Genomic DNA, 226159 nt, shown 5'->3' with positions numbered 1-226159 from the left:
TGGCCAGAGCTGAGCTGATCTGAGGCCGGGAGCCAGGAGCCTCCTCCAGATCTCCCACATATGTACAGCGTTCCAAGACTGAGTTATGCAGCACTGCTTTCCCAGACCATAAGCACGGTGCTGCAGGGGAAGTGGAACAGCCAGCCCACAATTGGCGCCCATATGGGATGCTAGCACTGCAAGGCAGAGGATTAGCTGGTTGAGCTATCACACCACCCGTGCCCCAGCTAATGTTAATGGAAAGAATTCTAAACTAAAGTTGTTAAGCCTTGACGAAATATTATACCATTTAAATATACACATAGCATTGAAAAAAACAAATATGGATTACAGTAAAATAATATTACACAATGTGTACTCTGAGTTCAAAACTACTTGTAAATTTGACTTCATTATTATATTCATGAACTAATGAAAGTTAATGAACTAATGAAAAAATGTAAACACTAACATTTGTACTATTAGGGCAGATTTAACTAGCATAAGTAACATTTTAATGAAAGAATAACTTGGAAGAATAGCATTGATTGGTAAATTAAATCCCTTTATTACCTGACTTTTAAATGATGGGAAGATTCCCCTGATAACCAATGTGAAGTGCTTATGGTGGCAATTTAGAAAGTCAGTAGTGAGCTATGTGCAAACAGTCAGACATGCTCCTTAAGGAAAAAGATATTGTCTAAACAGAACCCCAAATCTGGTGTGAAACCTGGTTTTAGTATTCTTAATTTTGACTTGGTAGTCTGGGGTAGATTTTAACACCTTAAGCAAAAGTGTTGTGTATGGGAATTACAAATGAAGTACATGAAAACCAGTCACTCACAAATGATTGCTATTATTGCTAGCACCCAAAACTGAAAGTAACTATACTGAATAGCTTCCAAATTTGTTTCCTATAGCATCAGATTTATCTAATTTTAAAAATTTTGAATGAGAAGATAGAAGGCATAGATAGCATTTTGTTTCCATGCACAGGAAAACCGTGCCTATTTTATTCTGTGACTCAGAAATGGTTCAACTGAAAGAAAAAAAAATCCCAAAATAGCTGAAGTTAGCAGACATGCAATTTAGCAAGGATGATTGGAATTTTGGTCTTTCCTGTAATAATACTATACCTAAACACACCGCTCATTAGGAACACATTTTTATCTAAGTCTCATACTGTTGCAGGCCAAAACATGCTGTTTTTCTTTTTGATAGCTAAATTTGTAGAATCTCAACCACCCTAAGCAATTATTTCAAGTTATTATAAGTAGTCATGCTTTATTGAGAGATATTTAAATTTCTATGAAGTTCAATATGCTGCTTCAATGATAAAAAAAAAAAAGTTTAAATCAGCTCAACATGTGGGTGTGGTGTAAACCCAATTTTTAAAAAAATTGTAATTCCCATGAAGACAATAAATATTTCAATTTTCTACAGTTGAGCTTATGCTGAAAACAGAACTCTGTAAGTTCTGCAAATTTGTTTTTTTTTTTTTTAAGATTTATTTACTTTTATTGGAAAGTCAGATACACAGAGAGGAGAGACAGAGAGGAAGATCTTCCGTCCGATGATTTACTCCCCAAGTGACCGCAACGGCCGGTGCTGCACCGATCCGAAACCGGGAACCAGGAACTTCCTCCAGGTCTCCCACGCGGGTGCAGGGTCCCAAAGGATTGGGCTGTCTTCTTTTTTTTTTTAATCTATTTTATTGTATTGTTGTTGACAATCTTTACATAGTTAATTACAGTTAAAGAAAAAAAAAAGGTTCGGGGGGATAGGGAAGTGGGTAATACTATTATGTCCATATTGTTTCCATCATGTATCTGAGGTAAAGGGGGATATTGAGGGAGAAGTCCCACCCGGTTTCCCGCCCACCCCAAGTCCCGGATGTGGGGCATGCTCTGAGATATTTGCTGAAGTGGTGTTAATAGTTCTCCAGTTATGAATCGCTGCCAGTTTCGCTCGATGAGGTCGTCCACTGATTGATATGGTCCATCATAAAGTCTCCATTTGCCCCATATTTCGCTGCCAACATATAGCTGAGATGAATGATTGATCTGTTCTGTCTTCTGTCTTTTCTTGATTAGAGTTCTGAGTTCAGCAGTTCGATTGGGGAGATCTCCAAAGAAACTTTGAGGTATTCCCAGACTAGTTTCTTGTATGTTCTAGCAAGCACAGGGCCCGGCACAGTCCATCACCCTGATCAGCTGGTGGTTTCAATTGCTGGGTTGGTTCTGTTTTCAGTCCCGAGTTGCACTGGAACCAATGGGTGTTGCAGTCCAGTCTGGTTCGGCCCTTACATCAACCAGTGGGAGCTGCAGCCTAGTCGGGGCGACGGACTGGGCTGTCTTCTACTGCTTTCCCAGGCCACAAGCAGGGAGCTGGATGGGAAGTGGAGCTGCCGGGATTAGAACCGGTGCCCATATGGGATCCTGGCGCGTTCAAGGTGAGGACTTTAGCTGCTAGGCCTCAGCACTGGGCCCTAAGTTCTGCAAATTTGGAAGCAATAGATCAGTGCCCATGTCTGCACCTGTGCGGATTGACTGTCTCTTAAAGAGTCAATCACACAGAAGGTAATAATAGCTCTTTGAATATTTCCATATTGTTGTATCCAAAAGAGCTAAGGCAGAATTTGGAGAAGAGGTCCTGACAGCATGTGGCCAAGGAGGAAACAGCAGGAGCCAATGTGATGGTCCAATAGACTAATCCTCCACCTTGCAGCACGAGTATCACATACGGGCGCTGGTTCTACTCCAGCTGCTTCACTTCTATTCCAGCTCCCTGCTCCCTGCTTCCCTGGGAAGGCAGTTGGGGAAGGCTCAAGTCCTGGCGACCCTGCACCCATGTAGGTGACCCACAAGAAGCTCTTGACTTCAGATCAGCTCAGCTCTGGCCATTTGGGGAGTGAACCAATGGCTGGAAGACTCTGTGTTTCCTTCTTTCTATAAATCTTTCAAAATAAATCTTTTAAACAAACAAGTAAACAACGGGGGGGCATTTTTTAAATTTAATTACTTATTTTTATCAGAAAGTCACATATACAGAGAGGAGGATCTTCCATCTGCTGGTTCACTCCCCAAGTTATCCCCAAGCCAGAGCTGAACCAATCTGAAACCATGAGTCAGGAGCTTCTTCTAGCTCTTCCACGCCGGTGCAGGTTCCCAAGGCTTTGGGCCTTCCTCTACTATTTCTCAGGCCACAAGCAGGGAACTGGATGGGAAGTGGGGCCACTGGGGTATGAAAAAGTATATGGGATCCTGGTGCATGCAAGGCAAGGACTTTAACCACTAGGCTACTGTGCTGGGACCAGGGGGAGGAAGTTGGCACAGAGTTTAAGAAGTCTCATGGGTGGCCCATTCCATATTAAAGGGCCTCAGTTCAGCACCCACTCCATTCCTGATTCCAGTTTCCTTTTAATGTACATCTTGAAACACAGAGGTTGGTGGCTTTAATAGTTGGGTTCTTGTCACCCACCTACGTTTGAAAACAAGATTGAGCTCCCAGGTCCCAACTCAGCAAGTGAATGGGAGATTTTATGCCTATCTCTCAAAAAAAATTTTACTGGGGCTAGTGTTGTGGAATAGTGGGTAAAGTTGCTGCCTGTGGTGCCCAGCATTCCAACAGGTTCAAGTACCAATTGCTCCACTTTCAGTCTAGCTCCCTTCATTGCACCTGTGCAAGTAACTGAAGTACTTGGCCTCCTCCTACTGCATTGGAGACCCCTATGGAATTCTTGGCTCCATCCTTTCCCAGCCCTAGCCATTTCAAGCGTAAGCTAGCAGGTGTAAGCTCTCTCTGTCACTCTTTCAAATAAATGAAGACTGGAAAAAAAACAGACAAAAAAGCAAGCAAACAAAAAAGCCATTCCTGTTCATCCTGTGCTTAACGCCCCTACCACAAAAGCAAGCAAGACAAAGTAAATAATGTAACTGACAAAATTAAGTCAATTTTTCTGATGATCCCTGGTATTTTCAACTGGAACTTTTCTTGTTGGCAATCACAACTTTTTCATCACCTCTTTCCAGTTGTGTGGTCGTTGCTCCCTTGTAGCGGCAGAATATTCCGTGTGATGGATGGCACTGTCACCAGGCCTGCTGTCATTTGTGAAGTGCTTCTGTGAATAATCTGTGAGGACATGCAGCTCTGCCAGCGGACCTACTCAAATCCAACTGGAGTTTAGCTTTGCTTGTCCATAGTTAAGACCCTGTTGGATTTTTGCTTTGAAAATTGTTGTCTTACTCTTTTTTTCAAATCTTGTAATTGTCTGTAAGCACTACCTTCCTAATTAAAATGCTCCTGCTCTGACTGTGTTTTAAGATCTAAGAATTATAAGCCTAGAGGTTCTTTGAAGGAGTGCGGGCAGAGAAGGATGCTTAAGGGTTACTGTCATATTGATTTACAACCACTGTCCCAACCTGACATTAGGTCCATTCAGCAGATCTGGCAATAAGAAGAAAGTGCTAGTATATTTTCTTCCATTAGGTTGACTAAATACATCGGGATATCTCCTGAAAACAGTTGTTAAAGAAAGAGATATGTGGGCCTGGCACAGTACCTTAGTGGCTAAAGTCCTTGTCTTGCATGCCCCAGGATCCAATATGGGCACCAGTTCTAATCCCGGCTGCTCCACTTCTCATCCAGCTTTTTTCTTGTGGCCTGGGTAAGCAGTTGAGAATGGTCCAAAGCCTTGGGACTTCTCCACTCACATAGGAGTTCTGGAAGAAGTTCCCGGCTTCGGACTGACTCAGCTCTGGCTGTTGCGGCCACTTGGGGAATAAACCAATGGATGGAAGATCTTTTTCTGTATCTCCTTCTCTCTGTATATCTGCCTTTCCAATAAAAATAAACTTAAAAAAAAGGAGAAATTTGTGGTCTTTCTTCTTTTCCTTTGTTTCTTTCTTTCTTTAAAAAAAAATCTTAGTTTATTTGAAAGGCAGAGCATCAGAGAGGGAAAGGCTTTCTATCTACATGGTCAGAGCAGATCAACACCAAGCAGAAGCCAGGAGCCCAGGACTCCATTCGCATCTCCCCTGTAGCTGGCATGGGGCTCCCTGTCTTGGCCATCTTCCACTGCCTTCCCAGGTTTATTAGCAGGGACCCAGATTGGAATTAGAAAACCTTGGACTTGAGCCAGCACCTAGATATGGGATGCTGACATTTCAAGTGGTGTCTTAACTTGCTGCACCACAACACTGGCCCCTGGAAGCAGATCTTAAAAATAATAATGTCTGCTTTTTTTGATTAAGTATTCAATAAACCCCTGGCCACTGGGGCTTAATGGACAAAATACATCAATAAATATTTTTCTGGCATTGTGGGATTTTTAATTAATTAATTAATTTTAAGAAATAATTAAAAATAAATTTTATATTTCAAGTTTTGAAAAATTATGTGAAATTCTTTAAAATTGAACATTTAAAATATTTATTTCATTCATTTTCAAAAAGTTATTCAAAAGGCAGAGTTAGGCGAGACAGAGGAAGAATCTTCCATCTGTTGGTTCACTCCCCAAATGGCTGCAAAGGCCAGAGCTGAGCCGATCTGAAGCCAGGAGCCAGACGCTTCTTTCCAAGTCTCCCAAGTGATCAAGCAACCCAAGGATGTGGGCCATCCTCTGATACTTTCCTAGGTCATACGCAGCTGTATTGGAAGTGGAACAGCTGGGACCAGAACCTACACCATATAGAATGCTAATGCTGCAAGTGGAGGATTAGCCTATTATACCACTGTGCTGGCCCCAAACATCTGACTTTGTTTATGACATTTATGAGCTCTCTGAACCGATCTCCATGTTCAAGAAAGGCCTGATTCCTTATTTCACAGAACATCTTATGACTGAGTCTGCTCCAAGGCTGGCCTCTCTCCCTGTGAATTTTTTTCCCCAGAACTCCAGGGAGTAGTAGACCTGCCTCTGTGCACTCTGAGACTCTGCAGAACAGCCATGAAATTCACTTCAGAGCTGTTTGTTTCTTCTCACCAGGTAGTAAAGACAGGGAAGTCAGCTTGAGATCACTGATAGTGCAATGGAGACCCTGACTGGTAATAGCGCCAACTGGGGGTGGGGAGGCTCTTGTCTCCCATCCAATTAGTTCTGCAATCTTTCATCCTTTTTTATAACAAGTTTATTTTTATTTCCAAAATTTTAATGCGGTAAACACGAGCTATACCTTCTAAATAAAAATTTTAGCATGTAACACTTCATTATTAATCATACAGAAGAATCTTTCTTTTTTGAAGCTAAGATATTTAATATTTGCCCAACTGTACAGAGTTGGGAGAATTATTCTGAAAATTAAAGCTTGAACTTGTACAAATTTCCCTTGGTTGATGGATTCTTTGTTTTTTGGGGTCTACAATTCTATACTATTGGTGGTATAATACATAATATGTCTAAATACTTTCCCTGTCTTTTTAAGCATAACAGTTTGAACCAACAGTGAGGTTATTTCTTTCATGAAATAAAGTTAATGAGAAAACACATTGAAATTTGTCTACCAAAACATAAAAACAGAAAGGAAAAGAAATAATACACATTATTTTAATATATATTATATAACATATATTATTATAATATATATAAAAGAAATTTATATGTCTATATTTTAGGGAACCCTGGACTTGACTATTTTTATCTTTGCCCTTCCTTACTAAAGATATCCTTCCAAGGAAAACAGAGTTTATTTTATTCATTTCATTGGGCTTCAGGAAGAGGAGTTTAGTAAACACACATTCTCTCTTTCCTCTTTCCCAGAAGCCCCACTAGTTTATTTTAAAACTAATTCTAGGGTAATTCCTTTCGATCTCTCTGCTATGACTTAGAGAACTATCATGTGGTTTTGTAATTCTGGCTAGAAGGCAGGACATTAAAGGTAAAAAAAAGGGGGGGGATTAGATTTATGTTAAATAATTTGAGCTCAGTGATGGGGAAATCCCTTTATATGTACAAAAAGAAGAAACAAACAAAAAACCCTCAAGATCTTCATGGTGGGAAGAAAATCACCAACTGCTCTTCAAATTATGGGGTTGGTTCTGTGTTTTCAAAGTCACTGTCTGTTGATCTCCTAATGAGATGTCTGTGCACGCAAAGGGGAGGGTCCGTGAGCCAAGGCTTCTCATCTCCTCATCTGTCGCTGCCTGGTTCACTAGCCAGAAGCCAAAAGAAGACCCAGTGAGGATTCCTGCCTGTGTCCACTGGGCAAAAGAAATGCTTAGTCCCCTTCCACTGCACTGAAAGCATCTTTCAGATCCATTTGTCTGTTAGAGAAGTTAGATTCACTTTGATTTTTTTTCTTTTGCCTTCTGACATTCCCATGTTTCTCCTCATGTCCCTTTCTTATTCATGATCTATAATATTCTGGCTTCTACATCCACATATAGAATTGAACTGGGTAGGACACAGTAGCCTAGCAGCTAAAGTCCTTGCTTTGCATGGGCTGGGATCCCTTATGGGCACCAGTTCCAATCCTGGTGGCCCCATCTCCAATCCAGCTTTCTGCCTGTGGCCTGGGAAAGCAGTTGAGGACGGGCCAAAGCCTTGAAACCCTGAACTCGCATGGGAGACCCAGAAGAGGCTCCTGGCTTCTGATCAGCTCAGCTCTGGCCATTGCAGTCACTTGGGGAGTGAATCATTGGATGGAAGATCTTCCTCTCTGTCTCTCCTCCACTCTGTATATCTGACTTTCCAATGAAAATCAAATCTTTTTTTTTAAATTTAACTTACGTTTCTGAATACTAATCCTCTGATTATGACACTGAAGCTTGTTACAGGTGACATAATCACAGCTGGGGTAAACATAATCATTAGTGTATTTAATATGCTTTTTATCTACCTTCTAGGAGTGATTCCTCCTGTTAATTAAGCTGTTGTGGAAGATAAGAAATACATGTAATGCAGATGTTGGTTATTTTTGAATCCAGAAAGGCAGACACTTCTTTGAACCAAAACCAATCACAGTGGAAAGCTTAGTTCTTTTATTAGAAGAGTTCCCACTGCACCTGTCCTATCCTCCTTTATTTCTTTGCAACCACCTGCTCACCCCTCATTTATGTTTGCCCCAAGCATCCTTCAGTTTGGCTCCTCCTTTGTAAGAGTATGCCCTCCTCTCATTCACGCTAAATGCTTTCTACCCAGCCCATTCATTTGCATAAAACTTGGACTGTACCCAGCCCAGTCCCTTGAGCAGGGGTAGTTTGGCCTCTAAGGTGAACATCTGGCAATGTCTGGAGCCATTTTGGCTACTAAATCTATAGAGTACTCCCGGCTTCTGATGGACAGGAATGCTGTTAAAACATTGTAAGAGGCACAGAACAATCACCATAATAGAGAATTAATGAACTCAAACTATTAACAGGTTCTCCACTGAGAAACCATGCTGTGAAAAATCCCTCATATTATTGTTGTATCAGCCGTTATAGTAGATGATATTTTCTACTCTGCTACTGTCAATGCTTTATCAGTTCTTTATCACTTATCTAACAGTGTTAGATGATTTGTACACATGAAATTTCCATCAAAGACCAGCTGTTGAATACCAGATCTGTTTTAGGAACCAAGACTGGCCTCATAAGTTGCTTATGATTCCATAAAGAATAGAGATGGTGGAATACCTGGGGAAAGGAGCTTAGAGAAACTATACTTAACTTGGCTTATTTCTCGAAACAGTCACAATGTGGTAAGGAGCAGATCCTGAAGGGTACCACCCTAGGATGCTGGCCATCACTAGATATCCCTACAAGGCCACTGGAAGTCCTCTGAGGAAGGGTTATTGAAGGTATGGGGGAATTGGTAGCATCAGATGTACATTTCAGGAAGGTCATTTCTGGTTCTGAAATCTACGGAGAGCAATGAGGGAGGACCTGTACTAAGGTATTAGGAATGGGGATTGAAGAAGTGGGGCCAACTGGGGAGATATTTCAGAGAACTGACAAGATTGGGAATGAGGTATATACTGCAATGAGAGATCAAGTCCAGCATGATCACACCTGTGGATTTGGTACCTGTTCCCAAGTCAGAGACAGCAGGAGGAGGCTGTAGTTTTTAGCATGAAACTTGAAGTTTGATTTGGGTGTGTGTTTATCTCATACAAATTTTCTCATTTATAAAATTAATATATATTATTTGGCAAAATAACTTGGAAACAGAACTATAAACATCTCCAGAATTAAGTACCATTACAATTTCCCCATTTTTTCTGTGTGATAAATTATACATTTAAAAAATGCAATCCCAAGGGCTGGGTGGTGTTGTGTAACCTGCATTCCACATCAGAGTTCCAGTTTATTCCAGCTGCTCTGTGTATGGTCCAGCCTCCTGATACACCATCTTGGGAAGCAGGAGATGATGGCCCAAGTGCTTGGCCCACTGCCACACACATAGGAGACTAGAATAGAGCTCCAGGAACTTGAATTCTGCTAGTCCAGCTCTGGCTATTGTGGGCATTTGAGATCTCTTTCTCTCTTTTTCCTTCTCTTTCTCTCTTTTTCTCTTCCTCTGCTGCTCTGCCTTTGACGAAGATGCAGATAAATAAATAAGCATTTAAAACATGCAATCCTCAAATCAGGTAACTTGTATACTACTCTTTCACTTTGCTATATATTTTGTTTCTCTCTGCATCATTGAGCTATCCCTCCTTTTTCAATGACTGCATGAAATCTCACTCTGTGGAAGAAGCATCATTTACCCAACCTTTTTTTAATTACTGAAGGTGTGTTTTAATTTTTTAAATTTACTTTCATTTTATTTGAAAGGCAGAGAGACAGATAGCAACAGTATGAGTGAGAGTGAGAATCCTCCATCCTCTCTTATTTCCCGAGTACCTGGAGCAGCCAGAGCCATGCCAGGCTCAAGCCAGGAGCTGAGAACTCCCTTCAGCTCTTCCATGTGGGTGGCAGGGGCTCAACTACTTCAGGCATTACCTGTTGTTTCCTGTGTGCGCATGTGCAGGAAGCTGGACCAAGAAGCAAAGCCAGGACTTGAACCTGTGTACTCTGATGTGAGACCTCAAATGGCACCTTAACCGCTCCACTTGGAGGCTTTTCTTGCTCTGGAGATTCTCATTTTTAACAGATTGTGCTTGATGCCATCACGGTGAATCCTACAGAAGTGGATAGACAGTGCTTTTCTTTCTTTCTTTCTTTCTTTCTTTCTTTCTTTCTTTCTTTCTTTCTTTCTTTCTTTCTTTCTTTCTTTCTTTCTTTCTTTCTTTCTTTCTTTCTTTCTTTCTTTCTTTCCTTCCTTCCTTCCTTCCTTCCTTCCTTCCTTCCTTCCTTCCTTCCTTCCTTCCTTCCTTCCTTCCTTCCTTCTTCCTTTTTTATGTGATGGAGAAAGAGACATCTGTCTGCTGCCTCATTTCCCAATTACCTGTGATGGCCAGTTTTGGATCACACTGAATATACAAGGGAGGAGGGCCCGGTGTGGTTGCCTAGCGGGTACAGTTCTCGCCTTGAATGCACCAGGATCCCATATGGGTGCTGGTTCTAATTTCAGCAGCCCTGCGTCCCATCCAGCTCCCTGTTTGTGGCCCAGGATGGCAGTTGAGGATGGCCCAAAGCCTTGGAACCTTGTACCCACGTGGGAGACCCAGAAGAGGCTCCAGGCTTCTGGCTTTGGATTGGCTCAGCTCCAGCAGATGCAGCCAATTGGAGAGTGAATCATCGGATGGAAGATCTCTGTCTCTCCTCCTCTTCGTATATCTTTCTCATAAAATAAATAAATAAAAAGATACAAGGGAGGAACTTCATTCTGAGCTCCATGCAGGAGGCCAGGTGGCAGGTATCCAACTGCATGAGCCATCATTAACTGTCGTCTGAGGTGCACTGGCAGGAAGCTGGATAATAAATGGAGCACACAGAATCAGCACTGATATGGGATGCTGGTGTTCCTAGACAGCTTACCTTGCTGTGCACAGTGCTTTCTTCATCAGTCTTTTTCTTTTTTTTCTTTTGTAAATTATTTGAGGGGTGGAGAGAAAGTGAGCCCCACATAGATGTCAGGGATCCAACCCATTTAGCCGTCACCTGCTGTACACAGGGCACACATTATCAGGAAGACAGTCAGGATGCAAAGAACAGAAACTCCAAAGGGATTCCAATAAAGAATAAGGGTGTCCGAAGGAAGGTCAAAGACACTCTACCAAATATCTACCTACAACAGAACAGTCCTCAAAAAGCCAGGAAGAGAGAAATTGCTCACCACCCAGTATCTTCCACCATTCCATCTTGTGAAGTTTGACCTGATCAGAAATGTAACCATTGGACCCACTTCAGCAAGAACCATGGTCAGTTCTTGTAAACACGTACTGGTTATGTGTAACACTGGTTACACATAGTGCCAGTACAAAAGTTTAGGGGTGCGTGTAATGGCTTACTTGTCTAATTCTCTGCCTGCAAGCCCTGGGATCCCATATGGATGCTGGTTTCTGTCTCAGTTGCTCCACTTCTCATCCAGCCCTCTGCTTATGGCCTGGAAAATCAGCAGTGGATAGTTCACATGCTTGGGAACCTGCACTCATGTGGGAGACCCAGAACAAGCTCCTGGCTTTGGACTGGCTCAGCCCTGGCTGTTGTGGCCGTTTGGGAAGTGAACCAGTGGATGCAAGATCTTTCTGTTTTTCCTTGTCTCTGAAATCTGCCTTTCCAATAAAAATAATTCTAAAAACAAAAACAAAACAAACAACAACAACAACACAGAAAATAAGCCTACCAAATAAGCAAAACCCACCATCCCAAACTGAAATAAGGTGAGTGGTGAAGTCTTCATTTGGAAGAGTCAATAGATTCTAATCTGGCCTTTAGATTTAACTTCCAGGGAACAGGACATGCAGAGTAAAGATACACAGGAGACGCCACAAGGAAGCTCTAAGCCAATCCACAGGCAGAATCCCAAAATAGAGAGAGAAGGACATGATCAAATGCATTGTGTGGCCACTGATGCGATCATGGTCTCTAAGCAGTGAAACACATTTTGGGGTCAGCTAGGGAAATCAGAGCCTGGGGGTGGGGTGGGAAATGATACAGTAGGGAAGTGTCTTAAAAGTAAATGTATATGTATTTTTTTTTATCATTCAGGGCTGAAAAATTACATTTAACTTTAGAATTCTGCAGCAGAAAAGTGAATAAGGCAAGAGGTTAGCTGTTAAATAGATTCTAGTAGAAGTGGTCCTTCTGCTGTTAGTCATGGTAAAACGTAAACAGCAAACCAGAAAAAAATAAGAGTCACTTCCTTTTCAGGGGCGTGTGTGTGTGTGTGTGTGTGTGTGTATGGTTACACATTGTCATCTTTCTCCCCTGGGGGAAGCAAACAGGGTGAGATTCAAGGGCATACAGACACAAAAGTCCCAGGGAGTCCAGAGAGATGAGCAGCTTCATCCACTTAAAAAACAAAAACAAAAATAAATCAAATAATTGTTTTATGGGGCCTGGGGAATGATTGGATTGGGTAATTCTCTACCTACAAGCTCTGGGATCCCATATGGGCGCTGGTTTATGTCCTGGCTGTTCCACTTACTGTCCAACTCCCTGTTTATGGCTTGGGAAAAGCAACCGAGGATGGGTCAAAGCCTTGGACCCTGCACCCACCTTGGACCTTCCACCCACGTGGGAGACGTGGAAGAAACTCGGCTCCAGCCGTGGTCATTAGCAGAGTGAACCAAAGGATGGAAGATCTGTCTCTCCATCTCTCTGTAATCTGCCTTTCCAATAAAAATAAATAAATATTAAAAACCCTATTTATTTAACTTGAAAGAGTGACAGAAAATGCATCTTCCAGGCACTACCTTACTCCAAGGATGTCGGCAGCCAGTAGAAGCCCCAGCCAGACTCCTTCCTGGTTTTCCACGTGGGTGACAGGGGCCCAAACACTTGTACCATCTTCTTCAGCCTTTTCAGGCACATCAACAGGGCAGCGAGGATGCCAAATGGCACTTTGATTTGTGTCTTGATTTGGCCTCCAGTGTGAGAAAGTGTTCTGTTAAGCCCACCCTCCGACTTCCCTGAGGCCACAGCGGATACTACAGGACGGGTCACCCTCCTGCCCCTCTGACAGTGCCCGAAGTAGGAAAGGTCGCATTTTCTGGTGAGAAGATCTGAACAAGGCTGACCCGGCTGCAGGCGGGAGAATCGCAAGTTTCCTTCGCTTGAGTGAGCAGGACCCTTCCTTTATGCACACCTGGAACCGCGGCTCAGTCGGGCCGCTTGGGGCTGGAGGATACCTACTGCAGGTGGAGGAGGTTACTACCCTCACCTGCCGCCAGGTGGGTACCGGGGGCGGGACCGTGGATTTAAGTCCGACCACAGCTGAGGGAGCCTTCGGCCTGTTGCGCGCCCCTGCGGAGGAAGCTGCTCGGCCCGCAAAGGTGCGACTTTGCAAGGCTATTCTCGGTACCTCAGGCTGGCTGGCGGCCTCGGCCAACAACACGTCCCTTCCAGAAGCTCCGAGGGGTAGGAGGTGGCCGGGCGGGCGGAAGTGAGAAGGATGCGGGCACATTCCCTGGAGGCGGGGCTGCGGTCCCCAGGGAGCGGTGGCATCTCCCCGCCCAGGCTGTGTGACCACAGAGGCTGCAGCTCCGGGAGCCCCGGGGTGGCCGCGGCGGAGGCGGACGGAAGCGGGCTCTGGGCGGGCGGGACCGGGGCGGGGCCGGGCGGGGCCTCGCGGGGCGGGTAGCGGCCGAGCCGTGCCGTCCGAAGCCCGCAGTGTGGTCCGAGCCGGTGCTGCGCGCGGTCTTGCGTCCCTGCCTGCACTCCTGTGGACCCCGGGACGCTTTCGGGAGTGTCAAAGAGGCAACGTCTCCAAGTTCTTGGAGGGTTTGCGAAGTTTAGCCGAAGAGGAGATAGCGCCCGGCGTCGCGCCGCCAGAGCCGAGGCCGGGACAGCAGAGCGCGCGTGTCCTCGTAGCCCGCCGGGCCGAGACGGGTGCAGCCCGCGCCCCAGTGCACCCGCTCCGTCTCTCTCTCTCTCTGCCCCGTCATGGACGGGTTGGAAGAGGCGGAGGCCGACTGCTCCGTAGCGTTCGCCGAGGCTCAAAGATGGGTGGAGGTGAGTGCCTTTGCCGACTCGCCCCCTCGGCGCGAATCTGCGGGCTCGTGGCGGGCGCTGGTGTCCCGGCCGCCGGGTGCTTTGGAGCGTCCGCCCTAGACCCTAGTCTGTCAGTGCCACGGAGCGGTTGGCTTAGGCATGCAGCCGGGGGAACTTGGCAAGGCTTTGCTGTCCTGCCGCTTTTCTTGCACAGCTTCGTGTAGCACTCCCCCGACGGTCCCGCCGGAGTCCTGGACGCGCGCCGCGGGCTTCTGGGCAGCGCGCAGCCCTGAGGGCCCCAGAGGGGGCTCCGGCCCGTGGGGCCCGGTGGCCCGGTTGCACAGAGCTGGCTGGGGGACCACCGAGCTGGCTACAGGTGGGTGAGTGTGCAACGTGGGAGGACGCCTGCACAGTTGAGGTCTCGGCGGCTGCGGTCGAGCTCAGAGTGTGGGCGTCGGGGACCGCCGGGCTTGAGGAGACAGAATACCCGGGCGTCACCCGCCCAAGAGCTGTGAACTTTGCCAGCTGTGCGTGGCCTACTGGCTTCCCTTCTTTCTCTCTCCACCCCTCTCCCAATGGAACTGGTGTCCGCGTACTTTGGGGCGCCGTTTATCGGTAGAAGGGCCTTGAAAGGCGACATTTGTAATACACCACTAGGATCCCCAAAGTCTTCAAGCAGATCTGAATTAGAAACAACTGGCTGTTAGAAAGCCGTGGCCTACACCGCTTTTGCAGTCATTTAGGGGTTATTGATGCCACGTGCGAGTTTGCTCGGTGTACTTAAAAATTCGAGTTAGGTTTAAAGGTTAGTCCTCAAGAACAAGAAGGGCATATTCAAGAATTCCAGAGCGGACAGGATTTTAAAATGACTCGTTTTTCTGGAAAGAAATACATGCTTGCATGTGGGAAACATAAAGAGAATAAATTCAAATGCTTCGTTTCTTACACTAAATTGAAGGAATGTGAAATGTGAATTGCGTTAGCCAGTAGGAAGCGGAGAGGTCTAAGAAACCAGCTTTTTGGTGCCTTTTTGGGTTACAGCCTTGAGCTGATCTGAAGGTGACTCTGAAAGGTGTGAGGCGAGGGCGTGCATGGATGAGAGCAGCATAAACATGGTATTTGGAATTGAAATGAGAGTGGAAAAATTCCAGCAATGTAGTTAAGAGCAATAACCTCCCTCATCCATAAACTTTCTGGAGTCCAAGCTTCCAACGGTAATTTTCCAGCCGCTCTCCTGTGTAATTTTAGAAAACACACTGACCGTTGTGTGTGTGTGAGCTTTGGGGTGGAGGGAGGGAGAGGGCCAGCAAGGCATATGTGGGCGTCTCGTGGTGATGCCTGGCTCCCGTGTGGAGGCTGTGTTGTATATGCCTCGTATAAGCCTGTGAATGTGGATGAATTCTGTAGTATGCAGGTGCTTCCGAGCTCAGGATTCCTTGTTTGACTAGCTTGTTGGTGACCGTTTTGTGAGAAGTTTGTATGTGATGAGTCGGGAGTGTATGGGTTGTAAGGAAAGGTGTCGTCTGCAGGCTGGTGCTCCGTGCTTCCTGTCTTCCCACTCTATAGGAAGGTGTTTATCATTGATCATTTTCTAAGGTACGTATTTTTCATTTATTTGGAAGGCGCAAACACACACAGGTTATACAGCCTCTGGTTCACTCCCCAATCCTTTGGCAGAGACTGGGCCAAGCCAAAGCCAGGGGCTGAAAACCCAGCTTGGGTCTCTCCCTTGGGCGGCAGGGCCCAGCCATGGAGCCATCAGCTGCTGCCTCACAGCGTGTGCGTTAGCAGGAAACCAGAATCAGGACTTGAACCCAGGTGTTGTCAGCAATGTAACTACGATGTTAGACACCTGCCCCTGGCAGCAGTGATTTGGTCCATCATTAAGAGAAGCTTTAATCTTTCTAAAGATGCTGTCAGATCCATTTAATGTAATTAATGAAATTAAAGGTAAGTGATGGTTTCCCTGAATCTGCTTGTATCTTCAGTAACATACATATTCACATACCTTTTTGGAATATACTGGCCATTTGATGTGATGGTGGAATGGGCCTGGTCAGATTTATTTCTTCAGTTTGTATTCATGCCTCCTCCTCTTTTGTTAGCTTTTCTTTTACAACTGCAGCAGATAATTGAATTTTCTTATAAAAATAAGCAGAGTCATTGTTTCTGTCTTGGTCACAGCCTCTTCATTGTAAGAGTGCTGGTACTTGAAAATGAATGTTTTTATGAAGCACTTTGTAAAGTGAATTATGATGTGAATTTTTCTCCCGTTTGCTAATATCCTTGCTCCATTTTTGTTCTTCTTCCTTGTGTGTTGAAGCGTAAGTGGGCCCTTCCCATATGTGAAAGTGCATATGTATACTCATACCTTTTTTGTGTGATTTTTAAGTTTATTCTCAGATACAGCTTTGGCTATCCCCAGGTCAGGACACTTCGGTAAAGTGGGCTGCCTCTTTTGGAACTCCCATTCTGGCTGGTGTGGCAGGCAATTTCTGACTCAAGTAAAGTTTGGTTTGCTCAAAAAACAAAGAAAAACAACCTCCAGCAACCTTGTGAAACTTGGGATGCCACTTTGACTCTTTATCTGCTGTAGCCTTGTCATTTCCATTTCCTTTTTTTGATTTTTAAAAAGGTGATGTTCTTATTCACAAAGTCAGTTTTTTGAATTCATTTTTTGTGTGGGGAAGTGGAATAGAGTAAGGTGAGGGCTAGTGTTTGTGGTTCTACCCCTGAATATAATTAAAATTTTTTTTTAATCTTAAAATTTTTGTTTTATTGAAAATCTGAGTGGGCCTGGCACAGTGGCCTAGTGGCTAAAGTCCTTACCTTGAATGCACCGGGAATCCCATATGGGCGCCAGTTCTACTCCCGGCGGCTCCACTTGCCATTCAGCTCCTTGTTTGTGGCCTGGGAAAGCAGTTGAGGACTGCCCAAAGCCTTGGGACCCTGCACCCGCGTGGGAGACCCGGAAGAGGTTCCTGGTTCCCGGGTGCAGACCGGCCATTGCGCTCACTTGGGGAGTGAATCATCGGACAGAAGATCTTCCTCTCTGTCTCTCCTCCTTGCTCCTATCTAACTTTGCAATAAAAATAAAAACTCAAAGTCTGAATTGGAGAGGGAGAGACAAAATTTTTTTATGCATTAGTTTACTCCCTGCAACGACCAGAGCTGGCTGGGTCAGACTGAAGCCAGGAGCTCAACCAGGTCTCACATATGGGTGGCAGGAGCCAAAAAACTTGGCCAGCTTTCACTGCTTTCCCAGGCACATTAGCAGGGTACTGGATTGGAAGCAGAGCAGCTGAGACTCGAACCAATGCCTGTATGGGGTGTGAGCACTGTGGGTGACCCACTCCATCATGATGCTGGTTTCCCTTATCATTTTAATGACTCTATTCATTTCAAATTATCCTTAAAAATCCTTAAAAATAATATACATATAGAAACTGGTTTTGTCCACCCTGGGGGCTATTTGTGCAATCTGACCACATGTTGGAATGCTACTCTTTTAGATAACTCAACATAGTCATATTGGAGTTTTATCTGGTTGGAAAGCTTTTTGGAATAGTAACAATGTTGCAAGGCTGGCTTATGATTAAACACTGGTTTCTAAACCAAGTTATGTAATGGTTTGAAAACAGAGTGGAAGCTTGATTATACCAAAGTCTTGGAGAGGCTGGGTGACAAAGTGGTTAAAAATACAACCTGGACTCTCTAATTTTAGTCCTCATCTGCATCACCTTTCAATTTTCTGTACCCAATAGTTGCTTCAGTCCTTCTGTTTTAGAACATTGTAAAACCTTGGAGTAAACAAATACCCATGAGATGAAAAATGGGGTATGTCATTCTTTGCCTTGGTTAGTCACCGATTTCGATTCTGAGTTGATGTGACTTTAGAACATTGGGAGTTTTTTCATAGTAACTTTCATGACTGGAGCAGGGAAGGCTAACTGAATTTGCCACCTTCCTGATTACCTATCCTTCCTGTTATCTCTGAATTTGATTCTTCTAGTATCACCATCATCTTGTAAAAGGTCCACGGGATGAAAACGGAGGTTTGTTGCCAGGTCTGGTCTGGGAGTAACAGTCCTTTGTGATTGACTTACAGTTGGTCTGTTTTCTCCACCTGCCTCTGGTTTTATCCACCATGGATGTGTTGGGCAAACACTTTATGACTTAGTCTGCTTACCTTTGCTGCTAAAGAATCTAAAGAATTTAAAGACTCTTAGTTTTAAAAAATCACACTCGATGAGTATCTCATTGGTACTAGCAAAATCCTTCTGAATAGTTTCTCTTTCCCGGTAAACCACATCCTTTGTATTGTGGTTACCAATCTGGTCTGGTCTGAAAGAATTTGCGTAGGATACACAAGTCCTTGGTGTTTATCTGTGTTGCCATATGCCAAATAGAGGTCTTTGGATTTGAACTGTTACTTTTCGCATGTATGTAGAGTGAAAAAGGCATTTGGTTGAAAACATTACCAAATCATAGACAAATTTTCAGCGACTGTATGTGATTTCAGTGAAATAGAATTACTGGGCCAAAGCTAACTCTGTACATCTTTTAAATATGGCCTGAAGGCTTTTTTGTACATAGTGTGCTGTGATGTAACTTGGTGTGAGCAAGTTTCTGAGCCTCATCCAATAATGAATGACTGAAGAGCAAAACCATGATTAAATAAGGCAGACTGGAGTTGTGATTGATTGGCTTGTTGCTTGCTATACTTCAGTTCCTGCTTTCTGTATGCATTCATTTTTTGTGTGGAAGTGTGTGTGTGTATATATATATATAACTTAAAGTGGTGGGATGGGGCATTTTGAATTGTTTTTGGTCCTTATTTGTCTGTTTTTGGAATTGCAAGTAAAGCCAGTTAAGATGCACAAACTAGATACGTTGTGGTTTTGTTTTTAACATGATCAATGGATATTAAACTTGGGGAAACTACGATGGCAAACATTTGTGAAAGCATTATGATAATAAAAGGCATGTCTTAGACTGATTATTTAGCCAGAATAATATTTTCAAAAATATCAGTCTGATTTTGTCAAAGCTTGTTTCCCGGTGAGTCATGAAATGCTTCTGAATTTTGTGGACCTTAGTGTTCCCTGCGTGGCTGTTTATGTTGTGGTCCCTTGCCTATATGACTATCTTTACTTTTGGATATTTTCTCTGTAACTGCTTGTGTAGTTCTTGGACAATGTAGAGATGGTGACTACAGTGTTGAAATCATTGTTCATGGCCTGTACTTGCTACTTTGTTCTTGTAGTCTGTTTTCACTTTTTAAACTTCTGTTGGTGGTTGTACCAGTTAGATGAGATGAGGGGCCAGCTTTGTGAACCAGTGGCTTAAGCTGCCACCTGTGATGCCAGAATACCATATTCGAGTCCTGGTTGCTCCAGTTCTGGTCCAGTTCTCTGCTGTGTACCTGGGAGAGTAGCTGAAGATGGACCCAGTTTTTGCAGTCTGGCCACCCACATGGGAGAGACTCCAATGGAATTCCTGGCTCCTGGCTTCAGCCTGGCTGAGCCACTTGGGAAGTGAGTCACTGGATGGAAGATCTTTAACACTGTCTCTCTCTCTCTGCTTCTTCAAGTACTATTCTTTAAGACACTAATTGAAGGCAGTTAATGCTCTGTTATGGTTGCTTGTGTTGATTGTGTAGGCGTGGAATACAATTTTCTGTGCAGTATGTGCTATTGTTTGTTTCCCTAGTTAATGCTGCTGCTTTCTTCCATACTTTGGAATGAAGTCAAACTATGAGAAAGCTTTCTGAACTGCCACACCTCTACCCTGCTGCAGTCCTTTCTCTTCTCTGTGGCTAATGTAGACCTCTCTGTGCTCCTGGTATGGTTTCTTCTGGTTTTGCAAAAGAGATCATAGAACAGTATCTGATCATTGATTGGCTATTGGGCATAATACCCAGTAAATCCTTATAGAGTGAAAGTAGAATTTTGACATTATTGCTTTAATAAAATTGAAAGGTAAGATTTCATGGACCAGGGCTAATCGAAACATCTTCGCTTTAGAAGTGGATGTATGTAACACTTGTGATAGGATTTGTCTTCATTTAGGGTTTGTGTGCACTGGTCTGTTTGCTGAGCATTTGCTTTTCTGCCCCATGCCTAGGTCTCTACTGAGTCACATACTCTACTGCTGCTGCCTTAGCGTGATGGTTTCCCTCATGGGTACTCGCACTTCTTTGTCCAAAAGATACCTGTTTTGTGTCTATTGTCTTGGAGGCACATGCTGGTTTATTGATTTAATCACCAAATTCTTGGCCTTTGACCTGAACTTTTTGACAAAAATGTACCCCATGAGGAACAGTCGTTCAAACGACCCAGTGTGACTGTCTGTAATTATTGTGCTGTACCTAGGCTCAGTGTGTAGTGATGGCTCAGAGGAGACTGCCTGGGAGAGTGAGAGAAGACAGCATTGACTGAAGTAGGGCTAACACACTGCTCGGTTGGGCTGCAAGCTTGTGGCTTCTTACTGAGGACATTATTGCATTGCAATGCAGTGTCTAGGTTTAAAGTGTACAGTTGCAAGATTGAATTGTATATGCTTCTGCAGCTACCACACCTATCAAGATAAAGAACATTCTTATTTACAAAGCTCCTTCTCAGAAGAGTACAGCACGCTCCACCCCTTCTCTCGTTCTATAAGCAGCCACTCTCCTGGTTTTCCTGGCTTCTAGAACAATAAACCTCTCAGGGTGGTTTTGAACAGCCAAGAAGTGCCTAAATGCCTGTTGGTTCCTTTTATTCTTCCACTTTTCCTTTAGGCAGTACCTTACTATTTCTTGAAGATGACCTCTTTATTGACAAATAAGAAAGGAATGCAGGAAAGAGGGAAGGGTGGCAGGAGATGAAGGAGTTCATGAAATAGCTCTTGGAGGGAACTGAATTCTGCAAATAGGAACCAGAGCAGCCATGTGGATGAGCCGCCTGGCTCCAGGAAGTATAAACAGATGTGTCAGAGTATTTCCTGAGGAGCTGGGAGAGTTCCAGCAAGTGCCAGCCGTTCTGGATGTTTCCGAAGTACAGATGCACTGTAAACTGGAAGTGGAATTTTTCTCATCAGTGAGGAAAAAATGCTAAGATTGTGCACGTTTAAGTCAGGATGCACTTGAACCAGCTGGAGAGGTGGACCCCCTTGGCCAAGGGGAAGGTGTGATTTTTGTGGTTGATAGTGCACTCCCCAAGTTACTCAGTTATTACTTTTGTATCAGTTTGCAGCCAGGTGCAGGAGTTAAGGGCGCCAGCTTTCCATATTCTGCCTAGAATTAAAAGTTGTCATTTGTAGTTTCCCTCTCAATTAGTGGATGAACAATGCATGGTTTACTTTTTTTTGGTCAGGCTGCTAATGATATTAGCAATGATTCTTTGGGTTTCTCTGACCAGGGTGAAGTTGGGGCAAGAATGGTCAGTGACGTCACAGAAGGCCCCCAGAGTCACAGTTGTGACCACACATCTTGCTGTTTCTTCAGGCGTTAATGGGGCACTGAACTGGCCTGAGATGGGCACATGTGGGTGTGAGAGTGGCTTCGCTGACTTACTCGGTGTTGTGTGCATTGCACAGGCTCTTTCTCGAGAGGCTGTTGTGCAAGCTCACTGCTTCTTGTCCTCTTGCCCTTCCTTTCAGAATTGCTTCTTGGAGCAGGAGTTGAGCCTAGGAGTGAAGACCCCTGACTCCTACCTTGGAGAACATGGTTTGCTTCCTGGCTCATGCTCCTCACCACAGTGTCCTGCCAGTGTAAGGGAGGTGGCAGTGATGGCTGACATCAAGGGGATTCTTCCTGTTTGGGAGGCCTAGGTTGAATTCCCAGCTCCAGGTTCCTTCCCACCCCAGCGCTGCCAGTTGTAGCCCTGGGAAATTGAATCCATATTTGTGAACTGTCTCTGCCTTGTTAAATAAGTGAAAATTTCAAAACTTCTGTTCAACATAACAGTATCTGAGTTACACAACAGCCCTGGATACTATTTAGGAAAAACAGAACAACATCAACAAATTCACTCCACTCTTTCATTTTAAAGAAAATACACTTTGTAGGCGAATTATTTCTTTTCAGTTACCACCTGCAGACTGAGCTGTTTTGTGTCCTACAGTTCCTGAAAGAACATTTTTAAATGCTTGTTGAATGAATGCATGTTTTGTGTGCAATCAAAATGTTGGCTTATTTAATTGGTGCTTGCAGATCGCTGTAAGCCTGTTAACTCTCAAGAGTGTCTTTGAGCCTGGGGAAATGATAAATTATGCATACTTGGGCTTACTTTTTAGTTTCCGAAGGTAATTATCGGGTGTGCTTCTTTAAAAACACGTTTGATGTACGCAAGCTCTTAATAAGGATAATAGCTGTCATCCATGCTCAGCTTTGAAAGGCTGAGGTTGAACACAGTCTGCTGCTTTGCCCTTGGAGAGGTGGCATTAAGAAGTCCTGCAGATGAACTACAGCACAACCCAGTACACAGCCTTTCCAAAGGAAGAGTCTCCAACAGCCTGCCTGAAGACTTTCTCTAATTTCTGAGTACAGGATTGCTTGCTTTGGTGTTGAATGGCATCTTGGTGATGGGGTACAGCCCTAGATATTATGTCCATCTTGATGTATGAGAGAAGGCAGAAAACAATCTTAGGGTTCTGAGAGCAGAACAGCCAATAACTGATTTGCGTGAATGAGTCTTTTGACTTGGTATTTGCAAGATCCTTTAATAAATAGAAAGATTATACTATACCAGCACGAGATGACTTCAACTGTGAGTGGCCTATTAGTGAAGATTTTTTTAAAGAGAAGATAAATAATTAACAATTGAGCAGCTAGTATGTTTGAGTTGCCACCATGTGCAGGACGTTTGGCTGGTATATCATGCTCACATACCCTTCACTGAAGGAATGTTATTACTAGAGGAGATTTTTCTGATGAGAAAAAAGTGGAGTCTGAGAAACGTTAGAACTTGTAAGTGGTGGTTGGGCACACAGGCAGTTTGACTGCCCTTTGAGTCACTATATTGAATTGCCTGAGAGTGACATTGGCTAGTGTAAAGAGTTTTACTCTGGAAGAGTATGGGCTTTGTCTTTATCTAAAGCTGAAAGTTGAGCTCTTTTTTTTTTTCTTTTGCGTGTGACAAGTCCTGATCACCAGCACAGGTCCTATCTTAGGACAGTGACTTGGTTGTACAGGATGACATGATACTATAAAAGTTGCAGACTTGCCAGTGGGCGTTTTGGCACAGCAGTTGCAGATCTTGGATTTACATGTTCAAATATGTTGAAGGGAATTTTATTTGTACTCAGTAAACCCTTCAAGGTGTCAGTGGAAGCTTTTCATGTGACGAAATCGAGTTGTGCTTCAACTAGAATATGAAATAGTGTCCATTTAGTTTCTTGTGAGACAATTTATAAAAGTGTCAGTTTCTCTTATGTGACCTCCATCTCAATAATTTCACACATAATAAAAATTAAACAGAATGTTACTCTCTGCTTTTCTGTATGTCAGGGTTTTAACATGAATACTTTCTAGTTTGTGAATTTAGTTGAAATCACGAACAAAAATTTTACTGTCTTTTTTTTTGTCTTTTAAGCTTTGTTTTTTAATTGGAAAGGCAGATAGAGAGGAAGATCTTTCATCTGATTGTTCATTCCCCAAGTGGCCGCAACAGCTGGAGCTGAGCCAATTTGAAGCCAGGAGCCAGGAGCTTCTTCTGGGTCTCCCATGTGGATTCAGGGTTCCATGGCTTTGGGCTGCCCTTGACTGCTTTTCCAGGTAGCTGGATGGGAAGTGGGGCTGTTGGGATTAGAATGAGCACCCATATGGGACCCCAGTGCGTTCAAGGCAAGAACTTTAGCCACTAGGCCACTGCACTGGACTCTACCGCCTTGATTAGAGTGAAATTTGATACATATGTGTAAACTGGGAATCAAATATCTGAATAATTTTTTAAATACTTATTTTTTTATTCAAAATGCAGATGTTTAACAGGAGAGAAAAAAGTTCTCCTTTTCCTGGTTCATTTCCCAAATAACTGCCATGGCCAAGCTGAGAGTGGAGGGTTAGTGTGCTGCACCACTGCACTGGCCCTTCTTGAACTACCATACCACTGTTTCAGTGTTCACAGGGAAGGAGATCCTTGTTACAAAGTTGAAAGTCTTTCCTTTCTGTCTGAAAATGGGGAAAATAAGCAAATCTGTTTTATTTGCTTTTTGAATATTTAGTCAATTTAAAATTTATCCTCTTTGAAGAAATACTATATCAACAGCATCAGATATGGTTGTTAGGTCTCTCATTTCATTCTCTTTGGGGCTAGTGCTATGGCACAATGTATTAAACTGCCAGCAACTTTGGCTTCCCACATGAGTGCCAGTTGAAGACCTGGCTGTTTTTGATCCAGCTTCCTGCTAATGTATGTAGGAAAGCAGTGGGAGAAAGGATGCAGTTTTAGGCTCCTGGATTTGGCATGGTTCAGCCCTGGCCATTTGAGAAGATAACCAAGAGCTCTCCCTCTTTCTCTGCCTTTCAAATAAATAAATATTTTAAAAATTCCTTTTAACTGCCTTTTGAATTTTTCTCCTATTTCACTTGGCTGTTTAAATTTTTTTTTTTGTGGAGTCCTTTTAATTATTGTTAGTAAAAGTTAGTATACAAGGGTTCATCTTCTTATATCTTTGGCTACAGTCTTTCTCTTGCAGGTGTTAGCAGTAACGTGGCTTTCTGTGCCATCTCTGTGCTGTGCCATCTGCATTTCCATCCAGGCCCTGACTTGTCTCTCCACTCCACACTTGTTTACGTGATGCCTGCACAAAATTTCCCATTGTAGGTCAGATAAGCACATCACAATTGCTGTGTCCAAAACAAGACACATGGTTCCTCCGGCTCTCTGCCAGTCTCTCTGTTCATCTCCCCATACCTTATGGTCTTAGCAAATGGCTCCATCATTCATGTTGTGGCCTCCGGTCCTAAATGTGAGCCCACTGTTGACTGCTTGTCCTTTAAAAGAAGAAGAAGAAATGACACCCTGCATCCAGGATGTGGGGACATTTGGTTGACTGTATCTTCAGGTCTCTCTGGAATCTGACCTCTTGCTGCCACACCCACCACCACCTCTTACTAGAGTATTTACACTAGTTTCAGTGTCCTAATTCCAGGAAAGCAGCCTAATTTCTCTTAAAAATATAAGCCAGGAATGATTAAGTCCAAACTTCTTTTCTCCCCCGACCATGGTGTCCCGTAATATTTATAAGAAAACCTAAATTTTAAAACCGCAGTCTGTAGGGCTGCATGTGATGTAGTTCATCTTGCTGTCTTGTCTGTCTTTTGCCCTTGGCTAAAATGTGAAAAAGGTTTCATTTTTAGGTTATCTTTTTTTGAAGATTTATGTATTTTGTTGAAAGCATTACGGAAGAGGGACAGTTAGTTTTCCCACTCCCCCCCACCCCCCCGTTTTATTTTCATTTGAAAGGCAGTTAGGAGAGACAGATTCCATGTGCTGGTTCATTCCCCAATTGACTGCAACAACTGAACTGGACTGGTTCGAAGCCAGAAGCCAGGAGCTTCTTCAGGGTGTTCATCTGGGTGCAGAGGCTCAAGGACTTGGGCCATCCTCCACTGCTTTCCTAGGTTATTAACAAGGAACTGGATTGGATGTGGAGCAACCAAACCTAGAAGTGGTACTCATGTGGGATGCGGGTGCCTCAGGCAGAGGCTTAACCTACACACCATTGCAGTGGCCCCTAAGGTATTTAGATGGCTTTCCTTTTGTGTAAAGATACTTCTTTCACTTAGGTCACATCTGAAATGATACTTCCTTGTGCCCAATCCTCCCCTCCTCTGAAATACCTCTCTATCCCTTCATATTCTTATATTCCTATATCACTTGTCTTTTTATGGTTTATTTTGCTTGGCAGTCACTCCCACTATAATGTGGGAGCCTTACATGCAAGCAATTATTTTGTTTTCAGACTTTAATTTTTTTTTTTTAATTTGTCGTTTTTTTTTTTTTTTTTTTTTTTGCTGCAATGGCAGGTTTACAGAAAGTAGAGACATAGAGAGAGGTCTTCCATCTACTGCTCTGTTCCCCAAAAGGCCACAGTGGCTGGAGCTGAGCCAATCTGAAATTAGGAGCCAGCAGCCAGGACCATCTTCTGGGTTTTCCATGTGGGTACAGGGGCCCAAACACTTGAACCGTCTTCTGCTACTTTCTCAGGCCATAAGCCAGGAGCTGGATTGGAAACAGAGCAACTGAGACTCCAATGGGCACTCATATGGGATGCCGGTATGGCACATGGAGGCTTAGCATGCTGTGCCTGTGCCAGCCCTAGGCTTCTAAGATACTCAATAAATATTCACTGGATAAGAGGATAGATTGGGGAAATGAATTCCTTGTACTTGAAATATTTCAACCATGTGATAGAACGGACTTCTTGGCTGTGGTTCACTTAACCAGAGAAGTTCATTCTGTTGTATGAGGGTTTTTTTTGTTGTTGTTGTTGTTGTTATTTTCCCTTTTAAACATCAGACTGAGCAAATTCTACGCATGTTGAAATAAAAATTTAAGCCATGAGAAGTGGACTTAGTTCGCCAATTTTAGAGGTTCCTAAAGGAAATGTAAATACTAAGGACAATTTGAAGATGAGCGTTTATTTTTTTTTAACCCTGTACTTTAGTATTTGTTTTTTTAAAAGATTTATTTATTTTTATTACAAAGTCAGATATACAGAGAGGAGGAGAGACAGAGGAAGATCTTCCGTCCGATAATTCACTCCCCAAGTGAGCACAACGGCCCGTGCTGTGCCGATCCGAAACCAGGAACTTCTTCCAGGTCTCCTACGTGGGTGCAGTGTCCCAAAGCCTTGGTCCGTCCTCGACTGCTTTCCCAGGCCACAAGCAGGGAGCCAGATGGGAAGTGGAGCTGCCGGGATTAGCACCGGTGCCCATATGGGATTCCGGCGTGTTTAAGGCGAGGACTTTAGCCACTAGGCCACTGTGCCGGGCCCAAGATGAGTGTTTAAAGCAGAAAACCCTGTGCTGGGAACCATGCACTGGAGGATATTCATAAAAAAAAACCATGACTCATGGATTAATCTGTGTCCTGCAGTTTGAGCAGAGTCTATAATCAGAACTAACTGGAGTCAGAGAAGTAGACATATTTTTACCCTTTCTAGAAATGATCGCAGCATCGACAAGAGGAAAATTTTCTCCTCCTTCCTCAATCCAGCAGGCACTGAAGCGTCATCTCATGCTTTCTGACCAGCTTTTCTAGGAATCATTCCATGAGTAAAATTGATGGTTGGGCCTTGCAAAAGAAGTTTGTTCAAAAATGATGGAAAATGGGGAGCTGCTGTTTCTGGTGTGTTTTTCACAAACTGACTTTCCCTTAACTTGTTTTAAAATTATTTTTCGTAGCTGTCACATAATTTAAGTGGTATCCTTTTGTTATTTTTGCCATTTTTAAAATGGTTATTTTATCAGAAAGCAGATTTGCAGACAGAGAAAAATCTTGCATCTGCTGGTTCACTTCCCTAATGGCCACAATGGCTAGAGCTGAGCTGATTTGGAGCCAGGAGATGTGTTTGTGTCTCCCGTGTGGGTGCAGGGTCCCAAGTCTTTGAGTCATCTTTTGGTGCTTTTCCAGGCCATAATCATGGAAGGGAAGTGGAGCAAACAGGATGGGAACTGATGCCCATGTGGGGTGCTGGTGCTGCAAGACAGAGGATTAGTCCATTGAGTCATCATGCCAGCCCCTGTGATTATCATTTTTTAAGGTGATTACATTGAGGCTCAGAAATGTATTTACTCCTTCAATACCATCTAACTGATACTGTTGAAAGTAGAATTTGAATTTTGGCTCATGTAATAGAAAAACTTGGTTTGCAACCACTTTGTCTTCCCCTGCTTATCTTCTCTCGTATAGCTCTGGTGTTTTGATGCATACATACCATGGCTTATATGTGTGTGTTTGTCTTATTTCTTTATTTGACAGCAGAAGCTAAGTTACAGAGCTGCTTCTGAGGAAAGTGCTTAGACTTACTATGAAACATGGTATAAATTCACACTGAAGTGTGATTAGTTACTGTTAGTTTCTAGATACTGGGATGGTACAGGAGCTTGAAGCTCGTGTGCGTGGTCAGAAGGATCTGACACTTGCTGTCATTGCTCCTCTGAGACTTACCTTGATGTGGAGGAGACAGTCGCAGGATAGCAGGATCTGTAGGAGTATGTCAATGGAAAAATATTTGGCAGCTTCTAGACAAGGCCTTTTTTGACCTGAAGCAGGAGGGCATTTGAGTTAGGGGTTGGACCAATGTGAGCAGGAGCCATTGGATTGTCCTGTTGCCAATCTGTAGTTGAAGTTGTGGTGTCAAAGGTGTTGAAGTGAATGTTTGAGAATTACAAGACCAACATTTAGGTAAATATTTTGAATTAAAAAATACAGCATATCAGGGGATGTTGAACAAAATTGGTCAGTGGAATGTAAGCACTATATTCTTTTTTTTTTTTTTTTAAGATTTATTTTATTTTCATTACAAAGTCAGATATACTGAGAGGAGGAGAGATAGAGAGGAAGTGGAGCCGCCGGGATTAGAACCAGCGGCCATATGGGATCAAGGCGAGGACCTTAGCCACCAGGCCACGCTGCCGAGCCCAAGCACTATATTCTTATAGAAGACCAAGGACTACACTTTGGTTAACATCCTCTGCTAAGATGACATTAAAAAGAAAGGGAGGCGGTGGTCACAAATTTGGGTGGAAAACCAGGGATGTGTTAGAAAGTCAAAGGGAAGTACTAGTTGCATGAAAAAGATTCTCAGCTATGTTCAGTACTGAAGGAAGTGATCAGGAAAAAGAAAATGTGAGGAAGACCATTGAATTTGGCAGGGGTAATCTCTCACTTGTTGAATAATTTGAAAGTGCTGCTGTGGGAACTAAGTCAAGCTTCAGAAAATCCTTCGGAAAGTCATAGAAGAGGTAGGAAGAGCTATTGACAAAAATCAGTCTCTCAAACAGGTTATCATTTGTGCTAACAAAATCATCCGTTCTCCTTAGCCTAACCTTAACATATTCTAGAGATACTGGTCCTTAATATTTAAGGGAGTTATTCTCTAAGACAGCAGACCAGAAAGAATCACTCTGATATACTATAGCAAGTATAGAAGTTGAAGGTCCTTGCTCTAGTTTCGAATACTGTGACCTTGCTGTGCTGAACATCTTCTGTGTGTCACTTGTGTCTTCTAGCATTCTTTTCTAGTTGGGGAAGACTATTCTGGTCTCAGAGTTTTTTAACTTTCAATAATTTAGTGAAGATACTTTGTTTTTAAAATTTAGAATAACTCATTTTTAAGAAGTTTTTTTATTGTCTGTTTTATCAATTGTTAAAAATAATTTATTTTTATTGGAAAGGCAGATTTACAGAGAAGGAGAGACCAAGTTCTTTCATCTGCTGGTTCACTCACTGAATAGTTGCAGCAGTTGGAGCTGAGCTGATCTGAAGCCAGGAGCCCGCAGCTTCTTCTGAGTCTCTCATGCGGGTGCAGAATCCCAAGGAATCTACTCTTTTCCCAGGTTATAAACAGGGAGCTGGATGGGCAGTGAAGCAGTCAGGATACGAACTAGCACCCATATGGGATCCCAAGTGCTTGAAGACAAGAAAATTAGCTGGTTATGCCATCACATCAACCCCAGAATAACTTCTAAAATGACAAAAGTAACAGTGTGGCGGAAAGGGCTGTGGCCATGTACAGCCTGAAAGCTGAATGCACTGTGTTCATGAATACCCAAGGGCAAGAAGTTCATCTTTGCGCGCAGCAGTTCAGGTACTTGGGACTCCAGTGTCAGGGTGCCTGAGTTCAAGTCCTGGACCTGCATTGATTTCAATTTCGAGCTAATGTATCCCCTAGAAAGTCTTTAGATGCCTGCTGCCCATGTGGGATATGCAGATTGAGTTCTAAATCTTTGGCTTCAGCCTTGCTCACTCCAGCTTTTGTAGTTATTTGTGGGAATGATCCAGTGGATGGGTGATCTCTCTTCTGTGCCTTTCAAATATAAATAAATAGAACATTTTAAATTAAAAAAAATGTTCACCATTGTAAACACAGTGGAGACTACAGTTGTCAGGGACATTTCAGAAGTTAGTCTTTCAGATGCCTCTCTGCTTCCCAAGCTGGATGTGAAGCCACTTCATTTTGTAAATTGTGCTATTCCTCGCAAAGCAGTTGCGAATCGATCTTCTGTAACTGGAAGGGTGGAACACCATTATCTCACATTAGATGTATTGGTGGTGTTCTGTTCCGTCGCCAAAGCTGAGTCCTTAAAGACTAGAAATAAATACTGTTGAAAAACACAATGGAAACTTGACCTTTGGAAATGAAAATGGGACCTAACACCATGCCTGAATAAGTAAATAAATAGGATAGGCGTTGTGGCACAGTGGGTTGACAAGCCACTGCTTTTGATGTCCTCATACTGTATTGAAGTACCTGAGGTCAAGTCTGGCCTTCCCCTCTGCTCTCAGTGCAGCTCCTTGTGCCTAGGAAGCTGTGAGGATTGCTCAGGTACTCGAGTCTTCACACCCACGCAGGCGACCTGTATGTGTCTGCTGTCTTTTTCCTGGCCCATTACCACTGTTGTGGGTGTTTGGGGAGTCAACCAGCAAGTGAAAAATATCACTCTGTCCCTCCCTCTGTTTTTTCTTTCCAATAAATAAAACTGAATCAGCGTCTTGAACAGACTCAAAGAGGTAGTTATAAAAATGTGAGTAAATATAAATGAATAGGTTTGATTTAGTGATTCTAAGAATTCTAAAGTCAGATTTAATAAAAGTCGAAGTTATAATGTGTCCAAGGTTAAAGTTTCACAATTGTAAAATGAATGAAGCTTATAGGTGTTGGTGAGGTTTAGGTAAAAATGAGTTCAGAAAATAGAATATAAAGTGAACTTCATAGAATAACTCATTTTTAAGGCTGTGTGTTTGTCCAAATCTGAATTTAGATAACTTGTTTATTCTCGCTCGATTTGTGAATATGAATTTTTTAGTAATTGCCATTTCTATGTTGACTTTAAATTGAGGCTAAAACATTTCTACCTATGAGAATTCAAGGTTGGAATGAATATTTTAAGAGTAGTATATTTTGTTTCTTGACTTTTGTCATCTTTCTCTTCCCCAGGGATCTTTGTGTGTTTTCTTGATGGTTCTTTGCTATTAATCCTTTCCTGTCAATGCATTTACAGTAACAAGCTAAGGCCAGTTCACTTGCCTGGGACTTCACACTGAAGAGCGAGCCCTGAATTTAAAGCACTCTTGAAAACGCTGTCCTGCGTTCTCGTATTCATACTCCCTTTTAGCTATTCTCTGTTTGGCGTTTCATATTAAAGGGTTGGGTGTGTAGACTGCATATCTCAAGTTTTTTCAAAGTAAATTGCCTTTTCAAGTCCATGCATTACTCCACAAGTCATTTGTGTGTCTTTGTCTAGGCTGTCGTTTGTTCCTTTTGTATATTCAAATGTTCAAATGTTATTCTTGTCTTTGAGTCATTAGTTTAGCTCTTTTGCCACATTCAGTTTGGACAAGGCAATTATATAGTGTTTTCAAGCAGGACATTTTATGATGTCTTTATGAAAATTAATGAGCTATTTTAGAAAAGACTAATGTTTATAGTTTCCATGAAGAAAGAAAGTGCACTTTTAGGTGTTTCATTGAAAGGATAAAGTGTATACAAGTGCCAGTTTTTAAGCCAATCTACAAACGTTTTTAGACTTAGAAAATAGTTTTGAGTCCTGATAGGTATAACTTGCTAAATAGCTGATACTGTTTGAAATTTGGACTTCGTTCTGGTAAAAGAATGTGGTTGACAGCCACACTACAATTTACAGTAATCTTTTTTGTGTAAGGAAATGAATCTACTTGGCTTAATAAATTCCAGATGTGTTCCTGGCTCCTTTATTGTTACCAAGTTACTTAAAATTCAGGTTCCTTTGTCTAATTTAGTTGTGGCAGCCCTCTTTTCTATGATCAATCTGATGTTAAAATACTTTGTCAAATGGAAACATTTGAGGGGGGAACATTTGTATTTTGGGTGGGTCATTTTGGAGCACATGTTTTTGATGGTGCCAGTGTCTGCACAAGGCATAGAGCATGAAACGTGCCTGGCTTATGACTGGTTCCCAGCCTTTGGGGAGACAAATTGAAGACCATAAGGAAGTTAGGACTATAAAGAACTTTCTCAAAAGTCCACTGAAATATTTCTCCCCACTTCTCATCAGTTACCCTTGTCCATAGAAGTCTGGGAAAGGCTCTAGCTGAGTGTGATTCTGCTTCCGTCAATAGGGAGAATCTGTTAGGAAGAAGAAATGGACAGCTTGGGCATCTGCCATGCTGGTTTTCTGAATGTTGCTGTTGCACAGTATTTTAATTTATTATGATTGCAGTGTTAGCTCCCTATGCTATAGTAGAGTATGCAGTGATACTATAGTACGCAGGAGTTTTTCCTCTTTCGTTGTCTTTGCTCTAAGATCTCTTTTTCCCTGTTTGGCTCAGTCTCTCTCAAGCTGGAAGCTTTCTTTACACTAACAATGTCCATGTCCACTGCTTTCTGGATTCTCTACAAGTATTTGTACAGCCAGACCTGTCCGTTACTGCCCCTCACTTGCCCGAATGGCCCATTGCTTCTATGCCCAGAATTATTTCTGGAATAATTTCCCTGCTTTGTGTTTGTAATGTCTTCTTGCAAGTTCTCAACTTTAAATATCCCCTGCTGTTCTCGGTTACCACTCCTTTATTCACTTTGCATTTTCCTGAAGTTTCTTCAATTTTCTCTCTTGTCCTTGTGGGCTAATGTCTTACATATTTATGCTATTATTTTGATGAGTTTTTAAAGGACAGTGAGAAGCCAGTGTGTGTGTGTGTGTGTGTGTGTGTGTGTGTGAGAATGTTGAACATAGAGAATAGAAAAGCATGAGTTGCTGGCGTTTTGCACTGGAGAGTTATATTTCCATACAAATAAAATATATGCTATCTTATTAAAATTTTAAAATGTTACCTTTTTGTAAAGCAAAATTGAGAGTACTTACGTAAGTTTTCAGTCTGTACAATGCAATGAGGCAAAATTTAAATCATGAATAAACAGTGAATATAAGGCAAGTAGAAAATGATCGAAGATAAACTACAGTCATAGCTGAGTGTACATTCTTGCCATATGTTTCATTATTGGTACTAGTACTGAATCATGAACCTCAATCCTTCTGTCACTTCAAAGACAGCATCATGGCTCCTGCCTTGCTTTTCACAGCTGAGCTTTTACATTTTCTGTTTGTCAGCTGGAAGACAGATACTGATGGAGAAAATGAATAGTGTCAGGCTTAGAGTAGATACTGAATAAATGAGATTTCTTTCTTTACTTTAAATATTTATTTGTCTGAAGGGCAGAGTTAGAAAGAGGGAGAGACAGAGGTGGCTGGATAGAGGTATCTTCTATCTGCTAGTTCACTCCCCAAATGGCTAGAACACTTGTGGCTGGGATAGGCTGGGGCCTGGTGTTTCTCCTGGGTCTCCTATGTGGGTGCAGGCTCCAAACACTTGAGCCATGTTTTGCTTTCTCAGGTAGCAGGGAGATGATGTAGGGGCAGTCAGGACTCGAATCAGTGTCAATATGGGATGCTAGTGTCACAGGTGGCAGCTTTGGCCACCACACCACAATGCCAGGTTGTGCCGAACCATTCAGCACCAAGAACAGTGCTCATTAGGAATTTCTTAAAAGGAAGCAAAGTTGAAGGAGTTCAGTGCTTCATTTACATGCAAAGGCCAGTACTGTAAATGCTTACTGTGACCCAAGACTTGGACAGTTGTAGCTTCTGGAGGGAAGAAGTTCTGAATAGGAGCAGGAAAACTATTCAGACAACTGGAAGTTGTGTGATGTCTCTGGTGCATGGTAGTTAAAGCATATTCCAGGTCTGTAATGATAGACTCCAATAAATAGCTTTGTTACTCTGATGAATCCAGATTTGCAATTCTGACAACTATGTCTTCAAAATTTTATAACAAATGAAGGCTATTGTTAGATTTCAAAATATTTCTGTGCCAAAATTTATTTTTTTTCCAAAAATTTTATTTAGAAGGCATGGAGAGAAAGGGAGGGCAAGAGAGGCCCAGAAAAAGAGAGAGGGATAGGGCGAAAGATTACACTAGCTTCTGTCTGCTGGTTTTCTCCCTCCCCAAATGGCTGCACAGCCAGATATGGGATAGATTGAAACCAGGAGCCCAGAACTCAGTCCTGGTTACCCACTTGGGTATCAGGGAACTGACCCTGGGCCCTCACTTGGTGCCTAAGGGTGCACCTTCTAGGAAACTTGAAATAGTACCAGAGACTCAAACCCAGACACTCTGGGCGGCAGGTTTCCCACATGGCAATTACTCAAACACCTACCCCAATAAACTTACTCTTAAATTCCCTTGACTTTTTGAAGTATCCATGTGTTATTCCATAAAACTATAGTAGTCAGTTAATGAATAATGATTTTAATGTTAGTCATTAACTTTATGTGTAATTTTCTTTTTGCAACTGTAGTGGATCTCTTTATGGACAATACAATTAAATTAAAAACTATATAAATATATAGCTTTCTCACTGTCATCATCACTATGCTATCCTCTACCTGTTCTGCAATTAAGAAACATGAAAGTATATCAGGACTCTGGCAGGAGGAAGAACAGAGGATCTTGTGGTTCACACGAAGAGATTTTAATGTCAGGGCACACTTAGAAATGTGTAGGGTGAGGTAGGAACTAAAAATGGGGTTAAAGGCAGAGAAGGTAGCAGCAGTAAGACGGCACCCTGGATGGCTGATGTTTCTGAAAATCAGAAAAACAAATTGGGCCTTGGGCAGGGACAGTGGGTTAGAGGTTTGAGTTTGGGATCTTGACAGGTTGATGAGAGAAAATGTAGAAATGCCTAACTTTTTTTGGTATGTGTGTGTGGGAGTCTCCTCTTCTTCCTCTGACACATCCCTTTTCCTAAACCTAACTGGCAGCCAGTGGCCAGGTAGCTAAGCTGGGATAGTCATTAGGAGCAGTCTCCTGTGACACAGGTTGGCAGAATAACCTGATCTGGTGGAAGCCAGCAACTAGGCTCAAGGAGGATAAACCAAATAGCATGTGTAGAATACATTTTTCCCTTTGTATTTTGCCTGCTGCGCAATTTCAGGAGACTGAGAATTTCCCTGTAGGGTTTTCCTCTTTGATTTAGAGAACTCTTATTTAACATCATTATGCATACCAATATTATCATCCAGGATCTTGGTCTAATATTGTTTTTTCTCTTCAGTCTCAAAACCTCTGATATGTTAGTAATGCTTCATTTCTTAAATGTTTCACTTAGACACCTTTTTAAATACCAAAGTTTCTGCCTATCTGTACTATCTGTTACCCAACAGGTGAGTGGCTTCTTATCTGGCTTCAGAAGTTTTAGCTTGCAGCCTGTGCCTCTGATGTGTGGAGTTGTTCCACAGTCTTCTCATTTTCAACACTGGAGATGAGAAGACGGTTGTAACTTGCTTTTATCTGGAAGCTTGTAATATATATTTTTCTTCATCAGAAAAAAGTAGACATTTTTGATTCGGAGACATACTGTCTTTTGTTTTTTGTCTGACACGTTTTGTAATCCCTCTTATTTGCAGTTAGAACTAGTTTAGCTCTCCCCTACTGTTTTCAAATTTTCCATCTCTGTAGTTTTGCTGTGTTTGATATTCCTTGAAGGCCTCTAATCAATAGTGATAAATCAGTTCATCTGCTGAATTTTCCTGTTTGTGGATTGTGTGTGTGTGTGTGGCTATAAAAGGGATCCATGTGGCAGTCAAGGAATGTGAAGGTAAGCTGTTATCTTGAGGAAACGTCTCCTAGGTGTATGCTACTTGGCTTTTTCATGGAGGGAAAGTATCCCTCATGCTCTCCTGATGGCAGTGGAAGTTGGTGTCACTGTTTTCCTGGAGTTTTGGTTCTGCCTGTGGGTCGTGTCTCTATAAACCAGTGTGACCAGAGCCACCTTCTGGGTCCTAGTTTTCTCAGAGCTGCAGGGGAAATAGAGCAGTGAAAGTTGTTTTGTGTGTTTTGGAAACTTAGAACCTTCACTGGAAGAATTAACTCAAAAGATTTGCCTTGCATTTGAAGTGTGGCAGAGAAAGCAAGCCATTGTATTTGATATGATGGCGGCTTGCTTTCTTTTTAAAAATAGATTCATTTATTTATTTGAGAGATAGATAGAGATCTTCCATCTTGTGGTTCTGTCCTCAGATGTTGCCAGTGGCTAGAACTGGGTCAGGTTGAAGCTGGGAGCCAGGGGCTTCTGAGTCTTCCACATAGCAGGGACCAAAAAACACTTGATCCACCCTCTGCTGCTTTCTCGGGTGCATTAGCAGGGAGCTGGATCAGAAGCGGAGCAGCCAGGGCTTGAATTAGTGCCTATATTGGATACTGCAGTTGAAAATGATGGCTTTGCCAGCTATACCATAATGCTGGCCTCACTGTAGGCTTTCTAGTATGTGCCTACTGTCCTATCTGAGAGTGCTTTAGACTTGCTGTACATGGACTATTTATGCTGCATAATTGACTATCTAGCAAGTGATTACTCATCTTTGAAACGTCTAAATCTTTCTTCACGTAAGCATCAGCATTTTTCATTAGGGTGGAGCTATTTTTATGTATCAAATCCCCAAGAGTAGCATTTTCTCTTAAATTGCAACTTTGGAGTGAGTATGTGCATATTTTGTATTACTGAATGGATTGTTACAGCTGTGGTTTCAGAGATGCCATATTTAACCTGTGGTCAGTAGACTGTAGAGGTTTTTAGTCAGTGGAGGAAAATCCTTGCCAACATTTTTTTTTTGGATATAAAATGTGTGGGTTTTGGAAAGGCAACATCAATTCTGTTGACCGTGAAAAAGCTCAGTTTGAGATTGACCCTCCAGCAGCCTCTCTGTGGCTCTCACACTGTGGGGAGCACTAGACCTCAAATGTTCTCTCCCTGCTCCATGTGAATTCAACAATCTGAGGTTGTGCAAAATGTGGCTTCTTAATATTCAACGACTCTATACTGCTCCAAAAGATTTGTTGGGATTTTAGAATTTTTGCACCGTAGCACCTTGAAATATAACTCTGGGGTTCAGCCTGTTTATGTTCATTTGGGGACTGATCAATTGGTCTCTCTGTAAATCTGCTTTTTAAATTTTATTTTTATCGCAAAGTCAGATATACAGATAGGAGGATAGAGAGGAAGACCTTCTGTCTGTTAATTCACTCCCCAAGTGACCGCAATGGCCGGTGCTGTGCTGATCCGAAGCCAGGATTCAGGAACTTCCTCCTGGTCTCTCATGAAGGTTGCAGGGTCCCAAGGCTTTGGGCCATCCTTGACTGCTTTCCCAGGCTACAAGCAGAGAGCTGGATGGGAAGCAGGACTTCTGGCATTAGAACTGGTGCCCATATGGGATCCCCACGCTTTCAATGCAAGAAGTTTAGCTGCTAGGCCACCGTGCCAGGCCCTAAATCTGCTTTTGAAATAGAGAAATTAATCTTTGAAAAAACTAAATGATGAAATTTTAGTTAACAGATCATAGGGTTCTTCCAGAAAAACTATTTGTATTCACTTACAAAGTGCTTTTTGGATGCTCCAGACAATGTTACTGAGGTCACCTCAACAGATAAGTAAAAAAATATCCTTAAACTTGTGGGACTTAGCTTGTGGGGATGGGGCACATCAAGTAAATGACTTTGAATGAATGAAAACAAGCCTGTCTGTATGGTATCTACAAGAAACACATCTCCCTAACAAAGTCAGACACAGGCTGAAAGTGAAAGGATGGGAAATGATACTGTATTCAAATGGAATTGAAAGCAAGCAAGATCAGTCATGTTAATACTAGACAGGACCAAAACTTCTAAACAAGACAAGGGCATTATGTGATGATTAAGGGATCCGTTCAACAGGAAGATGTGACTATAGTAAATGGATGTGCATGCAATGCCAGGGCACCTATTTACAGCATATGCTAATTAATCTAAAGGGAGCAGAGACTTTAATAGTAATGAGGGATCTCAATGGCCCACTTTAATTAATGGGCATCTCAACTAGACAGAAAGTCAACAAGCATCAGAACTAATCTATACTATTGGCCAAATTGATTTTTATGTAACATCTCATCCCACAGCTCCTGATGCAAATTCTTTTCAACAGTGTGTGGAATGTTCTCTAGGACTGACAAATATTAATAAATTAAAATAATTGAAATTGTGCCATACGTCTTTTCTGATCACAATGGAATAAAGATGGATATTAAGAGATTTTAGAAAATATGTAATAAACATGGAGACTGAACAACATGCTCCTTTTTGAACAGTGGATCATAGAAGAAATCAAAAGTAAAAAAGTGCCTAGAAATGAAGATCATGACATAATATATCAAAACTTCTAAGAAACCAGCTCACAGTGGATTAAGGATCTGAACCTAAGACCTGAAACCATCAAATTGCTAGAGGAAAACATGGGGGAACATTGTAAGACACTGGCGTAGACAGAGTTCTTGGATAGTACTCCAGGAACACAAGCATTAATAGCATAATAGACCAGTGGTAGGAAAGCTTCTGCACAGCAAAGGAAGTACTCAACAAAGTAAAGAGGCAGGTGTCAGAATGGAAAAATCTTGCACAGTGTACATCTGGTAAAAGATTAATACCAGAAAACATTAGGAGTTCAAGAAACGCAGGAACAAGACAAACAGTGCAGCCAGAGAATGGGCTAGAAGTATGGATAGACGTTTTCAAAGACTGAAATACAAATGGCCAGTAGGTGCATGAAGTCTGCTCCTGGTCATTAACCATCATGAAAATGCAAATAAAAACCACAGTGAGCTTTCTTCTTACAGAATGATCATCATGCAAGAATGGCTATCATCCAAGAATCAAAAAAATATCTCTGGTAAAGATGTGGAGGAAAATGTGGCTAAAATGTTGGTCGGAATATACTAGTGCAGCTATCATGGAGAGAGTATATCAATTCCTCAGAAATCTGAAAATAGATCTGTGCTATGACCCAGCCACCCCACTCCAGAGAATTGATCCAAAGGCAAGGAAATCAGCATATACAGGAGTTATCTGTAGCCCAGTGTTTACAGCTACTCAGTTCACAACAGTTAAGATACGGAATAAATTCAGATGGCCACCAGTTGAGGACTAGATAAATTGAGAGATGCATGTGTACATGTGTCTACATACATATACATACATTCACAACATTGCAATGCTACTCAGCCATAAACAGGAAATATCTTTTAGAACAAAATTGATGCAATTGAAGACCCATTATGCTTTGTGAAATAAGCAAATTCCAAAAACATAGTGTTTCCCCTAATTTGTGGCAACATATATAGAGCACTTAAAAAAGTAATATGTTGGTTAAATTGATATCTTGAGATTTGATTATTGTCTATAGTTCTTCCCTATACTCTCAAGGAACTGTGCTTTTCATACCTGGTACTTGTAGAATTCTTTAGTTAACGGCAGATTAAACTTGTGATTATAAATTAGTATATGTCATTGCCAAAAATCTAAAGAATAAGGAAGGAAGAGGAGCAAGGGTAGGAAGTATCTTATATTCTTAAAGCCATATAAATATAAAGTATATGAAATCTGCTTGCTTTGTATAAATAGATTTTAGAAGCTAGAAGTACATCATAAAATATTTCACAAAATATTCATCTACATTTATCCTGACAGGTTCGAGCATGCATATGCATGCCAGTTGAAATCTTAACAATTACAAAATTAAAATATCACTTCTAGAAAAATCAGTGTTTCCTTTTTCATTCCCATCCCCCCATAGAAAATAAAATGCTTAAAGGTATAACAAAAAAAAAACCAGTTTAGTTGATACGTATGAGCTTTTTTCCTGATACTCTATGAGCTTTTATTCATTGTAGTCTATTTGCATTTAAGAATCTCGTCAAATTCTTATCCAGAAGTTTATCATATTGATTATTTCACATGAGCAGCTTTAGGTTTAATTTACTTCATTTTATGAATGTTTAAAGGGAATAACAATTGTTTCTTTATTGTTTCTGTTAATCTCAAATTTTATTATTTCTTGGTTTTTTGGTTTTTACTGTGCTTTTAAAGATTTATTTTTATTGGAAAGACCAGATATACAGAGAGGAAGAGACAGGAAGATCCGTCCCCAAGCGACTGCAACTGTTGGAGCTAATCTGATCTGAGGCCAGGAGCCAGTATCCTCTTCCGGGTCTCCCATGTGAGTGCAGGGTCCCAGGGCTTTGGGCCGTCCTTGACTGCTTTCCCAGGTCACAGGCAGGGAACTGGATGGGAGGCAGGGCTGCTGGGGTTAGAATCAGTGCCCATATGGGATCCTGGGCTTGCAACACAAGGACTTTAGCCACTAGGTTACTGTGCTGGGCCTTCTTTTCTTCTAATTAATTAATTTATGTGAACATCGGAATTACCCAGCTAGGGAAAGACAGAGATCTTCTATTTGCTGCTTCAATGTCCAGATGGCCTCAGTGGCCAGAGCTGGGCTAGTAGGAGTCTTGAAACCAGGAACTGCTCCTGGGTTTCTGGTGTTACCGTTTCATTCTTCTCACAGGCCACTAGTTGGGACTGCAACTGGCTCCCATAGAGGCTGCCTGTGTTGTGGGTGTTGGCTTTACGAGCTCTGTACAATGTTGGCACCTACTCTTGGTCAGCTGATTTGGTCAGGTGCTTTCTGGGACTGTACCTGAAGAACTCCTACTTCTGGCTCCTTCTCAGGTATTTTCTTTACTACCCTTTGGTTGCAGGTCCTTCTGGTTCCTGTGGGTAGGGATTGCTTGGTCTTTGAGAGACTGTAGAGGAGGGCAGCTGCTGTATACTGAGTGGAACGTGTCCATGAGTTAGCATTTCTCCCCTTTAAAAGCATGTTGAATCTGAGCCTCTTTGTGAGTAGAAGAGATGCCTTATCACTTGTCAGGAGTTTTTAGGTGGAGGAAGGGTTTGACTGATACCAGGTTCTTTGGCAATGAAATTTAGAATGTCATAAGTGTAATATCTGCATGAGTGTGAAGCTAGTTAGAGTGTAAGACCATGGACATTACGTCAAATGGTAACTTTTGTATTCAGTCATCTGGCTGTTTGCTTTAGATACCCTAAGTTTGATAGGGGTCCAATGCTTTGGGGGGTAAGCCACTTACTATGGCGTTGCCATCCCATAAGGGTACCAGATCAGATCGAGTTCCAGCTGCTGCAATTCTGATCCAGTTTGCTGCTAATGTGCCTGGGAAAGCAGTGGAACATGACCCAAGTGTTTGGGCCCTGACAACCACATTGGAAACCTGGAGGAAAACTTCTGGCTTCGGGCCACCCAGCCCACTTTTGATTGTTGTGGTCATTTGGGGACTGAAATAGTGGGTGGAAGATCTCTCTTTCCTATTATCTCTCATTCTGACTTACAAATAAATACTTTTTTAAAAAGCTAAATCTTTGCAATAGCGGATATTCAAGTATTATGCTGCTACTTTATGCTCACCTTGGGTGTATATATGTCCATCTCCTTTGAAACCTGTGCATAGCTTTGTCTGCAGTTGTGGTGTAGACATGCTTGAAGGGGTATGAGACTGGTTTATTCAGCTTTGTGCCCATAGTACTGTGTCTGTTTAGTCAGTGCCAAAGGAAGGTTGAGATGCATTAAATGAAGTTTTGTCAAATGCAACTTTTAGATAGGAAAACTAGCTTTTTAATATATTATTTAAATTCTAATTTTAATTACATACTGATTGTGGGCTTTATAGCTATAGGGTGCAGTGTGTTTAAAAGATTATTTTGAAGTCAGAGTTCCAGAGTGAGCGGGAAATCCTCATCTGCTGGTTCAATCCCCAATGGGCCCAATGGCCTGTACTGGGCTGGGAGATAGGAGCTCCATCCAGGTCAGCCACGGAGTAAAGGGGGCTCAGCCACTTGGGCCATCCTGGGCTAACAGCCCCAGGCTGGTAGCAGGCAGCTGGATTGGAAGTAGAACAGCTGGGGCATGATCTGGTGTCAGTATGGGATGCCTGCATACCTAATTGTATTCTGATACTTATAATCTAAACTACTCCTATAAAATAGTTTATTGATGTTGGAAAGCAAAGAGTAAAATTCACATCTAGGAAAGTGCTTGTAAACTGCTAAGTGTCCCATCTTCACTGTGCTTTTACTTTTTTAAAAAATTTATTTTTTATCAAAGTTGGATATACAGAGAGGAAGATCCTCCATCCGATGATTCACTCCCCAAGTGAGCACAATGGCCGGTGCTGTGCCGATCCGAAGCCGGGAGCCAGGAGCATTCTCCAGGTCTCCCACATGGGTGCAGGGTCCCAAGGCTTTGGGCCATCCTCGACTGCTTTCCTAGGCCACAAGCAGGGAGCTGGATGGGAAGTGGAGCTGCCAAGAGCTTGTTCTGGGTCTCCCATGTGGGTGCAGGGTCTCAAGACTTTGGGCTGTATTGTACTGCTTTCCCAGGCCACAAGCAGGGAACTGGATGGGAAGCGTGGCTGCTGGGATTAGAACCGGCACCCAGATGGGATCCTGGTCAAGGCGAGGACTTTAGCCACTAGGCCACCGTGCTGGGCCCAGTGTGCTTTCACTTTTTAATGATGTGATAATAAAATCGTGTCATGGGTTTGGAAGATGAGGCAATGCCAGGAAGGAGCAATGAAGGAAAGAGTAAATGAGCACTCTGGAAGTACAGAGGGCCCAGTGACGGAAGAGGCTGCATTGGTCTCCTTTGGAAAGCGTAGGAATGAGCAGTGATCCAGTAAGTAACCAGACATGACATGCCACTGTTGTCACACGTTCCTAGTTCCTCTTTCTTGTTTCACTCACATAAACACTCCCTGCATCAGCACTGTGACATTGATTGCCTCTGCACTTGAAGCAGGTGTTCTTGTCTCCTGTGCTTTATTTGTGTTTCTAAAACTATTTGGAGGTATCATTTGCATGCTGTAGAATTGTGTGGCACTAAAGATTCCTAAGCGTTCCCCACATTGTCATGATTATGTAGGGTTATTTTATTTAATTTGTATTTTATAGTTGAATGATTTGTTTTCTTCTTCAGTGGGTATACTTCTGTAAATGATAAATTGTGCTTTCTATATGGAATTCGTAGCTTTGAATTCTTACCTGATCTTAAGTGTAGTTTTAAAATTTTTGTTATTTTCATATCTAAACTATGAGTTTAAGAAATTTAAATTAAAATAGTTTACATGAGAATACTGAGGCTACTAAAATAAAATGTAATGCTTTTATTTCCCTTAGTTATTTCATGGGGCTAATCCTACCAGTCTTGGCATAATTGGGGTCAAATGCTAAGATAAAATGGGTTTAGATAGCCCTGTGTGTGTCTGTAAGATAAGCACTTGTTTTTTGTTATGCCAAGGCATTTCTGATGAATGTCTAAAGGAACAAATCATTTTTCTTTGTGGAATAAGAAGGAAGGAATCCTAGAGTTTAGACCATCCTCTTACTCCCCAGGCCATAAGCAGGGAGTTGTATGGAAAGTGGAGTAGCTGGGACATGAACCATATAGGATGTTGAAGCTTGCAGGGTGAGGATTTAGCCATTGAGACATCGTGCTAAGCCTGGAAGTTGTTTTTATACATGAACCCTGAATATCCAGCTCTTACCTATAAATGGTGAGTCTGATGGGAGCTATTAGACCATCCCAGCAGTGAGACTATGATGCTGTCCTGGCAGCCTTCCTGAAAGATTATAAAAAGCCTTCATGCTAGAGGGGCGGTGAGGATATGGGAGAGACAAGGATTCAGTTTGGTCCTGGTGAGCTTGTTTTTACCAAGACCGTGATGCATACTATATGGTAATTTTTTTAAAGATTTATTTTTATTGGAAAGTCAGATATACAGAGAGGAGGAGAGACAGAGTGGAAGATATTCCATCCGTTGATTCACTCCCCAAGTGTCTGCAGTGGCTGGAGCTGATCAGATCCAAAGCCAAGAGCCAGGAGCTTCTGGATCTCCCATGTGGGTGCAGGGGTCCCAAGGCTTTGGGCCGTCCTTGGCTGCTTTCCCAGGCTACAAGCAGGAAGCTGGATGGGAAGTGGAGCAGCAGGGATTAGAGCTGATGCCCATATGGGATCCTGGCTGGAGATAAGAGATTTGGACTGTGTTGGTGGGGGCTGAGAGAGCAAAAGAGGATGAACAAGAAGGGATGTGTTGTGCAACAGGACTGAGCTGTATTCTGTACCCCTGGGGAACAGGCATGTTTAACAGGAAGGAGCAACCCAGGAGAGAGCTGTACAAAGTAAGCGGAGTCATCTGGCAGAGAGGTTGTTGCTGCAACCAGATGATGACGTAGCAGTTTTTATTCCTGGGATTGCTGATCTAATGGGTCCACGATTAAGTTAAATTACAAGAGATTTCTGTACTTAAGTTTCTTAGAAAGATTGATGTTTTGAAAGACAGAGTTAAAGAACTTCTGTTTACTGTTTGACACCTCACATGACTGATAACAGCTGGGCATGCACAAGGCCTCAGGCCGGAGCTTGAGCTGTGTCTAGATCTCCCATGTGGGTGGCAGGGCCTCAGCTTTTGCTAATTTCCCAAGTGCGTTGGCAGGGACCGTGTATTGCAGTGACTGAAACTTGAACCGGTACTCAGGTGGCATGTGTTACGGATATAGGTGTTAGAGGCAGAACCTTAACTCATTCTGTCACAACATCAGCCTGTTCAAGGGCTTTTGAACCTTCTGTGTTGTGTATGTGTGTGCATATGAGAGAGTGAGAGTGTGTGTGTGTGTGTGTGTGTGTGAGAGTGGGTTTGTGTGATTCAGAGTGATACTAGAGGTTGTAGGGCAGAGGGGAAGGTTCATGGCATGCATTAATTTCCAAAAGAGGTCTGTGTCCTACAAACAATTCAGCATTAAAATAAACAGTGTAAAACTGAAAGTCATAAAAATGAAAAAGTCTTCATTAAATCTATACATTAGGGAATTGTAGTGTTTTAGAGCAATTTCTCAGTGAAGGTGAAAGATGAGCAAATTCACTGAGAAGTGAATCGGAGAGGCAGGATAGGGATGGGGAGTGTCGAGTTCTCTTTCAGGAAGTCTGGGTGATAAGGTGACGAGAGATGGCATTGATAGAAAGGAGATGGAGCAAAGCGTAGCGTGGCCTGCCTGGCGTCGTCTGTCGCGGGCTGCCTGCCATGCATCCCGTTGTGTGTGTGTTCTTGCACAACTGTGCAGCATGTGAAATGAAGGCTGCCGTGTTGTGAACTCCAGAGGCTGCCTGTGTGGGCCAGTGGCAGCATGCATGCCTCTGGGTGGCAGATGCTGTGTGAATTCCCTGAGAACCGGGACTTTAACTTGCAATGCTTTCTACCCCATTTTACACAGAGTCCAGGCTTGGCATTGCTTTCTGGCAGAGGTTTCCAGGACCAGGACATGATCTGGTGGAAACAAGGGTCCCTGCGCCAAGGGTGTAGTGAATGTCTCCGGTCCAAGGTTTCCCTTACAGTGTGCTGGTGTCTTCTGGCCCTGGGGATTGTAGAGGACTCTGTTACTGCTTAGCTGACTTATTAAAGCTCTCCTTTGAAGTTGCGTGTCACAGAGACATAATGTTTTGTCCAAGAGGAGCAGGGCAGCGGGAGACACACACGCATACATGCTGTTGCTCCTTTCCTTTCCAGTTGGGGCTGTGTTCCTAGTAGATGTTGGCCATAGTTCCTGTCTTAGGACTGTATCTGCATACCACCTTGCAGGAGACGGGGAGTGAGTTCTAGGGCCCTTGGCTGTTGCAGGCCTTTATGGACTGAACCAGTGAATAGGAAATCTCCATCTCTATTTCTCTGGTTTTAAAAGAACAAGTAAAAAAATGCACAGTTTTTAAGTTTATTCAGTCTAAAAGCTGAGAGATCATGTTGAGGGGCCACAGGTGGTGAGGACCTCTGGCTGGTGTGGTGCTTTCTATAAAGTTCTGAAGAGGCACGAGCAGGTGCCTGTGGAGGCAGAGCAAGGGTCTCTTTCATGAGGTCACGGATGTCATTACAGGAGAACCATCCTGATGGGCTCAGTAGTTATCTCCCAGGCGGCTCACCTCCCAGTGCCATGAACCATAGGACCGTAGAGGAATTTTCAACATGAATTTTAGGAAGCACATTTGCAGACCAAAGGAAATCAGACACCTCACGCTGATTCTGTGACGGAATCAGAAAAGGAGCAGGGGGTCGGCAGCTTTGTGAGCTCAGCCTGATATCCCGAAGCCTCTGCGCAGCCCCTTCCTATTACTTGTTGTACTTTCTACCATGGAGGCTTGTCTGCTCTCCAGCCATCCAGTGCCGCCTCCTCACCCAAGCAGTGGCTAACAAAAATTTCTCATTCGTTCTAGCTGCCGAGGTTTCTTGTTGCTAATATCAGCTCATGGTGAAAATATTTGATGAAAGGTTATATGAGAGCTATTTCTCTACCTGTGTTCTTACAATAGAAACTTGTTTGGAAACATGGACTATACATGGCGTGTGGTTGAGACACGTTTGATTGTCTCCCTCTTGGGCTCTTTGTCAGGAGTCAAATGTGTCCGATCATCGTTGGAACCTTGGTCCCAGGGCAGCCTCCTGCCTTTCTCCCTCTGTTGATAGGCGCTGCATCATCTTAAACTGCCACTGCCTGGGAAGAAAAGTGAGGCCAATTCTGCCCGGCACCTGAAGACATCCGAATAGCTTCTATGACATCTCAGTGCTTTGGGGGAGTGTGTGTGTTTATTTCTTACATTGCTGAATTGAAAAACAGTGGATCTAGAGTAAGGCAGTCTGTTGCTGATTGATCTTACTATGCAAGGTACAAAAGAAAGATGTGTGTGATAGAAGTTGGACTTGGAGTTTGCAGGTGCGTTGTTTCTCCTGCTCATTATGAGGTGTGATTTTGGATGGCCACAGCAGCCACAGCAGTGACTGCGTTGGCCAGGGAGGGGTTTGTGAATATCAACCACCTGCACTTTATACAGGATCTTTATATACATTCCACCTGATGTGATTTTTTAAAAATATTTATTTTTTTATTTAAAAGGAGCATTTAAAGAGATAAATTGAGACAGAGAAAGAGCTCTTTCATGTACATGTTTACTACCCAGTTGGCTACAATGGTCAGAGCTGAGCCAATCTGAAGCCAGGAGCTTGTTTTGGTTCTCCCAGATGGGTGCTGGGGCTCAAAGACTTGAGCCATCCTTTGCTGCTTTTCCTGTGCCATAACTAGGAGGAAGATTCAGAAACGGAGCAGCTGGGACAAAAATTGGCATGTGTATGGGATGCCAGTGCTGCAGGTAAAGGGTTAGCCTGATATACCACTGTGCCGGGTCCCCATCGTGGCAGATATTTTTAAAAAATATTTATTTGACAGGTGTAGTTGCAGATAAAGGTGGAGACAGAGAAATACGTATTTACTGGCTCACTCTCCAAGCGGATACAATAGCCAGGCTGGACTCGGCCATTGCCAGGAGTCCCGAACGCCATCTGGAGTCTCACACATGAATGGCAGAGACCCAAGTACTTCGGCCACCTTCCGTGGCTTTAACAGGAAACTGGATGGGAAATAGAGCAGCTGGGACTTGAGTAAGTGCTGTGATGGGATGATGTCAGTATAGGCGACAGCTTACCCCCCACACAATAATTCTGGCCCCCCAACAATTTTGTTTAGTGTTTCAGGAATTCTTCAGCCCTAGTGTGCTTTAACTACGTATGTTAGTAGTGAGTACTTGTGCAACCATTCCCCTTTTCTCTTACAGTACAGTGTTCAGTTACATGAACTATTCAACACTTTTTAAGAAAATAGATTGTTATATGGTTTTGCCCAAATATAGGCCTTCTCAGAAGTGTTCTGAGCCCAATTAAGGCAAGCTAAACTATATTTGGTAAACTAGGTATATTAAATGAACTCTTTTTTTCCCCCAAAAAGGCTTGTTTAATTGAAAGGCAAGAGGAATGAAGAGAAATAGTGATTGAAGTACTGGCGAGATAACCTAGCGGTTAAATCCTTGCCTTGTATGTACCAGTATCCCATATGGGTGCCAGTTTGTGTCCTGGCTGCTCCGCTTCCCATCCAGCTCCCTGTTTGTGGCCTGGGAAAGCAGTAAACTTGGGACTCTGCACCCATGTGGGAGACCCAGCAGAAATCCCTAGCTCTTGGCTTTGGATTGGCTCAGCTCCAACCATTGTAGCCATTTGGTGGGGGTGAGAACCAGCAGACAGAAAATCTTTGTCTCTCCTTCTTTCTGTAGAACCTTCCTTTCCAATAGAAAAAATGAATCTTTCTAAACAAAAAAGAGTGAGAGCTTCCATTGGTGGTTCGCTCTGCAAATGTGACAGTCTGAAGTTAGCTTCCCAAAATGTAACAGTCTGGGCTGGTCTCTGGCAAAGCCAAGAGCCAGGAGCTCCAACTAGAGCTCCCATGCAGGTCAGAGGAATCCAAGCACCAGGACCATCACTCAACTGCCTGGCAGGTGCACTAGCAGGAAGCTGAATCAGAAGCATAGTAGGTGAACCTGAAATTGACATTCCAGAATGTGACGCAGGGTACCCAGCACCGGCCCAAAGGTCTGGATCTTAATACCTACTTAAAAAAAAAAAAGATTTACTTATTTTAATTAGAAAGTCAGGAGGAGGAGAGACAGGAAGATCTTCCGTCTGTTGATGCCCCCCACCCCCTCCACCCCAGAGTACACAGTGGCCAAAGCTGAGCCGCTCTGAAGCCATAGCCAGGAGCTTCTTTAGGTCTCCCATGTGAGTGCAGAACCTTAAGGCTTTGGGTTGTCTTCTATTGCTTTCCCAAACTACAAGCAGGGAGCTGGATGGGAAGCAGGGATGCCAGGATTAAAGCCAGTACCCATATGGGATTTTGGACATGCAGGGCGAGGACTTGAGCCACTAGGCTACCGTGCTGGATCCTGTATCCACCTCTTAAATGCATGTTTGGCTTGTGATATTTTTGCTGTACTATGGGTATATACACACAGTTTTGATCTTTGGTTCCCCACTACTTAAAAAAAAACTGCTTTATTGTCCTTGTTTAAAGAAAAATAACTTTTTAACCTTTTGAATTATATTATTGTATGTAAAAAACAAAATGTATGTAACCTGTGCACTTTTGATATTTAAGTTTTTTTCCCTGCAGTACTTGGCGATTACATTCAGTGTTTCAGTGACTTAATACTGTTATTTTGTAGGACTATGGTTGTAACTGTAGGATAATTCCCAACAACTCGTTAGTTTCCTTTCTGGAGACCCACTGTATTTACACTGCTGTCAGCCCCGTATTGTTAAAATAGAATCTGTTACTACTCTTGTTGTTCTTTGTCAGCCAAAATGGTGAAGGTGGAATCCTGTAGTACTGATTGTGTGTTAATCCGAGAAAGATTGTTCATCTCTGTGTGATCAAGGGGCAGCGTGTGTCTCTTCTGCCTTAATCCTCTTCGCCTGCTCCTGGTAGAAGCTTGCTCTTCATTATGGAAATCAGCTCTTACTCTAATAATGAGCCGTATTTGTTTTTTTATATGTGTTGCTTTGTGTTTTTTTTTCTATAAAGAAGCATTATATGACTTATCAAATAAGTTAATTTTGTATAACATTTAATCTACTTTTTAAAACCTTTTTTACCTTTTATGCTTTAAATTCACTGATCCATCTTGAATTAATGCAGTCAGAACAGTTGAGTTACTTGCCTTTTTAAAAAAAAATTAAAATTTTGAATTTTATGGTACAATTTCATAGTCTGGGATTCCCTCCCCCAAATTCCCATCCCTTGTCTTTTTAAAAATGATTTTTATAAAGGCAAATTTATTTTTATGAAGTCAGATTTACAAAGGGAAGGAGAGACAGAGGAAGTTCTTCCCTCTGGTAATTCACTCCCCAAATACCTGCTATGGCCAGAGCTGGACTGGTCAGAAGCTGGGAGCCAGAAATTTCTTCCAGGTCTTCCATGTGTCTGCAGGACAAAACGACTTGGGCCACCCTGCTCTGCTTTCTCAGGCTGTAAGCAGAGAGCTGGATTGGAAGTAGAGCCATGGGAACATGAATGGGTAGTACTGGTGCTGCAGGCAGAAGATTAGCCTGTTAAGCCACTGTACCAGCCCCAGGCTGCTGCTTTTTTAAAAAACACATTCCACCATGGCAGAGACGATGATGTCTACCTGATACCTTTTTTCTTCAAGAATGTTGGAACCCTGAGACTTACGAGAATGTAAGTCTAGATGAATGTACTTGCTACTGGAGGTGACTGTCACAGAGTGCTTCCAGACATGCTTCCAGGAGAGCCTTCACCTGGCTGGCCTTGCCCATGGTCTTACTGTTCCCTCCTTTTCTTGCTTGCTGAGCGTCTGAGGCGCAGATACACAGCAGCCCTCTGAGCTAGGGACAGCCAGGCACGAGGATGTGGGCAATCCCCAAGGCGGGGACAAAAGTGTGACCTTGATGGCATTTCAAGGATTGGCTTATCGTAAGCCACTTCTAATGTGGTTGTCTGCTGTGTCCGTAAATACATCACCTTTACTGTGTGTGTAATATTTCCTTATGAAGTATAATTTGCAAGGTTATTTTTCTGATTATAGAAAGAATACTGACCTGTTGAGGCACATCTAGAAAATGCTGCAAAGAATATCGAAAGTTACAGTCACTCATGACCTTGTGTTACAACTTTGTGTTGTGTGTGTTTTGATGTCTTTTACTATGCCTGCCAATGATTTGTTTGGCACCACATCTAGCTGTTTTTTCAGGATACAGACTCTCATTGTTACCTGGAAATTTCACCAGTATTTTCCCTTTCAGTTGTAAATTTTAAACTTTCAATTCTTTCAGAAATAGAAACAAAACTTTCCTTAAAAATAGTTCATTCATTATCTAAGTGCAGTTTTGTAAATCTGCATGCGTGGTTATATATTTTTTCTTGCAAATTGTAATAGAAAGCAGTAGTGGAAAGTGATTTTAACAACAGGTTTGTACTCTTAAAGGAGGTAATAGTTAAACCAAGCTGAAGTAAACAGTATTGCACATCAGGGCTTCTGGCTTCCAAAAGCATTTCAGAAATTTAAGAAGCGTGTGTTCTTGCAGAGCATCTTCCAGTTTGAATCAACACTGCAAACCAGTGCTTGTGCCTTGATAATTTGTGAAGCGTCTGGGGGGATTATCATCAACTGAAAATACAGTGTCATAAATTCTTGTAGCACATCAGATCAATCACTGTGGATCACGCTTTGAGAAACTGCGATGGATGTTGTGAGTCTTAACGGGAAAAAAAAAAAGCGATGTGGAAATGTCTGTGGGGTAAAGTTCCAGTTTCTGGCAGCAGAGGTCAGGGTGCCTCTGTGTTTGTACATGGGCAAATTCAGAGCGCGCGTGAGCTACAGTGAGAAGAGCATTCTACAGAAAGCCTTCAGTCGTCATGCTCCGCCTTTAAAAAACAGGCACTCGGTCATAAGGAAGGTATGGATGGTGGTGGATTGGAATTGTTACGTTGAATCTGCCAATAAGTGAGTGGTTTGTGTTGGAAGCTGCAGAATGTATTACCTCGGACTCACTTTCAACTCCATATCCTTGTCAATTATAATTTTTCTCAGGTGAAATTGTAGCAGGAGATCATTCCAACGTATTTGTGTCCTATATTTTGTTTCCATTACAGAATCTTTTGTAAATTACATTTGAGCAAGGCCGCATGACTCTAGATACTTTCATAAACTCATACTTGAATAGACTTACTTAGGTATTAGGGCTTCATTTCTTCCGAGAAAGTAAATCTTTTGCAAGAAGATGTTTCCTTTTCTGTGACATTGGTGGAGTTCTAAGCCAGCTTTGTTGTCACAGGCAAGCTCAGAGATGGTGGCTGAGCTTTCTGAAAGAGAGAAATCTGTCTAAATGTCACAGACCCATTCTTGGCCAGAATGCTGTTCTTTGAACAAAGCTGGCAGCTGAAGAAGATGGTCTGTGAGACAAGATGATAGTAAAACAACATTTAAGAATGCTTTAATCATTCAGCCTCCTTCTTAAACATTTTCTCCTGCTTGTAAAACACACACATTTTCTCTCGCTCTCTGTCTCATGCCCCTGCCACATTACTTACTGGAAGAGGTAAAGTCCTATTAAAATACATGGAGTTTATTTTGTGAATGTTACCTTTCATTGTACATGTTTGGAAAAGACACAGCTACAAATGAATGTATTCATGTGTATATGAAGGTACTTCAAAAAATCTTTGGAAAGAGGAATGAAAAGATAGCTTTCCTGTTGGTACCAAACTTATGAAATCCATGCATATGGAAAGAGTTCTTTAAAAAGTTCAGAAAAAATAATATAAAAAACTTGTACATGGGTTCTGAGTTTGATTTTAGCAAAACCCATTGTTTCATTGTGTTCTTCCACAAAGGGCTTCAAAGAGAGCATGGAAAAATGAATTAAAATAGAATGCAGAAGCTCCATGCATGATTTAGTCCTCTCCTGTGTGATGTGAGATGCTGTCATGTTGAGAGCATGCTCAGCATCTGGCCCGCACCAGAGCAGGCACTGAGCAAATGTAGGTTAAATGGATGAATACAATTATGCTGTCACTTATAGCCTACTAATTTTAAGTATGTGCCTTGGCTCCAGACAAAATGTTTGGCTGACGTAATGAATTAACAGCCAGTATTCCTACTCATTAAGATCTATGATTGTTGCTGTAATTATAGTTAACATCAAAGTGTTCTCAGCCCTTGCTCTTGTGTATCTAACTTATCTACAAAGACACTAAGCCCTCTAAGTGGCTTCCTTTACATTCATTGGAGTGCCTTCTCAATGTCTTTGACCACAGTGGGGGAATTAACCCTGGGAGCCTTGTAGCTTGTAATGTAACACCTGGCTGGGGAACAGGAATTTGTTAGGTGTTGATTCTCTTTTGAATTTGGTGAATATCTCCCTCTGTAGCAGTCCACACCTGAAGATTAGATTTGTTCTGCTGAGGATAAACCATTCCTTACTTAATGCATTCCACAGCAGCCACTAATTGAATGTGAATGTGAAACTCAAGCCTTCTTTGACTAGCTAACAAAGATGGGAAGGTATTGCATTATTAACAAGGCTTTTTAGCCAGTTAGAGAGGTGCTAGGTAAATAAGTTTAGACCACTTGCTATTCAGAGGTAGGACCTTCCCATAATAAGGTGACAGGCTTTCTTAAAGGGTTTTTAACCTATCAGATGTTTAAAAATGTAGCTTGGAACTTTCTAAAGATGAAATCCTGGTGATACAAATTTTAGCTTTGTAGCTGTGCTAAAAACATCGTATGATTCTTTTTCTAGGAAAAGTTTTTGTGACATTATTTATGGTATGGAACAAAACCAAGTGTTTTCCTCCCCCTTCCCTTCCATCCACCCTTTTCACTTTCAATTCAGAAGAAACATAGATAATTATATATGAAGCACTAATAAAGGGGCGTATTTGTGGTGTCTGCTGGCTGCTGGGCAGAGGTGTGGAGCAAGGCCACTCCTCTACAAAACTAATATTTTTGAACAGTTGCAGTTTCGTTTACTTTGTGTGTTTAATTGCAGTTATTGGGGTGCATGTCTGATGCAACAGTTAAGCCACTTCGTGGGCTGCCTGAATTCTCTAATAGCCCAGCTGTGCTTCTTAGAAGAGCTTTTTTGCTAGTGTATGCCTTGGAAGTGAGCAGTGGGTGGCTTATCTTGGCATCCCTGCCACCAGTGTGGGAGATCTAGATTGAATTCTGGAGTTCTGGCTTAAGATTGGACCTGTCTAGGCTACTGCAGGTCTTTTAGGAGTGACCCGATAGAGAGAAAATTTCTCTACTCTGTTTCTTACAAATAAAATGTAAACAATAACATTGAAACTTTTTGGAAAATTAACTTTTAGCTTTCAATTCTTACCAGCATCTGTATTCAGAATTTGAATCAACTGGGAGAGTGTTGTATACCCATCCATTCATTCTGCAAATTTGTGAAACCCATTATGGACCCGTGAGGTTTCTGAGAGATTGGGGTATGTTGATGAATTAACAAAACAGAGAAACATACAGAATGGCTAATACGTTAAGTTTGTGGTATAATCCAAGTGAATTTACAGAGTTTTCTGCGAATGTTGTATTGGAAGTAAGCTAGACTTCAGTGTGTCCTAATAGAAGGCTGTGTATCGCTCCCTGTAATCTAATCTTGGAGGAAGGCCTCTTGCGGAGCTCCACCGAGGGGGATCCCCTGGGGAGACAGGGTTGGGTTTGGACCTTAGGGAGTTCATGGCTTTTTCAGAGGCCTAGAATTTTTGGCACTCCTGCACCTCTACACCCAGTCTCGACTTAGACCAGTTGCACTCTTCTCAGTTTTCACATGGGAATTTAGCATAGTTTTCTTATGCTGTGCTCTAGATAAGAAATGGAATGATAAGTTTTAGAGAATGACTGTTTTTCCTGTTTGCAATTGCCTTGAATGTAGGCAGTCCGGATGTTTCATGATTTCATGTGTCACTGGGCTGAGCTGTATTCACCCATGAATTTAATTTCTCTGTTCGTCTTCCCAGCTTGGTAAAATTGTTTATGACACTAAATAGATGATTATCTGAAATCTATAGCTCTTAAAATTTGGAATTTGGAGAATTTAGATAGCATCTGCTAGTTGATTGTGTTTACTCTGTTCAACCACTCAGTAGATGGAGCCCACGCTCTGTTCACAGCTATTTCTATCTTTGTAGCATCCTAGGTCCTTTCTTGAAGAGGTTAATACAAGATTTATTTCCCTCCTTTTTTCATGACAAACGTACAGTTTCAGAAAGCATGTATGGAGCACATAAGAGATAAAATTCTGCTATATTGATGAAAGAAATTGAGTAGCTCATGTATGACTTAGTTTTCTAATTATAAGGATATTTCAAAAAACCCTTGGAAAATGTAATTCAAAGGATGTGTGCTTGTGTACATGTGTATGTGTGTGAAGGCCATGGGCACTTTCTTCATAGTATTCAGTGTTGATGGTATCAAAGGTGCCTTGCCAGGTGTTTAGCCAAAGCCTGAGGGGCCTCATGCATGTCACGTATCCATGTGCCATAGGGCGGAGTGGCAGGTCCGGAAGATGTAGACACTGCAGTCTATAGCTGCAGTACTGAGCCTTGGAAAGCATTGAGAATTCATTAGAATGAGAAATGGTAGAAGGGTATTTCTGGTAACTTCTGCCATAATACTATTATATAACAATCCCAAAAGTATAGCTGTTGGACCATTGGCCTAAGAATCCTCTGAACTGTCTAGGCCCACTGACTCAAGAATACAGGCACAGGTGGGAATCTAAAGTACTAATGAATGGTCCTGCTGCTCCTTAACAGTCAGTAAAATGGCAGAGTCGCTGCCCTAAATTTTGATAATACCAGTTTAGATGAGACAGGGTTTGGGGTAGCTGTTCTACATTATTGACTTCTTTTTCAGGGGTGGTGGTGGTATATTTACTGTGGTAATTATCCTTTTTGGTGTATTGAGTGCTGACAAATGCATTCCATTAAGATACAACTTCTGTCACTCTCCAGATTTCCTTGCACATCCTTACACTGATGTTTCCCTCTCCAGTCTCCTCCCCTTCCCTGGTCACTATTGCCCTCGTTTCTGGTCCATGTAGGTACTTGCAGTTTTGTCTTTTCGAATGTGTTGAGGAAATGGTGTTAGGTTATTTCCACAAACCCAGGATGCCAGACCCAGTGAGTGAGCCATAAGAGAGGCCTTTATTTCAGTGGGGGAGATAGAAGGTGAGAGCAGAGAGAACAAGGGGAGAGGCATTGTGACGGCCCCAGGATAGGGGAATAGGCAGTGCGAAGTCTCAGGAATTGGCAGACACCAGGAATGCATGCCTCAGGGTATTGGTGGAGTGCACACTTTAAACCAGAGGGTCACTAAGGTTACTTAGGCTAGTGGGCCTGAGGGGGACTCAGATCTAGAAGGTTTACGGTGGTGCTGGGTAACCAGGTATTCAAGGGAACTGAGACCTAGGGGACTTAAGGCAGTACTGGGTAAGCTGGCCATTAAGGCATTCAGGGTGGCACCAGGATGGTGGCTTCAGTCCTCAGAGTTCCTCCTTACAAATGGAATCTGGTTTCTTTCTCTTGCCATGATGATTTCAGGCTTACCCATGTGTTTTTAAATCAATACTACATAATTTTTTTCTGTAGTTGAGACCAGTCCTAGCTATGGATGGAAGATACTGAGTCATCAACTCCCATTTGAGGGAGACTTGAATTGTTTCCAGTTTATGGACATGATGAGCCTGCCATGCATTGGCTTTCTGTTTCACATGAGTAAATGCTGAGGGAAGGCATTGATGGTCTTCCTGTGCAAGTGTGCTTATTTTTTTAATGGTCAGTTTTTCACATTGCACTGTTTTACATTCTCACTAGCAGAGTTTGAGAGCTCCAGTTTCTTCTCCCTTGTCAGTACTTGCAATTAAGATTTTTAACTTTCAGCAGTTCTTAAACGTGTTGTTGGTGGTAGTAATAGTATATTTATGAGGATTGTGGTAGCTAGCGCCTGTTAGTGATTTTAATCTGCTTTTTCCTAGGTACTGATTATTTAATTTGAGCACATAGCATACCCTGCTGGGCACAGCCAAATATCATGACAAATGATACTTGAGTACTGAAGGCCAGAAAATAGTTTATTACTCAACATAGTAAATAGCAAAAAGATTTACCAAGGAAGAAGGCTTAGGTTTTGTTTGGAATGAGGAAGGCATTGGTGGTTTAGGATTTTTACTGTGTTAAAAGAGCACGCATGGGGCATCTTTGTTTTAGCTGGTCTCCCTTTTGGGTGCAGGAGCCCAAGAACTTGGGCCATCATTCACTGTTTTCCAAGACTATTAACAAGGGGCTGGATTGAAAGTGGAACAGCCAGGTCTTGAACTGGTACTCATATGGGATGCTGGTGTTGTAAGTGGCGTTGACTCACATCCTGTGCCACGGCTGTTCCACTTCTGATCCAGCTCCCTGCTAAGGCCTTGGTAAAAGCAGCAAAAGATAGTACAAGTACTCTGGACCCTGTCACCCACATGGAAGACTCTGATGAAGACCCTGGCCCAGCTCTGTTTACTGTGGCCATGTAGAGAGTGAACCAGCAGATGGAAGATTCTCTCTGTCTCTCCTTCCCTCTGCAATTATACCTTTCAAAGAAAAGTGAGTAAATATTTTTAAAAAAGTGAGTAAGGATATGAAGTGCCATCCATATGGTTGACATTATAGGCAGGGACTTAACCCACTTGCCATAATGCTGGCATCCTGCCCATCTTTTAGATTGGGTTCTTTATTTTTGAAAGTTGAATATTTCAATACAAATCAGAGCCTCTGAACACATATCAGATTTGTTTTAAAAGTATTTCTTGAAAGTATTTCGATTTTTCTTTTGTTAACAGTGTCTTTCAGAGGGTTGGGTAAAATCTAGTTTATTTTTTTGTAATCTTTTATTGGTCATGCTTTTGACATCAAAGACATTTTTGTCTAACCCAAAGTAATGGGTTTTTTCCACTGTTTCCTTCTGGAAGTTTATAGGTTTAGATTTTACAGTTAGGTTTAAGACTTGTTTCGATTTGTATTTTTGTAAAGCACAAAATCTGAATTGAGGTTTCTGTTTGTTTCCACGTACACATATCCATTTGTCTCAGCTCAGTTGCTGTCATTCTTTTAAAATGTAGACTCATGCTTATTTTCCTTTGTATAGTTCTTTTCAGCATACCCTTTTCTCCAGGACTTGAACCCAAATGCTTATGAAACTGTATCAGGGAAAATAGTAAATCAATCAACCAGTGTCTTATGCACACCTATTGGGAATGTCGGTGTTGCAGGAAGTAGCAAGAGAGCTGAGGCCTGCGTAGTCCTAGCCCGTTCCCATTCCATGCTGATGTGACAGGAGTGTAGTCTCGGCATACTCGCTCCCCATCAGGCCCCTGAGCCTCTCTTCCCATCATGCACCATCTGCTGCGACACCTCTGCATCCCGGCATGTTCTGTGGCCCTGTGTACAGCAGAAGCCATGGCTTGCCTAGTGATCGCAGGTGCACTGCAGTCCTCTCCAAACCCTGCTTCCTGGCCTGAACACCAATCCTACGCAGTAGGAGTACAGTCCTGTTTTCTTCTCAGGTTACCCTCACTCCCATCTGAGTGAGCGCTTTCTCTTTATCTCTGAATACATCTTACTTTCCCACTGCCTTTGTCTATGTCTTCCTCATGAATTCTTTCATTGGTGGAGGCAAGCACTTAGGAACAAGTCTAGCAGAGGAAATCCTCTCTTGGTCCTGCAACAGTATGCACTGGAGAAGAGCATCATCTTTGACTCTCAGCGTTTTCACTATGAAATTTCTTCGTTTTTAAAAACAAAGTTCTGTGTCATGGAAGGAAGAAAGCCTTATGAGAAGGGAGTTGGAATTGACTAAGCTGCTTGTGTAAATGGAATGAAAGTGGGAGGCTCAGAAATTCTCCCATGGAAAGGGGAGTGTCGGACTCAAACTCTGTACTTGTTACTGCAGGACGACTCGTTTTACTTTCCCTGAGTTCTTGAGGTGAAAAGATGTACTTTTCTCACCTTGTAGGAGAATAGAGTGATTTACACTTTGGATATCAATTAGTAGATAAACTTAGAGGGCCTTTCCAGCTTTAATCTAATGTGACACAGCGATTTGTAGGATTTACTCTACTAAATTCCACCTGTCTCTTGCTATTTATAAATTGTTGTGTAAAAGAAATGGACAGTGGGAATGTCGGCATGTTTTCCAAACCTTCCATTCATCTACCCTGCAGGTGATTTCCCTAGAATTCGTTAGATGACAAGACCAGGTTTCCACCTCTCTGTGGTTTAGGTATTCCAAGGGTTTTTTGCCTTTATTTCATCTTGCATTGCACAGAGTGAGTAAACATCCTGTCCAAGCAGATGCAAACCCGGATTACTCTGAGTTCACATATCTGTGAACCTTGCTGGCCTCTGGGAATGAGGCTGCTAGGCCACATATTTGTGTGTTCTTTCCTGCTTCTGGCTGGAGTTGACTCACATCTCTGAGAAATGTGGGGAAACTCTAACCTCATCCCCCATTGTTGTCTTTCAAAAGCAAGTCAAAGACAGAGACCAATTGGAAGATGAAAGCCTGGTGCATTTTTAATCTTCTCATCTGCCTGTGCTGTATGGCCTCTGGGCCTTGTCAACAGAAGGAAGTAGCTGGGAGTCTGTGGAATATTTACTTGGATTTGTCTTTTGGAAATCAACTCTGTACTCAGCTGTTTGTTTTTATTTATTTATTTTTTTTTACCAAAGTGCTCCCTGATATTTGGATTTTTGGATATTTAGATATTTATAGAACCAGGCTTTCAGGTTTGCCATTGGGTGTGTTTTTCTCTGCCAGCTGCCTGTTGTGGTGTCCAGGAGGTCCCAAAGCAGAAGTGTAAGAGAAGGTGGAAAAAGCTTTCCATCATTGGAGCTATGAAATGACCTGACACTAGATGGGTTAGCAGCAGTGCATGTTTGCATGGGAGCATCACAAGAAAGAAAAATGAATATTTAAATGATGTGGGCAATCAAAGAATTAAATTAACTTTAGGCTCTTTTCTTGCACACACAAGCATGCTACCTACTGAAACGTATAAGGTGCCCAAAGTGGTAACATTTAAAAGGTGAGAAAATGAACGCCTGTCCACACACCTGTCACATGAGCATGCAGCTGTCATGAATGGGTAGAGGGCTGGAAGATGGTCTGAAAGAAAGATAGGTTTGAGGAGGAAAGACACAGGAAGCACCTAGCAGCCCCCCAAGGTGTGGTCTGTGGTGAAAGGAAGACAGAACTTAAGCTTGCCAAGCTGGTCCTTTTTTTCAGGTTAGGGCTGGTGCCCCCAGGGGTGAAGCCACCTGGTTATCACATGTGACTTCCACAAGCTCCAGGCTTAGTTTTCATATTTTCATGATGTGTCCTTTAAGTCATGCATGGAGATGAATCCTGAGAATGTGGGCATTTTAATTGACTAGTAGGAGAAGAGAATTACATGGGGGCTTCTGAGCAGACCTTGCTAGCTGTCTGTCCCGTCTCACAAATACCCAGTGTTATCTAGAGAGTTGTACACCCTCAGGAGGTAGGAATATGGGAAGCCTGGGGTGGGGGAGGACATGATTAGGGGGAGAGATGAATGCTTCTCGAAGGATAGCGATGACCTTTGGCCTCTGTTGGGTGTGGTGTGTATCCCCAGTTTCCTGGGAGGCAGTTTATCTTTTCTGGTGGGTGACATTCCTAGGGAAAATGCATAGAGCTGTTGAGTTCCTTTTTGGGGAGTCTATGAGGCAACTTCAGAGAAAATCCTTTTCTGAGCTCAGAGGGAGAAAAATAGGGTAAGAAACAGGAAGTGAGGCAAAAAGGTTAGAGACATCTTGGTTCCGAGAACTTGCAGCATGCTTTAGTTCAACATACCCAGAGTACCAAGGTGTGGTACTTTGGGGGTATCATGTTCTGAAAATGAGCCATGAAAATGATAGATATAAAATAAGGGGTGATAAGTAGGAAGATGACTACTTACGTGTTTTAGTTTACTGGGATGTGAAGCCCAAGCAAACCAAGGCTTTTCCAATCTTAGCTCTTCATCCTCTGTAAAGGGTAAAATAGCCTTGAGTTGGCTTGGGGGGAGGAAATTTTAGATAAGACAGACTAATTGGGGTATGTAGAGAAGGATCTAGGGTGATGCTGGTAGAGTATCTGGGATCTCATGTCTGCAGGGCAAGCGCTGGGGGAACATGGATGAGAAGGTGGGTAGTCGTACCATGAAGTCCTTAGGGACTGTTGTAGCAGGTAGTAGTCCGGGTGGCTCAGACCATGAAAACTTCTCACAGTTCTGTGGGCTGAGAAGGCCAAAATCCAGGTGCTGCAAGGTTTGGTATCAGGTCCCACTTCCTAGAGAGCACCTTCTTGCTGTGTCCTCATGTGCAGAAAGAGTTTGAGCACTCTTTGGGGTCTTTCTTAAGCACACTAGTCCCATTTATGAGTTCTTTCCTCTAAAATGCCTCCCAAGACTCTAGTATCTCATTGGGCTTAGGATTTCAGCATATGGATGTTGGAGCCACCCTAAGGGGGAGAGAGGATTCCATTCGTACCCCATGAAGGGTGTTATCCCTTGCCTGGAATGACTTTCTGCCTCTTTGTAGGATGAGCTTTTACAAAGTTACCACCAACTAATTATATGCTAACAGGGCTTAAACTCGAGTGAGTTAGCTTCTAAAATAGTAGGCTGGCATGTCAGGTTAGTGTCTGAGGTGACTGGAATAAGGGCTGGATGATTTGAAAGATAACGATTGGGGAAAATTCTGTAATACCAGGTACAATTTGTGTAATTTACTAGACTTGTATGGGATACTGTTTTATACCACTAGAGGGCAGTAGTTATTAAGCAGTTGAACTCTTCAAGGTAGCATACCACTGAGATGGGGGGACTGCAGGGCAGCCCCTGTGGGGACAAATTTACAATGATTTTTCCTTTTCCTTACACCTTCCCTCCCTTCCTGGTGACCTCTAGTGAAAGTAATTTTTTTTCTTGCCAGGTAGAATTACTCCACAGCATTGGATGCACACAACTCTTTGCAGTACTTACTGTATTTTATTTATCTTTTATTAAAGTATTGTATTTGAAGGTACCTAAAAATCCATGGCTTTTACAGCATGACTGTGAAATATTAACTCCACCACATCTGACTGAAGATTTAATATTTACTTTTACATCATTCAAACAATTAAAGGTGTTCATAAAAACAGTATCAGTTGAGATGGTCTTGGCACTTATAACTAATCCATTATAAACAGGCATCAATCTTAACAGACGGCTAAAGGAAGTACCATTAAAGGGTAAGAAATTCATTGGGTATAATGTACAAAGTGAGAATTGGAAAGGGGTTTGTATTGAAGGCTTACGTAAGTGTTAAAAGATCATGTCACTCCCTCAAAGAATTCTTGTACGAGTCACAGAAATCCCCAATCTGTTCTCTTCAGTTGCCTCCTTAGAAAACAATGGAAGATTCAGGAATTGACTTTCCAATTCATCCATTCATTCCCGCCTTCTTTCCTCCCCCGTCCCTCCCCGTGTCAATCTTATGACACATTTAACAAAAGCAGAAAAATCATTTTAGTTAATTGAGCACTTGGAACCTGTGACTTTACTGGAAAATGCGAGAAGGTACATATTTTCCATGTTTTGGTTTCCCATTTTTAAAACATGCCAAAGCAGTTATTTCAGTTTTTATGTAAAATAAAGAGCGATTTCCTCTCTGTTGGTTCACTTCCCAAATGCCCACAACAGCCAGGGCTGGATGAGGCTGAAGTCAGGCGCCAGGACGTGCTCTGGCCTGTCCACATGGTGGTAAACATCCAGGAACTTGAGCCTTCACCTGCTGCCTTGCAGGATGCGTAAGGTTGGGTCAGAGGCTGAGCAGGACAGACGTTCAGATCTGAGGATGTGGGTATCTTAACTGCTGCCTTGTAACATTCTCCGCAGATTTACTGTTTGCATTGGATCCTCACACACGTGTCTTCTTTTCAGCAGCCGTGGATTCTCAGCGTCCTTTATGGAATTCGTAACGTTGCAGTAGGCTACAGTGCTGGTTGGTTTTCCACCAGTCTTATCTGGTAGCTGTTGCATTGCTGAATCCCTGCTCTACATTCTACCTAACCACAGCCTGTCCGTCTTAAAACCAGTTGTTTTCTTTTTTTTTTTCTCTTTCTTCAAATGTATGACTGATTCTAAACAACTAAATAAGCTATTTCCCCTTGGGTTTTTCTTTAACATGTATTTTAGTTTGAAGGGCGGTGTTAACATAGAGACACAGAGACCGTGAGATTTTCCAGTCGCTCATTTATCATTCAGAAGGCTGCAATCATTAGTCCTACTCCAGAAACTTCTTCCGAGTCTCCCACACAGGCGTGCTGGCTCAAGCACTTGGGCCATGGTCTCTTGTCTAAGGCCTTGGGCAGAGAGCTGACTGGAGAGTGGAGCAGCTGGGGCTTAATTTCATCCCTATGGAATGCATGGGTCTCTGAGTGACCCTTTCCCTTTAAAAATTATTCCCTGTGAGCTGTGATTTCATTTTTCAATTTAGTTTTTCTTCCTGTTCCCCTCAATCCTGAGGTGGAGATCTCTTTTTGGAATTTTTTTTTATGCAATGTTGAAAATTGGTTCTGTGTGTTTATGGAAACTCTAGCAGGATACTCCTTTATATGCATTGGCAGTTGCCTCGGTTTAAATTTTTGATCCGTTTGTAGAGAATATGGAATTTGTTTTTCTGATATGTTGATCTTCATCTTTAAGGCATCACCTTCAGGATTCAGTGCAGTGTCAAAGCATTTAGATCAAGGCGTAGCAGCTCACTGCAGTTCGTCTTCACAGAGTGATTCTGCCTTCTGTTGGGCCACACCAGGAGAGGTCTGTAGCCCCAGGCGGTGGGTTCAAGCTCCAACACAATTCCAGGGTGCCCAGGACACCTGAACATTTAGGCCTTGCGGAGAAGTCTATGCTTTGGACATTTCCATGGGCGTTTTCCAGAATATAGCATCTGGGGACAGTCTTACAAACTTCTTGGGGTCATACACATTTTGGATCTGAGTTTTTTGGGTTTAAGGATATTTGTATGTATATCAAGAGATAGTTTGGGAATGCAACCCGAGTCGAAGCACAAAATTAATATGTGCTATATATATACATAATATGTGTAAGCAGAAGGTTATTGTATTTAACATTTTAAAATTTTATGCTTTTTGATCTGGCCTATCCTAGGGTTAGGTATGGAATTTTCTGCATGTGAGGTTATATTTGTGTGCAAACTGTTTCAAAATTTCAAATACTGACTTTAAAAAAAGATTATTTTTCTAAAGATTTGTTAATTTTTATTGGAAAGGCAAATTTATAGAGAAGGAGAGACAGGGAGAACACTCTTCTGTATGCTGGTTCACTCCCCAAATGGCCACAATGACCAGAAATGAGCTGACCTGAAGCGAGGAGCCTCCTCTGGGTCTCTCATGCTGGTGCAGGGTCCCAAGGCTTTGGGCCATCCTCTGTTGCTTTCTCACGCTACGAGCAAGGAGCTGGATGGGAAGTGGAACAGCCAGGACAGAAACTGGTGCCCTTGTATGGGATGCCGGCACTTGCAGGGGGAGGATTTCCTAATTGAGCCATCACACCAGGACCCCATATACAGGTTTTTAAAAAATCAGGGATGCTCAATCTGTGCTAGCTTTGGTATGATGCATTTAAATTAATGAAAGAAAGCAATTATTGAGTTAATAGCAGCAGTTAGCCAGCTTTTTCTTGAGGGATACATATTTTAGATTTTATGGGCTATGGGTCTCTGGAAATGCTACTGCCACGCCTTGTGCATCTCAGCGAGAATTTTCATTGTAAGTGATTGGAGACTGAATTTCAGGAAGGCTTCATAAAATCCAGGGGCTGGCCAGATGGCTCCTATCACAGGCCCTAGTCTCCCTGCACTTGGTTTGAAGTGCAATTTCAAATAAAAGTGGGTTTATCAGTTCTGTGGCCTGCCACATGGCGTAGCATAGCACAGAGCAAAGCCATAAAGTGTACAGATGTTCATTGGGTGAGTAAATCAGTTGTTCTCATTGACTGAATACTAACCATGATTGCTTTTTCTGGTAATCCTTCAAGGAAGTTTTCAGAGCACATGTAAGACATTGTTTATATATTATAAGTATTTTTAAAATTACAGTTAAAACTGGGGATTTCATTTTACTGAATGAAAAGTTTTGCTAAGTTCATTTGGAGTGGATTCTTTCAGCAAAACTGGCTGATTTCTGACAGAATATGACTAAGAAAATAATTTTTGGCAAAGCTTTAAAGAATTTTGCACTTTCTTTGTGTGTGTCTCCTTAACTGTTTCTCGTCCTCTCTTATAAAACTACTTTTCAAATTTCTACTTTAGAAATTGCTAAAATCTTAAAAATTGAAGGAACCCAGCACGGTGGTGTAACAGCCTAATCCTTCGCCTGCAGTACCAGCTTCCCATGTGAACACCTGTTCATATCCCAGCTGCTCCACTTCCAGTCCAGCTCCCTCTTATGGTTTGGGAAAGTGGTGAGGAATGGCTCCAGTGCTTGGGCTCCTGCACGCATGTGGAGGACCTGGAAGAGGCTCCTGGCTTCAGATTGGCTCAACTCTGGCCTTGTGGCCATTGTGGAAGATCTCTTTCCTTCTCTCTGTAAATCTGCCTTTCAAATAATTTCAAAAATATTTTTTTTTAAAAAAAAATGAGTTTCACTTCATGTAATGTGAATCCAGCCCTAATGTGTCACTGTTTGTAGACTGGTGACCTCATGTTTGAAGTATTGGTAACCTGTCAATCTTCTGGGTGTGAGCTGAGTAAAGGGTATTTGTTCAGTTTCATTTCCAAAACTAGACTGCTTTATCATAGGAAACTATGCAGTGATTTTGTGGTGTCGGCCTGCCTTGGTATCACAGATTGTTTAAGAAGTGTAACATGGAGCTGTTTGGTAGGATGTCAAGGCCATGCCTTTTTTTTTTTCTTGCAGTCAGCCTACTGATGTCCACCTTAGTTGTTGCCCAGTCCTCCTTTCCCCTGTGGCGTTTCCTGGTCATGTTCGCTGGTTTCCTCCCTCTATACATCAGGGCTGCACAAAGTAGGGCTTACTGGTGACACAAATTGCCACCTGCAGACTCTACTTGGTGGAGATATCCAAGATGCTTCCCCCTCATTGTTACACTGGCCTACTCTGAGTTCCTGTCTTCTTTCCTTCCTGTCCTCACACTGCCATATTCCTAGGTGAGGAGACCCTACAAAGGCCAGTCCTTGCTGTCAAACTACATCAGCACCTGGGGATCGGGGACAGTCCTTTGATGATGTCTTAAAGACCCTGATATGGGGAAGAGTATTCCAAGGGTGTTACTTGAGTGGTTTTGATAGTTCTGAGATACCATCGGCTTCATTGCATCAGGGTTGAGAAAATCTTTTCCAAGGTCTGTTGGTTGGCCAGGTCTACTTTAGTGCATCCACAGGCCCAAGGTTGGCAGCATGTTCTACTTTCCATCCTCTGAGGCACATGATGTCCTGTGCTGACCTAGATGAGCTGGCCATCATATCCCCTGTTTACATCTTGACATGATGTCCACTGCACAGGCATTAGGAACTGATAAGGCCCAGTCCCAATACATACACTCCAAGGTTAGACTGCATATATTGAAATTTTCCTCATGATTGGAGTGCGAGTCCAGTGGTCTAGTTTGGGAGTCCCACAAGAAACCAGTGGGTGCCTCATTTTTGGCCACTTGGCCTGTCCTCAGCCCTGATTTTTGCATGTGTGGACATGTACTGTGAACTAGCCTAGTTTGTCCCACATCCCATCTGGTTCTTGTGTATTCCCAAGGGTGCTGCAGCTTAGCTCAACCCTCCCTGTACCCAGACGTGGCTCCCTCCCCACCACACTGATGGATCATGCTTCCCTGGCTAGCCTGGCCTGTCCCCGGCCCTAGTCATGCTCACCAGCAGAAGCTGCAGCCCAACAGGGAGTGCCTTCAGTTCTGCTACCAGCCTGGCTCCCAGCTCTGGATCTTGTGCCTGCCAGCAGGTAGTGAGATCCAGTCTGACATGACTTGCACCCAGTCCCAGCTCTTGCAAGTGGTGCTATGGCCTAACCCAGCTGGCTTGTACACATCCCATTTTTTGTATGCATCAGTGGATACAGCAGCCTAGCCCAGCCCAGCCTAGCCCAACCCCCCAGACCAGTCTACTCCCAGTCCCCATTCTCATAATGAGCAATGGAAGCAGTGATCCAGCAAAGGAGTCCCAAAGTTTCCCTACCAGGCTTGATCCCAGCCTGGGATCTTGTGTGTGCCAGCAGATGCTGTGGCCCAGAAGATCGAAATGGTCCTCCCCCAGTCTTGGCCTTTTCTAGCTGTTGCTATAGCCTGGTTCAACTTACCCTGCCTCCTGTCCCAGCTCTCACTGGAAAGTGCAGTAGCCTAGGCCAGCCCTCATGTGAACTGTTGGTGTTGCAGTCTAACCCTAGGCTGGCCTGCACCCTTTCCTAGCTCTTGTTTATGCCAGTGTGTGCTGTGGACTGGTCTGACCCAGCCTGCAGCTAGAGCTGGCTCATGCATGTACTGACAGGTGCTGCAGCCCACCCTGATTAGCTCTGCCTTGCCCTGCCCTGTGCCCAGCCTAGCTCTCATGCTTACCAGCAGGAGTTGCAAGAGACATCACTTTGCACTCTTAAATCCCAACACCTTACTCTGCAGCTTGCCCTAAAGTTTATTGTGTAGCTCCACCTGTACTTGATTCATCAAAACCTCTTTGCTTTCTTCCTATGAACCATGACTTCCCTGGCTTACATATTCTGCACAAAGACGAAGACACTTGAGTGGAAAGATCTTTAGACTTGTTCTACTGCTCTATGACATTACCTGGCAAAACTCAACAGTTGGTTGTCAGCTTGGGTCTTGACTGTTGCAGCTCCAAGATTGCCTACTTGAGTAGAGTGGCTTGTGCCACCACTGTCTACCAGTCAGTTGTAGTGTCTCTTATCCAAGGGGTTGTTGATACATGACCTGCAGTCATGCTATTATTTTTGAAATTATTTTCCAGTGACTTTGAGCTATTGCATGTGTTCTTACCAAGTACTCGGGTTTCCATGGAGTTACTCAGTCAAGCATTAACGCTTGCAGTCTGGAGGTTTACTTCATCCCAGTGATCCAACCACTGTGCCTCCTCAGCATCTTCCTTGGGAATAATCTCTGGGAGATGTTGTTTCCTCAAGGTTTTCATAGAAGGGAGACAGTTTTGCTGGCATTTAGGCTTCTGTTGTCTTTGAGTGCTTAAAGAAGGCTTCTCAGTAAGTGTGAAGCAGTATCCTCTTTTGACATAAATAAGTCAGAGTTCATAATGCACCATGTATACTCTGTTGGAGATTGGTCTTCTCATTTTGGAGGTGATGAGCACAATTCCTCACATTGAGGTGCGAGGAAGTGGCATGTGTGGGTCCTATTGCATAGCTGTAGCCATTATTTTCGGTCACATGTTAGCTGTGTTATCCTGGCATTTTTTTTAGTAATATATTACAATATATTGTAATTGTCCAAAAAAGTAACATTAACATATATGCTGTAAACTATCATCGTTCTCATCAGAAAACAGTGCTTAATTCAACATCCATGTTTTGAGAAATGTGCAAACATAGATGAGTAAATAATGAAGGCAGTTTTACGTCCTTTTGTGTCACGCTGACATTTAGTTCTATTATGAGCCTGTTCCTGGACTGTGGTCTTTCATTGTGCAGCCATTAAGGAATTCATCAAACTTTCATAGGGCCTGTGTGCGGCTCCTTTGTCCACGGCTGCCATCTGGCCCCGATCGCTGTAGGCTGGGATGATAATTATTTCATGTGGCCCTCGCAGCCCTGCTCCATCCTTAACTGATTCCACTTTCTCTGCGGCTTTTCTTTCCTCTGATGCTTCCCTGTCCTGGGGTGTAGAGTAATTTTCATTATTCCCTGTTGCAGAGAAAGCTGTTGTTTGCTAATGGTTTACTTGTTTCCTTCTCCTCCCCTCAGGGTGTGTGTTGGGATTTCCCTTATTGTCCTAGCTCTCAGGGTGTTTTTCCACACTGGAGGCACCCTGTGGCTGTTCTGGGGCTCTAGGCAGAGAGGCAGGGGACTGGATGCACTCCCGCAGCCGCTCCAGGGCATGACAGGCGGCTCATGCATCCCGCTGCTCTTCATGACCCATCTTTTTTTTTTTTTCCATAATAGGGCTACTTCTTTTTTTTTTTTTTTTTTGGACTGATGCTCTTTAGTTTCTAAACTCTAATTGAAGCATCTCTAAATTTCTGAAGCAGCTTCTCTGAACCCTTTTACAAGGTCTCTAGAGTAGAGAAACAGGTTTATCACAAGTAGTTGCTGTTGTGCCTTGGGAAAATCAGGAAAACCTGTGTGAAAACTTTGTGGGATTTTCTGACCTCAACAAGGTTTCAGTCTAGGACAGAGAAGATGACCACACAGTGACACCAGGCAGAAGGGTGGAATTAGTGACTCAGGGGCTTAGAAAATTGGTGTCAAAGATGTGTTTCTTTGGACTGGTACTGTTGGGGCTACGTAATCTGAATGATTGAAATAGAAGGTGTGGGATGGCAGTTTGACCCACTGGTAAAGATGTTGTGTCCCATAGTAGAGTGCTGGTGGGCCTTGCTACCTTGTTCCATTTCTGACTTCAGCTTCCTGCTGGTATGCCCCGTAGGTTGGATCATCATTTTATGTTGAGTGGGCATGTCCCCTAGCTAATTTATTCCAGGTTCTTCCAGGTGAGATAAGAATTCAAAACAAACATGGATTAAAGCATGAGAATGGAAATGGGGTTTCTTTCTTTAGAGAAATACTCAGATGTGAATTTGGGTAGCCCTGTGAGGAAAGGCGCGCGTGGTGAGGTAAATCTGAACTCCCTCCAGTTCAGTGGGGGTGGTGCTCAGTCTACAGTGTGTGTGCTGTCCTCTGGAGAGGTTTTCCTGGTATCTCCATTCGTGCTTGTCATGGCATTTTCATGGTCAAGGAGACTTAAGTGAATCGTGGAATACTGAGTGTGCTCAATTGGCACCCCAGGGGGTGGAGGTAGGGTGCAGAGGGCTAGAGAGAGAGAGACTGGGAACCCTCCAAACTCTTGTTCCCTGCCTTCCCGTCCAGCCCATTTCAGCTGGGCCCTGCTACCCGACCGGATTGGATTCTGGCTTCCACCTTCAGCTCCTGCCTTGGGGCTACTGAGGATGTTTGGGGACTGAACCAAAGGTAGCAGTTTCTCTGTCTCTGCTTTTCAAAGAAATACCATTTAATAAAATTGCCCCATTCAGTGACGTGGAGGCACTGAGCAGATTGAGTTCCTGGGCTGATTTTGAACCAAGGAAGTGACTATCAGGCTGAATGGTGAGAGGGGAGGGAGCAAGACCTTACTCTCCAACCTGAATGGAACCGAAAAAGGTGTTGAGTGGAGCTTGGTTGTGTTTTGTTTTATTATGAGCAAGGCTGTTTTGAGGAGTGTTATGCCTTGACATTCAGAGTGGAGGAAACCCCTCAGTGATACGGGGATGCTTAGCCCTGGGCTAGAGGTCGTTGTGTGGCTTTGGAGGGAAGAGGATGGCTGCTGATGCAATGCATTTGAGGGGCTGGGCTGCTGTGGTCTCGTGGTTTCTGTAGAAGTGATGGTGAGTCCTGGATGAGAAGGCGTGGTTGGCTTTCCTTGGGAGCTGGGAGGTGAAGTGTGCACACGGGCTACAGGCAGTGTGCTCCCAGCTGGGAGCAGTCCGTGCGGGCGAGGGCAGGGCGGCCTCGGAGGAAGGACCAGTGTTGTAGCTTTGAGATTGCCTGAGCTTGTTCTGCAGTCTGCAAGGCGGAAGGAAGAGCACGCAGCAGGGAGCGGTAAGTGTCCGAAGAGGGGAGTGGTTGGCAGGTCAGGCTTCACAGTTTCGAGGTTGGTTAAGTCGTCATCTCCAGGAAGCCTTCCAGATTAAACCATGCTGTCCCGCCTCCCACAGGTTCTGTCACATCCAGCCACTCCTTGCCTAGGTCCTGCTCAGTTTTGCCTGGGCATACGGTTTGGTATGGTTGCTTGTCTACCCAGTGAGCACCCTTCTGAGTAGTACTGGGCTTAGCGGAACACGTACAGTCTGCACGCAGAAGCCTCCAAGAAGCCAGCTCTCTGAGCTCTGTCGCCCAGCTGCGTGCGCAGGAAGCTCAGCGTCCAGAGGCTGAGAGTAACCCTGGAGTTTTGCATGTGTCTGCACTCTGCGTATTTTCTCTGCCAGGATTTTACTCCATTTTTGAAAAATTTTAACCAAAGAAAGTTGTTCCTATATGAATCCCAAATTTACATTTAAACAGATTAAGTACCTATATGCATGTCTTTTTTTTTTTTTTTCACAGAAAGTCTGGAGATGTATTAGGTGGAGGTGAGGGCATTTGACCCAGTGGTTGACATACAGGGCGATGCAGCCATATGCAGGAGGCTAAGCTGCACCTGCAGCTCTGGCATCCTGTATGAGCCCTGGCTTGAGTCCTGGCTGTTCCGTTTCTGACCTGCCTCCCTGCTGTTGAGCTGAATGAAGCAGCAGAAGTTGATCCAAATGTTTGGGCCTCTGCTGCCCATATGGGAGACGCAGGTGGAATCTTTGGCTTGTACCAGTTCTAAGTATTGTGGTCATTTAGGGAGTGAGCCCCAAAGGGGGATGGAAGATCTGTCTTTCAGACCTGCCTGCTTCTCTCTCCTTCCTTTCCCTTTCCCCTTTCTCTGTTTCTCCTTTATTCGTTTATTGGAAAGGCAGTGTTACAGAGGGAGGGTGAGAGACAGATATCCATCTGCTGGTTCACTTCCCAGATGACCACAATGGCTGGGGCTGGACCATGCTAAGCAGGAATCTGAAACTCCATGTAGGTCTCCCACATGGGTGCAGGGGCCCCAGCTGCACCCCCGCCCAGGCCTATTAACAGGGAGCAGGATGTGAAGTAGAGCAGCTGGGACTCCAAGAGGTGCTTACGTGGGCTGCTGCATCTGTATGTCTTTCCCTATGTCTGTAACTGTGGTTGTCAACTATAGAAAAAAAAAAAAAAAGCTAGCAGAATCCCACGTCAGAGGATCTAGGTTAGGCCCTCTGGGTTCTGGCTCCTGACTCCAGCTTCCTGCTCATGCAGACCTGGGAGGTAATGTGAGTTCAAGTAACTGGGCTCCACTCTCCATGTGCGAGACCTCGACTGAGTTCCCGACTTCAGCCTGGCCCAGGCTCCATCTCAACCTTTGTGAGTTTTTGGGCAGGAAAGTAATGGGAAAAAAGGTTCTTGTAGACTTAGTGGAGACAGGCTAGTGATATTATACTGAAACATTTTTCTCTTTCAACACACATGACTGGCAGTTGTATTTTTAATTTTGATATGAGCTGAGTTTGTTGTGTTGCATGTGTGTGTGTGTTTAGTCAAAGGTGGAACACCAGCTTTGTGTGTGTGTCTGGATCTAGCCATTAAGAAAAGTGGATGGGGCCTGGAGTGATAATCTAGTGGCTAAATCCTCACCTTGCATGCACCAGGATCCCGTATGGGCGCTGGTTCAAATACTGGCTGGTCCACTTTCCATCCAGCTCCCTGCTTGTGACCTGGGAAAGCAAGAGAATGGCCCAAAGCCTTTGGACCCTGCACCCTGTAGGAGACCTGGAAGAAGCTCCTGGCTCCTGGCTTCGGATTGGCTCAGCTTTGGCCATTGCGGCCACTTGGAGAGTGAATCAGTGGACAGATCGTTGTCCTTGTATCTCCTTCTGTCAATCTGCCTTTTCAATACTATACTATGCTATACTTTACTATATGTTATAAAAAATAAAATAAAGTAAAATAATACAATAAAAATCTTTAAAGAAAAAAAATTGTGGATGGTGGTCTTGGGGTGCAGTTTAGACCCCTGCAGTTTCAAGGATTTGCCAGCAGATGGTAGCAGAGAACTAGAACGGATTTCACACTTGGTTTCCTTAGACTTCCACCATAGAGCCAGAGAGTATAAGAGCTGAGAGTATATGAAGTGATAATTCGTGCACATTTTTGTGAGGAAGCTAAGTCTCACAGGAAGCCTTGATACATGTTGGAGGTCAAATGCCTGTGAGTAGAGTCAGCACTTTCAGCAATTCTCTCAGGTTCTTTCTACTAAAACACCATTTATAAAGACCATTGTTAGGACCCTTAGTTGTAGCCATTCTGGAAAGCATGTCCTTCCAGCCATAATGTTAGGATCCATGGTAGTAGTGCTTTATAAGCTCCACAGGCTGTTCACATGGTAGGTTGACAGTTACAGTCCCTTCTAAAAATCAGGCTTAGGAGCTACAAAGAAAAAAGCTCACACAATTTCAAACTAGCACGACCAACTTCCACCCTTGTTGGCCATTTTCTGTCAGATGCACCAGGAACTGCCCATAGGCCAGAAATAGGTTGGCTGTGATTTCCCAGTCAGGGGCTTGTTTCATTTGCTCTGTTGTGATAGGAATATCCTGGCTGGACCTCAGAGGATGGTACAGTGGGGTCACTGGCATGGTTGAGCAAAGCTGCATGGCATACTGAAAGCGGATTTTTTTTAAGATTTATTTATTTTTTATTTCAAAGTCAGATATACAGAGAGGAGGAGACACAGGAAGATCTTCTGTCCGATGGTTCACTCCCCAAGTGACCACAATGGCCGGTGCTGCGCTGATTAGAAGCCAGGAGCCAGGAACTTCCTCCAGGTCTCCCACGTAGGTACAGGTTTCCAAGGCTTTGGGCCGTCCTCAACTGCTTTCCCAGGGCACAAGCAGGGAGCTGGATGGGAAGTGGAGCTGCCAGGATTAGAACCAGCACTCGTATGAAATCCTGGTGCATTCAAGGCGAGGACTTTACGTGCTAGGCTACCGTACTGGGCCCGTGAAGGCGGTTCTTAAGGGCACTGGTTGGTTTCAGGAAAATAAGCTCCATTTATTTGCGTGGAAAATCTTCCTTTTTGCTACACTGATAGGGAACGTTCATGTTAGTCTTGTTCAGCCTCAGCACATGAGTGTGATAAGTTATCCCTGGTGCTCCTGTGTTGGCAGTCAGATGCTAGCAGATAGAAGCACAAGTGGAAGTTGGTCAAGGATGCTTTAAAGGAATGATGGGTGCCTTTGGGGCTAGCCTGTAGCCTTCTACTGTTTTAGGAAAGTAAACTAGAAACTTTGCTACTGCAAATTGCTTGAAGAAAACTGGGTTCTTGACATTTCTGCTCTTGGGGGTGTAATTAGTTCACAGTAGGGAGCTGGCCAGTTCTCCTGTAAGCGCCTTTGCTCAGGCCCTGTTTGTTACATCTGATGTGTGTTTTATGCTTTGAAACCATATAATTAAAGTGAATTATGAAATAAGTAACTATACTTGAGAAAACCTGATTCTAGGGAATTATTCGGGTATAATGCAAAGGTGACAGGCTTGAAAACAAAAATACAGATGTGTGTAAAGAGGAAATATAGTTTAATATTAGAATGTTTCTAGAAGCGAGACGCAGGGAATTCTACTTTATAGCTTCAGACCTGTATCTGTGAACACAAGTTTTTTGAGAAGGTAAGTATTTATAATTCAGGACTCCTAGTTAGTTTAACTTATTTTGTGAACTTCTTTTTTGTAGGAGGTCTCAGATAATGTAAAAAATCTTTTGCAACTTTTTCAAAAATCAACTTGAGTTTGATTAAAATGCATACATTTCTAAGTGTATAGTTTAGCATATTTCTGTGTAATCTGTTTTTAGATCATATATTTGTGTTTGTACATATAATAGTATGAGAGTTCATAACAACATCTTGACTGTGTAAACAACAGAAGTTGAACTTTTGAAGAGCAAACCTAGTGAGATATAATTCACATACTCTACAACTCATGCTTTAACGTGCATGAATCTTTGTTTTTAGTTTATTCAAAGAATTGTCTAATTTCAGAGCATTTTCCTCACCCTTAGAAGAAACCCCGGAGCCGTTAGCAGAACGTGCCATTCTCTCTTCCCTGTCGTCCTGACAACTGCCCATCCACTTTCTGTTTCTGTGGCTTCGTCCATTCTGGACCTTTTACATCAGTGGAATCCAGTGAGGTGTGAACTTTCGTATCTGGTTCCTTACATTTAGCCCATTTTCCTGGTTCATTCAGATTGTACCATTTATCTGGCTTATTCCTTTTCACTTTGAATTACGAATCTATTGTATGAGGATACCATATCCTGTTGTCCATTCATTGGTTAATGAACATTAGATACTTTTTGGCTAATATAAGTAATATTACCATTCTTATAGATGTTTTTGTGAAGATAGACTTTCATCCCTGGGGTTTGCAGGGAGTCGAATTGTAGTCATCCCTTTACTTCTTAGAAATCTGTGGTTGACTTGGAGGAAGGAAGGTTAACAAGTGAGTTGCAGGAGGTCTGTATTGTTTTTAGCTTGTAGTAGAAATCCGTCGAGCAGGAGTTCCTGTATATCATAGCATCTCAGCTCCAAGGCTTAACACCAAGCTGATGCTGGATAGTGAGTGTATCATATATGCCAAGGGCCTAACCATCAATTTGCAATTCACAGAAAGTGTGGACTCTCACCTATAATACAGACACACTACTTCCCAAAATGAATGTTTCCCACAGTGATGACTCTCATAGCAATTCACAGGGAGCTAAGCAGGTAATTGTTGAGACTTGATAATGTGTGTGTGTGTGTGAGACGTTTCTGCCAAAAACAACGTCTTTTGACTCTTGGGAACCCATGATTATAGTAAGCATTTGAACTATACTTAAAATATCCTGATAATGAATGTTCACAGCTGTTTCTGACCAGGTACTACTTGTTTGAAACACTCTCTGATCTAGAAAATAGTTTATGTACTACAGTAGAATTTTGATAAACTTTTTCTTTGTTGTATGCCACAACATAAGGTAGAATATGAATCTGTATTTATAGGTCTTATTTATGTACATTTATACCCCGTTGGAATTCGTTTTTCTGATGGGTAACAAGAGATAGCAGTGGAATGAGCCCGCTGCCTGCTGTGTGTGGTGTTGCCAGTGAACTCACCTGTCTGCTAATGCACTCAGGTTGTTTCAGATTCTGTATCTTGATAAAATCGTGCATGTAAGTTGTTAACCCTAGAGCAAATCTCCCATTACTTCTCTTTGGTCCTATCCAACTGCATTTCATTTTTAGTTCATTATTAATTGTGGTTTAGCATAGATAATTTGAGGCTGTAAGCTAAAGGTGGTTATGTCGTTGGGGGGGGGGTGCTTCCTTTGGACTAGAAATTATGTTATTTTTCTTACCTTAAAAGATGAAATCGATATTTGACGTTATAATTTACGTAAGATAAATTGATAGGATATTAACTTGAAAGAAACAAGATGATTTGGGATGCGGAGAGCGAGAGAGCTTGTTGGGCAAGCCAGCTCCTGCCAGCATTTGGTTCATTCCTCGGATGCCCTCAGTGGCTGGGCTTCAATGCAGGGCTGTGCTGTGGAGCCCCGTGAATGTGGACCCTCACTGCTGCTGCTTAGGGACTACACTGGCCGGAAGCCAGGGTCAAGAGACGAGATTCGGAGCCCAGCGGCTCTGAAGCACTAATTGGACCAGATGCCTGGGCCTTGGTGATTGACTGGGAAATGGACGGTGGCCTTTAATAATCTGGGGACACAGCCCCAGGCTTTGCGTTTTGCTGTTTTTGCCTCTTGCTCCCTGCTGGCTGTGTGAAGATGGCTTTTTCCAAGAGGTGAAGCAGGAGGTGTAATTTACACTAGCCACTCAAAGATAGGGCAGGCAGTGGGGCAGGAAACGTGGTTAGAACTTTAGCCAGGATGAGGCCTTGGGATTCTATTAAAACTCAGTGATCTGTGCAATTTTGATTACCACTGTTTTGGAAGATCATGAGCTGGCTTTGGTTTTGCTATCAGATGACATTAGTATTGGCAAAAATAATCCTGGTCTACTCGAATATTACGTGGTATGATGCCAAATCTTAAGGCTAGGAACTATGTCCCTTAAAACAGTCTTACTTGCTGACTGTATCATATGAGTTAACCGAGAACATGCTGTAACAGAGGGTTAGCCACATATTAGAGAGATTCCTGGACTTAAAAACGCTATTTTGACCACAGATTTCGAAACTGAGTTTGACCTTTAATCACCTCACTGTTTTTTTTTAAGAGATGTATTTTATTTCTCTGAAATGCAGAGTCACACAAAGAGAGGAGGGAGATTTTTCATCTGCTCGTTCATTCCCCATATGACTGCAGCGGTTAGGGTTGGACCAGGTGGAAGCGAGGAACCAGGAGACTCTTTCTTGGGCCATTTTCAGCTGCTTTCCTAGGAGCATTAGCAGGGGACTGAATCAGAAGTGGAGCAACTGGGACTTGGACCAGCACCTATATGGGATGCCAGCATTGTAGGCAATGGCTTAAACTATTAGGCTAGAGCACTGGACCCATCATCTTTTTTATGTTGTTAGTGCCTCTCAAACTAGTTTGAAATTAAGTGATTTTTGAACAAATGAATGTGTTAGCATCTTAATTTAAATGAAGATTTTGCAAATGGAAAGTGAATTCTAACATTCTTTAGCTTGGAAAAACTTTGCTGTAGCTAGTCTGTAGTGGTGACTCCTCTCCACTTTCAAGATTTCATCCAAGGCTATTCCGTTTCAGAAAGTTGGGTCATTAGAGTGCTGTGTTTGTGTGGATTCTTGCTCACTTTTATTCTCAAGCTACTGACAACTAGGATGAATTCACACTTGTACAGTGGGAAGCTGCTTTAGGTGAGTGATTTCAGGAGTTCTTCCTCCCAAACACGCCCATCCCTTTTAAGAACGCCTGAAGTACAACCATCAGTTTCACTTTTGTTTTGTTCTTCCTGTAAATGTGAATATTTTCATGGAAAGTACTGTAATATAAGATGTAAGTGATGGTATTTTAGCCAGTGAGAAAGTGTGCTTTAGAGTACCTGCTGTAGGAAATAGATCCCTAACTACTTTTTAGGATTTACTGAGTACTGTTGTAGACATTTTCATTTGATGCCCCAAGCCTTATGCTACTTACTAACCAAGATTTCATTTCAAGTAGTCATGTGCATACAACGAAGAGCCTGTGTGTGCACCTGTGCTCCAGCCTATCACATAGGGTGGAACACTGTGTGGGTTAAGGGGGATGCTGTGAGGGTTAAGGGGGATGCCCTTCATTGCAGTCATTGGGTGTCAGACTCTGAGGTCCTGTTTGATAGCTGAAGAAACAGATCTGCAGGCTTTGTAAGGCCTCATCTTCATTACCTAAGCAGGCTGGCATTCTCATCTCAGCCTGATTCCCAAGGACTCTCTATGAGGGTGGTTCAAAGAAGGCAGAGCCTGTTTTGGGAAGAACTTTTTGGCTTCTCTAATATCATTAGTAATATCTTCAATTATTCCAGTCAAGGAAAGGAAGAAGAGATTTGCTCTGAAGTTATGTTCAGTTTTTGTGAATTGCGTCAATTGTGCGTCATATTTACACTTTTGACACAGATCAAAAATAAGATCTGTGAAAGTTAATGCATCATCGATGAATTCTTCTATGAGCCACTTCAGATGGCTCATAGAATTATTTATAAAAGTTGGGTCAGCTTTGTGGGGTTAGGAGGATCATATACTGTGTTGCCTCCAAATGAAGTTTAATAAAATGGAGACAGTGGCTTTCATTCATTGGTAGCAGTAGTGATTGGAGGCAAAGGAGCTTTTAAATGTGCTCAGTATGGCCTGTGCTATTTGAACAGAAAATTAGACCTGTGTGTACCTGTGTTCATCACACGCTTTTCATATACCACAGTGGCTTCTAATGCTAAATATTCCCTAGGGTTTTTTTTAGCATTTATGTTGAAATGATTGACAGGATGTATATCATAGATTGCATGCCCCAGTAACTATTTAATCAATTAATAAGTAATTTAGTTTGGAAGCAGCTGTGTGTCCTTTTTAAGCAAGCTCAAACAGGTTTTGTGTTTTTGTGCTTTGGTTTGCACAAAAAACAGATATCTTTCGAGATTCTAAAAGTTTTTTAAATGGCTGCTTAAGAATTAAATCGTTTAAAGGAGACAAGAGGCTGCTGACTTGCGTTAGTGGGTGTTTTGCTGATAACTGGTCTGGTATGAAGTGGTCTTTGAGGAGTTCCCAGAATGCTTGGGATTTAAGTCATGCGGATCATGTGGCCAGAACAGGAAATGAGTGATGGAGCCTCAGAGAATCTTGTTATTGCTTCTGTTGACCAGAGGATTAAAATAAAATGATCAACACCCCAGTAAAGGGTATGAGGATGTTTCTCGTGTCTGTACGCACATAGTATATTTCATAGCAACAGAAATGGTGTTGTGACTTCTGAATAGAGGCCAGGTACTTGCTTTCTCCAGATATGCCCCTTAACAGAAACCTGCCTCTCAAGGACGTCCCCAGAGGGAGGGAAGCCACAGGTGGCCAGACAGGTTTGGCAGAAGGGTTTGTGCAGAATTTGCCCTGGGCTTGCCACTCCGCCCTCACCACGCTCCATTAGACTAATTACACCTGCACAGGAAACGTGTCTCAGGAGCCTGACACTGGGCCCTGGCACCTCCGTGGCTTTACAGCAGGACACAGGCTGGAGAGCAGCAGCCTGGGTCAGAGTGTGCACTAAGTATTTTCACCTGCCTTTTGTGTGGTACAAAACAAAGAGGCCAGATAGGTGTTTCTCTTGAAAAACTAACTTGGGGGAGGTGGGAATGAGTGGCAGCTTCATGGGGCATGTGAAGAGTGAAGTGGATCTAGTTTGGAATCCTAGGTCTCCTTGTCTGAGTTTTCTATGCCAGTACTTAAGTTTACCTGCATTGGGACACCAGGGAGAGGGGAAAAGGCAAGAGAGGATGTGTCCTGGCTGCTCCACTTCCCACTCAGCTCCCTGCTTGTATCCTGGGAAAGAGCTGAGGATGGCCCAAAGCCTTGGGACCCTGCACCCATGTGGGAGACCCAGAAGAAGCCTGTAGCTCTTGGCTTCAGATTGGCTCAGCTCCAGCTGTTGTGGTCGTTTGGGAAGATCTTTCTCTCTGTCTTGTTTCTCCTTCTCTCTGTTGATCTGCACCCACACCAAAAAAACACAACAACAAAACCAAAAAAATGAGGAGTTGGTAGAGAGCAAGGTGTGGTTGTTTGACTAGGTAGTGATCTCTTTTTGTGTTGACTTTTGATACTGTATGTGGGAAACACATGGTTTCTATTTGGACCTGTGACTCACAAACTCATTACGTATAGTATGTTACACCTTAAATAGCTCACTGATGAATAAGGCTCAAGGTGATTGAAAAACCAAAGGAGTGTTAGTTTGGAACCACTACGTGAACAGGTGTTTTTTCAAAATTCTGGATGTTTGTAATACTGAGGTCTTCCTAACGTAAGGGTAGATTCCTGTCTGAAAGTATGACTTCATCTTTAACAAGCTGGCTTTAATTTTTGCTATGTTTTCAGGACCTCGCAGCTAATCTAGTAGGTTTTTGATAGTGTGGTAACTGAGTTCCTACTTTAAATAAAAATTGAGGAACATCTGGCTGCAGGCTCTGTGTAAGGTCCATGAAGTCTTTCAATCTGGCCCTTCCAGGAAGATTTGGACCTGAATAAATCAATAGCAGGCTGACTTTTACGATGGTGATTTTGTGTGGCCTGTGGATGTGGTTACAAACATCCAAATGGCCCTTGACAGTTGAAGTAAAGCAGGTTGCATCTGACAAAACAGACTGTGGGCCATGTGTAGCTTTGCGATTCCATTCTGTGGATAGTATAAGCCAACAGTAACAGCTAATAAATGCATGCTCAGAGTTTCCTAAGTATTAACTCAGTTGCTTCTCAGCCCCACCCTGGGAGATAGCAAGGTTGGTACTTTCAGTGTCCATTGTACAAGTGAGTGTATGAGGGATGAGGCAGCCTATCTGGAGTTCCTGGTAGCAGGTGGCAGAGCAGGGGTCTGTACACATGTGGAGACTCAGAGCCCCCACCTGGTCTGACCCACCTGGTCTGACCCAGTGAATGTTGTGACATTAAGAAATGTAACCCTGGGGGCTGGCAGTGTGGCCTGATGGGTAAAATCACTCTCTGTGACACTGGGATCAGATGTGGATACCGATTTGGGTTCTGGCTGCTGCGCTTTGGATCTAGCTCCCTGATAATGTGGGAGACTCCAGGGGAGCGCTGACTTTGTCCTGGCTCAGGCTGGGCCCTTGCAATCCTCCAGGAAGTAAGCCACTGGGAGAAACCTCTCTCTCTGTGTCTCTCTATGTAATTTTGGATTTCAAAGTAAATAAATAAGTACGCCTTAAAAACAAACAAAAGAAATGTAGCCAAGGGACAGACATTGTGGCACATGGTACTCCTTTTGATTGTATGGGAAGGCAGCGTAGGTGATGCCTGTGTGCCCGAGTTCCTGCCACCTAGATGTGAGTCCGGATGGGGTTCCTGGCTCCTGGCTTGACGCTGGCTGTTGTGCACGTTTGGAATATTAAACCATGAATGAAAAATCTTTCATTCTTTCCCCTACCACCCCCGCCCGCTATGTTCATTTTCTCTCACTTACTCAAATAAAAATATATTTTTAAAAGTTTTTATTTTACTTGAAAGTCAGAATTACATAGAGGGAGAGGCAGAGAGATCTGCCATCTGCTGGTTCACTCCCCATGTGGCTTCTACAGTCAGAGCTGGGTTAGTCCGAAGCTTCTGGCTCTCCCATGTGGTTACAGGGTCCCAAGGACTTGGACCATCCTTTTGTGCTTTTCCAAACCATTAGTAGGGAACTGAATCAGAAGTGGGACAGATAGAAGATGAACTGGTACCCCTATGGGGTGCTGGTATCACAGGCTAAGGATTAACCATCGTGCTGGCCTTCACAAATAGTTTTTTTGGTGTTCTGTTGTCATTGTTTCCCATGATACGGTTTTGTAGGTGTAGGGAGTCCCCAGTCCACCTCCCCATTTCCACTCCACCCTATACCATTTTTCTCCGTATTATTACAATACAATATAGTCTTTCAGCAACAGTCACAAGTCCAACATTATGCTATTTAAATGTATCATGGCATTGTAGGTATTGACAAAGGTGGAAAATCTAGTATCATATTGACAAAATATGTTTAACAGTTTGGGAGTCCAACTTTTATTTGGAAGTAGAGAGCATACTGCAGTGCAGCTCCACTTCCTGGTATGCTAGTCTCCGTTACACAGTTCATACATGAGGATGTATCCGTACAAATGTTTACTTGTATATCTACTTGTTTTATATTTTGCATGAATGTTGCCTTAAATTTCTAAAAAAAAAAGTATAACAGATGTTGTAATTTGGTTTTTAAAACTTTAAATTTCTTTAGAAAGGGCTTCAGGTAACGCTATATGTATGTGGATATACAAATTACTAATTAAAATTCAAATTATTTGATTTACTGAGGCTGGAGTCACTCCTATAAAATGAACATTTTCTAATGCTCATGAAACTACTGAGGGAAATTATTGAAATATTTAGAGATATTTTACTGTATTAAAGTTTGCAGTGCTCTATAGTTTGATTTCTGTCACACACAAACACTCTAATACAGCACATCTTTTTGATCCAGGAAAATTGACAAATAAATGAACATTTTGATTTCTGAACTTACATTTTATACTATCAATAGTGTAAGATCTTTAGATTTTGTATAATCTTTTTTAAAAAAGTTTATTTTCATTGGGAAGTCATACAGAGAGGAGGAGAGACGGAGAGGAATATCTTCCATCCACTGATTCACTCCTCAGCTGGCTGCAGTGGCTGGAGCTGAGCTGATCTGCAGCAAGGAGCCTCTTCCGAGTCTCCCACGTGGGTGCAGGGACCCAAGGCTTTGGGCTGTTTTCATCTGCTTTTCCAGGCCACAAACGGAGCTGGATGGGAAGCAGGGCCACCAGGACACAAACTGGTGCCCACATGGGATCCTGGTGCATGCAAGGCGAGGACTTTAGCTGCTAGGCTATTGCACGGGGCCCTACAGAGTTCTTTAAAAAAATTTTTTAGAACATTATTTAAAAGGCCCAGAGAGATGGGGAGATTATTAAGAGTATTTGAAACTCTGTCAGAGAGGGAGATACGTGAGGGTTATAGAGAGAAGAGAGTTGGAAAGATCTTCTGTCGGCTAGTTAACGCCCCAAATGTCTGGAATCAGACTAAAGCTAGGGTCCTGGAACTCCATCTGGCTCTTCCACATGGGTGGCAGGGGTCCCAAGTGCTTGATCCATTCTCTTGCCTTCTCAGGCACTTTAACAGGGAGCTGGAGCGGAAGCAGGGCAGCTGCAACTGGAGCCATGCACTCTGCTTGAGTGCTGATATGGCAACTGGTATCCCAACCAGTTGTGCCACAATTGCCAGCCTCTGAACAGAGCTCTCCCTCACACTAGTTCACACCCCAAATGAACCAGGAGCCAAACACTCCATTCAGGTCTCCCATCTTGGTGGCAGGGACCTAAATACTTGATCTGTCACGGGGCTTGCATTCACAGGAAGCTACAGCAGAAGCAGAGGAGGAATTCCGTTCCAGGCAGTCTCATCATGGGATGTGAACATCTCAGGTGGTGACTTTAACCTGCTGTACATGGTGCCTGCCCCGTAATTCAATATTGAAAGTCAGGTCAGAGGTGGGCTCTGAATTCTACATGCTACGGGCTTATTTTTCTGTAGTTTTTTGGGAAGATGCTGCATTCTGAATAATGGAGTTTTATTCATAGCTCTGTGTATTATTTCTATTTTAGTAAATACTATTCTTAATATAATGACTCATCCTTATTCATATTCAGTGGGTTTTTCTTTTTCTTTTTAAAGATTTATTTTTATTACAAAGTCAGATATACAGAGAGGAGGAGAGACAGGAAGATCTTCCGTCCACTGATTCACTCCCCAAGTGACCTCAATGGCCGGTGCTGCGCTGATCCGAAGCCAGGAACCAGGAACTTCTTTCAAGGTCTCCCACACAGGTGCAGGGTTCCAAAGCTTTGGGTCGTCCTCGACTGCTTTCCCAGGCCACAAGCAGGGAGCTGGATGGGAAGAAAGGCTGCCAGGATTAGAACCGGCGCCCATATGGGATCCCAGGGCGCCCAAGGCGAGGACTTTAGCCGCTAGACCATGCCACTGGGCCCTCAGTGGGTTTGTTTTTAAAGATTCATGTTTTTGAAAGCCTGAGTTAGAGATACAGTGAGAGAGAGAGAGAGAGAGAGAGAGAGAGAGAGATAGATAGATAGATATTGATCCTCCACTTGTAGTTCACTTGTCAAGTGGCAGCAGTGGCCAGGGCTGAGCCAGGCTGAAGCCAGGAGCTTCATTCAGGTCTCTTACTTGGATGGCAGGGCCTAAACAAGTGCTTGGGTCATCTGCCGCTGCTTTTTGCAGGCCATGAGCAGGGAGGTGGATCAGTAATAGAGCAACCCAGGCATGACCCGACATTCATAGGGTGCCAGCATCAAAGGGGGGCGGGTGTTGCTCTTTCTCCTGTGCCACAGTGCTGGCCCCAGAATGGTGTTTTTTGATGATTAATTATGCAGGTTTTGTTGAGTGGCAACTTCAGAGTAAATGCATGAAATGAGTTATGAGGTTAGGCACGTATTTTCTTTGACTACTCAAAAGTATTTGGTTATAGGATGTCTCGGATATTGCAAAGTAATAATAGGTGATATAGTCTATTTCCAGGTGACCTGACTGGATTCGAGAGTTTTTTTTTTTTTTTTTAACTTAAGACCATACAGCTGTTGGTTAGGAAGAATGGTTAGGAAGATTTGAATTTTCTTGTTTGTGGCTTTTAATTTTTTCTCTTTTCATTTCCTTGCTTGCTATGCCCTCCAGAGTGGCCCAGCCATTGCTGCTGAGTCCTTCTTACTGCTCTGTATCTGCAGGACACACCGTTCTTTTTATGTTTATTTATTTTTAGAAAATACATTTCTTCTTTTAAGATTTACTTACTTTACTTGAAAGTCAGAATTAGATACCTCTGTATATCTGCATTGATATCTGTATACCTGTTTCAAGATCTCTTCCATCTGTTTGTTCACTCCACAGATGGCTGCTGTGGCCAGAGCTGGACTGAAGTTGGGAGTGGGGAGCTTCCTCTGGGTCTCGCACAAGGGTGCAAGGGCTCAAGCATTTGGCCTGTCCTCTAGTGTTTTCCCAGGCCATTAGCAAGGAGCTAAATCAGAAGTAGAGCAGATGGGACATGAACTGGTGCCCGTGTGGGATGCCAGCACCACAGGTAGAGGTTTGGTATACTGTACCACCTCACTGACCCCAGTCTTTCTTCCTTTTAAATCTCTGGAACTAATTCTTACTGATTTGGGAATGTAATTTCCAGATGATTTCTGTGGAGGATAATTGAGCAGAAGTGTCAGAGGTTTTCCTGGGATTACACAGAATGGATTCTGCCATCCTCTTGGGACATTTTTGAGCCCTTTTCAAACTTTTTTGGCTTTGGAAAGGAGTTTCTAGATGAATGGGATAGTACTTTAGTAATTGAACTTCACATTCACTTTGAGTTTTTTTTTTATTCATTAATTACATTGTATTACATGACACAATTTCATAGGTACTGGGATTCTACCCCGCTTCACCCCAAACCCTTCCCCCATGGTGAATTCCTTCACCATGATGCATAACCACAGCTCAGGTTCCGTTGGGATTCCCTCATTACAAGCTCACACCCTACAGAGTCCAGCATCCCACTGTCCAGTCAAGTTCAACGGCCTCTTAGGGAGGCCCTCTCAGGTTTGAAGGCAGAGCCAGCAGAGCGTCACCTCGATCAATTAGAAGCTCCAACATATCATCAGCAACAGTCCAGGTATGATGAGGCTGGTGCAGAGTCCACTAATTGACATAGTCTATCTTAGAGTTTCCCCTTGTCCAGTTTTCCGCTGCAAGCATATAGCTGAGGTGGTTGATTGATCTACTCCATCTTCCATCTTTTCTTGGTTAATGTTTTGATTCCTCCATTTTGTTCAGGGGAATCCCCAAAGAAACTTTGAGGCATTCCCAGTCCAGGCTCCTACATGTACTACTAGTAAGCACAGTGCCCGCCACCGTCCATCACTCCGATCAGCTGGTGGTTGTAACCCCTGGGTTGGATCTATTCTGAGCCCCGACCTCCATTGGAACCAATGAGTATTGCAGCTCTCCCCGGCTCTGCCCATTACACACTCGTCCCTCACCTAAACCAGTGGGAGGTGTGCTGGTTGGGTGCTGCATTCCCTACTGGCACAGGCCATTTCACCTTGGCATTTTGTGTTTTGTACTGTTTTTTTATTGCAACCAAACCTGGCCAGGCGCCCACAGTTTCAGTGCTCGGGCTTGCCAGTGGATGATGTGAACTGACTCAGCCTGGTCTGCCCCAACCTGAGCCAAGTGTATGCCAGTGGGTCACTTTCCAAAGCCTCTTCTGGGTTGTTTACCTCCATGCTTCCTGCGTTTATTTGTAGGGTCAGTGTCCTGTCAGAGGAACTGTTCAGATTCCTCCATCCGACCCCTTCCTGGTGTCGGGCTTCACGCATTCCAGCAGGTCCTTCATCCAGCACCGCTCTTCAATCCATTCTGGTTCCTGCTGTTGAGAGTTTCAGCCCAGCCACGGCTCGTCCATACCCACATATATCTCATATATGGCTCAGTTGGGGTTGAAAACTAGCCGAGCCCATCCCACATCTATCCTGGTCCTCCGGAGCACCAAACTGTGCTGCGGTCTAATCCGGCACGGTGCATCAAGTCCGAATCGATATTTGTGCCAAGGGATTACAACTGTGACCCGACCAGAACTCAGCCCGCTTCCAGTTCCTGCGCCCCTTAGTGGTAAGCTCCACCCAGCCAAGGCCTCCCCCAAGCTCCCCAACCAGGCCTGTTCCCAGTCAGTGTTAAGTATGCCAGAGGTTGCTCTGGGTCAGCCCAGCGCGCCCCATAGACTGTCATGCCTCCTGCATAGACTCCACCGGCCCTTCTAAACCGTCCAATGGGGTCAGTTTCCAGGGGATTGGTCCATGCATACCTGACACATTCTAGCCCCGAGTATGGTTCTCGAATGCCAGTCAATGTCATAGTCCTGCCTTCTGTGACCCCTCTGCTGATCCCTATCAGGTAATGCGGTATCCTGTTGGACAAGCCCGGAATTTTGCCTTTTGAATGAACTGGTATTGGCAATCTGCACTATAAAGTGACTACAGGTTCTTCAGAGGAAGATTAACTGCCATTGAGAATCTTAAGGACTAATACACATTCTCAGAGCACTGTGGGTTCAGCATGGAGTGACTCATGCAGAATATCAAAGAAACCAAATTCCAGAACTTCCTGGCCGGGCGGCCAGCAGGCACAGCCTGGCGCCAAACGGCGCACTGGCCGTCCGAGAGCTGCTCACCCCATGTACCTACGTACATGGTGGTAAGCTTGGCTGTGCTAGGCTGGAATCATGGCGGGGGACCCTGAGCCCTCCGGGCCACATGGCTGCCTGGGGGTTGAGCCGCTCAGGCCCCGCCTGGATCCTCCTAGCTCCTCTCCCACTCCAGCCGCATGGAGCGCTGAGGCGTTCCAGATCCGCTTCTCAGAGTCCCGGGACAACCCCCCCACTCCCAAAAGAGGGCCATCAAACCAGGACCCCGGCAAATCAGGAAGCCGCCCAAGCGCTGCTCACCCCATGTACATACGTACGTGGTGGTAAGCTTGGCTGTGCTAGGCTGGAATCGTGGCGGGGGACCTGAGCCCTCCGGGCCACTTGGGGCAAATTGGAAAGAGTTTGTGTTGCACAGGTTATTAAACTTCCCCTTCAACAAATGTTAACATTCCATTTAGAGCTTTTATCAGGCTTTTAATTTTATTTATTTTTTAATTAGTGAGATAGAGGCTAGAGAGAAAGTCCTTCAGTCTGCTGGCTTACTTCCCAGCTGTTTGTACTGGCTGCTGGTTATGGCCAAACCTGTGGGCCAAGAGCTAAATTCATAGAGTGTACATGGGTGGCAGGGAACGAGTCCCTGGGGCCTTCCTAATTCCGTCCCAGAGTCGACATTTGCTGGAAGCTATAATGAATGGCTGGAGCTAAGCATTTAGCACAGGGACTCTTGGTAAGGTATGTGGGTTTTAGCACTTAGGCCAAACACCAAGGCACATGTAGCTTTTTTTTTTTTTTATTAATTACATTGCATTATGTGACAGTTTCATAGGCACTGGGATTCTCTCTACCCCTCCCCAAACCCTCCCCCCATGGTGGATTCCTCCACCTTGTTGCATTACCACAGTTCAAGTTCAGTCGACTCTTTCATTGCAAGCATATACCAAGCATAGAGTCCAGTATCTTATTGTCCAGGTAAGTTCAACGGCTTCTTGGGGAGACAATCTCTGTTCTGAAGGTAGAGCCGGCAGAGTATCATCCCGGTCAATTAAAAGCCCCAACATAACATCAGCCACCATTTATAACGTTATGGAATTAATTGACATGGTATTGAGTAGCCAGTATGTTAAAAGAAGAAGAAAGAAAGAAAAAACAGAAAAGAGAAAAAAAATGCAAGTTCTTAACAACATCCTGTGCCGCCTTCATTGACATTTCAATTTTAGTTTCTATACAACCGGGTTCTATACACCTTATAAAGGTCACATGCAGTTTTCAAACATTTTGTTGATACAGCAGTCAGCTCCTTGAAGGAAGGGCCACTTGCCTTTTTCTTTTTTTAATCTCTTCCAGTATCTGGGTAGTGTTCACATGTTTAATTCATGCAGCAGTATATCCTTTCTGTGTTGAGTCATGCTGCCTATAGAAAAGGGATTTTCTACTTTTCCCTGCTTTTGACATGTTACCCTCTGGCCCAGGCTTTGTCCATACTTACAGAACGAAATCAGGAGAAACTGTCTTGAATTCTTAAAGCAGCTTTCTGATGTCAGGTGCTCGATCTTAGTTCTAGCTATAGCAGCGCGAGGCATTGTGGAGAGATGCAGAGTGAAGACACATTGGGGTGGTAGAGGAGTTGTAAAGTGAGCTGCGCTAAGTGTGGGTAGCAGGACTGGGATGGCTGGAATCTCTGTAGCTGGTCTGGGATGTCAGCATTGTCACTTTCCAATTTATGATTCCAGAAACTTGTTTCTATTCGATATTGGGATGTCTCTGTGGCATCTAGTGTTATTGCTGTTGCTTCTGGCTTTGTTTCCCTGTTTTTAGTTCCAGTTGCAGGAGTTCTTCCAGGAGTGGTGTCTTCCCTCCCCTGACACCTCTCTATACCTCCACCCATACCTTCCCCCACCACACACCATGGCTTCCATTTGCTCTGCTATTGCTTCGCTTGTGGAATTTATTTTCATTTTCCAAGCATTCCAATCCTCTGGAAACATAATCTAGATATTTTCCTAGAGGTTTTGTTGACATTATTGATTATAGTAACTGCAGGTGGTCGGTAACAGCTTCAAGTTGCAAATTTCTTTTATGGTATTTACCATTTTGCCTCTACCTTTTACCTCTCATAGATTTCATTGATATTCTCTCCAAGATGCTGCAATAAAAAAAAAATCTCTACACAAATCAGGACCATTTAGTGAATAAACTGAAGGAGAGTCATAACCTTTGTTATTTTGCTTGGTTTGAACCTTGAGCAATTTAAAGATAGAATTGAAATCAAGGGTGTGTGTGTGTATAGTTGATAATACAATTTTACTTATTAAACTGTTTTTATTTATTCTTAGAATAGATCACCACATTTTTAAGATTATGATTCCCGTATATCTGTTTTAGAAAAATTTATTTTTATTGCAAAGCCAGATATATATATATATATATAGAGAGAGAGAGAGAGAGGAGGAGAGACAAAGATCTTTCATCCAATGATTCACTCCCTAAGCGACTGGCATGGCCCGAGCTGCACCGATCCTAAGCCAGGAGCTAGGAGCTCTTCCGAGTCTCCGGGTCTCCCACACAGGTGCAGGGTCCCAAGGTATTGGGTCGTCCTCGACTGCTTTCCCAGGCCACAAGCAGGGAGCTGGATGGGAAGAAAGGTTGCCCGGATTAGAACCAGCACCCATATGGGATCCTGACGCGTTCAAGGTGAGGACTTTAGCTGTGAGGCCACTGCGCTAGGCACAGATCACCACATTTCTAAAAATAGAAAATGCATTTTGGATTTAGTTGGCTTCTTTATTACATTACAGAAAATATTCATTGCATATTTTTCCCTGTGTTATTCATGCTAAAATAGTAAATCTCTTCATAGCACAGGTCTGTATATAATGTTCTGTAATATGGGATCAACTTTTGGTGATACTTGCGAAATTTACATTAGATGTTTATTATTTAATCCTTTGTGAAGAGAAAATTAACTCCCCTATTTTTTTTTCTAGGCAGTAACAGAGAAGAATTTTGAAAGAAAGGATTTCCGAGCCTCTCTAGAAAATGGTGTTCTGTTGTGTGAGTAAGTATTCAAAACATTTAGAAAATACTTTTAAAGCTCAGCTTGTGTGTAGAGGTCTTCACTTCCCATCTCCCCCAAGATGAGAGCGGATCCTGGCAAATTGATACTCCCTTAGGATGAGACGGTAGGAAGGTTGTCTGTCTCTGAATCTAAAGATAGTGTTGGTGAAATATATATTTTAATTATTTAACAAGAAAGATTCTGTTATTGCTTTAAGTGCTGACAGGGGAGAATTGTTGAAGAAGGGTTATTACATTTCACCACTTACCCTTTATACTGAGTATTCTTGCCTCTGGAATTCTCTGGGTTAGAAACTAACATAAAACTTCTTCATCAAAAGCTTGTAATGGTTGAAGTGGCACATTTGTTTTCATAGCTCTGTGTGGAGTCACTGTTACCAAAATCAATTGAATCAATTTGAGTCATGAATCATCCAATTAATCTTACCAAGAATCGTATCCCAGGTCTTCATTTCCATAAGTGAAAAAGCCCAGTGCTATGACTGAAGATGTATGAACAGACTTGTAGGTTTAGTATTATGTTTGTTCCACAATGACTGCATTGTTGAATGCAGTAAGTGTATGACCTTTCTGGGGAAAAGGCAGGCAGGCCCATGGGGTAAAATGATGCAGTTGTGGGTGATGGTAAAGCTCGCAGGAATAAGCAAATGAATTATGAGAATGTACTTGCATCCATCTACATTTTAAACAATTATTTCAACTCAGACACTTATTACATAGGAATTTATGTAATTCTCCACATGTAAGCCTTGGCAATGACTGAATGTTCTGGTACCTCTTTTGAAGCTTGTTCTTTGTAGCAAAGATCTGGAATCAAGAAGCCTAGGTTGGACTCACTGCTCCCTTATTTCTGGAGATTTGAATGAATGACTTACTATTTGTACATTTGAGCAAGTGCCTTAACCTTTGAGCTTTACTTGCTCATCTCTGGAGACCAATGCATCTGTTCTGATTTACAAATGTTTCTGAATTCAGTCATACATTACAAAAAAGTGTTTTTAATAAATGGTCAAATTTTGCTTGAATAAAAGTTGTTGCTGGGAAGATGGCCAGGCTGGTAGAATTCTGTTTCTTAGCTCTGATGGCAAGAGTTCAAAGTTCTTTGTTTTTGAGTTTAATTGATTTGGGAAAAGCTGCTATTGAACCATTTGAGACCTATAGATATGTCAGTTTCATAAGGTTTTATTTACTATAAAGAAGAGCCACAAATATCAAAGTAAGTTTTCTGTCCTCTTCCAATTTGTCACATTCACAATACCTGCAAAATAGCATTTCAAGTAATTTAAATAGGCCACATGATCAGTCTAGTTGATTCTGTTGGGAAATTACTCATTTTATTTAGAATACTCTATAGTTTTAATGTGTTCCAAAGATTGAGGGGCAACAGATGTTTGTTAGAGGTGTGGGGACTAGCACAGTGTGACAGTAAGTTCAGCTACTCTGAGTGTTGGTTTGAGTCTTGGCTGCTCCACTTCCAGTTAGCGTAGTGCACCTGGGAAAGCAGAGGAACATTGGGCAAAGTGGTAAGTCCTTTTCCGTCTGTATAGGAGACCTGAAAGACGCTCCTGGCTCCGATTTCAGCTCAGCCCACTGCTGACTGTTGCAGCCATTTAGGGAGTGAATCAGGAGATGGAAGAACTTTCTAGCTCTCCCTGTATTTGTGCAACTCTGCCTTTCAAATATTTTTTGAAAAGAGAAAGAGATGCGACTTGTAAAATAGCTTAGTTCTCATATGGAGTATTTAGCAGTTTGAAGCAAAATAACTTTGTCAATTATAAGTCCCACAAGTCAGGAGAGGCATTTAGAGGTGTGTGTAAAGAGTGCCTATAAAGTAGGGGGTTCATTTTAGAGATGTAAGGTCATGTGATTGAAATAGATGATGTTTTAAAAGAAGTCACTTTGTGGGTAATAAAGTTTCGGTGATAATAATATTTTAGTGATCACACCTTTTTGGAACATAGACTCCATAAATTGGTCATTAAGCTTGTTTAATAGTGACAACTGACTTTTAATTTAAAATGAAATTTAAGTGTTAGTCTGGGATCTGAATTATTTGAAACAATGTTCAAGATTTATACTGAACTGAAGGATATACATTCTATCTCCATGGTGACAGCAAATATTGGAAATATGTTTTTATATATTATATATATATACATAAACATACACACACACATATATATAGTTTTGAAAAAAACACTTTCATTCACAAGTCTCCAAAAGCTCATTCTTGGGTTGTTTCTTAATTAGAATAATATGATGTGATGGGGTATACTGCTATGTAAGTTGAATTGATCTGTTTAATACTCTGTACTCTTAAAATGAATGTTTCACCAAAGTAGCCTAAGTGATTGTTAAGGCCAAAGTAGTTAGCAATGTAGTTTATTATAGGGTGTTGAAGTACTTCATAATACTTGTGTTAAAAATTGTTTCTCTCAATTGTGAGTTACATTGTTTATGGCCAATGGTTAATGAAGACACATTAATTTAAAAGATGCAGTGTGGCAAAAAAAATAATAAAAAAGGTCATTAATGTTCTTCATAAATGTGTAACTGAGGAAAGCGTCTCTGCCTGGTCTGTGAAATGATTAATCAGGCACCATTGCTGGTGACGGCCTCCAGCTGACTTGCATAGGAGGAAGGCAGAGGCAGCTGCTCCGAGGCCTTGCGTCAGAGGCCATGGTGTTCACAGTAATGGTTACAGTGGGAAGCAGTCTCTCTGGCAGAATACTTTACTCCTTAGATCTCTCAGGTTTAAATGAAAGCATAATTACGCTATTTTAAAAGTAGAAGACTGTTTTTTTTTTAACAGGAAAAGGCTGTCTTCTCCTTTGCTTACTGTTGGAGCCCTCGTTCTTAGGAGACACTGCGTCTGCTTCTTAACTATTAAGAAATCTCCAGCCACCAGGAGAGACTTTGTTTTTGTCACCAGGAGAGACTTTTCTCAATATTTCATCTGGTGTGTCGCAGCCTTTTAATCTTTCAGGAGTACTTTTTTTTGAACTGGCATTCTGAAATACCTAAGTCCGGAGCTGGAGGAGCTTATTATAGCTTGCACTTGGCTGGCAGTATGCTGGCCTTTCCGAGGGTCTAAATGGGATACAGACGGTGCTATGGTTTCAGTGAAGATCCGCATCTGAGGGGTGAGGGTGGTTATGTGCATACCTATCCTTTTCTTCCAGGCATGACTGCAGAAGTTAAGGTCTTCCTATTAATCAGTGTTTAATTTACTGTGGGTTCTAGTGAGGTGAGGGGGGATGTGTACCCCCTTCCCCCGTCAAAGTGTTAGGGTCATTCTTTATGCACACAGAATCTCTGATTTACTAAGCAGGAAATGGGAACAAAATTCTATGTTGGAAGATTTTCTGATTAGTAGAAAAGATTTTATTGCCTTTTTTAAAAAAAAGGTTTTTTTATTTTTTATTTTTTATTGCGAAGTCAGATAAACAGAGAGGAGTAGAGACAGAGGAAGATCCTCCGTCTGAATGTTCACTCCCCAAGTGACCACAACGGCCGGAGCTGAGCTCATCCAAAGCCAGGAGCCTGGAACTTGTTTCAGGTCTCCTACACGGTGCAGGGTCCCAAGGCTTTGGGCCATCCTCTACTCTTTTCCCAAGCCACAAGCAGGGAGCTGAATGGGAAGCAGCGGTGCTGTGTTTAGAACCGGTGCCCATATGGGAACCCAGCATGTTCAGGGTGAAGACTTGAGCTGCTATGCCACTGCACCGAGCCCAGATCACTACATTTTAAAAATGATTTTCATCCATACCTCTGCCCTGTTTCCTAGTGTTTGGGAGGACGGCCTGCTGTGACTGCTGGCTGCATGGCTTTTCTGCTCTCATCAAAGTTGGTTGTGGCCTCCTCAACTGATAGGACCAGCTGGTCCTTTTCCAGCTATTCCTCATGTGACAGTATTCTTGGAAAAACTCAAATAGAAGCATTTTGTGATCCTTCTAAGAAGTAAGAAGATCTGGCTGAAGCTAGTCTGAAGGATGTGCCCTGGCTAGTTTATCACAACCCTGGCATGATTCCAAGTCTTCCCTCTTTCCCCAGCAGTTGTGTGTCACAAGTTGAGCTTTTGTGAATACTGGCCCACAGGATGGAGAGGATTCTTCTCACAGGATCACCGGCTCTTTCCTTTTGCTTACAGCTTGGAAAGTGTGGAATAAGGTGTTTAACTGTTGATTCCAGAGGTGCTGCATCTGTCTGTGTGCACCACATAATTCCTGTACCATCTGCCTGAAAGTATCATATCTTCTCAAAGATATGTTCAGTAGAAGCAAAAACTATTTTATGAACACTGTGTACTATGGAATACTCAGGTAATTGTTGAAAGCCATGGGACAAAATAAAAAACTGACTGGTCCTTCTTGCTGTGAGCCCATTTTGCTGGAGTTAGGGAAGTCCAGGCACATCTGAGGTCCTTGGAATTTGATGTGGGACTCCATGTCAAGCTTCTTTTTTAGATGGAGAACTTTTTTCCTTGGAATTGTTAATGTTGGATTTTCCCAAGGAGGAAGAAGACGGGTTGCTTGCATACATACTTGCATGTGTTTCCCTGATAACATGTGTGGCTATTTGCTGTTCACGTATCTCTGCTTCGGTAGCTGTTAAGATGTATGGTCCATTTGTAAATCAAATTATTTCTTATTGCTGAGTTCTAAAAGTGCTTCTGATAATGTAGATAACAGATCTTTAATCTGGTGTTTTGTAAATATGTTCTCTCAGTCTGTAGTCTTTTTAGTTTCTTGATAATATCTTTGATGAATGAAAAATGTTGACGTTTTTGAAAGAATCTATCAGATTGCTCAGGAAGAGAGAGAGAGAGAGAGAGAGAGAGAGAGAGAGAGATCTTCTCTCTGCTGGTTCACTCCTCAGATGAAGCCAGGAGCTCTGTATGGGCCTTGCCTGTGAATGGCAGGGGCCCACACATTCCTGTCATCTCCCACTATTTTTCTCAGAACATTAACAGGGAACTGGGTTGGAAGTGGAATACCCAGAACATGAACAGGTACCTGTATGGGATTCTGGTATTGGTTGTGGCAGCTTTACCTGTTACACTACACTGCTGACCCTGAAAACTTGGATTTTAATGACATCCTGTTTACCAGTTCGTTCTTTCATGGATGATGCCTTAGGTGTTGTATTTAAGACGTTATATGGATTTTTTCTTAGATGATATAACAGGAGTTTTATGAGCTTGTTGTTTCACAGTTTAGCCTGTGATTATGTTGAGTTACAGGTCATGGAGAGTCAGAGCTATGTCTACAGCGTCCTTCTGTGTTCATGGCTGTTAGTAAATTTCCTGCTACTCAGTGAAATCTGTTGGTCTTATAACCTATTAAATTCCTCAGGATACAAGGAATCTGACCATATAAGCTTCACTTGATTCAGTTTAAGGGGCTTCAATCATAATAGTGACGCTATATAAAAAAGTTTCATTGTAACAAAGTGTAGCATAAATTACATTTGTGTTGACGTCATACCATTCCATACATTTTCATGTTATGGGGGGTTCTTCAGAAATTACTACCTTAGGAACTCTAGAAAGTAGACATTAATTGTGTTACCAATTTTTGAAAATGGCAAAGTGATCATGAATATTTATACTGACTGCTTTTAAACTTTTAAGATCTAAATTACATATGCCAAAGGTGTTACCTATGGAAAAGTGGTTGATGGCTAATCAAGTGTGGTTTTATTTTAAAATATTACACCTAGACATTTAGATAGAAGCCATTAATTTAAAATCTTTATAAAACGTTTATGTAAGATAACCAGTGCAAGTGAGTGTATCTGAAACTTGACTCCATTGATCCGATCCACTTCACAATTGAGAGAATATAGGTTTGTCTTGCCTGGAAACAAACACACAAGCAAAAAAATACTACCAGGGGAGTGCTGATGATGTAAACAAAGTCATTTCTAGTATTTGCTAGAAAGTAAGGCAAAAATGTCCTTATTTCATTCTTGTGAAGAAACAGATTTTAGATCACTCACAAAAAAGTTCTGGATTAAAAGTTGCCAGAATGTTAAATATTTCCGGAGCACTTGCTACGGTCCAGGCGCCTTGTCAAGTTCTGAGAGATGCGTCTTGATCTGAACTAGCTGCAGTTTCATCCAGCACAGGGCTGTCTGTTATGCATGCAAATGTTTAATGAGCAGAATTTATGTTGTCAAGAAGAAGTCAAGTGTATTAATGCCTTACAGAGAATGCAACAAAAATCCTTGCTTCAGTTTGTCAGAAAAGTATAACAACTTTGTATCTTTTCAGAAATTCCATTAGTAATAGCAAATGTTTAGTGATGTGTAGGGCTATATATGTTAGAAAGTGTGGAGCTCATGTGGCTCAGTTTGAGCTGTCACCTGCAAGGCGGGCTTCTTACATGCACTCCTGTTCTAGTTCCTACTACTCAGTTCTGATTCAGCTCCCTGCTAATGCACCTGGGAAACCAACGGAAGGCTGTCCAGGACTTGGATTCCTGCCACCCACATGGGATACTTGGGTAAAGCCCTGACTGCTAGCTCTGACCTCTTCCAGCCCTGGCCATTGCAACCATCTGGAGTGGAGATCTCTCTTCCCCCTCTTGTAACAATGCCTGTGAAACAAATAAGTGAAACTTTTAAAGAAAAGTGTGGTTGACAGAAAGATGTTAGAAGTAACATGTGTGAACAGCTAATAAATCATAGCTTAAAATGTTAATTCATTGTTTTGTTAAACTCTGATGTCAGTTTATTTTGTGAATTTTTAAGTCATTTTTGAAACAGGAAATCAAAAAGTATACCTCTGCTGAAGAGTATTTGTATAAACGGAAAAATGAAGATTAGTGTTTAAGACAAGTGTCTGGAGACTAGCAAGTGGTAAAGCTTCAAATTCCAGTTCTCACTGAAACCATCCATGGCCGAGGGAGAAAATATGTTCATCTTTATGTGCCATGTTCTGAGTATTACCTCTTAGTTGTATTCAAGATTGGATCACATTCACCAGTGATGAGGTTCACAGCATCTGCTGTGTAACTCAATGTCGTTAGGTCGGGTGGACAGTGTGTTTGGGTCTGGTGGAATGTGTCAGTTCATTCAGGCTGCAGTAATAAAATCCCATATACCAAGTAACTTGTACACAGTAGAAATGTATTTTTCTGAGGTCTAGAGGCCAACACATCTAGGGTCAAGTTGTTGGCAGATTCTTGTTGTGATGACGACCCAGTGCCTTCATGATGTCTTTTCATTAAAACTTCATGTGATGGAAGGAAGGGGCAGTGCAGCTTTGGCTGAGGGCACTAGTCGCGTTTAAGAGACTCAGTTCTCATAAACTGATCACCTCCCCAAAGGCTCCTCACCTTGTACTGCCATCCTTTTGGGAGAGTTGAATGTCGAAACATTGAGTTTCAACACACACGCGCGCGCGCACACACACACACACACACGCTCACTTTTAGATTGTAGCAAACAATGGCTGGTGAAGAGAGAGATCTTATAGGGGTTCCACCAAGGAAGTTTACAGTGACCAGCTGCTTTCTGTTGTGTTGTTAATAGTAACAGAGTAAACCTCTGATGTGCTAAACATAACCAGCTTTATGCTGTGACCTCAGGGAATGCTTGGAGGAGTAGTGAGAGGATTCAACCCAGGGTTAAAGGCGTAGGACCATACGGGTGACAAAAATGACCTCCTGGTTGATTTTAGACATATGTCCACGAGGCAATAGAAGATTATTGTGTAACCTCATTTGTGACTACAGTCATCTGAAGTTAGTGTGGTCTTTAGATACATGTGTAATTGAACACTTGTGCAAAGAAGTTTATTAAAGAGTATTTCCATAGATGGTTCTTGCTTTTTGTTTGACATAGAAGTGTGTTCCTATTGTTTTAGGTATACTTAAATTGCAGGGAAGTTTAGTTTTTACCAAAACTACTTATTCTCCTTAGAAGCAGTATACAAAAAGTTCTTCATTTAATTATATGTGAAAATTATTGACAAGTCAATAATTTGGTTAGATGTTCACTAGCTGCCAAATCTATGTGTGTTTTTTCCACGTTCTGGTGCTTTGAACTGATGACAATTGTAACAATAAAATCAGGTAGTGTCTGTGTGTGGTGACTCACCTTCTTGAAGGGTGGTTTTTTGTGTTATCCAGAGTGTTATGTTTTCCTTGTGGCTATTTCCGTGTTTACGCATGTCCTAGAAGGTTCAGGAGTGAGGAACGTTAATCCATTGTGTCTGTGTTGCTTGTAAATAATAGCTCTGGTAAAACCTTCTAATGAGGGAGGAGTCGTTATTGGGAGTCCTCATTTTCTATGCTATTTCCTTAAACTCTATCCCTTACTTTTTTGGGCTAAGCTAGTTAAGAATGGCCTGTGTTATTATTCGTTCCAGAAACTATATGTTAAAAGAATGCCTTTGTAATTACTAATCCTGTAATGCTTTTGTATAAGTGATACAAACAGGTAAACTGAATGACTTGGCCAAAGTCACCAAGTGACTCAAGCAGGTGTGGCAGGAATTTATGATATTCTTCATCAAATAAAGACAACTGGTGCCAGAAGTTCCTGACATTGGCTGCCCCAGCTCATGTTGTCCTCTGATTTGTATGAGTGGAAAATTACATTTTAAAATACAAATTATTCCAAGGATATCTCTGGCAAGCTGCACATAATTTTTAAGAAATCTGTTTTTGTACTTGAAAGGTAGAGGTAGAAGGAAAGACAAGAAAAGGTCTTCCACTCACTGGCTCACTTCTTGGAATGACCTCAGTAGTTGGGGTGGGCCACGCAGAAGTCAGGAGCTTAGCATCCCATTTGGGTCTCCCACATGAGTGTCAGAGGCTCATATACTTGGGACATCTTTTGCTGCTTTTCAGGCATCTTGGTAGGTAGGTGGATCCCAGTGGTTCTTGAACAAGCACAAGGACTTGAGCGATGTTGTAGGTGGCAACTTCCTGCCACATCACTTCCTGGCCCCGAATGATTTTTGAAAGTTCGAAATCCTAAAAAACTGTTACAACTCCTAAGAGTGTTAACAAATTCATACAACAAAACCCTAAAGTTTATAATAGCCAATAATTGGAATATAAAACAAACTGGTATCTTTGGAATATTAATACTGCTTATGATTTATTTGGGAACGTTCTGTTCAGCCATTCAATAATTTACAGACATGATAGGCCTGAATTATAAATGAAAGCAGTACAAAGATTGGTTCTGTAGGATGCTGGCATAGAAGGTGGTAGCTTAACCTGCTGCCCACAACACTAGTCCCTACACATAATTTTTTGAATCTTGATATACTGGAATTATGTTCCTATTGCATAATTATTTAGTCATTTGTTTTATGCATTACAAGACTGTTAACAATAATTGAATTACAGAAATACCTGGTTGATGGAAACAACTAAAATATTTGGAATATTTGAAACTGTCATTTCTTCTAGACCTGTGCAATTTTTTTCTGGTTCCTCTACTTGTGGTTAAAGAAGAATGTAACATGAAGCGAGAAATCCCTATTTCCTGAGTTTTAATGCATAAATAAAAAACCAGCCAGCATGGACCAACAATTCTAGGATATGCTTAGTCAAGGGGATGCTTTTGTTATCTATATTAAATTTTTTTATGTTCTTTGGAAAAACTACAAAATCAGAAAAACTTCTTTTTTTACAGACCAAATCTTCATTAGCCACTGCTTTGTAATTTTGAATCTAGTTGGACAACATTCTGAAGGTTATTAAATTGTGACTTTTGTCTTTTTTGTTCTTAGCTCACTCAAGTGTATATACAAATCCCTGGAATGTTGAAAGAGTGACATTCCACAAGCTTTGGAATTTTTTCCCCATTCCTCATTGTGAAGAGACCAGTAAATTAGGAATGTTTGATTTTTTCTTCTGTATTTGTAATCTTTCCTGGAGTTCTGTTAGAGTAAAAGGAAATCACTTTCTTTTAAATGAATTATTGAATATTAAAATCACTGCTGAAGATACTGTCTTTGAAAATGACTAATGATTGATTGACCAAGTTGTTGTTGATTGAAATGTATTTTGATAGTAAATTTCTCCCTTGCCTGGTACTACATCAGTGAATAACCAAGAAAAAAAAAAAGGGAAGAATTAAGAATTGTCTAAACTTAGAACCAATAAAGTACTGTAAGTTACAGTTGTCAAAGTTGAGATTTTTCTTTTTAAGGTTTTTAGGAGATAGAAACTTAGGTAGCTTTGCTGTCATATTAACTTGGTCAATTAGATTTTGAAATAACTTGTTGGTGAATTGGGGGAAATTTTGATACAGTGTTTATTTCCACCCAGTTTTTCTGTTGTGATGACAAGGCAATCAGCGATGGACTTTAAAGAATTCCCAATAAGTCTGTGTTTGTTGAACTGGTCAGTTCCACTGCACCCATGTGGCCAGATAACATGGGTGTAAATCTATCTTTCTAAAGATAAGTTTGAGAGGAAAAATGATCAGTGACATTTATTATTAGAAAACAAGGTTTTCTTGGGATGAGAAGTGCATCAGTAAACTCTTTGTTAAGAGGTAAATTATGATTAAAGAGATCTTTCCACTGGCTATGGGAATATATTCAAATATTACCTTCCTTTAATATGTGTGAAACTGTTTTGAAGGACATGGCTTTGCAAGTAGAAGTGTGCCTGTGTGGCCCATTGCAGACCCAGTCACCACCGTGGGACCCTGTTCTTTGATTCTGACTTGTTAGCAATGAACTTTTGATTCTAAATAACATATTCGGGGATGGATTGGGGCGTGTGATTTTTGAGAATGTTAAAATGCCACTAGACAGGAATTAGCATTCTTATAATGGCATGCTATTTCTTTATTTGCTTTCAGTTTGGTCAATAAGCTTAAACCTGGCATCATTAAGAAGGTGAATAGGCTATCCACACCAATAGCAGGCTTGGTAAGTAATAAATTGTCCTCAAAACTGGATTTTTTTTGTTTTCCTTTTCATGGAGAAATGCAATTATAAATATGAATGGGGTGCAGTGAGATGTACATATGGGTGTCTGTGGCATACTAGGATGGCTGTAACTCATGATGATGTATATTTCAATATACTTTGAGGAGATTTTGAGTATTCTCACTGTGGAACTAGGTTTCTTTTTCTTGAAGATGTAAACAGGTGGGCCTTCCATAGATGCTGCTGTTATCTGCAGTTACTCTAGAAGGTAGGTTAGCAGCTTTTGCTGCAGGAAAGTATTTTCTAGTGATGTTCTCCCTATTTCTTTTGGTTTCTTCCTTTGTTTGCCTTTATCTGCAGGACATTTTACATTTTTTTCCCTTCTTACTTTGATTTTTGCGCCCTTAAGGCTTCCATATTATAGCTTCCCTCTGTGTAGGGTCTGGCTTCCTCCCTAGCTCAGACCTGCATTTACTGTTTGCTGGCTGACGGCAGCAGTTCTGTAAACTGTCAAGTGTTTACTGGTTATGTCCACAGTTTCATGTTTACGTATTACCTTCACTCGGCACATGGATTTTTTCCCCCCAGCACTTGGATCTTTAAAGTGTTTGCAGAATACTCAAGGCCTGCTAGCTCTTGGAATTTATGTAATATGCTTTCTACAAACGTCCTTTGCCATGTTGAGCAAGTCACTGCATTCCTCTTGGCTGCAGTAATAGCATCGGTAAAGTGACTGTGAGATTCTTTGTGTTTTTGTTGGCTTTAAATTCAGGATTTTGTGCATGGAAAATACTCTGTATTGTTATTTTGTAGTTACTCCGAAGGCTCAACGCACTGAAGAAACTGATAATGAGATTATGCCTTTGGAAATCATTTAAAATTAAATACAAATGATAAATGATTTTAATTTTTAAAAAAGATTTCTTTATATACTTTGTTATTTTGAATTTTTGATTTATGTGGTACAATTTCATATAGACTGGGATTTCCCCCCCCCAAACTCCCAACCCGCGACACAATTTCCCCATTTTACTACAGTGGTATAGTCCTTCATAAGGAATCATAATTCCATCAGTCTCTTATTTAAGTTTACCCCGACATTGCTGGTACAGACAATGTCAGACAGTCCTGCATCCCATTGTCTACACATGTCCAGCAGTTTAATTGGGAATCCATCATTTGTCTCGAATCAGGGATGCATGTTGCATTATACCCCCACTTCTGGATATGGTAGACCCCAGTACTCTATCGCTATACATTTCCATAATTGAATAGCCATGAAATAAGGTAAACAACAGCCTCAACAACAACAACAAATTACAGCACCATGAAAAAAAAATGCGCCACTGAGTAACCAACACATGGGTGACAAAAAGGAAGCACAGATTCTCTTGGGAATAATGGTGCCACCATGTAATCCATGAGCCAGCAATGAATTAGACAAGAGAAAAGAAAGTATCTGGAATATAGAAAACTGAAATAAAAAACATCAAAACACATGGGATGCAGCCAAAACAAACAGACAAGCAGTGTGGATTGAGTTATTGAAGTTACTGTTTCCATGCTGGTTTCCTTATCTAGGAGAGAACATAGGGTATTTGTTCTTTTGAGATTCACTCATTTCACTGAGCATAAATCAAAAGATTTCTTTTTATTGGAAAGTGAGATCCATAGAGAGGAGAGAGCTCTTCTGTCCACTGGCCCACTCCCCTGGACAGCTGCAATGGCCAGAGCTGAGATGGTCAGAAGCCAGGAGCCAGGAGCCTCTTCTGAGTCTCCCACATGGGTGCAGGCCTCAGGGCCCTGGGCCATCCTCCACTGCCCTCCCAGGTCACAAGCAGGGGGGTGGAAGGGAAGTGGAGCAGTGGGGACACAGACCAGCACCTGCATGGAACACCAGAACATGCAAAACGAAGACCACAGCCACTAGGTCACCGTGACAAGCCTAAATAATTTTATTTTTAAAGATTTATTTGTAAAAGAGCTGCTAAGAGGGGGTGGGAGGGAAAGAGCAAGAGAGAGAGAGAGAGAAGAGCCAGAGAGAGATCCTCTATTGGCTGGTTTACCCCCCGAATGGCTGCAGTGGACCAAGAGCTTCTTCCAGGTCTCCTGTATGGGTGCAGGGACCCACTGGTGGGGAGGTGGATTTCAAGTGGATCAGCCAGAACATGAGCAGTGCTGTAGTTGGCAACTTCCTGCCACATCACTTCCTGGCCTTGGATGATTTTCAAAAAGTTCGAAATCCTAAAAACCTGGTAGAACTCCTAAGAGTCTGTTGACAAATTCATACTACAAAACCCTGAAGTTTGTAATAGCTAGTAATTGGAATATAAGACAAATTGATATCTTTGGAATATTAATACTGCTTATGATTCATTTGGGAACGTTCTGTTCAGCTGTTCAATAATTTATAGACATGATAGGCATGAATTATTAAAGATAGAAGTACAAAGGTATGGTTCTGTAGGAAGCATGAACAGCTTATACTGTTGGGATAAGTTGCCTGCAAAGTGTTTATTGTTGTAAAGTATCTTAGAAAAGAAATGTAACATTTTTATGTTTTTTTTTTTCTGGTTTATTTATTTGAAAGGCAGAGTAAGAGGGATAGGATGAAGAGGAGAGAGACTGAGAAAGAAAGAATAGGGTTTGTTTTGCTTCTGCTAACTCAGTCCCCAAATGACAATAGGCAAGGTAGGCCAGGCTGAAGCCAGGAGCCCAGAACTTTATCGTTTGGTTTCCCGTGTGGGCGGCAGAACCAAAGTATTGGGCATTCATCTGCTGTTTTTTTCAGGCGTTCTAGCAGGAAGCTGGATAGCAAGTCGAGTAGCTGGAACCTAAACCAATACTGTAATATGGAATGCCAGTATATAGGATGCTGACATTATAGAAGACAGCTTAACTCTTTATACCACAGTGCTGGCCCCTGTAAGTTTTCTTTTGAGCTGTAAAGTATATATAAATTTCCCTGAGTAATTGGGTTCAAATACTAATTTCTCCCTCCCTTCAGGATTATTCCCCTGCTACATTTATTATGGATAAGCAGCTGAACGGATTATTACTTTTTAAAAATTGGTTTAAAATTCAAATAGTGAAGCTTTTTGGGGCAGGTGATTGGCCTAGGTAAGGACTTTTTCCCACATTGAGTGCTGACTTGGTTTCTGACTCCAACTCTCTGCTAGTGTAGTCTCTGGGAGGTAATGGTTGTGGCTCAAATACTTAGGTCCCTGCCACCCTTTTCCCAGAGACATGGTTTGAATTCCTGCTCCTGCCTTCTGCCTCGCCCAGCCACAGCTGTTACAGACATCTGGGAGAGTGAGCCAATGGACAGAGCTTTCTGACTCTTTCTCTGTACTTGTGCAGCCTCTCAAATAACAGTGAAATTAAAAAGCCTGTTGTATTCTATTTATAATTACATATGTACATATGTATTTATATATAATATACACATATATGTATGCCATCTTGTTCTATTAATATAGAGAAAGGATACTTGTTAATTAAGGGGAAATTAAAAAATCTTGTTTTTAACATTTTCTGGTGTAGAATTTCAATTTAGTAATCTCTATAAAAACGATTTTATTAAAATCAGAAGTCTGAATCATTGAAAATATTCTGTCCTTTTAAATATTTGGGATTGTAAGATGTTTTAATACTTATTTTTTAAATGTTTCTTGCATTAATTATATGTATTTCTATGAAATTGGCCCATGATTTAAAACATTCTGCATGTTTGGAATGCTTGGATTGTTGTTGTTGGCTCCTGGAGGTTTTATTCTATTTTTCTGATTGCATGATTAGATAAGCGTACACATGTATTTTGTTTTTAAATTCAAAAGGTCTCTCCAAGTATTTCTATTTTAAGCATCAGAAATCCTAGGCACTTTTGACTTTATCTCGAGAAACTAAGTGGAATGTGTCTCTGGTATATGAAGTAGGATTGGCTTTCCAAATGCAGGAAACTAAAAATTCTTACTTGGATGTAGGAGTATGAGAGTAATTATCTCTTCAGAATTGTGCCAAGTGCAGTTGCTTTGGAATAAGCCTCATTTCCCATTTGACAATTTTTGATAGTTGTTTGTCATGATGGCTGTCTCACAACTTCTCAGAGCCTTGAGTTCAAGTGTAGTCAGAGCTCTGGGAAGGGGTTGTTATAAGGCTTCAGAGAATGCTAAAGATATTCTAACAGACAAGACTGACCTCTAAAAGTTTCTTAAGAAGAAAGACTATGCCAGAAGTCTTAGTTTTTGACAGTTACTGAAAAAAAGATGACTAATCTGAGCCAGATTCTTTTTATTGTTATGTTTTGTGTCCATAACACCTAATGTAGTGACTGGCACATGTAAATGATTAAAATTGTGCAAAAGGAATGAACAGGATTTCTGCTACAGGGAAATTATAGATTCTAGGATTGGGTCTTCTATGGCATACTGCTTTAGGTTGGGTTATGCCTTCCTCCTTCCCTCAGAAAGTTCTAAACTCTGCAGTACCTCAAAATGTGATGCTGTTTTTTTTTGTAAGATTTATTTATTTTTATTGGAAAGGCAGATATACAGAGAGGAGGAGAGACAGAGAGGAAGATCATCTGTCCGATGGTTCACTCCCCAAGTGGTCGCAATGGCTGGAGCTGAGCTAATCTGAAGCCAGGAGCTCTTCTGGGTCTCCCACGCTGGTGCAGGGTCCCAAGGCTTTGGGCTGTCCTTAACGGCTCTCCCAGGCCACAAGCAGGGAACTGGATGGGAAGTGGAGCTGCCAGGATTAGAATGGCACCCATATGAGATCCTGGCACATGCAAGGTGAGGGCTTTAACCACTGTGCTATCATGCCGGGCCCCAAAATGTGATGCTGTTAAACATTCTGCAAACCACAGGATGGATCTCTGCACTGAATTATCCTTCCAGGGATTTCAACAGCTGAAAATTCAAAATTTTACTTGGGAATAAAAAAAAAAAATCTAACCTAAAAACAAAGCCCAGAGAAACAGGCAAAATATCTTGGTGGCGAAAGAAGCCAATGAACCAGAGTAAAGATCACCATCTGATCTGTTAGTGTATGTGAAATCCAATACATGTGGAAACATTAATGAGTTATTAACTCTAAGATGTATAGTCGTTCAGACCCTGTTGATTTTTGTGTTCATGTTTAGCTAATGCAGGTTTTCTCAATCTCTATGCTATTGGCATTCTTGGCTGGATAATTCTCCACTGCAGAGATCTGTCTTGTGGACTAAAGAATTTTTAACAGCATCCCTGGTATCTGATTCTAGATGTCAATAGTATATTCTCTAGTCCTCTCATTTGTGACAGTTAAGATGTCCCTTGACATTGCCAGTGAGCTCTCTGGGATAAATCCATTCCAGGAAAGTATGGATCACACTCTAATTTTGCTGACTGCAAACTTGATTGATCTATTCATGCATTCCAAATCAATTGTAATTTCCCTTTAAACAGTAATGGTATTCATTTAAGCCAACCAGTGTTCTCCGTAGAAAAGTCCTAATATTTCCATATTTATCTGAAAATATGGGCTATATTTGGACATTTTTACCGTGAAGGATCATTTTTGTGTGTTTGAAAGGCAGAGACACATGGAGACAGAGCTATTCCTTCTGATGATTTACTTCCCGAGTGTCTACAATAGCTAGAGCTTGGCCAGGCCCTGGAACTCTTTCTTTCGCTAAGATTTATTTACTTTTATTGGAAAGAAGATTGTATAGAGAGCCTGGAAGTCTTATCTGTGTCTCCCACGTGGGTGACAGAAAGCCATGCACCTGAGCTGCCATCTGCTGTTGCTGAGTTGGTATATTAGATGAAGCTAAAAATCAGAAATAGAGCTTGGACTTGAACCCAAGTACTCTGTATTCGGTATAGGCATCCCAGGTGGGATCTTAACCCCACTGCCAAACACCCACCAACACTTTAAAAGAAATTTTATTTAAGATATTAAAGACTGAAAAAGAGAGACAGATCTTCTATCGAAGTGTTCCCTCCCCAAATGGCCACAAAAACAAGGACTGTGCCACACGGAAGCCAGGAACCTTTTCTGGGTCTTCCACATAGGGACAGGGACCAGCTGTTTGTACTATTCTCAGCTCCTTTCCCAGGCCACACACCAGGAGCTGGATTGGAAGTGGAGCAACTGGGACTCTATCTGGCACCCATATGGAATGATGGCCTTGCAGGCATTGGCCATACCAGCTATGCCATAATGCTGGGTCCTGTCTGCCATTCATGCAATTGTTTTTAGGATTGGAGTATGTAAGGTGTGACTGTTGAGGCTGGGAAAGTTGTTTCCAGAATCAGGACTGTTATAGACTGTAGGAAATGGGCAAAGATGCCAGCTGATTTAAGCTGTTGTGTGTGTGTTTCCTTTGCCTTCGTAATGGCTACTTCAAGAAGGAAGGCAAGTCTGTGGGTTGGTTCTTACTGCTCTTTCTCAGGAAGTCATTAGTAGTTAACGTGTTCTTGTGCCCACGTGAATCAATCTGATTCTTCTCACCTCACTCACTGTTCGTGGAGGCAGTGGGGTCTATTCTGTGATGAGAGGTCACTGTTGAATAACATGGTTGTGCTCTTCCAGCAGCAATGGACAATGCACCTGGGGAATTTGTTATAAATGGAAATATTGCTGTGCTACACAAGCCTTGCCTTGTTTTTTGAAAATCCATTCTCATGCAGTGACTGTTTATGTTCCTGCGGTTTGTGGATACTTGCCACAAATAAAACCAAGTATGTGATATTTCTGTACAGTGTTTTTTGGGGGATGGCTGGGTGTAATAAAGCCCAATTCCTCTTGTGTCATTTAAGTTGAAATAATACAAGAAGTACACACAAGTTACTTCTGTGTGGTAGAGAAAATTATCAAAGCAGTTTAGAATGGGACTTCCTGTTTCAAGGATGAGCAGACAGGAAAAGGGATGCCAGGGCTGCTCTGTGATGTGACCAGCCCAACATGGGCCTCAGAGCAAGAACTCCCTCGTGTGCCTAAGCAAGGTGCATTTATTGGTAGATTTGGATATTGATGAATATAGAACATTAACAACCAGTGATAGCACAGGAAAGAGGTGGAAGATGGTTACAGATAAGGGTCAGTAGTTCGCTGCCTTGTTTTCTGGAATTGTATTACTGATGTGGTAAATTTCTTTGAGGAGATTGACCTAGAACTTTTGGGAAAGAATTCTACCCTGTCTGTTTCCTTTACATTGGCCATCCTTGCTTGTTTGATTGCTTAGCCCATATGAGCAGTGCTTGTTGAGGGCCGATTCTGTCTTAGTAATCCCCGTCTTGCAATGGATGTAGATCAACCTCTGCAGGATAAGGAGGGGTGTGGAGTGAACTACTTAGGGTCCTCTGCCATAAGGTGGCCTGGCATGGCTTCTGCCCTTACTCCTCTTCTCACCTATAACTCTCTAGGTATAATTTCATATTTATCAGGCAATGCATTTCATTGGCTTAAAAGATATGTTTCAGTCTTTTCCTTCCATTTTTGGGTAGATAGTGTAAAAGAATGTCAGTAGTTTCAATTAAAACTATTGAATGCAGTATAGTGTTAAAACTATTGTAGAATTTAAAAAAATTGATTTTATTTGTGTGAGAGGCAGAGGAAGAGTGAACTCGCTGGTACACTCTCCAAGTGTCCTCAGTAGCTAAGCCTGGATCAGGCCAAAATTCAGAGCCTGGAATTCCATGTAGGTTTCCCATGTCGGTGGCAGGAACTGAGTTGCTTGAACCATCACTGGTTTCTTCCAGGCTCTGCCTCATCGGTGGGGGTTGGGAGCTGACATGGAGCATATGTGCACCTCCACTGTTAGATGAACCATCTGCTTTAGATGGTTTTATTTCAGAGGGAAGATGAACCACTTTCTACTGATTTTCAAATAAATAAATTTGAGTATTTTTGTGATCTGAACTGTCCTGGAACTTGTGGAACACCACCTGTATTTTACAATAGTTGGGGATTATCCAAAGTCTTGTCTAATTGAATTGACCGGCGATTGTGTGTGGGTTTCTCCAAGGTAATAAAGGTTGGAGCTGAAATATCAGAATGCCTTGAATCCTCCCTATAAGTAAGTCAGGGGTGGCCATAAAGTATTCTTAGCAGATTCTCTCAAGTCGTCTTGTCTCCGTGCTTCTAAGTCTCCAATTAAAAGTAGGTGTCACTAAGTGTGCAATGTCAACACCAAAGTTGTTTCAAGTCCCTCATAATGAGGTAGTGCTGGAACTAGGAAATTCCTGCTTTATTTCTAGCCATAATCTCTTAATTGTTGCGTTGGTGCAAGTGTGGGAGACTTCCCTTGAATTCCAAAGCCCAAGATCAGCATTTATATGCCAGGTCTTAGCCTTCAGGGCAAAACATTTTGAAGCATTAATGGATGAGAATTATTAATGCACACTATAATTAACTTGTAGGGTTAAAAATTAATTGATCTCAAAATATCAGTGCAGCGTTTGAAAAGGATTGCATTGTGCAGGACAGTTTCCTTTCAGTAGACTTGGGGTGCCTTTCCAAAGGAAACTTTCAGTATTTGGAGATGGGGACAGTAAGTCAATAAGATTGATATGAAATCGAATGTGAGATGTGAAACTGGCACAAGGGCACTGGACACTTCATATAGCTTAGGCCAGGACTATCTCTTCTTCCCTAAAAATGCTTACCAAAGCCTTCACTGTGTGGTACGCTGTGTTCCTGGAACTCAGAATAAAGCACACAAGGCAGGGAAGGTTTCTTCTCTAGTGCTGACATTCCGTGGAGTATGAAGAGAGCGTGGTAAGGTGTATCTGTTCAGGGGCAGGGAAGAGAAGCTGCCACTGGTTATACTGAAATGAATGTGAATGGATAAAGCACATTGACAGGTGTGAAGTGTTGTAGAAAAGATGCTCAATGACCTCTGTTTCCTGTGTTGCCATTGACTTAGAGACCTGAGTTATGTGACGGTGAGTGAGCTGGGTGGGGAGCATGGGAATGATTGGGGGATTTCCAGACAGAAGGACACAGGGAGGACAGCAGGACCTGCAGGGATGGGAAGGCAGGTTCGTGAGGTGGCAAAAGCTCCATAAGCTTCGCTGAGGGGACCGCGTTTTGCTCCAGGTGTGATGAGCTGGCTGGGGGGACTTTGGGGATCAGTGTAACTGTTACTAGAAGTCTGTTGGCTGCCTTCTGTGATGGAAGCATGTGTCTGTGAATGTACTGAAGGCCACTTAATTGTTTACTTTAAACTGGTGAGGTTTGTACTGTATGAATTGTATCTCAAGGCAAACATTTGAAAAAAGATCACTGGTTATTAAGTAAAAAACAGGGCTGCTTTCCCTCAGACATTTTGTGCAGACAGGAGTGGAGTCTTTTCTTGGTCTCTTGTCTTCTCTCTGACATTTTCTTACTTGTCATTCAGTCCTTTAGATTGCCAGCCTTTTTTATTTATCTGCCTTAATTCCGGCAACATGTACATCATTGTAGCCTTGGTGGAGGTAAGATGGATAAGAGTGGAGGAGCAGACAATTGTGTCTAGATGAAATCTTAGCTGAGTAAAAATGTTTGATTTCAAGGAACGAAAATGATTAAATCCATGGAAACTTCACATGAGATTTTTGGTAATTTGCCTTGGAGATTTTATTTGCCCTATTTGGATAAAAAAAGGATGAGAAACGTGATCTAGTTTATGGATGTTGAGGCAATAAAGTATAGTTAATGAGCTGGGAATAAAAGTATGGAATTAAAAATGATCAGAATGGGCCCAAATGTTTAAAAGCATACTTATCAGGTAAAAACTTGTATTTTAGGTGAGAAACATCAATCACAAGAGTCTAGGGTAATTTTATATTAGCTACAAACTTAATCATATATGTCAAGCTTTCACCCACAATACCCCTTGATAGGATCCTCTTTTTCCATTTTGGCTCATGTAAATTGAACTCTATTTTCTTTTAAATTTGACCCTGTGTTCCTTTACAGCTCATAGGTCATTGCCTGTGGCAACTGAGTGTCAGTGAACAGTATAACTTAGATGCCACAAGAAGAAATACATAGGACTTGAGGCAGGCATTGTGGCACAGCAGGCTAAGCCACTGTGATGTCCATGTCTTACATTGGAGTGCTTGTTTCATTCTCAGCTACTCTACTTGTGAGCCCGCGTGCTGCCAGGGCAGCCAGTGAATGCCTTCAGTAGTTCAATCCTTGCCACCCAGCTCCTGGGGATGGAGTTCCTGGCTTCTTACTTTGGCCTGACCCAGACCTGGCAATTATAGCCACATGGGGAGAGAAGCAGCAGGTGGAAGATCTATTTTTCTCTCTCTCCCTCTGTCACCCTGCCTTTCAAATAAACATTTTTTTTTGCAAAAAGAAAACCACCGATGACTTGAAGAATGAGAAATGACCATTTAGCATATTGCTGTAAGTGGCAGTAAGAGAGTATTCTTTGTCCTCTTACAACCTGCACAGTAATCCTGTTATGCTCATGTTAAAAGATCGGTATTCTTAGCATTTGAATGTTGGTTAACTGTGTTGAGTTACAAATGTTTTATTTCATGGAGGAGGACCTACCACATGGGATCTGTTTTCAAGGAAGTGTGGTGTGGTTGGGGTTGTCCCTTGTCAGGTTGAAGAAAAGGAACTGCTCTCATGCAGGAGAGCTGAGTATGGGGTCAGCCAGCAATCAGATGGGATCTGTAGCATCTCTGATCCAGTCAGTGGACATTAAGATTAAGATGGAAGCTAAGAAAGGCAAGGGAATGAATTCCTTCCCTGACACCTTGGCAGTAGCCTGTTGAAACTGCTGTAGTAGGGGTCTTCACTGTAGGTAGTGAGTACGGCCATCCCCTGTGATGATTTCTGGCCTGGCTGCTCCACTTGTAATCCAGCTCACTAAAGGAGACAGCTCAAGTGATTGTTTCCCTGACACTCAAGTGGGAGACCTGGATGAAGTTCCTGGTTGCTGGATTCAGCTCGGCTCAGCTCAGCTGCAGCTGTTGTAGCCACTTGAAGAGTGAAACAGCAGGTAGAAGATCTCTGTAATTCTTCAAATAAGTAAACATTTAAAGGAATAAATTAAACTGGTTTCGGATTTGCAACCCTCCAATGCTGTAAGATAATGAAATGCCTTGTTTTATGCCACTCAGTTGTGGCATTTTATTGTAGTTTCTATAGGAAACTAGTGTAGTGGTTAGTGCACAGTTTTGAGTCAAACTGCTGGCTTTGAATCCCAGCTACACAACTGAATGTCTTAACCTTGAGCAAGTCACACAACTTCTCTAAACTATTTCCTCACGTGAAAAATGGGAACAATGAGACTCCACCATGTTTCTTGGCAAGAATTTGATCTGTGTAAAATGCTACAATGTGCTACCTAATGTATAGTAAGAACTCAGTGAAGTTTGGGAACTTGAGTATTGGGAGAGGGCAAATTAAGATATTAGAACCGAAGATGTCTCATGAGGAACATGAGACATCAAGGAAACAAGGCATGTGTGGAGAGAAGCTGTGTACTTGCAGGAGTATGTGGAGTGCATAAGGCAGGAGTGCCCCCAGGTTGCTTAGAAGGTCTACTGTGGGAAGGAGAGAGAGAAGTATGGGCTTGCATTATGGAGTTGGACTATGTAGGGTCAGGATTTACTGACCACGAGGCAGTCATTGGACTCGCCTGGCAGCCTCCTAGGCACCTGGTGCCTGGGCCTGGAAAAGCTTGGACCAGAGCTGATGCTCCAGGCACAGCGTGTGTAAAAGTGATTCTGAGAGCCGTGGGGGTGGATGTAGGAGAGGAGCCCCAGTTGTCAGCTGGCTCTGAAGTTCCCTGTGTGCAACTCCTTAAATATACTTTATTGATTCATAAAATACACATTTTTGCAGCCTCATGACATGTCTTTTTATTAAGATTTATTTTTATTGTAAAGTCAGATATACAGAGAAGAGGAGAGATAAAGATCTTCCTTCCGCTGATTCAGCCCCTTCAAGTGGCCACAACAGCTGGAACTGAGCTGATCCGAAGGCAGGAGCCTGGGGCCTCTTCTGATTCTGCCACGTGGGTGCAGGGTCTCAAGGCTTTGGGCTGACCTCTACTGCTTTCCCAGGCCACAAGCAGGGAGTTGGATGGGAAGTGACACAAGTAGCACAGGAATCAGAACCTGTATGGGATGCCAGTGCATGCAAGACCAGGACTTCAGCTACTAGGCGACCACGCTGGGCCCATGACATGTCTACATAAAACAATGACTTGTTTTACCTTGGGATGTAGAATTTGGATAACTCAGGAGCAGAACTGGTTAAGCATCTATTTCAGCATTTTTTAAGACTAGGTGAGTTTGGGTTACTTCGTTTTTGACGTAAGGTTTAATTTGATGAGTATCAGGCAAGGCTCTGATTTAATTGCTGCTGCAGTTTGACAAAGCCTGTTATTGCTTCTGTGTAGCTAATTGTAACCTGAGACCATGAAGCGTTTCAATAACTAGCCTTCCATCAGCAGGCTCAGCCCTCTTCCCCTGATTTGCTGCTGCCCAGACTTGCCAGTTCTGCCTAGCTTGGTCTGGCTTTGGTTCCTGCTCTGCCAGACCATGCTGGGGAAGAACTAGCTCACCATACTGCTGGCATCCTAACCTTGTCACGCATGATCCCTTGAGCCCTCTGTGCCTCTTGGCAGAGCCCTTAGACATTCCTAGTTTTTGACTCCTGTCTCTCCTTTGACATGTTGCCAAATTTCACTGCCCCTGGAAGCTTTAGCTTCCTTGCTGCCAGCTAATGAACATGACTCTGTGGAGAAACAGATACTGGAGGGCCATTCTGAAAGAACTGAGGAGTCTGGCGGCTCGTTTTCCTCACAAACAGGAGTTGTACCTGGTGGCTGTCAGTGTTTGCTGGACTCAAAGCACAGGTGTGTTACTTGGCATTCCATTTCTTATGAGCAAAGCTTTAAAACAGAGGCTGAACTCTCCAACAATAATAGAAGAATCTGTACCAGCTGTGAGCAGGTTGTGACTCAGCTGCTTTCTTAAGAAACCATGTGACTGTATGCAGATTTAGATCATTTTCATCACCTGCTACTTTGAAATTGCTTTAAAATGATTTCAAATGATCACATTCATATATGGTAAGAGTGGGAGTCAGATACTTTTGGTGGTGTCCTAATGGTGAGCTCTTAATCCCTAGCTGAATCAGCTGTACCCTGGAGAGAAATACTGCTTTACATTGCAGGTGATAAGAACATGCTCCTCACTTAAACACAAGTTTTGTGTATTGATTCAAAAGGCAGCATTACAGAAAGGCATATTAGCAGAAAGCTAGTATTAGCAGGATGTAAGTATCAGCTTAGCTCACTATGCCACAAAGCTTTCCTCGTTTTATTTACTAAAAAGTTTCTGAAAACTTGAGTCACTTGGGAAATCGTCAGTTTTATTATTATTATTATCATTTGATGATACATCTCCCCAATTCCCTCCCCCCACCTAGTTCCTCTATATCATTACTAATATATAGTTCTTCATACTCAGTCATATGTCCATCATTGCGGGCATGGACAATGGCAGAGAGTCCAGAATCCTATTGTCAAGATATAGTAAACAGTTTCATTGTAAGTCCATCTTTGGAAGCAGAAATGCATACTACACTGCATTCTCACATCTGGATGTTAGTCTCCATTTCAAAGCTACTGTACATCCCCTTAAATGAAACATCATAATACAAAATCAACAATAGAAAAATAGAAATTTACAATGCCATGAAGGTAAATGACATGTTACTAGATATGACAGTCTCCATTACACAGCTACTATACATCCCCTTAAATGAAGAGCCACAAAACAAAATCAATATCAGGGAGAAAAAAGAAATTAACACCATGAAGTTAAATGACATGCTATTAAATGACTAATGTGTAGCTGAAAAAATGAAAATCAAGAACCTTCTTGCAGAAAATGATGCTACTATATGATCTAGGAGTCAGTGAATGATTTAATCAGAAGAAAGTGTTTTGAAGAGATGAACTTTCAAACCTGCCCTACAAATGATACTTCAAGATGTTCTCTTGACAGAGAAGAGGAATAGCACTTACCAAAACCAAAGGCAAACAGGGAGAACATCCCAGTAAAATGACAACAGAAGACTAAACCAGTGAACAACCCATTCCTAAAATGACAGGACCAAAGTACTACCCATACATATTAAACTCTGAATGTAAATGGCTTATGCTCAATCAAGCATCATAGATTAGTAGACTGGATTAAAAAACAAAACCCATCTGTTTGTTGTTTGGAGGAAACACACTTCACCAACAAAGATCAGTGGAAACTGTATCGCATGGGTTTTGTTTTCTGTTGGTTTCATCTCTTCAATCCTCGGTTTGGAACTGTGATTTGGGAGGCCTGGGCTGAAGTTAGAGTTTTTATTTCTAACAGTTTTCCAGGTGAGGCCCATGACCGTACTGAGTCAGGGCAGCTGTCTCCAGCTGGCCTGTTTCAGTCATCTGCGGGAAGACCTCCTGGCAAGTCTCTTGATTTAGATATGGCTTACTCAGGGCTGCTGTCGGCAAATAATTGTAAAGCATGCATTCCTTTTCTTCAGTTGATGACTACTACTTCTAGATTGCTAACACATACCTGTTAATGTCTTTCGCATGAGCAATTCCAAGGATAGAGGAGGTAGAGCCATGGGGAAGCACACCATCAATAGAGAAGAATTGAGATCCCCATCTCTTTATCTTAGTGTACAGTGATGTGCATCAGTTTGTGTTCAGCTTCAGAGGGATTAACTACCCACTCTTTTATTGAAAAAAAAAAAACTTTTTTAAAGTACCCATAGGTTCTTTTAGGGAATACTGAGTCAGAGTAGTCATGACAATGGCATTTGGTTGATTGATGGAGCGAACTTCTGGGTGCTATCGTCTGGTAACAATGATTTAGGCAGGGTAAGGCCTTGGGTCACCGCTCTATTTTTCAGAATTAGTTACGACTTTAATTATTTTTCACCATGCCCTTTGTTAACCTTGCTTTTTTTTATTCATTAATTAAAAATATGGAACGCTTCACGAATTTGCGTGTCATCCTTGTGCAGGGACCATGCTAATCTTCTCTGTATTGTTCCAATTTTAGTATATGTGCTGCCGAAGTGAGCACGTTAACCTTGCTTTATGAGGAGTCCATTTTTATTTGAGAGTTTTTGAGCATACTCAGCAGATTTTTGTGGGAGACTGACTGGTTTGATCTTGGACATTTCCATATTTATTACATGAGAGCTTTGTGACATAAAATATTCCCACTGCACAGTGAGAGTCATCACACTTGAACACTAAAGGTTTTGTTTTTGGGTCCTGGAAGTAAAAATGAAAGTGGCTGTGGGCAGGCTAAGAGCCTGGAGTGGAATAGTATACTTGGTAAAGGGTTTAGACTTTTGAGTACTCTGACGCAATGTTCGAGAGAAAAACCTGGGTCATTATGCCAAATGTATATTAGACTATAAATGGAGAGTTTTGAAAAGGTCATTTGTGTTTTTAAAACATATTGGAGAAGGCACATTTTGAAAATGTGAGTGGATTTCACATAATATGAAATTGTTGAAAGTGAACATTCACTGGCATGGAGTATGTTCAGTGTTGTGCATAAGTAGTCTGTCACATGTATCGACAACACCATTCTGTCCATCAGTCAGTTTTTGGACGTTGAGTTATTTTGGCCTTTTGACTATTAATATGCATATGCATTTACTTGATTGAGACTCCCTCTTCAGTTCTTTAGTGTATTTACCTAATGAGAAGGTACCTTTGTAAAAAAATATATGGATTTATCTGTTTGGAAGTCATAGTTTCCCAAGATGGCTGTGGTGGCCAGTGTTGGATCAGGCCAAAACAAGGAGTCAGGAACTGCTTATAGGTCTCCTGTGTGGGTAGCAGGGGCCCAGGTACCTAGACCATCCACTGCTGCTTTTCCCAGGCCATCAGCAGGGAGCTGTATTAGAAGCACAGGAGCTGGTAACAAACTGGAGCCCATATTGTGCTGCTGGTATTGCAGGCAGTGGCTTTACCTTGTGTCCTACAACACCAGCCTCAAGAAGTTACTTTTTTTTTGAAGATTTATTTTACTTGAAACAGTTACAGAAAGAGAAGGAAGAACAGAGAGGTCTTCCATTTGTTTCACTCTACAAATGGCCACAATGACTGGAGCTGGGCTGATCTGGGGCTAGAAGCTTCCTCTGGGTCTCCCACATGGGTGGAAGGGCACAAGGACTTGAATCATCTTCTGCTCCTTCCCAGGCCATCAGCAGGGAGAAGGATCAGAAGTGGAGCTGCCAGGATTTGAACCAATACCCATATGAGATGCTGGAGCCCACTATGCCATGGTGCTGGCCCTGAGAAGATACTTTTTCAGTGGAAGGGAAAATGAGAGTGAGAGGGAATCTGAGGCTAAGAGGAAAATTGTAAAGTAACAGTAAGATGAGGGAGCTGTTGTGTCGACTGAGGGAAAGCTTTATAAATGACTAATAGGCATCGGAATGACTAATTCAACTTTGGGACCCTGACATTCTGTCCAGCTACTTTTATCCTGGATGAAAGAACATGTAAAACATGCTAACATAACATAAGAGGTTACTGAATAAGTGCCTGAAGGAAAGGTGAGTTGAATGATTTTGAAAGGGAAGATGTTAACAAGTCTTACCCTTGGGCCTGATGTTGGAATATTCATGCGGCCTCATGCTATTTTTTTCATAATTCCTTTCAGGATTTATAATGTCAATAGAGAAGAGGTGAGACTACATCGGAATGTATAATTGTGTTTGCTTAAAACTGGAAAATGTTGAGAGAAGATGGAATGCAACCCTTCACTTGTGCTCAGGAGAGTAAGAGAGCTACTTCTCTCTGGACTTCTGCTTCTAGGGTTCCTTAGCACTGGGCTGTGAGGGTGGGGGTGCTGTCTGCAGGGTGATGGGGGCTTGAGTAGGAGATGAACGCTGAAGAAGAGTTGCGATTTTCAGAATCCATGGACCGGTGGACGAGGCTGAGCTTCACTGTCGCTTGGTTACTCCATTGTCCCCTGGAGTTCGTAAGAATGCTGTTGCCTTTTTTTTGAATAGTGCCTGATTTTGATTCTCCCCTTTGGGTACTCTCTTCCCCTGTTTTGCGTAATGCTGTTCCCTTCTGCTTTTCCTCCATTTTTTTTTCTGGGTACTAGATTTCCTTTTACTTAACTCTTTTCTTTAACTTCCTGTTAAGTTCTGGGGTAGATCGTCAGTCCCTCATTTTGCATTTCCTAGGAGGGCTCTGCAACATCCTCAGATTCAGATACTAATGACATATACTCAGCTCCTTAAATCATATTCCAAGAACATGTATTAGTCATTGCTCAAATCCAGCTTACTGCCAGTTGAACATTTTTATGTGGACATCTGAAGCTTAATATCCGCAACAATTTTTTTACATCCCAAATCAATGACTATTCTGTATTCCTTATAAAATGAGTGCAGTGGCCAAATTCCGAAATAGTTCCAGTGGTTCATACCTTCTGAAAATTGTACCCAGTAGACTAGACATTCTAATGAAGAGACTTCAGGGTACTGAAATGCTGTATTGACTCTTTTTGTGATTTATACTGAAATATAAAATGAAAAAGGGAAGGGTGACAAACATGAGGGATAGGGGACACAGGAATTGTTCCCTGGTATTGAAAATGTCAGCCTCTTTAGTCAATAAGTGATGCTAGTATGGGGAAATGATTACATTGGAGATCAGTTTCAAGGTGTTGGCAGGACAAAAAAGGGCTACAGGTAAAGTTGAGGGTGTGGCTGTAAAATTCGCTGAGTTCCTAGAAAAATCCAAGGTGGTGCCTTGGAGATCCATCTACTCCAGCATTAGGACTTGTAAGAAGCTATGGAGTGTTATTGCTGACTCATCTTAGAAGACCAAAGAGAGCTGGGCTTCCCTCAAAGAGCTTTTAGATGTGGATTATGTTAAATGGAATGAACCCCAATAAGCATCAGAAAATCTATACCTTCTTTGAGAGATGGTGTGGGTTATGTTTAATGGAATGAACCCCAATAAGTTTCAAAGAAAATTTGTACCTTCTTTGAGAGATTTGTGCTTGGGTTTGTGGAAACACTGCCAACTCAGACCTAGAGAATTACAAGATTAGTTGCCCAAAATTTCTAGGGAAAGGATAGAATGAAGTTTGAAAACACTGCAGAGCTGCAAGCATAGGCTGCTTTCAAGAAAAATGGGAAATAATGTGTAGGGTGGACCATGAGTCCTGAGGGTGGAGCCAAAAACTGTGAAGTGTTTGCTGGCATTGAGTCCCAGTGAAGGAACCGCCAAGCTGTCCTTTGCAGGATATCCGGATTTCTGTAATCAATGACTCCTGTGGGCCTTTCATTTGTCTACACTTTGACAAGAGTGTATATGGTGGTTAACATCCACGTGTTCTGCCACTGTGTGTTAGGGAGTCTGGGGGAAGGTAACCTGTTTTTTGAGCTTACGGATACTCAAAATTAAATGGAATAAGTACTCAAGGACTATACTTAGGGAATTATGCCTGAGGCATCTCATTTATACCTCATCTGACTTAAGTGATGAGATTCTGGACTTGGAGCTCACTTTATAAAGGGATGACAGTTTGGGCCTTGGGGAAATAGTCTGTGGACTTTGCATATGGGCAGGATGTGAGTTATTGTGATACAGAGTGATTGACTGTGGTTATCAGTCACCAAGAAGGCCTCCATACCCTCCATAGACGGGGCTGACCTGTCTAATAGGTTATTGAGGAAATGATGGAGCATGACTTCAGAAGGGAGGTCGTCAAACATTGCAGCTTCCTTCTTGACGTGTCTTGGATCACTTCCTTCATCGTCAAGGAGCCCTTCTGAAATGTCCGTTTGGTAAAGGGCTCAGACTTGGAGTCAACAATGAGACCTGATTGGCCTGCCATGTGAGCCCAGGAAAGCCTTCAGACACACCACACCATGATAGTGGCTAATACCTTGATTGAGACCAGGTGAGTGCTTCTTCAAGTCAGGACCATGCAGCCAAGAGCACTCCCAAATTCCTGACCTTCACAGACTGGAACCATAAATAACTGTTGCATGAAGCTGCTCAGTTATAGGATGATTTGTTACTCTGCAAAAGATAATAGCAGTTGCCATATGAATTAAAAATCCCAAGAACCTTTGTGAATATTTATGGCTTCCTTGTTGTACCTGATTTAGGTTAAAAATTTAAAAGTTTATGGAAAAATTAAGTTTATTTTGCTGCAAAAATTCTGAAATTTTTGTACATTTTTTGTCATGCATTTCCATGAACTTTCTGAAGACTGTGCTGCTGTTGTGATTACTAACCATATTTTTCTCTCCCTGTCCCTAGACTCCGTAGCTGTTATGACTGCTCAGGGGTAGAGAGGAGTTTGGAGAAAATAGGAAGATTCTTAAATAATCCTCTGTATTTATTTATATATTGTGTGACTATTTGTAGTCACAGTAAACAAATTTAAAATTGAAAGAGCTATATTGCATATTTTTAAGATTCAGTGTTATTTTGGATTTGTTTCTGAGAAACCACTTTTGGTCATGAAAGTGCAGGCCTTACAGATGTTTCTGGTTGACTTTTGACTTTAAGCATTTAATGCAAGTTGAACCATGACACATTTGTGTGATGGGTTGGACCAGGGAGGGTAAAACTTCCCTTCCCTTACAGAGAGGAGTGTGTGTCCATGGTATTGGGTTATAGATCCAAAAACTGCTCATTTCACAGAGGAGGAAAATGGGGCCAGTCTTTCCAAAGCCAAATAAATGGTTGGTGGCAGAGCAGCCTTAGAGTCCTGGCTGCCAGTCCAATTAAGTAAGATTTGTTTCAGATTGTCCTTTATTTCTACCTTACTTGTTTCTTGTCTTCATTTGTTTTGTTTTTTGCTGTTTTCAAGGAAAAAAAAATGGTTTCACTGAATGAACACTGAAAGCTTCCCTTTTAATTGGTTTTGCTGGGTGTGGTATCTTTAACAGACGTGAAAATGTTTGTATATCCCTCTGGGCACTTCTCTGGCTAAGGCTTTTGAAATTACAAAAAATAAATTACCAGTGGGCTTGAGTCCAGTATTCATGATGTAATTTACAGTGATGTCGGTACAACCCATGCCTGCTGCGTTGCCCATGTGTGACTTGTTTACAATTTTTCTAGTTTAGGTGAGTTTATAATTTAGCTATTTAAAAGATTTTTTGTTAAAAATGTAGGCTTTAAGACTAAAATTAAGTCTTTGTTTTTCTTGCAGTTTCTCTGATTTAGTCACTTTTGATCTTAAGTGGTTTTTCTCTACTTAGATGAGTTTTGAAGAGTATCACTCTATTTTTCCTTATCAACCTGTACATATTTGTTACCTTGGTGAATGCTATTATGAATGTATAAAATATGTGAAAAATTGTTTTAGCTGCCAGTTCAGTAAGTTTGCCCTTGGTTTAAAGTGTTACAAAATATTAAAACAAACATCTAGTATGAAATAGAATTGAGGGGAAACTCCTAATGGTGTACATTTCTTTCTTTTGACACCTATAGAATTTTGTGCACTGGTCGTCCAAACCATTTGTTTTCTGTATCTCAGGTGGCCAGTTTAGAACCATTAATTGTTCTCATTTGGTAATTACAGATAGTATAGTTTTTTGGAATTGTGAATTTCAGGGACAGCTCTGTAACCGTAGTGGGTTAAGGCATTGCCTGCGGTACTGGTATCCATTTGGATGCTGGTTCAAGTCTTGGCTGCCCCATTTCAAATCCAGCTCCCTGCCTGTGGCCTGGGGAAGCAGCCCCTGCACCCTTGTGGGAGATTGAGGAAGTGCCTGGCGCAGCCCCAGCACCAGCCCCAGCTTTTGCAGATGTTTGGGGTGTGAACCAGTGGATGGAAGACTTTCTCTCTCTCGCTCTGTTTCTCTTTCTCTCTGTCCACATATGTATGTGTGTATGCGTGTATCTTTTAAAAAAAAAGAAATTTTAAGTTTCACAATTCCTGGAATTTTGCCAGTAAATTCATTCTGCTTATTCTATGTGAAGTCTGAGTGAAGTTAAGACACCTCTTCATTGAGCTGCTGAACTTTGGACTTAATGAATGTCTTTACTCCTTGACTTCTTATTTCAATGATTGGTGGATCTGAGCCAACAGCACGGTGGTTCAGGTTGCTTTTTGTTGAAAGCACCTTCCTCCTCCCAGCCTGGCACTGTGCTGTTAATGTTTTGTCTTTCCCTAGCAGTTAGAGTTGCACTCTCATGCCTCACTTTCTCTGGCTGTTCACTGGGATACCACCACTCCCACCTCCCCAGACTTCCTCTCCCCATCCCTGAGTCAAAGCTGTGGCATTTAGCCTCCTCCTCTTTTTCTAATCATTGCCTCCCACTTTCCCATTTCACCCCAACTTTCTTCTTTCTCAGCATAGAGAAAAAGAGTACTTTGCCTTTGTCCCAATGGCAGAGTGTCAGCTGATCCTAAGGAAGCTCTCTAGGACTTGCATGCAGACGTGGTGTTGCCAGTGTGCTTAAGAGAGCAATGTCTGTTGGAGTGTGGTGAGAACGTTCACTTAGTCGAGAGCCCTGGCTCAGTGGGGAGTGGGAGTCTGCGGTCCTCACAAACTCAGCCTCTGAAAATGTTTCCTTTAAGAGTAATAAAGAGCATTCTGGTAACTCTGTGTGTGTGTGTGTGTGTGTGTGTGTGTGTGTGTGTGTGTGTGTGTGTGAGAGAGAGAGAGAGAGAGAGAGAGAGAGAGAGAGAGAGAGAAGGAAAGAAATGCAGCTTACTATAAATAGAATATCGTGGTTCAGGTTCATCCAGCAGTTTACATTAACGAGAAGTGCTTGTTTGTGAATGGAGGATTTCGGTTTTGAAACTAGATACATGGGCAACCTTGGGAGGTGGGAGATAGATTTTCAGTTTTTGGAGGCGGTTCCTGCGGCAGGTGCAGGGGAGTTAGTAACGTGCCACTCCTGAACTCAGTGAGTTAGCCAATGAACACTGGGCTTGGTCTTGTGGTCTGGTTTCCCTGTCTGTCAAGAGCTGGCTCAGCAACCAAGCCCAGATTCCAGGTGTGGTATTCCACAGTCGTTCTGTAATTTGTAATCATAGAAACAGAATGTGCCGCCTCTTATTTCTTCCCTGCCAACAGTTTCTGGGTGGGTGAATGTCAGTAACCAGAGTTATTTTTAAAGAGGAGAGGTGAAGCTTGCCGTGCGAACTGGGCGTTTGTTTGCAGAACGAAGCTGACATCAAAGTGTAGATTACTGCTCAGTGGCTAGGAGCTTGTCCTGTAACAGGTAATGTTTAACGTGCGAGTCACAAAGATCACAGAAGCAGTGTATGCCCGGGCATAAGACAGCAGCACCGTTTAGGGTCTGGAAGACAAAGACGTTATATGCCCGGGTGTTTTAATTTTTATTCCAATATGTGAATATATTCGTCTTGGTTTCACTGCCTTGTCGTTTGCTGGCTGTGATTGGACTTTGGAGCTCGGAAGTTATATCATAAAAAATTTGTAACCTTTGTGTGAGAGCACTCGGCTAAGGCAGTCACTTTCCAAATCTCTTTGCAGGATAACATCAGCGTTTTTTTGAAAGCTTGTGAACAGCTTGGATTGAAAGAAGCCCAGCTTTTCCATCCTGGGGATCTGCAGGATTTATCCAATCGAGTCACTGTGAAGTAAGTCGCTCTGGTTTGTTATATATTTTTAAACTTACTGCTTGTAGCTTGAGGGAAGAGAATCGCTGAGAGTTCGTGACTATAGAAAGCTCGCTCTTCTCTGTCTTTTCTCTAAGCTCATTCCAAAATAGACTGAAAAATGGCTCAGGGCTGTGAACCTGAAGCTATCTGTAATGTCAGCTCACATGTCAGGGTCTTATTGTGATTGTCTAGGTGTCAGACATAGTAGTTCATATTTTAATGGTTGGGTAATGTCGTTGTGTTTGGTTGCTAATGGTGAGGCTGATCATTATTGATACAAAAGTGAATTTAGAGATCATTTTCAATGTGTAAAGTGAGAGTTGCTGTAGAATAGATTTTTACAGATCTGGATTTAAGACCTGCTTATAAAAATAAGTCCATTGCCTCGATCAAGGAGGCTTTCTGAATATTCAGGAGGCAATAACCCAGACCTTTGTGTAGCACCCTAGTGACCTAGTCGGTTTTCAACAGTGAACTGTTTTCCTTGATTTTATTAGCACAGGACAGAGGAGAAAGTGAAAATAGGGAAGGGAGCACATACCCAGGTGTACCACTGGATTTCAATGGAAAATACTGCTTGTGAAAGAATACATGGATTCAGGAAATGTGGCTTTAAGTTCTTGGGAGACTACCTCCCACCTTACCCCATAAATCTAATTTGTTTTCAGAAAATAATTAATGAACTCATAGATGTGACAGGAAAACTATTTGATTTTATAATAATGGCGGCTTCCTTATCGTGATGACTCTCAACCTTAGTTAACGAGTTTCCAAGGGAGCAAATAAGCACCTTATTCTGTCTCTAAGGAAACATCAGTTTTTACCATCTTAGAGACTTATTTACATTGTCAATATTCCCATGTATTGCCTGTCATAGTTTTTTTTTTAAACTGTAAAAATATGAACTGTGGCCATTTTTGTCATGAAAAATAATCATCTGTGTTCATAAATCTTTGGCAACATAGAATGTCTTCCAAGTAGAACAACTGGAAAAGCCCAGATATATGAAGGTATATCTAGAATGAAAATGTATTGAAGAGCCTAGTGATGTATGGTTTCCACTGAGCAGACAGTTTTGGACCTGTCTGATTTTGGCCCTGTTGAACAAACTTGGCACACTCTAACAATATGTGGCTGTCAGCCACGAGAGTTTTTTTCTGATTATTCGAAAGACAATTGAGGGATCCTAAGGTTCACAGCCACAATGAAATGTTTGCTTCTGCAGTGTTTGAAGTCATGTTTTAGTCTACTTGAAAATGACATGTTTAGATGTGTTTGTCTGACTTTTCCCAATCAGCGCATGTGTACGCTCTGTTTGATGAGCACAGAGACTTCAGACATTGAAGGTTGTCTTTTCCTGAAATTGCTGATATCTCTCAGGACTCGCTGTGTTTCCCTCCACAATCAGGCTCTATTCTGAAACTCCCTAACCTGTGCTTGAGTTAAGCAAAATGGGTGTTGGTTTACCAGTTCCAAGAGTGCTATGACAAAGCTTGTCATGAGCCATTGGTCAGAAATGCTTAAGGAAAAAAAAAGTTGGTGTCTTGAGTCAGCCTTCAGTGAAATTAAATTCCTAACAAACTGAAACTGGGAGGTCACGCTGCTAGAGCTGTAGTCAAGAAGTATGCAGAACAACTTGTTTCAGGGGTGACTGCAAGCCGGTCCCAGCAAGGTGTGCCTGAATGAGGATCTTGATTTTGCTTATGAACATTTCCCCTGAAAAGTCTGTCATGCTGAACCGATGAATAGTGGCACCGGATCCTGGGTCTGCCTCCCTGGGAAGCCCTGGAATCCCTCTGATGGCACACAAGGAAGCTAGCAAATGCGTGGGAGTTGAATGTGTTGGCTAATTGCTAATCTCTAATTCCCTGAGATAGTGGTCAGGAAAGGAAAGGGGTAAAAATTGCTCACTAAATAGTCATGCATTTCTGAGTTGTAAGTTGTTGTCCTCATATAGTGTGCAGACTCCTGAAGGTCAAAAATCTTACTCTTCTGTTACCTGAAGAAACTTACTTCAGTGAGATGAACACTTCTACCTGGAGGCAGTTGGTCCCCTCTGGAGCCTCTGTCATTGCTGGAGCTGTGGGTGCTGCAGGCATCCAGTGAGTCAGGATGATGCCGAGTACTCTCTAATGCACAGGACAGCTCCTCACCTCCAAGAATTTTCCTGCTCCAACTATTTATAGTGCTGGGATTGGGAAACACTGGCATAGATTTAGAATTCTTAACTTCCTCTCTGCCAGCAAAATAGTCATGTGGAAATGAAAGATACTGACTCTAACAGACTTTTAACATTCTGCTAAAGTGTAAACCATTTACTTATGTAACAGGTTATCCATTTTCTTGTTAGTGTGTTTAAATAGGAAGACTCGTTGTAATTTGTCCTATGACATGAGTAGTTTGAGAATATTTTTGCTCATCTGTATACATTGAATTTATCAAGCAATGTGGCAGAATATTTGGTTATTTTAAATACTTGATTGTGAATTAGTTGCTCAAATGCATCTATTAGCACAAGGAGCTGTTGTTGGCCTTGTTGCCAGTACAACCTAAGCATAGTGTTCTTAGAGCTGACATCTTCCTCCAGGTTGGTGAATATGGGGGCTTTCATTAATGGGGCTAGCAGTGACACATTCATGGTTGACATGTGGTACTGGCATCAGAAGTAACATCAGTTCAATAACTTACTACTGAATTATTTCTATCATTTGGAATCAAACTATAATGGTCTTACCAAGAGTTTTCTGGCAACGTGAAGTTTACAATTTTTATTTACAGTAAAAAAATGTTTTACTAGTCAAACAGAACTGGAATATATCTTATACTTCTGGAATGGATGCGTCATCTAGGTTTTTGAGTTATTTGCAGAAAGTAATGGTTCCAATTTTTCCAAGTATGTTGGAATTATTTCATTTATTTAAAGATTGTATGTTCAAAGTGAGCTGACAGCTTTTATTTCGATGTTCTTGATTTCCCGTGTGGAATCTATCTTTATATATTTCTTCAGAAGACCATTAAGTAAATTGTGACTTTGCTGAATTGAACCGCGACACTGAACTTGCTTTACTGTTAACCACTGGTCGGAAATCCACACAAGTGTTAGAGGCATTCCTGATCTGCTGCAAGGAGGCGCCAGGTTTCCCATGGAGTTCTTCTGAGCACACCTGTAATGAAAGAACTAGGGGAGTGAACCAGTGGCCATGCCAACAGGCCACTGCATCCTGGAGAGTTCTAGCAGCAGGTGTCATGATCTCTATGTTGGAACCTGGGCAGTTAGTGGCACAGAACAATTGTTTGTAGTATGGGGTAACTTAACAAAATAACCTGGGAGTCCTGTATTTGAGGACTCAGTTGGAAGAAGGGTAGGTGTTAATTTTGTATTTCTGTTGATTTGAATCAGAAACAAATGCTGTAATCAACTGACATATCAAATGTTTAAAGCTGAGAATCTGAACAGATTGTAGACATGTTTCTTTTCTCCACCCCCTTACCGTGCTGATCTAGTTTTTAGCATTTCTTTAGATACATTCTGTTCATAATAGAATTACAGGATGGCAGTGCTTTTGAACATAGTATTCCAGTCAAGAAATATGTTATTTTCTAGTGTGAATTTCATCATTATTTGCACTATTAGTGTTTTTAGGTGTAAAATATAATTTTAGGCATTGCTGTTGATTGAGCCTTTTTTTTTTTTTGGTAAATGTCTCTCAGAGATCTTCATTTTTCACAGCTAGTTGCCTAGGGAACAATAATTGAAAGAAAAGTTAGTATTAAAATGTTTCTATCATGAAAATAAGACTCAAATGAATATTTGAAGACTTGACTTCTCTCTACAGCTTCAGAAGAGTGTTTGATTTTTGTGGCAGTATTGTGAAGTCATTTCTTAGGAATCAAGTTCCCAGATGGTGCCTTTTTTTTTTTTAAATCAGTCTGCCAAACTGTGCTGGAGGGGTGTGTGGTGTGTGTGTGTGTGTTTAGGAGTTACTCATCTAAGTAGAAATTACCTACTTTGTATTATTCTGTTATTTTCTGTTTTAAACCTGATTTTTCATGTATTTGCTTGTGTCTTTCCAAATGAGTCATAGAACATCTTAATCTTTTTATAACAAGCTTAATGATTTCTAAACTTGGATCAGTAACCTGAGCATGGTGTCTTCCACCTGTCACTCATGTTACTATTTTAAAACATTCCTTTTCTGCTGATGTATTAGAATAAAACAGAGGAAGTCCCCCCCACCCCTGTCTAAATTTCTATCGCATCCAGCCATTCTGTGAGGGTAGGCACTTATCTAGAAGGGGTATTAATTTTTCTACATTTCTCAGGTAGTGATTAGCAAAAATGGATAGCCAAGTTCATAAATGTTTTCATCAGAGTTTGAATTTCTAAGAGTCCAAGCTGCAGAGAAAAGTTGTGAGATATGAAATAGATCTTATATTGGAAGAAACAAGGAAATAATTAGGAGTTTCATCTGAGGCTATTTCTGTTTCTAGTTAATTTCTTCCTCAGTTGCCTGTGTTTCTGCCTGTCAGCTCTCCTTTCTTCGCTTTCCATGCCCAGAAATACAAAAATACAGAAGGGACATGTACCTCTACCTCTCTGGAGGTAACTTGAACAAGGTGTTCTTGAAAGAGTTCCTGTTGGGCCTGACATGATATTTCAGTGGCTAAATTTTTACGTTTCTTGCGCTAGTACCCTATGTGGATACTGGTTTGTGTTCCGGCTGCTCCATTTTCCATCCAGCTCCCTGTCTGTGGCCTAGCACAGTAGAGGATGGCCCAAAGGCTTAGAAACCTGCACCTGCATGGGATACCTGAAACAAAATCATAGCTGTTGGCTTCTGATTGGTTCAGCTCTGGCCATTGTGGCCGCTGAAGGAGTGAACCAGGTGGAAAGAAGACCTCTCTGTCTCTCCTTCTGGTGCTGTAAAAGCTGCCCTTCCGATAAAAGTAAATATCTTTTAAAAGATGGTAACATCTTTTATTTAAGGAGTTCTTCTTTGTGGATATGATGCCTTTGTTTTGTAGCAGTACCTTTTGAAGGGATAAAAGATATCCTATGTCTGTTGAAGAGATGTTTCTGTCTTCCCAGTTATTATCTATAGGGCTTCCTATTTTGAATTAATCCCACTTTATTGTTAAATTTAATTTATTTTTTATAATCTTAGTTGATTAAGGTTCAAAGGGTCAAGGGCTACAGGAAAGTGGGTAAGACCATTGTTTCCACACTAATATCATCATTTTATCTCTATATCTGGGGTCAGGGGAGTAACAAAGGGAGAAGCCCCATCCAGCTTCCCACCCATCCCAGGTCCCCGATGTGAGGCATGCTCTGAGGGTCCTTTTCAAGCAGTACTGATAGTGCAACAATTCTGAATTGCTGCCAAGCTCGCTGTTCCAATCGTGATGAAATCTACTCAGAATTTACTGGCTGACATAGTCTCTTCATGGTTGGGGTTCTGAGATCAGCAGTTCACTAGGAGGGATCTCCAAGAAACTTTGAGGTGATCCCAGACCTGATTCTTGTGTGTGCGTTCCAGTACAGGGTCCAGCACCATCGGTATCGGTCGCCCCATTCAGCTGATGCACATGCTGGTTGTTGTAATTGCTGGGTCAGTTCTGTTTCCAGCCTTGTCTTCGACACGAACCAGTGGGTGTTGCAGTCCAGCCCGATCCTGCCCACTTCATACTTGGCCCTCACGCAAACCAATGGGAGCTGCAGCCTAGTTGGGGTGACTCCCCATAACCCCCACCAGGCCTGCCGCTACCCTGGTTTCCATGCATGCCAGTATGTACCTCAGACTTGTTCAGTCTGTTCTACATCCCATTTAGCTCTGGTATTTGTCAATGGGCATTGAAGCCTAGGTCAACCCAACCAACCCTATTATCCGGTCCACACATATACTGGTGGGTGCCTTTCTGTCTAGCCACCCCTGCCCCTGTCCTGGTTTTCGTTCTCTCTAGTGGGAGTGGTAACCCAAGAGGGAGGTGTCCACTATTTCCCCAATAGACCACTCCCACTCCTGGATTATGCACTCTCCAGGTGGTTCTGGATTTTAACTTGACAGATTTAGCTCCCAGTGCCAGCCTCTGTCAGCTGACTCTGTGACAAAGCCCAGTCAGCCCTCACCCACTCTAATTTTTGCTTGCACCAGTCAGAACAGTCAGCCCAGCCTGACTTTTCCCTGAATTAATCCCACTTTAAAATTAACACACGGGCCTGGCTTGGTGGCCTAGCAGCTAAGCTCCTCGCCTCGAATGCACCGGGATCACATATGGGCATCGGTTCTAATCCCAGTTACTCCACTTCCCATCCAGCTTCCTGTTTGTGGCCTGGGAAAGTAGTTGAGGACGGCCCAACACTTTGGGGCCCTGTACCCGCATGGGCTCCTGGCTCCAGATTGGCGCAGCACCAGCCCTTGGGGAGTGAATCGTTGGATGGAAGATCTTCCTTTCTGCTTCTCCTCTCTGTATATCTGAATTTGCATTAAAAATAAATAAATCTTAAGAAAAAATAACATACACTGTCACATTTGTAGTCTCCTCAGCTGATTTTGAAAATGTGAGCTTCATCAGTAATTTGAAATATTAAGCATTATTTTTGCATTTCATCTTTTATTCTGAGCTGATTTAAATGATCATTTGTGTGATAGTGGCGTAAGTGTTGTTGGAATATGTGCTTAAATCTGTGGAGCTACCGACTAGGAGATGGCACTGAATCCAGTTAAGAGGAAACTTTAGCCTATGTGAGTTGTTCACTTACCTCCCATGTAAGAAACTTTGATTCTGTATCTTCAGTGTGGATTGCACTTACACATACATAGATAAGATGGTGAAGTGTCAGCAGTAGAGTTCATGTTATAATTAGTGAGATGTCCCCATAAATTCACAGATGGAATATATGTGTAAAAATTTATCTGAGAACAGAGATATATGGTCGTTTCACCTGATTGCAAAGAAGGTGACATAGGCTTCTCATCTGCGCATTGAGTGCCTGATTTTTCTGTGTAAAATTTTTACAGTGACTCAGAAAACTGTGGGTAGAGAACACATATGCCCCTTGCTTCCTGACACCATAGGTGTTCAATGTTTGCTTGAAAATTTTATTTCATTTACAAAGACTTGCGGTATATTTTAAAACCATTGTGTTCATGATAGGGTGAAATGGATGCTTTTTTCTTTGCCAGAACTTCCTCTTTTTATTATCATGATTCACACACACACACCAAGCAGATCTAGCAAAGCAGTCATTGAACTTTTGGTTTTAATTGCCTTTCATTTATCATACTGGAATATGATATGGCAAATTGCAACATAGTCTGAAACTCACTCACTCTGAAAGAAGTATGTGTATCCTCCTTAGATGTGAGCTATAAACAAAACTAACTTTGTTCCATGTGCCTTTCAAAGTGGTTGGCGGAAGTTTTAATAGATCCATGTACTGATGTGCAAATGATAAATGGTTAACTGACATGTAAAGGATGCATTAGGAACATTTCCCTGTCTTGAGGTGATGATATCACTAACTAGTTTTCATCCAGTGGAGCAAACTAAGATATATGTCTAGGACTTTTGGATGGAAAAAAGGGTGGCCTATGGGTATTAGGAATATTATTGTAGAAGTTCATGGGCAAATAATTTTTCTTTAATACTAACTCATGGTAGACTTAATGTCTAATGAGAAATCCATGTTTAGTAAGAAAGTTTGCTAAGAAGCTTACAGGAATCCTCTGACTTTTCAAAGGCAAGTTGCCTGCCTGTGTGTAGCATTAAACATCAAAACCATCCATCTTCCCAGCAAAAAATCACATTAACTTTGACTTTGTCATAGTTAAAAACCATTTGAAGAAAAGAAACATGAAGAAACTTGAAGGTTTCCTAACAGCTCATTTCTCATGGACTGTGTTAGGTCGAGCTGCGGCTGAAGTGTCCTGGTTTCCCCCAGCGGGGAACAGGAATGCTCATTAGATGAATGTTGTGACCGGAAGCATCTCAAAGGGGAGCAGAACTGGTGGTGTCTCTTGATTTCAGTTCAGTTCCATCCTATGTTACCCAATGGCTAACCATTCTTCTCTATGATAGGCTTGTTTCTCCATTTTGGTTTTTTGGCAAATCATTATTGCCTGCTTACTATGTGTCTGCTCTGTGAGGATACTAGTAAAGAAGCCAGAGCCTGGCACAATGGCCTAGTGGCTAGTTTTTGCCTTGAATGTGCCAGGGTCCCATATTGGTGCTGGTTCTAATACCATCAGCTCTGCTTCCCATCCAGCGTTCTGCTTGTGGCCTGGGATAGCAGTTGAGGACAGCCCAAGCCCTTGGGACTCTGCATCCACTTGGGAGACCCAGAAGAAGCTCTGGGCTCCCGGCTTCAGTTCCAGTTGTTGCGGCTGCTTGGGGAGTGAACCATCAGATGGAAGATCTTCCCCTCTGTCTCTCCTCCTCTATGTATATCTGCCTTTCCAATAAAAATAAATAAATCTTAAAGAAGCCACAAGAGCCTGGTGTTCCCATGGGACTTAGCAAATAATGTCCTGTGGGTACCATTGTTGCCTCACAAGAATGTTGTACTGATAAAACACAGTGAGGAATGTGAAGTGAGGTTTTTGAAGTCCATAGTTCCTGGCATAGAATCAGTGCTCAACAAGTGGCATTTAGTTCTTATTGTCATTTTCGTAACTTGGTGTTTTTTTCAAGGAATTTTGTTTAAAAGGAAGGAGATAACAGATACATATAGGTCATGTTCAGGATGGAGTGTGTTGGGAGGGAAAGGTGGGAGATAGAAGAATGCCTTTCTGCCTTGCACATTGTGTCCATGGGGAGAGAGGGAGTACCCCTTCCGCAGGCCATACTTCTGTGGGCTTGGGAAGGGAAAGGGCTACTCATCACCTTCAAGTCCCTGGTGGACAGGAGTACATCCTGAGAAGAGTCATTTAATTGATATGCAGGTGCGGTTTGTATAGTGTGGGGGAGTTGACCCTCATCCAGTACCTACCTGTCCATTTCACTTCCTCCTCAGAGATTTCTAACTCTTAAAGGTTGCTGAAAGTTAGATTCATTACATCTTCTGTGGTTACTTCCTACTGATTAGGGGTGTAGTTTGCCTATCACAGGTGTGAAAATCTATCTCAACTAATGGAGGCCTTTCTTGACCCAGGAAGTTTTTGATCAGTGCCAGTGGCTGTGTCCCCTGCATCATTCTTATCTGAGAAGAAGTTGCTGCTGAAACAGAAAAGTTTATCAATCATCACGCGCCAGATGGGAAAGAAGATGGTGGTTTTTTATTTTGACCCTCAAATCGTGGCCCTGCCTACTTTAATTGTGATCATAAAGAACAGCATAAAGAAATTAGGCTGTGTTGAAATTATTACTTCTCTCCTTTGGGAGATGTATGTCTTGACATTTATGTTTATTTATCCAGCTTACAAAAATGATGTTACAAATAGTGCAGCTGGAAACCAGGGAACAGATACTTCTTTGATCTTGCTTCTCTCTGTGTGTAAGATTAAAACATTTTGAGTCAACACTTCAAATAAGCCCATTTTTTTTTCTTAAGCTAAAAAAGGAAAAAGTAGGGATTTAGTTAGCTTTGGGGAAGCACCTGCTTTGAGTTAAGTTATGTGTGCATTAACCACTGTCAATTTAATATGGATTTGCTCTCTGTGCTTTGAACACTTTTGAGGGAGAAGTCTCTAAAGATCAAGAGTATCATTGTTTCAACCGCATTTCACGATTTTATTACATTGTAATAATATTGGTGACTGCCAAGTTTTTTGAATTGTCTATTTTTCTAAATTTACTGAACTACGGAACTCTGCATTGGAATCAGCCTATGTGGGTTAACAGTTATTATTAGGACTACTTTTGATTTAATGCTAAGGAAATGTCTAATAAGTAGCTTTTGCTTATTCTACATTTATTAATGTGAATAAAACACATCTGTGGAATGACAATGGAACACACTCGTTTTTGTTTGGTAATGACATGTCTGAAAATGTCTGAATTTCAGAATGAGATGCCAGATCCTGAGGTTCCCAGATCTTTGTAAACTCGTTTTCTTGTCCATGTCTTAGCTTTGTCCAAGTCTTAGCTTTGTCCATGTCTTCAAGGTGACACAGGAGTGTTAGTATTGCACCAGAGGCGACCACAGCATGCAGAGTTCCAGATTCTTAAGAAATGGAGCTCTGTCCTTCCCCTGACATTTTCCTTTTCCCCCTCTTTCCAAGTATTTAGAAGAAGGAGTATGTTTGTGTGGGTGGGTGGATTTTACAGGGGACTTGCTTCCAGCACAGACAGAAGCAGCAGCTTCGCACTGGGCTGATGGGGAGGAAAGGGTGGTAAGGTTTGTCTCAGGGTATTGAGTCCTCTTAACTGTGATCCTGTGCCCTGTTAATGGCATCTGTTTCAGAAAGGTTTTAAAGCATTTATTTGAAAGGCAGAGTTGGAGAGGGAGAGAATCTCCCATCTGCAGTCGACCACAACAGTCTCCAGATGACCACAACAGTGAGCCATTAACCCACTGCCCTTCCAGGCCACGAGCAGGGAGCTGGCCAGGAAATGGAGCAGCCAGAGCTCCAACTGGCATCCGTATGGGATGCTGGCATTGCAGGCAGCGTCCCAATGCACTTCTCCTCAATGCGGGCCCTTTAGTGTAACTCTCTGGGAATGGTAAGTTTAATTGCCATTGAGTATTTAATATTCACTTAGTAAACATCCTGAATTCTGAGGATAGATAAGAGAAGGAGACCTACTTTTTCCCTACTTTGATCTGGAAGCTAAAAGTAGAGAAAAGGAAAAGCATTCCGAAGTTATAACTTGCTTTTGGGTCTTGAGCACTGAAATGACTTCTCAGTTTTCCTCTGTATGCATATGCTGAAGTGACTGACTAGCAGCAAACAGGATTAGGAAATTGTCAGAATGATTCCGATCACAGTTATTCAATTAGATTTACGTAAACTGGGTAACAGCGATTGGACATTGTCAAGTATTTATGTACATTATTTCTAAGTGGTAATGACATCACAGCTGGGTGTTTCCCTGTGCTTCAGATGTCTCCAATGAAATGAGGTAGAGGGAAGGGTGACATGCTTAGCTGTATGAACTTGGAATAATAGTGTAGCTCGCAGTCAAATCCAGGCAGTGTCTCTGCCTCCAGAATCTGTCCTCTTTCCACTCTGTTTAAACAGTCTTGACTAGTTGTTACAAAATTGCTAGTATTTTTAGATTTTAATTTTATTATTTTTTAATTTTATGGAACAATTCCGTATGGTCTGGGATTTCCCTACCCCATCCCCAAATTCCCAATCTCTGATTTTCCCCATGTTACAATAGCATAGTCCTTCATAAGCAGTTCTTCAGTCTATTTCTAGCATTCTTTGTGCTTCTCTGTGACAAATTTTCTTTTTAAGATTTATGTTTTTCCACAATGGTACAAAGTTGCATGCATAAGGGGTCACCCTTCCTCTCCCCTCTTTGCTCTCTATCCAGTCTTATTGTTTGTCCCCAAGTTATTACAATAGCATAGTCGTTTTTTTCACTGTTACAAGCTTCACTTTCTGATACATAAACATGTCATAATATGACAGGTGCAGGAAAAGGGAGAAAATTAAATAAAGTAATGTAAAAGTGTAATTAAAAATAGTAATGCACACCCTACTACGTTATTTGGGAGAAAGGCATATGCTGTATATATCCAGGCCAGCTACACCTAAATTGGATTTGTGTACATGATTAATACTTCTTGGTTTGTTATGTAACAAATATCTTTGTAATATGACTTAATTTTTTTGGTTTGTGAGATAAATAATAAGTATAACTGCATGTGACTTTTTGAGGGGACTTCAAAAAATTCACAGAAAATTACATTTAAAATACTCATTTGCTAAGCATTTTTTAAAAACAGTGGATAGTTTTATGAAATTTGCATAATGTGAAATTTTTGGAGACCCCTTTGCATGTATAAAGTTAAAAAATGTATATGCACATAGTTATGTCTATATTAATATACAAAAAGTTAAATATACAATTATATATAATATATATACAATTTTATATTTTATGTATATATATTTTTACTGGCATAGGCTTTGAATTCAGTTTTCCACAAACTTTTGAAATATCCTATTATTATACCTTTAAGTCTAAGGTAACCAATTTTGATGTTTTTTAATTTTAGCAGTGTTAAACGAAAACACGTGCTTTGTAACAGACAATTATAGTAAAAGTATTCTTAACACTAGCCAGTTGAGAAACAATAGTGTTTGGATTTTTAAAAAAATCTGAACGGATACATACCTCTTTAGCTTTTATGACCTTCATGCAGATATTTATGAATGTTCAATTGTATTTTCTGTGATAATGAAACATTCCTGTTAAGGGCTGAGCATTATAAAACCTTACTAATCTAAATTGCTTGGGATCATATAATGACACTTTGACCTTTATAGCATTGTCATGGAAACTATTAACACAATAACTGATATGTATACTTTATGTAGCATAATTTCTTTGTTTCCTTGTTCTTGATGCTTTCCAACCATTTTTGACTGGGAATAAGTGGTACAATTACACATATATGTAAAATGGGATTACATTTTACACATATATGTAAAATGGGATTACATTTTAGATCATTACATGTTATATTTGATCTCAATGAGTAGTAATAATTTGAAGTAATAATTTGAAGTATTGTTCCAAAACCCAAATTGTAGACAAAAGCATAAGTTATGGGCATGTACCATTGGATTAATGAAAAAAATATTAAATATATTAGCTAAGTAGTGTTGTAAGTATAGTCATTGGAGAGTTTGAAACAAGTGGTTAAACCCAGAACCTCAAGTGTAACGGTTAATAGCACAGGCCAATTTCAGTAAGATGAAACTCTAGTTGCAGAAAATAAGACTGGAGGATCAGATAGTGACTCAGACAAGCAAAGTCCAAGAAATGAGTCAAACACAGAAACCCCTCAAGAATTCCTTACCAGGACGTATAGTAAACAATGATTACTTCTTCTCTTACCAAGCCTTTAGGAATTATATCTAAATTCATAAGTGATTGACATTCTGTTATGTGATATGTTACGTTACCAAGGAAACAATGAAACTTATGGTCGTCTAAGCTGTGAATAAAGCAGAAAATTACAAGGAAGGGCAGTTTTTCATTAAATAGCAGATGGGTTAGATATGGTATTTTTAAAAACACATTCAAGTTTTAACGCTGTTAAGTACCTAGAGAAGGAAAAGTACTGCTTGTGAGAGGGTAGAGGAATGGAAAGAAAGTAGCACTTGAATGTTCTGTTTAATGCCTTGTGTAATCTTAGAAGCACTTGGTAAGATAGGGTGGGTGTCCAAGTGTACAGGTGTGGAAAACGAGACACAGTGGCTTGGTGGCTTACCAAAGGTCACTGCATAAATGGCTCAAGTGGAAAAAAGCTCAGCTGACTCCAAATCCAGGACTGTTTCTGCTGTAGAGTTCTACCTCTAATGCATTTACATGAAGGATAGGAAGGAAAAATTGTCATGTTAATGTGTGCCTTTCAGACATGGACTGAAATTCAGGAAGCTGGTTGGTAGGAATTAAGTTCTGGAGATACGGAGGATTTTGACATTTCTGCAAGTTGTAAGTGAAAGATTGCCCAGATTTCACTGAGAGTTGTCTTGCCTAATTTGAGTGCTCCTTGAACATCAGCATCTCGTTCAAATTCAGGCTGTGATGCTTGAGGTCTAGGGCAGGGCTGTGAGTCGGTGTTTTAGTAGGCCAGCTGTTTCCAGGTAGGACCACAGTCTGAATGTCAAGAGTTAAAGCAATAATTGGCAATGATCTCACACAGAAGTGAGGGTTTCATGAAGGTGTAACAGGTGGCAGGCTTAAGTGTGTATCTGTAGTCACAGCAGGATGGAATGAGAAGTGAGTGACCACTGCAAGGAGATGGACACTTCAGAAGTGTAGAGGTAGGAAGTGCAAACCAAGCACTTGAACAGAGCCTTCTCTGTAGAAACCAATGCTCTCTGCTGTTGGAGGCTTCCATTTTGGTGGTAGAAACTTGAGGTATGCATCTTTTGGCAGAGAGGATGCAGAGTGGTAGGGATGATGAGATTGGGGGACACTAGACTGGTGCTTCAAGTACCCTGGGTTGGTTGAAACTGTCTCAAAAGCTGTTGGTATCAGTACCCAAACTTGTGAGCACAGATGTTAAAACTCAGAGCCATACAAAGATGGGAAAATGTAGTAAATGAAATTATTGAATGATAACTGCATGGAGATTAGGGGAGAGGAGCAGGAACTGTTGCTGTTCATGAGTGTTGTGATAAACATGCCAACTGCTGCAAGTAGTGAAAGCATGATTGGACAGACAGGTGCTAAAAGATGCTAGAAGGAAGACATGATGGGTATTGATTAGAGTCAAGCAGCAGGAAGTTGGCTTTTGAGCTGTGGAACCATTCACAGCAACAGGAAATGCACATAATTTGGAGGCAAGACAGAAGTAACTTATTCTGTGTTGGATGGGCAGTGGGTTATTCAGATTGAAATAGTGGAGCTGTGGCTATATTTAAGCTTTTTAGATTGGATAGTTATCTGACAGGGCAATCGTGTGTAAGATGAGAAAGTCAGGTTCTTTGAAGGGGATAGAAATCTTTCCTTACTTCTTCTTCCATAAAGGAAAGGCCCTTGTGTCACATTCGTTTTCATGCTTATGCTTTTTTGGTGGTATAAAATGATGACCATTACTCCAAAAGCAAGCCGTACCTTTGTCCATACTATTGCATTGCCTGGGGTACACGTCCCATTCATCTTTACCATTTGCCTTAATTTTTTTGCAGCTTTATTGTTGTATGACTTGTATATAATAAAATTCACATTATGTGAATTCAAGTTGTAACTTGAATTTTGAAATTAAATGCAGTATATAGACATCACTGTAATGAAAGTATAGAATCCTAGGAAGTTATGATAACTCCCATATCAGTCCCCTTACTTCATCTCTGGCTCTTACGCTTTGGGTCATATAGTGCTGCCGTTTTTAGAACATTATATACATGAATATATAGTAAGTAATCTCTTGAGTTTGGGTGACTTTAAATTTATGCACCTAAAAATTATTTTGAGGGCAGAGACTCAGGAAAGTGTGAATGAGACAGAGAATTTCCATGTGTCCTGGTTCACTTCCATAATGGCTGAGAACTCGGCCCTTATTTGGGTCTTCCTTCTGGGCTTTGGGAATCCAATCACTTGAGCTACTGCTGCTGCTTACGAGGGTCTGAGTTAGCAGGAAGCTGGGGTTGGGAACTAAAACCAAGTATGCAACCAGGTACCCAAGAAAGACATGGGTATCTTAACTGGTTCCCTAGCCTGAGGCCAGATATCTGCTCCTATGTACTATTGTTGAGATTTATGCATGCTGAGATCTTTTATTACCAAGTAGTATTTCCAAATATAGATATTGCAGTTTATTCATTTAGCAAGTGACGGACATAAATTTCCAAAGTTTGGCTGTTAATAAGTTCACAAAAATGTGTTTTTACAAAATTGTTAATAGATTTAATTATTTATTATTATTATTATTTTATTTTTAAATTATATTGTTGACAACCTTTACATAGTTAAGTACGATAAGAAGGTTCAGGGGCTATAGGGAAGTGGGTAAAACTATTATGTCCATATTGTTTCCTTCTTGTATCTGAGGTAAAGGGGGATATTGAAGGAGAAGCCCCACGATTTAATTATTTTTTGGCACAAAAGGAAGCTTACCTTTGAATTCCACTTTCCATGAACTTTGGGGTATTTTTTTGAAAAACTTTTTCACATTTTGTTTTTCTAAAAAGGTATTGATTTATTTGGGAGGTGGAGAAGAGAGTGAGAACACTCTTGTTCACTCGCTGTATCCTAAAATACTTCCAATGTCCTGAGCCAAAGTCAAGAGTGTGAAACCCAAGCCACGTGTTTGACATGGTGGCGGGAACCCAACTACTTGAGCCATAATCATTACTTCAAACAGAAAAGTAGAGTCAGAAGCTGTAGGCAGGAATTTAAGTTGAATACAGGCACTAGTGCAGGGCGTGGACCTCTTAGTCACTAGGCTGCCTGCCTGCCCCCCGCATGCAAGTCTGTGTATGGACATTTTTTCTTCATTTTATTTTATTTTATTTTTTTAAAGATTTATTTTCATTACAAAGTCAGATACACAGAGAGGAGGAGAGACAGAGAGGAAGATCTTCCATCCTATGATTCACTCCCCAACGGCCGGTGCTGCGCTGATCCAAAGCTGGGAACCAGGAACCTCTTCTGGGTCTCCCACGCGGGTGCAGGGTCCCAAAGCCTTGGGCCGTCCTCAACTGCTTTCCCAGGCCACAAGCAGGGAGCTAGATGTGAAGTGGAGCTGCTGGGATTAGAACCGGCGCCCATATGGGATCCTGGTGCGTTCAAGGTGAGGACTTTACGTGCTAGGACACGACGCCGGGCCCCAACATATTTTCATGAATAATTTCTTAGGGATGAGGTTGCCAAATGGGGACGGACAGTCAGTTTGATAAATTCCTGTAGTACTTTCCAGAGTGCCCAGACCATTTTCTGTGTCTGACTAATGTGTGACCAGTTGTTCCACATTCTCATGAATGTTTATTACTGGTTTGCTGGACTTTAGTCACTTCCCTTAGTGTATATTGGTGTTCCTTTTGCCTTTACTTCACATTTCCTCATGACTAATCATGGTGAACACTTCCATGTATAGACTGACCCTTTGTGTGTGTACTGGCCGAAGAGTATTTTTCAAGTCGTTTACCCACTCCTTGAAGTTGAGTTGTCTTCATTTCAGTGCTCTGCAAAAGTTAGTTTATACTATGTTTAGAAGGCTGTTGTCTTGTCCCCTCTCAGGTTTTTAAGCTCTCACAGTTTAACTCTGTGTCTTCTGAACAACATAAGATTTAAATTTTGCTCTAATTACCATCTTAGTTACTTTTTCCTTTTTAATCTGTGTCTGTGATGCTTAAGAAATCCTTATTTTATCCAGTGTTGCAAAGATATTATCTTTCCCCTCCACCACTTGAATTTAGTTCCTCATTCAGCTCTGTAGTCCATTTAGCATTAATCTATGTGTATGATATAAAGGTTGAGATTCATTTCCCTACCCTGTTCGCTATGGATTCCAGTTGTTCTGTACTAATATTTAGTCAGTTTCCCTTGCATTATTACTTTGACATCTGGGTTGAAAACCCATTATGTTCTTTTATATTGGTCAGTGTACCCAACCTTCTGCCAGTTTCTCATGTTGATAATTGTAGATTTCAACATGTGGTTTTATTCTTTCTTTAAAACGCAAAAAAGAATCTCTTCGTTGAATTCAGTATATTTTTCTGGTGCCTTCTGAAAATGCTCTGAATTGCTTGCTAGGAAGAATAGTGGGTAAAGGAAATATTTATCCTGCAGGGGTAAAACCATGTCTATGGGCTTGGCACAATGACTGAATTGACTGATTCTTCACCTCCAAGTACTGGGATCCCGTATGGTTGCTAGTTTATGTCCTGGCTGCTCCTCTCCCCATCCAGCTCCCTGCTTGTGGCCTAGGAAAGCCTTGGGGTGCTGTATCAGTGTGGGAGACCTGGAAGAAGCTCCTGCCTTCAGATTGGCACAGTTACAGCTGTTGTGACCACTTGGGGAGTGAATCAGCAGGCAGATGATGTTTGTCTCTTCTTTGTGCAGATCTGCCTTTCCGGTAAAAAAAAAAAAAAAAAAATCAAAAAGTACCTTATGAATGTGGATCTGTTAGATAATGAAGTCTGTTCTGAGACTCCAATATTTTAGGACTTCAGCAATAGTTCTATCTTGTGGCTTTCACAGTGCAGAGCAGTGTCAGCCATCCCCACACCTCGCATTGGCTTCATACGTTCTCCCACAGCAGGAGGAAGAGTTGTCACTTACCTTTGCTGCCATCTGCTTTCAGTACTCAGCTCTCTTTTGTAAACCAGTGTTCAAACAAGAGTCTCTGCCACCCCAGGATTGCCAGGTTGGGCCATACAGTGATGTTAATGTCTTCGAACTGACTTCAGTGTCCGGCTAAGTCCAGAAGGCAAGTCCACGCTCAGTGTTAGTTTTATCCTTACAGCATTGACGTGTATAAAATCTGAAGTGTGTACACACCCCTTCTCTTTTTTGTACTTCTGGTCCCATTTTATCCAGATCAGCACCATGCCCAGTGGGACTTGCACCTTTTAAAAAAATTTTATTTTCATTTTTAGTTAAAAGGCAGAGAGAAAAGCAGGCAGTCAAGGAGACAGCTGGAAAGAGATCTCCCATATGCTCATTCCTTAATTGTGTGCAACACCTGGGGCTGGACCAGGCTAAAACCAAGAGTCTAGAACTACTCCCAGGTCTCCAGTGTAGTGGCAAGGACCCAAACACTTGGACTGCCTCACAAGGAGTGAATTAGCAAGAAGCTGGATAGGTAGTAGAGTGGCCGAGATTCAAACCAGGGCACTTAGCTATGGGATACTGGCATTGCAAATAGTGACTTTCTGTGTCAGTAGCCTGTCCCAAGGAACTTGTCATGGTCGTCTTCATCTCCTCCCATGCCTTCTCCTCTGCCCTGCAGCATGAGTTGCCAAGAGACGGTTCTACTGTTTTACTAGCTTTTTCTCCAATTTTGGACTTTTTTCCCCTAGATTGATTTTTTTACACTAGTAATTTTGTGTTTACCTCAGTTACCTGATTCCCAGTAATTTTTCAGGCAGTGAGCTGCAGGTGAAAATGACTATGTGGTTGGAAGTGTGTCTGAGTCCTAAGACTTCCAAGAATCCATTTATTTATCAAATGAATTAAGTATGGCAGCTTTTATCCTTGGAGGGATAAGGCAGAGAGCACAGTAAAGTATATGTCCATTTGAGGAGACAGAAGAAAGCCTGCTAGGAGAGAAGCTGCAGCGTCTGTGGAGGAAGGAGAGGGGTCACTGAGGGCTTAGAGTTAACAAGTTGCTTTCTCCAGGGGAACACGGCGTAATGCAGGTGATATTCCTACAGATCCAATCTGCTACACAGATGAGGAAGGTCTTCACTTAGTGCTCAGAAACACATACAACAGACATTATGAATAAATTTAAGACCTTAAAAAATTTCTCTTTATTTCCCTTTTCCATGAACTTTTTGAAGTGCCCTTGCACAAAAATGGGACAGGAAGGGCTCCTATAAACAAGAGGTCTTTTTCTTTAAAGATCTGTTTATTTTTATTGCAAAGACAAGTTCATAGAGAGAAGGAGAGACAAATACCTTCCGTCTGCTGATTCACTTCCCAGGTGGCTGTCGTGGCCAGAGCTGAGCCAGTCCAAAGTCAGGAGCCAGGAGCCTCTTCTTGGTCTCCCACATGGGTGCAGGGTCCCAAGGTCTGGGCCTTCCTCAACTGTCCTCCCAGGCCACAAGCAAGGCGCTGGATGGGAAATGGGACAGCCAGGACATGAACCGGCACCCACATAAGATCCCGGCACGTGCAGCATGAGGACCTTAGCCATTATGGCACTGAGCTAAGCCCCTCAAGGGCTCCTTTCTGTAAACAAAGAAGTGTTTTTTTTTTTTTTTTTTTTTTTTTAAATTCTGTATGCCAGTTAAGTGTAAATCTTCAGGTATGAAAGTTATATAGTTTTGGGCCTGGAACCATGGCCTAGCACGTAAAGTCCTCACCTTGAACGCCCCAGGATCCCATATGGGTGCGGTTCTAATCCCAGCAGCTCCACTTCCCATCCAGCTCCCTGCCTGTGGCCTGGGAAATCAGTCGAGGACGGCCCAAGGCTTTGGGACCCTGCACCCACGTGGGAGACCCAGAAGAGTTTCCTGGTTCCTGGCTTTGGATCGGCTCAGCACCGGCCATTGCGGCTCACTTGGGGAGTGAATCATCGAATGGAAGATGTTCCTCTCTGGCTTTCCTCCTCTCTGTATATCTGACTTTGTAATAAAAATAAATAAATCTTTAAAAAAAAGTTATATAGTTTTAAATTTCTCTACAATCCTTGGATATTTCTGTGATTGTGCTAACAATTATGACTGGATTTATTCTCTGCATTCTAAAGTGTTCTCAGAACAAAATAAGGTGAAAACAAAAACATTTGTTTTTGATGGAGGGAAGGATGCAGGGAAGGATTTGAAAAAGAAAAGAGGGGAATGTGATTGTCTTCTTGAAACTATCTATGGAATGCATAAAATCTGTTCTCTTTATGTTAATCAAATTCTTTTAGAATGTTTCAGCACCTTAATGTATGTAAAATTATAGACTGCCTCACCAACAATTTTATTTTATTGTAGTTCATTATTAGGAACGATTGTCTTCAACATTTTCTTAAAAGTTTACTTATGGTTCTATTATTTTTCCTTTTTATTTTAATAACAAGTGTCTTAAACTTATGGAATTAGGAAAGACATCATCTCCCTGAGAAGTCAGTAACCGAGCATTGTGTCTAAGAGTTTAAAATTGGTTTCTTCATAAAATGATGAGTGATAGAATCAGGAAAGACTTCTCTTAGATGAATTTTATTTTTATTTTTATTCTTATTTACCCCAGAGGCAGAGGGGCAGAAAGGTAGCTTCCATCCAGTGGCTCATACCCCATGTGTTGCAATAGGTGTGGCTGCGGCAGGCTTAAGTCGGGAGCCTGGACCACAGTCCCTGTCTCCTGCATCAGGGACCCAACTGCCTGATTCTTCACCTGTTGTCTCCCAGAGACTGCAACAGCAGGAAACTGGAACCAGGAACTGGAACCTGATTAGAACCCAAGTAATCCTGTGTGTGACAGGAGCATCTTACCCTCTATGCCAAAGCCTGCCCTTGACTACTTTTGAGCTTACAAGGAGCCATGCCCCTTGCCATCACACTGTTTGTTATTCTCTTCTTCCTGTTCTGTTCCCAAATAATTTGACCATCTAATTTTGATCCTTTTCTTATGTTCTGTTGAAACATGGAGAATCAATTTTGAGTTGCATTTGTATAAAGCTTATTTTTATTATGTTTTAGGATTGCTTTCTATTGAATGACTGATAATAAACTAATTTGTCACTACCAGTGATCTTTCAAAATAATTTCTTAAGACATTTTAAAATTGACATACACTGAACAGGGATAGAATATGCAAAAAGCTGTCATTGTTAATATCTCTGGAACATGTTATCCCGGAGTTATAATTGAAATAATACATGGGAACATCTATTTATATTCCTGCAGACTGCTCAGTCATGCCATCGAGTGAATGCGGTGACACATTGTTTTGTTTGAACTTACCACAAAGGCTCTCTAGAAAGGCTAGCAAACCCATTTCTTGGCTTTCATAACAGTAGGAATGTTGAACAACTATTTGCTTTGTAAGACGTAATAATTGGCGTATCAGAGGGGAATCATCCTCAAAAGATAATCTCTTCCAATGGAGGCTTATCACTGAATGGCCCTGAAGAGGTCAATTGGATTTTGCAATGTCAGCCAGTGAGCCATAATGGGTTATGTGGATTCCAGTCCTACCACCTGATTCCAGATGTCCTTATGTACACTGTACTACCAGCTCACCCAGAGTAGCCAAAGGCTGGAACAAGGCTACATTTTTATTCCAATCACTATAGTAAAGCACTTTTCTACATTTTGTTTACTGTAGATTTAGATTTAAGAATCTAAATAAAATAGGAACTAGATTCAAATTTCAAAGCAATTTACCTGTTATAATTAGGACACTAGAATATGCTCATATACTTAATTTTTCTGTGTAGCTGTTATCAGTTTTTTCCTATATTTTGTATTCTTTTCCAAAAGTTATAATGTTTCCCTCTTTTAAAACTATTAGCTTACAGTCCTCTGTGCATCACTACTTTCAGGCAAACTACTTTGGTATTAGAATGTTTATCCGTATGATTTTCCAGTGCAGTGGCCTTCCAGTCATGCTTATTTGCATTCAGATGAATTATTCTGCTTTTTAAGTCAAATTTACTTTCCTGGGGAAAACATGAACTAATGCAAATACAAAAATATTTCTGGATTGCCTTCCTAAGAAACAGGCAACAAGAATCTACAGTGTCATGAGGCAATTATATAAATTTGCATGGAGTATAAATAAAGTGAATGCCACACAGGTAACTTGGTTTAACTATCTGATTAGTGCTTCTTTAAAGGTGGCATTGGTTGACTTCTACGAAATCATTCAGAAGAAATCCCTCCTTTGCTGCTTGAAGCATTGGGTGCTGTGGCCTCAAGACAGGTGTTTTATGTTTCCATGTTTTCATCTGGATCTCATGGAGTGTAAGTACTCATGCAGTGTGAAATAATAAATCCGGTGACCTTCCCTGTCCTTTAGATCCCTGGACCAAGGCATCCGGAGAGCCAGTTCAGTGCGTGATAACAGCAAATTGAGTGCATTTTTATGGCGCTCTGTTAAGCACAGCCAAAGCATACCAAGGTTTGTAAGTCAACACCTGAAAAATCATTGGCAGCAGTTCCAACCTTTTCACTTCAGTTGGTATTTCTTTGTCCTTTTTTTTTTTTTCCTTTTTCATTCTAGTTGAGTAAGGCTGGGGGGAATTTTTTCAGACATCCATTTTCAGAGCAGGAGCTTCACTCTTGAAACGGAAATGAAATTTAAGTTCGGATGTTATTGTGACTGTAGTATATTTCTAAGCCAATGGCTCTAAGTCATTAGAGTACATCATGGTCACATGGAGGGCTCCCTAAGCCATGTCCTTCCTAGATACTGGCCACAGAGTGCATTACCTGTAGAAAGGCATGGGAGGAGCTCTGTGGAAGAGATACAAGATCAGAGTGAGGGCTGGAAGGGAATTGTATTATAGAAAGAAGAGACACACAAGAGACATTTAGGAGCTTCAGTTGATCGGATCTGTCCATGAAGAGTTTGTGGGACAGGGAGTTAATTGGTAGGCTTAGGACTGAGCTTTTTGGCTCTGAAACTTTGGGGCTCTTCACCAGATCAGAGCATTGGGGGTTTTTAGATCATATTTGCACTTGAGAAGAGATTACTGTGTCTGCTCTTTTAAGTGGAGATAATGATAATGGGACTATAAAGAATATGATGGAGCAAAGTTTTCTAGGGCTATTAGAATTGGATTATAGTTCTGATGTTATGTTCAAAATGAGTCTTTAAAAGGATGTATTTTTATTTGAAAGTGTGAATGACAAGGGCTAATATTGTGGCGCGGTAGCTCAGGTTGCTACCTGCATTGCCAGCATCACATATGGCACTTGTTTGAGTCCTGGCTGTTCAACTTGCAAAGTGGCTCCTTGCTGATGCACTTGGAAAAGCACCAGAAGATGGCCTGAATGTTTTGGCCCATGCTGCATGTATTGGGTGGAGTTCCAGGTTCCTGGCTTCAGCCTATATGTCTCTTCCACCCTCTCTCTGTAACTCTGTCTTTCAACTACATAGATAATTCTTTTTTATGCAACTTTAAAGGTAGTACTAGAGACTGGGAGAGGGGGATGGAGGAATAAAAGAGAGAAAGAGACAGACACAGACATCACGCATCTGTTGGTTCACCCCCCAAATGGCTACAATGAATGGAGCTTCGCGGATCTAAAGCCAGGAGCCAGGGACTTCTTCCAGGTCTTCTATGTGGGTGCTGGGGCCCAAGCACTTTTGCTTTTATGCACAGGAACTCTTGCCTAAGGTGCTTTCACAGACTGCACATGGGCCACTCAAAATGAGCGTTAAAGGGCTGAACAGAAGTGTTACAGGGCTGGTTCCTTCTTGAGGGTCCAGGGGAAAATCTGTTCCTTCCCTGTTGGCTTTTAGAGGAAGCCAGCAGTACTAGCCTCTTGGCTGTATCTTCCAGTCTTTTCCCATGGTCAGATATCTGTTTCCTTGGCTGTAGTAAAAACCATCTCTCCTTGTCTCCTAAAGGGACACTTGCATTAACTTTGCACATGCATAGTTAGTACGTGCTCTGCATGTATGTTTAGTGTTTTTCTCTAGACAGATGTAATTAAGTGATTCTTTTACCTAATTTTAGACCTTCAGGAGCTTAATGTGTTTTGAGAGTTCAATTCTCAAATTTGCTTAAGTAGCAATTTGTTTAACCTAGAGCATTTCCGACTCTTGGGATATTTGGCAAAGTTTGGAGACATTTCTGATTTTCTTGACTGGTAGGGGAATATACTGGTATCTCATCTCAGTGGAGAGAGGACTGAAATGCTGCTGCTTAGAATCTTATATTGGAAAGATAGAGAAAGAAATCTTCCATCTGCTGTTTCCTTCCCAAATGACTACAGTGGGCAGAGATAGGCTTATCTGAAGTTGGGAACCAGGTGTTTCTTCCGGGTTGCCCACATGGGTGCAGGAACCCAAGGATTTTACCCATCTTTTGCTGCTTTTCAGTCTATAACCAGAGAACTGGATTGCAAGTGGAGCAGCTGGGACTTGAACCAGCACCTATGTGGCATGCGGGCATTGCATATAGAGGATTAGATGGTAGTCTCACAGTGCCAGACCCTGAAGCAAATTTTAAACAAACCATAATAAGTATTGGGAAAAGTCCTTAAGTTTTTGGCATATCGGTTTCATAATTTCTGAATCATTAAATTGTCATGTTGATTGAAATGGATAATGTTGAATATTCAACATGATTAATATAAAATATTAATAAAGGTGATTGTTGGGATTATATTATAATTACGAAGTAGGACTAAACAGAACACAATTGGAAAAAACTTCATGGAGACCATTGTCCTAAATTTTAATAACTCTTCTGCTGAAGAAAAAAAACACAACAAAAGTGAGGGTCACAAAGTGTAAGAACTGAGCAAAATGTCATTTGCTGTCTTGTATCCTGAAGAGGACAGCATAATGTTTTCAAAAATGCTTTCATCTTATAGCCTCTATCAGTTTTCCTGGTTTCTGCTATTCTGTGTTACAGTTTGAGAAACTCTTGAATTAGTTGTATTACTTGGCACGTTGTTTCTTTGAGTTTAAGACCAGAAGATTCATATTGATAGTCTAATTAGCCGCTGCCCTCACCAGGTCAGGAGGAATGCATAGCTTGACTACTTGAGTATTTTCTTAATTTCTGTCTTCCGGAGCATGAGTGGCTTTGATAGAATCCTCGTGGTTGTTTGGGCTTACCTGTCTGTATTGGCCTTCTTAGAGGAGCAGTGATGTCTAGTAACTGGTTGTGTGTGGGTGTGAAGGCTAAGATGCCCCTCACTGCCTGGTCTTCACTCTGCCTTCCTCCTGCGCCCGCTCACTTTTCCCTGCTGTCTTGCCTGTCCTGGCCAGGGGCAAGCACTGCCATCTCCCTGGGGGCCCTTGTCCATTGTTCCTTCTCTGTTTCCTCATCCTTACAGTTTGGGTCTTCCAGGGCTCAATCCATGTACCTCTTCTCTGTGCTATACTTGTTTTCTGAGTCATTCTATGGCTTTCCTTTAATCTGTGTGCTGTCAGCTCTCCCCAAATACAAACCCTATCTAGATTTTTAGCTTCCTATGTGAATGTTTAATTGCCATTTTGCTACTCAACATTCCTGCTTTGTTCAGGGTCTTGAACTTAATTGGTCTAAAACCAAACCCAAAACTCAAAGCCAGCTTTTTTGTATCTTTCCATTTCTGTGGGTACCTAATATTGTTACCTACAGGAGGGTGGTGAAACTTCCTTAGTTGACATCTCATCTAGTATCCCCCTCAACACACTTGCCAATAATGGAATGTCAGAGCTCCATTTAATGAACAGACTATACATAACAGATATGAGATTCTTATTTAGTACCTATCTTTTTTTTGACTTTTGCCTTTTTTAGAAATTATTTATTATTTTTAATTCATTAATTACATTGTATTATGTGACACAGTTTCATAGGTACTTGGGTTCTCCCCACCCCTCCCCAAACCCTCCCACCATGGTGGATTCCTCCACCTTGTTGCATAACCACAGCTCAAGTTCAGTTGAGATTCCCCCATTGCAAGCATATACCAAACATAGAGTCCAGCATCTTATTGTCCAGTCAAGTTCAACGGCTTCTTAGGTATACCCTTTCTGGTCTGAAGACAGAGCCAGCAGAGTATCATCCCAGTCAATTGAAAGCTCCAACATACCATCAGCAAAAATTTTAAAAAATTTTTAATAAGATTTATTTTTATTACAAAGTCAGATATACAGAGAGGAGGAAAGACAGGAAGATCTTCCATCTGATGATTCAGTCCCCAAGTGACCGCCACAGCCGGTGCTGCGCTGATCCGAAAGTGGGAACCTGGGTTTCCCACGTGGGTGCAGGGTCCCAAGGCCTTGGGCCGTCCTTGAGTGCTTTCCCAGGCCACAAGCAGGGAGCTGGATGGGAAGTGGAGCAGCTGGGATTAGAACCGCACCCATATGGGATCCCGGGGCTTTCAAGGTGAGGACTTTACGTGCTAGGACACGATGCCGGGCCCTTATTTAGTACCTATCTTAATGGTCCAGTATACCCTGTATGCTGGATCTACAGGACAATTTTTACTGTGAACTCAGTTTTATGTAGTAAGAGGTGTATGAAGTAGGAAAGAATTTAAGTTGAGAGAGTTATGTATAAAACTCACCTTTTGTTTCCTGGAATTTTGTTTTTTAAATAGAACCTGTGTGCCAGTGCAAATGCATGATTTTCTTCTCTCTCTCTCTTTTGCTCTCTCTCTGTGTTTAAGTGAAATGGCACTATTTTTAGTAATATGTGGAAGGAGTGTGAAATTTAATAACAAATTTGTAACGAACTAGTACTTCCATCATAATAGGAATTTACATTATGTTGCTAAGGCAAAAACTGTTATGTCTGTAAGAGTAGTTTTATTTTCATTACTTAAATAAGGAAGTTTGTATGTGTACATATATATGTGTATATATATATACACACACATACACAAATATATGTATATATTTGTGCTCACTAATTCTCTCCTGTGATGGTGCTGCTTTCCCCATCATCAGAGCTGCATTTTGTAGAAATGGCAGATTAAAACTAGCATGAGTCATTGGTCTCTAACATCCTTGAGATGGCTGTCAAATGAAACACGGTTGCATTTTTAGGAATGAAGGTGGGAGGGCAGGAGAAAGAATTTCAGTTTCTTTTCAGTGCTGCTTGTTGTTTTTTGAGTGAAGGAAAGAGGAGTAAAATAGCCTAACCACTGATCCTTAATTTCTTTTTATTCACACATTTCTTCAGTTTCACACAGAGAGAAAAAAGCTGATAGTATTTACTGTACTTTAGATAATGCAACTGGGGAGCTTTCACTAGAATAACTTTTGCTAATAGAAAATGAAGCCATTACCAGACAGATTCTTCAGTTCCTCCTTTGATTCTTTCTTTTTGGAAAGAAATGGTCCTTTATTTATACATAGTTGTGTGAAAACTTAGTTCCTTGCTCGGTTTGTGAAAGTCTCAGTGTCCTCAGGGCTGCTCATGATGCCTGCACTTTCTTGTCATTTGGAGCCAGACCATCCTTGTGAGTAACTGGGGCTGTCCCTTATTGGGGTTTGAAAGCATTGAGACATCCATTCCTTGGCTCCCAGTGCTGAGAGTGTGACCTCTAAGTGGTAACTGGGTTGTAAGGACAGGGTCCTCATGGGTGCCCTAAAACCCCTGTTGTGCGATGGGGTTCCTGATGGAGGGATCTCAGCCCCCTTCTCTCTCTGATCTTCACCTCCGTTGTGGCATGACACTGCTGTAAAGCCTTCACCATGGACAGGCCTTTGACTCTGCGCTTCCCAGCCTCTAGAAGTATAAGACATTTCTTCTGGTGCACAATGATAGTGGACTAAGGCACTCTTATTTTGTCCTTATAATGACATCTGCTTTGGATTGACTCTGCTGTCACACACACCTCTTCGCCCTTACAGATCTGGCAGATTTAAACCAGATTCCGTCTACTCACTTATAAGAAAACATGGTCCAAGACCTTGATTTCTTGATTTTTTTTAAATTTTAATTTTGAAGATCGACCTTCCATTCAATGATTTTCTCCCCAAATGGTTGCAATGGCTTGAGTAGGGCCCATTTGAAACCAGAAGCCAGGGGCTTCTTCTGGGTCTCCTACTTGGGATTGGTGGTCCTAGGGCTTGTGCCATCTTCTGCTGCTTGCCCTGACATATTAGCAGGGAAGTGGGTCAGAAATGGAACGGCTAGGACTCAAACCAGTACCTGTGTAGGATGATGGCATCACAGGTACTGACTTTATTTGCTATGCCACAAGGTTGGCCCCAGTTTTTTTTTTTTTTAAATTGTGAACAGGTAGCTAAGCTGAATTAAGCAATAATAAAAGTGAGAATGAGGTGGGGAGAGAGGGAATAAGAGAGATTGTGCAGAGGTTACCTAGTGGCTTGGAGAGGGACCAAGTATCTTGTGAGCCCAGTTCCTCTTAACACCAACCTGGTTTCCCAGAAACAACACCCAGGTCAGCTGATGATGCTGGGCAGGGCAGGGTGGGGCTGGAACCAGCTTTTGAAGGGTTGGGTCTTCAGGAAGAATCCAGGCCTTGCTCTGGGAAGTAACTTCTGGAAGTAGAATCCTGAGGGATACACTGGCCAGTAAGTGACACTTGCGGGACAAGGGAAGTGTGTTCTGGAAGCAGAGAGGGAGTGGGTAAGGGTAGATACTGCAGGAATCTGGAAGACTTGTTAGAGATGTAGGCTGCAGGCTGGCATGGGGACACTCTTTCTCTTAGGATATGGGGAAATCTTCCTAGTCTATGATAAATTCCAACATGAGTTTTAGATTACAGGTTTTTTCATTTGTGGCCTGTAAACTGTTTGGTCTCGGTTGGGGTTAGGGGCTGGAGTGTGGGGAGAGGAGAGAATTTTGGAACATGGAAAACTTGTCTTTTAGAGATTTGTGATTATGGAAACAAATGAGGCAGCAAATGAGGAAAATAGTAGCACCCTGGGGAGAAGGGTACCAAGGTTCAGAAGAAGAGGTGAAAGTGGGCTTCTAGGTCAGGGTCTGTGCATTGGACTCTTGCTTTTGGGAAAGTTGTCTTCATCTCTATGGCCCCTGGATTTGCTGATCTATGAGTGGCCTTGGAAACTTACATGAACATGTAAGTGCTTGGCCTGTAACTGACTCCAGGGTTTACAGCCATAGGTCAGGAGTGGCTGCAGTTTTGTCCCTCAAAGGGAACTATAGGAGAGACTGTGGTGGACAGCATGCATGTGACCCAGAATTAGCCCTCTGGATAAGACAAAAGTTTTGGAAATAGATAGCTCCATGATATAACTGGCTAGTACTATTGTAGACACAGTAATTTCACCCATTAGTGCTTTGCTTTCAAACTGTACCATCAGAATTGAGAGAGAGAGAGAGAGAGATACATACTGTGGTATATAAGAAGGTATTTTGGGTCATCTTTTGAGTTTTTGGAAAACCTCATGGTATTTGGCCAAGGCGGGCCTTGGTAGACCAAGGATGGGTGGGGAGGGCTGGCATGATGCCAGTGTGAATGTTTGGGCAGTGACAGCAACAGCACGCAAGCTTTCCTTGCCCTCTGTATGACCTGGTTCTGGAAATGGTTTCTTGTTCTTGTTCCAGGCCTTCCGTGATGTGAGGGTAGGGAAAATACAGTATGAATGAATGTCTCAGGTTATTTAATAGAGTTATCTCATGTGTGTGTATGTGAGAGTGTGAGTGTGTGTGTGTGTTTGTGGTAGGCAGGGAGTTGGGCTATTGCTCTTCTCCCAAAGGCTTTGGTTGTGGTGAATGCTGAGGGATAGTCTTGAAATGTCTCACTAGTTCTTCCTTGTAATCTCTATTGGAAGTCCAGTGAGGCATCTTACAGACAAGACTGGGCAGGCAGCGTTCAGTGATGGGACAGAGTTCTCACAGCTTATGAGCGTGGATCTAGAAATCATGGTCTGGAGGGCCACCTGAGAGCCTGCCTTCTCAGCCCAGGCACTGCCTGACTGGAAGACCCAGGAAGACCCTGGCATGCATCCTCCGAGAGTCTCTATAGACTGTTTCCCTGTTCCTTTGGTCAGAGTGGTATTTTTGTACTTGATTTGCCCTGGTATTTTAAAATCATTGAGTGAAATGAGAGATCCCGCCCTGTATGCCTGGTGACAGAGGGAAGGTGCTGGCGGGCAGGGCAGCCACAGAGGGGCTCTCTGGAGAGCTGGGGGACTTTTTCAGCCTCGTCCTCTGGCAGGAACTACAGAGTCTATGCTGATCACACATGAAGGGCCTTCAGAAAGTTTGCAGGATATGTGTGGGATGCTAAGCTGCATGGTTTACAAAAATTTTTTACCAAAGTAAAACTTTAAATACTAGACTTCAGCCCCTTGTGGGGTAGTAAGAGAATGACCAGAGGCGGTCCGTTGAACTGAAGGGATTGCACGTAAGTTCTACTTGTGCTTTTTTCGTGAGAAATGTGATATTTTAAAGTTTGTGTATGATCCAAGCAGTGTGAGAAGCTGTTCAAGTATTCAACTCACTCTCTGAAATTATAGATATCCATCACTGTCATAAATTTAAAGATGTACCTTAAAAAGCAGGAGCCAATACAGTTTGATTCAAAACTGAATCTACATTGGGAATCATATTTTTTCAGATTTTAAAAAACATTTATCTATTTTTTTATTGGAAAATCAGATATACAAAGAGGAGAGACAGGAAGATTTTCCATCTGCTGATTGACTCCAAAAGTAGTCACAATGGCTGGAGCTGAGCGAATCTGAAGCCAGCAGCCAGAGCTTCCTGAGTCTTCCTCCCATGAAGGTGCACGGTCCCAAGGCCTTGGGCCATCCTTGATGGCTTTCTCAGGTCACAAGCAGGGAGCTGGATGGGAAGCATGGCCGCTGGGATTATAACCAGCATCCATATGGGATCCCAGCATGTGCAAGGCAAGCACTTGAACCACTAGACTACCAGGCCAGGCCCCCATTTTTTTTTTTGAAATTTTAATTTTTATTTGAAGGGAGAGTTACAGAAAGAATGTGTGAGAGAGAAATCTTCCACCTGCTCACTCACTTCCTGAGTGGTTGCAGTGGTTGGAGCTGAGCTGATCCAAAGCCAGGAGCTTTTTTGATTCTCTCATGTGAATGCAGGGGCCCAAGGACTTGGATCATCCTTCACTGTGTACCTAGTCCATAAACAGTGATCTGGATCAGAAATGAAGCAGCTGAGACACAAGAACTGGCACCTGTATTAGATGCTGGAACTGCAGGTGAAGGATTTGCTGACTATGCCATGGTACTGGTCCAAGGAATCATTTAAAAAAAAAAAAGGAGAGAGACTGATTGATTGGTGTTACTACTGTCTATGCCCCAAAAGCCTAGGTTCAGTCGCAGTAAATCAAGGAGTCTGGAACTCCACTCAGGTCTCTGCTGGCATGGCAGAATCCTGGTACGCGAGTCATCACCTGCTGTCTCCTGGGACACACATGCACGGGAAGCTAGATTGGAAGCAGAGGAGATGATGCTCAGATTCGGCATCCTGACACAGATTAGGCCGAGTCCTAAGCAATGTTTTGACTGCTGTGCTAAAAACCTGCCACCACATGGGGTGTATTTTAAGAAAACTAATGTAACTTAATTGTTCTCTTTGACATCATGAATATTTATAAAGGATATACTGAACTTTTATCATTCTGTGCTTTTTCTTCTTAATTTTTATTTCTGAAAGTTAAAAGTATTCATTCAACCAATATTTGAGGGCACTTGTGTGCTATGCACTGTCCTGAGTATTTTAAATAAGCATTTGTATGTGCTTGCCAAGTGATATACCTTGTTCTAAGCTACTTAGAACATGACAGTAAACAAAACCATAAAGTTCTGTTGGATTCTGGAGGATAGAGACAAAGAATATATGCATATTATTGATAGTTACAAATGCCAAAACAAAGCAGAAATGAGAGGTCGAGTATCAGGTAGGCTGGTTGCAATTTAAAATAGTGCGGTTCCAGCAGGGCTTCCCTTGGAGTATTTGTATATGGAGTAAATAAACTGCCCTGCTGTCACAGCATGCCTTCTATTTGTGCTGAGCACTTCACCATGAAGCTAGGGGTGGGCACATTTCCTGCTCCTCTGTTGAGATAGGGAATATTATCCCCAGTTTGTCCAGAACAAAGCTGAAACTTTGGGAATTAAATAAGTTGCACACATATACAGTGAGACTCAGATCTGCTCCCAAACCTTAATATAATGCCCTGTCAATGGCAAAGGCATTTGTTAGAAGTGACTCAGTGTTGGCGATGGGGTTGACTTGTTGTTGACTCTGAAGGTTGTGCTGCAGCATGGTCAACTCACAAGGAGTCTTGTTGCACTAAATTTCTCTTAATCCCATGTTCTGTTTCAAAGCATTGGGTTGTGCTGTGTGGTCTTTGTAGGCAAGAAAACTACCTGGTTGTGACTTCAAGCAATAGAATGATTTGCTCTATCAGAGGAAGAACTCATTGCTCGAGCAAATCCTCGACTATTTGAATTCCTATCATTATATTTCAGTGACAGGATACTAATTACACTGTGTATTGTGTTCAAGGGTATGTTGTAAATGCTCATAGAAGAGATTGTGAACTGAGTGAAAGGTAATAATGCCAAGGTCATACTCACTGTACATGTTTATCACAGCATAGGTTGTATTTTCAGTGATTTCTCTACATGATAAAAAGTAAAAAGCAAATGAGTGTGCTGGATTGCCAGCCTTGATTGGAGGTCAGGGGTTCGAGAGCTCCATTTCTCCTTCTGCACAGAATGTACTTATGTGAAGAGCAGGATGACTTGTGAATCCAGTACATCACTTACATTGGGTACTGATGGTTCTTTTGTGCTTTGGCTAACAATATTTGTAGTGTGTATATTGGTCATCAGTCTAAAGAGGTAATAAGTTTACAGTGCTCTTGTATTTTTAAATCAGTTTATAGTGAGTTTCTCCTCTTACTACTACTGAAATAAAGTGCCACTAATTTTGTGATTTTGTTTTTATTGATGTAAGCTATGATCTGTGTGCTTGAGTGGTGAAGTGTATTCTATGTATTTTTTCAAGCTCTCTCCTGAAATATTTTGTATTTTTTCCTTTATTAAAAATATGTATTTAAATGCTGGAAAGGCAAAGTTGCAGAGAGAAGCCTTCAGTCTGCTGGTTCACTCTCCAAATGGCTGTAACAGCCTGAACAAAGCAGGCCTGAGTACAGGAGCTGCATTTGGTTCTGTCAGCTGGATGCAGTAGCCCAAGAAGTTGGGTCTTTTTCTGCTGCTTTCTCAGACACATCAGCAGTGAGCTTGATTTGAAATGGAGCAGCCAGTACTCAAACTGGTGCCCATATGGGATGCTGTGCCCATAGATTCACCTGCTAAGCCCAGAGCAGGCCTCTATTTTTTTCTTTTTTTTAAAAAAATTTCTAAACACAGTTCATCTATACAATTCTAAGAATACAGTGACATTCCCTTCTTCCCTGCCATTCTCATTGCTTCTCCTCTCCCTTCTACTCTCATTCCTTTTCCTTACTCTCCCTTTCCTTATGTTTTTAGCTATTGAAGCAACATGTTTTAAATTTAAGTTACAGTAAAAAGTCTAATACTTCATTGAATAAGAAATTTCACAAGTAAAAACAAAAAAATACCCTGGGAATGTAGGCAGCACCTATTAACAATAATTGAATGGAAAATGACAGTTTCACACATAAAAAATAGATGTTGAAGCATTCCGTTTACTTATAGAATTGTTATATATACATGTATATATATATGTATATACATACAGAAAAGTATGTATGTTATTAATGTACAATATCAAAGATATTTTCCAAAAAGCTAATATTCCCAGGTAGTAAGCTTCCAGATCAAAATATGAATAGGGTACAGAATTGGTCCGAGGGTTAGGTTACATCTAGCTTACACCACTAGGGCTATGTGTATCCCATATCAGAGCGCCTAGGTTCTAGTTCTGTCTCCAGCTCCTGCCCCAACTTTGTCATAACGTGAACCCACGGAGACAGTGGTGCTAGATCAGTTAGTGGATCCCAGACATCCATGTGGGTGCCCAGATAGAGTTTCTGGCTCCTGACTTCAAGTGGACCTACACCTAGCTGTTACAGGTGTTTAGGGAGTGAACCAGCAGATGACAGTTGTCTCTGTGTGTCTCTTGGCCTCACAAATAAATAAAATTTTTTAAAAAGTGTGCATTGTCAGCATTTCATATGCCATATGCCTGTTGAGCCATTCTATCATTTTCTCTCAGAAGGGTAACTACTGATTTCTAGTAACATATCTTGGTTTGGTACTTTATCTGAATGAAACAATATAATCTTTATTCATCTGTATCTGGTGTTTTTGTCCATGTTTTTGAGACTGAACCATGTGGTTGAATATAGTTGTGTTACTGTTTTCTCACTGCCATGTGATGCTTCATTGTGGCATAACTTATCCTTGCTACCGTTAAAGCATGTGCGTCTTCCAGTTTGCTCTTAGGGGCAGTGATCCCATATAAACATTGTTGCATATAACTTTTGTGGAACAAGTATGAGCACTTTTGTTGGCTGTGCACCTAGGAATAGAATTACCAAGTCACAGAAAATAGATATATTTAGTTGAATAGATAACAGTAATTGGGTTAAAGGTTTGAGTAGATAAGAGCCCATATTAAAAATATTAATCCTGTTGGTTTTTCCACCAGCAGTATGAGAGTTTATAAATTTTATTGTGAAATGCTTTGTTTTTGAAATGGGTGGGAGGTACACAGTATTTTTAGATTCATTTTGGTTCATGCTTGTTCTGTGGATTCATTGAAAGTGACTTTAAATATTTATCTCTACTCCTACTCTCCTTGTCTTTTTATTTTTCAGTATATGTAAGTATGTGTTTTGTGTAGGCTGTATTTGTGTCTTGTGTGTATATATTTTCCATGCGTATAGTGGTTATGTATTTGTGTATGTCTTACATTACAAACATACTTGTCTAAAAAGCTATTTTCAAAGCCATGAGATACTGGCTCGTGGCGTCTTTGAATTTCTGTAGACCACATTCTGTCTCTGTTAAGTAGAATACTGTTACCTTTTTGTGTTCCATAAATATCATCCTGTATGTGAGTATATTAAAACGTATGCTTTAACAGCAAAGTTAAGGACAATAATGAATTATTTTCCTTAATTATGGTAAATAATTTAGGGTGCATGGATGCTAATGGATATTTTCTTTGTTGTTTTACAGGCAAGAAGAGACCGATAGGAGGGTGAAAAATGTAAGCTATTTACTTCAATGAATCATTATAAAAATATATTCTGTATCCTTTCTTTCCATTACAATTTGCCAAAAAAAAAAAAAAACCAAAAAACAAACAACCCGGCTAGTCACAGATGCTAAATACTTTCAGATGTCTTTATTCTAGTGTATATTCAAAACATACTTTTTGGCATTATTCATATAAAATAAGAAGTTAAATTTAGGAATCTGGCACATGAGGGTACTTGATTTTGCTGCAGATTTTTAAAAATCTTATATAGGGTCTTTTAAAAGTTCACAAAACATACATGCTTTGAAAAAACTGGATAGATTTTAAAAAGTTTTTGCATTCAATGTAATTCATATTTTCATATCCATCAAATTTTTTGCAGAGACTTTTTGAAGTTTCCTTACATTTTGCTAATGTGCTCAAGGCAAATAAACACTAATTTTTAGAGGAATAAGTAGAAAACCACTGAATCAGGCTTAAATGAAACTACTGAGTGTTTAAGGACTCAAAGGTTGCTTCATGGAGGCTCACATGGTATTATTAATATTCTGCATGTATTAGAATAGTGTTTACAAATGTAACAACTCTGAAATATTAATATCCTCCTTAAGGAAGCAGAAACTTACTTCAAGTGTATATTGTGAGTTTGTTGCAGAAGAGATTGATTTTAAAGTGTTCATCCATGTTTTCCTAGAAAGTTTTTTGCTTTCTTCACACATTCTAAATGACGTCTGCATGTCTTTTGGGAGCTGAGCTTTTGATCTGAGAACATGTGTAGGGATAGGGAAATCTCAGAAGAAGTAAGATTTTTAATGACTCCCTTCCCATGAAATGTAAAGGAAATCCTGGTTTTTCATTGTACGGTGATATGTGGCTGTCATCTTTCCACTATAGTCATCTGAATTTAAGCTTGCAAGTGGTTACTAAATGGACTGATTTGTTGTTAATGAACTTTCTTTTTATTTGAAATGAAGGTTTTGATAACGTTGTACTGGCTGGGAAGAAAGGCACAAAGTAACCCCTACTATAATGGGCCCTATCTTAATTTGAAAGCATTTGAAAATCTTTTAGGACAAGCTCTGACTAAGGTAAGAACATGGCATATGTGTGAACTTAATGTTCCCACTGCTATGACTTTTTCTTTTTTTCCTCAGGATTTATTTTATTTATGATTGGAAAGGCAGATTTATAGAGAGGGAAAGAAAGATCTTCCATCTGCTGGTTCACTCCCAATGTGGCCACAGGGGCTGGAGCTGAGCCAATCTGAAGCCAGGAGCCTCTGCTGGGTCTCCCACACAGGTGTAGGGTCCTAAGGCTTTGGGCCGTCCTCTACTGCTTTCCCAGGCCATAAGCAGGGAATCCTGGTGGCTGCAATGCAAGGATTTAGCCACTAGGCTGTTGTACCAGGCCCACTAAGACTTTTCATCCTCTTTCCCTTTTTTTCTCTTGTTTCTTTTCTTGTTTTTGTGTAACAAACAGACCACTCTGTCTTTGCTTTGTCCTTTAAATATTCTGTACAATTTGCATTTTTCCCTACTCAAAAATTCAACCTGGAGTTGAGAGGTACTTCCAGTCTTGGAAATTTATGGACATCAACTCAATTTCCACTCTAAAATCTCTAATTCTACCATGCTCTCTGTATCTTGATCAGCAGCGAATGCTAAGTGTAGGTTGCCCAGCTAAGTTGAGTGCTTTATTTTAGACACATTTCTAGCCCCTCATGTCCTGGAATCAGTGTGGCAGGCTTTTGAATACTTACAGACTCAGAGTAAAGCTGAGCGACAGACTGACCATTGTTCTGTCAGAGCTTAGTTTTCCTTTTTTACACTTATAAATGAAGTTCTCTGTGGGGTTTCTTACTTAGGGAGCATTTGCAGGGCTCAGGAGAGAAATGTCTAATTGATTGTAGTTCCTCTATATGGCTTTTTATGGTGATTATATTATAATATGCTAATAAGTCATTGCTGGTATTACCTTGGTGCAATGTCAGGATGTAATAAATGGTAGTTACCATGATTGGGAGATGGAAATTTTACGCCATGGGGAAGAAAACCACTTGGCCTTAACATCTATCTTAATCTTTTTAAATTGATTTTCTGAATCCATCTACACATACTAAAAGATAGGCTTTTAGATGATAGGAAGTTGAGGTAGTCCTTTCTTTTTAAATTGTTTGGAGTTATTAACATTCTGTTCAAATCTCTTGAATCAGTTGTCTCGTCATAATTGTGATATTGATGTGCGCACATGTTGTAGTAGATGTTTGGAAAGCAGAGCAGATGACTCAACCTTACAGAGCTCAGTTGTCTAGAACAGCTGAGCAGATCAGTACCTGCTGTGAAGGGTGAGGCACTGGGAAGGAATTTCACAGGATTCTGGGTCCATAGATAGCTGTGCCTTATGGTTGCTTCATCTAGGAAAATAGCCAATGAAAGTCCACCTGAGACTTTGGATTATGTACTAGTACTCTCTTTATAGCCCTGGGTCATTTTTATGACCGTCTGACTCAGAATAAGCTTGGTGTAATGTTTAATACCAGGACTGCCTCCTTAAAGCCCATTTCCTGTCACCATTGTTAAAACTGGAGTGCATTAAGAGTTTCTGGTATGTAGAGCCATGTATAATGGGACCAGCATTGTGGTTTGGCAAGTCAGGTTAAGGCAATGCATCCCCAATCAGTGTGCCAGTTTGAGGCTTGGCTTACTTGCTTCTTCCTGCTTATGCTCCTAAGAAGGCAGTGGGTTAAGCCCCAAGTACTCAGGGTCCTGTCATCCATGTGGGAAACCTGGATGGGATTCTTGGCTCTTGGTTTTGCCCTGCCTGTTTGACCATTTAGGGAGTGGAGCCACAGATAGAGTTCTCTTCTCTTCCATTCCCTCCTCTCCTTCCCCTCTCCCTCCTCCTTGTCCCGCCCTCCCAGTTTCTCACTCTGTCATTTTGCATTTCAAATAAACATGTAAAGGAAAAAAAGGAGAATTATATATATTTGTGGCTATCTTCTGGTTATAAAGGGGACTAGCTGTGAGAAGCATGTGAATCTATGTCTTGTACCAGTTCTGTTCAGGTCATGTGTTCATCACATTTCCCTCCTCCCCTGTTTAACTAGATAATGATTAATAAACAATCCAAAATGATCAGCTAAAAAAAACCAACATATGTGATTGTGCCTGAGTCATCTGGTAAGTTGGAGGTGACTCAAGTTAGGTGACTTGTCAGGGTGAAGATTTCCTTAAAGGCCAGGCAGCAGGGCTTACTGAGGTTATCTTTTAACGAGGTGACCTGTCAGTGCTCAGGTAGATTTATGAAGTCAAAGATCATCCCTCTGTGCATTGAACTGTAAAACTTCAACAAGTACATGTCTAAGAAACCCTACAGTTCAGAGATTTACTGAAAGTTATAAAATCTTAGATTTTGAGATGTATTTTTTGTGATACTAGCACTAGGCCTAGTTTCCCCATCTGCTTGGAAGTATCAGGATATCAGGAAGGTGCTGACATGTTCATGACAAAATGTCAACTCTCATGCCAAGGTGCCTGGCATTAGAAGTATAAGAAATCTCACTTGAATCTAGTAGACCTTATTTGTGCATCAAAGTCTTGTCAACAGTTAAACCATGTATTGAGAGATTCAGTGTTAGAAATGTGCCTGAGTTCGGTGCTAATTATTCACTGTAAATATAGTTTTTCATATTTCAAAAATATTCATAATTCAGAGTTGGGAGAACAGTACAACAAATGTCTGAATCTGTACCATCTGACTCAAAGATTCCCATTATGTACTTTCCCATATTATGTATTTATCAATCTATTTGTATTTATGTTATCATTTTAAGGTATACTGAAGATACGTTTCCTCACCCCTAAATGTGCAAAAAAATATCTCTTAAGAGTAGGAATAAGCTTCTGGTAGCTGTACTTAAGCAAACTTGGAAATATTTCCTATTTAATGCTTGGGCCATATTAAAAAAATCCCCCATTTGAGACTGTGCTGGTTTTCATAGCTCTTTTAGCAGAGTCATGGTTCAGTCAGGGCTCATATTTTACATTGGATTATTAGTAATCCCAGGTTCTTTATTGGAGCAGCTCCAGTGGGGGATGCTGGCGTGGTAGGCAGGACTTTAACCAGCTGGGACACTGCACTGGATTTATTTCCCCTATTTAAATAAACCTTTCCGTATTCTATACATAATATTTCATTGTTATGTTTGATATTGTAAACCTGTTAGTAACAGAAAAATGAACCTGCAACTTAAAGCGTTTGTATCAGGTTTTGGAACGAACTCAGATCACCTCACTTATTGAATGAAATATGCCTTATGCTGTGCAGACAAGTAGTAACCCATGACATTGTGGGCACATTGTACTGACTGCAGTATTTGTGTGTGGTTTTCTTAATTTATTTTCTTCAGGCACTTGAAGACCCCAGCTGCCTGGCCAGGAGCCGCAGGAGCAGTGTCTGCAGTGATTTCTGGTATCCTGAGCGTGTGGAATTCCCTGACCTTCCTGGCAATCCAAAGAGAGACAATACTTTTGAAAGCTTGGACTCTTGGGGGTCTGGAACACTGTCAAGTGGATTCTCTGACGTCACATTGAGAGGGGTTCGTGAAGGTGAGTTGACTTTTGGCTGTCAGCCTATTTTTATTTCTTTGTGTATTAATAAAACTTGTTATGAGAGAGGAAAAACGGAGTGCAAAGTGATTAAAGTGAAAATTTCATGAAGTGGATTTTCATAAAAACTGAACTGCAATTGAGGATTCCTTTTTCCTCTCAGAGTGGTGGGAAAATTCTAAATTTTATTTGTTGTCTTCATCATTATTTACGGAGAGGACTGGAGGAACCTGCTCTATCAGTAGCTGTCATCCTGACACCTTTATTCTACACTGAAAGCTTTTATAATTTTATTTATTTAATAAATCTGTTGGGTGGATCACCTGTGAGACACGTTAGCTCATCCACCCAAACATAGAATGCACCCAGGGTTTTCCAAAAAAGTCTGTTCTAGTTTTTGAGTGATTTTCTTCTACTCACAACTCCTGTAAAGGTTAAAATCTCTTAAGAAGAAACAAGAAATTATTTCTATAATTATCTTTGCATTTTGAGAAGTTGTCTAGCATGGCAGTATACATTTTTTGGACCTGTTAGTATCTGGGGTAACCCAGAAAAGAATGACTGTCAAAGAAAAGTGTTAGGGGAAGTTATTGTCTTTGAAGAAGTAACCTTTTTTTTCCCAAAGCCAAAGCTTGTGCTCAGATCATTGTTTAGCTGCATGTCTTTGAACAGGTGTTTCGTGCAGTGGATAAGCTGCTGTCTTGGAGTGTTCAGGTTCAAGTGTTAGCTCTGCTTTCAAATCTAGCTTCTTGCAGATGAGCACCTGGGGAAAGCAGCAGATGATGGTGGTTTATGTACTTGGGTCCATGCCATCCAAGTGGGAGAACCAAATTAGGTTCATTGCTTCAACCTAAGCCAGCCCTGACTGGGTATTTGAGTAGTGTTAAAAGCTCTCTTGTCTGTCTCAATGGTTGAAAATAAAACCAAAGCCCTAAACCCAGCTGTCTTTAGTACCAGGTGTTGTACTCCTGTAGTTAAGAATTATCAAGCTCTTCATTTTCAACTGGGTTGAAACTGTACACTATATTTTTTGAGATATTTCTTGATTTCACTGTAGTTAACATAAAAACATTAAAGCTGTAGATTTGTACTTCATTTTACTTATAAATATGAAAGCATTCAAAATAAATGTTCTTAGCATTTTTGTAAATATTTCAGACATAAGCAAACTTAAACTATTTTTGCAGTGAATGCAGTTGTACCTACCACCTAGGACTACATAACTTTAATATGCTTGCTTTTTTGTACTTCTGTATCTCTCTCTGTGTTAGTTTGTGTGAGGCCTGTTAGGACACATTGTATTTGTCTTAAGTACTTGAGTTGGTAAATCATTTGTTAGGATCAGCTTTTATTTTTCTTCTGATGTAAAATTTATGGGAATGAATATACAATGTATTTTTTGAAAAATAAATTTAGCATTTAGTATGATAAGAAAAAAGTCCTGGAGATTTTACAGTGGTAGTAGTATTTACAAATGAAGGGTGAACATGTGAATGACTGTGTAGGTGTTCACCCTTGTTAGTAGTGCTGTGTGTGTTTGCTATCTAGGTGTGACCTTTCATAGCCCAGGTGACTGATTATATTCCCTTCTTTTCTTTTTGGTTTAATTTTATTTATTTGAAAGGCCAAGTTACAGATTGGGAGAGAGAGGGAAGGATAAAGAGAGCAGGAGAGAGAAAGATGAGAAATAGATCTTCCATCTGCTGGTTCACTCCCACATGGCCACAACAGCCTGGACTGGGTCAGGCTGAAGCCAGGAGCTTCATCTGTGTCTTCCATATGGGTGGAGGGCCCTGGCATTTGAGCCATCTTCTGTTGCATTTTCAAGGCACCTTATCAGGGAACTGGATCTGTAGTGATGCAGCTGGGACTTGAACCATGCTCATTATGGGATGTCTCCTGTCAAGGTGGTGGCATTTAAAGAAATGGGTTAAAGCTCTAAAAGCAGAAAGGAATTCCAGACATTGTTTAAAGAATGTAGTAACGACAAGTACTAGTCTTTAGGGGTCATGACATTGCACGGGATACCTGTGTTCCCATTGGATTGCCTGGGTGTAATACCCAGCTCTGGTTCCTGACTTCAGCTTCTTGCTAATGCCACTTTGGGAACAATAGCAGTGGCTCAAGTGGTTGATTCCTACTACCCATGGGAGAGAGATCTGAACTGAGTTTGCAACCACCATGACTATTGGAAACACTTCTGGAGTATACCAGCAGATGGGAGCATTGGCAGGTACCCCCTCTCTTTCTCAAATAAATAGATTGAAGATTTTTTAAAAAAAAAAGTTTTACTTTTTGTTTAAAAGGCAGTTAGAAGATTTGGGGAAGAGGGTGGAGATAGAAAGAGAGATCTTCCATCTGCTAGTTCATTCTTCAAGTAGCTAGAGTGACCGGAGTAGGCTGGCATGAAATTGGAAGCCAGGAGGTTCTTCTGGGTGTCCCACGTGAGTGAAGGGACCCTAGGACTTGGACCACCTTCCTCTTCTTTCTCAGGTGTATTAGCAAGGAGTTGGATCACTAGTGGAGCAGCTGAGACTCTAACCCATACAGGGTGCTAGCCCCACAGGAGAAGGCTTAATGTGCTATTCCGTGGCACTGGCACATGAAGACAGTTTTTGAAGAGTGTAACAGAGAAGGCTTGGTAACTACAAATGGGCAGAAAAAAGGATCCCAGAGTAGGGAAGTGAGGTACCAGTATGGTGAACCTTTGTAATTAATATGTTAAAATTCTGCTCTCCACTGTTCTTGTAGTCCCAAACCGATGATCAGTGCAACCTAGTATAACATTTTTAAGATGAGAAGAATTGAGAAGTAAAATTTCTTAATTTTTCATGAAAACTCTTCCATGTAGAGTGACATTTAGGCAAACAAAAACTCCACAGAGCACTGTGCTAGACTATAAAAATACTTTGAAAATTCAAAAGGGAGTAGTATATTTCTTATTTTTTACCTTCCATATATACAGATTTTGGCAAGACTCTTTGGCACATCTATTGGAAATAAGAACAGAATGTATTATTGTTTAGGGAGCTTTTTTTATTTTAAAGATCCTGAATACTTCCTGTTAATCTCTTGATCCTTGCTGCTTAGTTAATCTCCCTTCTTGTCCTGATTCTCTTCTTACCCGTGGTTGGCTGTTCATCCACTTCCTGTAGACTGTTCTTGATGATATTGATTGTAGATGCCTTCTAAGCAGGAGGAAGGAGATGAAAAGACCTTTAATTCAGGTGATTGTTGTGGGTGCTCTGGGTGTGGAGATCCCATTACTGTGAGCTGTTCAACACAGCCAGCTTCAAGAACAACCCTGGAGGAAAGCAAGTGACCATCTCTGTCCCTCTTCACTGAGGTATAGGCAGCAGGGGGACAAGCTGGGCAGGAAGACAGCACTCAGTGTGGACTGGTAGTGTGATTCTCTAATCCGCTGTTCTTCTGAACCTTCAAGAATACAATTCTTTTGGAAGAGAGTGAATTACTCTTTACATCTTTCTGACCTTGAGGTGTGTTGAAGGGTGTTTTTCTGCATTGGGTTTTGGATTGTGTTAAATCACAGAATTCTTAAAAACCATTTCCATAGGTTCTCTGAGAAGAAGCCATCGGTTTTGGGACTGTAGGTGACCTTCAGTATAACCTTGTATGTAGTGTTCACTGGGGTCTCATGAGGATCTCAGAGACCACTTTGTGACCTTTTGGCTGCTCTGTGTCCTCCTTTCTCTCTCCTGATGGCGCTTTGACAGTTGCATGCATACTTTAGAGTTTCCTTGGAAATATGTCTGTTAGTACATCTTACCTGTCTCTGATTGGGTTGCTGCATTTTATTCATTGTCTCTGACTGGTTTGTTGGGTTTTATTCATGTATATCACATCAACAGCTTTTCTAAAAAAAACAGAGGGAAAGATGATTGAGAAGCAAAGGGATTCCTCAGTGAATTGGGAGCTTTTTGTGCTTAGAAAATGCAACAGCAGAAGAATGCGCCGGCTGTGCCTCCCATATGCAAAACAAGTTCCTCCTAATGGATCTTATCTCAACTTCATGACAAATTTCTAAAAATATTCCCTGTAGTTCACAATAGCAGTGCTGGGTTTCCAAGGGAAAAGCAACGCAGGCATGCCGTGCGGGTTTCAGTTAGTCCAGTAGTCTGGAGCCTAAAGCAAATTCTTGTGCTGCCTTTGTAGGTTCTGAAAGTGAAACGGATTCTGAGCTCATATTCAAAATGCAAGATTTAAATAAAGATGATATGTCCTATCGAAGGATTTTGGCTATTGAGCCAAAGTCTGCTCTACCATTCAATCGCTTTTTACCCAACAAAAGTCGACAGCCATCCTATATGCCAGCACCCTTGAGGAAGAAAAAACCAGACAAAAATGAGGACAACAGAAGGAGCTGGGCAAGCCCAGTCGATACAGAATCAGATGGAACATTTTCCAGGTAATGGGATGTGGTGTGATTTGAGTTGTGAATGTGTATGTGGAGGGGGAGAATACGTAAATGTGTTAGAAGAATGGCTCTTAAATATGTTTCCTAGGTGATATATCTGATTTCACCAATGAGATTTTTTGTCCTTACCTCTATTTTGAGTCGTATCTATCTGGAAGATAATTCGGTTTTAGAGTGTCAGCGGATGATTGGCTAGGTCTTACTGTAGATGTGTGCCTTCAGCTTATTGATATTTTTGTGGTTGTTGCATGATTTACATGAGATGCTGATCATTGTGAGCTGTGCTCTGTTGTTATCTTTCACTTTACACCAACCCTTCACCCCCATTCTGAATGATGTTAGTGGACTCTCCAAAAGTCTCCTTTAATTTCTCATCACATTAGCAGAGCAGGGTGTGGGGTTTCTAATCAGAAGGTGGCTTATGGTTCCAGGAGTAGCTTGGACTCTGAGGATGAACGAAGGTCACCTGACATGGTTTGCAGTGACTTGGCCAACAGTATGTGGATTCCATGTGAAAAGGAGGTCCAAGAGTTGTATCTCGAAAATCACTTCTCCTAACTTGACTGCACACTTTCCTCCCACTGACATGTTAGCCACAGGCTGCACACGCCGAAGAGGCCAGAAATGCTGGCCCTGGATCTGGCTGTCTCTCATGCTGCTGGTTTTACTTCACAATGGTTTGTGACTTATCTTCCTTTCAACACGGCTTGGAATGTTGTATTTTTGGCCCATGCATATCTAGCTAATACCTTTTAAAAATGCTGTATGTAATGCCTCGGGTTGGTCCTTGGGGCTGTGGTGATGAGAGTGGGAATTAATCCGTTTCATTCACAGTGATGCAAACTTGGTGAGCCAGGAAGCATGTGTGTCTCAGCAGTTGCTCACGCTGTAACTTAACTGGTTGGATGTTTTGAACAGTAACCAGAGGAGAACTTGGGGCAGCAGTGTGCAGCACTGGCCGGCAGTACAAGGAACTTCAGACTCCTCTTGTTATTTGGAAGAGGAACAAGAAAAAGCAACAAACGTTCCCAACACTGTCAAGGATGACCTCTATGTGCGAAAGCTAAGTCCAGTTGTACCAAACCCAGGAACTTCTGTTGATCAGTTTCTCCCTAAATGCTGGATCCCAGAAGACGTGAACTGGAAAAGACTAAAAAGGGAAACTTATAAGCCATGGTATAAAGAATTTCAGGGATTCAGGTTTGTCCATGCATGTTCCTATTGCTCCAGCGTTCATTCAGCTCTCAGGCTGGGTGCATTGTGTGTGCATTTTTAATGGGAGAGATGAGAGGGACTAATTTCCCTTCTGAAATCCACAGAAGGTCTATGTGGGAAACCAGTTTATGTTTACATAGAAGCCTTAGGATCTGGCTCTTTAAAAGGCATCTTCTAGATGTAGTCCTCTCCTCCTGCTGCTGTCTGTCTCCTTCCTCCCCTCACCCCTTTCCTCCATGTCACTTCACAGTAGATGGAATTCAGACTTGGAGGATGACGACTCGGGTTGTGACAGAAGCTCCAGCATTTTCAGTAAAATACAAAGAGCAGAGCATAGGCTAGACAGCAGCCGTCAACGACATTTACTCTTGTTGGAACTGGCTACCAGACGGGCCGCAAAATCACGGGACACACACCCAGCCAGGAGAGGCAGCGGTGCTTCGGACGAGCCCAGGTGCACCTGTCTGCACAAGCCTGCCTGCTTGGGGTCTGGCTTTAGACACCCTCTCTGTCCTCTTCTGCTGCTATATTAACCAGGACCTAACCGCGCTGAATCATGAACCATCATGCACTTACTAGATGTTGTACAAAAGCATTATGTATGGCATACTGTTATGTGTGTGAGCGTGTGAGCTTAGACATTTGTAGCATCCAGCATTCTTTGGCACAGTAATGTGCAATAACAGTATGTGTCTACATAGGACATTGTTCTTTTGGAAAGGCACTTCAGCAAAACTTTTTTATAAAGAGCACCTGATTTTACAGTTGAACTACGCATGGAATTGTGGACAAAGGAATTGGTTATAGAAACTAGGAAGAGCAAGCCTTTTGGGCAAAGGCAGAGAAAAGATTACTCAAGATCTTTTCTAAGTATCCAGAGTGATGTGTTTTTATTTACTTCTTATTACAAGAGCCCGCTATGCAACGTGCATGATGGATAATGCTTATAGCTTTCCAGGGTCATTCCTTTGAGGGGAAGGTGGGAAGTGAAGAGTTAGGTATTGTATATGGCCCATGAGTGAGCAAGCAACACCAGGGTGTCCAACTGTGCTGGCAAGGTGGAACCTGCTCTACGTTTCAGGTCCATCTCTTGGTCTCAGTGGTGCTCACCTTTCCTGAAGAAAGTGCTCTGCTTGTGTTCCTTGAAATAGTACTCAGGAGAGAAAAGGGTGATGGCCTTAAACCCTGATCTGTCTTCCTAGCGGGAGTCCTTCTATGGTTTCCTAAAGTAGTTAGCCATGGGAACTGGCAAGTTGCTCTGCTACCTAATGACTTTTTCTGCTTAAGCTTAATAAGATTTTTCCTTTTTCTTTCCTATGCTCCAGTCAGTTTTTATTGCTTCAGGCTTTCCAAACATACTCTGATGACATCTTGTCTTCTGAAACAAATGTCAGAATTGATCCCACTTCTGGCCCAAGGCTCATAACACGCAGAAGGAATCTCTCTCAGGCGCCAGGCCATGGAAGAGGGGACTTGGAGTTGTCAGCCCTGGATCCTGACTTGCAGAATGATGACTTCTTTGTCAGAAAGACTAGGGCTTTCCATGCAAATCCGTGTGTTCTCCGAGCCTTTGAGGACTTTCGAAGGTACTCCGAACAAGATGATCCTGTCGAGCGAGATATAATTTTGCAATGTAGAGAAGGGGAACTTGTACTCCCGGATTTAGAAAAAGACGACATGATCGTCCGTCGAATGCCAGCACAGAAGAAAGAAGTGCCTCTATCTGGGGCCCCAGATAGATACCAACCAGTCCCTTTCCCTGAACCCTGGGCTCTTCCTCCAGAAATTCAAGCCAGATTTCTCAGTGTGCTTGAAAGGACATGTCCCTCCAAAGAAATAAGTACTAGCTGTAGGATATTAGTTCCTTCATATGGGAGGAAGAAAGATGACATGTTGGCTCGTAAGATCCAGTCTTGGAAGCTGGGGATGACCGTGCCTCCTGTGAGCTTCACTCCTGGCCCTTGCAGTGAGGCCGACTTAGAGAAATGGGAAGCCATCCGTGAGGCCAGCCGGCGTCGGTACAAGAAGCGGCTGATGGTGGAGAGGTCAGATTGTGTTTCTGCTAGGGTTTTGCTTGTGATGGATCATCGTATGGCGTGTGTGAAAAACCTGCCTCCTGCTGCTCCACCTGCATGTCGTGTGCTGTATGGAAGCATCCTGTAAAAACTTGTGTTGCCTTGAGAAACTTTGGGTCATTTCATGGAAAGCGTGCAAGTCTGTTTGCACATTTCTTCCTTAGGCCCATTTAAGAAGAGGTACACACAAACCCTGCCTTTGGTCTCCAGCTTGTGGTACTCTTCTGCAGTGTAAAATTTCGTAAAGATGCGTTCCAGTTGTGTTTACAGACTTCTATTCTCATGTCCTCATATGACTCTAATAGTCTGGTTAGAGTTTGGTTTAATGTGTTTCTCTTATTTTGGAATGTCTGTTGGGGAGTAAATTGAACCTTTAATACAGCGTTGCAAATTTCATTTAACTAGATTTTTGTTTTTTGACCTAGGTTTATTGGACTGTCAGTTTATAAGTCATTTTCATCATGAAGTTCATTGCAAACTTTGGTGTTAAAATGCATGAACGTTAATCATCGTTTGCTGAATTTTACATATGTATAATTGGTGGCTATTTTGATAATTTGCAGTATATATCTTCCCTTTTTGATGGATGTGGACTTTGTTGAATTTGGAGATGGAGAAATCTGAATAAGTTGAATCAAATTAGTAGATTCAGATGTAATGTACCAGTTCCTGACCAGCCAAGATCCTTTCTGACTTGATGGGTTTGTTGGGGTTTAGCATGAATTGAGAAACCCTTCATTTTGCTTTATTTGAGTTTCTTGAAATATGAGATCAGTGAGAACTGAGACATTATCAAGATGTGGATGTAGAAATATTCTTTCCGGATTTGTCCATCTTCAAATAGATTTTTTTTTTAAAGTTTAAGAAGACAGTATTCGAACTAGAAAAATAACTTTTTTTTAATTGTAATTTTTTTGGTTTTCTGGTTTCTTAGACTCTTTCAAAAGATTTATGGTGAGAATGGGTAAGTTTCATGGTTCACAAAAAAAGAAAAGCTTTGCAAGTTGTTTGTCTTTTGCATAGTTTGTCATTGCACTTCTATTCTGGCATGTCACTAAATAGGAGTGCTATGTGTAGTGCATGAGATGTTTTTAATGGGAAATTTTTATTAATTTTTCAACTAATTGTAACACTTCTGTGTCTGAGTGTCCAGTGCATGAAGTGCTATGTGAAAGCCATAGCTTTGCTGCATTAGAAAATTTAAATTGAGCTCATTAAAAAATATTTCATTGATTAAAAGTAACATTGTGCTTGCCCAGATTGGGTGTGTTTATTTACTGTTTGGCTCCTACTCATACTAAAATTATGATTTCTGGATGAAGCCCAAATAACTACTTAGTTTTTCAAGATTAGAATGTACATAATTGATACTGTCCGTAAATCCAACTCATAGGAAGCTTGTCAGTGGGGCTGGTGTGTGGTATCATCCTTCCTGTAGTAATGTCTGGGAATGCTGTCAAGGCTCCTGGTGAGAAATCTTGCAACATGGCTGTGGATGCAGAGCCAAGTTGGCTTTCCAAAATGGCCAAGAATTAAAATTTTATTAGTTTTCAATAATCAAACATATTCAAGACTAATTGTGTTTTTGTCTATTGTTTGTCTAATCTGGTAGACAAGATAACACATAAAGCCAGTTTTATGGAAGCAGTTTTCATTTGCAGAATAATTGAAGTTTCATAATAAGTAAATAACATATTCTTGTGAATTCTGCAGATGGCTATATCTTAAAATTTTTCTATGAAATTTAGTGTAACTTTGTGACCTGAGTGCCAATGCTTTTTGAGTAATAGTAAGTTTAAATATGTTACATATTTTAATCTGTATAAGTCCTAGTAGCTTAATAGCTTCTCCTGCTAAGACTTATTTATTTTTTAAGCACAACTGATTTTGGTAGTTGTTTGTAATTTTGATAGCTCAGTAAGCTTGGAAGATCCTAAAATGAAAATTTCTAGCAAGATAACCATTCCAGTTGTGAAAGGGTACAATACAGTTGAGCCACAAACAGCTAACTGGAAATGCTCAACCACTGCTTTTTAAAAGTCACATTGCCAGTCTAGTTCAGTGTGCCAGACAAGGCATGTTATCGTCTATCCAGATCCTCTTGTGCTTTAATGTCTGTGAGAGTGAACCAGGCAGCTGTTAGCATGACACTTAAGCATTTACTATTCTTAGTTCATTGTGGGAAAGCTACTTTAATTACAATTTTCATTTGCTGACTCAATATGATTTTGTAATATCAGTAGGTGACAGGAGTAGTTGATTTTCTTAAAGGGGATGTAAGGGCCCACAGGTCAGATACTGGATGGGAAGGCAAACAAATAGAACTGGTTCAGTAACTGCATGTTCCTCCTTAGTACAGGGCACATTATCATGACTAAGTTCCCAAACCAAATCCAAATGGCAATACTCAAGAAACTAGTGTTCGTGCAGTCTATGGCAGCAGCATCAGCAAAGGCTTTCTGGGGAGTAGTCTGAGAGAGCTGTGTGGGTAGTACTGTGTTTGTTTTAAAGGCAATTCTGCATGCAGTTTGGTGGCAAGGCAACCACACCAATAAAGCAAGAGTTATCTGTAAGTTGAGATTGATGAATAATGCATGACTTGTCAAATAATAGAAAGTAGTATAAACAAGTCTTCAGAAAACTGAAGAATTTTTTGGAACACTTAAATATGGGATATAGGATAACTTCCGTATTGGTTACCAGCGTCCCTGAGCTGATCTGCAATGAAAATAAAATATAAATTTAAATTGGATTACATTTAGGCTTTTAATTTAGAGCTTGTTTCATGTTTATGTTGGATGATCTTTCCCTGAATATCATGGGCATTGTCAAGCTGGGCATACTTGCCTGAAAAAGCATTATTGCTCAATACCTTGTAATTGAAAAAATAACGATCTATTACATGGATGCTTTCTTTTTGGTGAAGACTAGTTAAAGAGAAATGTGTACTTTGTTTTGAAGTCTTAAGCTACTAATTGCTTTCTGTTTGACTTTTAACACCTGTCAGTTTATTTTTAATAAGATGCTTTGAATGTGGCTGTCATTCTCATGTGTGTGTTTTCATGCTGCATGGACTTACGTCTGTAGAAGCTTTGAAAATTTGAAGTTTGGTTGTGTTGCCTTTAAACAGGAGCTGTTAATGGTATGTCAAGACTTGCTATAAGAGTATATAAAAATAATTCTGTAGCATGATAACGTCATTGGATATGCCACTAGTATGCCAGGAAATGAACACTGATTCATAGAGAAACTTTAATATAAGACACCTATAGATTTTCCCAAACCTTCTGTCGAATCTGAAGACAACAGAAGTTAGCAAAAAAAAAAGGGAGAGAAGTTTATATAAGTTACTTTCTGGAGATTTTTTTAATCCCAGGGAACATTTGTTCAAATCTGGAGACCCTTATTATTATCAACAGCAGAGGATGTGTCTCTCACACACATGGCTTCTAATTCCTTTGTAGCTAGGGTTGTGCCAACAACAAACAATTTTCTGGCCTCCATATGTCACTAGTGCTGCTCTTGAGATTTGAATTTAAACTAAGTTTATGTAAATGGAAAGTCCTCATTGTAGTATCCTAGCATTCTAGTTTATGATGATTTCAAAGCTGCTTACCAAGGTTTTGCATTGAATGCTCTTCTTAGAGTTTTTACAATCCTTGATGGTGAGAGGTACATAAGTAAGTATACCCATACCCAACTCTGAAAGTTGGGAGCCATTAATGTAATGTTCTGAAATTTCTATTTTCTGTGTAAAATAGAGAAATCATTGATCTTACAGTTGGGAAAATGTGTTGCATATTGGAGCTTTCCATTTCCTACTCTTGAGATATTCATGTGTAATGCTCTGAAAATGAGTTAAGCAAATAGTATGCCCTGCTGCTTGTGAAAAGGCTGTGGGAGCAGAGTAGATGACCAGCCTAGTGGGCTTAAACATTGCCATCCTTGTGCCTTTCATAGAAAGGCTGTTTTAAAAGTTTCTTTTCAACTGAAAGGAAAGATGTTAGGCCTGTATTTTTCTTTTCTTTTGTTTTTGTTTGCAATATCCAAATGCAATGCTAAGTTGGATCCTCTCCAAATAAAAGAGAATGGAAGATTAATGTGCATTTGAGGAGTATGTGGCTTGCTGGTGTCTAGCCCTTCATTCAGCTCAGCATGCTGCTGCTGTGCAGTTGTCTGTAATTTTCCAAAACCATTCGCCGACTGTGTCTCTCTGCTTATCTTACTCTGTGAGGGAGGCAGGTGGGTGGTGTTTGTGTTTTAGAGAGGTGGAGACAGAAATAGACGCTGCAACTTTCCCAAGGTTGCAGAATTGTGAGTTGCAGGAACAGATGAGGGTTTGCCTTGTGAGCTAATCCACGCCCTCTGGCACACAGCCAACTGTTAGAAGTTTAATTTTATGCTACCAGTGCTGATAAGGAAGGAATTCTTTTGGGTTGCCTAAGAGACTCCTGTACTCCCGAAGTTCTAGATTGTATCACTGTGATCTGGGGTCACCTCTCTAATTTGAAGCAGCTGAGAGAGTTAGCCTTTGGGATCTCCTGCCCCATCAGTTTGCTTTAATGAGAATTGGTGTGTAGCAGCAGATGATTTTTTGTACCTAGCACAACCATGTCCAATTCTCACACAGCAGATGAATAACTTGAGGCTCAGAAGTGAACCCACCTGTATCAGGAAAAACCTTAAAACCTGTTCCATAGCTGGACATGGAGCCCTCTCTTCCAGTGGCCTTCACCTGCCTGCCTAACCTACTCTGGGGTGTGCTGGGCTTTCTTCGGGTAACTTGATATTCCCCAGGAAATAAATCAAGCTCCCATTCTTGCCTTCATGGCAGCTTGTCTACTTGAGGCTGTGTCTGGCTCACTGTGTTCATGCGGAGGCCCTCTGGGGAGCACAGGAGGCAGGTGCCACCCTGTTCCCGATGAGCACATTTTATGGAAGGACACTTTTCACTTTGCAGTGCAGGAGGGTGTGTACTAAAGAGCACCCAAGGGAAGTTCAAGGACCCTTCTCTGTTGCAGAGTGCGAGAGAGATCACACTGGACCCAACTTTTCCTCTTTGAGTGCATCATCCAGATAGATTCTCCTCATGCCTGGTGTCCCTGAGAATGTTTCCTGCTTGCTGTTCTTGAGCCTGTTTTAGTGAAGATTGAATAGCCTCATTCTTTTCTTGCTATGACATAAGTACATATTTGTTTTCAAATTCATGCATTAGTTTTATGTGTACTCACACCTGGTTAGATACAGTGGTAGACCCGTATGTTTTCATAAATGTGCTCATGTGTTCCATATTCATATTACTTTCTCTTAATATTCCTTAGTAAATCTCACAAGACTTCCTTTTTTAGTACTTTGGAGCACAAAAGTTTATCTCAACAAAAGAAATTAAAACATTTCAAGTTTAGGATATTTTGCTTTAAAAAAAGATTGATCTTATTTCATTATTACTGTAGATACATTGAATTGATCCAGTATGCTTGGTGCTGTGCTAAAACCTCCCCCATCGACAGCAGCACTGGTGGGAGGTAGAGGAACTGAATACACTTGCACATCCTGTGTGTAACTGGGGGCCGAGGGATAGGCACTATGAAAGAAGTAGATGAAGCTGAAGCACTGGGGCAGTTGAAGGAAGGACAGAACACTTCAGATATTGAAGAGCTGGGAAGACTTCATCCAAGTAGTCAAATGCTGTCTGGATCACTAATGCAGTCCACTTGCTGAGCACTTAGAAGAGCCAGACTCCCATTTAAGCAATAGACCAGCAGACAGATGAGTCAGGATTCCCGCTTTGTCATGTTGCAGGTAGGGAAGGTTGTATGTAAAGTATACACAGATGATAAATGCTGTGATGATGAAGACTAAAGGACTGTGTGAACCAGAAAGGAGAAGCATTTCCTGTTTCTCTGGGAGATCAGGGAACAAAGGACCTGTGTAACATTTAAACAGATGTGAGATGAGCTATGTGAACATTTCATTGAGGAACATTCTAGGCAAATACAGCAATGGGAGAAGCAAGACCTTTGAGCACAAACATAGAGGCCACTTGACTGGAGCAGAGTGATGTTGGAGCAGGGGTGTTACTGGGGTGAGTTCAGAGGGACAGAGAGGAGCCAGATATTGTCAGACCTTACGTGTGTAGGAAGACCTGCTCTTAACTTGGGCATACTGGGAAGATACTGGTGGGCGTGGAGTAGGAGCATGCTGTGACCTGAGTGCAATTTGCAAAGAATCTCTCCAGCTTCTGATTGGGAATACGGTATAGGCCAGAAGGGCTGAAATCTTACTGCAATAATCTGGAGAGACTTGGGTGGTAACTGTGAAAATGGTGAGAATTGTTAATCCTTTGTATCTTAGAGGTTGGCATGAAAGAATTTGGACAATCTGGTCAGATGTCTGCAAATTTTCCCACTGAAGTCTGTAAGCATGTTGTTCATCCTTACTGACATGAGTAGGTTGTAGAGGGTGCCGGTCTCATGTTGAGTCTGTACAGGAGAATGAATATGAATTTGGGTACAGCCATTCAGAATATAGTGTAGGAGGGACCTCAGAGAATGAGTAGTGTTTCTCAAGGTAAATATTCTATGGAGTTGGCAAGGAGACCTCTCAGGGTGATGATTTATGTCAGTTTGTTGGAAGTCGTGACTGAAGTTGGCTATGCTCTGATCTAGGGTGTTGGCAGTAGAGATGGAAAGAGACACAGAATGAAAGAGGCCTTAATGACTAATTGAAAGTGGAGAAGGGAGAAACAAAGGTAAAAAAAAATGGTTGTGAGTTACAGATGTGGATGAGTAGAAGGCAGGCCATATCGCTAATAGCTACAAGAAGAAAAGCACGTTTGGGAGCAAGATCGAGCCTGGCCGTGTTGACAAGAACCATATGTTTAATGAGTTACAGTTTACAAAATTCCTTCTAGATATTATTTCAACTGATCCTTTTTCATGGACCTAGGGGATGTCCATACTGAAATGTTTATTCAACAAGCAGTTGGAAATCAATCACATGGACCCTAAGCTTTTGTAGATTTGGGAGTCATTTACATGAATGAATTCCTGAGATGGCCAAGGGTGAGTGTGCATAAAAGTAATGGGGAAGCAAAATTGTGAGGAAGGCCAAGTTTAGGCACCCAAGTAGATGATACAGACTTTTTACAGCATGAAAGCCAGTAGGAAAGAGCTCCGTGGGTACCTCATCTTCAAAAGCTCTTCCTCGTCTTTTTCTTTACCTACTAGGTATTCAGATTGAGCCTCTTCTTTCTAAGAGGCCTTGCCATGGTCTTCATTTCTCTTTGCATAGTTTACCAATCCTGCTATTTGTGTGTATTCGGAATTTACCTTGTGTTTAACATCCTGCTCGGATGATTGCTTCTTTTCTGGATTTGGCTCTTCAAGAGCTAATGCCTAGTCCTCTTTCTAGGAGGTTTTATGAGTCAAGCAGTTAATAAAAAAGCTGTCTCCATGAAGAGGCCCACAGAAGTAGTTGATTGTAACTGGTTTTTAGAAATTGCCTGTGGTGCTTAGAGCACAGGTTCAGAGCAGTGAGAGGGCAGATCTTAGAACCTTTGAGAGGCTGTAGAACCTATATTCCTGGTATCGAACCTGAGGAGAAAATATCAGGTAATCATTAAATTATTTAATAAGTGCCCAGAAAAGGCAGCCAGCCCTTAAAAGATGATCTGTGTGGGAGATAGAAAAATGTAGGCGGTTCTAGTGACCGATAGTCATTTTTAAGTGACTCTTTATGCGTTGATTCTTCTGTGTATAAACATTGGATGATTATGTTTTAGAAAAAATGTGTAGGTTTCACTTAGGCACTTTGTAAAAAAAAAATCACATCTGCCAAGCATAGGCTCTTGTTTCTGCGTTTTGGAAAAAACACCATTTATCTCTGTAGTGGTATTTCTGTGATGCTATCACTCAGGTGTCTGGGTCATACAGGCAAAGTTTAGATGGAATTTCCAAGCCTAAGTCCAACCTACGTGTTTCAACCCCAAGTCGGCTTACGTGAACCATAGCAATCACAAGTGCTTGTGTTGTAGGAGCAAGTCCATGAGTGATGTCAGTGCGGAAGATGTGCAACATTTGCGTCAGCTGCGTTATGAAGAGATGCAGAAAATAAAATCACAGTTGAAAGAGCAAGACCAGAAATGGCAAGATGTGAGTATCCTCCACAGTAGGAGAGGGGAGAGTCGGGGGGTGGAGCTTCTCTTTGATTCTGTTAAATATACTCAAGGGTAAAGCATTCAGTTTGGAAGAAAAAGTGACCAACTTCTCGACAAGGATTTTTAAACCTTTTTGGCCTGTTATTGTTGCATATTTTCAAAGTCAGCCTAAGCAGTATGTTTATCTCCAGTGTTCTGAGTTCTCAAACATGAAGCTGCTTCCTTGCAATATGCTGAACTTGTTGTCATGGTTTGGTGGCTGAATTTGAGGTGTAACTATTGATTATGCTTTTGATAGAGAGAAGACCTTAAGGTCGAAATAGAAGAAGGCAGGAGGAGTCTCACAACGATCTTTGCATTCCTAGGGAAAGAGGAAAATAATCTTAAAGTTAATTGTGTAAATAGGACAGAAATAAGAAATCCAGTACAGAGTCATGTTTTGGCTGAAGAAGTCATTGTCCAATTAAAAAAGATGTTACCCCAGGGCTGACACATTCATAACTGTTACTATAGATGTAAGTTGGATCTGTAGTTTTGATTGTGGAGAACTATTGACCTATTTCTGCATAGGAAACATTTATAAAATGAGAGATGAAAAGAAACTATACCAAACAAACTTTGTACATAAACCCAGAGAAGTTTGAAGACAAGTATTTGGTGGGAGAATTACATTGTAGCATGAACCAAAGGGCCAGAGAAGGTAAATGTTAGTTTTCAAAGGAGTGAAAGTCTACAGGGATGAAGTCCTTTCTCTTGGCTCTGTTTCTAAATTCCATAGTCTCTTTTAATCGAGACCTCAGTTGTTAAGAATCAGGAGTCTAATACCACTTTCCCTTAAAGAATGGTGATGGTTTTGCTATGGAAATAGTGGTTATCCATTAGGTTAAATCAGATCAGCTTTGTTGTCTGTTATCCCACAGGACTAAAGTCAAACTACTGTACTTTTGGGAAATAGTTCATATTGACTTCAAGATGGTATTGTGGCAGAAATAGCTCTGTCTACTTTCAAAGAATGTAAATCAAATTTACTTTGAATGTCCTGGAGTGAGATTCAAGTTAGTCTAAGAAATTGGCTGTACTTCTGTGTAAGGATTGCAAGGTGCATTGCAGTCCATTGTGCTGATTCTATGGGGGGCATAGAAGAGGCTAAAATGGTCCAAATGTCTTAACAGTCTGGGTGGTTTCACAACCTAGATTGCAAGCTGTCCTGGCAAAGCTGAATTGGGTTGATTGTCCTGAGGTGGCCTTGCTCATTTAGACTCAGTGCTCCTGGGGAGATGAGAAAGAGGTCTTGGAGTGCTTCTTGAATGCCTTTTCTTGTCGCGACTCATGTGGCTGTTACTGTCTTTGCATTTCCCCTCTTGACTCCCCCATCCTCAGGAAGGTCCCTGCCACACTGGCCTCGCTGAGATAGCCTCTACCGCTTGCTTTAGAAGCTCTTCTCCCAGGCTGTGCAGCAACACAGGCTCATTCATCCCTGAACTTTTATTGAGATGTCTGCTACTCCTCTCCATGGAAAGTTCCTTGAAGGGAGTATGTCTTACTCATCTGAGGGTTTATAGTTCCCAGCCCCAGGCCTGCCTCAAAGTAGGGATTGAGCTTGTCTGTGAAATAAAAGAGTGAATGTGTGTCCAGCTAAAACATTGCAATTGCATTTGTCAGTTTGGGTCTTGCCAGTGAGGCGTGTTGCTTCCTGTAACAGCCAGGCTATTGGAGCGAGATAAAAATGAATTTGAAACAGTTCCTTATCTGTCTAATCTGGCACCTAATTACAAGCATTTAGCATTCTCCGTGAAATGGGCAAAGAGGCAGGCCTTTCTTGGGAGAACAAAAATGGGGACTCTTATTAGGTCAGGTTTTTCAGACAGACCCACAAGATAAAGTCTTGGTACAGAAACACCGGCTATAAAAAGCGGAATTAGGGCACGTTGGCATCAAGAGGGAGTGAATAGTTTCAGTGATGTAACAGGATCCTCTGGCGCTTTTTCTGTGCTAGACAGGGTGTGTACAAATGCAGGTATGCCAGTGCTGATGTGATTTCTCTCCCAGGACCTTGCAAAATGGAAAGATCGGCGGAAAAGTTACACTTCGGATCTACAAAAGAAAAAGGAGGAGAGAGAGGAAATTGAAAAGCAGGCTCTTGAGAAGTCTGCAAGGAGCTCCAAGACGTTTAAGGAGATGCTGCAGGACAGGTAATCAGGCTGAATGTGGACGGGTGGGAACTGTGGTGCACAGAACGGCTTGGGTAGGTACAGTGTGATATGGAGTGTAAATCTGTGTGAAATTTAAACAAATAGGCACCAAAACCTCAGGATTTTGCTGTGCAGTGAGAAAAATTGAGTCCTGTTTAACTGGTGTTATGGGTTAATCAAAGAAATGAATGCTTAAAATGGAAGTTCATCATTTTGTTTTGGCATCATACCTTCATATGCAGAATCAAATGTATTTGCTTTATTCTTATAGAGGAAACTTACGAGTGGAGTGGTCAGAGTAACTTTTTAACAAATTTGTATAAAACGTAACAAAGTGATTATGTGTCTCTGTGGTATAATTTAAACTATGTTTTAAAGGAGGTCTATGTAGCCGTTAATACATAGGTTTGTTTATTCTTCATGTTGCAATATTAAAATTTGAGCAAGATTAAATTTGAGCTTTCCTATAAAGCAGTTGCTTGTGAAAGACTGGCACACAGGTAGTACAAGGAGATGGCAAATATGGCTTATGAATAATGTCAAAAAGGAAATACACTGACAATTAGACAAAGCTTCTTTGTGTGGGAAAAGTCAACAATAAACTTGATTTTATTAAATCAAATGCCACACAGAAAGACTGTGAGAGATAATAGCAAATCTTAAAGATGAGGCCGTTTCAGTTTGTTTATGAAGTGATTTTTAATTCATAAGTCGCTTATACAAGGACTATCAAGCTGTATGGAAGTCTTTACTGACTCTTGCCCAAAGCCTGAGTCTTTTTTACTCATTTATTATGAATTTTATACGAGAGAAAAAGTTCAGAATGTTATTAAGAATCTGCATCGTTGGAAATTTTAAATATAAATCAATTATGTGTATGATGTTTTAATCTTGCATGAATTATAAATTGATGGCTAAACTTGTGAATAATCTCCTATTAAATTTTCCCTATTGTTACAACAATCTCCTGATTATTAAAGAGAAATCCTTGTGAGGCATTGTGAACCTCTTTAATAAAGAGTCAACTTCCTACAGCATTTCTTGGTGTGGCGTTAAATATATCACACACACACATATAATATATATGTTGTCACATGCTGTTAGTGTTATGCTGATTAAAGTGTTGTTTGGAGCCTCATTTTACATGTTAATTACTGTTCCTCCACATCTGATATGAAATGCATAACTTTGTGATGTTGGGATGTTTCTTTCTAAGGGAATACGAACATGAGAGGTCTACAAGTACGCTAAGAAAAATGTATTCTTCTGATGATGTGTTCAACAATGAAGAGCTGCCCACAAGACTGACTGTGTCAGAAGCAATCTATCAGAGTGAGACAGTGCAAAAGGAGCTAGCCCCTACAGTAACTCTGTCAGAAGCAAGTTACCAGAGTGAGAGAGTTGAACAGAAGGGCCCAACATATCCTATGGAAATTCCTGGAGAAGATTCTACAACTTTCTCAAAGAGAGAGGACAGTGTGCTAGCTGAATTCCAGCTTTCCTCGCAGAAGCCGGCAGGAGAGCGTCCACCTTATGTATCTCCTGATCATGCACTGAACACACAAATGGAGGCTCCTCGAGTTTCAGCTTCTCTCCCCAGGAGCTACCAGAAAACTGATACAGCCAGGTTGACATCTGTGGTCACAGCGAGACCTTTTGGCTTCCAGTCAAGGGGAACCGCATCGCTCCCCAGATCTTACACGGTAAAAATGGACCCAGTTCATTTAGTCTGTTCTAAAGAATAGAATGTTAAACTTGTGCAGAGGCTGCAGGTGTGCACAACTGGTGTGTCAATAACATATAGAATAAGGTTTCATTTTGTGCCTGTAGAAATATACTAGAAATGGTTAAAGTGTAGCAGTGAGAGAGTTGGTTAAAGTTTGTTTTGTGAAAGTAGGGCTAAAACATTGTAAAGTTTGATTGGTTTAGTTGAAAGACATAGTGACAATGAGGAAAGATGGAGGAGAGGGAAAGGGATAATTAAGACTACAAGAGAGATTTTTCACCCTTTGGTTCACTCCGCAGATGACTGTAGCTGCCTGGGCTGGGTCAGGCAGAAAGCCAGAGCCCAGACCTCTGTCCAAATCTCCCATGCGGGTCTCAGGGACCGGGGTATTTTGAATTATCTTCTCTGTCTTCCTGGGCACACTAGCAAGGAGCTAGATCAGAAGAGGAGTAGTCCTATGTCCCATGGGGTACATTAACGCACTGTACCATTACAGGCCCCAACATGACACATTTTGAAAAATGAATTGGTAAATTCTGAAGCAGAACATGTATTTCTCAGCATCGAATTTTTTCAAATGAGGATTTCTGAAAATACCAGACGATATAAAGTTGCCAATAATCAGTTCTTATTGACCAACACAGCAGCAGTTATATTTATTTAGCCTAAATATTTTCAGTAATCTGTATGTTAATTTCTGCATGTTGATTTCCCAATTCATCATATCTTCGTGTTAGAATATAGTTATGAAAATTTGTCTTGTTCAGGCAGATATTTATGTAGGTTGGAATTTTGAAGGCTATAAAGTGGTGAAAAATCCTGGAATGAAAAGGTACTACAAATGCAACTCAAGTGAGTCAATCTGAATTATTTCAAAGAAAGTACTAAATTTTAAAATTAACGTTCAAATTTTCTTTTAGTTTTGCTAATGTATAATTCCAAAATCGAGAAAAAACCCACAATATTTGAGATAAGAGAAGCCAGCCTAAACTCTCCAGCAAAGCCATGGAAATTATATTGAGGAAAATTAACATATTTAGCAATCAAAAAATGAAATTCAGCGGCAGACCTCATGGCCCAGTGGGCTAAAATGTGGCTTGGGAGGCCCACTTTGCGTGTCAGAGCCCGAGACTGAGTCCTGCCTGTGCTTCTGGTCTAGTTTCATCCTGTCAGTCAGCATTTGAAAGCTCAAGTGCTTGGGTCCCTGTCCTCCACATGGTAGGCCAGGATGGAATTCCTGGTTCTTGGCTTCCCCTTTGCCTAAGTGCTCCTCTTACAGTGTTTGGGGGAGTGAACCACAGGAGGGATGAAGGATCACTTAATTTCTCTCTGCTGCTCTATCTTTCAAACAAATAAATTATAAAATGAAGCCAGTTGGGTTCTCTGTTTCTACTTGATTCACACTTAGAATTAATACATTTGTATGGCAGACAGCATTAACATGGTTAAAAGCAATTGATGGAGGCCTAAAAAAGACCTCAAGTATATTATAGATAAAGATATCATATCTCTAAGATGAAAACAGTTTCTGCAAGTTGGAAAGAGAAAGATAAACCCTGTAAAAAAGGATATAGGAAATAAAGCAAATCGAGTTTCAGAAACCTATATAAAATGTGTGTGTTTAGTGTGGAAGAATGTATTTCTGGGTTTTAGCAATATCTTGCTCTGGGAGGTATATGTTTGTGCCATTTAAAAATGTTAATGAGTATTGTGTAGACAGAAAATAAAGTTAATTGACTTGTCCAATTTAAAGCAATGTCTCCTTCTTTAGATGGACAATGGTTGGAAGTATAATGGAAATTTCAGAAGCATCAAGAGCATTCAGAACAGTTCGGTCAGCACCTCTGTCCCCAAAGTTGAAACAAGCCACCTGTCTGCAAGTGCGTCCATTGAGAGACAGGCAGCCACAGAAGATGTGATGAGGCTGCCTTCTCCTACACCCTCCCTCTCGTCCTTATCCCAAGACCAGCCTGACACCTCTAAAGCCACATCGTCTTCAGTGTCTGGCATTGATTCAAAGTCTGAGTTTGGACAAGAGAGATACCCTCTACAAGGAGAGGTTTCCAGCTCACTGGTGAGTTTGGGAAAGCTCTTTGTCATGGCTCAGACGCATCGGCATTTAAACTTGGACACCTCGTGCTAAGCTCCAGGTATTTGAGTCCAAGCTGCTCCTATGCAACGTAATATCAGGGTTTATTTTTAACAAGGCTTGGAAGAAGTATGTCTCTTGCAACTGTGAGTTTATAAATCTGTAGAAGCCTTGCATTGTGTGGGCATAGAGGTGGTGGACCAGCCTCATTAGGGTTTGGCTGGTGTTTCCTCTGTACTCCGTGTTTCTATAACTGTTACCTCATGCTGCTAGTGGTCAGTAGTTGCAGGTGTCAGGTTCAGGGTCACCTGGAAGTTTGTAGATGCAGATTTAGTATAATGGTGGATGATAAAAGCTCTTTTCCAGGAAACCAGCTTTACTTAAGGACACAGTGACGCACATGATGGGTGCTGGCCTCCAGAGAATGGATTTCATTTCTCTGTTGTCTTAACCTTCTAGTGACCTTTAGTATTGCTTTATGTTTTAGAACATTTAGGACTTTGTATAGCTCCCTGTCTCTTAATGAGAATAAAGAGGTTTAGTTGTAATAAATGGTGAGGCATTGGTAAAATTTGTGGTCCAAGGATCTGATTTGCATACATTGGTTAGGATGCTGCATGAGGTGGCTGCATCCTCTAATGGAGTGCTTGAGTTTGAATCCTTGCTGTACTCCTAGCTTCCTATTAATGCATATTCTGGGAAGGCAATTTGTGTTGGCTCAAGAATTTAGGGTTCCTACCCCCATGTTGAAGACCCAGCCTGAGTACCTTGTCCTGACTCTTGCCTGGCCCAGTTCTAGCTGTGGCTGACGTTTGGTCAGTCAATCAGTGCATGGAGGGTCATGTATTTATCTGTTTCTCCTGCTCTCTTTCCCTTACTCTCTTCCTTCTCATTTTGCGACTTTCAAATAAATAACTATAAATTTTGAAAAGTTTGGACTCCAAACAAAATGTACCTTGAGGTGAAAAATGACAGTGGAGGGGAACATTAGTAAAATGCTAACACGTGTCTGAAGAGATTTTACTAGGTAGTAACTGTTCTTTTAAAACCTACATACAAACATAGTAAAAATCTGTGCAGCAAACAAGAGACTTTTTTTCTTTTAGAACAGCCCATATTGAACAATTTGATGATTGTGTGAAACCCTGAGCATGGAGAAGCTTTCGTGATTCATTAGCTTTTTGTAGTATCTCTTTCTCTTACTAGAATATGTGTATTTTCCAAGGCAAGGCATCAAGTATATAATTTGACTAAATTTCTTAGTGAAATAAATTTATGAGAAATGATTTGATATAACATACTTACTTAGCATGAGATTTGTATCCATATAGGAGAGCTTTAGAATTTAAAAAAAATCTTACTGTGAAGTTCTGTATACTTGAGAAAATCTGGAAATGCAGGAAAATATAAGCAATGAAAATTACCAGTACTTCCATTATTTAGAAGTAACCATTAAGCTTTGTATAGATTTTTGTGAATTTTTCTGCATATGTTTATAAACACATGTAAAAGATTCATTGTTTTTTCATTATTTTAAGCCACCATTGCTGTTGCCCCATTCAACCTGTTAAAATTATTAGTTATAATTATTATTTGATATTATTTTTGAAGAAGAGGAGACACATGATTGACATTGTAAGAACAATAGTGGTGTTGTACTTGGGGAACATAAGGCAGAATGTCTTTTGTTTTATGGATTTGCATGTGTGCCTTTGCCCTTTCAAGTAGTAAATTCCAGTAGTAAATGATTGGAATGTTGCACCTTGGAGGACAGGGCTACATTCACACATCAGAATGAGGTGGAGTGATGTGTAGATATAATCTGGGTTATTGTACCTCCAAGAAGCCATGGTCAATGTGGTGCTGTTTCAGGTTTTGTCACTCATGGACTTGTGCTCCTTGGTCAGGAAACCTGAAATGGTATTCTGCCTGGAAAATTAGGCCTTATTTAACAATTGGAGCTATCCAAATTCTTCAACAGACATTTAAGAGGGCACTTGAGAAAATGAAGGGGATGTGGAATTCACCGCTAGGTTTATTTTGGTATGAAAAATTTCAAAATCTGTGCAGCCACGGGTTCATGAAAAAAATGGGATTTCACCATCTTCTTGCACTAATATACGTGTTTTAACTTCTGTTTTCACAAACTTTTGGAAGTGTCCTTGTATTTCCTATTTACCTATCTGAAATGCTGAGTGTCCATTTCTGTGCTGCTAGGAAAGTGGCTTGTGATACATCATCTTGCCTTTGACTCTGGGAACTTTGAGTCTATGAAGTAGATGATGATCGGAATGTAAAGGGCATTGCACAGTACCCCCTGCAAACTCTGACTCAGTGTTCAAATAACAGCAAATAAAAAGTAATGTGTGGCCAAGCATTTAGGTGCCTTGATAGCTTTTTTACAGAGTGTTCTTGTCCTCTTTCTCTTGCAATTCTTCCTTCAGGAATTATTTGATACTATTTCTTTGTGTCTCAGTATTCAATACTGTAAATCAGGCTGTTTCCCTATTTTTGCAAGTGTTTTATTAGCAGTTGTTTTTGTGCATTTCTATCCCCATTGCCAAGATGGGGGTTTTTCTTCTTTTCCCTTTGCTTTCTTTCTTCTTGTGTGCTATTTGTTTTGTTCTTCACCGCCCTTGCCAATCCAGGCTACCAGGACAGTTCTGGGGTGATTCAAGAAAAGAGGGAGGAGGTGTGACTTTTCTTGACTTCCTCCAAATTGGTATTTTCTGAGCCCTCTACAGTTGATCCCCCTATGAATCTATCTTCCCAAACTCTGCCCAGATTTTTGAAAGAAGAGTCTGAAAATAAGAAAGAAAGTTTTTGGCATACGAATGTCCTAACTTCAAGCCCATGTTATAGCTCCGCTTTTAGCAGTGCCCAGGGCTTACCTTATCATTGCTTCAGACCGGGAATTTTGCTTGTCACCTTAACTAGACATTCCTGTCCATAAGGACAGGATGCCAGCCTATTCTTCCCCCTGCCCGCTTCACACTGTGCCAAGATCTGTAAATAGTGGCTGAGTACTCTTTCACTTCTCTTGGCTTTTGTGCTAAGTATGTGAGAGTTAAACAGGATTTTCTTTAGTTGATCTGGAAACTGTATAAATTGTTTCCATGGAAAAAAGAAGATAATTACTGGGCATGAGCTGGGTGTCTTGGCACCTTCTAAATGCTTCATTTAATCCCCTCAATAACTTTGTAAAGTAGGTGGTGTTATCCCCATTTTTACTAATGAAGTTTTTGAGATTTGAAAATTGTGTGACTTGCCCCACATGGGTGAAATGCTTAGGCTACAAATGCAGCCTAAGCTCTCTAGCTCTGTATTTTCTTTCCTTTTCTTTCTTTTTTTCTATACCATACTGTCATTTGGAAACTGCTGTTCATACGGTAATAATAGCAAATGCTGATTTATTTTAACTTTGCTGTGTGTTTATAAATTAAACACCTGTAGGAACTGAAGTAACTTATCATTCATAAAGGTTAAACCATTCTTATGATCTTCTTGAGGAAATGTGTGCTGTATCTATTGAAATGCGCCCAGGTTGAATCTCTTTCTGGAATGTAGAGTTTGAGATCTATGCAGTAGACAGTAAGATGTTACTAGACAGGATTGAGTACAGAAATGCACACCGCAAGGACTGAGGCAGGAGAGACCTTGATTGAAACAGGAGATTAAGGAAGATGGCAGCCTGCACATAGATGATAAGCCGAGGGAGTATGGGAAGAATGGGGTGATTCAGGATGGATTGCTATTAAATGGCTGTGTGTGCCAGACAGTAGGGTAGGGATTGTGGTGTGCAGTTGAGTTTGAAAGCAGGTGAGGGGAAAAAAGGGTATGATTCTTTTTTGACTTTGGAAAGAGGTTGGGTAGTGATGCAATTCAGCAAAATGTTAAAACCAAGAGGAGGAAGAAAAGTTTTGGAAAGAACAAAAATTTTTAAATGTATTTAGCAGTTGAAGTCTTGACAATCCAAGCTTACTTGGGAAACCTATAATCAGAAAGAGTGGAGACTGACTAGGAGACATCATGAATTGAATGACACTGGAAGAGAAAGAAGGTGGCTAGGTCTGGAGCTGCAGAGGCAAGAAAGTTAATGGGTGGCTCAGAAGACGTTGCTGAAGAGGAGTGGTGATCAGTGTCTGATGGGGTGAAGACAGTGTGCATGTGGTAGATGGCATGTGGTAGATGGCATGTGGTAGATGGCATGCTTGGAATGCGTACGGTAAAGTGCTGGCAGTGGAAATGCCACCTGAAAATTTGGAATGAAGATGTGGAGGCGTCTTTGAAGGCGAGTAGCTCTACTATCACAAAATGGCTGTGAAATAAGTGTTACTCCATGTTCTCCTCCTCCCATGAAGGGCCCAAAAGACATCACATAACCCTGTGTACACAAAATTTTTGGATTATTTTTGTTTAATTTTAATGCTATTTTGTAAACTAAGTAGACTTCCTTTAAAGTCAACACATTTGTTTAATTGAAAAGCTTGAGGTTAGTTTTCTGACTTGTCCGTACCTAAAACTGACCCAGTTGTATATTAATTCTGATCTATGATGATGTGAGAATTTAAATTCATCAGATTTTCCACAAAGCTTAATGTTGTGACATATGTTTGCAAACCGTGTCCTGACATTTGCATGGATAACTGAAGCCCTTTGGATAGTTTATTTTTATCAGTCCTCAAGAATCTGGGTTATTCCCAAAGTTCCTAAGTTTGTTCCACAAAGAAAAAATGTAATTCTCCCATTATCTTTAGAAGCTCAGTTCCTTTGTACAATGACTCATTGTATGTAATTGGAAGAGAAACATTAATAGAAATCCTGATTGCAGTCACAGTTGAGCATTTTAAGCTTGAATATAACTGTAGATACATCCGCAGGCAGAGCCGGGGGTAAGCCGACGTGGGAGTGCAGAACCATAGCAGGATGCCTGCAGGCTGCTATGAAGGGTGCCAATGCAAGTGGACCTCTGGGACTCTCACCATGAAACTACATGCACGCACTATAAGACTTTTATCTTATGGTTGGAGAGTGGAGGCCGTGTGCATAGGGTTTTCATTCGAAAGTAAGATTTTGGGAAAAAAACTAAAAGCAAACCAGGGCTGGCATGGTTAAATTGGCTCTTCTCCACCTGCAATCATCAGCATCCCGTATGGGTTCGGTTCATGTCCAGGAATTTCCACTTGTACAACTGCCTGCTTGTGGTCTGACAAAGCAGTGAGTGGAGGGTGACTCAAAGCCTTGAGACACTATGTCCTCATGGGAAACCTAGAAGAAGCTCCTAGATCCTGGCTTCAGGTCAGCTCAGTTCTGGCCATTCTGACTATTTAGGGAGAGAACCAGCAGATTTTTCTCTGTCTTGCCTTCTCTTTGTAAATCTGTCTTTCTAATAGAAATAATTAAATCATTAAAAAAAGAACCAAGGTCACTGTGTGAAGAAAGCCTTTCACAAACTCCCGGATAGGTTATTGACAGAAATGCACCTGTAATTGCATCTTGTGGCTGTCTCTTCTCGTGCAGTGTCACTAAGATGAATGTTAGCAGTCTGCTATGTGACAGCCATAGGAGACTGCTGTCTTCCCTGGGGACTTTTATAGGGGTGATTATCTGTCATTTCTTGTGAAATGTTCAGATAGACATTCCTTTCTGAAGCAAGACTAGCCCTGTATGGGACAGTTATTCTTGTCTAATATATCTGAGATTCATTAAGCTCATTCTTTTTGGTCTATATTTGGTAGAAAAGGAAAGTATTTACTTGCGGTTTCCCACAGAGTATCCCTTATGTAGTTTGAAACTGTTTATTAAACTCCATGCCTTATTCTTCTAGCAAAATAAAAACCCTCAGTTACTGTTTTTAAATCAAAGCTATCATTTCTCTCTGCCCTTCTGTCACAGTAGACTATGTACTTTAATTGGTTTTCATATTTCTTGTGGTCAGCATGGCAAAGATGGTCACTTTGAGTTATTGCTAACTGTATGGTAAAATGGGTTAACAAGTAAAAAGAATAAGTAGGTCTTTGTCTACTGGAAGGTATTATATTCACATCTGTGTTCATCATATCAGGATGATTATTACTGAGTGCAATGGTCAACATATGGGTTCTTTAAAATGCTTTACAAAGGCTTTCTGCTGAAAATGTTTCTATATTTTTGGCTATAATTGTTTTCAGAGAAAAAAACCAAATTTCCCATACTCACTGTTGAAGACTAATGAGTTCCTGAGAACAAGGATCAGGTCTACTTCATTTTTTCTCTTCTGGTAATTATTTTATCTTGCACAGAATCGATGTACAGTAAGTGTGTGCACAGATGAATAAGTGAGGAGTGTTACAACACTTAAAATGTGCAGTTCTATGTGGTTCCAACTCTATTTTTGTGCCTTCTTGTCTTCTAGTTTGTAGGTACTATCTAGGTTTTTCTGAGAATGTTGTGATTTAGATTTTAAACTCAATTTAGAAGTGGAAAAACTTAGAAAGTTGTAACACTTGGCAGTGGACTCTAGGTTTAACTGTCAGATTGTAATGGAAAAAAAAATTTGTTTTTCCTCTCTTGGAAAGTCAACTAGCTTTAGGAAGATTTTTTTTTTAAATAAGCAAATCTTAATTCATTATAGTTGTTATGAAACAAAGAACTAAAACACTAGAAAACTTAAATCTGTAACTGGTTCCTTTCCCAAATGAAACAAAATATGTACATTATGAAAGGTAATCAAGGTTTTCAAAGACATGGTACCCTGTCAGACTGTAACTATTTTCTAAACTGTTTTAAGAAGGTCTTGTGCAATTTAGAATTTGTTGTGTTGTATGGTGTTGAGATGGAAGTAGAATGTTACCTTCTGTCTATGAGAATGTTCTCGGGGGGTTATGGGCTGATGTTGCCTCAAGAAAGTCATGGTGTAGCTCAGAATGGCTCTGTAGAAGCTCTGGGATATTTGCAATACCAGGGAGGAATGGCAGTTTATTACCAAGGACCCTCAGTGTTCACAGGTGGAGTGGTTCTGCATTTATGGCCTGTGTAGCAGCTCTGCCTTGAGCCTCATGTGGCAGTTGGAAGGCAGAAGTGCTTTGCAAAGTTTGAAGTGTGCAGTGTGGGGTGGGGTGGTACCAATCCTGGATGACATGGTGTGTTTGTGGATTTAGGCAGTTCTGTGTCAACGAACTGCTTAAAATTATTCAGCTAGATTAATGTGAAATTTTGCAGGAGCATTCTGGGATTTCAAAAGTAAACAAGACCAACCACTCTGCTTCATTCCTGGGCAAGAAATAACTGGCTTTTAAATTGCTCATTTGTATGGTGAGCAAAAATCTAACTATTAGTGGACAAACTGATGAAGAGTATGAAGGTGGAGAACAACAATGATTGACAATTAGACTTCCCTTATTTGAGCAGTAAAGTATATTAAGCTCAGTGGTACTTCTATACATCTGTGCATTGTAAAACCAGACGAAAAAGAATGGAGCTTCTGGTTTACAGGAGATAACTCAGGTGCATCTTGCATGCAGCCTCCCTTCGCTCATGGATTGAGTTTCCTTCCCATGGGTGCCAAGGACACTTGATACCAGCGTTTCATGTTTTATTTTCAGGATCAGTTTAGTGATATGAGAATCAGCATAAACCAGACGCCTGGGAACAGTGTTGACTTTGGCTTTACAGTAAAATGGGACTTTTCCGGGATCTTCGTAGCATCAGTTGAAGCAGGTAAATGATGGCATTAACTCTACTGATTATTTTTTGTTACTCTTCTTGGGGAAAAATAAGACAGAAATACCTTTATTTGCTGTAGATGGAGAAAATATGTGCAGAATGCATCAGTTAATAAAGGAGATGCATGCTTTTCCCTGAGACTTTCAGTAGTTGGGGTTATAAATTGCGTATTACATATTTTCCTTGTATAATTAACTTTTAGTTTTAAGAAGTCTAATTTTTGTGACTTTACAGAATGTTTCTGTCAGAATTTCAGGTTTGATATTTGGAAATGTTAAACAGTAACTGGGTAAAGATTTAGAATTTTCCATGATTGGCTGCTTTTTGTGGAATATAAATGCTATAGAATAACTATCTATATACTGTGCAGTAAATCAATGTTTACTTATGTGTAATTTTTGAGCATCCTACTATTTATGCTCTTTATTGCCCATGTAGTCTTCAGGACACCTTTGTACTTCTGCAGAGGAATTCTCTCTCCCCACCCAAGGTTCTATCAGGTTAAGCCCAGGGGCTCTTGGGAAATAATATTAACTATTGCAAGGCCTAAAATTAAAATGAACACCAGTGTGTTTAACAGGAAATCTTTGTTTACATTTCAGAGCTACTTAAAATTTCATATTAGTGTTGGAGATTTTTTTAGAGGTTCAAGACTGCTCTAATTACGTGACAGTGTTTTAATTACAAAAGTAATTGTTATGTGATTGTAAGTGTCCATGTTTTCTTTAGCTTCATTCCAGAGTACATCTGATTTCAGTGCAGTTTGCTTCATATTTTAAATTTAAAAATGATTTACATTTTCTTTGTCCTCATGAAGTTATTTTTGTTACATAAAAGTTAGAATTTCTCATTTACAAAGATGCACTTAAAAATGCCTTGATTTTTTGAATATTGTTGATACTCAACCATTTGTTAATCACACATATACACACAACTTACTGACTTACACACCTGAAAAAAATGGGATGTGCATAGTCAGGATTAGGAAGTCATTTTCTTTTTCAGGAAGTCATTTTGATTAATGTAAAGAAGCAGTGACTAGCAAGCATACAGTTCTTTTTAAAAATGTGTGTTTCTTTTAAAATTTGCTTTGTATTTAGGCAGCCCAGCAGAATTTTCTCAGCTCCAGGTTGATGATGAAATTATTGCCATTAACAACAACAAATTTTCAAATAAGGATAAAAAAGAGTGGGAGGAAGCCATGGCTAAGGCTCAAGAAACTGGAAACCTAGTTATGGATGTCAGACGCTATGGAAAGTCTGGTGAGTCAATGTGACCCAGTGTCTGCCTTCTAAATTGGGAGCTGGTCTTTGGCAAGTGGTTGTAACAATTTGCTTCAGTAACTTTCTCCTTTTTCATTCTGTTCATTTTTTGGCTTAAAAGTGTTTTTGTAGTTATATTGGGATAAATCTTGAATCATACCTTTTGGAAATTCTGTCTCAGAACTTTCTACTAGCAAATTTACTGAATTTTATACTGTTACTGTGTAACTGATTCATGTCCTGCCCTAATGGAATCACAGTATTCAGATCTGCTTTCTGGAGTCATCTGTAATAACGAGAATGAAGAATTACACTGTGGTTTGCCTCTCTTCACAATGTCCCACCTGTGTGGTGTGAAAGTGTGTGATAGGTGATTTCCTAGGTATTGCTTCTTGAAGTACTTTATACATTCCATTCTTGGTTCTGTACACACTGGAGTTGGATGGGGGCGGGAAGGGCCTTAAGTCCCCCCAGACCTAGCAACTTGTGTATGGAAATAGAACATTCAGTCCTGATTTATGTGAAGATTCAGGGAATTTGCTAGTCTCTTCATTATTAACATTTAACCTTTGTACTGTGTCCTGGGAAGCTGGTCTGGTGGCAAAACCCTAGACTCTTCACTTCTTTCTCACACTATCTGATTTGTTTGTCTTGTATGTGTCCATCTTGTATATGTGCATTCAGTAACTTTATTCTTTCTACTTCAACATTTATATGTACTCATTACTTGATCTTCATGTGCCAATCAGACTGGGGCAAAGACCAGCCTTCCTTGCCATTTACACGCCATAAAATTCTGAATCTCACCAGTATGGCTACCAAAATTATAGGTGCACCTGAAACAAAGTGGATCGATACAACTTCTGGAATTTACAGTTCTGAGAAGTCTTCGAGTGTGTCAGTAACAACTGATTTCTCTGAAAGCCTTCAGAGTCCTGTAAGTGTTTGGGGAGGAAGGACTGCTTGTATAGAGCAAAGCAACTGTGGGAATTGTGTATGCAGCAGATAATTTATTGGCACGCTTTTGGTAATGCTTTAGAAAGAAGGAATTGAATATATTATTTTTACCGAGTCAAATGCACTTCTAAAACAGCCAGGCATTTCTCAGCAACAGGGCAGTAGTGAGTTACATATGGTAAAATCAAAAGCACCATTACTGTTGATTTGTACCCATTTCTTGCCAATCTTTTTATCTTGTATCCTTCACTCAGATGTGTGTGACTGTGAAGTGGTAAGCTACACACATTTTTTACTGTTAAAATAAATGTCGTCATTGTTTGCAATGTAAAACCTAACAAATCAGGTTTAGTGCATATATGGGTGAATTTGATGAGTAAAATTGCATAGTAGTTATATTAGTTGATGGATAAATGTCCAGATTATGATTATTTTCAAAGTATGGAAACAGTGCACTTTATATAGGATTTGAAAAATTTGTCAGTCCCATTAGCTGATGGAAAAGTCTATGATTATTTTAAAGATATTGAAGCAATACACTTTATGTAGGCTTTTAAAAAAAATGTGTTTTCTTGTTATGAGTTCTTCTTTTAATGTAAGCAAATTTCAACTAAATATTATGCATTTGTATTTTCTCCTTGAAATCATCATTATTCTAATAAAATACCCCCTTTTTATTTAATAAGAGTATCTTGGTACCTTAAATAAGACAGGTTTAGATGTTAGAAAAATCTCATGACTTCTATTTGTACATAGAGGTCAAATGGACTAATGATTATTGGGTTCATCATGTTTCTAGAAAAAATGACTAATTAAAGTTAAAATCATCCATTCCTGCAGCCAGCTATTAATCCTGCTGCAAATATTGAAGAATAATGAAAAAGTTCAAGTCCTTACTACATGTAGAAATCTGTAGAAATGCATCAGTATCCTGAAAAACTCATCTTGTTAGGAGAGATTTTCATTAATGAGAAATGCATTATTTAAGTGTGAAGTCCAATTGCAAAGAAATTTAATTAGGGTTTTTATTCTTCTTAGAATACTGAATCCAAAGAAATCAATGGGATTCATGATGAAAGCCACATTTATGAATCAAAAGGTAAGTACCACCATTTTAACTCTCATTTATAATGTAGGAAAAGCTGGAGCACTCACATTCTGCTGCTATAAAAATTAGTATCCGTGAATGAAAGAAAAGCAGATACAATGCAAGTTGAAACTAAAAGGTTAGTGTGAAGATCCAGTTGCAGCCAGGTGGAAGGACTTTCGGTTGAGCACTGAAGAGTTCAGGAACTGCAAACAAAGCTTTGGCAGTGTGTTCTGGAGTTTCCAGTACCCGTGTGCCTAAGTCAAATAAGAAAGACTGGTTCTCCCAAGGCCGTTAGCTTTTCTGGCTGCAATATACTGGCAAGGGGATTGTTTGTTCAGATGAACCAATGAATGAAATCTTGTTGTATAGGGCGCACAAGTGTGGAGGGAACCAGTCTTAACCAGGAAATGCGAGTAGTGATAATGGTCACTGATGCATGTGCACATTTGTAAAGAGAAAGAAGACACACTGTATAGGGAAAATTTGGAGTTGTCACCCGCCTCCTTTTTCTGTAGAACCAGAAATAGCTTTGCCCCATTCTGCTATGTACTATTTCTTGGACATGCCAACTAAAATAGAGATCTGGTCTACATAAGTGTACTGAAAAGAAGGTGTCATTTCTTTCCCTCTGAACTAAAGCCCATCTGGGCATGTACTTCTCCTTACTGTCATTATTTGTCTTCATAATTCATTTTTGGTCATTGGAAGCGGCTGTTTCAATTATTTGGATCTGTGTTCTTTGTCAGAGCCTGTTTTCAATGATGACTCCTTGTTTTTCATGGTAACGTTAACTCTGAGGTATTCAGGTCCAGGTCTGCCATTGGATCAGGTGGGGCTCATTGATAAGAGCCCTTCAACTCTCTAATACCAGTGGATTTTGTGCAGGCCTTGTTTTGGAAGGTTTTGGTTGGTTAAGTCAGCACCAACCAGCTCAAGTCATAATCACGTTTACATTTTACGCTGCAGTTAGGTGATAGAATGTTTTCTGTGTGGCTGGACTCTGTGTGATTTGCTCGGTGTCAGCAGGGACTAATTCTGGAAAGCTGGAGCAGAGTTCTCCAGTTGGAAGAACTTAGTCACTACAGCATTTGTTTTCATTTGATCTTTCTTTGGGTGTCCTGTTTTGTTTTCCTTTGCATTATTTTTTAGTTCTTATTTATTAGTATATGAAAGCTCTTCATTACACATAATTCTTAGAGCTAATTCTGCTCATGCTGTGTGAGATTTTGGTTTGATTAACCTAAGCAATACATGCCACGTTCCATGTCCCAAAATAGAGTGATGTAGCATGGAAAACTATTTTAACTTTCTTAGTTTGTGAAGATGCAATGCTATGTGCTGAAATTAATTAATTAAAAATTATTCCTTTTACTAATATGAATGTGACAGATTGCTAAAATGTGTGTGTGCTCATGTGCACACACATGCATATCTTATAATGTGTATCTTCTGTGCCTATCTGATTTGTCATTTAAAAATAGCGCTGTAGATTTGGAAGGTGTATCAAGTATCAATTCAGCAGTGGTGAGAAATGAAAATGAATAGATGTGTTTTTTACTGATTATTTTGTTTTTATTTTTCAACTAGCAAGTGAACCCATATCTTTGAAAAACTTAAAAAGGCGGTCACAATTTTTTGAACAAGGTAAACCACATGTCACAAAGCTAACACTTCCTACACTTTCATGAGCTTATTCTTGCTGTCCACTCTTCCTGGTCTGCGGTGCTGGGCACTGAACCTTTTGTTTGGGCTGTCATTATGACCAAGCAACATAACCATCTCCATTCTTTCCCTAGGGTCATCAGGCTTTTCTTACTGCTCATGGGTCTACCTCTGTGGTAATGGGTCTTTACGTGTGCTTTGTTTACCTCCAAAGTGTTTTTTTTAATCTTATTTTAAAATGTTAAAAGAAGTTGAGTTGCTCTGAAACACACAGTTCTTGCCACTGGATAACAATAAGAAATGAGACATTTCATGTGCAAACCTTACTGCTTCCTGTATCAGATTATACCAACATATAGTTAGCCAACTCTGAAAAACTTTGATCTTGTTTTGATTGCAGAAAATGCTCTTAACAAAAGAGCCCAGTGATTTGCTACTGCTGAGTGACGGCTTTGGAATTGGCGATGTAACTACTCTGCTGACTTTTAAATAAATTCAAAGTCAGTAGATCTTGGTTGCATCTGACAGCAGGTGTATTTTAAAATCCTTAAAGTTGGTGTAGTCGGGCACACTGCCTCATAATGTGTGTTACGTGTCGCATTTCTTCCCCTTTCACATTCATCTAACATTCTGCCTCATGCATGCTGTTCAAACTGAATGTTTGCTATGAAGAACTTAAAAGCAATATCCAACATTTGAGATGCAATAGTCAATGGAAATTGTGCTGTTGCTGTTTATAATGTTACTGTTTCTTTTAAGATTATCTAAACATTGCAGGCTTGCTGTATAGTGTAATACTTATTTATGTATTTTGTGTTAATTGCTTAGTAGTTTTCTTTTATGGATAAAAGTCTCTTTTTGACCATAAAGAGAAATAGTTGACCAGCTCTGCACATCTATTTGTGTCAGTATTTTTAGTGTTTGTCATTAATTTTTATAAATTAAGCTGCTGTTCTCTACTTAAATGAAACTTAGAAATTGCAGATACAAATAGCAGAAATAAGCGAATTTCTTTTGTTTTTTGGGGGCGATATTCTATTTTTGCCTCACATTTTTTCAGGCTATTTTAGGAAGAATAGTTAAAACTCTAAACTGTTTTCTTAAATTACAAGTGAATTGTTTACATAAATACTGAGGTTTCCGGGAAACTGAAAAATACTGTATGTTAGTATGTTTTTCTGAAATGGTACTTTTTGTAAATATTATGCTTTGTGTACACACACATAATTCCAAAGGGATGAAAGAAATAATTGTGTGCCTATAGGTATGTGCATGAAGTTTGAGTACTTGTACTTCTAATAATAGGAGAGGACAAGGAACTGTTTCTTTAATATGTTCGTTGGATGACATATTTGTGAAAAAAAAAGTTGTTTACCAAGAAGGCCCGAAAATGTGATTTGTAGTGACTTGTAGATGTCACTTTGGCAAGTGAATTATTGGATTTGGTGGATTTAGTAGCATTTGAAGCTTTTTGTTTTCTGCTAGCAAACTTTGAGATAACTTGTCCAGTTTATTAATGGCAGAATCCTGAAACAACCTCAGAAAGATCTGTGGATCCAGTTCTGGTATACATGGTTCAATCTGCTTGTTACTGACTTTGAGTTGGGAATAGCATTAATAGAGCTGAGAAGAAAGTGCTTTACTGACTGTTATTAAAAACAAAACACATAGATGTTGCACAGTACTGGCCTGGGGATGATAGTGACCCAACTTGCTGAAAGGAATGGTTTCATAGAAATGGAGACTTACTCTGTGCTTTCCCTCCCCTCCTTGCCCACGTGCTGTGAGGACAGGAAGCTCTGATTCTGTGGCTCCTGATGTAAGTAAGATTGTTTTGTATTTTGGATAAATAGGATGAGGTGGGTGGGACTGAACTCATGCCAAGTAGCGTTGGTTTCCATTGTTTGACCTGGGGGTTTATCAGGTAGTCGTTCTTCCATGTTGGAGAAGGCACTTTTCTGTGGAAAGCTAACTCTTTCAGGCTAGTAGTACAGGCCAAGTGTAATGTGAACACTCCGCAGGAGAACAGTCTGGGAGACAACTTAACATTGTTGTGTTGTTCTATGTTTGCTCTTCTGTGGCTGCCCAGCTGCCCGTGCCAACTGTTAGCACGCCCAGTCGCTGGGCCTGGGATCAGGAGGAGGAGCGCAGGAGGCAGGAGCGTTGGCAGAAGGAGCAGGACCGGCTGCTGCAGGTAGCACACCACAGTGTGGCTGTGGGTGTGGGAGGGCCGGCTGAGACTTGCTCTCACTGCTGTACCCTGATCGATCAGTGTTCCAAGATTGGGGAGCAAGTTAGCAACACAAGACAAAATCCCTACAGTCTCGTAACTCACTGATAATCCCTTTGGAGCTAGTCCATTTTGCATTGGGTAGATTCTTTGTATTTTGAACATTCCTAACTCATCATTTTAAACAGCCTGTGTGTACGGTTTTAGGGGGTATGAAGGGCACTGTGGTGGGAGTGAGAGGTATGGTGACGTTGAGTGGGCTCAGTTCCTGTACTTAGGGATGAGAGTGCCCACTGCCCCAGAATCCAGGTCCCTTGACCATCCACATGGGATTCAACCATGTTGGAGTGTGGATACAAGTCTGATATCAGAGCATCTGTCCCTTCTTAATAGCTCACTGCAGTCGATGAAAACAAAGTCTTTGCCTTTGGGAGTCAAGGTGCCAATTTAGAGAGAGCAGAAGTGTTAATGAGCAAAGTGGCTGTTGAGGGTGAAAACTCAACCTATGGATCCCTGTGCCATGTTTTTTTACAGGAGAAATACCAGCGTGAGCAGGAGAAGCTGAGAGAAGAGTGGCAAAGGGCTCAACAGGAGGCTGAGAGGGAAAACTCCAAGTACCTAAATGAGGTAGTACATTCTCCTCTTCCTCCTCTTGCCTTTGTCAGTGGAATTGACTGGAAAGCAGGGGATGCCTCATCTCTCTACACGTTTGGTCATGTATCCACCTGTGTAATTTGTGCAAGAATACAACCAATTGTGATTTTCTGAAGTTTTGTTGTTTCGGTCTCACTTTACTATTGCAACAGCAGTTACTTTGCTAGAACTTGACATGCATCTTTTCTTCTGAATCACACTCCAGTCCCTTACGCGTGGCATCTTGTGCTATAATCTCTTTATAGTTTGCCAAGTGGGTTTCTGCGTCCACTACAATATCAAGTTACTCCAAATCAAGTATGTCTGAATCTGTAGGAAAGTCTAGAAATTCAGGAGATTTGGAGATTTAGGTAGATTTTGTCTTCTTCTTTGTTCCACTAGGAACTGATGGTCCTGAACTCACACAGCGTTTCTCTGACTGCTCGAGAGCCCACAGTTGCCACCTGGGAGGCATCCTGGAGTGAAGGGTCCAAGTCTTCGGACAGGGAAGGAACCCGTGCTGGCGAGGAGGAGAGGGATCAACAGTCAGAGGACGTGGCTCTCGAGGATCAGAGAAAGCAACTGCAGGAGCAGCTGGTGCTTGAGAGAGAGAGGAAATTGAGGGAGCAGCAGCAGTACCAGGAGGAGCTGGATCGGCGGCAGCAAGAGGCCGAGGCCGAGAGGCGCCGGGTGGAGGAGCAGCGGCAGCGAGAGGCCGAGGCGGAGGCCCAGAGGCAGCAGTACCAGGAGGAGCAGGAGCGACGGCAGCGAGAGGCCGAGGTGGAGGCCCAGAGGCAGCAGTACCAGGAGGAGCAGGAGCGACGACAGCGAGAGGCCGAGGCAGATGCCCAGAGGCGCCGGGCAGAGGAGCAGAAGCACCTGGCAGAGAGAGAGAGGGAAACGTCCATCAGAATTTACCAGTACAGGAGGTATGTGAGTCCCCACAGCTGTTTTCTTGCCTTGTTTTAAAAGTTCCTCCATTCTGTGCATAAGTGAGTGTGAACAGTGCCCTGGTACCCTTAAATCCTAACCCCAGTCCTGTTGCTGCCTCTCTGTCCAAATTGCTGCCCCTGGCCTCCTAGCCATGTGAGGACACTGATCAGATGCCTCCCTCATGCACAGAAGGCCACGTGGTAGCTGGTGGTCGGCTTCTTGGTGTCTCATGGCCTTCCTTCTTGTTCACACTGTTCCAACCACTCTGGCCCCATTTTTCTCCTATAAAAATACCCCACATATTCTGCCCTGGGGACTTCATGGGTTCCACTTTCTCTGCCTGAACAAGGCTTCCCTCACGTCTTTGTGTGTCTTGCTGGTTTTCTTTAAAACTGTTTAAACATCACCTTCTTTGACCTTCCAGAATACCAGGTCTAAAACACTTGCTTCCTCTCTGTGCCATTCCCTCTGTCCCTCCCTCCCTGCCTGTAGCCTGCTTGCTTCGTGTTAACGTGCTTATTTGTTGTTCTGTTTGCTGCCTTGATTGTATGTAGTGTGAGGCCATGCAGCTGGCTTTGTTTACTTCTATCCCGTACCCACAACAGTACATGGATGTGCTGGGCACTTACTTAGTATGTGCTTGTGGAATGAATGACGCACTTGCAGGTGCCTGGTAATAGCAGTCCATCGGTTTGGCTACAGTGATTGGTTTAGATTTGACTCAGGCACTGTATGTATAAATAGATCAGACAAATATTTTGGTATCCTTTTCGTAAAGTTAGGGAAAATCAAGTTTCATGTTCAGCATGAAATTCCGTTGTTCTCCATCTTTTAGGCCCATTGATTCCTATGATCTGTCAAAGACAGAGGAAGAATCTTCAGGTTTGCTTCCTACTGACAGGTAAGTCGAACACAAATTCATAATTTGATCGGCATTCATAATTTTTAGGTCAGCGTTCCAACGCTTACCTTAATGATATAGAACTGCTTGAGCTTTTTGTCTTTCGCGTGATATGAAGAGAACTTTCTGGTTGATCTTGGTCAGTTTTTGCTGTGTAACCTTTTTAATGACTTAATAAGATTGTGTGAGTCCTCTCTTGGGACTGAGCTCAGTTGGCAGGGTCTACTCGTGCCTCTGCTGCCAGTTAGCTAGGAGACTTTGCTCTGGGGGCCTGGCTGATGCCTGCTAGAGTTGAGAGATAGAGGGGCCATGTGTCTTTTATTATCCCGCAAGTGATTGGAATCTTACATACCTGGTGGTTAGGACAGAGGGCATCAAGAGAGGAAGGCTGTATGGCTGTGTTACCCATAGTGAAGTCACAAAAATCAGCTCAAGTTCACAGACAGTATACAAACTTTACATCTTTATGGAGGGAGCCACATTACAATTGGGTTGGACAGAGAAGGAAAGCCATCTTTTTTTTTTTTTTTTTTAAGATTTATTCATTGTTACTGGAAATTCAGATTTATGGAGAGAAGCAGAGACAAAGAACTTTTATATGAAGGTTCACTCCCCAGGTGGCTGCAACAGCCGGAGCTGAGCTCATCTGAAGCCAGAAGCCCGCAGCTTCTTCTGGGTCTCCTACACAGGTGCAGATGCCCAAGACTTTGGCCACCCTTAACTGCTTTTCCAGGCCACAGACAGGGAGCTGGATAGAAGTGGAGCATCTGGGACATAAAATCAGTCCCCATATGGGATCCTGGTGTGTGTAAGGTGAAAACTTTAGTCATGAGGCTACCATGCTGGGCTCCATAGTTCATTTTTTGGTAATGCATTGTAATCTGTTTTTGACATGTTAATAGCAATAGCTCAAGATTATATGTCCTCTGGGCCTGGCACAGTGGCTCAAAGTTTAAATTGTCAGGATCCCATATGGGCATGGGTTCGTGTCCGTGTGTCTCCACTTCCCATTCAGCTTCCTGCTTATGGCCTGGGGAAACAGTCGAGGTTGGCCCAAAGCCTTGGGACCCCGCACTCATGTGGGAGACCCAGAAGAAGCTTCTGGCTCCTGGCTTTGAATCAGCTCAGCTCTGGCCATTGTGGCCATTTTGAAAGTAAAGCAGTGGATGTTTCTCTCCTTCTCTTAATAAATTTGACATGCCTTTCCAGTAGAAATAAATGCATCTTTTTAAAAGAGATTTTATGTTCTCCTCTTGAAAAAGGAACACATTTGGACATCTAAAATGAGAATTGTGACCTGTTTCCTAAAGAGTTGGTTAGAACTCTGGTCAGTTTTAGCAAGTAAAGATGGGATTTAAAAATTACAAATTTCCTCAAACATACATTTTTAAAATTTAATATGAAAAATGCTTTGCAGTTTTAACATTATTAAAGACATCTGAACAAAGTGCTAGTAATTACAGCGTGGAAGTTCCTGAAGTTGTGTTTTCAGAACTGAAATTTCTCTCTTGGGAAGTGTGTCTGATTTATTAGATGTAAGGAAAGACTTGAACCTGTGGGCAATGAGGATGACTGAAGAAGGCTCAGAGTAGAAAGGGAGAAAGAAACAAACGACTAGGCACTAATGGACTTCAGTCAGCTAAAGAAAAATCCGTTGATAGATGACCTTGTTTATAATGAATGGCCTCAGGTAACTATAGACCATTCAAATGATAAGTTCTCTTTTAAAACCATGGGTTTACTTATTGATATGAAAAAGATTAATGTAGTTTGTTACCCTGGGAAAAATAATTAAAATGCAGGTAATAGAAACATTACAGAATGCAACGGTTGTTGCAGGGGCATTGACAGCATCTGGCCATGAGTGTTTTCCCAGTGCAGCTGTTTGCCAATTGTGATGTACTATGTTGCATTATTGAGTATTGCACTTTATGCATAGATACGTTGAATGCATATGCCTATGTGTAATACTGCATAGCATTGTATCATGTACAATATGATTATATGATTTTGAACTCACTCTACCTGCTAGAGTGACAACTAGATCAGTGTGTGCTCATTTATGGACATAAATTCTACCACTACAGATCTTGGTGTTTTTAGAAGTTGGTAGTACAGGATGGTGTCGTTTCTCTGGGGGAGCATTTAGTAGAGGCCTGTTCCAGAGGAGCCAGTGGGGATCAAGTGTGTGACCCAAGGCAGAGTGGAAGAAGAGACTTGTGTGACTTGAGGGGATCAGGTGGCAGTATTAGCGAGCCTAGAAAGACTGAGCTGCAGAACTCAGTGAACACTGCCATCAGCTGGGCAGACCTCATGCTTTCAATCATTGTACCATTCTAGGAACCCTAAGAAGAACTGCAACGGACTTCAGTTTATTTGTCACAGTCACTGTTTTCTATTTCAGGATGTTACGGTTTGCTGCTAGTTTGTGCAGTATGAAGAATTCTTTGGTTGAAAAATAAATGTAGTTCGCAATAGACAAAATATTGCTTCAGAAAAGCGATTTTTCTGATGTTTTAACTTCATACATGTGAACTTTATGGGATATACTTAATATGTTGTGTTCTGTATTTTAGGAATAAATCTAAGTCTACTACTGAACTGCATGAGATTTCCCCAAATAAAAATGGTAAGTATATTTTTTCAAATTCCTGTTTATTTTTTTATTGAAACTCCTTCTTTATTTCTGTTGTCACATAACAGGATCAATGTTTTTTAAGGTCGGACTATTTCTGATTCAGATTGTATTATTAAAACTAAGTGGGTTTTTTGTCTTCATATATAACTACAACAACTAATGTGCATATTTTGACTCTAATTTTTTTTAAGATTTCTTTGTTTTTACTGGAAAGTCAGATATATATAGAGGAGGAGAGGCAGGAAGATCTTCCATCTGCTGATTTGCTCCCTAGGTGGCTGTAATGGCTGGAGCTGAGCTAACCTGAAGCCAAAGCCTGGAGCTTCTTCCGGGTCTCCCACACAGGTGGAGGGTCCCAAGGCTTTGGGCCATCCTTTACTGCTTTCCCACGTCACAAGCAGGGTGCTGGATGGAAGTGGAGCTGCTGGGACACAAACCAGCACCCATATGGGATCCCAGCATGTGTAAGGCAAGGACTTCAGCCACAAGGCTACCATGCGTGGCCCTTGACTCTGCTCAACAATGGAGAGAGGACTGGCTGTTGTACATCACTTCATCTTAGCTCAGAGACTGAAAAGTGATGAGAACACTGGGAATTTTGAAATGACTTTAAAACAGCTGATGAAATATGCAGGCATTTTATAAAGGAATGATACAGTTTTGTACAGTAGGTATCATCTTACAGCTGAAAAATTAGGACAGCAAATATTTCTGCAGCTTACCACAAGATGTGTTTGTGAGAAATGCATGTAAATGACATTTTATAACTGTGGAAACAAGTCCCGACACGAAGGCGTCGTCTTCATCTTTGTCAGGGTTTGCCTAAGCAGGCTGCTTGCTGGTCTGGTATGTAAGTGAGCAAAGGTGGAGTGGGAACTGGGGTGCAGGCACTGTGGGTGGGCAACCCTCCCCAGCTCATCCCCACCATGGAGGGAAATGAATACCTATGAGCCTTCGGCTTTACCTGGAGTTGAACCATCTGATTTCATGTGTTGCCTTGAAGTGCTGACAAGGAACTTACAAAGATTTAAACTCCCCTGAGAGCTGAGGGTATCTGAGGTCAGAGGGATGTGGGGGCAGCTAGTTTGTAACCTGTGGAGTCATGATCATCCTGATGGCCATGTTTCTGTAGAGTTCTAGAAGACTCACAGTTTTGTGATTGCCCCTTCTCCTCAACTTTGCAAGAGCTTCTGTTAGCTGAACGTAGTTTTCTTTTCCTATATAATGACCTTTTCCCCTTTTGCTGTGCCAAGTTGTCCCTTGTCTCAGTCCCCGGTTTACCAGGTATTCTCTGACCTGGTTCCTCTGGTCTTCACTTGCTTTCCGTGTTTGTATTATGGTGATGAGCCTGTGTACTGACCTGTTCGCAGCAGCAGTTGTGTACCTCTGGAATAACCTTGTTAATATGTATGGCTTGTGTCATTAGTCTGGTTGTTTTGGTAGGATGTGTTCTTCTCTTTGATAAGTAATCACATGCTCCTGCATGACAGTGAAAATGATTGCATTTCAACAAGTTGGTTATACCAATGGGCATCTTATAACAAGAAAATATTTCATGTAAATACAACCAAACCAACAAGCTATGTGTATTCACAAATATAAACATGGGTATGTATAGGAAACGTATGACGGAGTACCCCTTTGATGGCAGGAAGATGAAGACATAGACCATGAATTTTGAAAAGATGAAGTGGCAGTAGATCTAGAGGAAGAATGGTCTTGAGATGAAGTTTCCAACTGGAAGTAAAACAAGGATAGTGCTTGAAAGTTGTGACTGTTTTATACAACTCAGAGATTAATTGGCAAATCTAGGAGGCACAGAACTCAGGATTGAAGGCTTATTTAGTTGTAATTCATAAAACCCAAACCCAGTTTATGGTTCTTCAGTTTCTTGGAATAGAAACAAGTCTTACCACATTCTGATCATTTGATTACTTGAACCTTTTCTCTTCAAAAAGCCATTTTGTGACTGGCTATGTTCTACTTCCTGCAGTTCAGTGGTGGCTTCTTTCATGAATTAGGTGAACACTCGGGTTGTGGCAGCTGGGTTTATACCTGTTTATGCCCTCTCTCCCTCCCCAGGGAGAGTGTAAATCTTCTGCAACAAGCAAAGTCCCCATTTCGTGGCAGAGTTGTCACGGCAGGTGTTGGATGATCATGTGTTTGATTGGTTTAATGAAGAAAGGAATGGGAGAGAAACTGTTTCTAGATGAGCGCTTTGTAACTGGCTAAAATGGGTACTGGTTGTTTGCTTTTGAAGCATTTTCCGCTGTCTCCTGATTTGTTCGGAGTATCTGGATGTGGACCTGAAATCTCCAGGAGTAGGGAGACCACTGCTTCATGTCCTCAGGACAGCCTTGCCAAAAATCGGCCACGTTAGCACACATTTACCTCATCAACTGTGCTGTGTGCAGATTTACTGATGATCACTTTTTTTGTCCATTAATCTTGAAACTTGATGTGTTTTTAATTTAGGAAGCAGCAGATATTTAGACCGCAGTGGGGAGACTAGTTCTTCCCAAAGGAGCTACAAGAAGGACCAGGGCCCATCAGGGGCCGAGTTGGAGAGACAGCAAATCCTCCAGGAGATGAGGAAGAAAACGTCTCTGCACAACGACAACAGCTGGATCCGGCAGCGCAGTGCCAGTATAAACAAAGAACCCATTTGTCTGCCAGGCATCATGAGAAGGTGTGAGGCAAATACCTAATAAATGGGAAGGTTGATGCATTGGATGGACAAGTTGTCATCCTTCTTTCAAGTAGGCTCAGATGAGATGAGAGAAGGAGAGGCAGAACAAATGCCACTGAGCACTGTTCTGTCAGATGTGAGCTGCTCACTTTGTCTATTGCAGCTCGTTTCATCTTGGGGAAATATTCGGAGGGTAGGGATAGTCATTGTTTCCATGTGGGAAAACCATAGACAGTCTCAGACAGCAAATAGATTGCAGATTTGGGAGCAGAGCTTGACATGTAAATAACGCATGCCACTCTTAGTGCTTTCCTGGCCGCTAACTTTAACCAGAGGTCACATTTTCCTCTGATGTTTACAGTGAGGTCATGATTACATTGGGCATTGGGATTCGCATAGTGTGAAAACCAAGTTTCTATAAGTTCAAGAAGGTCAACCCTTAAATGTAATGGACATTGGAGATGAGTGGGTGAGGATTTTCAAAGATATATCTTGGGCAAACAAATGTTGTAGCTACTCTATTTCAATCTTTGCTTCCATGAAAAAGAAACTGGAGAAAGTTTTTGTAATATGCTATAGACAAAGAGCTAAGTGTCTTAGTATACAAACATTTTTAAAAGTCCGTAAATAAATACAAGTTTATATACATACACAAGTTGTGTGGACAGTTTCCAGGAAAAAGAAAACAGAAAACAAGCTTATCAAAGATCAGCACTACTAAAATAACAATGATGATTTGTTTTTGCTTATGGGATTTGTAAGGAATTAAAAGATTAATCAAACCTAGTATTAACAGTTGTATTGGGAAATGTGAATTCTTGTTCCTGACTGTGTAGACAGTTTTTCAGTATGTGTTAAAGAAGACATTTTTATATCTGTGCCCTGTGAGCAATTTAGATTCTAGTATTTCTCTCCTGGGGGTATTTGGGTAAATAAGCAAATATGTATCCAAGGCAGTACATCTAAAGCAGTATTGGCAATGTTCAAAAAAGAACAAAACTCAGAGTGCGTTACAAGGCTTGGTAAATGTTGATTGAGATGTGAAACATGGTATTGCATGGGCAGCTCTGCTTGCGCAAGTTCATTATCAGTGTAGCTAGACTCCTGCATCTAAACACAGAACATGGCATCACAATGACGATCATGAGGTGTTGGGTAGATTTCTACTTGAGTGTGAGGTTTTTATGAATCCTTTGTGTGTTTAGAGGTGAATCCCTGGATAACCTGGATTCCCAGAGATCCAGCTCTTGGAAGCCGACCTCGCGGCTCAGTCAGTCCACAGGAATCCACGCGTCCTCCTCTGTTCAAGACTTTAGTCACCCACCACCCCAGCTGTTGTCCACATCCAACCGTGCCTACCTGCGGAACCCATCCTCCAGTGTGCCCCCTCCCGCAGCTGGCCCTGGGAAGCCCACTGCCCAGACCCCCACCCTGCACAGCCAGTCGGCTTCCACTTCCCAGCCAGGCTCTCAGCCACGCAGCAGGTGAGACTCCCACATGCTTATTTTTTCCTTCTTAGTCTGTTATTTTTTTAATCCCCCTTTGGATCTTGTCTAAAATCCCTAATGAGAGAGAAGAATAAATGCTTTGAATGTGTCCAATAGAACGTTCTTTTATCAGACCAATTCCTCAGAATATTTTCTTAGTACTTTTTCCTCTTCTCACAGAATTCCTATGTGTCAGGTGTGGTGGCCTCTGAGATATCTGGTTAAGGCCATCATATCCTGTGTGTACACATGTGCTCAGGATCCTAAATGTAAGATGTGCCTCACCAACTCTCAATGTGGAATCATGAAACAGCAGCTCATTATTAATGCTTTTTGCATTTCTGAGTGAAGGCAGTACTGTAAGCGTTTGGCTATTTTAATGACAGTGTAATAAAACTCCTAGCAACTGTGTATAAAAGGAAAGCATTGTGGTCCAGTTGTATTGTCTGGGGGAGCTTTTAACAAGTTGAATTAAGAAAGAAAATGTTAAGTGGGTTAGATGTTGCCCTTTGGGTTTCTGATTGCAAAACCATTGCACGTCTGTTTTCTGGTTTACCAAGGTTTTGTTCAGGTGACATCTACTGAACTCCGTGGGTCATAGGGTGTGGGAAGGGTGTATGGGGGACAGCTCAGGTATCTATAGGGGTTGGGATTTTAGAGCCTGACAGCTTCTCTATGGAACTATTATACTCTTCCTGAGTACCAGCACCTTAAGGGAGTTCCACTGGCATATGCCACATTCCATCACCAATCAAATGCTTAAAACTCAACACCTACACTACACAGAAGTAGTGCTTTTGTTAAGCTAGTAAATGATAGGATTGGTGAGAAAATAATTGTATATCAGTCCAGAATAGTACTACATGTTTACATGAATACATTTCAAATAACAACTAGATTAATCATAGACGGATTGTTGATGAGCTGTGCAGTGGGGAGATGAAATGAGGGGAATGAGAGGAAGGCAGGGGAGAGATGTCCATTTGCCTTCTGAGAGCCCTGTTCAGAAAGCAGAGGGACAGGCCCTGACTTTCCCATGCAGAGAAGGTCTTAATGGAGGTGGAGTGCTAAGGCTACTTGTTGAACTCCTGCATCTGGGGCATAAGAAAATGAAGTGTGAGGAGGAAGGGGTAGGACAGGAGCTCTCACCATATCTCACAGCTGCTGTCAGTGTTCCACAGGATGGAAGGACATGCTGAAAGTTTTGTGCTCTTGCAAGTGTAATTGAAAGAAGGCTGTAGATGTCTTGGGGTGGGGTGGGAAAGACACTTGCTCAGTCCAAATGTGCTTTAAGAAGGATGGGCTCATGAGGTGCAGATTGGGCTTACTCCACTGAGCTTCTGTGTAGAGATGGTTAGCTGTTGAGGATTCCACAGCTACTAGTTTGTTCAAGGTTGCCATAGGTTGCTACTAGTTTGCCATAGGTTGACCACAAGCTTTAGCTGATGAGTAAGAATTTTTTCCCTGCAGACTCAGTAGAGCCCACCTTCAGCCATTGCTAGTGTTTTAATACTGGAGTGTTTGAAATGAGAGCTTTGAGCCACACAGGTTTTGAAAGCCAGCATTCCATTCTTGTTCCACATCTAGGTCAGTCAGTGGGAAGCGTGTGTGCTCCTGCTGTAATAACATTCTGGGCAAAGGAGCCGCCATGGTCATCGAGTCCCTGGGGCTTTGTTATCATTTGCATTGTTTTAAGGTGAGACTGAGACCTATGGCCTGCAGCCCCACAACGCTTTGCTTGGAGAGCGCATGGCTTTTTGGAGCTTCTGGGTGTGGACGGGTCACTAACCAACAAACCAGGTGCTGCGCTTGCAGGTCTGGGTTGCTTTGGAAAGCACAAATTGCTTGCTGCTCTAGAGCTATCAGATCTTGAGCCTGATTACATAAAGTCTGGAAACACAAAACACTCCCTATCCCTCATCTGTTATCGCTCCATACATAAAATTCCCAGTGTATAAATGCCATCTGTAAGATGCCCTTATGGGCATTCTTGAAATAAAATTTACCCGACATGTGGACATGCCATTTTCCCCATATCCAAGAGCCTGGCTTTGGAGAGAAGGAACAGGTTAAGAATGCCACCGCAGGTGTTTTTACAGCTGTACAACCTGTTTATTCCTATACCTGACAGGCTGTAGCTGGTTTCACCATTCTAGACTCAGACTCAGAGTGGTTCGTACAACCCAAAGTTTTTCTCGGTTTTCAGATGCTCTGAATCATATGGGACACACATAGATTTAATTCTGTAACTGACATTGGGCTGGAGAAAGTTTCCAGTCTTTGATTACTGGTCTTAGGATCTTGCTGTCCTGGATTCTTTTCCTAGACAGAGCAGAATGTGTCAAAATACTTAATGCTTGAACACAGGAACCAACCTGAAATGATGGGTCTGTGAGAGCATTTGCCAAGCTAGTGCAGCTGGGACACTGGGAGTGGCCTCCCTAGAGCCAAGTGCCAGAGAGCCAGCTTTCATTCATTTGGGTCAGTTCTTTCATGTCGTGCTGTGCCTGTATTTCTTGAAGTCAACCAGCAAATCATTTTTTTTGTTTATTTAGAATGATCATTTGGCTCTTACCAATGGCTTTTTTGAATCCTTTAAATAGTGCCTGATCCAGCAGGCTTGAATTTAATCTACTAATCATCTTTTGGCTTTTTTTTCTTTGCTGAAATGTGTAAGAGCTTAGAAAAGCTGCGTCCTGCTCATCTCCTCTCCCACTCCTAGACCCCAGGGTGCTCCTGGCTTTCCCGAGCTGCCTCATGACAGATGTTCTTTCTTGGTGTTGCACAGTGTGTGTCCTGCCAGTGTGACCTCGGAGGCTCTGCCTCAGGAGCCGAAGTCAGAATCCGGAACAACCAGCTCTTCTGCAACGACTGCTATCTCAGATTCAAATGTAAGAGAGCAAATCAGGGAGAAAATTTCCTGTCTCTTGAGGAGGACCCGGGTTCCCCTGCTTTCCCCTGAGTCTGCAGTCACCTCTCCCCCAAGTTCACTGCCTTAAGTTTGGGGGAATCTTATTCTGTCCCCAGTTCCCAGAGGGTGGGGTGGGATGTGGGACTGAGTTGCTGCACAGGGACAGGTGTCCAAAAATCAGGACAGTCAGTGTCTTGTAGGGTCTTCCTAGGGTTCATGAGTACAAGCAAACCAAGGCGGAGAGTTCAGACACCTCTGCCGATGAAGGATTGATCTCTCATCAGTTTGTTTCTATAACTCAACAATGGGCTACCAACTGAAGTAATTCTCAAGTAACTCTTAAAAATAATAATCAAATGACAATATTTTTAGAGGAGGATTTTTAATCCTGTTATACCATGTTTCCATGTCATTTTTAGAAAAACTGAATGCTTAAAAAAAAAAACCTTTGAATGCTGCTTTGTGTCCTAGCATGTGCTCATGCGTCATAGGTCAGAATAGCATCATGAGATTGTGTGTTGTTTATAGCTGCAGCAAGAGAGCCATTTCTGCTCTTTCTGTTTCGCACCTTGACGCTCGTAACCTGTGTTTCTTCCTCACTGTGAAAGGGTGTTACAGGTGGTATCAGCAAAACCATTTGCTTTTGAACTCCGAGGTATTTATGTCGCCCTCTATGTGAAGAGTGCTCTGGAACTGGCCTGAGCCCGGTCAACTCTCTTTTATCTGTTGTGGCTTCTGAGCCTTCGCACTGCAGCCGTCTAGGCCTCCCCTAGATGCTGACCCTGGGATGGAGAATGTCCAGGCTGGGCAGACCCTGCAGAGCACAGGGACTGTGTGTATGTGTGTGTGCTTTTCCTTCTCATCCAATTCCAAAGGCAAATATCATTGATTTTTGGAATCATTGTAAAATTGCCCACGCCTTTTCTCCACCTCCAATACAAATAACAGAGAGTTGAGTGTAACTTACTCCTGTATCTGCGGTTCATATTTGCTCCGTTTCGGCAAACACAGAACTCTAGATCATACAGGCTGTGCTTTGCTTTGTTTCCTCCTAAGTCTGAGTGACAGGTCGCTCTTTCTGCCTCCCCAAGTCAGTCTCCAAGTAGTGACTGCTCTGTGTCCCAGGTGGCAATACTCAGCGTTGTTTGTGAATCTAAGCCTTTTTCTCTCTTCTTTTCCTGCCTGATCAGCTGGACGGCCAACTGCCATGTGATGTAACCCTGCATACGAAAGCACTGATGCAGATAGAAGAGGAGGTGGTTGCTGCCGGTGTAGATCAATAAATGTGTGTTGTATGTCTTTTTCGCTCCCTTTTTAAAAAACTAGTCACTTGGTTTTTTTTTTTTTTTTTTGCCTCTTTAGATTACATAGCAACACTGCAGCCTTGATAAAACTTGTATTTTTGTTGTTTATTTATAAGAAGGAAATTATGTGTGTTGGGAAACAGTGCAGTATTTACTTTTGGAATTCAGACATCATAAAAGCACAAGGGAAAAATAAAAACAAAATATTTTTTGAGGCTGATAATTGTCTAGTTTGAGTTTCTAGTGGTGTTTTGAAGAGGGTATTTTATTGCTTTTTTAAAAAAGTTCTCAAACATTTGAAATAGTTAATATAAATACATAATTGCATTTGCTGTTTATTGAAATGTATGCTAAATTAATGCAAAGTATATGGGAAATTTTGTTAAAAATGCATCTGCAAATTTACTTTCCGTATCTTGTTTTCCATCTGTGTAATACTATTTTTAAAAATTTTACCTCTGTAACACGTTATTTGCTTGATTAGGGGAGCTCCATTTTCTGTACCAGAGTTGTTGCTAAGCAATTCCCAATAGCAGAGGGCTTATTTTCACTAATGACGGATAACCAGGGTTTATACGCTGGACATTTTCTCCAGAAACCAGTGAGCATTTCTGTTCAACTGCATTTGTAAATAAATTTGCTGATGTCTTTAAGATGTGGTGGTCCCTGTTCTTTGGTGTGTCTGTTGCTGCCTTTTAATTATTATTATGCATTGTATAATACATTATATAATTATACATTGTGGTGCATGTTTTCAAAGTATTGTTTTCTGTAGCTGCTTCATTGAGGAATAATTGATACAAAATAAACTGCCCATATATAAAGTGTAGAGTCTGATAAATTCTGACAAACCTATGATTGTGAAGCTGTTACTGTAGTCTTGATGTTCCAACTGAGAAGTTTTGATGAGTAACTTTATTTTCTGACAGTTACTTTTTTGAATGCAGCATTTTTTTTTGTGGTAGGAAATGCTATGAGTGACACATTGTTGCATCATTTGAATAAAATCCTTGCTTTTGCTGTTGCTGTGATAAAAGGAAAAAAGCAGCAAGTTTAGAAAGATCTAGAACAAAATGTACTTTTGCTTCAAAAATAGTGTGGGATTGCAAAAGTATGCAATTTTAATGTGCTGTGAATTAAAATATAAATTTTCTTGAGACCTTTCTAGTGTAGGCAGAGTAAGGAATTCTAGAAAATGAAAACTGTTTTCATGAGAGGGCCTTCACCATGTTCGTGACAAAAATGGATTATGAAAAAACTATATATATGGGGAATTCAATTTTTTTTTTGCTCTGAAATTTTAAATTCCATTTCCTATGACCTTTCTACAGAACACTGTAATATATATAATTAAGTAGCAGTAATATGGGAGAAAATTAAAAATTTGGTTCTACTGTTTAAGAGTTTATTGTTTATTCCTGAATATTAAGGTAATATGTGCTTATTAAGGGGAATTTGTCAAATGCTGCAAGATGTAGCTTCTGTGATTTTCAATTTTGTACTCCAAACATGTGGATGCTGTATTCGAACTCCTTCAGCATATAGTTATTTGTACTGTGTTCTTAAAGAAAGATTCTATTTGGAAAGCAGAGAAAGAGACTGAGGGACAGATGCCTTCCAGCTGTTGGTTCACTCCCCAAATGACCATAACATCTGAGACTGAGGCTGCCAGTCAGGAGCCAGGAACACTGTTAGTTGAGGGAGATGGGAAGGCAGTGCATGAATCCGTCACATACAGGTAGGAGAAGGACAGTGGAGAACTCATGGTTGATAGAAGAGTTCTTGAGTGCTAGGAGTGGAAGGTCGGTGCTTTTTCATGCGAGGCAGCAGAGAAAGCCTCTTGGACTTTAGAGGTGAAATCTGTGGAAATCCCTACATACACATGAAGGGAAAGTGTCAAAGACCTGGGGAATTGCAAGTGCCCACATCTTGAGGCAGGAGAATATTGGCCATATTCAAGAGACGACTGTGATTGGAGTGGAATGAGGGGGACTGTAGGGACTGTAGACAGGCGTTGGTCAGCAGGCCATGATACTTAGACTTTTGCTCTGAGTGGGATAGAAAAACTCTCGAGGGCTCTAAGTATAGGAGGTAAATAGTTGTGTGAATGACAGATTGCAAAAGGGCAAAGGTGATAAGCAGAGAGACCAATTTGGAGTATGTTGGAATTATCCAGGCAAAAGATGATGCTTTCTTCAAAGAGTAGGAACCGGGAAAGTAGCAAGGAGCAAGAAGACGTGTGTGTGTGTGTGTGTGCGTGCGTGTGCGCGCGCGCGCGTGCGCCTGCCTTGATGGTGAAGCTATTTGAACTCACTGATATGTTTTATGTGGCAGAGAGAATAGAAGAAATTAAAGATGACTCTAAGCTGAGAAAGTAGAGTCAGCATTTTCAGAAATGGGGAAGATTGTTGTATAGCACATTTGCAGACAGTTGAGAAGTCTGGTTTATCAATATGGCAAGGCCAAAGTAAGGCCATTGTTGGGTATTTGGCTAGCTGTGCAAGTCTGTAGCCAAGGCTTAGGCTGCAGATAGAAATGTAGAGCCGTTGGCCTGCAGATGGGATTCAGGCTGAGAGCTGGGAACTTTGTACCTGGATTTGAACTATAACAGAACGTGGACGATGTCCGAAGAACAGCAATGCATGGGCTGTATCAGCATTGAAGGTCAGAGCTGCAGAAGTAGCAGTGAAGTGAGAGAAGACGCAAGACACGAGTGCCCTAGAAGCCAATTCAGGACCATGTTTCAGGGGCAGAGAAACTTCTGTCTGTGACAGATGCTTCTGGCATGACATTATAGGACTGAGCTGACAACTGGAGGTGTTCTGTGGTGTGCCTTTTCCCTATTGTGTAGGTATTGATGCTGGTAGGTTGCTCCTAGAGGTTCATTTCAGGACTGTTTTTTTTTTTGAATTCTATTTTTTATTTTTTTATTGGAAAGTCAGGTATGCAGAGAGGAGAAGAGACAGAGAGGAAGATCTTCTGTCCATTGATTCACTCTCCAAGCAGTCACAACAGCTGAAGCTGTGCTGATCTGAAGCCAGGAACCAGGAGCCTCTTCCAGGTCTCCCACATGTGTGTATGGTCCCAAGGCTTTGGGCCACCCTCGACTACTTTCCCAGGCCACCAGCAGGGAGCTGGATGGGAAATGGGACCACTGGGTTTAGAACTGGCACTTATATGGGATCCTTGTAAGTGCAAAGTGAGGACTTTAGCTGCTAGGCCACTGCACCAGGCCCCGGTTCAGGACTGTTCATGTATGTGCCCCACTTTCTAGTCCTGGGTCACTTTAAATTGTCCTGATGATGATGATGATTATTATTGCCTATTGTTTTCTGGCAATAAGAACTGAAGAATGTGAAAGATCATCTCTGGGCCACTGCACACCTGGCCACCTGATACATTAAAAGCTGCAACTGTGCTTCCCAGTGTGGTGTCTCCTGGACACTTGTGTTGCACCTGACCCCTCTCCACTCCCCGTAGATTCTGGTAGATTCTGTCTCCTCAGTTGGCAGAATAAAGAAGAGGAGTGAAGATAGCTTTGTGCCCTTGAACTTTCTTCAGTGTTGAATTCAGAAAAGAAGGTAGCATGAAAATTCAGTGGGTTCTACTTAAGGATTTAGTCTTAGCAGTTGGTTTGAAATGTTCAGAAATAGCACAGAGTGAAAACTAACCAGAAAGTGAAACTATCTGTGAATAAACATGGAATAATAATTACCATCTGATAGAACCTAAGAGGGTGTGTTGGAATTGGGCTTTTACTTGTTTTAATTAGCTCTCCAACTTCCTTCCTTGCAATCTGGAAGAGTATTTAAAAGGCATGCTAATTTAAGTCCCAGTTCTTGCCATAAAATGGCATTAAAAACCATTTGTGCTTAAAATTCATGCATAAGGGGCAGGAAAACAACTTCCTAACTTTTTCATAGAACATGCAGGTTCTGAGAGCATCTTGGATGAATACAGAGCAAAGCTCATTCTCACGTGTCTAAAGGGTTCTAGGACACAACAAAGGGACCGGGACTTCCCAGGACAGTGTGTGAGGACTCTAGTGCCCTATACACGAAGGGAACGTTAGCAGTTTCATACCATGGCCGCTGTTTGAACTGTATCTTTAAGAGCAGATACAAGCTTAATAGATAATGTGCAGAAGGAACAGAATATCATTTCTGAGTTGAGATCGACATACTCATGGCTCCTCTGGTACTTTGTTACTCCTATCAAAAGCTTATGCAGCTCAGCCTGTTTTGCAAAGGAATAAGCAGATCCTTAGATAGGCTGTGTGTGATTCTGTAGCCGTGACATGGTAGTTATCTGACTCTGGAGAGGAATAAGTTGTTTTAACATCACATTAGGATAACTAGTTTTCAACAAGTACGTATTTTATAAAGCACTGGAAGAGAGTTCAAAGATCCTCATTACAAAAATGGCAAATGTTTAAGGTAGTGGAATTGTTAATTACCTTGATCATTATACATTGTGTATTGAATTATCACAGTCTAACCCATAAAAATTTACAATTCCCGCTTTCCCATTAAAAAATACTTGCAGAATCGTTGTTCTACACTTCCACAAATACTGGATTCAGAACCGATGTTGGTTGTTTAGTGCTCAGTGCTGTGGGCTAGAAACTAAAGTCCTCACCTTCAACACGCCAGGATCCCATATGGACGCTGATTCAAATTCCGGCAGCCCTGTTTTTGGCCTTGGAAAGTAGTTGAGGACAGCCCAAAGCCTTGGGATCCTGCACCCGCGTGGGAGACCCAGAAGAGCTCCTGGTTCCTGGCTTCAGATTGCCTCGGCTCCAGCCATTTCGGCCACTTGGGGAGTGAACCATTGGACGGAAGATCTTCCTCTCTGTCTCTCCTCCTGTTTGTATATCTGACTTTCCAATAAAAATAAATAAGTCTTTAAAAAGCAACACTGTTCAATTTGTAATGGTTGGCTTGGTCGTTTTTCAGTATTTGATCAGATGTCATCTTCAGGAGGATTTCTGTTTATGGTACTTCTTAAATATTTTTTTATCCATTTGTTAATTGAATCTCCTGGAGCAATGCAAGAGTATGTCTTCTTGTTGCTCTATTCCCACTGTCTAGAACCATTGCCATGCTGCATGCTCAATAAATGATGAATATATAAAAAAAATCTGACCCAAGGTGGTGAGACCGCAAAATAGACTATGTAGATGGGTGAAAGATCATGACCTGATGCGGCAGGACCCAAAGAAAAATGAAAGAATAACTTCAGGGTTTGAAACTTGGGTAGCTTAAAGACTGATATCCTTCGAGAGAGCAAATGAGTTCTGTTTCAGACAGAATCTTTTTGGGCAGAACTGTCATGTTGACATACACACAAAAATTCTGAACACAACTGGGAATAGGGAATCAGGTGTAAAGGGCATGAGTAGTGATTAATATGCATTCATTTGCGTGCTCAAATCAGACACATTGAAGTTTATTTCCTTAGCTAAGGAAAGTCAAAATAGTCACCCAGCTGTTTAGTAATGGCCATCAAAGGGCAAATACTCTATCAAAGGTTGTTTGGCTACTCACTGTGTGTACCTGATCCTGAGATGGGTTACTACCATGCTTGCAAGATGAGGGACAGACCTCGTGTTTTCTTGTTCTTCAACAGTTGGAAGAAGAGGTTGCTTGTTACCCTCAAGTGCATAGGAAAATGTCTCACAATTCAACAGATTGTTATTCTCCTTGTCCATAATTGAGTGATTTGGCCATTTTTGAACAGATTCCCATTTTCTTAGGAATCAAGACCTGTTTTAGCAGAGATAAGATTAAAATCATATTGTTGCTAACCATTGCTTAATGATGGAATCCCAATGTTGAGACATCACCCACAGTAATTCCTATAGCTAATCTTGGAACTCCCTTGAAAAATGTTTATGGTCTGCATTATGCAAGGTATTGTCTTGTTCTCATTGAGTTTCTTAATGATATGAACAAGAGAGAACAGGGCTGAGTTTTATTTTGTTGTATTTCGCCAGGGTTATGTGTTGGACAGGTTACTTGAGAAAAAAATGTTATGTGATCCAGTTGACATGGAGGAGGATCATCTTATGGTAATGATGAAGAGACAAATTGGAAACTTGAGTGATTTACAAATAATTGGTATAAAATTTAGATAAAGGCTCACACTTTTTAAGGTCCTTATAAAAAATTCAACCTTTTATGCTTAAGTTCTAAATGCTTTAAGGTTATAGACCTTATGTACTGAAATCGTGTTGGATCAGCACATGGAGATGACCCAGTAAGTCCCTTCATTATTGTTTGATGACTGTGTGAAGCTTTTTAATGCTTACACTGTAAAGATCCTCAAAGCTCTATGGATGGTTAAGCCTTTTCCACAACATTGCTTCTATGGGAGATTATAATAACTCCTTGCTATAAAAATAGAGAAGAAACAGGACTTAAAATTTCATAGACGCCTATTAGATTCAGGAAAATGATGCAGCTGTGTGTGTGCGCTACTTGCAGTTTTAACAACTGATGTGCCTTATTAAATCTATAGTGGACTCTGTGCTGTAGACCTGCAAGGGAGGCATTATTGATTTTTCCGCTGCCTTTAAAGGCTAACCAGAGTTCCTCTTAGGTTTGTTAGCTCATATGCCGTTTCAACTTGCTGCCCCGCAGGAAGAAAATGCCTGTCGAAGATGGTCAGAACTCGTGGTTTTAAACTCATAAGTCATTTATACCAGATCAGCTAGCTTTCAAAGGTCTCTTTGATAAAAGGCGCTACATTTGAGATCATCTCAAGCTCGTGGACACAAGGCCGAATGTCCATGATGCCTCCGTTTTGGGCATGTTTAAGTCATTGTTGAGAATAGGACTGAGTGAGACTGGGCAGAAAAGGCTAGAAAGAGCCTCTGTTCCTGCTGAGTTTCATCTCATCAGTTACGCTGAGAAATATCTGGGTGCCAGGATTGTTAGGAATACCAGGGCAAATGTGATGCCTCCATTCTATAGGGGGATGTCAAGAAGTTGATTGAAAAATGGGTAAGAATGAAATAAATGATTTTTTAAATAGTCCTGTCTATAATCCTATAGAAGAGTGGCCTTTCTTTTTATTTATTGAACATCATAGTAATGCATTAAGTCTGATTATAAAATAAATTGAAATTATGTCATAAAAATCAAAGGAATAGTTGGGCCTGGCATGGTAGCCTAGTGGCTGGAGTGCTTGCCTTGCAGTGGTGGTTTGTGCCCCTGCGGCTCTGCTTCCCATTCAGCTCCCTGCTTGTGGCCTGGGAAGTGCTTGAGCAGCTGTGAAATGAACCAGCGTCCATAAGGTATGCTGGTGTTTGAAGGTAGAGGCTTAGTCTGTTGAGCCACTGTGCTAGCCCCTAGCATTGCCTTTACAAATACATGCTAAATACTAGGAATATTGTAAACTGGTGCTAATAATCTCTACATTTGTTTCTGTGAGATAGTGATTACATAATGACCCTTTCGCAGCCTATTTTGGCAGTATATGACTCTTTGTTTTTATGGTAGTGATCTCCGAAAAAGTGCTGGCTGATTGAATTTAGGACAGAGATTAGAGCACATACTGCCTTTTTGGGAATAAATTTAAGTCTTTCTAATATCTTGAAGAAGGATTGGTGTACGTATGTCGATCTTCCTAGCTACGTTTGTCCCATGTGGCATAGAGGGCATGAGGCATCCTGAAGGCTGGATGGAAATTCCATGCTGCATGGAGGTTAACAGTGGTGTCCTTACTTAGTTATTTGCCTTCTGCATGCTGTGATGTTTTACAACTTTGTGGCATCGCAAGTCAAAGGTCACGCACGCACGCACGCACGGTGAAGAACATAAATAAAACTAGAGGGTTTTATTTCCCAGAGATAGTTAAACTTGTTAGATTTAATCACATTATGGTGTGACTTAATGCACTGAATCCAGTGATGTGTAGGGACATCTTGCGAGATTTTGATTAATATGGCAGCAGATAAGCTGTACCTCTGCATGGTGAGGACTACCTGCTTGGCTGTTGTTTTCTGAGCTGATGTGTTATTTTTAAAGGTGCGATTGATATGGTTTTAAGCAACTAGTTCATGGTCACAAGTTTGGAAGCCAAACCTGTCAGGATTAATCGAACAGACAGCAAGAAGAAGCTTAAAGGAGAAATGATTTTATTCTTCACTGCGGCCATTATCTACACTTTCAGGATGACACACTTTAATTGAGAATACAGAGACTTTTACACCCCAGAAGAATGCAAATATCGCACAAAGGCTTTCATTAATTCTTATATGAAGCTAGCAATTCTTTGAATAATTATTCTTATGTTAGCAAAACTTAAAAAACTAAGAGAATACATTAAATTTCTTTTAAAAATCTTTTATTTACTAGTTATCATCATTTTATGATACAATCCATAGGTCCCTGGAATTTCCCTTATTACTGCCCTCCCATGAGTTCCTCTATATCATTACTACAGCATAGTTCTTCATACACAGTCATACGTCCATTATTGTGGGCATGGACAATGGCAGAGAGTCCACCATCCTATTGTCAAACTAAACAGTTTCATTGAGAGTCCATCTTTGGAAGTAGAGATGCATACTGCAATGTATCCTCACATCTGGATATGTTAGCCTCCATTTCACAGTTAATGTACATCCCCTTAAATGAAAAGCCATAATACAAAATCAACAATAGGAAGAAAAACAAATTTACAAATACCATGAAGTTAAATAACATGCTACTGAATGACTGATGTGTCACTGAAGAAAGGTGAACGATGTTCTCTTGACAGAGAAGAGGAATAGCACCCACCAAAACCAAAGGCAAGTGTGAAGAACATCCCAGTAAACTGACTACAGAAGACTAAATCAATGAACAACCCATTGCTAAAGTGACAGGACCAAATTACCAGCCATGCATATTAACCCTGAATGTAAATGGCTTAAATGCAATCAAATGTCATGGACTAGTAGACTGGATTGAAAACAAAACCCATCTATTTGTTGCTTACAGGAGACATATTTCACCAACAAAAATCAGTGGAAACTAAATCATGGAATTTGATTTTTTTCATCTCTTCAAAACTCTTCTGATTAAATTTTTCAGTGACTCATAGATCATACAGTAGCATCATTTTCTTCAAGAAGGTTTTTGGTTTTGTTTAAATTTCTTCTATTTTAAATAAAGCATCTTGGTATGCTTTGGTCTGTTATTTACAACCCAATAAAGCATAAGAAGAGATAGTAGTGAGGCCAGGGATGCTCTCTGTTATTTTTAGCCAAAGGGAGGCACAAAGGAGAGAGAGCACCGTGGATTTCAGTCTGCCACTTGGTGTTCCCAGGTTAGACATAAGCCCAGGAGCCCTGGCTTGTGACTAGCTCCCTTGCCACCCGATGCACTCAGCTCCTGCACACACCTTTCCTACCTGTGTAATACTTTGTGTCCACCTGTGTGGGCATACCCATCATTACCTGGAATCTGTGTGGGTGATGTTGTGCTGTTTCATAATCACTCCTCCCTGAAGTCCCGTAAAAGCTGTACAGGGGAGGGGCTCACTTTCTTGGTCAGGGGCTTTGTTTCTGCAGCTCTGGCACCTGCTTATCATGAACTTGGGGTGGAGCCTGAATGTGGCTCATGAATGTCCGTATTCCTCACCCTTTGTTCACTACTTGGACTAGTCAGCAAAAATGCAAATGCTAGGGTGTTTTGTATTTCTGAATTGTGTACTTTCAAGGGTTTTTTTTCCCTGTGCATTGCTTACAATAATTTATATTGCTGGAGAAGCTGAAACATAGATATTTAGATAAACTGATGGATTTCGTGGTGATGACCATTTCTTCAACTCCGGGTTTCCATCATTTGCTACTTGCTGTGAGCACTGATGAATGGTTGCCTAGCAACTGCAGGTAGTAATTAAGGAGGTGCCACTCCAGACACGGTGGTGGTTCCTAGAGTGATGGGTGCTGCTGTCACCAAATTTTGCTAATAAAAGCTCCTTCGTACATCCTACACCGTGTGTGGCGTGATCTCTCTTGGTCTCCATAGCAGAATGAGAAGTATTCAGGTTTTTTTAACAACAAAAAAATCTTAAAAAGTGAGGTGAATTGATGAAGGTGTCTTAGGCAGAGCATGGTAGGTCCATTAGTTCCCTACGTGTGGCCTTTGACCTTTGTATTATTTTCATTAAAGCCCATTTGCATTCCATGGAGAATCAAAGTGTTAGTCTTGGGACCCCTGCTTTTGTCTGGTCATGTGCTACCTGGTATGGACTCAGAGACCATACTCCCCACAGGAACAGCTCCTGGTAATCTGGTTAAACATTCTCCCCCTAATTTCATTGCCCACAAAGAGCTGTATTTGCTCCTGGACTCCTTGACAGTTCCAGACAGCTTTCCTAAAGTTTTGTTTTTAGCCTTCATGACGGATTTCACTTAGAGTGAGGGGCAGGTTGGTGTGAGTTTCCAGGGCTGTGGAAGTGTCTGTGTGTGTGTCGGAACTTTGCTGCATCTTATGTGTGCAACCTTGACAGATAGGCTTTCCCACCCTGTGCCTCATTTTCTAACAAAACAGCAATGCAGCTTCCCAGTGGCACCTCTCTCCAGGGCTGCATGGGACCAGTACTGCCTGAAGTCATGCTGTGCTCTCAAAAATAAGAATAATAGGCTACTCGCAAACATCTACGTTGACTCTTAGCTGAACATCTGGGTTGTGGAGGAAAGAATAAGCTGTTTTCCAAAAACTGGACCTCAGATTTTGCTATGAGACAAGACTGACAGTTTTGCAAGGTCGACCCTATGAACAGTAATTCCTACAATGCTATATGTGTGCCTGGTTTTGCAGAATTCGTGCTTCCCAAGTTTTGTGTGTGTGTGTGTGTGTGTGTGTGTGTGTGTTTGTAACACTAGGTGGCAGTGTTAGCACAGAGGGAAAACAAGTCGGAACAGCTTCTGCCCTGCCCTTCTCCACCGTTTTCTATTTTATAACTTTCTCTGCAGCTTTTGAATCGCTTGTCAGTCCGATATCAGTAGTCTGGGTGCACTCCAGAGCTGAGTCCTAGCGGACTCTGGCTGCAGGGTTAACAGGAGGTGGAAATGATCATTGCCTCCTGCAGAGAAAATTCAGCCTGTGAGGATGGGGAGAGGCTGCAGCCTTATTTTTTCTGTCGGATGCTTACACTGAGCTTTAAGATGGTTTTCCTGCCCAGCAATAGCCCCATGCATGCTTGAGCAGTGGCCAGGAATGTTGTGATCTTCCCAGAGGATTTGCTAGCTTTTATAGGGGCTGTCATGTCTCAGGAATCTGAATGTCTCCTGGGCTGATGAGCCCACTGCCCTTGATGGCTGGGCATTGCCTGCAGTGCTTTCTTCTTTGGGAGAGGCAAGTGCTTGCTGGGACACTCAGGTGTTGTCTATAAAAAATTGCCAGGCCAGGGTTTTTTTTCCTTTTTTTAGTAAAAGCTTTTAGGATTTGTACCTGGGCTCCTCTGAGGATGGTAACAGATTTCTGGACATAACCATTGGTTACAATCAATGACCCTAGTAGGCAAAGGTAAGGGGAGGAGGGTCCATGTTTCTCCTTTGAATTAAGTTTCCATGGTTCTTCTGAAGCCAAAGAGTTCCTACTGGACACATCACCTCTTTGGAGCACTTGGCATGTATCTGTAAGGCTAAACATCTTCTGAATATCCATGTGTCTCTATATACACACATGTGTGTACATATGCAGTGTTCTCCCCATCTCTGCGTAATATTCCAAGCCCCCCAGTGGGCACCTGCATAACAGATCCTACCAACTCTGTCCCATTTGAGCGCTGGTTCTAATCCTGGCGGCCCTGCTTCCCATCCAGCTCCCTTCTTGTGGCCTGGGAAAGCAATCGAGGATGGCCCAAAACCTCAGGACCCTGCACCTGCGTGAGACACCTGGAAGAGGATGCGGGCTCCTGTCTAAGGATCAGTGCAGCTCCAGCTATTGTAGCTGCTTGGGGAACGAAAATCTTCCTCTCTGTATATCTGACTTTCCAATAAAAATAAATAAATCTTTAAAAAAATTTAGAGATAATTTCTGGAATTTTCCATTTAGTATTTTCATATGGATGATAGGAGGTAACTAAAACAGCACAAACATAGCCACCAAAAAGAGGGAGACTAATGGATAACTAATCACATCACATGGAAAATGAAGAGTATGAAAAGCTTCATGGAATACATATTGTCTGGGCCTCAGTTAACTACCATATTGTTTTCTATTAACCTTTTGAGATGGCCTTGTATTTACTGGGTATATGGTATGTGTTGATCTCAACAGTGCAGAAAATACAGCAAACCCTCAAAGGGACCTTGTAATACAGAGCTTGTATTACAGCCTCCGTGACTGCACAGAGACTGAGCAGTGAGTGCCTGGAAGGGAAGGGTTAATGAGAGTTGGTGAGGTGAGGAGCCAAGGGGTAGCTTCTGCCCAGTAGTTTGCTTGGAAGATTCTTGAGTAGAATGATGTCTGAGCAGACAAACACCGCTTGAAGTGAGGGAGATGTGCTCCTTGTTAGGGGAGCATCGTGGCATGAGGGATGAACCTTGGGGTTGTGCTGAAATGCCTGGGTGTCAGGGGAGCGGGTAAGGCAGAGACACAAGGGCAGGTGCATGCTGGTGGGA

At 41.6% G+C, this 226159-nt stretch overlaps 1 protein-coding gene and 1 non-coding gene across 16 annotated transcripts; one reads left to right on the top strand and one right to left on the bottom strand.

Moving 5' to 3' along the window:
• The first annotated feature begins 13660 nt into the window (after positions 1–13660).
• On the top strand, positions 13661–214192 carry LMO7 (LIM domain 7). Of its 15 annotated transcripts, XM_058670635.1 has the most exons (33): positions 13663–14016; positions 89878–89948; positions 100802–100871; positions 123387–123493; positions 158618–158648; positions 159614–159727; positions 163048–163246; positions 167420–167672; positions 168600–168881; positions 169147–169350; positions 170222–170941; positions 171906–171935; positions 179007–179124; positions 181179–181321; positions 182538–183024; positions 184819–185121; positions 192720–192834; positions 193941–194102; positions 194852–195039; positions 196098–196158; positions 197737–197793; positions 199605–199630; positions 199901–200005; positions 200576–200668; positions 201077–201454; positions 201515–201603; positions 202443–202508; positions 205085–205137; positions 207622–207835; positions 209041–209319; positions 210910–211018; positions 212111–212213; positions 213424–214192. In XM_058670635.1, the coding sequence occupies exons 1-33, from the start codon at positions 13948–13950 to the stop codon at positions 213444–213446; spliced, it is 5322 nt and encodes a 1773-aa protein (XP_058526618.1). In that variant the 5' UTR covers positions 13663–13947; the 3' UTR covers positions 213447–214192. The 15 variants fall into 15 exon arrangements, with proteins under 15 accessions (XP_058526616.1, XP_058526618.1, XP_058526620.1 ...); XM_058670631.1 differs by having other exon boundaries at positions 13664–14016; positions 169150–169350; positions 201077–201603; XM_058670630.1 differs by having other exon boundaries at positions 13664–14016; positions 201077–201603.
• Positions 115854–115960, bottom strand: LOC131481616 (U6 spliceosomal RNA). The gene has a single exon (XR_009246447.1). It is a non-coding gene; the product is annotated as a U6 spliceosomal RNA (small nuclear RNA).
• Positions 214193–226159: the final 11967 nt, after the last annotated feature.

Source organism: Ochotona princeps, chromosome 12 (genome assembly GCF_030435755.1).
Source record: "Ochotona princeps isolate mOchPri1 chromosome 12, mOchPri1.hap1, whole genome shotgun sequence".
NCBI classification, from domain to species: domain Eukaryota; kingdom Metazoa; phylum Chordata; class Mammalia; order Lagomorpha; family Ochotonidae; genus Ochotona; species Ochotona princeps.
This window is presented reverse-complemented; position numbering and strand designations above follow the sequence as displayed.

What these genes read in the sequence shown, in the direction of transcription:
- LMO7 (XM_058670630.1), top strand. Translation starts at nt 13,948, where the DNA reads ATGGACGGGTTGGAAGAGGCGGAGGCCGACTGCTCCGTAGCGTTCGCC. An exon ending in ATTGAGAGGGGTTCGTGAAG is followed by an intron (nt 163,247 to 167,419) that starts GTGAGTTGACTT and finishes CTGCCTTTGTAG; the next exon opens with GTTCTGAAAGTGAAACGGAT. An exon ending in GGTGCTTCGGACGAGCCCAG is followed by an intron (nt 169,351 to 170,221) that starts GTGCACCTGTCT and finishes CCTATGCTCCAG; the next exon opens with TCAGTTTTTATTGCTTCAGG.